Consider the following 269,262-nt stretch of genomic DNA (forward strand, 5'->3'; position numbering starts at 1 on the left):
TGGAATGTTTTGCCTTCATACGTCCATTTGACTAACTTCTCCATGTTCTAGTCTCTTCTTAAATATCTCTCAATGAGATCTATCTGACCATCTTATTTAAAATAGGAGTCTACCACTTAGCATTTTTTTTTTTGAGACAGTCTCATTCTGTCACCTTAGATTAAGTGCTGTGGTGTCATAGCTTACAGCAACCTCAAACTCTTGGGCTCAAGCTATCCTCATGCTCCTAGTTTTTCTATTTTTAGTAGATGTAGGGATCTCGCTCTTGCTCAGGCTGGTGTTTTCTTTTTTTTTTTTTTTTTAAGACAGAGTCTCACTATGTTGCTCTCAGTACAGTGCCGTGGTATCACAGCTCACAGAAACCTCAAACTCTTGGGCTTAGGTGATTCTCTTGCCTCAGCCTTTCAAGTAGCTGGGACTACAGGTGCCCGCCACAATGCTCAGCTATTTTTTAGAGATGGGGGGTCTCACTCTTGCTCAGGTTGGTCTTGAACTGCTGAGCTCAAGCAATCCACCCACCTTAGCCTCCCAAGTGCTGGGATTACAGGCATGAGCCACTGAGTCTGGCCACTCAGGCTGGTTTTTAACCTCCTGAGTTCAAGCGATCCACCCTCCTTGGCCTCCTAGAATGCTAGGATTACAGGCATGAGCTATTGCACTCAGACAACCTAGCAATCTTAATAGCCCTTATTGGGCTCTGTTATTCTAGAACACTTGTCAACACTGACATAACTCTCTGATTTATTATGTCTATTATTTCCCATGTCTTCCCCTAGAAGCTAAGCTCTGAAAGGAGAGATCTTTGTTTTGTTCACAGATGTTCTCCTAGAAAAGTCCTGGCTCATAGACACTCAACTAAGTTTTTTTTAAACACATGTATTAATTCAGTCCAGGTGCGGTAGCTCACACCTGTAATCTTAGCACTCTGGGAGGCTGAGGCTGGCAGATCACCTGAGATCACAAGTTTGAGACCAGCCTGAGCTAGAGTGAGACCCTGTCTCTGAAAAATAGATGGGCATTGTGGTGGACGCAAGTAGTCCCAGCTACTCGGGAGGTTGAGGCAAAAGAATCGCTTGAGCCCAGGAGTTTGAGATTGCTGTGAGCTATGACGCCATGGTACTCTACTGAGGGCAACAAAGTGAGATTCTGTCTCATAGAAACAAAATCAAAACACATATGTATTAATTTACATTATTATTTTTTGTGGTGAGAATACTTGAAATCTACTTTCTTATAAACTTTAAGTATATAATACATGGTTATTAACTGCAGCCACTATGATGATCACTTGAATGTATTCCTTCTGTCTCTCAACAGAGATTTGTTGAATTGTTGAATCTCCTTCTTACAGTATGGAGATTTCTCAGAGAACTAAAAATATAACTACCATACAATCCATCAATCCCACTAATGGGTATCTAACCAAAGGAAAATAAATCAATATATTAGAAATATGCCTGAGCTTGTATGTTTAGTACAGCACTATTCAAATAACAAAGATATAAGATCAACCCAAGTGTCCATCAGTGGAGGATTGGATAAAAAGAATGTGACACATACACACATGCTGGAATGCTCAATGAGATCTATTCAGCCCCCGAAAGGAATCAAATAATTTATTTTGCAGGCACGTGAATGGAACTGGAGAAAATTATCTTAAGTGAAACAACTAGGACACAGAAAGAGAAATACTGGGTGGCACCTGTGACTCAGTGAGTAGGGCGCTGGCCCCATATACCGAGGGTGGTGGGTTCAAACCCAGCCCTGGCCAAACTGCAACAACAACAACAAAATAGCCGGGCGTTGTGGCGGGCGCCTGTAGTCCCAGCTACTCGGGAGGCTGAGGCAAGAGAATCATGTAAGCCCACGAGCTGGAGGTTGCTGTGAGCTGTGTGACGCCATGGCACTCTACTGAGGGCGGTAAAGTGAGACTCTGTCTCCACAAAAGAAAAAAAAAAAAAAGAGTGAGACCCTGTCTCTACTACAAATAAAAAAAAAAAAGAGAAATACTGCATACTCTCATTTATAAGTGGGTACTAAATAGTGTGTTCACGTGAAAGAGGGATGTGTGTGGGAGGGGGTGGGTGATGGCAGGCTGCTTGGTGGTACAATGTGTGTTGCTCCAGTGATGGATGCGCGAAGGTCCTGAGTGCACCACACTGCAATGTATCAATGTAACAAAATTGAACTTGTACCCCCATGAATATATAGAAATTAAGAATAAAATAATCTGCTTCTTAAGGGGATGGGAAGGGCCTCAGTAGGTAGGACACTCGTAGAGGAACCGTCTCTTTTAGGAAATCACTTCCCCGTCCACCGCCCAGCATCCATCACAGCGGAATTCAGCACCAGCCGTCCCTGGACAGCTCCGGAAGCCAAACGCTACCGGAACCTCTCCTCTATGATCCGAGTTTGCAGCCGGAGCCTCTTGATGGCTGCGCCCGCCCCTCAGCTAAAAGAAGAAACCACTTTCCTCTGCCGGTAGGAGAGGAGGGGTCGTAGGATGAGTGGCAGCCCTAACAGCCAATGATACGTGATAATCAGCTGGCGGATCTCGGAAAGGCCAATGGGCAGGGACATAGGCGGGGTGAAGGCAGCGGCACGCCAAGCAGAGAGCTGCCTGAGGCGGCAGCTGTGGGGTCCAAACCGCGCGGCCGTTGGGCGGCAGGTGGCCCTGGACCGTGGGCAGGGGGCCCGGCAGAGGTACGTTATGAGTTGGAGACATGGGCCCGGGGCGGCGGGGCCGGGTGGGGCCCGGCGGCCGGTGGCCTGGCGGACCCGCCGGTCCGTTAGCCGAGGCCCGCCTCTGCCATCGGACGGCGCGAGGCACACAGGAGGCGCTCAATAAGTGCTGGATGAATGAATGAGTCCGTTCCTTCCGCGGCGCATCTCGATCAGCCCCCAGTTTGAGAGCGTTCAAGCCACCCTCACCCCCCACCTCTACAGACTGGGACATCCAGCTATCAGATGGGTGCCTACTATGTGTTTCTGTTGCTCTGCCCTGTGTCCTGCGGGTCTTGAGCTATCTTGTCCCCAAAGATCTTACAGCCTAGAAGAAGAGACTACTTTTAAAGACTTTAATGTAGTTTTCCCTGCAGTACACAATAGAAGAAAATAACGCCAGGGGAGGGGAGGGGAGGTCAGGGTCTTTCTGACCTTTGGCCTGAGACTTGAATGACATGAGGGAGCAGCTATAGGAAGAACTGGGAAGGGGGAGTGGACCACAAGGATAGGGAAGGGGCTTAGATTCTTCCCAATAATGGTGACATTTTGGGGTCCAGGGTGAAATCTACTCCACTTTGGCTCTTGAGTCATATAAAGAGGCCATTCTCAGTGTCCACATTTCAATTTGCCTATTTGTTCAACCAGTGGTTGCTGAGCATCTGTTCTTGTGTGGTGGGTACAAGACATACGGTTTATAGTAGAGGTCTTGGCTTGGCGCTCGTAGCTCAGTGGTTAGGGCGCTGGCCACATACACCAGGGCTGGCAAGTTCGAATCTGACCTGGGCCTGCTAAACAACAATGACAACAACAACAACAACAACAACAACAAAAGAGGGAGGTGTTGTGGCAGGTGCCTGTAGTCCCGGCTACTTGGAAGGCTGAGGCAGGAGAATCGCTTAAGCCCAAGAGTTTGAGGTTGCTGTGAGCTGTGATGCCATGGCAGTCTACCAAGGGTGATATAGGGAGACTCCGTCTCAAAAAAAAAAAGGTAGAGGTCAGCCAGATGAAGACATCACTAGATTGCAGGGGTGGGGTTGGAGTGTTGCAGGAAGAGAGAGAACAACCCGTACAAAGGCCCTGAAGCTCAAACAAGCTTGCTACACTCAAGGTCCAGATCTTTACCCTACTCTTTAGTAGGGTAAAGAGTTGGCATTTTACGTCAAGGTGGTGGGAAGCTGCTGGAGAAGCACCATTCAGTAGAACATTCAGTAGCAATGGAGATGTTCTCTGTCTGTGCTGTATAATATAGTAACCTGAGGTTCCTATGGTGACCAAACAGTTAAAATGTGGCCTGTGAGACTGAGGGGCTGAATTTTAGATTTTATTTAATTTTAATTAATTTAAACAGACACATACAGCTAGACGGCACAGCACTGGAGGATTTTCTGTAGGAGGCAGTGACGTGCTCCAAGCCGGGAGAATGGAATGAAGTTATTGGTGTGACAGACTCAGTCACCTCAGCTGGTTAGATAATCGGGCAGCTAACACGGTGTTCACAGTTGCTGGACTGAAGCATGAGCCTCCAGCTGCATGGTCTGGCCCAGTAGCACGTGGTGGGGCTGCAGTGTGTGCCTGCTCATGGTTTGGGCCCTGCAGTGACCGGAACGGCCTAGGTTTTCACCATGATGAAGTTGTTAGTGGCCAAGATCCTTTGTATGGTGGGCGTGTTCTTCCTTATGCTGCTGGGCTCTCTGCTCCCTGTGAAGATCATCGAGACGGATTTTGAGAAGGCCCATCGCTCGAAAAAGATCCTCTCTCTCTGCAACACCTTTGGAGGCGGGGTCTTCCTGGCCACTTGCTTCAACGCTCTGCTGCCTGCCGTGAGGGAAAAGGTACGAGTTCCTTGGGTAGAGGCAGCAGCCCTGTGGCACATTATGGCTGAGGGGCTCTGATGTGTTTTCAACACTAATTCCAAGTTCAGTGGGGGCCTTGATGGTGAAAGGGTGATACAAAGTAGAAATGAATTTGCCATGTGATTGTGAATTGGATGCCTTCTCTCTCTGTGCCTTACCTGATAAACAAAGGTTTGTGCTTGATCTGGGATTCCCAAGGGGGGCTTGTTGGTTGTCACCTGATACATTTTCAGACCAGACCACCCACCCCAGGTAGTACACACTCTGTCTGGAAGCTGGAAAGTGTGACCTTTCTTCTTTAGTTTCCATATTAGTCAGCTATTGCTGTGTAATGAGTTGTAACAAATTTAACATGTTAAGATAAGAAACATTTATTACCTCATCATGTCTGTGAGTTAAGAGTCTGGGCACTGATCCAGGGCCTCACAAGCAGCAATCAAGGCATCTCCTTAGGCCAGTGGTTCTCAACCTTCCTAATGCTGTGGCCCTTTAATACAGTTCATGACCCACAGGTTGAGAACCGCTGGCCTAGGCTGTAGTCTCATCTTAATGTTTGACCGGGGATGAGTTGGCTTCCAACCTCATGTGGTTTTAAGGCTGATTCAATTTTTCGCTGGTTCTCAGACCATGGGCCTCTCTTTTTCTCACTGGCTGTTGGCCAGGGGCAGCCCTTGGAGTCTTGCTGTGTGAGCCTCCCTCATGTGGTCAGTTGCTTCATCTGAAAGCAGAGGAGACAATAGAGCTATCTATAAGACAGATGTTACAAATTCATGTACCGTAGTGATAGAAATGTTGTCCCTTCACCTCTGTCCTGGTATTCTGCTAGTTGGAAGGAAGTTCCAGGTCCCTCCCCCACTCAAGGGGTGAGGACCCTGCAGGGATCACTGGGGCCCATCTTGCAGTCTGTCCATCCCAACTCCTAAAATGACTTGGTCCTCAGTCTCTTCAAAAATCAGGAGTTCTTATAAGGCCACAGCCAGATGGGCCATTGTCATATTTGCTGGGGACCCCAGGTGATTTGCTTCTTGTCTCTGGGCCAACACCAGATATAGTGGTTGGGTTTGAGTTGGCCTGCATGCTTGGTCGAGATGTGAGGACCTCCTTTGCTTCCTCTACCCCAGAAAGTACAGAAGTCCTGAGTTTACCAGCCCTCTCCTCTGTTTTTCCTCATGCCACATTTCCAGAAAGGAAGAGAAGTGCTGTTGTCTGGGATTTATTCCTTGGAGCCTGTTAGTATGGCGGGTACAATTTCAGGATGGTCCAATGCTTCCATCCCTTTGTGTGCGTGCCCTGGATTGTTCCTTTCCCTAAATGTGGATAGGACTTGGACCACAATGGGGTGTCACTGCCACAATTGTATCATCCAACAGAAAGGATTTTGCAGCTGTGATGATGTCAAATGATTTGAGATCAAGTAAGTCTAAAGGGAGAGTGTCTGTGAGGGCCTGGCCTAATCAGGTGAGCCTGTCACCCTCCTGGCCCTGTAGAAGCAAAAAGCTGTGGTGACACGGGACAAGAATCCCAGGTGGCTTCTAGGTGCTGCAAGCCATCTCCTGTCAACAGTCAGCAGGGATGCGGGGACCTCAGAGGAGGATTCTGCCAGTCCCCTGTAAGCTTTGAAGAGGACACCGGGCCTCAGATGAGTTTCAGCCCAGTGAGACCCTGAGCAGAAGACCTAGCCAATCTGTGCCTAGATTTCTGACATTCAGAACTGATAAGATGCATTCAGTTGTTTTGTGCCTCTACGTCTGTGTTCATTTGTTATGCACCATTGAAAACTAACAGTTGGCACCAAGAAGGATAAAAATCTCAGTTGTGCTGGGCACAATGTCTCAGGCCTGTAGTTCCAGCTACTTGGGAAGCCAAGGCAGAAAGATGGCTTGAACCCAGGAGCTCCAGACCAGGCTGGGCAACATAGTGAGACTCTGTCTCTACAAAAAATTAAAATACTTAGTTGTCTCTAATGTGGTTGTGTCACATCCAGCTCCCCTTTTCTCACATACCCATTATTTCATCTCTAGTCCTCCAACCACAGGCAGGACCATTGCAATGAGCCTTCTCAGGATTCCCCAAACTGTCTCCCTGCACCTGCCCTCAGGCTCACCAGCCTAGGGATGTGTCCCTCCTCCAGACCCCACAGCCTCACAGACAGTCTTCAGCATCCAGCTCACAGCTCTTTGTGTGTCAGTCTCATCTTTCCTGGTGAATGTTTGTCTCTTTGGGCAAAGCTGGAGTTCCTTGTGAGCTGGGTGTCCCCAGGTGAGGCACGTGGGAGACCTCTAAGTAGCTGTTCAGTGAACAAATAAAATGACTTCTGTATAGAAACACAGCCTTCTACTGCAGTCGGGGTCTCGTCTAGGGGTGATCTTGTCTCCAGGGGACCCCTGGCCATGTCTGGAGATATTTTGGTTTTCAAAATTGGGGAGCTCCGGCTATAGAGTTGGTGGGGACAAGGACACAGCTCAGCACTTTGCAGGGCCCAGGATGTCTCCAGCCCAGAGAATGTTCTGGCCTTGAATGTCAGCCCCTTGCCCCCAGCCCAGTCATGAAAACCAAAAATGTTTGTAAGCATTGTCAAGTGTCCCTGGAGGCACAGAATCACCCCAGTTGAGAACCACTACATGTGTGTCTGTGTATGTTCTCTCTCTGCGTGTGTATTTGTATGCATGTGTGTATTTACAGGTTGTAAGGAAGTATGTGTGTGTGTGCTCACATGCTTATAGATTATAAGGAAATCTGTGATGGGAAGAAGCAGGTGGTATAAGTGTTGGAGTGTGTTGTGATTTTCCTCTAGTTTGGTCCTGGGGTCTTTCTCCTGGGAGTGGCTCTATGCTCTTACCCTGATGAGAGGGTGAGAACCTCAGGGCCATGCCCTGCCCTGATGGTGTCCCAAGGGAGGTGGCCATGGCTCTTTACGGTGTCCCTTTAGGATATTTCTTTATCCTGGTTAAAGGCCTAGTACTTAAGTGAGCTTGTTTATCATGCAGATACCCTTGTGGCTCTTGTCTGACCCGAGTCCAGTTTCTTCTTACCAAGGTGATCCCTCTCAGGAGAGTCCAGACCAGGACAGTTAGGTTTGGGTGTGTCAGTCAGTCAAGACAAGAGACAGCACAATAAAACCCACGGAGCAGCAGGGGCAGTGTTAGCGTTTACAACCCCAGAGGGAGGGCAGCAGGTCTGCAGGCCGTGCCAGCTCAGCTAGGGGGTAGAGGGAGTGAGGGAGAGCAGGTGAGTGCACTCAAGAGACTGGGCATTACCCAAACAGGTTTCCCAGACAGGAGTTCTCATTGGCGGATTTGGGGAAGGCAGGTGCCAGCTCTGAGTGGTCTAGCTGTGACAGAGAGGTGGGTCATTCGGGCAAATCTGCCCAGTCTGTGCAGGGTATGGGTTCAGGCACAAAGTCATGTAGGGTGTATCCAGCCATCCCAGAGGGAGGTGGTCCGTGGTGAAGACATCTGGATCTACCCCCTTGAGGATCTGGGAGGAGGCAGAGAACGAATCTGTGTCAGAGTAAACAAGCCCAGTTTCTGGTGTGAGAGGATGCAGAGGCCAGGTGAAATGCTAAGAATCCACTGCAGGGTACCTGGGTTAGGGACAGTACTTGGAAATTTATATATAAGCTGAACCCAAAGGGTGTAAAGCTGAGGGAGAAATGTCCCAGGCCCAAGGCTGGAAAGAGCTTGGAGTCTGCAAACGACTTACAGACCCAGGAAGAATGAACCCAGGCCCTGAGAGAGCTCCCCTCACCTCGCTGGGTGGCATCCATTCACCATAGCAGCTACACCCCATGCCTGCTGTTCAGCTTTCAGTGAATTAAAATCGATAAAACCCAATATTATGATCCTTGGGTGCATCAGCCATATTTCAGGTTCTTATTGGCCACATGTGGCTGGCAGCTTCTGTGTCAGACAATATAGACACAAAACAGTTCCATCTCCTGAGAAGTTCTGTGCCAGTGAGCCTCGTATACATTCATTCCCAGCATGTCACCCAGGGCCAGCAAGCCCCACACAAGCATCAGGTGTCAGCAGAGCTGGTTCCTTCAGGATCTTTGGGGGGCCATGAAGGAGAATCCATCCTGTGCCTCTCCTGGCTTCTGGGGGTGGCCGACATCCTTGGCATCCCTTGGTCTGTAGACGCATCACCCCGGCCTCTGCCTGCATCCTCACAGGGCCTTCTCTGTGGTATCTGTGATGTTTCCTTTTCTGCCTCTTGTGAGGGTACCTGTTACTGGGAATCCAGGGTGACCTCATCTTAAGGTCTTGACCTTATCTAGTATAGTAAAATGTCACATATGAGTGGTTTAAACAGTCAAAATATATTTTCAGTTCTGGAGGCCAGGAGTCCAAGATTAAGGAGCTGACAAAGCCGGTTCCTTTTGAAACCTCTCTCTTTTTTGCCTCTTCACATAATTGTCCATGGTATCTCTTTCCTTTTTTTTTTTTTTAAGACAGCCTTAAGCTGTCGCCTTGGGTAGGGTGTGGCGGTGTCACAGCTCACAGCAACCTCCAACTCGGACTTGAGCAATCCTCTTGCCTCAGTTTTTCTTTTCTTTTCTTTTTTGTTTTTTGAGACAGAGTCTCACTATGTCGCCCTGGGTAGAGTGCAATGGCATCACAGCTCACAGCAACCTCAAACTTGGACTCAACTGATTCTCTTGCATCAGCCTCCCAAGTAGCTGGGACTACAGGCACCCACCACAACACCTGGCTATTATTTTGTTGTTGCAGTTGTCATTGTTGGTTAGCTGGCCTGGGCTGGGTTAGAACCCACTAACTTCGGTGTATGTGGCTGGTGCTGTAACCACTGTGCTATAGGCGCTGAGCCAGTTTTTCTATTTTTAGTAGAGATGAGGTCTCACCTTTGCTCAGGCTGGTCTCTAACTCATGAGTTCAAGCAATACACCTGCCTCGGCCTCCCAGAGTGCTAGGATTATAGCTGTGAGCCACTGTGCCCCACTCTTCCTTTTGTTATTAGAAAACCTGTCCTAGGTGGACCGCGCCTGTGATGCCAGCACTTTGAGAAGCCAAGGCAGGATGATTGCTTGAAGTCAGGAGTTAGAGACCAGACTGGACAACAAACCAGACCCTGTCTATATAAAAAAATTAAAAATTAACCACAGTGGTGGTGTACATCTGTGGTCCCAGCTACTTGAGAGACTAAGATAGGAGGGTCACTTGAGCCCAGCACTTTAAGGCTGCAGTGAGCTATTATGATGGCACAGCACTCCAACCTAAGTGACAGACAGACACCCTGTTTCTCAAAAAAAATAAACAAGTCTTATTAGATTAAGGCCTTGCCCCAGTTACCTCATCTTCACTTAACTGCCTCTTTAAAGACTTTATCTCTACCCGGTCTCTAAAAAAAATAGTTGGGCATTGTGGCGGCGCCTGTAGTCTAGCTACCTGGGAAGCTGAAGCAAGAGGATTGCTGAGTCCCAAGAATTTGAGGTTGCTGTGAGCTATGACGCCACAGCACTCTACCGGGGCAGGGCAAGAAAGTGAGACTCTGTCTCAAAAAAAAAAAAAGTTTATCTTCAAATGTTGTATCTTGAGCTACTGCATGTTGAGAGACCTCAACATATGAGTTTGGAGAGGACACAATATGGTCTATAACACTTTAATTACATCTGCAGTTATTCCAAGTAGGTCTCACCCTAACTTTCTTTGGGGAGCCCCAGTTCACCATAGTACCTTAAAAGTGTTTGGTTGTTGTAACTCGAGACCTCATAATTCCTTATGATGAATGGTCTTTTTTTTAATCCATCTCAGGTGAGCACGCTCTCCCCCCCCTTTTTTAACCTCTATGTGACTCAGGTATTTCTATGCTTTTCTGATCAAATGGTGAATGTGTCTCTCTGTCCTGCACATGTCCTCTGCTCCAGCTCCAGAAAGTTCTGAGCCTTGGGCACATTAGCACCGACTACCCACTGGCGGAAACACTCATGATGCTGGGCTTCTTCCTGACGGTCCTCCTGGAGCAGCTGGTGCTGACCTTCCGTAAAGAGAGGCCATCCTTCATCGACCTGGAGACCTTCAATGCTGGCTCAGACGTGGGCAGTGACTCAGAGTACGAGAGCCCCTTCATGGGGGCTGCACGTGGCCATGCGCTCTATGTGGAACCCCATGGCCATGGCCACAGCCTGAGCGTGCAGGGCCTGGCGCGCCCCAGCCCTGTGCGCCTGCTCAGCCTGGCTTTTGCCCTGTCAGCCCATTCGGTCTTTGAAGGCTTGGCCCTGGGCTTGCAGGAGGAGGGCGGGAAGGTTGTGAGTCTGTTCTTAGGTGTGGCTGTCCACGAGACGCTGGTGGCAGTGGCCCTGGGCATCAGCATGGCCAGGAGTGCCATGCCGCTGAGGGATGCAGCCAAGCTGGCGATGGCTGTGAGCATCACAATCCCCCTGGGTGTGAGTGTGGGCCTAGGCATAGAGAGCAGCCAGGGCATGCCCAGCAGTGTGGCCTCTGTGCTGCTACAAGGCCTGGCAGGCGGCACCTTCCTCTTTGTCACCTTTTTTGAGATCCTGGCCAAGGAGCTAGAGGAGAAGAGTGACCGCCTACTCAAGGTCCTCTTTCTGGTGCTGGGTTATGCCGCCCTGGCTGGCATGGTCTTCCTCAAGTGGTGAGTGTCTGTGCTAGTCCTCGCCATTGCCACTCCACCGGGAGCCCTGGCCAGACCCAGGCCACATCCGTAAGACAGAGCGAGTGCTGCGCCCCTGCTGCTGCTGCCCGCGCACAGGGACCTTGGACCAGGCTGCATCCCAGCCCCACACTCCAAGCCTCAGGGCACTGCTCCTTTTTGAAATACTTAAAAGTATTTACCAAAGCTGCATGCCTGTGAACCTTGGGCAAGGGATCTTGTAACTGGGGGAGGTGGGCCTGGGCTAGGCTGGGTAGCTGTGTACCCCTAGCCTGCAGATCAGGACAGGGGCATTTGTGAAGCTGCACCCAGAGCAGGAGCAGCACTGTCCACACTGTGGGAACTGGTTAAGAGGCTCCTAGGCCCACATCTACCACCTGACCCTGTTACTAAGACCAGACCCCACCACAAACCTCCCCCCAAGTCCTGAGAGCATCCTGAGGTTTATTAGAGGTTTGCATTGCTGCAGTGGGGCACTGCAGGTGGTTTCTGAAGAGATCTCCCCAACATGGGATGCCCATCCACAGCCATATAGCCTGTGCTCTGTCCCTCCTGCTATGCTAGGGCGTGCCGCAGAACATAGACTTTTCCTAAACCCTCAGGTGTGCCATCACCTCTCTTTCTGGTGCAGCCCCCTTGGAATAGGGAGGAGGCTAGAACCACCACGTCTGGTGAGCATCTTGGTTTTCTGAGGTACATGAGCATAGCCAGGGCTTCTTGCAATCGGTGCTTTGCTCCAGACATGCCCAGAGTCTCCTGAGGAAAACAGGTCCCTCTGGCCATGGGGCTGGGGCCCTGTGGTGCTATGTGCCACCAAGCACAACACACGGTGAAACCAGTCACTGCCCTAGAGGATAGAAGAGCAGGAGACAAACAGCTGGGCGTGGGCAAGGGAAGCCCTGGGCTCCAGTTCCGTGGCAACCTCCCCTCAGCCTGGCCTGTTGTCCCAGTAACCTTGGCCAGTGTGTCTTGGGAAATGAGAGTTGGGTGAGACACCTTCCTTTGGATTTTGCTCTGCCTGGCTCAAAGTCACCTGTGGTGCAACAGGAGGGAGCCCAGCCTGGCAGCCTGGGCTGAGTGCTCTGGTAGGCTACACCCACCTCAAGTCCCAGCCGCCCAGCTCTGTTAGGGGCTCTTTGTGACCAGCTGTTCCCATATCCTCCCTCATATGCTCAGCACTGGGCATTAGGGCCCAGGTACACTCCTTTCTATAATCCTGGGTTCCCTTCCTATGCTCAGATGACCATCCCACGGGGGAACCAGACAAGCCCCCCAGCATGGAGAGGTCCCCATTTTCCCCAGGGCCTGGGCTCAGCAGGGCCTCCCCTCCATCACTCCAGCCAGATGGAGAGTTCCAGGCCCAGCTAATGACTTACTGAGAGGTTGGCACCCTTGGCTAGCTGGCCTTTTGCAGCCAGCTCAACCTTACCAGGCTCAGGAAAAAATAACCTTCAAGATAGCCCTGACCTCTAAGAGTTGTTAGAAGTTTCAGGAAATAAACCAGAATTCACTCCCCACCCCCCAGCTCTTGGGGCCCTGAACATGTGCCCCAGCCTCTCCCCCCTAAACTTCCACTTCAAGGATCCCTACTGTTGCTATTGGGAGTATCAGGTTCATTTCTAGGAGCTTCTGAATATTTTACTGGGAACCCATCTCTGACCCTCATGTAGCCTGACCCTGTCCTATGTCTGGCCCAGTAGGTGTAAAAGCATCACTGTCTAAAATGCAGTGTTTTCCCATCTCTGCCACTTCACCCTGAAACCATGCCTGAGAACCAGAAGGTTCTCCTGTTTGGCCTTTGCCCTGGGTGGGTGGCCTGTTGTGAAGCCCAGAACCCTGCCAGAGGAGGGTATGGAATCTGCACACAAATCCCAGGTAGCCCCATGTGGGGGCAGAGTGCAGTCTGCTTGGGGTCCCTGCTTTGTGCCCCTTAATCTACCTCTGCCAGAAGTAAGAAGTGAGGTCTTGTCCTTCCATCTGCTGTCAGCTTTCCAGTGTGGCCCTAGGGGCATCAGCAAGCCTGCTAACCTTGGCCTGAGGATCCCAAGCTGCCTCTTCCCCTTCTCCCCAGAGAAGCTTTCAAGACCATGTCATTCCCCCAAGGGCACCTCCAAGCCACCACGGAGCCCCATGGTGCGGAAGGACCCCAAATACCCACTCCACTAGTCTGCAGGCCCATGGGGCCACAGCTAGAAATTGTGGGACCTGTGCAGATTCACCTGGGTACCTCAGCCCAGCAATCTCAGTCTCTCCAGTACTCCACATGCTGCTTGCCATGCCTTGTGTTTGCAGGGCTGTGGCTGGCCTGGTTGCCCTTCTCTCATTAGGGTTCCACCAGCCCCAGGAAAGCCACTTCCAGGCCCTGCTGAGGATACTGGGACCCTAAGCGGTCTAGGAGGAGGCTAAGCTGGTGTAGCAGGGCCACAGCCTGCAGGATTGTGCTCCCTTGTCCTCCAACAAGAGCTATAGGGGAAACGGCAGATTCTGTCAGCTACAGTTGGGCCACCTGGTGTCTTTCAGACTGGTTTTGGTCTGCTTTCCCCACTTTTTTTTTTTTTTTTTTTTTTTTGGTTTTTTGGCCGGGGCTAGGTTTGAACCTGCCACCTCTGGCATATGGGACCAGCGCCCTACTCCTTGAGCCACAGGCGCCGCCCTGCTTTCCCCACTTTTAATGAGGAAATCAGCACTGCTCCACATTAGGGTGAAAAGAAGCAGGGTGGTCAGCTTGCTCACCTGACAGGCGGAGAAGCAAGGCCACATCTCAGGCCACCTGCCCAACAGGGGCCAAGTCTGGCCCAGAGCAGGGTCTTCTGAGGCTGCCCAGTGGCTCTTATCACTGTCACTTGGTCAAAAGAGCTTCCACTTGAGGAAGGCTATGGATTTGTTACTGCCTGCAGGCACGGACTGGCACCTGCTTTAGCTAGATATCACAAGTCCTGCCAGATGGGATAGCATCAGCCTGGGAGGCATTATCCATTTTTGTGGCTCTGTGGGATTGTCCAGTGGCCTGTGGAGCACAGAGGCAGCCTCCTCAGAGGTCTCTTTTACTGCCCGTGGTTATCAACTGGAGGTGGATTCTGCCCACTAGAGGACACCGGGCCATGCCTGCGGACATCTGTGGTTGTCATGATGGCGTGCTCCTGCTGTGGGGTGGGTGGAGGCAGGGGCACTACTTAGCACTTGCAGTGCCCAGAAGAGCCCATCCCAGAGAACGCTCCAGCCCCAAAGTCCAAGGGCCTAGGGGCAGAGACCCAGCCCTAACTCATGAGAAGACCTAGTGCAAGTGATGGTGGATTGCCTACAAAGGCCAAGTCATGACATCAGAGATGGCGGACAGAGGAGAGGGTGCAGGTAGCTGCCAACATTTAACCTACAGGCAGGGACCAGAAACAGCCACTGGGGTTGGACAGGATTGTGCCCAAATAGCACAAACAGGTTTCTCTTTTAAAAAAAAAAAAAAAAAAGGAAAAAACAAAATTCTAAGCACAAAACTCCAAGCTGCATTTATCTGAATGCCTTGCCCCTAGCATTTGCCTGACACTCTTGGCCAGGGGTGGGCAGGTCACAGGCAAGAAGGACTACAGTCAGGCCCAGGCCCTGGACACAGGCCCAGCAGCCTTGTCCAGAGCCCAAGCAGGTACCGTCATGGGGTAGGATGGGTCAGGGGCAGGCTGGAGAGTCAACTCAGGACTTGGGCTCAGGTCCCTGCCCAGGGAGCGGGCAGCCTCCCTCAGGAGCCCTCCATGGAGGGTCTTATCACAGAAACAGCTGGACAGAGTCAACCAGATCACCCCCACCCCCTGATCTGTAGACAAAGCAGAAATGGCAAGGCAGCACCCAGGCCTCGCGACTGAATCAACTATAATAACAGTGTGTCGGGCTTCCTTTGTCTCTTGTTTGTGTTTTTTGTGCAGAAGTTATTAGTGTGGGGCGGGATGAGGAGCGCCCGTTCCCTCCCATGTGTTTTGGGGGCCTAGAAAAAACAGCAGTGGCAGATGGGACTGTGTTTCCCGGCCCACAGCATCATCGGACCATCCTGGCCACCAGCTCTAGACCCTCTGCCCTGCCAGGAAGAGAGGATGCTGCGTCCCCCATCCCAGCTGCCAGTCTGGACTGCCAGCATGAGACTTGAGCTACATCAGGTTCAAGGCAAGGAGGTGACCAGTCTGCCACCAATAAAGACTCCTTTCACCTTGATGCTGCAGCTGTCCTGACCTCTCCTCCCTGCACATGGGGAGGGGCCAAGGCTCAGAGGGCAGAGGATGGTCTTTCCCCTGTGCCCACCAGTAAGGGTTGGTGCATGGCACTGGGGGCTTGTCTGTGAAGACCCTGGAAACCTCCCAGCTCTCAGGTGTTAAGGCCAGATTGGGCAGAGATGGGAAGAAAGAGGCTCCACCTCTGTCCTTGCCACATCCTACGCCTCTATAGACCCCAAACCTGCAGCTTTCAGGCCAGGTATGCACCTGGTCTCAGTGTTCTTGACTGAGGGCAGAAGTGACCATCTTGGAGGTTGGCATCAGGTTAGGCAGAATATTCAGGGTTCCTGTGTCCTGAGGAATGGGAGGCTCTGCTGAGGTGTTGCATGCACAGCAGTGTGACCAGCTTCACACTATCCGGCTTCTTTATGAAGGGAGGTGTCCAGATCAGCTGGGGCGTCTCTCGAGGGACTGGCTGGACTTCCATCTGAGCTAGTCTGGCTCAGCTAGACTCAGGCCAAATGAGGTGGCCTTGAGCACAGGGCTCCCAGCACTGTGGACATTTAAGACCATGCTGTGTGTCATAGGTGTATCTCTGACTCAGGAGGTGGGCCCAGCATTCTGCATTTCTGCCAAGTTCCCAGCTGAGGCTGATGCTGTGGGCATGGTACCCTGTGGATGTGTGGGCTGGATCCTGGGCACTGCAGGGAGCTGAGCAGCATCCCTGGCCCCCATCCACTCTGCCACGAGCACCCACGGGACAACCAGAGACATCCCCATACACCACCAATGGATGACCTTCCAGAGGTGGCTTATGTCTTAGTGAAGGAGACAGATGACATCACTATATCATGAATGTGTCAAGTAACTATAAATGTGTGGAAAAGAAAATCAAGATATAGGGAGAGAGAGCAAAGGGAGACTGTCTTAGTACCAAGGTCAGAGGTCTCTGACATGACATCTGAGAGGGACAGAGGAAGCAAGTTGCAAGGAGATAAGGGGAGCTTTCCTGGCAGGAGTTGTCTGTGCAAAGACCCTGGGGCCTCTCTGCAGATCTCAGCCAGTTTTCTGATGACCCAAGTGGTCCAGGCTTTTTGTACTGGGGTTTATCCTGGCAATGAAGACTTCAGTACCTCATTCCTTGGAGAAGTTCAAAAGCATCACCCTGATGTTAAGGGAGAAACCCAGGCATCCCACATCTTCTGTGGTGGGCTGGGGGCCAAGGGAGCAGCAGTGGGCAGCTCTGCAGATGCCAATGGGTAGAAATCAGGCTTGGGAAGCTGGCCCATTTGCAGGCAAACTGGGTTTTGACAAACAATTTCCTTAAAGTATTGATGCAAAAATAAAAAAACACCAACTTTGTGGGCCAAGCTGCCTTGGCCTCTGCCTCCCAAGGCTGCCGGATATAGCCTCTGCTTTGCCCACATAATCACATTAGTCCAAGGAACACAGAAAAGAGCAAAGAACAGGAGCCAGCTGCCTTCCCTGACAGCCAGCTGGGGACACATGAGGACAGTGTGGCCCTGGCCAGGGCACCAGGGCGAGGAGAAATCCCACAGGGCTGCAAGGCCAGGTAAGGAGCCAGGACGCTACCAATAAACAGCTTCCAGACAGCCAGGGATGGGGAAAAGGGGTCACCAAAGGGCAGTCACACATCCCCAGCAGGCTGGGTTGTGGCTTCAGAGCCTGATAGATCTGAGTTCCAGTTCCAACCCGGGGTCTTCCCTGCTGAGCCACTTCAGGTGAGTTGCTTCCTTTCTCTGAGCTTCAGTTTCAGGACAATGGTGTCATGCATGCTGCATACAGCTCAGCATGCAAAACTGTGTTGCACCTGTTGTGTGGGCTGCCTGGCAGGGTTCACTGTGAGGATTTAGTGGACCCTGTCAGTATTGGGAGCTGGAGGGGCTGATGGGTCCTCCCTGCCAACAAGATGGCCGCCTCTGAGTCCTTCCTCACCCACCTCTGTGCCGCTGGGGGACTTACCAAAGAGGGAGCAGGGATGAGAGGTAGCAGGGAACCCAGGGAGACCCAAGTCTCAGCTCTGGCTTGCTCATCCTCCTCGTGTGAGTCCCCTTATCTTTACTATTTGGATTGTGAAGTTTGCCAGGAAGGGAGACAGAGGAATTGCCCCCTAAGGCCAGGGCTCAGCCCTGTGCTCACTAGGCCCACTGTGAGGTGAGGGGTGCTCCAGTGGGGGATGGAGCCCTCATACTCCAGGGAGAGCCAGGAGGGTTCTCAAGCCTGTCTTCCTCTGGCTCCTGAGGCCTACACCCCAGCCTATTTATAGCAGCTGCGGAGTGGAACCGATGCCGTGCCCACTCTCCTATGCGTGAGTCAGCCTGCCCTAACCTGGGCTGGTGCCCAGAGGAGCCAGGGAACTGGTCACTCCAGAGACGAAGGCAAGCAAGCAGAGTGGGAAGGCACAGGGCTGCTGGCTCGGAGCACTTCTGTGCCTGGTGGCACCACATAGGTGGGCTTCCTGCCCATTTATTACTAGCAACTCCACAACTGGGGCAACCATGATCCTTATTGACAGATGGGAAAATTGAAGCTGGGGGCATTTCCCTAGGGTGCAGTGATGTAGACCAGAGCTGGGCTTTCTCTGCCCACTGGTCTGCCTCCATCTCTGGCCCAGAGCACCACAAGATGAAGATTGGGGGCCAGGTCACTCTCTGAGGTGTTCCCACAGGGCCAAGGTCAGGGCAGAAGGGAACTGTGCCCAGGGTACAGCTCCAGACAGCTGGGATTGTCTGGGGATGGCACTCAGGCCACGTCACAGAGGAGAAGAAAGCCATGGGTGGCGTTCAAGCAAGGGAGGCTCATTTTTGAGGCCAAGCACTGAATGCCAGGATGGAAAGAGGGCTGGAGAGAGTGAGCCTGGTGTGGAATAGGAGGAAGTGGAACACTTTGAGTCCCCCAATGGATGAACCCAAGTGCCCCAGCCTCAGTGGCAACAGGAGAGAAACCGAGTTATCCTGGTGGCAGTGCAAAGTGTCTGAGGGAGTGTGGAAATGCTGGGTCATTGAAAACTAAGGAGCTGAGATCCTGAGGGGCACTTGGGCTCCATCTAGCTATCTGTTCATAGACCTCGTGACAGGGAGCTCACCACCTGGCAGACATGCCTCTTTCACTCTCCAACTGCTCTGACTCAAGAAATGTCTCTCCTTATGGAGTCTGACTGCCAGCCTCCTCTAACAGCCTTGCAGAACCAGCTCTAGTTGCTGGACCCCATTGGGATCCACTCTGATGAGGTCAGGATGAATCTCGACTCCCCAGCTACAGGAGGGAGGAGGGGTAGGGTCTCCTGTTGGCTCAAACAGACAGACCGACACATTCAAAGGAACAAACGATTCCCAAAGACATTTATTTTCAGACACCTCCCCTGCTTGGGGAAAACAAACGTTCTCCTAACAGAAAAGTGCAGGCCCATTTCCCACAGAAGGCTCTCAGCCCTTTAGTTCACCCCTCCTTCCTAGGTCCCCCAGACCCTCCAGGGGCCCAATAGCCATTCTTCCCCACCCCCGCACCAACCCAGCCCAGGCGCCGGTCTGCACGTGCCACCAGGTGTACACACTGACCCGAATCCCCGGGGCCACCTCTGCCTTCTCATATATCCTCTTACCTATTGATCTGTTATCGATTTGCTCATTCCGCCAAGGTACCCACTCTGGTCCCCGCCCTGCGGGGTGTCTCACTCTGTCCCCCACTCCCGGCCGGCTCCTGGCTCCCCCGGACGCAGACCCCTAGCGCGCGTGTAGAGGGCGCAGGAGACCACGTGAGCTGGGGTCCGGGGTCCGTGACAGGCTGGGCAGGCTACCTTGGCGCGAGGCCCGGAAGGGGCGGGGGCGGGGCGAGCGGCGGGCGGGGCGGCGCGGGCGCGACTGCGGCGGCTCCGGCGGGCGGGGGGCGGCGCCGGCGGACACGCAGCGGCAGCAGCAGCGGGCGCAGGTAGGCGGCCCGGGGCGGGGCAGGGGTCCCCGGCAGCCCCCACGGCCAGGCCCCTCCGGCCGCCCACCCGCGCGCCCCTCCCCGGCCCCACCCTTCCCGCCTCTGCGCTTGGGCCTTGGGTTGAGTCTCCTCGGCTCCTCGCGGCGGACAGCTCCCTCCGTACCCTGCCCTCCCCTTCGGGCTCTTCCCTGGATTTCCCCCTCCTCTCCACTTAGGTCCCCCTTAAGCCTCGGGGAGACCTGAGCCGCCTCCGTGCCATCTCTCCCCGAGGTCCCTAGAGCAGGCCTCTCTCTCAAACTCTTGTTGGTAGGTGGCCTGGATCAGACCCCCGCCACCGCCCGTGTTCAGGCCCTCTCCTCCAGACCCTCCTATGGGACTCTGCTTCCCGAACCTCCATGTGCCTGGCTTGGCGCTCCAAGGGACCCAGGGCTGGTGCAGACCCACCTGTCCTGGGCGTGTCGGGCTGGGCTGCCTTGCTCAGGAGAAAGACCCTTGGCCAGTGTGGCCAACCAGGGCTGGCTTCAAGTTCTGCTCTGCTCACCCCTCCCCGCTCTATGACCTTGAGCCAGCTCCTCCTCTCTGCCCCCCCCAACCCTGCAGGAGGTGGGGGTGGGATTCCAACAGAACCAGCTGGGGACCTGATATGGGGATATTAAGTAGGGGTTCCTAGGCAGGGATGCCAGACCCAGCGGGGCCCGCCCACCAGGGAGGACCCTCCTGCTTGCTGCCAGGGGCTGGGACCATCAGTACCCATAGCAGGGCCAAGGCTGGGTCTGGGGCAGTAGATCCCACCACCACGACTAAGTCCCCACGCCAGTCTCAGCAGGGTCCTGCCACACACACAGGACACCACCCAGGAAAGGGCAGTGTCAGCACCCTGGCCTCATGGTGCTATTACTATGCATGTAATCCACATACCCTTCAGTCAGTTAAGTGAGTTAACACTGCTGAAGCTCCCAGAAGTTTGCCTGGTACCTAACAACTGGGGTATGTGTTGACTGACAATGTTATCATTCTTTTTCCTGGAAAATTTGGTACCTTTGATAATTCAAAATGTGTCTTTGCAGCTAACTAGCACAGCTTAGTGCCTTAGTGCTTCGTTCCCTTAGCCCTTGGAATGGTGACAGCAATTATGACCATCCGTCTCTACAGGAGCTCACAGTTTGGCACGTCCCTAGGGATTTTCTCTACCTTGTCACAATCTAGCAGGGGCCACTATGACTGTTCACATTTCACAGATGAGAAAATGGAGGCTCAGGGACATGGGTTGACTCTGGCAACCCCTGCACCCTTTGCAGACACCCCCACCCCCCAAGGGAGGGGCCTTGTCCAGAGTGCACAGGGAGGTGGACTCCAAGGCAGGTGAACCCAGGTACCCCCTCTCTCCCACTGTAAACTCCCTGGCCGAAGGACCTTTGAAGATGGCTGGAAAGAAAGAAGGGGAGGGGGCTTTGTCAGTTCTGTATAAACAAGGACATGGATTCTAGAGTCCCTCCTGTCCCCTTCACCCCACCCAAGGTTCTTTCCCCTTTGCCATCATCTCAGGAATTCCTGTGCTGTGTAACCTACTCAGGCCTCTGGACCTTTCTGAGCACAGGACATGGGTGAGATAAGAGAGGATGTCCCGCCCAGGAAGTTCTGTTCCCAAGGACACATCAGAGCTGAGCAAGCATGCCAGTCCTCATGGTCTGGGTGCAGAGTTTAGGGAACAGGGATTTTTTTCCATTCAGTTTCTGTTTTTGTTTTCTCATCTCCAACTTGGGCTGCAAGTTCTGTCCTTCCCAGGGCCACTTTTGGAAATGAGCATCATGTTTTCAAATTGTGGTTCTCTGACCCCCAGCATCAGAGTCACATTTAGTGGGGGGCGGGCAGCTTTAAAATACACATTCCCAGGACCATGCGCTTCCCCCCAACTGATTCATCACATCTGGGATTGAGGCCACAAAATCTGCATTTTAAATGCTCCACTGCATGGCTTCCATAAGGCTTAGGCAGCACTGGTCTGGGGAAGGGCAAGGAGCCTGAGCTTGTTGGAGGTTGATACTGTTTCACCCACCAAACCAAGGCTCAGGGTGGCAAGATGGCTTTCCAGGGTCCCAGAGGCAGGCAGATGTGTGGCTAGGAAGAGAGAAAAGAGCCTGGAGCAGCTTGAAAAGGAGCACATGCACCCAGGGTAGGAGTCAGGGAGTCAGGTGCACGTCAGCATCTCCCATACCTCTTCCAGCTCAGAGTCCCCTAACCAGATTTTGTTAGGGGGAAGCAGAAGGGGCTGGCCATGAGCCCACACACAAGGCAGAACCGCAAAGTCAACCTTCCTAGGACTTAGGAGAAGCACCACCTCCCCCCAAAAGATGCCCCTCTCATTCTATCTCATGAGGTCCCTGAGTTGTCCCCCTCCCTGAGCTGGGTGACCTTTTGTGTCTGACACTCCTCTCTGCACAGGGTCAGTCTGGGGTTCTAGCAGCCGGCACCAGCCCTCCCGGCCCATCCCCCACCTGCCCTGGGGAAGATGCCCGAGCAAAGCAACGACTACCGTGTGGTGGTGTTCGGGGCGGGCGGCGTGGGCAAGAGCTCCTTGGTGCTACGCTTCGTGAAGGGCACGTTCCGTGACACCTACATCCCCACCATTGAGGACACCTACCGGCAGGTGATCAGCTGCGACAAGAGTGTGTGCACGCTGCAGATCACAGACACAACGGGCAGTCACCAGTTCCCAGCCATGCAGCGGCTGTCCATCTCCAAGGGCCATGCCTTCATCCTGGTGTTCTCTGTCACCAGTAAGCAGTCGCTCGAGGAACTGGGGCCCATCTATCAGCTCATTCTGCAGATCAAGGGCAGCGTGGAGGACATCCCTGTGATGCTGGTGGGCAACAAGTGTGATGAGACGCAGCGGGAGGTGGACACACGTGAGGCCCAGGCCGTGGCCCAGCAGTGGAAGTGCGCCTTCATGGAGACCTCAGCCAAGATGAACTACAACGTCAAGGAGCTCTTCCAGGAGCTGCTCACACTGGAGACACGCCGCAACATGAGCCTCAACATCGATGGCAAACGCTCCAGCAAGCAGAAGAGGACAGACCGCATCAAGGGCAAATGCACCCTCATGTGAGACCAGAATGCCACCTGCCGTCCCCAGTCCCTGATGCCTCTCCACACCCTTCTCTGTCTCATCCTCCTCTTCCTCCCTCCTCCAGCATCCTGGCTGGCCAGCCTGTGGCAGAGCTAGGACTCTTTCCCCCTACTCCCTGCCCTCCCATTCCATCTGTACCCTAAAACCATCTCTACCCTAAAACCAAGAGCTGGAGACAGCTACCTGTCCCCCTTCATGTGCATGGGAAAATGGGGAGCCAGCAAGAGGGGCTGCTTGTCCCCACCAGGTCAGGAGGAGGTGGCATTTCTTCCATCTCTGCCCAAGGACCCCCATCTCCTCTTTCCCTCGGACCTGCACCCCAGACCTGCACCCCATCTTTCATATTTGATCACTGTGACCTTCTGGGGGGGGGTTGAGATACACATCGACCTCAGATTTTCTTTCTTTCCATTGGTGTTTAACATACACCCTACCCTGTCCATCATGACCTCTGACCTGTGCCTCCTCCTTGGATCCCCAAACAACCCTCTTGCCCCTGTCCCTACACTGGGGTGGGGATGGGGCCCATGGGATTGGCCTCAGGCCACCAGGCAATAACCACAGGCCCTGCAGCAGCACCCCTGCCAGCAAGGTGAGATAGAGGTGGAGACCAAGGGAGGCCCAGAAACTGCCGACAGCGACAGCACAACTTCAGCGACTGTCCGGCAAGGGCGCACCTGGCGCAGTGAGCACAGGGGTTTCCTGGACACCCCCCACCTGAGGACCCGCCCCTTCTATTGAGACAGAGACGTTGGCAACGCCTGGGTTGGGGGTCTAGAGTGGTGGGAGGGGATGCTTGGAGCTTTGGTGAGAGACACAAACTATACCCCCTCTGGGGCAGGCTCTGGGACCAGTACCAGCAGCTCTGGGACCAGTACCAGGCAGAATTCTGTTCAGCTCCTCCCACCAGCTGTACCCAAGAAGGTGGTGCCCTGAAGATGGGGGACACCTACAGCTTTGAGATTCTGGGTAACTCCACACTCACGCAACCCCGTGTGGGGTGCTGTGTCAACAGACATGGAGGTGACTGTGGAACTGTGCATGTGTGTGGCTTGGGGTGCATGGATGAGTGGCGTGTCTGCCTTTGTGTGCATGTACCATTGGGATGGTATACTTTTCTTCAACAGTCTGTGCTTGTAGTAATGGTATAGGGTGTACATAGAGGTGGGTAGCTGCAGGTCCACGCATGTGGTTGTCAATAGGACTAGATTTCTGTGACATGTCCATGTAAATCTTTGTACCCGTATGAGTGTGACTGTGTTTTCAGGAGTGGGTGAGTGTTTTATCTGAGAACATTTATCTGTGAACCTGACACTATCTGACACTATCTTTGACTCTTAGCAAGGTAACTCTTGGCCCTAAATCTGAATCTGCCAGCCATTGCCATCATAACAAATTGCCACAAATGTAGCAACTTCAAACAGCACACATTTATTATCTAACAATTTCTGTGGTCAGGTTAACTGGGTTCTCTTCTTGGGATCTTAGGAGGCTGCAATCAAAGCATTGGCCAGATGGGGGTCTTATCAGAAGGCCCAAAGGGGGAAGGAAATTCTTCCAGGGCTCATGGGGTTGTTGCAACATTCAGGTCCTTGTGGTATGGAGTCTTTCGTCCTTACCATGGCTGTTGGCTGGAAGCTGCCGCGTGGACCTCTCCATAGGATGACTTGGAATAGAGCATCAAGGGAGAGAGAGTAAACCAGTATCCCAGATGGATGTTGTATTCTTACTGGGTATGGGGGAGTGGCATGTGCATGCCTGTGTTGCTTGTGAGAGAGGTTGAACTCATGTGGCTCTGTGGTCATATGACTAGGTGGAACTTTGTAGGTAAGAGGGATTTTTTGTGTGTCTGACGTCATATCAGCATGTTTATCTTCCTCTTTATTCGTGTGACTGTTCACTCAACAGATGTTTACTAGGCATATTCTGAGGGACACACAGAGAGAGAGTGTGTGTATGTGTGTGTTGCTACCCAGCATGTGGACAGGGCCCCCCGAAAGAGCCGGCACCTTGTGTCTGATCATACCTGAGTCCCCTGAACCTGCCCTGGGAGTGGCTTCTGGGCTTTGAAAGTGCTGAGAGGGTGAGGCTGGGCAGGGGGTCTGCGGCCCTTTCTCAGGGACACACCCTGATAGCACAATCTCCCTGGGGCCCCGCCAACCTCCATACCTCTCCCACCCCAGGCCCTGCCCCGACCTTGGGGAGAGAGAAGGATTCTCTCTGGATGCTGCCCACCCTGCCTGGGCATCCCCGGTGCTGGGGACCATGCCAGGCCCCGCTTGCTGTGACCCTGGCCCTCTCCCCCTATCCCCCGCATGTGGGTGCCCCACCCCCCATTGTGGGGGGGTCTGTGTCGCATTCCCTCTAGACATAGTCTTCCTGCAATAAAGTGGATCCTGCAATCTCTTCCAGCACAGTGCCCCTTCTTTGGGGGTGGGGAGGTCTGCTCGCCGCCTATAAAAGATGAGGGTCAGGAGGAGTGGGGAGGGAGGGGCTGGATGAAGAGTCTGAGCAGGGGAGGTTGAGGCAGGAGTGATCCAGGCTGCAGGGCTTCAAACTGTTTCCCTCTTCACTACAGGCTGGCCCTGTGGATGTCCCCCCCACCCAAGCCTCAGTTTCCTCTTTCTGCACACATTCTATCTACTACCTAGACATCAATCCACCTACCCAGGCCAGGCAGGAGCAGGGGTCTCAGCAGAAAAGATAAGGCCTTGTTCAGGGACAGTCTGGGAGGAAGAACTGAGGCACCATTCATCAGTTCATTTGTTCCTTCACTCGTTTATTTATCCAGTATGTAGCAGGCACCACTGTGTGCCTAGCCCTGTTCTGGGTATTAGGGACACAGTGGTGACTGGTACAAACCCCAGAAGCGCTGCCTGCTGGGGGAGATGTTGCCCCCAAGAAGAACTGGACCAGATTGCTTCAAATGTGCACTGCTATGTGGAACAAGATAAGCCTGTGTCAAAGAAGGGGTGTGGGAGTGGGCCTGGATATCTAGGGAGGCCACTCTGGCTCAGGAGATGACACTTGAGCTGACCTGGTAAGGCCCTGGGAGGATCTAGAATGAGCATAAAAAAGATAGCATGACATGTGCAAAGCCCTCGGGGCAGGCATGGAGGGAAGAAGGGGTGGTGGCCAGCATCAGACAGCGCCCAGTGGGCTGTGGGAAGAGTGAACTTACAAGGACACTGGGTGGCATTATGGGAACATTTGAGCCCTTCTCTTTGTGGTCCCCACAAGAGACCTGGAGGGCTCTGTAGCACACTGGCTACAGCTGGTTGAGGGGGCTAGGCAAACACTTTCATTTTACACAGAGAGGAACCTATGGGGCCTCAGTTTCTCCATCCATATAATGGAAATGTGTGGTTGGAGTTCAGCTTGCAAGGATTCCAAGAGGCAAGGTAGGGCAGTGGTTATGGCCTGTTCTTCATGGCAGGTGGAAAGACCCAGAAACCCCATTTCCCACATGTGGGGGTCAGAGATGCCAGGTGTGGCACCTGGCTAAGACCACCCCCTTTGTTTAGCCAGGTGAGGATGGCATTTGAGACACCTTTTTTTTTTTTTTTGGCCAGGGCTGGGTTTGAACCCACCACCTCTGGCATATGGGACCAGCGCCCTACTCCTTGAGCCACAGGCACCACCCCATTTGAGACACCTTTTAATGAGATCGCTTCTTGTCCCCTGTGAGGATAAATATCTGGTAAATTCTCAAGGGAAGCTAGTAGTTAGTGGGCCAGGAGTCTTGCTATGTTGTCTAGGCTGGTCTCAAACTCATGGGCCCAAGTGATCCTCCCGCCTCAGTTTCCTAAATTGCTGGGATTAGAGACATGACCAATAATAATTCAATTATTATTTAATTTTTTGTAGAAATGGGGTCTTGCTATATTCCAGGCTGGTCTCAAACTCCTAGCTCAAACCATCCTCTCACCCTGGCCTCTCAAAGTGCTGAGATTACAAGCATATGCTACTGTGCCCAGCTCATGTACGCATCTTTAAATGTTCTTAATGGTTATTTTTTCCTGGAAGTAGATTTCAGAAATGTGATTCTTGGTTTAGTAGAATTTGCTTCTTCTAAAGCTAGAAAAGTAAAATTATAATAATTCCTGTTTGATATAAATGAAACATTTAAACTTGGGCAGGGTGTGGTGGCTCATGCCTGTAATCCTAGCACTCTGGGAGGCTGAGGCAGGTGGATTGCTTGAGCTCACGAATTCAAGACCATCCTAAGCAAGAGTGAGGCCTTGTCTCTAAAAATAGCTGGGTGTTGGGGTTAGGCCCCATATGCCTAGGGTGGCGGGTTCAAACCCAGCCCCCGCCAAACTGCAACAAAAAAATAGCCGGGCGTTGTGGCGGGTGCCTGCAGTCCCAGCTGCTTGGGAGGCTGAGGCAGGAGAATCACGTAAGCCCAAGAGTTACAGGTTGCTGTGAGCCGTGTGACATTATGGCACTCTATCCGAGGGCGGTACAGTGAGACTCTGTCTCTACAAAAAGAAAAAAAAAAAGAAAAATGGCTGGGTGTTGTGGTGGGCACCTGTAGTCCCAGTTACTTGGAAGGCTGAGAGAAGAGGATTGGTTAAGCCTAAGAGTTTGAGGCTGCTGTGAACTATGATATCATAGCACTCTACCTAGGGTGACAAAATGAGACTGTCAAAAAAAAAAATTGAAACATAATGGATTTGTAAAAATAACATTGTGAATTTTATTATAATACAACTCATTTACAATTTTTTTTTTTTTTTTTTGAGACAGAGTCTCATTCTGTCACTCTGGGTAGAGTGCCGTGACATCAGCTTAGCTCACAGCAACCTCCAACTCTTGGGCTCAAGCCATCTCTTGCCTGCTTTCCAATTCTTTAATTCTTTCAACTGCTTTAATGTTCTGGAAAAAAATTAACTATTAAAAATACATAACTGGGCTCGGCACCCGTGGCTCAAGCGGCTTAGGTGCCAGCCACATACACCTGACTGGCGGGTTCAAATCCAGCCCAGGCCCGCCAAACAACAATGACAGCTGCAACCAAAAAATAGCCAGGTGTTGTGGCAGGCGCCTGTAGTCCCAGCTACTTGGGAGGTGGAGTCAGGAGAATCGCTTGAGCCCAGGAGTTGGAGGTTGCTGTGAGATGTGATGCCACAGCACTCTACCAGGGTGACAGCTTGAGGCTCTGTTTCAAAAAAAAACATAACTCAGGAAGAACATTGGCAGTTTCTTAAAACACTAAACATGCAACTACCATACAACCCAGCAAATTGTGCTCCTGGTCATGTATCCCAGAGAAATGAGGATTTATGTTACACAAAAGCCTGTACAAGAATATTTGTGGAAGGATTATACATAAAAACCAAAAGCTGGAAACAACCCAGGTGGCTTTCAGTGGGTGGATGGTTAAACAAATTGTGGTTGTCCCACATTGTGGAATATTACTTGGCAATCCAAAGGAATAAAATATTGATAGAAGTGACAACTTCGATGAATCTTGAGATAATTTTTTTTTTGAGACAAAGTCTCATTTTGTCACCTTCGGTAGATTGCCATAGCGTCATAGCTCGCAGCAACCTCAAACTCTTGGGCTCAAGTGCTCTTGCCTCAGCCTCCTGAGTATCTAGGACTAGAGGCACCTGCCACATCACCCAGCTAGTTTTTCCCTCTTTTTTAGTAGTGATGGGGTCTCCAACTTGTGAGCTCAAGCTATCCACTTGCCTTGACCTCTCAGAGTGCTAGGATTACACGCGTGAGCCTCTGTGCCTGGCCTGAATTTTGATATACCAAGTGAAAAAAAAAGCCATTTCCAAAAGGTTACATACCATCTGCTTTCAAATATATATATATATATATATATATATATATATATATATATTTTGATAGTGTATTGCTCTGTCACCCAGACTGGAAGGTAGTGGCCCGATCAGAATTTACTGCAGCCTCAAACTTTTGGGCTCAAGTGATCCTCCTACCTAAACCTCCCAAGTAGCTGGGACCACAGGGACCCGCCACTATGGGAGCTATTGTTTTCTTATTTTTTTTTGTAGTGGCAGGGTCTGACTCTTGCTCAGGCTGGCCTCGAACTCTTGTCCTCAAGTGATCTTCCTGCCTCGGCCTCCCAGAGTGCTAGAATTACAGGTGTGAGCCACCCATGCTGGTCGATATAACAGTCTTAAAATGACAATAATTACAGAAATGGAAAAGAGATTATAAAAGGCCCCAGGAGGGATGCTCATGCTGATACATGAACTTATTTCCATGTGAAACCTTATTTCCATCGTGCTGATGGAAAAGTCCTGTATTTGTACCTGATCAATGCCAATATCCTGGTTGTGACATTGTATTACAGTTTTGTAAGACGTTACCACTGGGGGAAAATGAGCAGAGGGTACTTGAGCTCTCTCTTCTATATGTTATTTCTACAACTTCATGTGAATCCACAGTGAGCCCAATATTAAAAGGTTTAATTTTTTTTTTTTTTTTTTTGTAGAGACAGAGTCTCACTGTACTGCCCTCGGTAGAGTGCTGTGGCGTCACACGGCTCACAGCAACCTCTAACTCTTGGGCTTACGCGATTCTCTTGCCTCAGCCTCCCAAGCAGCTGGGACCACAGGCACCCGCCACAACGCCCGGCTATTTTTTTGTTGCAGTTTTGCTGGGGCTGGGTTTGAACCCGCCACCCTCGGCATATGGGGCTGGCGCCCTACTCACTGAGCCACAGGCGCGGCTCAAAAAAGTTTAATTTTTTTAAAAAGAGAAACAATACATGAGAATATGTATATAGGTATTTGCCCACCTTTCCTTCTGCCTTAGGCTCCAACATGGTTTCACAGGGCACTTAAAACAAGTATTGGTATAAATATATGTATGTATTTATGGGGTACATGTGATATTTTGTTACATGAATACAATGATCAATTTAGAATATCTGGGGTGTCCATCACCCCGAGTAGTTATTATTTCTTTGTATTGGGAACATTTCAAGTCCTCTGTTCTAACTATTTGGAAATACACAATATGGTTTTTTGTTTGTTTGCTTTTTATGCTTTTTGTTTTTGTTTTTCAAAATAGGCTCTCACTTTGTCACCCAGGTTGGAATGCAATAGTGTGATCATAGCTCACTGTAGCCTTGAATTCCCAGCTTCCAGTAATCCTCCTGCCTCTGCCTCTGTAGGCAGGAGGACTATAGTAGCTGGGACTATAGGCACAGGCCACCACACCCGGCCAATTGTTTTTTAGGTCTTACCGCTACTCAGACTGGTCTGAAACTCCTGGCCACAATTGATCCTCCCACCTCAGCCTCTTAAAGCCCTGGGATTACAGGCATGAGTCACTGTATCCAGCCTATGATATTTTGCTAATTTTGGTCACCCTACTCTGCTACCAAACATTAGAATTTATTCCTTAGTCTAACTGTATGTTTGTACTCATTAGCCAACCTCTCTTCATTCTCCCTCCCACCCACACACCCTTCTCAGCCTCTGGTGTACATCATTCTACTTTCACCTCTATGAGATCAACTTTTTTTTTTTTTGTAGAGACAGAATCTCACTTTACTGCCCTCGGTAGAGTGCCGTGGCGTCACACAGCTCACAGCAACCTCCAGCTCTTGGGCTTATGTGATTCTCTTGCCTCAGCCTCCTGAGCAGCTGGGACTACAGGCGCCCACCACAACGCCCGGCTATTTTTTTTTTTTATTGTTGGGGATTCATTGAGGGTACAATAAGCCAGTTACACTGATTGCAATTGTTAGGTAAAGTCCCTCTTGCAATCATGTCTTGCCCCCCCGGCTATTTTTTTGTTGTTGCAGTTTTGCCAGGGCTGGGTTTGAACCCACCACCCTCGGTACATGGGGCTGGCGCCCTACTCACTGAGCCACAGGTGCCGCCCTTTTTTTTTTTTTGGGACCGAGTCTCACTCTGTTGCACTCAGTGCTGTGGTGTCATAACTCACAGCAATCTCAAACTGGTTTTGCGCAATCCTCTTGCCTCAGCCTCCCGAGTAGCTGGGACTATAGGTTCCTGCCATAACGCCCGGCTAGTTTTTTTTCTATTTTTAGTAGAGATGGGGTCTCGCTCTTGCTCAGGCTGGTCTCCAACTCCTGAGCTCAGGCAATCCATCTACCTTGGCTTCCCTGAGTGCTAGGATTACAGACATGAGCTACCACGCCCAGCCTTGGTGACAGTTTTGCTCCCATCATTTTCCTCTTTCCTCTAAACCCAACTCACCAGGTTTATCCTTCATCCTTTCAGTTGCCAAGAACGAATTAAGCTCCTACTGTGTACTAACTACTATGCCAACCTCTTGAAGGGATGCAGGGTTGGGAAGAGCCTCTTCTGAGATTTGCATGACTGTGCAGGCAGGTGCTCAGGTAGCAAACAGGTGCTGCCTGAGCCATGTTGGCTTGAGAGAGAGTTTGCAAACTTGTAAGCAGGGGCTGGACCCCAGTTCAGTGAGTGAGACACAAAACTTATGGGGTGAGGGGACCCAAAACCTTGGTCATCAAGCTGCATGCCATTTTAATGCAATATTTAATGCAAAGGAAGCCATGATGAACAAAATATACATATTTTACATAAAGACAGGATCTACCAGATTAGGCTATGGGTGGCTGAGTGAGGTGAATTGTATAAGTGAAAAATTAATCAGATCTCAGCTTTCTTTAAAATGCTGGTGTTGGGCCAGGTGCAGTGGCTCACATCTGTAATGCTAGCACTCTTCAAGGCCAAAGTGGGTAGATTGCCTGAACTCAGGAGTTTGATACCAGTCTGAACAAGAGTGAAACCTTATTTCTACAAAAAATAGAAAAACTAGCTGAGGGTTGTGGTGGGTGCCTGTAGCCCCAGCTACTTGGGAGGCTGAGGCAAGAGGATAGCACAAACCCAAGAACTTGAGGTTGCTGTGAGCTACATTGACAACATGGCATTCTACCCATGGTGATAGAGTAAGACCCAGACTCAAAATAAATAAATAAATAAAAAATAAAAAAGAATTAAAAAATTAAAAAAATAAAATGCTGGTGTTTTGCTCATCATGGATTATTTGTGCATTTATTCTGAATTTTTAAAATATTGCATGAACCTAATATTTATCTTGACAGTGAGTTGTGGAGTTCTTTTGTTTTGGCCGCTATTTAAAATTTGGATTTGAATGTTGAATTTGGGTTGCAGGTTCAGCCATTCCCCAGTTTATGCATATTTCAAAACATCATGTTGTATACCATAAACAATTTTTAATTCTCAATTAAAAAATTAAAATTAAAAATATACACTTTTGGAGCTGAGACAAATGCCTCACTTGTCTCATCCACATCCCAGCCCTGATTTTTCCTTGGGGGAAGAGATTGTGCTGGAATGAGGAGGGTTCAGTTAACTTTCACCCAGTTGCTGCAGGAAATCTCCAGACTTTCTAATTTTCTAAAAGTGCCTGGAAATTTGGATTTTTCACCCCAAACTCTCCTGATTTTAAAACATTGGCAACAGATTTAAAAACTTTCAAGGTTTTTTTTGACACATCGGGGAACCACTGGTTTGCACTCCCTATATAGACAGTCATTCTTTGGGAGTATGGGCCAGGGAGAGCTGGATTGGGAGGTGGGAGGGCAGACAGGGAGGGGGAGCTGCTTGCTCTCAGGCACCTGGTTTCTTCTATGCACCGCAGGGGAGGACACTGTAGCCTGGAATGAACAGGGAGGTTCCTGCAGGGATGACAGGAGCTCTGGAGGAGCCCAGCTGGGGAGGACGACAGCCCTGATCACAGAGCCCAGGTGGTGGTGGGGGACACAGAATGTTAGCATTGGCTAATGTCCCTGAGTTCACAAAATATGGTGGCTCCATCTCCCTACTAAGGAACGTTTCCCTTTTAGGACCCCTTACTGCTTTTGGAGACCAACCAAATGTTTCCCAACATCACCAGGGAAGCTTGTCAAAAATGCAGATTCCAGGGTTCAGTTCCTAAAAGATTCTGCTTCACTCACCTGGGTGGGGGCCCAGGAATCTGCATTTTGAGATCCAGGACTCTAAATTAGGAAATGGTGAAGCCCTGGAAATTATGAAATGAGTTTAGGCGAATGACCATGGGTTTCATCTCTCTGAGACACAGTTTCTACTTCTGTAAAATGGAGCTAATAATAATCCCGCCTTCTAGCTTTATGCAGCCAGGGTTCCACGAGAGGGAGCCTGTGAGACGTTCAAGGAAGCGGCGCCGCTGTTATTATTGACTTTCTTCCCCCGAACTTGAGCTCCCGGAGCTAGGATTCGGGATTCGAACCCGCTCTCCTCCCTCGGGATTCGAACTTCCCCTCGTGACTCGTTGACGTAACGAAGTCACCCCAGGAAAGCCGCTCCTCATTCTGCCTCAGAGACCCCCTTGGCGTGCTGATTTGCATATTAGCATATCCCCGCCCCCTTCGCGCGTTCCCCGGCTCACGGGTGGCTCGCGGCTGTGTCACTCAGCGCTCCTCCCCCGGCCCCTCCCACGTCCGGAGCCCCGCCCTGCTCTTCTGGGCGCAGCCTACCCCGCTGCCTGCCTTGCGCCCCGCCCCCAGCCCCGGCCTCCCGCCGCCGGGGCTCGCGATTGGTAGAGCTGGGACGCCGGGACCCGCCCCTCGCGCGCCGGCCCCGCCCCTCGGAGGGGAGATCGAGGGCTAGCCCGCTGGGGCTGCAGGTTCGGCTGCGCGGCGGGGCTGAGGTGGCCGCGGGGCCAGATTGCAGGTAAGGGCGCTGGCGATCAGGGTCCGAGAGCGGGGCTGGGAGCTGAGGGCTACGTCGGAGGCCCGGGGAGGGGGCTGGGACAGTTTCGATTTGGTTACGGACCGAGTTGGGGGTCGGGGGTAAGCTGAAGAGGAGGCTGGGGATCCGGGCTGTAGTTGGGGGTCAGGGCTGGAGCTGGGGTCGGGACTGAAGTTGGAATCCAGGTTAGCTGGGAAAGGGGCTGAACTTGGGATGGAGATTAGCTGGGGAGGAGGCTGCAGTTACAGTCGAGGTTAGCTGAGGAGGGGCCGGAGGGTGGAATTCGAAGTCTGAGTTAGTTGGGGAGGGGGCTGGTGTTGATTGGAGGGTGGAGGCTATTTGAGGAGGGACTTGGGAGTGGAATTGAGGGTTGAAGGTGTGGTGGAGTCTGGGATGGAGTTTGAAGTGAGGTTAGCTGGGGAGGGGGCTGCAGATAGAATTAGGGTCAGGGTTTAGCTGGGAGGGGGCTGAGGAGCGTTGTTTGTCGAGAATGGTGATCGAGGGACACAGCGGTTAGAGTTACCTGGGGAAGGATCAGATGGACAAAGTCAGGGGCTGGCCAGGGAGGGGCTGGGTAATCGGAGGGTGGGCTTGTTCCAGAAGGAGTCCAGGGGTATGAGGAGAAATGGAGAGCTTGAGAGTGCATTGGGTGACTGGGGGCTCTGGTGGGAGGCAGGACATTAGGACTGGTGGTGAGAAAGATGTGGAGTAAGAGGTGAAAGAGACCAGGTGGGCAGGTGTTTTGCTAGAGGTTGACTATTCAGGAGGAAATGGGGGTGTCTCAGGTAGGATTCAGTTATAAGAAATTTGGAGAGGAATCGCCCCCATAGGTTTTTTGGGGCGACAAATCTTTTGGCTTAGGAAACGGCCTGGGGCAGACATCCTTGGGGCATAGGGAGCTTCAGGAAACTGAAGTTCAAAATACTTTTTGAGGTCTATTTCTAGGATATAGGGTGCAAAGGAGAATGTCTTAGGAAGCAGAAAAGCTCATGTTGGTGACTGAATTCTTCAGGAACTGAAGTGGGAGTTTTTGGGACGATGCTATTGAGGCACGTGGGCGGCACTTCATTTCTCCTGGGTAGCGGGGGTTGCTAGGGGCTTGGAGGTGGGCGGTGGAAGACAGGCTTGATGAGCAGAACCTACAGATCCCAGCTAAGAGTATTTAGGCGGTTGCTAGGTGTCAGAGGTGTCGGAGAGGTAAATGTCAAGTTCACAAACTTGTGCCCCCAGAGGGTACATTCTGATCTGCTGAGATGATGGTGCGTTCAGCGGCTTGGGAGGTGGGCCTGTGTTCATATCGGTCCTCTGGCTGCTGACCTAGCAGTGTTAGTGTAGTTTGCTACTCCTGGAAAAGTGGGAATAATAAAAACAGCCTCATGTGCCTCTTAGGGTCATTGCAAGTATCAACTGAGGATTCCGCGCCCTAAACACAACTTCCTGGCACATCGTGAAGTTCCTGAAGCGTTGAGGAAGATGTTCTAAATAAAATTTTTTCTTGGGGTGGTGGGGTGCAGGTGAGGAAGTAAAATGAGTGGGTTGCCACAGAATGAAGGAAAGAGAGCAATTGGTACTTAACTCTAGGCCTTGAGGTGCACAGGCGCAGCCCAAATCTCTGTATTATTAAAAGTGAGGAAAACAGGGCAGTGCCTGTGGCTCAAAGGAGTAGGGTGCTGGCCCCATATGCCAGAGGTGGCGGGTTCAAGCCCAGCCCTGGCCAAAAACCGCAAAAAAAAAAAGAGGAAAACAACTCAGTCTGGACCTGGCACTGGGAGATTCTGAAGGCTTTTCAGGGACAACTGCATCTAAGAGACGGCTGCTTGAGTCATTCTGAGTTAGGTGTACCCTGTAACAAACCATTCCAATGTGTGCTCTGTAAGGAATCATCGGGCCCTAGTTATATGCTCTTTAAATTTATGAGCTTTATAACTTGACTTTATATGACACCTTTGGGCACTGTGGACATTGAAACCAGGCCATTTTCTGGGATGAGAGCTGTCCTGGGAGTGACAGGGTGCTAAGCATTATCCCTGTCTCCACCTACTCAGTACCAGGAGGACCTATCAGTCGTGAGAGCCACAAATGTCCCCAGATATTGCCCAGTGTCCTAGAGGGGCAGAATCACTCCAGTTGAAAACCATTGTTATAGACAAAACTAATTTATTTCTCATTTAAAGACCCCATCTTACCTTCGAGTCTCAGGTAGTGTGGCCATTCAGGATTGGAGACTGATGGTTTGAGAGGGCAGGAAAAATGATCACACTGCTTTGAGAGAATTTTAGAAATGCTGACTTATTTCCAGGTGGGTCTTTTATGTGACTTCTGAACACTTAATATTGATTCTGAATATGCGATTAATTTACCAGTTCCAGGCAGTGAAAGATGCTGGAGTTTGTCATTTGCTTCCTTGGTTTCTAAAGAAGCTTGAATGAATTTTTCAGGTGATCTTTGGTCATTATTTAGAATATATCCTTTGACCGATGCAATTATTTTCTGCTCTTATTTCATGCTTAATAAAGCCTGGGGCCCTGCCGTGTGAAGGGAAAGCGAAATAAACATGAATCACTTTCACACTCAGACAACGCTTTGCTGAACGGAGACCCTTTACTTGTGCAGCATGTCACAGCGTGCAAACCTTTCTTCCCATGCCAGCTGTTAGTGCAGCTTTTTTCATTTGCCCTGTGGACAGTGATGGTCTTTAAAATCATATTTATTAAGTCATTCATAGTTTTGAAGGTCTTTGGTGATTTCTCACAAAAAGGTTGTACCTGGCCTCTGTGGATTTGAAACTTTTCTGTGCTTTCCAGAGAGGCCAGTGATGACAGTTGTGATTGATCAGGGTGACACAGCCTTCTTGTCCCCCTTACCTTGTTCCTTGTAGGCTGCTGTGTCTTCCCTGACAGGAACAGCTCTGTGGGTGATTGTCCATGCCAGATTTCTGTCCCAGGGAAGGTTTGTCTCAGAACGGTGACACAATTGTGTCCTTTTGCAGTGGACTTCTGCAATTCCACAGCGTCCTTGGTGATGTCAAGGTGTCTCCCTCCGAGCATCGATGTTCATTTGGACATGTGTTGACCTCCCTTGTCACTGCCTCTTGCTGCTGTACCCTTTGGGTTAAAGAAAAGCATTCATGGTCCATGTCACCCAGGAGACCCGACCTGGCAGACTTAATGTGAGGGCTGAGGAGATGGGGCGACTTGTCCTTGGTGGCACACTGGACCCAGCAGGTCACTCCTGTCTTTCTTGCCTGCTTTGCAGCAGGGGTGAGCCATCTCTTCTCCTTGCTCCTGTGTTGTTCTCATCTCCCACCTGGTCTTGCCACTGGGGGGCTGGTGGGCTGCTCTGAAATTCTTCCAGAAACAGTTATGGAGGTTCTTCTTGAGAACCTTGCAGAGAGGAAGGTCTTTATGCTTTTTATTCTTTAAATGGAGGTTATGATTTAAATATCATAAAATTCAACTATTTGGTTTTTTAAATAAGTTTATAGAGTTGTACAACTATCCCCATAAACCCCTCTTAGAACTTTCCATCATCCCAATAAGGTCCTTTGTCCCCATCAGCAGTCACTCCCCATCCCCTCTCCAGCCCCTGGCATCCATGAATCGACGTCCCATCCCTGTGAATCTGCCCCTTCTGGGCATTTCACATAAATGGAGTCTTACACTATGTCCTTCTGTGTCTGCTTCTCTCACCGAGCACGGTGTCCTCAAGGTCCATCCACATTGTAGCCGGTGTCAGAGCCCCCCTCCTTGTCGTGGCTGAGTGATATTCAATTGCACGGTTGGACCACGTGTTTGACTACTCATCTGTGGATGAATATTTGGGTGTTTCCACCTTTGGTGTTGAAGCCCACTGCTGCTACGTAAATGTTTCTTTTTCTGGGTATAGGTGGCCCAGTAGACTGAAGCTTGGGGTGGTTTTCCCTCTCTTTTGTCTACTTTCTTTCCCCTGCCTTGAGCTGAGAGCTTCACTATCTGTGCTGAGAGCCTCCCAGCCAGCGGATATCGGCTTCTGTCTCTCTTACCCCAGCAGGTGAGCCCTGCATGGCCCCAATAAGCTCCCTAAGTCGCCAATCAGATGGTCACTTCCCCACCACCTTCACCAGCTCATCATCCATGCTGGAATCACAGGTCCTCTTGTGGCGTCTATGTTCCTGCCTGAGTTGGCCGCACCTGACCTTTCTGAGGCCCCTAGTCATTCCATCCTTCCCTCTCCCCCACCCCAGGTTTCCTGCACGCCGCTGTTGCTGTCTCCATTGTCTGAACCACTCCTTCCTTCCTCTATCCAACAAAGGCCCGTTGTGTGCCTATTTTAAGCTTCAGAATTTGTGCCAGGCCCTGGGAGCGCCACGTGAATGAGCTGCCTGTGTGCTGGCATGGGGATGGCAGCGGGGTTGGGGTGCCTGAGCCCTGCTGCCTGCCTTGGCTTTGGGAGGCAGGATTCCTTGGGGCAGCACAGAGAGGGGGCTTAGCCTGTGTGTTCTGTGAGCCTCACCGTTGTGGGTACAGTAAGGAGTCTCTTGAGGGTCCTGGTGTGTGTGGGGGTAAGTTCTTGGCCAGGAAGGTCCAGAGAAGAGGCTAGAAGGAAGCTTTGAACTGTCCAGAGGACAGCTGGAAGGACAGCATCCCATTTTGGTGTATGCACAGAAGTGGCTGGGTCTTTCCTTCCATCTAGAGAAGGTTTGTTCAATCTGGACACTGGTGACCTTCTGAGCCCCTATGGAGTGGGGCCATTTGGAGCCCACAACTAAGGCTCATCTTTTCTGACCTTGTCTTTGCTGAATTGCATAGGGTTCCTGGGACCGCCATCATCAATGACCACAAATTGGGTGGTTAAAGCAAAAGAAATGTATTTTCTTACGGTCCTGGAGGCCAGAGGTCTGAGATCAAGGTGTGGCAAGGTTGTGCTCCCTCCAGAGGCTCCAGGGGAGTGTCCTTCCTACCTCTCCCAGCTCCTAGAGACTCCAGGGCCCCTTGGCTTGTGGCCACATCACTGTAATCTCTGCCTCTGGCATCACGTGGGCATCTCCCTGTGTGTGTCTCTCTTCTTATATGGATACCTGTCACAGGATCAGGGTCCACCCCACTCTAAAGTGACCTCATCTTAACTCATTGCATCTTCAAAGATCCTATCCCAAATAAGGTCCCATTCTTGGGTATAGGGGGTTAAGTCATGGACAGATCTTCCTGGGGGGTATAGCTCAGCCCCCCAATAGGTAGAAAGCAGCTGGTTCCCCACATGTGGTGAGATTCAGGATTTCCCCGGTCTGCATGGTTCTGGCTGCTGAGTCCCTTTTGTGTTTCTTCCTCCTCCCTTCTGCCTTTCTCAACAACAGAAAAACTAAAATTATGAACCACTTCACACAAAATGGAGATTCTGAGTTCATCGGCCTCTCAGAGGTGGCTGGGGAAGGGAGACCACAGGTTATCACTCAGTCCCCTGAACATTGCCTCCCACGAGGTGGGAATTTTAAAGCCCTCGATAAATATTAGGGTCTTATTATTAAAATGATAGGCTTTGAATAAACCGGGGTCTCTTGAAGGTGTACACTAAGACCAGGTCACTCTTTGGGATAAGGCCATCCTGGGCATTGCAGGATGCTGGGTAGCATCCCTGGACTCCACCCATTTCATGCCAGTGGCACCCCCATCCCCCAGTGTGACAACCACGTCCTCAAACATCACTAATTGTTCCCGCAGGCAGAGTCTCCCCTAGTTGACAGCCGTTGGGCTAAACTATATCTAATAATATTTTCTGATTATGTGATTGCATTAAATAAAAAAGATAAATCTGGGCTTTTAATAGACTTTGGTTTTTAGAGCTATTTTAGATTCATGGCAAAATGGAGCAATAAGTACAGAGAGTTGCTATATGCACCTGCCCCCATCCCCACCCACAGTCTCCCCCACTATCAGCACCCACAGCAGAGGGGCATGTTTGTTACTGTCTCCATCCGTGAACCTGCACATCGTTATCACCCAGAGTTCACAGCTGACACTGGGGTTCACTCTGGCTGTTAAACATGCTTTGGGTTTGGACAAATGTGCAATGACATGTGTCCCATTGTAGTATCCTACAGAATTGCCGGGCTCAGTGGCTCACGCCTGTAATCCCAGCTACTCAGGAGGCTGAACTGGAAGCATTGCTTGAGGCCAGGAGTTTGAGACCAGCCTGAGCAAGAGTGAGACCCCTGTCTCTACCAAAAATAGAAAAATTAGCCACACATGGGGGCACATGCCTGTAGTCCCAGCTACTTGGGAGGCCGAGGCAGGAGGATTGGTTCAGTCGAGGAGTTTGAAGCTGCTATGATCATGCCACTGCACTCCAGCCTGGGTGACAGAATGAGAAAAACAAAACAAGAATAATTTCACTGACCTAAAAATCCTTACTATTCGTGCTCTTGCTATTTGTACCCCCTTCCCCTAGTATTTTGATTTTATGGGCAAGGAGGTAAGATTGGCATAGTAACCTTGAATACCTGGTGGAAAGGACATACCTTTGTATCCTGTGGAGTTTTATATGAATTATTCTAACACATTCACCATTCTGATAAATAGTAGTAGTATATTGTCTAGTAGAAATACAACAGATAATTTTAAACAATGCACTTGCCACATTAAATAAACAAAAATGTGTAAAACCGATATTAATGATACATTCTTCTAAACCCCATAGATCCAAAAAAACAATTTTTTTTTTTGAGACAGGGTCTTGAGCTCCTGGACTCAGGTGATCCTTGTACCTCAGCCTCCCGAGTAGCTGGGCTACAGGTGCCTGCCACCATGTCTGGCTAATTTTTCTATTTTTAGTAGAGATAAGGGTCTCACTCTTGCTCAGGTTGGTCTTGAACTCCTGACCTCAAGCGATCTTCCCACGTTGGCCTCCCAGAATGCCAAAATATCATTTTAGGCACCCGTTATAAAGAAAGCATGAACGAGCTATTTTATATTCTTTTCCTTCTAAGTCTTGGAAGTCTGGTGTGTGTTTTGCACCTTGAACCCCTCTCAGTTTGGAGGAGCCACATGTCAGGTACTCAGTGGCACCTGAGGCCAGTTCAGGTCCAGGAAGTAAACGGGGAAAGTCTCAGTAGAAAATAACACCTCTGAAGGCGTCTGAGTGTATCTTCACATTTGACCACCTTGGAGGTCATTTTTAGAACTACTGAAGTATTTGCTTTGGTGAGGGATGATACCAGATACTGAGAAAATCCCTGTCGAGACTTCCCAAAGGATGAGGGAAAGTCAGTCGACTCATTGCTTGCTGAAGTGAAGGTTGAAAGATTTACAGTGCATTAAATAAAAAGAACGTTGGTGCTATTTTGGAATGCAGAGTGTAGGTCAACACAAGAGAACACACAGCTTGGTTCTAGCAGAAGTGAACAGACGATTTGAAAAACTTGTGTGGATTTAGAATCAGGGAAACTGAGAAAGTCAGTTCAAGAAGGGCCCTGGAGATTGTCCAGTCCTGGGGTCAGTAAACCTGGGCTCTGGGCCACCTCCGACTCATAGCCAGTTTTTTTGGGTTTTTTTTTTGAGACAGAGTCTCGCTATGTTGCCCTTGGTAGAGTGCTGTAGCATCATATCTCACAGCAACCTCAAACTCTTGGGTTTAAGCGATTCCCTTGCCTCAGTCTCCCAAGTAGCTGGGACTACAGGTGCCTGCCACAATGCCTGGCTATTTTTTTTGTTATTGTTGTCATTGTTGTTTAGCAGGCCTGGGCTGGGTTCGAACCCACAAGCCTCGGTGTATGTGGCCAGCACCCTAACCACTGAGCTACAGGCACTGAGCCATAGCCAGTTTTTGTATATGCCCCATGGGCTAAGAATAGTTGTCATATTTTTAAATGGTAATGGGAAAAAAAGTCAAAAGAAGCAGAGTGTGGCATGACACAGGAAAATTATATGGAATTCAGAACTCAGTGTTGAAAAATAAAGTTTCATTGACACACAGATTCTTGTGTTCTGCTACAGTGGCAGAGTTGAGTAGTCACCATAGAGACGGAGCTGCAAAGCAGAAAACAGTAATGATCCGTCCTCATACAGGAAAAGTTCGTTGGCCCCTCAGCTTGCATGCTTCACAGATGACAAAAATGCGGCCTGGACCTTTCACGAGTTAGTGGTCATGCTATGACTTGATCTTGGGATTTTAGCTTTTATCACTTCATTTAAGCCTCCCTGTCAGCCTAGCCCTACTAGTCAACTTCAGAGAACTTGCCCTGAATATAGTCTTGCTAGGAGCTTTTGTTCTATAGTTTCATTTATGAGTACGGGTTAATGATTTTGGAACAAACATACAGAATGGTTTTTTTGCTGTAGCATTTATTACAATGCACACAGTATGGTAGGCATTCTGTTTTCTTTCTTTCTTTTTTTTTTTTTTTGCATTTTTAACTTATTTCTTCTTATTTATTTTTATATTTATTTATTTAATTTTTTGAGACAGAGCCTGAAGCTGTCACCCTGGGTAGAGTGCTGTGGCATCACAGCTCATAGCAACCTCCAACTCCTGAGCTTAAGCGATTCTCTTGCCTCAGCCTCAGCTGGACTACAGGCGCCTGACACAACACCTGACTATTTTTTGGTTGTAGTTGTCATTGTTGTTTGGCAGGACTAGGCTGGATTTGAACCAGCCAGGTCAGATGTATGTGGCTGGCGCCTTAGCCACTTGAGCCACAGGCACCAAGCCTTCTTATTTATTTTTAATTGACAAACGTTTTCTTTGGTGTCACCAAATGTAACAGTACATCTTAGAAATAATGGACTTTTAGGTTTGCTAAAATGTGACATTTGATAGCTCAAAAATATATCACATTTTAAAGTTTACATGATCATTATTGTATGCTACTTTAAAAGATGTACAAGCAGGCTAAGTGAGTGGCTCATGCCTATAATCCCAGCACTTTGGGAGGCTGAGGTGGGAGGATTACTTGAGATCAGAAGTTCCAGACCAGCCTGGGCAACATAGTGAGAGCCTGTCTCTGCAAAAAATAGAAAAATTAGCTAAGTGTGGTGGTGTGAGCTTGTTGTCCCAGCTACTCAGGAGGCTGAGGCAGGAGAATGCTTGAGCCTAGGAGTTGGAGTCTGTAATGAGCTATGATTGCACCGCTGCACTCCAGCCTGGACAACAGAGGAAGACCTTGTCTCTTTAAAAAAAAAAAAGATGGGCGGCACCTGTGGCTCAGCGAGTAGGGCACCGGCCCCATATGCCGAGGGTGGCGGGTTCAAACCCAGCCCTGGCCAAACTGCAACAAAAAAAAATAGCCAGGCGTTGTGGCGGGTGCCTATAGTCCCAGCTGCTCGGAGGCTGAGGCAAGAGAATCGCGTAAGCCCAGGAGTTAGAGGTTGCTGTGAGCCGTGTGACGCCACGGCAGTCTACCCAAGGGCGGTACAGTGAGACTCTGTGTCTACAAAAAAAAAAAAAAAAAAAAGATGTATGAACATAAAACTACGTGTAAAATATCTTGAACTGATAGCTTTCATAGTGTAAACCAGAAAAAAAGTATATAAAGTAAATGAAATCAAAGCAGTAACACCTGATGCAATTGGTTACTCCACCTCACAGTTGAACTAACAACTGGAACATAATGGAATGGGTGTCTTTAGAGGGATGTTTTGATGCTGGCAATTTGCCAGGCAAAATGTCCCAGAGTGAAATTTGAAAATTGTGATGGGTTTAAGTAAAAACAAATGTTTCCTTCTGTTGGCTTGGGAGCTGGGGACAGTTTTCATTTTCAACACCAGCTGAATTCGGACACGCCATTCTCTTTAGGCTGAGAACTGACACGCTATTCTTTTTTTTTTTTTTGACCAAGGCCGGGTTTGAACCCTCCACTTCCGGTATATGGGGCCAGCGCCTTACTCCTTGAGCCACAGGTGCCACCCTGACACACTATTCTTAACGACATAGGCTCATTTTAAAATATTCGAGGCAGGAGTGAGAAAGTGGTGGTTTAATTATTATATTTTCTGGAGTTTTCTTTTTGCAGATTGCTACTTATGAAATGTACAATTGTTTTTAGCTTGAATTTTCAATGATCAAGGGCAAGAGGGGATGGGAAGAAATGGGGCTGAATAGAACTTTGTGGATTGCTTGGCTGTTTTTTGTTAAGTTTCTCTCTCTCTGTCTCCTTCTCATCTTTTTCTTTCTCTGTCTCTGTTTCTCTGGGTTCTAGAATGCTCTCAGTCTGGGTAAAGAAAACCAAGGCATGCCTGGTTGAGCTTTGTAAAACTCAGACGTGTGTGTATATAGGCTTGGGGCACACAAAGGCAGGGAACCAGGATTTTGGGAGTTTGGCTTATGGTCTGGACTTTGTATTTCCCCACAGCCTCTGTGTTCCTAGCTGTGAAATTGGTCCCAGGAGAAGGTAAGACACATATCCATAACCTTCACTTTGTGGATCAGAGCAGTCTCTGCCTGGAATAGAACATGGTGCCCTCTGTATGTTTTCTCTGATGAAGACATTGCACTGAATTCAGAAGACTGATTTGAAAAAAAAAATTTTTTTTTTTTACTTTGGAATGATTTTAGATTTCTAGCAAAGTGGCAGAAATAGTACAGAGAGTTCCCCTCCAGCCTCTCTGGAAGTTCATATCTTATAGCCTGGTGCCTTTGTCACACTAAGAAATGGACATGGGTGGGCGGCACCTGTGGCTCAGTGAGTAGGGCACTGGCCCCGTATACCGAGGGTGGCGGGTTCAAACCCAGCCCCTGCTGAACTGCAACCAAAAAATAGCCCGGCGTTGTGGCGGGCGCCTGTAGTCCCACCTGCTCGGGAGGCTGAGGCAGGAGAATCACGGAAGCCCAAGAGCTAGAGGTTGCTGTGAGTCCTGTGACGTCATGGCATTCTACCCGAGGGCGGTAAAGTGAGACTGTCTCTACAAAAAAAAAAAATAAATAAAAAATAAAAAAAAGAAAAAGAAAAAGAAATGGACATGGGTACATCTTTATTAACTAAGCTCCATGTTTTGTTCAGATTCCATTCATGTTTCCCTAATGTTCTTTTTCTGTCCCAGGCACTGTCCTGGATCCCATGACATTCAATCTCGACAGTGTCTCAGATGTCCCTTATCTCTCATGACCCTGACAGGCATGAGGAGGGCTGGCTGGTATTTTGCAGTCTGATGTTTATCTCATCATTGGACCAAGGTTATGAGTTTCGAGGGAGACACACAGAGACGAGGTGCCCTTTTGGACCTACCCTGCTGGGATGTGTGATACTCTCATGACTCACCACTGGTGATGTCAACTTTGATCTCCTGGCTCAGGTAGTCTTTGCCCACCTGCTGGGTTCTCTGAGGCTTTAACCTGCTTCGCAAACTCCAGTCCCCACTCCCAAGGAAGTTTCTATTCCTTGTCCTGAGAACTTTGCCTTCAATTTTGAATCATGATTTAAACTTTCAACCCAGCCAGCACAGGCTATGATCCTTGAGATGATTAGGGGCATTGGAATCTCATCATTGTACCCACTCTGGCTGCAAACACTGCACAACGTCAGGGAGAAACATTTCCCTTCTGATTTGAGACATATGTGTCTCTCTGGTCCCAAATGTGTTGGGAGGGGGGCTTGGCCTGGATCCTGGTGCTTGAAACTGAGACAGACATAAGCCAGCTTGGTGAGTTGAGCACAGATTTGCCACATTTTTTAAAAACGAAGGGGGAGATTTCTTTATTATTTGTATATATGTGTATATGTATGTATATATGTGTGTATATATATGTATACTTTATTTATTTATTTTTTTAGAAACAAGGTGTCACTCTTGCCCAGGTTGGAGTTCAGTGGTGCAATCATAGCTCACTGCAGCCTCCAACTCCTGGGCTCAAGTGATTCTCCTGCGTTAGCAGGGGCAACAATTACATGCACTGCACTTGGCTAATTTTTCTATTTTTTTGTAGCGATAAGGTCTCATTATGATCTTGGAACTCCTGGCCTCAAGCGATCCTCCTGCCCTCAAGTGATCCTCCTGCCTCAGCCTCCCAAGTGTTAGGAGCACGGGTGTAAGCCATGGAGTGGGCCCAGGAGTGTGGTTGAGATTTAGATCTAGATTTAGATCTTCAAGTGTGGTTGAGACATAGACCATCCAAGAGTGGGGAACCACCTGACCACATGTGAGTTTCTGCCCTCTGGACTCCGGTGACTGAGGTGATACCCCCTGGATCCTAGTTCTCTTAAGGATGGAGTGTCTGGCAAAAGCGAAGGATTATTGGAAAACAGGATATTTCTCTGTGTTGCTGGTGCTTGCAGTGCCCTTTAAAAGTGAAACTGGGCCGGGATGGGAGGTCCCTGAGAGAAAGAGGACAGGCTCTCCTCTCCTAGGGACAGTGAATGGGGCCTTTGTCTCATCCAGGCTTTTTTCTTCATGGCCTCTTTTCAATGAGCAAAGGTTAGGGTGTTGTTGGGTACTGGGCATGCAGGGCTATGTCGCCCTCCAGGCCTCTCTCGGGAGGGGGAGATGGGGGAACATTACTGGGGACCCTCTGGGCACTTCGCACAGGATGGATGGGCCTCTGTAACTTCCCAGCTCATCCCTCGCTTTTCTCCCAGATCCACTTCATCTCTTGCCAGGTCTGGTTTGTTTTTGTTTTGCTTTGTTTCATTTTTAATTGTGGTTACAAACAACATAAAATTTACCATCTTAACCATTTTTAATTGCACAGTTCAGTGACATTAAGTACATGGATGTGGTCGTGCAACCATACCCGCCCTTCATCTCCAGAACTTTCTCATCCTCCCAAACTGAAACTCTGTCCCCATGAAACCTTAACTCCCACCCCTTCCCCAGCCCCTGGCACCACCATTCTACTTTCTGTTTCTGGGACTCTGAGGACTGTAGGGACCTCTTGTGAGTGAAATCACATAGGATTTGTCCTTCTGTGTCTGCTTCTTTCACTGAGTACCATGTCCTCAAGTTTCACCCATGTTCTTATTTTAAGGCTGAATAATTTTCTGTGTATGGATGGACCCCATTGTGTTCATCCATCCCTCGAGGGACCCTTGGGTTGCTTCTGCTTTTTGGCTATTGTGAATCATGCTGCTGTGAATATCTGGGGACAGACAGGTTTTCCCTGTGGACGTAGATTTTCCTTTCTCTCTGGTAGGTGTCCAGGAGTGGCATTTCAGGGCCCATAATCTGTTTTTAAACCCATAGACTGTTGGCCTGCGCTTCTGTGCCTTGTGGGACTTTTGTCCATTTGTAGCTTCTTTTGCTGCTTAGCACCTTAGGGCTTTGAAAGGATTTGAGTTCCTCTGACTGATTCTGTCAATCCCCACCCCACTCAGCTTGAGCTCCCCTCCCTGTCTCTGTATCTCTCAGCAACAAGACTGTCCCCACCTGAGCTGGTCAGCGTGGGGCAGCTTCTCACAGCACTGTTCATTTCCTCCCCATTCTCCTGGGGTCTCTCTCCTGATTTCTTTTCTCCTTTCCTTCCCTGCCTCCCTCCCTCCCTCCCTCCCTTCCTTCCCTTTTTTTGAGACAGAGTCTCACTCTGTCGCCTTCAGTATAGTGCTGTGGACCCATAACTCACAGCAACCTCAAACTCTTGGGCTCAAGCGATTCTTTTGCCCCAAGTAGCTGGGACTATAGGTGCCTGTCACAATGCCTGGCTATTTTTAGCAATGAGATCTTGCTCTTGCTCAGGCTGGTCTCAAACTCCTGTGCTCAGGCGATCCACCCGTCTTGACCCCACAGAGTGCTAGGATTACAGGCATGAGCTACCAGGCCCAGCACCTCTCCCGTTTTCCTTGTCACCTGGAATGCCCCTCTGCTCAGGCTGGGACAGCACTTCACTCCTATCCTCTGCGTCCACCTCTCCTCCCTGTTTCCATCTAATCTTGTGCTCCAGTGCCACCTCGAAGCCACTGAGCTCCCACCCACCTTTCCCGTCCCTGCAGGACTTTGCACGTTCTTCTTTAGTCTGAGCTTCAGGTTTTTGTTTGTTTGTTTCTTCTCTTTACCTATCAAAGAGGCTCCCACCCCGAGAGCAGTTGAGAAGACCACACAAAACATATGTATAGTGTGTGGCAGACGTTCAGCACATGGTCTTGGTTTAGTTAAAAGCCTGGAGGAAGATGTGGCGGACAGACTGATGGCCGAAAAGATATTCTCATTCTAATCCCTGGAACCGGTAGGCATGTCATTTTATGTGGCAAAAAGGACTTTGCAGATGGGATAAGCTCCTTGAGATGGGAGATCATCCTGGATTACTTGGTGGAGGGGAGGTAGGAGGCTCAGAGGCAGAGAGAGACTGGAAGATGCTGTGTTGCTGGCTCTGAAGGGGGAGGAAGGGGCCCCGAGCTGAGGAATGTGGGCAGCCTCCTGATGCTGGAAAAGGCTCTCTTGGAGCCACTAGGAGTGACTTGCCCTGAGATACCTTGACATTAGTCATCTGAGACTACAAGAGGGTGAATTTGTGTTTTTTTTTTGTTGTTGTTGTTTTGTTTTTTGAGACAGAGTCTCCTTATGTCGCCTTTGGTAGAGTGCTGTGGTGTCACAGCTGACAGCAACCTCAAACTCTTGGGCTTACCTGATTCTCTTGCCTTAGCCTCCCAAGTAGTTGGGACTACAGGCTCCCAGCTATTGTTTTGTTGCAGTTGTCATTGTTGTTTGGCAGGCCCCAGCCAGGTTCGAACCTGTCAGTCTCCGTGTATGTGGCCGGTGCCCTAATCACTGAGCTACCGCTGCCATGTGATTGTTTTGTTGTTTTAAGCCACTAAGTTTGTGGTGATTTGTAACAGCAGCTACAGGAAATGAGTGCAGTTGGTTTAGAAAGCTGTATGGATCATTTCAGATAAGGTTCCACTATGAAGTTCTACTTGTCGTCCATTACACATGGTGACTTGTGGCCTGCCAGGGACCATGTGGTTTTCAACCATGCACACTTTCCACTATGGCTACGGCCAAGCCCATGATGGGCGTTCTCACCTTGGTCCCTCTTAAGGATGTCCCTTCCATGAGTCATGTGAGCTGTCAAGGGGATTCTTACTCATTGAGCCCAGGACTGAATCTTCCTGAATACACCAGACTTTGTGTCCCTGGGCTGACACCCTCAGACTAACACAATGTCTTACTTACCCTAAGATGGGCACATTCTTCCATCTCCCTGCACCCAGGGCCGCATGTATCCTGGGAGCAGCCCCTGCAGTGCACCTGACGGGGTCCATTGCAGCTTGGAAACTCAACCCAGTGGGAAAGGGGCAGAGGCGGAATGAGACAGAGCTGCTGATCGCTTTGCCTGCATTGTGCACGGGCTCTTTTGTCTCAGGGAGGGAGCCAGCCACTTTCCTTGCCAGTTATTCTGGATGAAACTCTAGCTTCCTTATAGCCAGGGACTGGAGTATGTGAGGCCTCCTAATGTTCAAAACCATTGGTTTCACTTGAAACGATGCTCCACCTCATTAATCATCAGGGAAATGCAAATCAAAACCCTAGTGAGATACCACTTCACACCCACTGGGATGGCTAGAATTTAAAAGAAGCAAAAAACCAGATAATCACAAGTGCTAGTAAGGACATGGAGAAATGGAGCCCTCCCACACCGCTGGTGGGAACGTAATGTGGTGCAGCTGGTGTGGAAGTCTGGTGGTGCCTCAGAAGGTTTAAATACAATTTCCATATGACCCAGCAATTCCACTCCTAGGTATGCACCTGAGGAAAATTAAAACGTACATCCACACAAGCATTTGTATGTGAAAGTTTCACGGCACAATTCACCATAGCCAAAAGGTGGAATAACCAAGTGCCCATCCATAGGCAAGTGGATACATATAACATGGTCCATCCCCACACGGGAATATCACTCAGCCACGAAAAGGAAGGAGGCTCTGACACAGGTTACTACATGGATGGACCTTGAGGACAGCATGCTCAGTGAGAGAAGCAGACACAGAAGGACATACAGTGTGAGATTCCATTTATATGAAATGTCCAGAACAGACGGATCCACAGACACGGGACGTGGATTTTCAGTTACCAGGGGCTGGAGAGGGGAGGGGAAATGAATACTGATGGGGACAGGGTTTTATTTTGGGATGATGAGAATGTCCTGGAATTAGATAGTGGGGAAGGTTACACAACATCATGAATGTACTTAATGCTAACACAACTTAAAATGGTCAAAATTGTTAATTTTATGTTATATGTATTTTACTAAGAGAATCCAACTATTAGTCTAAGTGGTCACTTTTCTGGGGATGAGGCCTTTCATTGACAGTGTTTAATGGACCATTTGAGGATGACCTTATTCTTGTCCCTGAGAACTCGTCCCTTCCCTCTGCTGTAGGCCAAGCCCAGCAGAGGCATGAACACACAGGGGTTGGAATCCTTCTGCCTCTGGGGCTACTGAGCAGTTTGCATCTTTGTTTTTTTTTTTTTTGTAGAGACAGAGTCTCACTGTACCACCCTCGGGTAGAGTGCTGTGGCGTCACACGGCTCACAGCAACCTCTAACTTTTGGGCTTACGCGATTCTCCTGCCTCAGCCTCCTGAGCAGCTGGGACTACAGGCACCCGCCACAACACCCGGCTATTTTTTTGTTGCAGTTTGGCCGGGGCTGGGTTTGAACCCGCCACTCTCAGCATATGGGGCTGGCGCCCTACTCACTGAGCCATAGGCACCGCCCCTGCATCTTTGGTTTAAGGTCTTGCCAGCCCTGGGCAACTTAGGGTTCAGAAATAAGGAAGGTACTACCTGGTGCCTGGTGATAATGCAGTGAGTAATTTGAAGGAAGATGCAGGAGAGTTGAGGGCAGTGGGTTGAAAGTTCTGTTTTGCTTTGAGGATGTGGGACTTGGTGGAACAAGACATGTAAGAAGTAAAGATGGTGAATTCTAGAGCATTCTAGAATCCTCCAGAACCTTCCCAGAGGTTCTCAACCTGTGGGTCGCAACCCCTTTGAGGGTTGAACGACCCTTTCACAGGGGTCGCCTAAATACATCCTGCATATCAGATTATTTACATTATGATTCACAACACTAGCGAAATTACAGTTATGAAGTAGCAACAAAAATAATTTTATGGTTGGGGGTCACCACAACATGAGGAACTGTATTAAAGGGTTGTGGAATTAGGAAGGTTGAGAACCACTGTTCTAGACCAATGCAGAATCTTCTGGAATCTTCTGGAATGTAGGGGCACTGTGGTGTAGTGAGGCTTTTAATTTGGGATGCCTGCTTAGCCATCAGGTAGGTGACTTACTGTGTGACTTTGGGCAAATCATGGAACCTCTTTGTTTCTTTTTCCTTTTCTTTGTGGCTCCAAACAAGAGAGGAATCACTCGCTAGGGTGATAAAGCTGTGATATTCAGGGGTTGTGGTGGCTATGGTTGTCATTGTAATTGCTGTAGTCACTATTAATATTTCTCAGAATACCATATATTAATATTACTATTGTAGTATACATTATCACATTACCGTTTGTCCCTAGTGGCATCACAGACCCAACCAGGGAAATGATTAGGTCTGCTCTTGGGAATGGGGCAGAAGCCATGCTGGTCTGGGCTGGGCTGTCTTAGGAATTGGACTTGTTTGGAAGCAGGAAGGACTGTCTTAGGACACTGTTGGTTTCTGGCTGTTGAAGACAGTGTGGCAGAGGATGTGTGGGCCCAGGCGTGGGATGGGGAAAGGAGCTAGTTACTGTGGGGTGTAGACCTAACCTGGAAGGCCACTCCTAGCACTGAGTGCTGAAGCCCAGGAGACAAGGAGTTGTGAAGCCAGAGCTTGGCTGGATTGGGACTGGGGATGAAGGTAAGGAGGGGGCTGCCCATGCTGGAAACTAAGCTCATGTGTGGTTCATTGCCCCATCCCAGGTCGCAGCCCCAGTGGGAGACTGAAGAGGATTTTATTTTCCCCATAGCAGGTGACTGAGTCCAGAGAACTGAATGTTATCTGGGTAAGGAGGACCCAGAAAGACCAGGTCACCCCCAGATGTTTGTATTCTATGGCTTTCCTTTCCTACTTTACTCCCAGCAGCAGGTAATGTGTGCCCTGAGATACAAGTGACCAAAGTTGCACCCACCTTGGTGTCCCTCGGCCACCCTACCCACATGCCTTGCTGTGGCAGTGTTGGCATCAGCTGCCACCCCCTCCCCTTCCTCTCAGGGCCTCAATGAAAAGGGCTGGATCCTGGGTGAGCCCCTGACCATACAGAGGCCACTGATGGTCAGATACAGGTCAAATACAGGAATGTAGGGATTGTGTTGCAATGGCTTTGTCCTTTGAGTTAAAGGGATGTTCACACTCACACGCGTTTGTGGGATGCTGGCAGTTTACACTCAGTCCTACAGGCGATGATGTCTGGTTACTATGCTTTGTCTATTGTGGACATTGGGGCTGGGTCATTCTTGGAGCTGGTGCAGGGCACCGGGCAGTGTGTTTGCCTCCACCCACTCTGTGCCGGTTGTCATCCCCCACTTGTGACAACCACAGATATCCTCGGACATCATCACCAAGTGTCGTCTGGAAGGCAGGACCACCCCTGACTGAAAACTACCACTGTATGTAAAAGAATCAAAGCAAAATAAAATTGATTTGGCATTTTCTGCTTCTCTTTTCTATCCTGGTGATAAATAAAAATCAGACTCCCTCCAATCCCGATCTCAATGCTGCTTGGAAGGTCCTCTCTCCAGGGCATGTTCCCAAATCATATTCCCTAGAAGAATTCTTAGTAGCACAGGTAGAAGTATAATTAAGTGTCCGCCTTTCCTCTGCGGTGGTGACACAGATTTGAGTCTGTAATAAATATGAGGCATCCCTTTAGAGATTGTGGTCCAATCAGAGTCAGGAGAACTTGCTCTGAGATTTCTTGGAATCAACCCTGGTTTAGGAAGGAAAGTGAAGATCGGAGCAAATGGTTCATTTCTCTTTCGGGCTTCCAGCATCCCCCTAAGTTTGGCAGGAACACACTCCCTATGGAAGCTCCAGGGGAGAATCCTTCCTGCCTCTTCCAACTCTGGTAGTGGCTGGCCATCCTTGGCATGCCTTGGCCGTGACATTACTCCAGTCTCTGCCACTGTCCTCACACGGCCTCCTTCCATGTCTGTGTCTGTGTCCAAATCTCCCTCATCTTATAAGGACATCATTTATTGGACTCAGGGCCACCCTAATCCTGTGTGAGACCTCATCTCAACTAATTACATCTGCAAAAACCCTACTTCCAAATATGGCCCTGTTCTGAGGTATCTGACTCAATTTTTTTTTTTTTAAATAATTAACTCAAGGTCTCTCCCTCTGGGCACTGTGGACATTGGGGTTGGATCATTCTCTGGGAGGGGGCTGTCCTGGGCACTGCAGGTTGCTGAGTAGCGTCCCTGTCCCCAGCCTCTCCATGCCAGGAGTACCGCTCCTTATGACAACTACATATGTCCCCAGACATTGCCTAGTGCCCCCTGGGGGCAGAATCCCCTCCCCTCCTCCACCCTGTTAAGAACCCCTATGTAAGGAATTTGTCTTTCGTGTGTTTTTCTTTGTATCCTGTAAGATCATGGGGAAATGTTTTCCCTAGCAGTTCTTTGTGTGATGAGTCCCTCACATGAGCCGATTTAGGTCATCTCTGTCCTTCAGAATTGTCTTCCACAGAAGGGCCATGACATGGGATATTTTCTAGTCTTTAACCAGCCTGCTTAGTAAATAACGCCCCCTGCTTCTCTACCTCTGGGCCACCTCTCCTGCGCTGTGCTTTCCTGGCTTTTCTGGTTGCGTGTTTTCCATGGATAGCACTGGACTTGGTCACAGAGCTGTCCCTTGCCACTGTTCTCTGTATCCCTCACACTGGCTGCTGTGCTCTGATGGTTTGCTCCAGGGTTTGATTCGTCCTCTTCTGCTGCACAGAGACCCTTTAGCTTTTTGAGGGGACAACGCGAGTTTCCACCGTGCATCTGTCTCAGAGAATGTGATTTGTTTGGGTTCATTTATGAACACGTCCAACTGTTAGGAGTGGTTGGCACAGTTGCAGGGTGTCTGGAGGATAAAAAGCAGTCTGTAACCCCATAGCGTTTTCCATGTGTTTAAACATTACCAGTCCCAAGTGTGTGAGAATCTGGACTTTTTATCTATTCTAGTCTCAGTCAGAGGGGGAGGCGTTAGAACAGTTCTGTTTTAAGAAAAGTAGTATGGTATATATAATGGTATGGCATTGTTTTCCAACGGAGTTGATTTTTAGTCATGTACAACAGCACAATTTTCAAGCCTAGTTATGTATAAAACCTGCCGGATATAGTACATGCTACTGAATGTGAAAATCTGAGTTACGAACATCAAATAAGCATACTTCTATTTTTTCTCAACACCCCCAGATTTTGCATGGAAGCAGGTGTCCGCTACATGTTAGAAGTCACTTTGGGAGACCTTGTGTCCCCCACAATGCTGCTGTTGTGATTCTCTTTAAGAATGAGCTGCTGCTGCTGCTTTTGTATATTTCAGACATAAAAGCTTAACTTACAATGTTATTTTAAGGATGAGAGAGAAAATATAGAAGAAGTATAATAAATGCGATGTTGTATCCTGGATGGGATCTTAGAACAGGAAAGGGCCATTGATAGAAAGTCTAGTGACAGATTAAGCTGTGCAGTTTGGCCGATAGTGACATAGCAGTGCTGATGTCTCAGTTGAGGCAGATACACCCTGATGATATTTATGAAGCATTCACAGGAAGCTGGATGAGGGATACAGAAGCTCTTGGTACTATCTGTGCAATTCTTCTGCAAATCTAAAATTATCCCAAAGAAAAACATTGATTAAAAAAACTGAGCAGATTCTATTTTTCACCTTTAAAATAGACAAAGATTAATATAAGTTAATACCAGTGTTGATGAGGGTGTGGGCAGAAGGGTTATGTAAAATGGCAGAGTCTTTTTCTTTTTTTTTTTTTGAGACAGAGCCTCAAGCTGTCGCCCTGGGTAGAGTGATATGGCATCACAGCTCACAGCAACCTCCAACTCCTGGGCTTAAGCGATTCTCTTGCCTCAGTAGTCCCAAGTAGTTGGGACTACAGGCGCCCGCCACAACGTCCGGCTATATTTTTTGGTGTTAGTTGTCATTGTTGTTTGGCAGGCCTGGGCTGGATTCAAACCTGCCAGCTCTGGTGTATGTGGCTGGAGCCTTAGCCACTTGAGCTATAGGCACTGAGCTGGCAGAGTCTTTTTCAATAATAATTTAGTAGTATGTTTTTAAGAACCTTAAAAATATTTAATGTTGGGTGGCACCTGTGGCTCAAAGGAGTAAGACGCAGGCCCCATGTGCCGGAGGTGGTGGGTTTAAACCCAGCCCCAGCCAAAAACTCCAAAAAAAAAATAAATTAAAAAAAAATATATATATATTTAATGCTATCTTATTCCCAAATGTCACCTTTGAAAATGCATACTGAGGTAGTAAATAGAGATGGGCATAAAGATGTTCATTGCAGCATAATTCATAAAGCAAAATTGGGAACAAGCTAAATGCCCAATAGTAAGGAGTTCTGGTATAGTAATTCAATGTGCATACATGGGAAGCCATGAAAAGCTATGTTTACAACGAATTCTTAGTGATGTAAGAACATATTCATGATAGCATGGGAAGTTACAAAGGCAGAGGAACCAGGCACAGTGGCACATGTCTATAGTCCCAGCTATTCAGGAGGCTGAGGCGGGAGGATCACTTGAGCTCAGGAGTTTGAGTTCAGCCTGTATCCATAAAAAATAAAAAAAAAATTAGCCAAGAATTTGAATTTGCAGTAAGTGAGCTATAAGGAAGTTGCTGCACTCTAGCCTGGACAACACAGTGAGACTGTCAAAAAAAAAAAAAAAAAAAAGGCAGAGGAAAATAAAGTGCCTAGTACCTTCTTATAATTAAGGGAATAATTCCAAGCCTTGCTTATTGAGACCAAAATCTCAAAGCTAAAGCCTTCAGTTTGCTTTTCTAGAAATCTGTGGCTGACATCACAAGTTGTAGGTGGTGGTGCTCTGTGCAATGCTTTGCTTTGCTTTCTTTTTTTTTCTCTCTCTCTCTTTCTTTCTTTTTATCTTTCTTTTCTTCTCTTTCTGACAGAGTCTCACTTTGTCACCCTTGATAGAGTGCTGTGGCATCATAGCTCATAGCAACCACAAACAAGTGATCTTCTTGACTCAGCCTCCTGAGTGGCTGGGTCTACAGGTGTCCCCCACAGCACCTGGCTGTTTTTGGAGATGGGGTCTTGATTTTGCTCAGGCTGGTCTCAAACTTGTGAGGTTAAGCTATCCTGCATCTCAGTCTCCCAGAGTGTTGGGATTACAAGCATGAGCCATTGTGCTTACCTGCTGCAATACCTGCTTTCTGAGTTGCATAAGCTCTTTCTGTGAGTGGCAGCAGATGGGGTTGCCTTTCATTGACTGTATATGGCTGCATCATTGCCTGCTGGGAAATGGATTCCTGGGGCCTAATTTCCCTTTGACTTAATCTCCACAGGGCATACTTTAAAGGCACTTGAATTGGAATCTGCCCCTGTGTTTCTCATAGGAAAACCTATAGCTGCCACGTTGTGTGATTTCATAGCTTGAATGTCATCTCCTGCCTCCAACTGTGGCTGGCTTTCTGTTGTATGTATTGGTCGACATTGATGATTGCCTTTTTTTTTCCCACCTCATCATGAGGCTTTCTCATGTTTCCAATTCCTCTGCTTCCCTTCTCTGGGGAAGTAATCTTTAACATATCACTTCCTGAATGGTCATTTCTTTTTCTTTTTTTCTCTTTGAGACAGGGTTTCACTCTGTTGCTCTGGGTAGAGTGCTGTGGTGTCATAGCTCACAACAACCTCAAACTGTTAGGCTCAAGTGATCCTCTTGACTCAGCCTCCTGAGTAGCTGAGACTATAGGCATGAGCCACTGCATCTGGCCTATCACAATTATTGAAGCAATATCAATACATTATTATTAACTAAAGTCCATGCTTTATTTAGATTTTTCTTAGTTTTTCCACTAAGGTTCTTTTTCTGCTCTAGGGCCTCATCCAGGATGCCAGGGGACATTTATTGGGTGTGTCTCCTTAGGCTCCTCTGGGCTGGGCCATTTCCTAGCCTTGTTTTTGATGACCAGGCAGGTTCTTAGGGGGCCTGGGCAGTTTTGTAAAATGTCTCCTCTCATGTTTCCTATTGAATAGTCTGGGTTTGGGGTTCTGGGGAGGGACACAGCAGGGGCATAAGCTCTCCACATGCTGCTGAGCTTTGTTACTTGGCCAATCATGTGTTTTTAAACTTTGCATTATTGCCAATGTTTGCTCAGGGAATTTTACTCTATGAAATCTCCCAGCTTATCTTAGAATAAATGGAAGAGCCCACATTGGGCTTCATCCCCCTCCCCCAGGGCCACGAAAGTACCCCTTCCAGTGAGCCGGGTGTCCTGTTTCAAGGCTTCACAGTTCAAGGCTGACCTCAAACTCATGACCCCTGAACAGCCAGCCTGGCCAGCACTGCTCTGCGTGCTTTGTTCAAGGGAGGCAAATGCAGGCACTAAAGTTATCTTGAAGCCTCCCTCACTAAAACTTCACTGGTGTTCAGAGGATGGGACTTGCACTTGCTGCCAAGGACACAGCTTAGCCCAGGCTGGGGCCCAGAGCCACTAGTGTCTGGGGGAGCATAGTGGTGGTGGTGGTGGTGGAGGGTCCTTCCTCTCTCCAGACTGCCGGGGTGGCCGTCAGAGGGAAGTAGCTCATGAGTTTCTGTGAAGGAGGGAAGATGGCTATCTCAAATCATACAGAGCCGAGACCCCAGATGGGGATGGGTCAGTGGTGGTCACAATTGAGAGAGGACATATTCCTGGCATGGGCTGGGTAAGGGACAGGGATGCTACTCAGCACCCTGCTGTGTCCAGGACGGCCCCCCTCTAAAGAATAATCCAGGCCCAAAGTCCAAGTGCTGAGGGAGAAGACCCATATTAATTACTTAGGAAAAATGTCAGATCTGCTCCTTCCTCACACTGAACAGCAGAATAAACTCCCAATGGGGCAGATGGTTCAGATTAGGGAACCCCCAGCTCCTGGGACTCCCCTACTTTCTCCCTCCCCACTCAGGGTGTGGATTTAAGCATGTGCAGCCTCCCAGGACCTCAGCAGAGCAAGTGATTATGAGAGGCAGAGTCTCTTGAATCCAGCACAGTCCATTGAATCCCCTAACACAGTGGTCCTTATCCAGCAGGGATCTGCCTCCTGGGGACACTGGGCAATGCTAGGACCCCTACCACCACCACTATGCTCTCCCCAGACACTGGTGGCTCTGGGCCCCAGCCTGGGATTAGGTGAATATGTGTATTATAGGACAGTGGTTCTCACTGGGAGAACCCTTGGGCGAGGGTTCCTGTCACAGAGTAGGTAGAGCCAGGGACACTGCTTAGCACACTGCAGTGCCTAGGATAGTCACACCCAAGAGAAAGATCTGGGCCTAATGTCCGTGGTGCCCATGGGAGAGACCCTGGACCAAGGTGACCTTCAAATTAAAGGGCATTCTGTGAAGGTTGGCACCCAGACACAGAACTGTGCCTGAGGCTGTCCAACTCTGGGGAAATGACCCTGGTGGAAGCAGTGGCTGTCCTCATTCAGCAAGGGTGACCACGCAGAGGCAGCAAGGTTGACCTTGTATGTCGGGCTGATGTGTGTTCCTGCAGGCACAGGAGTTAGGAGGAAAGCTTCAACCCTACTGCATGTGACAGCAAGGTTAAGGTGATAGCACGGCCATGAGTGAGGCCTCAGAGGCAGGCAAGCTTCCAGTCGCTGCTCCCCAGATAGGGGGGCGGTGCAGTCCTGCTCTCTTGGTATCTTTGGGAGCCAGGCTGGGGGGCAGGCAAGTGGGGAGGGTGCAGATCACCAGCCTGGCCTTGGCCAGAGCCAGGAAGAATTTGTTTCACTCCCCGGGGAGGCTGCCTCTGCTTCATTTGTTCCTTCTACAAAATATTAACCAAGCACTCAAATGGAGAGTTTGAAGAAAAAGCAGTTAAGGGCCTTCAAGTGGTGTTGTAGGATCTCTGTGAGGAGTCAACAGATCTTTTCTGTAAAGAGCCAGAGAGTCAATATTTTCAGCTCTGAGGGGCAGGCAGTGTCTATTGCAGCTGCTCAATCTGCTGTCATTGTGCAAAAGAGGCTTAGAGGGCAGGTAAATGGGCGTGGCTGTGTTTTAATAAAATTTTATTGATAAGAACAAGTGGTGAGCTGGATTTGGCCCAGAGCTGTGGTCCTCTGACCACTTCCGTGTTTAGTCAGTGTTGCCCAACTTGGAGGCCCCTGTTATTAAGGTGGTATTTGATACACACAACCACCCTCTTCTCTGGGGCTTCCTCCTCCTAGGTTAGTGACTTTTGGTGGGTCTTTTTTTTTTAGACTGAGTCTTACTCTGTTGTTCAGGTTAGAGGGCATCAGCCTAGCTCACAACAACCTCAAATGCCTAGGTTCAAGTGATGCTCCTGCCTCAGTCTCCCAAGTACCTGGGACTACAGGTGCCCACCACAATGCCTAGCTAATTTTTCAATTTTTAGCGGAGACAGGGTCTTAGTTTTGCTTAGGCTGGTCGTGTATTCCCAAGCTCAAGCAATCCTCTTACCTTGGCCTCCTGGAGTTCTAAGATTACAGGCATGAGCCATTGCGCTGTTGACTTTGGGCTGGTTTTATCTCCTTTCTGGGGTTGTTGGGCAGATTAGGTGAATATGTGTATTATAGGACAGTGGTTCTCACTGGGAGTTGATTCTGCCCCTGGGGGGGACATCTGGCAATGTTTAGAGACATTTTTTTTTTTTTTTTGTCCATTGAGGCATTTTTTTTTTCTTTTTCTGAGACAGTCTCAAGCTGTTGTCCTGGGTAGAGTGCTGTGGCATCACAGCTCACAGCAACCTCCAACTCCTGGGCTTAAGCAATTCTCTTGCCTCAGCCTCCCAAGTAGCTGGAACTACAGGTGTCTGGCACAATGCCCAACTAAGTTGTAGTTGTCATTGTTGTTTGGAAGGCCTGGGCTGGATTCGAACCCACCAGCTCCAGTGTATGTGGCTGGCGCCTTAGCCACTTGAGCTACAGGTGCCGAATCTCCATTGAGGCATTTTATTTTATTTTTAAGTATGTATTACATCCCTAGAAAAAGAATCCCAGGATTCTCTCTCCTGTGTATTTTCTTCTTGCTTCTCCATGGTTCATGATGCCAACTGAAGCTGTTAGTACAATGAAACCAAACTGGCAGATTGGGAGCAGATTATTCTGCCATTTTTCTAGATCTTTGAGTTGCATATCAAACCTGGGGCTGATCGCTCCACATTTGTTTAACCTGCCTGTGAGGTTCACAACAATTTTCCCAGCTCTGTGATCATCGATGATTTCAAATTCACCAATGCAATCATGCTTCATCATCACAATTAGAAACTGGATAATGACCTTGGAGCAGGGTCTTATAAGAACCTGGTGTTTGCCTCTTTTTGGCATTGTTGATGCTCTTAATAGCATCAGCCAGGACATTCATGGGCACCATTATGGTGGCACAGAAAGGTGGTGGAAAGAGGACGGGTAGGGAGAGTGCACAGAGTTATGGGTGGACACATTTTTGGTTGTCATACTGGGGGTTGCTCCTCGCATGGGGTTGGTAGAAGCAGGCACACTGCAGTAACCTGTAGTACCCAAGACAGTTCTAGAATTATCTGGCTCCAAATGTCATCATTAAGGTAGAAAAAGAAACCCAGGTGTAGGTGACAGTGTCTAACACGTGCAAAGACCATGTAATATTATTAGTTGTCCTTCTCTCTTCAGATCATGACTTTACTCTTATTTTCTAGAACTTTCCATCCATAAAACTGCCACACTTCTCCTGCCTAGGCACTTGCTGCCCACCTGGTAGGCATTTATTGTATGCTACCTGGGTGCTACAGGCCTTAGTAGTGCATTGCTAAGGTCAGCATTGGATGTTCCAGAAGCTTCCTGCAGCCCCTTGCACCCTACTGTGTTGGGGTCCTCTTAGCTTGAGGAACTGGAGATAAGATGAACCACTTAGCCACCTGCTCCCCTCCCCCATTTTTTTCCTAAGAGCAAACTTCCCCTGACAATTTGCATATCCCGTTTTTAGCATCTTTCTTTTCTGGGTTTTACATAATCATCTCATTATTAGATGCTGTCACGGGGACTTAATGTTCCCTCAATCACATTTTAGAGCATTTTCTAGCATGAGTAACTAATTGCCTGTCGTCTCTCTCTCTCCTCTCCTCCTCTTTCTTTTTTTTAAATAAACTTTTCATTTTAGAATAGTTTTAACTTTACATAAAAAAATGGGAACACAGTAACAGAGAGTTCCTATAAACCCCACACCCAATTTCTCCTGTTACTAATGTCATGTGTTAGGATGGGGCGTTTGTCACTGTTAACAAACCGGTATGGCTACATCATCACTAATTGAAATCCATATTTATTCCCCTAGTGTTTCTGTCCCAGGACCCCGTGGCTCCCACGTGACATATAGTCCTCCTGCCTGGGCGGGCTGCTGTGCGCTCTGACAATTTCTGACTTTTGTTGTTTTTCTGGTGGCCTGGAAAGCCTTAAGAAGGACTGGCCAGGTGTTGTAGAATGTCCATCCATTGGGATTTGTGAGATGTTTTTCTTATGGTTAGACTGGGGAGATAGGTTTCGGGGGAGGAAGACCACGGAGGTGAAGGCCCTGCTTGTCTCATCCTATTGCGGGTCCAGGATGCAGTATGTCAGCCTGAGTCATCAGCCCTGGTCACCTGGCTGACGTAGCTGGGACTGTAGGCACACACCACCACATCTGGCTACTTTCACTACTTTTTTTTTTTTTGTAAAGATGGTGTCTCCCTCTTGCTCAGGCTGGTCTTGAACTCCTGACCTCTAGCAATCTTCCTGCCTCACCCTTCCAGAGTACTGGATCACAAGTGTGAGCCACTAGGAACAATGTGTTGGGCACTACTTCATGCATCTTATAGCTAGTCGTTTACTTAGTCCCTAAAACAACCTAACAGCAGGTACTACTGGTAGCCTCATTTTACAGACTGAGCAACAGAGGCAGGGGTATGTTAGAAGTGGCCGAAGGTCACCCTGCTGTAAATCCTGAAGCCAGGTCACAGCAGTCCTCATCTGGTTCACTGCCTTGGCAATGCTAGAGTGTACCCTCCTCCCCTCACTCGCTCCCTTCCCTGGGACTCAGGGCGGCTATTCTAATTTTGAGCAGAAAAAGAAATTCATTTGTACACACTTTCTTTTTTTCTGTCTTGAATTGGTCCTCTTCCCAAATCATCACTGCCTATCTCCCCACATATTATATCAATAATTCCAAGTGGTAGATGAGGACTCTAGCACCATGGGGCTGTGCTGTCTCCAAGAGGACACTGTATCATCTGGGGACATTTGTGATTGTCACGACTAGGGGGGGCTTCTGGTGTGGTTTGGGTGGAGGCAAGGACACTGCTCAGCACCTTGTAGTGCCCAGAACCCCAACAGAGAATGATCTGGCCTGAATGTCCAGTGCCCAGCGTAGGGAGAAACGCTGCATTCATTATTTGGGGAAAGGTTGGGTTAACTTCCAGCTCACAGTAGGCACAGAATAGATTCCTAATGGAGCAGACCATGTAAGACAGGGCCTTCCTCCCCGTGTGACTTAGAGGACTAGTTCAGGAGGGTTTTAAAAGCACCAGGGACACAGAACTGACAGGGAAGAATTCTTCCCTGCTCCTCAACCTTTAGCCCTCGGGGTCAGACAGGCCTGCCCCTTTGTTCTGTCTGATCTGGGGTGTGATGGGTCCTGTTCTGGGTCAGGCCAGGCTGGACGTGATCAGTCACATGGCTCTAGGGCAGCCATGTCACCACTCAGGGCACCACCACCCCTACCCAGCACCGCACCTGGACGTGAGCTTGTCACTCCGGCCTCTGCACTCCCTTCCTTTGCAATCAGCTCTCTGCTGGTGACATATTTAGATGGTTGCTGTGGTGATGAGTGAAGGCTGAGGTTGACAACTTCAGCGATGGCACAAAGGATAGGGCTGTGTTTCTATATCCAGCCTCCAACGAGACAAGACATTTCTGCCACGTGATGGTGGATGTCAGCATGGGAAGGACGGGGGGTCTGACAAACCTGTTTCCGGGGTAGGGGAACTGCAGCCTGGGCTTGGGGGGATATACCAAATGCCAGGTCCATGGCTGTCCCTGTCCTTGGGGGATATGTTTTGAACAGTGGGTCTCTACTTGGGGTGATCCCCAGGGGATACTGGACCATATCTGGGAACATTTGCAGTTGTCACAACTTGGGGGATACATGGAGTGGGTAGAGGCAGGGACGCTGCTCAGCAGCCTGTGTGCTCAGGATGGCCCCACCGCACCCCAGAGAATGATCTGGCCCACTGTCCACAGTGCTGAGAGGGAGAGACCCTGCTTTAGTGGGAAACAGATATAGCCAGTGGGTTTATTCAGTTTTAAAAACTAATGTTGGCATTTATATCTTGATAATTTCCATAACAGCCAAATGCTTCATTTTCTCAGCCTGGTTGTTCTTCTCATCTTCCCTCATTGAATGTGTGGCATCCAAATGGGCTCTGGTATTTCACCACTCAGGTTGACAGATGTCAGAAAAAGGAGTGAACAAAGACCCCATGCTGCTCAATGCTTGGTGTTAGAAAAATGTTAACAGTTGGCTGCACATCTGTTTTCATCCACTGTGTGCTGCTATAATGGAATACCATAGATTGGATAATGTATGAACAATAGAACTTATTTCTCACAGTTCTGGAGGCTGAGAAGTTCAGTATCAAGCTGCTGACATCTGGTGAAGGCCTTCATGCTGTATCATCCCATGGCAGAGGCAGAAAGGGCAAGAGAGAGATGAGCAACCCTCTCCTAAGGGAATGGCATTAATCGTTTATGAGGGCAGAGTCTTCCTGACCTAGTCACTTCTTAAAGAGCTTACCTGTAGACATGGGGATTAAATTTCCAAGGCAAATTTCCAATTTGCAGGGACACCTTCAAAACATAGCAACACGAAGACATCAGGTAGTTTCATCCTGCCTTACCTTGGCAGGTGCTAAGCCCAACACTTAGCACGAACAGTAAAGCATTTATTACCCTGCAGTCTCTATGGGTCAGGAATTCGGAGGCAGCTGGGCTGGTGGTTCTGACTGAAAGTCTCTCATGAGGTTGGTGAGCACATATCAGCTATGGCTGTATCACCTGTAGGCTGAAGCCCGGGCAATGGATCTGCTTCCAAGATGGTGCCCTCACGTGGCTATTGGTGGGAGACCTCAGCTCACAACTGGCTCTTGACAGAAGGGCTCATTTCTGTGCCACATGGACTTTTCCACAGTGCCACCCGAGTTTCCCTACAACACGGCAGCTGGCTTTCCCCAGAGCACACGATCCAAGAAAGAGCAAGCCAAAGCCACCATGTCTCTTATGACTCAGTCTCAGGAGTGACACACTCTGTCATGTCTGTGAGTCACACAGACCAGCCCTGATACAAAGAGAGAGGGAACAACGCAAAGGCATGAATATCAGGAGCTGGAATTGCTAGGGTCCTCTCAGACGTGGCGACCATAGCAGGTGAACATATTTCTGAAATCAGTCAAGATGGGCACGTTCGTATGTTTGTTTGCCCAATGTCCCTAAAAAGGGATATTTACAAAATATTCTCTATGTGGTGGCCACCTCTTTGTAAAATGTTGTAATGAATATTTTGTAAATAGAAGTACATTTAGCTACCATTTTCCATTTTCCCTATGTATGGGGACTTCATGGGTGACCTTTGGGTATCCCGGATAAAGTGGTAGATACAGTGATTTCACCAAGAATTACTGGTCATGAGAGTTTTTAGCCCATCCCATTCCCAGGGTGCACTGGGTAGAATTGCAATTTTAGAACCAACGCTGGAATGCCTTTTGTCCACTTATTTTGGCTACTTTGTATCTTCTTTTTTTTTTGAGACAGAGTCTCAAGCTGTTGCCCTGGGTAGAGTGCTATGGCATCATAGCTCACAGCAACCTCCAACTCTTGGGCTCAAGCAATCCTCTTGCCTCAGTTTTTCTATTTTTAGTAGACACAAGGTCTCACTTTTGCTCAGGTTGGTCTCAAACTCATGAACTCAAGCTATCCACCTGCCTTGGCCTCCCCGGGTGCTAGGATTACAGGCGTGAACCACTGCGCCCCGGCCTTACTTTAGATCTTATGCCTTTGACAATGGAGACAGGATGGGCAGATGAAAAGTGTATGTTCAGTTTCTCCTTTCCATATGGTTTTGGAATATGACAAAGTGGAAGGAATTGTGTCTCTTCTGCAGGGAAGCATGACGGTAAGTGGGTGAGGATCGGGGGAATGGCACAGGGTCTTGCAGGTCTAACAGGAGAATGGAGACAAGGTTGTCTCTGGCTCAGCGCCATCTTGGAGAAATAAGCTAATCGCCTGCCAAAATATGCTTTCATTTGCCAAATGGGATTTGCACATGCATCCTAGGCTAATCTGTCTCCAGGGGATGGCTCATTTTGTGGGTAATCCGGGGTGTGTGTGTGATGGTGTCATTTGAGACTGATTATACTAGGACTCTTCTGTGATCCGCTCATGAGGCCCCTGTGGTCCCTGGGTGTGGATGATGGCTCCAGCGTGGGTTAATCCAGGCTTGAGCAGTCAGGTGATTTTGATCCTCTTGGTTTTACCTTGAGGATACTCACTGGGGCTCTGGGGAAACATACAAAAACCCATTTGGGCAGAACACTGACCAGGCTTCTCTCTTAGGCTTATTCAAAACAGCTTGTTGAATGAATCAGCTTTTAAATGTCAGCGCCAGGATCACGTAGTCTAGCGTGAGTCCTTCTGTTTCATCCCTCCCTCCCTCTTAAATCAGAATCCTTCCCTCTCTCTTAAATCAGAATCTTTGGTTCTTGACCTATCTCTCACAATTTGTCTCTTTAAGGCCCCCTTTTCATAGTCTACTTTTAGAGTACTTTTAGGTTTACAGAAAAATTGAGCAGAAAGCACAGAGAGCTCTCATATATCCTCTCTCCCTACTTAGGCATCTTCCCCTATTATTAACATCTCTAACATCTTGGTCAGTGTGCTACGTTTGTTACAATCGATAAGCCAGTATCCATGCACTGATGTTAACTAACCTCAGCAGTTGGCCTGGGGAAGTTGCTCACGTCTGTAATCCTAGCACTCTGGGAGGCCAAGGCAGAAGGATCCTTTGAGCTCAGGAGTTCAAGACCAGCTTGAGCAAGAGCGAGACCCTGGTCTCTACTAAAAATAGGAAAACTATCCAGGTATAGTGGTGTGCACCTGTATTCCCAGCTACTTTGGAGGCTGAGGTGGGAGGATCGTTTGAACCCAGGAGTTTGAGGTTGCTGTGAGATATGATGATGCCATGGCACTCTACCTGGGGTGACAGAGTGAGATTCTGTCTCTAAATAAATACATAAAGTCAGCAGTTTACATTAGTCTTCATTCTTGGTGTGGTTCATTCTCTAGGGACCCCCTGAGGGTGGGGTAATACAGGATTTGTCTTTCTGTGTCTGACGTTTCTCTCTGAGCACGATGTCCTCAGGGTCCATCCACAGTGTGGTCTGTGTCAGAGCCTCGTTCCTTTTCAGGCTGAGAGATACTCCAGTGTGTGGATGGACCACACTGTGTTTGTCCATTCATCTGTCCGTGGACACTTGGGTTGCTTCTGCCTTGTTGCTGTTGTGAATGGTGCTGCTGTGAACATGCGTGTACATTTTCGGTTTTGTTTGGATATACCACATTTTTTTTATACTTAACCTGTTTTTATAAAACTCGGGGGTTAGGATACCTTTTACATTTTTATTTATTTATTTATTTTTTGGAGACAGTCTCATGTCACCCTCGGTAGAGTACTGTAGCGTCACAGCTCACAGCAACCTCAAACTCTTGGGCTGAAGCGATCCTCTTGCCTTAGCCTCCCAAGTAGCTGGGACTACAGGCACCCACACAACATTCAGCTATTTTTGTTGTTGTTGTTGTAATTGTCATTATTGTTTGGCAGGCCTGGGCCAGGTTTGAACCCACCAGCCCCAGTGTATGTGGCTGGCACCCTAGCTGCTGAGCTATAGATGCTGAGCCACCTTTTACATTTTTAAATGGTTATAAAATGTAAATAATGAAGAGGAATATACAACTTAGATTCCTATAGCCCATAAAACCTAAAAGGTTTGCCCACCCCTTATGTAAGATATTAACCTGAGGGGAAGCTGGATGAGGGGTGTCTGGGAACTCTGTACTAGCTTTGCAACTTTTCACTAAATCCAAAATTATTTCAAAACAAAAGTTTTGTTAGTTTGTTTTAGACAGAGTCTCACTTTGTCACACTCAGTTGAGTGCCATGGCATCATAGCTCACTGCAACCTCAGATTGTTAGGCTCAAGTGATCTTCTTGCTTCAGCCTCCTGAGTAGCTGGGACTATAGGTGCCTGCCACAAAGCCTGGCTATTTTTTTAGAGATGGGTCTCAGTCTTGCTTGGGCTGGTCTCAAATTCGTGAGCTCAAGAAATCCACCAGCCTCGGCCTCCCAGAGTGTTAGGATTATAGGCTTGAGCCACTACGCCTGGCAAAACAAAAAGATTTTAAAAAGGAAAATCATGGCTCGGTGCCTGTAGCTCAAGCGGCTACGGTGCCAGCAACATACGCTGGAGCTGGTGGGTTTGAATCCTGCCTGGGCCCCCCAAACAACGACAACTACAACCAAAAAATAGCCGGGCGCTGTGGTGGGCACCTGTAGTCCCAGCTACTTGGGAGGCTGAGGCAAGAGAATTGCTTAAGCCCAAGAGTTTGAGGTTGCTGTGAGCTGTGATGCTATGGCACTCTACCCAGGGGCAACAGCTTGAGACTCCCCCTCCCCCCCAAAAAGGAAAATCAAAGGCAAAATTGTGAAAGTTCTTCCAGGCCAGGCGTGGTGGCTCATGCGTGTGATCTCAGCACTCTGGGATGCTCAGGCAGAAGGATCACTTGAGCTCAGGAGTTTTATTTTATTTTATTTTTTTTGGTTTTTGGCCAGGGCTGGGTTTGAACCGGTCACCTCTGGCATATGGGACCGGCACCCTACTCCTTGAGCCACAGTTACTGCCCAGAGCTCAGGAGTTTTATACCAGCTTGGGCAACATAGTGAGACCCTGTTTCTACAAAAGTTAGCAAAAATACTGGCAGGGCTTAGTGGAGCATGCCTATAGTCCCGGCTGCTCTGGAGGCTGAGGCAGGAGGATCTTTTGAGCTCAGGATTTGGAGGCTGCAGTGAGCTATGATAATGCCACTATAGTCCAGCCTGGGTGACAGAGCAAGATCCTATCTCTAAACTTTTTTTTAATAAATAATAAATAACACAATACATATTTATCATCTCCCAGTTTCTATGGGTAGGAGTCTGGGTATGGTTAACTAGGCCCTCTGCTTCCACCTCTTGAAGGCTGCGATCAGATGTTGACCAGCACTGGCAGTCTCATTCGAAGACTAGAATAGGGAACAAATCATTTCCAAGCTTTTGTGCTTGTTGGCAGGATTTGATTCTTTCGGCCCCTCAGTTCTTCTCCAGATGTTGGCATGCAAGCTGAGAAGGCAATAGAGCTTCATACCAAAAGGGAAGTCACAATCTCATGAGATGTGATGCCACCTCACCTTCACCATAGTCTCTTGATTAGAAGCGCATCACTGGCCCTGCCCACCTCTGAGGGGAGGAGATTAGAAAGGTGTGACACCCTTGGAGGTAGTGCGGAGTCATTGGGGGCCATCTCAGAACCTGCCATTTACATTTTGGCAAACAAAAAAAAGTTAGATTACTTATATAATTTAAAAAATTTGTGAATTGAGCAATAATTATTGTATATATAATGGGGTCAGTGTTTTGATATATGCACACATTGTGGAATATTTAAGTTAATATGTATTATTGCTTCCCATACTACTTTTTTGTGGTGAGGACAGTTAAAATCTACTCTTGGGCATTATCTTTTTGCTAGTGAGACTGCAAACTAACATACAACCTTTGTGGAAAGAAGTATGGAGAATTCTCAAAAAACTAAAAGCTGACCTTCCATTTAATCCTGCAATCTCATTACCCGGAAGAATAAAAATCATTTTGCCACAAAGACATTCGCACCAGAACATTTATTGCAGCTCAATTCACAATTGCCAAGACATGGAAGCAACCTAAGTGCCTGTCAACCCAGGAATGGATTAACAAACTGTGGGATATGTGTACCATGGAGTACTATTCAGCCAAAGAAAGCAGAGACTTCACATCTGTTGTCTACCTAGATGGAGTTGAAACACAAGAAGAATAAAATATCTCAAGAATGGGGAAAAAAATATCCAATGTACTCAGTACTAATATGAAACCATTATAGAAACAGCTGCACAAAACCAATATATAAACAACTACGTGCCCACATGAAAGAAAAATACAAGCTTTGCTAGCTAGAGGGGAGAGGAAGGAGAGGGAAGGGAGGAAGAGGGAGGGTGACTGGTGGGATTTCATCTAATATGCATAATGTGAGGGTTTTGAGCATGCCCCCTGAGTGTAGGGCTCAACTACAACTTGACCTTTACCTTAGAAATGAAAATAATGTAACCTAGACATTTGTAGCCTCATATTAATCTGAAATTTAATAAATAAAATAAAATCTACTCTTTCAGCAATTTTGTTATACATTACTAGTAGCTCTAGTCACCATGCTTTCTAACAGATGACTAAAACTTCCTTCTCTTGTGAACTGAAATTTAGTACCCTGTGACCAACACCCCCCCCCCCCATTCCCACCTTCTCCACCCTAGCCCCTGGCAGCCACCATTCTATTCTCTGCTTCAACAAGTTCAACCTTTTTAGATTCCACATGTATGAGTGAGATCCTGCAGTATCTGTCTTCCTGTGCCTGGCTTATTTCATGTAGTGTAATGTCCTCAGGTTCATCTGTGTTGTCACAAATGACAGGATTTCCTTCTTTTTGAAGGCTGAAAAGTATTCCATCGAGTATATATGTATATATAAACATTTTCCTTATTCATTCATCCAGTGATGGACATTTAGGTTGATTTCACATCTTGGCTGTTGCGATGAACATGGGAACGCAGGTGTCTCTTCTACATACCGATTTCCTGCCTTGGGATATTTACCCAGTGTGAGATTGCTGTATCCCCTGGTAGTTCTATGTGTAAGTTTTTGAGAAACCTCCATACTGTTCTCCAGAGTGGTTGTACTAATTTACATTCCCACCAACAATGTGTGAGAACTCTCTTTTCTCCACATCCTCACTAACACTTGTTATCTTTCCTCTTTTTAATAACAGCCATCCTAACCGGGATGAGATAATATCTCTTGTGGTTTTAATTTGCATTTCCCTGATGGTTAGTGATCTGGAGAGTTTTTATTTTTTTTACTTCCTGTATTTGTATGTCTTCTTTTCAGAAATGTCTGTTCATGTCATTTATCCATTTGTTCAATTGGGTTATTAGCTTTCCTGCTGTGGAAATGTTCATATTTCTGCCATTTTTGTTCTTGGTTACAGGAGTGGCCCTCAGAGACCCTGCTGTGTGCTGTGGGATTTGTATTTGTGGTCAGTTTTTAGCCTTTTTCTCAACCCTGACAAAGCAGGCTGTCCTAGCTCCGTTTTACATCTGAGGACATGGGGTCTCAGGTTAGTCACCCACGTAGGCAATGGGCTTGGTGGCTGGGACTCAGAGATAAGTCTGCCTGATCCTTGGTTTTCTGAATGGACAGTGACTATTACAATGTAATAAGTATGGAAGGGCGGTTTCTTTCCTCAGAAGAAACCAGGATTTATTAACCTTTTGTCTTTAACTACCTTTCCTGTCCCTGTACCTAATCTGCCTCCCCAACCATAAGAATTTTTTTTTTTTTTAAAGAGACAAAGTTGGCTCGGCACCTGTAGCACGGTGTACAGTGCCAGCCACATACACCAAGGCTAGTGGGATTGAACTCGGCCTGGGCCTGCTAAACAACAATGACAACTGCAACAGAAAAAATAGCCAGGTGTTGTGGCGGACGCCTGTAGTCCCAGCTACTTGGGAGGCTGAGGCAAAAGAATCACTTAAGCCCAAGAGTTTGAGGTTGCTGTGAGCTGTGATGCAACCGGCACTCCACTGAGGGTGACATAGTAAGACTCTGTCTCAAAAATAAATAAATAAATAAATAAATAAATTAAATTAAATAAAGAGACAAAGTCTTGCTCTGTCCCCTGGCTGGGGTGCAGTGGTGTCATCACAGCTCACTACAGCCTTGAACTCCTGGGCTCCGACGATGTTCCTGCCTTAGCCTCCCAAGCTGCGATGACAGGTGCCACCATGCCAGCCCATAGAAAATTTTAATACCCCATTACGTGTGTGTATGTTTATGTGCTGGGGGACCTGTAGATGGCCATAAACCATGAAATATTTTTCTTGCCTTGCTCCAAAAACGAAAGATGACCCTGCTGAAAATGCATGATTTGAATGAATTTATATTTAATGTTAGTGACAGAGCACAGCGTTTTCCTTCTCTCTGCTGCTCAGGAGAGAGTACTTTCTACTCGGGGTTCCCAGGTGTGTCTTAAACACTGTGCAGGGGTGTGTGACTCCGGGGCTGACAGGTTAAAGCCATGGGAATCCACTCTGTGGGGTCTGCAGTGATGTCCAGTGTGTCCTCCCTGTCCCCTTCCCCTTCCTCTGGCTCATGGGATTGGTGCCAGGGCACTGTGTGGACAGGCATTTACTCTCCAAGAGGGGACAGAGCACTCAGAGGTAGCCACAGCTCATGAAGTCTTGGGGCCAGTCACAGAACCTCAAAGAGAAGCATCAGAAACTGTTGTGCAAGACCTTCTACCTCCTATCCCCTGGGCTCAATCCTGCCCCCACTCCAGGGGTCACTGGGCAATGACTGGGGGAGACTCCTGGCATGGAATAGGTGGGGGCCAGGGACACTGGTCAGCACCCTGTAGTGCCCAGGAGGGCCCCCCCAGGGAACAACCCGGCCCCACTGTCCACATTGCAGAGGGGGAGCAACCCTGCTGCACAGGATTGTGTACAGGGGCTGTTCTGGAAAGCTGGGGAGATGGGGGCAGAGCATGGCATGAAGGCTGGAAGATAGGAAGGTGTGTGTCAGAAAGGAAGTGACAGGTTTAAAAGCTGTGCAGCTCCTTGTTCTCTCCCTCTCTCCTGTCCCACCCTACCCCACCCCTACCTGGTGTCTTACATAAAGATGTTTCTCCCGTGGAGGGCTCTCCCTGGAACTCACCCTCCTCATGCAGGAGCCGTAAGAGATGTGGCCCTTCACCACAGCTGCATGGGTCTGAATCAAAGGATTACAAATGCGAGCATCTGCCTTGCCGAGCACCCTCTTCCCAGAGGCCAAATTTGCAGGGGCAGGTGAGAGCTGTCCCTGTGTCCTTGCTGAGCTGCCAAGGTTGGTCTTGGGTAAGGCCAAGGGGTTCACCTGTGGCCAAGTGGGCGGAGTAAGGAGGGCCTTGAGGGTGCACATGGATGGGGACTGGAGAGGTCAGAGGTCACCAATCCAAGAGTACCTGTGAAGTTGGGGGGTGTTCTAGGCATGGGGGTAGAGGCGGGGATGCTATGCAGCATGATGTGATGCCCAGGTGGCTCCACCTCACAGAATGGCAGGGCCCCAATGTCCACAATGCCCAGGGGCAAAGACTGTGTTATTTGGAAAAAAGTAGAATCCAATCTCTGCTCACACTGGACACCAGAATAAACTCCCGATGGGGCAGATGGTACAGACCAGGTGACCCCCAGCTCTTGGGACTCCCCTTCTCTCTCCCTCTCCTCTCAGGGTGTGGATTTAAGTGTGTGCAGCCTCCTAGGATTTAAGTGTGTGCAGCCTCCTAGGTGATCCTGGGACAGATCAATCCCTCACCTCCTGCCCTGTCCCTGAATTTCCCTGCTCTGGCTTTGTCATTGCAAAATGGGAAAGTGGAGGGTTTGGGAGTGGAGGGTTCGGCTGCCTGTGTCCCCCTGTACTACTTGGAGACATCAGGCTGTAAAATATTCCAAGCAAAATAGAAACCACCAACAGAGTATCTCTGGAGTGTCCAGCCCTTGAACTGCTGTTGGTGAGATCTGGTTTTTGTTTTCCTTTTTCAACATGACAAACAATACAGCTGAGGTCCACAGCTGGAGCCTTGTGAGGTCAGCAAGAACTGCAGGGCTTCAGAGGCTACAGCATCTTTTGAGTGCCCTGCCATGGCCAAAATGCTGCTACATGTTCTCCTTTACCTGATCTATAGGGATGCAGCAAGGCTCCCGGATGTCCTTCCATTTGACAGGCCAGATCCCAAGTGGGAGCTCACCTGGCATCCCTTAGCTCTGTGGCTATTCTCTCCCCAGGCTGCTGGGCGCTGCTCGCTGTTCCCTTAGCACTCACTGGTTTGATTAAAATCCACGTAATTGTTGAGCACTTCGTGCAGGCCTGGCTCTGTGGGAGGTGTCTGAGCCACAGTGGCAAAACAAAACCACCACAATCCCTGCTGGAGGCATCTGGGCTTTTAAACCATCCATTGCAAGTGGACATGGGGTCTCTTTAGGGGAAGGATGAAAATGTCCTGTGATTAGATAGAGCGGATGGTTGCGCAACCTTGGGAATATCCCCAAAGTCACTGAATTGCATACTTTAAAAGGTGGGTTCATGTACTTATTTTTTTTGTGTGTATATTGAAGGGGTACAACAGGATGCTTTGATACATATACACAGAGCAAAATGATTACTACAGTCAAGCAATTTAACGTTTCCAGCAGTCTCACATAGTTAGCTTTTCTCTGTGGGTGGTAAAAATCTCTAAAAGATAGTTCTTAGCAAATTTCTAGGATACAATATACTATTTTTAACTGTACACCATGGTTCAATCTCAGTTGACACTTCCTACCCTTTCAACCCCGTTTCCCACCCACCCCCAACCTCTGTAACCAATTTTCTACCCTTGTTTTGTGTATTGGGGATTTTGTGTTTTGTTTTGTTTTTAGAGTCCACATGTAAGTGAGCTCATGCAGTATTGTCCTCTCTGTGTCTGGCCTAGTTCACTTAGCATCATGTCCTCCAGGTTCCAAAGGGGTGAATTTTATGGTATGTGACTATCCAAGAAAAGGAAGGAGGAGAGGAAAGAAGGAAGGAGAGAAAAGTAGGAATGACAGAAAGAGAAGGAGGGAGGGAGGAAAGAAAGAAAAAAGGAAAGAACGAAGGAAGGAAGGGACACTGTGAACAAGCTGGGAAGAGAGATGGAGAGAAGTACCTCCCAGGACACACTGGGTGCTGGGAGCGCTGGAAGGAGCCCTTTCTATTTGGTGTTCCCTGACTGCCACCATTGTACGTGGCATCTGTTTCCTGAATGCACCTGATTGATTTCTCCCTGGAAGCATTTGGCACCTGCTACCTGGCATGTTCACTGCCTGTGTGTGAGACTTTCCTGCCCTGCTGGGTAGTGGGGCTAGGTTTAATGCTGTATTTTTGGTGCCTTGAACTTCATACTAATTTGTGAGCTGGTTTCATTTTGCTCTTGGCTGTTCAGGTTCTGTGGTAGGCCCTGAGGAGAGGTCCCTTCTCCTCTGCTTCACTGCCCCCCCCGCCCCCCCCCCCACAGGAGGGTTGGAATTTATCCAGACTTGGCACATGAAAGCCCAGAATTCTTGTCCGGCTGAGCGAATGATTGAAGGTCACTGGGGACAGCCTGGCGCCAGCTGGTACGACTCATGCTGGAGGACAGAATGGCTGGGACAAGGTTCACCCACACTGCGCTCACCTTGTGCTGAGACCATGGGCATCTTCAGTGGTCATCTCACTGTCAAGTCCACGGGCTTGGGGCTAGCCATCACCTGGGCTTAAAGGGCTTGGGATGAGGAAGTTTCCAGTTTGTAGATGCGAAAGCAAAGAATGAGAAACCATCATAAAAATGAGCTGTACAACATGAGTGTCCATAGCTCCTGATTCCTAATCACCAAAAACTGGAAATAATACAGTGTTCATCAACAGATGAATGGCCAAAACCCAATGTGGTCCATCTACACACTAGAATATCACTCGGCCATGAAAAGGAAGGAGGCTCTGTGGATGGACCTTGAGGACATTGTGCTCATGAGAGAAACCAGACACAGGACACACAGTGTGAGATTCCATTTATATGAAATGTCCAGAACAGGCAGGTCTATAGAGATGGAAAGTGGATTCATGGCTGCTGGGGTGGAGGAGGGGTTGGGGAGTGACTGCTATGGGGACAGGGCTTCTTTCTGGGGTGATGACAATGTTCTGGTACTAGACAGAGGTGATGGTTGCTCAATTTTACAAATATAACTAAAAACACCAAACTATACACTTTAAGTGTGGAAATCAAGTGGTACAAGTGTTAGATCTCAGTAAGACTGTCTAAATAAAAGCATGAATGATTCCTGGTTGGGGGGGTCTATACACTGAGCATTTCGACCCTCTGTTTCCTGGTTTTGATCATGTTCTCTAGTCATATTGGGTGCCACCATCAGGGCAGGTGGATGAAAGAAAGGCACATAGGACCCCCCTCCATCCTATTTCTGAAATTCTCTGTGAGGCTTTAGTCAATTCAGTAATTCAAAGTTTAAGCATTATGGTGCAGACAGACCCTGCACGGTTAGAGGCCGAGAGTGCTGGCCTCTGGCAGCCCCGTGGGCATATGGCTAGGGCTTTTTCACCTTTCATCTCTGCCAAACCTACGCTGCGCTGGTCCTGAGTGGCTGCCGGGGTCCCGCAGCTCCTGGAGCCCAAAGGGGTTCAGGGCATTCCTGCAGCAGGGGCGCCACCTGCAGGGCACATCGGGGATTTCAGTGCCCCATCGGCAATAAACGAGCCTGAGCTCAGAGAAATGGAAACAGCATAATTTTTTTCAAATTAGTTGCTTTATTAAACAAAATTTTTATGTTGGAATAATTATAGATTTTTTGGAGAGTTGCAAAGAATCCAGAAAAGTCCTGTCTACCTCTAGCCAGCTCCCTCTTATATCAGCCTTATGTAATTTCCATGCATCTGTGAAACCCACCATGAAACCCACGTGGGTACCTTTCTATTAGCTGAATTCCATTCTTTAACTCAATTTCGCTATTTCCTCCCCAACCCCCCATGCCCTTTTTTTGTCCTGGGACCTTTTCTAGGATTTCTTTTCCTTTCTGGGCTGTGACAATGTTTTGTTTTTTCCTTGTTTTTCATGACCTTGACAGTCTTGAGGGGGACTGGCCAGGTGTCCTGTGTTCCCCTGATGGGATGTGTTTGCTGTGTTCTCATGATTAAATCAGGATTCTGGGCTCTGGGACCAGGAGCCAAGTGGTTTTTTTCCTTGTGTCATATTGGGGTAGTCAGCACTTATTGAGTACCAACTGTATGTGAAAGTCTTATAAAAGTGACCCCATTTAATCTTTAGAAAAGGCCAGTGGAGCCATATCTAGCAATGGCTGGGGAGTGAGTCTAGGGGCTTCTCCCCACCCCAGCTGTCTTTTTATTTATTTATTTATTTAGACAGACTCTCACTTTATCGCCCTCGGTAGACTGCCATGGCATCACAGCTCACAGCAACCTTCAACTCCTGGGCTTAGGTGATTCTCTTGCCTCAGCCTCCCGAGTAGCTGGGACTACAGGCACCTGCCACAACGCCTGGCTATTTTTGTTGTTGTTGCAATTTGGCCAGGGGCTGGGTTTGAATCCGCCACCCTTGGTACATGGGGCTGGCGTCCTACCCACTGAGCCATAGGCGCTGCCCTCCCAGCTGTCTTTTAAGATTGCTGCCATCATGGGTCAGTTTTCCATGGGCAGACCTAGGTTTCTTGAGCTCTGGCACCAAATCCAGCTACCTTTACCACCCAACACTGATCTACTCCCCACTTTGTTAGGCTGCAAGCCTTGGGGCTCTCCAACTTCTGTCCTCTGAGAGGCCCTGTGTCCTCCCTGACTACGTGACCTCACACTATAAATAGGGCTAAAACAGGGGGCCTAATCAGGGGTGATCCCACTCCTGGGGGCCTCTGTGCAATGTCTGGGGACATCTGTGATTGTCATGACTGCAGGTGCTCCTGGCCTGGAGTTGGTGGAGGCAGGGATGCTTCTCAGTACTCTGCAGTACCCAGGGTGGCCCCACCCCAGAAACAATCCAGGCCCAATGTCCACAGTACCCAGGGGAGAGACCCTGAATTAGCTCAAAGACCCCAGCCCTGTCTATGCAGCCCTGCACTTCTAGCCTCAGTGGCCATCTGGGCACGTAGCCCCCTGGCTGGGTGATGGTGCTGGCATCATTCACCCTTCCTCCTTTCTTCTTGGAGTACTATCCATCCCATGAGGCGAAGCGAGGCTCTTGCAGTCAGGTCACTCTCAAATCTCTCCCCTGGCTGTGTTGTCTCTCTGAATCTTCTCTAGTGATACCATGGTTTGACTTTCTGGGCCTGTGACATTGAGAACCCCTTGTGGGCAGGCTAGGGTCCACTGTGGTCTCAGCATCATGCCTTGGTGAGCATGCATCCTTATGTTAGTTGGTTTATTGATAAATGTAAAGACCATTGCTGGGCCATGTGAGTTTGTGGGGGGCATTGAAAATCCTCCACTAAAGATGAAGTGGTTGCTGTCTCTTAAAGCTGCTAAAGGGACTTTTGGTACAGGAGGGTGAAAAGAAATGACCACGTATCTCCACAAAAAACATCTGCATGCAAGCATTGGTAGCAGCATGATTTGTAATCACCAAAAAGTGGGAACAAGTCACATGCCTATCAAAAGATGAGTGATGGATCAGCAAAGTGTGGTCCCTCCACGTGATGGAGTGTTACTTGGCCATGAAAAGGAATGAGGCTCCGACAGCGGCTGCAGCAGGGATGCATCTGGAAAACATCATTGATTATCTGTGGCAGCTTCTCTGTGGGCTAATCTAGTTCAAGGGCAGGCCATGTCTCCATGTGGCTTGCAGGGTGACTTCCCTGTTTGGGTGATGCCCATCTGGGCCTTACAAAGAAAGGCAGGAGTGACCTGGCTTGGCCAGAGATTCTTGGTTCAGTTCTCTAATGCAGGTCAGAATGAGGGGGCCGGGCACACCAAGTCAGCCTCAGCGTGGTTCATGGCAGCGAAAGGACATGGCTGAGTCAGTAAAGGTGAAATGCGTGTGCAGTGAGTTGGAGAGGCCAGGCCCAGCTTCCAGAACTCTCTCCCTGTGGAGTCACGCAGGACACTCTCCACCCCCAGCAGTGAGCTGTGAGAACATGCATAAAGCGTTGTCTCTGAGGAAGCTCCCAGAGATCCAGTGCCAGGGTCTCCATGGGGACTGGTCGTGTGCTCCCTATCCACCTGGCCTGTGCCAGGATTCCAGACCCCAGAGGACAGCAGGGGTTGGACGTAGACCACAGGGGTTGCAAGAGCAGGTTAGGCCCAGCAGCCCCTGCTGTCAAGCTCCCAGCTACCCCCAGGGCAGACTTGCCAGTACCTTCTAGGGACATATTCCCAGGTTTGTGGTACCAGCTCTGTTCTGCTCAGAGATGGACTGTCTTAGGTCAGCCAGGACCTGAGGGGTTTCCCAAGACTCAGGACTTTTATCCTTGGGCAGACTTGGATTAGTGGGTACCCAGGACAGAGCAATAACTCCATCTCCTCCTCCTCCTCCTTCTAGGGGGACTATGCAGCTCAAGAGACGCAGATGAACATCTTTTATAAACTGTACAAAGTCATGTAGGGCAGCGCCTGTGGCTCAAGGAATAGGGCGCCGGTCCCATATGCCGGAGGTGGCGGGTTCAAACCCAGCCCCGGCCAAAAACCACAAAAAAAAAAACAAAAAAAAAACAAAGTCATGTAAACATTGATCCTTATGTTCTGTTCAGTTTTAAACACATGGAAAATGTATTAAAACAATACTGCAAATCTCCATTAAATCTCTTGGTGAGTTACCCAGCCTCTTCTTCCTGCTGTCTCCAGTTTGGCTGAGAAATGAAAAGGCAGGGCTCCCCCAAATTATCTCCACTCTGGTGTAGTCACAGGCAGGGGACCCTCCTTTGATGTCAACCCTGATTGATACCCACACAGCGCCTCCAGCTGAGCTGTTCAGTCTAAAATGTTGTTTCTCTTCCAGGGAGTGAAGCTTGGATTCCAAGCCTTTCGGTGCTGGGGACAGCCAGGTCTTGCACACAGGTCAGTGCCACAAAGTTTTCCTTTGTTCTGTTTTCAAAGTTGAAGCTGGTGTTCCGTTGGCTGTTTGCAACATTCGGCTGTCGTTAGGCAGGGCATTGACTGCGTTTGTATGTGGCCCTGAGGGCTCCTCAGGAGGACTCAGAACAGGGTTACATGGGTGAGTAAAGCACACGGCTGTGCCACCTGCTGTTACAGGGTGTTTTCAGAAAGATGCTTTGGCCCTTACCCCCATTCCCACTCACCTGGAGGTGACTCGCGATGGTCCGCACCCAGAACAGAGCTGAGTTTCTGGACTTGATAATGCCTGAAACCTGATATCTAGACTAAGGATACTCCAGGAACCACTGGGGTCCTAGTCCTTTTGTGTTGTTATAAAGGAATACCTGGGGCTGGGCAATGTGTACAGAACAGAGGATTATTTGATTTGCGGTTCTGTAGGTTGTACTAGAAGTGTGGCGCCTACATCTGCAGCTGGGGAGGGACCTCAGGCGCCTTCTGCTCTAGAGACAGGTATGGCACGTGGTGGGAGGAAGGAAGGCAGAGCCAGAGGGGAGAAGGTGCTGGGCTTGTGTCTTTGTTTTTAAATCAGTCAGCTCCCTCAGGAATTAATAAAGCAAAACCCCAGTCATTACCCCCAGGGACTGCGCTAAGCCACTGATGAGGAATCTGCCTGCATCTGTATCATCCAGAAAGATTCTTTTGGACAAGTTAGGAGCAAAGCTAAGACTCAGATCCTGGTCCCTTAATTCTCCTCTGTTTTTTGCTCTTGATGTTACTCCCAGAGGATTTTGAGAAGCTTTTAAAATGTAGGAGGAATGAAATCATTTAAAAATAAGTTCATGTGCCTCTGCTTTGTTGGTGTAAAAAAGAAGTAAAAGGCTTCTGGTGTTTGGCACCTAAATTAAACAGCATGTCAAGCAAAAAGGCAAAAAGACCACCAAGAAGTTTGCCATGTTTGACCAGTCACAGATTCAGGAGTTCAAAGAGGCCTTCAACATGATTGATCAGAACAGAGATGGTTTCATTGACAAGGAAGATTTGCATGATATGCTTGCCTCCCTAGGGAAGAATCCCGCTGAATGCATACCTTGAAGTCATGATGAATGAGGCTCCAGGCCCCATCAATTTCATCATGTTCCTCACCATGTTTGGTGAGAAGTTAAATGGCACAGATCCAGAAGATGTCATCAGAAATGTTTTTGCCTGCTTTGGTGAAGAAGCAACAGGAACCATTCAGGAAGATTACCTGAGAGAGCTGCTGACAACCATGGGAGATGGGTTTACAGATGAGGAAGTGAATGAGCTGTATAGAGAAGCACCTATTGACAAAAAGGGGAATTTTAATTACATTGAGTTCACGTGCATCCTTAAACATGGAGCAAAAGACAAAGAAGGAAGTCTAGCTGAAACCTTCCATTTGCATTGTTCTGCTCTTTCACTTCTCAGACATTTCCCCCACCCTCATAGAATCTTCTGCATGCAACTTAGTTTCACAGCTTTGCCTTTTTTTTTTTTTTTTGAAGTATTTATTCCAAATCTTTCTGCCACTTAGCACTTGTATAATCAGACTGGAAATGGGGACAAGGTTGTAAATTGTATTGAAAAGAGATTGAGATTGAGAATAAAAATCAACGAATGTGAAAGCCCCTTCCTGCCCCCCCCAAAAAAGAAGAAGTAAAAAATAAAACACACACACACAAATACATCAGAAAAGAAGGCAGAATTCCCAGTCAAAGCAGATCTGTAGGTACAGAAAGGTGGTCCATGGTGGCCAGAGGCTGGGGCTGACCCTAGTCACCAGGGATGGGACCATCCAGAACTGTATGGCTGGCCAACTGTGGGGGTGGCCACACAAATTGATGAACTTAATAAGAAATCTTTGAGTTGAACACTTCACTTGGATTTTATGACATGTAAACTGTACCTTAGAAAAGTTAAAACATGTACCTCAGGTCTTGGCTGAACTTGGACAGTCCGTCTCTAGCAGAACAGAGCTGGCAGCACGGACCTGGGTCTATGACCCCAAGAAGGCACTGGCAAAGCTGCCTTTGGTGGCCTCTATTTAGCTAAACCCAATAAAAATCATTTTGGTTTCATCCTTAGGAGACATTTTTTAAGCCTCAAGTAGACACCTTAGTGTTTACCTCCATGAAAAGAGTGAGAAGCCACAATTGTTACGGGCGATAACTCCAAAGCAGACTTCCTTAAAAGAAAAGAATATGCACACAGGTACAAATGAGTTAATCAACCAAGTGTCCGTACGAGGCATGAGTGGATAAAGACAACGTGGTCTGTCCACACACTGGAATATCACTCAGCTGTGACAAGGAACGAGGCTCTGACATAGGTCACAAAGTGGACAGATCTTGAGGACATCGTGCTCAGTGAGAGACGCAGACACAGAAGGACACACAGTGTGAGATTCCATTTATGTGAAGTGTCCAGACCCACAAAGATAGGACTTGGATTCATGGGTGCCAGGGCTGGGAAGGGGGTGAGAGTGCTGATGGGGACAGGGCCTCTTTTGGGGGTGATGGAATATTCTGGAATTAGAGGTGACAATTACATGACTCTTGTGAGTATACTAAATGCCACTGAATTGTGCATTTTAAATGAATTGTGTGGTATATGAATTATATTTCAATAAAGCTGATGCATGTATACACACAGAGGTGTTATATATAACATACATATATATATTTATATATATAAAGCATAGATACAGAAGGCTTTTATATATATGAAAGAATCCAAACATAAAGTGTAAAAGACTTCATACTGTGTGATTCCACTTACAGGAAGTTTCTAGAAAAAACTACAGATCAGTTGCCTGGGGGCTGGGACTGATAGAAGCAACTTTGGGGGCCAATGACCATGTTCTGTAATGAGATCATGTTGATAGTTGCAGCCATAAAATTTAGCTGAAACTCTTGGAATTGTGTATACTTAAAGATGAGGATCTTTGGTGCGTAACTCATTTCCCAGCAAAGCTGTAAAACAAACAAAAGAGCTCAGTCCGAAAGATAGAGCAGAAGACAGCAACATGAGGGGAAAGGGGCGCAGAGCCCGGGAGGCCGGGTGTGGTGGCTCACGTCTGTAATCCCAGCACTTTGGCAAGCTTAGGTGGGAGAATCATTTGAGCCTAGGAGCTTGAAACCAGCGTGGACAACATATTAAGTCCCCGTCTCTACAAAAAGTAGAAAAATTAGCTGGACATAGTGGCATACGCCTATAGTCCCAGCTATTCAGGAGGCAGAGGCAGGAGGATGCTTAAGCACAGAAGTTGGAGGCTGCAGTAGGCTATGAGGATGCCACTTCATTCCCAACCTGGGAGACAGAGCTGGCCTTTGTCTCTTACAAAAAAAAAAAGTCTCAGGACCTGGGGTTGTCCACACCACAGGTTTGGTGTTGGGTTTCTTAAACATTCAGTTCAACAGGGAAACTCCATTGGTCACAGAAGTAACAGCATCTTCGAGGTAAAGTTACAGCAGCACCTGGCAAGAAGCATTGGGTTTGCTTGTCTCCTGTGGGTCTTCTTGGAAAAACTTTGTTTTATGGGATTCATTGTCCTCTGAGACCTATGCCAATAACAAGTGTTGCCCACTGGGGGTGAGGGAGAACAGCTCTTGGGCAGGCAGGTCGGTTGGCGGGAGGAACTGCCTCCATACCCCCAGGGCTCAGGTTAGAGCTCCCAGATCCTCATACAGAGCACTTATGGGCACAGGGATCTCCTGTATTAGCTGTGACAAATATTACCACCAACTAAGAATAGCTTACTATGCACAACATTACCATCTGACAGTTCTGAAGTCAGAAGTCCAAAATGGTCTCATTGGGCTAATGTCAGGCTGTGTCAGGGCTCGTCCCTTCTGGACGGTCCAGTGAAAACCTGTCTCCCACCTTTTCCAGCATCTAGAGGCTGACCAGAACCCTTGGCTCAGGGCCCCTTCCTCCCTCTTCAGAGCCAACAGAGTAGTATCTTCCAGTCTCTGCCTCTGACTCTCCTGCCTCCTCGTGTGAGGACCCCGTGGAGACACTGGCCTCCTCCCCCAGTAATCCAGGATGACCTCTCGTCTCAAGGTCCTTAACTTAATCCCACCTGCAGAGTCTCTTTTGCCATATCCATAGATTCCAAGTATTAGGAGTTTGGTGTTTCTGGGAGGCTGTTATTCCCTCTGCTGAAATGGGGGTGCACGCTGAGCTGGCTTTTTCTCTTGCCTGGTCAACATGTCCCCAGGGTCCATAAAGTGTGACTCCAGTCAGTCTTCATGAGGCTGGGTCTTCCAGACTGGGATCCTCTGTACATACTGGGTCTCTTTATGGACTACCCCTAGGAGGCACCTGCCAATTGCTGAGGTACCTTAATGTCCTAGTATTAATTCCCATAATTTATAATTCCCATAATTTCATAGCATCAAGCTGGTATTTTATGCACAGTTACTGGACCTGAAGCCATTTCATTTCTTGACTAAGATGGAAACCCTTGGTGTGGTTGGTTGGGTTTGGTTTTATGCGCTGATAGGTCAGTGGTCTGGGGAAAGTGAGTGATCTGAATGAAACACAGACAAATGAGCAAACAGTGAACCCAGAGGTGGGCTTGGCTATGGCCAACCTACCAGGCCAAGAATGGTCCACCTGCATTGTTATTTAGCATTCTAGTTTATAATTCTGTCTCACACACAAGCTGTCATAAAACTGGGTTGCACAGCCGGCCTTGTTGGCCTCCAGACTTCAAGGTATATCTTTGAAGTTGAGCTGCTCTTTCCTTCTCTGGCTTGTCTCTCAGGAGTCCTAAAACTACAGCTTCAGGCCAAACCATGCTCACTGCCTGTTTTGTACAACCCATGAACTAAGGATGGTTTTTACATTTTTAAATGATTGGCAGAAAAAAGCAAAAGAAGAATACAATTTCTTGATGAAAATAATATGAGCTTGATAATTCCACATGTATAAATAAAGCTTTATTGGTGCACAGCTATGCCCATCATTTACCTACTGTTGATGGCCACTGTTATGATACAACAGCAGCGTTGAATAATTGTGGTGAGTCTGTGGCCTACAAAGCCCCAGATTTTGAAACAGTTTGATAAACCTGGCCTTTGGTCATCTCCTCTTACTGTTCTCAAATCATTGTGCCAGGAGGATCCTGGGATCCTCCCCCCCCGGCTGACTTTCCTAAAATGGAGATTCCTTCTGTGGCAGCCGTGAATGGTGGTCTTCCCTCCCTTCCTCTGTCTGTTCTTCTATCTGGTCCATATCTGTCTTTGAAGCCTTCTGTGTGCTCACTGGAGTATAAAGATAAGAACACCTGGTTCCTGTTCTCAGGGGACCCACATCTAATGAGGCAGGGGGACAGTTTTGAGGCAGCAGCCCGGTTTTCCTGGTGACCATCTTCACAGGGAGCCAATGGGCCCAGAGGGTGTCATTCCAGTACTGCTCATGCCCAGGCCTTTCTCCTGAGTCTTCAGGCACGAGCAGGATCCCACCAAATGAGTTGGGCTAAGGAAGGAAACCCCAAATCTAGGGAGACACACTGGGACAGAGTCTCAAGAGAGAAGCTATTCCTTGGTGTGTGTCACACTTTATGGGGGCAAGACATGATTGCAAGAGGGACTTTACCTAACAATTGCAATCAGTGTAACCTGGCTTATTGTACCCTCAATGAATCCCCAACAATAAAAAAAAAAAAAAAAGAGAGAGAGAGAAGCTATCCCTAAAACCAGAGAGCAATTAGCACCAAAACTGGAGGCCCTGTCTCTTCTGGCTCAGGTATGCTCCACCCAGGTGCAAGGCAGACGTCAGTGTTTAACTTTGCTGGGCAGGGTGCGCATGGTGTGCGTGTGTGTATGTGCTTGCCTGCCCTGTGCGTGAGAAACAACCGAGCCCTGCTCATCCAGTCTTCCAAGGGCAGGCTTCTTGTAAAAGACAACCAAAAACTAAAATGATGTAAAGTACAAAGAAGAAAACCAAGTCCCCTAAAACTCCTCCGGCCCAACAATGACTGTTGTTCATATTTTGGTGATCATTTCCTGGAAACTTTTTGTGAATTATGTTCGCACATATGATTTTAGGTTAATAAGGATTTTGTTCTTTAATGTGCTCATTTTGATGAATGGGTGTCTTTCCTTGTCAGTTAGCTTAGATTTTGATCATCGTTCTTCCTTGCTTAACTTTATTTATTTATTTATTTATTTAGAGACAGAATCTCCCTCTGTCACCCTGGGTAGAGTGCCGGGCCATCACAGCAACTTCAAACTTTTGGGCTTGAGTGCCTCAAACTCTTGCTTCAGTCTCCCAAGTAGCTGGAACTATAGGCGCTTGCCACTATGCCTGGCTAGTTTTCCTATTTTTAGTAGAGATGGGGTCTTGCTCTGGCTCAGGTTGGTCCCAAACTCCTGAACTCAGGTGATCTACCTTCCTCAGCTTCCTAAAGTGTTGGGATTACAGGCGTGAGCCATTGGGCCCGGTGTTTTATTTATTTTTAAATAATTTTATAATTTATTTAATTGATTCTCCCTTGATGGGCTTTTGGGGGCATTTCTTCTTTCTTCTCTCCTCTCTTTCTCTTCCCTCATACTCTCTTCCTCCCCCCATTTGTTCTTTTCTTTCTTTCCTCTCTCTCTCTCTTTTTTTGAGACAGAGTCTCACTCTGTTGACTCAGCCTAGAGCGCCATGGCATCATAGCTCACAGCAATCTCAAACTCCTGGGCTCAAGTGATCCTCTTGCTTCTTGCCTCAGCCTCCCTAGTGGCTGGGACTATAGGCGCTTGCCACAACGCCCAGCTAATTTTTATATTTTTAGTAGAGAGGGGTCTACTCTTGCTCAGGATGGTCTCATACTCCTGATCGCAAGGGATCCTCCTGAGTGGGCCTCCCAGAGTGCTAGGATTACAGGTGTGAGCCACCACCACACCCGGCCTTTCCTCAATCTTTTTCTTTATCTTTCACTCTTTTTTTCTCCTGTTCTTTCAACCTTTCTTTCTCTATTTCTTTCTTCTCTCTCTCTCCCCCTCCCTTCCTTCATTTCTTTCTTTCTTTTCCCTACCTTTGTATACCCTTGGTTATGGTTTAATGTAAATTCTTCTAAGTGGATTTGCCATGTTCTGTGTGTGCTTGTGTGTGTGAGATTTACTTTTTGACATTCAGCCTCAATGGACTTCCAGAAATGCCCCATTTCTCCACCCTCCCAACTCCACTTTTAAATCTTTGCCTATCTGACAAATAAGAACAGTTCATCTTTGTTTTGTTTGGGTCTTCTTGGTTGCTAGTGAACGCATGCTGTTCTCACGTGTCTTAGGTGAATTGCCCGGATGTGTTCTGTGCTGAACTTTCTACTGAGGTTTCTCCCTCTCCTTGGTTTGTTTGAAGTCTTTATATACATTTGTTTGAACTCTGCAAATATTTTTCTGAGCATGTCTCTTGACTTTGCTTACAGTGCCCTTTGTTTTTTGTGGCATTTTTCCAAATTTTAAGATTATAAAAAAATTTGTATTTTGTACTGCATGTTGTACATTTAAATCTTGAACCATTGGAAATTTAACTATGTTGGTGGGTCTTATGGAGGTGGGTGATTCTGTCCTCCCATCCCCACCCAGATGACCCTGGGCGATGTGTGAGGACATTTGTGGTTGTCACCACTGGGCAGGGGAGAGCTCTGTGACCTCCAAATCAAAGAGTATGTTTTTCTGATAGCTCTTTGTTCTCCCTGAGAGTTTCTGAACATTTCTGCTGAGAGCATTACTGAAGCCTTTTATCTTGAGAGCGGCCCTTGTGTGGTGAGCAAACTCAAATCCTAGCTTGCCAGTCCGAGCTCGTTTCTTTCCCCCTGGCTGGTTACCGGCTTTCAGCCTGTCCTGGACATGTTGAAATTCACATTATTATCAGTTCTTTCCCTGGACAAGTTGTTCCTCTGAAAGAACTGCCAAGATATACTGTCAAAACCTTGAAATGTTCTGCTCATGGAAGGTCACGGGCTGCCACCGCTGCCTTCACCACAAAAACTACACAGTGTACATGTAATTAGGGGGTGCTATGCTGAACCCCCTCGGGGGCCTTTGCCCTGGCACCCAGGTCCTGAAACCCTCTCTCCTCACAGCCTGCTGCCACTGAGTCTGCCGCCAAAGATATGTAGTCCTTCCCAAGGCTGCAGGGGAGCTCAGACTCAACCTTGACCCTTTATAGCAGGGGTTGCCTAGAGGTGGTCCTGCCCTCCAAAGGACACTGGGAGATGTCTGGTGACATTTGTGGTTGTCACGATTGGGGGTGCTCCTGGCATGGAGTGGGTAGAGGCCAGGAACACTGCTCAGCACCATGCAATCCCCAGAATTGCCTCACCCTACGCAACAATCCATCCCCAATGTCCACAGTGCCTGAGGGAGAGACCCTGAGTTAATTATTTAGGGAAAAAAAATGAGTCCATTTAGGACACCAAAATAAACTCCTGATGGGGCAGACAGAACAGACCAGGTGACCCCAAGCTCCAGGAACTCCCCTCCTTTCTCCCTCCCCACTCAGGGTGTGGATTTAAATGTGTGCAGCCTCCTAGGACTTCAGCAGGGCAGGTGGTTATAGGAGGCACAATCTTGTGGGGTCTGTGGAATCCCTTATCTTAGAGATGGGGGGTTCATCTGGGGGCACCTTTGTCCCCAGGAGATGTTTTTGGCTGTCTGTATTGATGGATGCTAATGGGCGGACACCAGGGATGCTGGTCAGTGTCCTACAAAGCACAGGATGGCCCCACAACCCAGAATGATGCGGCCCCAGTGCCAGTGGGAGAAACCCTGGTGCACAGGAACCTGGCGTGGTGGAGTGAGTCAGGATCATTTTTTTAATTCTCTGCTGGGCAGAATTACTGTGGGTCCCACTCAGATCCCCATAAACAAACCCACTCTTTGGAGCCCTGTAAATTAAGGCCGGTTGCAGATATCTTCTAACTTAGCCCTTCTGCAGGGTCGGGTATTGCCACCACCTGATTTTACCCATTTGGAGCTCGAGACCCCAAGAAGCTCAGATTCATGAGGACAGAGCAGGGGACCAGTCGGTAGGGGAGCCCCCCACAGCTGCAGCGCACATGTGTGCCTGTTGCTAAGCAACCGTGTGACCAGTCAGCCTCCAGTGGAGCGAGGGATGTGGTGCAGACATGGTCATCGGAGGAGTCATACAACCTCCCTCGGCTGCCTTTGACTCAAAACACACACGGATGATGAGAAGTCAGGGGATGGGGGACACCGAGGAACCAAATGGGGGCCAGAGAGGTGGCCTCCTGTGCCTATGTCCCCCAGGCCTCATTCTTGGTTCTGTCAACTCTCCCCATCACCACCCCCCACCCCTAGTCTGATTCACCTTGATGGTGGACACTGAAGGGTCTTGGATTCTGATTTTTCTTCCCTTGGCTTCATCCTTTTAGTCAGCAAACATCCACCTGCATGGCCACTGACAGGCCAGGTGATCACCCTTGGCTTTATCTGCAGAAGCTCCCAGCCCACGAAGGGTGTCCTATAGCAGATGGTTACCATGCAGCCTGCACGGGGTCTTCTGAGGGGTCTGCTCAGAAGTTGAGGGCCCAGCAGAGGTCTCAGGATGTGGCCTAATGTGTTGAAAGCTGACCCCTAATGATAGCCTTGCAAAAATGTCCCGTTAGAACTCCCAGCTTTACTTAATTATTTTTACTGGACATGGCTATAAATTATGTTTTTTTTTTTTTTTTTTTTTTTTGTAGAGACAGAGTCTCACTGTACCGCCCTCAGGTAGAGTGCCATGGCGTCACACGGCTCACAGCAACCTCTAACTCTTGGGCTTATGCGATTCTCTTGCCTCAGCCTCCCGAGCAGCTGGGACTACAGGCGCCCGCCACAACGCCCAGCTATTTTTTTGTTAGTTTGGCTGGGGCTGAGTTTGAACCCGCCACCCTCGGCATATGGGGCCGGCGCCCTACTCACTGAGCCACAGGCGCCACCCTATAAATTATGTTTTAAATAAACTCTTTATAAGTTTAGGTTTACAGAAAATCCATAAAGATAGTACAGAGAAGTTGGGTGTGGGACTCACACCTGTAATCCCAGCACTTTGGGAGGCCAAAGTGAGAGGATAGCTAGGAGTTCAAGACTAGCCTAAGCAACAGAGCGAGACCCTGTCTCTAAAAAAAATTTAATAGAAAATTAGCCAGGTGTGCTGGTGGCACGTGCCTGAATTCCTCGCTACTTGAGGCAGGAGGATCATTTGAGCCCAGGTGTTTGAGGCTGCTGTGAGCCATGATGATGACACTGCACTCTAACTTGGGTAACAGAGTGAGTCCCTCTCTCTAAAAAGAAAAAAGAAGAAATTATAGAGAATTTCCATCTCCCCAACTTCCGGCATCCTCTTATCTTACCCTCTCACCCAACACTCTGCTGTTAACTCATGTCCATAATTTGTTCAGATTTCATCCATCTCTTTGGTCCAGAACCCCACTCAGGATCTGATGTGACATTTAGTTGTCACACCTCCTTGGGCCCCTCTGGGCTGTGATTGTTTCTTAGAGGTCTCTCATGACCTCGATGATCTTGGGGACTGGCTGGGCATCTTGCAGGTTGTCCACCAACCTGGATTTGACCATTTTCTCAAGATTAAGCTGAGTTGTGAGGTTCGGGTTTGTCTCCCTCTGGTCACATCCTATCAGGGGCACCTGAGACCCCAGGACATTGCCTGTGGTGTTGACCTTGGACACGTGGTGAAGGTGGGTCCCCGGGTTCCCCACAGTCAACCTGCTTCCCTGCTCTGTTCTTTGGAAGTGAATCCCTGAGTCCCAAACCTGGGGAAAGGAGAGAGGAATTAAGCTCCACCTCCAGGAGGTAAAAATATCTGTTTATCTTAAATGGATTCTTCTGAATTACTCTTACAAATATACTTTAAGGGCGGCGCCTGTGGCTCAGTGAGTAGGGCGCCGGCCCCATATACCGAGGGTGGCGGGTTCAAACCCAGCCCCGGCCAAACTGCAACAGAAAAATAGCCGGGCGTTGTGGCGGGCGCCTGTAGTCCCAGCTGCTCGGGAGGCTGAGGCAAGAGAATCGCGTAAGCCCAAGAGTTAGAGGTTGCTGTGAGCCGTGTGATGCCACGGCACTCTACCGGAGGGCGGTACAGTGAGAGTGTCTCTACAAAAAAAAAAAAAAAAACAAATATACTTTAATAACTTTTTAAAAATCCCAATATGGTCTCTTGTTTTTTGTGTTTCTTTTAGTTTTGTTTCCAGCAGCAGGTTTTGTTTTTAGCCTCCGAAGTCTTACCTTTGTAGGCAACAGTTTATCTGTTCTTTTGGGGACCCCTCCCCTAGTGAATGGGATAAGGGGAAGATGTCCCCACAGGACAGGCTGCCGTGAGATTAACCCACACGTCATCCAAGCTTGATAAACCACAGTTTCTGTTGTTAATAGTGACGCCAAGACACCCTGAGATCGCTTTTATTTTGGGTGTTCTGTGTGTGAATGTGTGTGTATGTTTGTGTGCCTGAGTATGATTGTGAATGTGCATGTGTGTATGTGTGCGCCTGCATGTGTATGTTTGTGTGGGGAATGTATGCATGTGTTGTGGGTGCACTTGTATATGTGTATATATGTGTATGTGTGCATATGTTTGTGTAGGGCAGTATGTGCGTGTTTGTGTGGGTGCTTGTGTATATGTGGGTTTGTGTGTTCATGTGTATGTGCATCTGAGTGTTAGTGAGTGTGCACCTGCGTGTGCATGTGTATGTTTGTGATGATGTCTGGGTCTGCATGTTTCAACGTTCAACTCTCTAATCATCCAAAATTGATTTCAGCCCACTGCATAAGCCGGATCTAAATTTAATTTCTTTTCTAAGGACTTACCCGATTTGCCTGACTGTATTGATTAAAGATTCTCTTTAATCTTTTCTCAGTGAGCAGCAGTTCTCTTTATTTGAGAGTTTGGATAAAAATCCTAAAAATGCTATAGTCTGCCTTGGCTTGTTCAACTTTCTTTCATTCCTTTTCTGTCTTTTACTTCTAGGGTCAGTCAGCTTCATTTTAGAAGTTGGTGAGAAAAGGAAAGACCTTCTAGTGCCAAGGTCACAAAGTGCAGCCCACAGCTTGAGTCTGGCCCTCCACTTTCTGTTTTAATAAAGTTTTATTAGCACATAGTGACAGCCATTCATTCCTTTATCATCTCTGACTGTTTTCATATTATAAGGGTAGTGGCCATGACAGAGACCATCTGGAGAACAAAAAAATATTTACTATCTGGCTTTTTGCAGAAAAGGTTTGCTGACCTTCTGTCTAGAAGCCTTGAATTGTCTGATTTCATTTCATATCTACCCATGAGAAAGAAATGATCTTCTGAGGTCCAGCAAAGTTGAGTGGCTTCATGAGGGGATGTAACTAGCTGCTTTGAGCTTGGGCTTCCAAACTCTTCCACCTACTGGCTCTGTGATCTTGGGCCATCTCTGTACCCTTCTGAACCTCAGTAATATGGGGGAGGAATAGACATTCTCTGCTTCATGAGAGTTAATTCTTGAATCATAAATGCACCGTTCTTCCATTTGTTCTTCATGCCTACTGTCCACCCGCCAATACACACAGGGTTTTTTTGTTGTTTTGTTTTGGTTTTTTGTTTGTTTTTGAGACAGGGTCTCACTATGTAGAGTGCTGTGGCATCACAGCTTATAGCAACTTCAAACTCTTGGGCTTAAGTGATTCTCTTGCCACAGCCTCCCAAGTACCTAGGACTACAGGCGCCCACCACAACACCCGGCTATTATTTTTATTTTTTATTTTTTTTGAGACAGAGCCTCAAGCTGTCACCTTGGGTAGAGTGCTCTGGCATCACAGCTCACAGCAACATCCAACTCCTGGGCTCAAGCGAGTCTCCTGCCTCTGCCTTCCAAGTAGCTGGGACTACAGGTGCCCGCCACAACACCTGGCTATTTTTTGGTTGCAGCCATCATTGTTGTTTGGCAGGCCCGGGCTGGATTAGAACCCGCCAGCTCAGGTGTATGTAGCTGGCACCTTAGCCACTTAAGCCACAGGCACCAAGACACCCGGCTATTTTTTTGTTTTATTTTATTTTTAATTTCAACTTGCTTGTTCATTCTTCTTCATTTGAAGTACTTTTTTTTTGTTCATTTTCTTCTTTTTTTAAATGTTCTTCCTCTGCCGATGCTCTGTCCCGTTGCCTTGTCCCATTGCCTCCCCAGTAGCTGGGATTACAGACGCCCACCACAACATCCAGCTGTTTTTGATGTTAGTAGAGATGGGGTCTTACTCTGGCTCACTGCTGCTCATACTGGTTTCGAACTTCTGAGCTCAGGTAATCCACCCACCTTGGCCTCCTACAGCGCTGGGACTATAGGCATGAGCCACCAGGCCTGGCCCGGCTATTTTTTTTTATAATTTATTTTTTATTTTTTTTTTGAGACAGAGCCTCAAGCTGTCACCCTGGGTAGAGTACCGTGACATCACAGCTCACAGCAACCTCAAACTCCTGGGCTCAAGCGATTCTCCTGCCTCTGCCTCCCAAGTAGCTGGGACCACAGGCACCCACCACAATGCCCAGCTATTTTTTTTTTTTGGTTGCAGCAGCCGTCATTGTTGTTTGGCGGCCCGGGCTGGATTCAAACCCTCCAGCTCAGGGGTATGTAGCTGGTGCCTTAGCCGCTTGAACCACAGGCACCAAGCCCTGCTATTTTTTTGATGCAGTTGTCATTGTTGTTTAGCTGGCCCAGGCTGGGCTTGAACCTGCTAACCTCGGTGCATGTGGCCGGCTCCCTAACCACCGAGCTAAGGGCTCTGATCCGCACAGGGTTTTTGAGACAATCAAATATTTGGTGATCATTAGATCATTTTGAAGAAAATTGAAGTGGAAAGGCTGCTGGGAATCATGGTTTGGCTGATTGTGGAGGGACAGAGTGTCTATGAAAGCAGACTGCCATCACACAAGGAGTATATTAGCTAGCTATCACTGTGGAACAAATCATCACTAATGTAGCAGCTCAAAGTGCCACCCATTTATTAGCTCATAGTTCTGTAGGTCCGAAGTCTGAATGTGGTATGGCCGGGTCCCCCACTCAGGATCTCACAGGCTGAAACTGAGTTGTGGATTAGAGCTATATTCTTATCTGAAGGCACGGAGGGGAGAACCTGCTTCCAAGCTCTCTCAGAATTCATTTCCTTGTGGTTGTGGAGTGAGGTTCCTATTGTCTTGCTTGCTTCCAGCAATTGGTGGCCCCTCTCATGCTATGAGCCCTTCATATTTTCACAGTCTCTCACTTCAGGAAGGGCCCCATCCCTTTGCAGGGCTCACCTGATTGGGTCAGGCCCGCCCAAGATAATCTTCCTTTGGATGGACTCAAAGTCAACCAATTTGGGACCTTCTTTACCTCCTCGAAATCCCGTTTCCTGCACAGAACCTAATCAGGGGAATGGTATCTCATCATGTCCACAGGCCCTGCCCACATGTGGGGAGATCCTACAAGGCATGTGTTCCTCAGGGAGTGGGGATCTTGGTGGCCTGGAAGAGGGAGGCATAGTCATCCATAACATGGCCAGCATTTAGCCTCAAGTGGGTTGAGAATATGCAACTTTCACCTCCATTTCTGGTATCCAGCCCTTCCTCTCATGGGAGTATTGCCAGGACTTTGAGGACAGGGTTAGTGCTGGGGAGGAAGAAGGAGGTATTAGGAGAGGTCATGGCATATTTTTCCCAGTGAGACACCCTAACGTGCTCATGTCTTCATCTAATTAAAAAAAAAAAAATACTTCGGGCAGCACCCGTGGCTCAGTGAGTAGGGCGTTGGCCCTGTATACTGAGGGTGGTGGGTTCGAACCTGGCCCCAGCCAAACTGCAACAAAAAAATAGCTGGGTGTTGTGGCAGATGCCTGTAGTCCCAGCTACTCGGGAGGCTGAGGCAAGAGAATCACTTAAGCCCAAGAGTTGGAAGTTGTCGTGAGCTGTGACGCCACAGCACTCTACCGAGGGTGATAAAGTGAGACTCTGTCTCTAAAAATAAATAAATAATAATAAATAAAAAAACTTTATCTTGTAATAATTACAGATGCAGCAGAAATTGCAAAAACTTTAGAGTGATCCTGTGTACCCTTCATCCAGTTCCCCCCAGGGATGACACCTTATATAACTATAGTACAAAGCCAGGAAACTGACCTGGGCACAGTGTGTGTGCAGAGGTCTGTGTTACTGACCATATGTGCAGAGTCAATGTCACTAACTCATGAGTGTGCCAAGGCCATTAAGTGTCCATGAATGTGGAGTGAGTCCTTTTGACTCCTACATTTCAGAGGTACAACCTGACAAAACCGTCTAAATTCTGACAGTGGTTGTGGCCATCTGGTTGTAATCACTGTGTGCCCCCACGTTGTCATTCAGGCCCACACTCTTCTGTCTTCTCCCCAAATCTTCAGGGTATTGTCCACACTTCCAGCAGGTTTGGTCCTGGGGAGGAGGTGGCATTACATTTGTGGGGGCTCCTAGCACCAGAAGAAGACTCGGTTTAAATCCAGATGCACCTACTATCCACGTAGGAGGCTCCCTGGTAATTTATCTGGGAGAGGGATTTTTCTTTTTCTTTTCTTTTCTTTTTTTTTTTTTTTTTTTTGAGACAGAGTCTCAAGCTCTCACCCTAGGTAGAGTTCTGTGGCGTCACAACTCACAACAACCTCAAACTCTTGGGCTTAAGCGATTCTCTTGCCTCAGCCTCCCAAGTAGTTGGGACTACAGGCACCCGCCACAATGCCTGGCTATTTTTTGGCTGTAGTTGTCATTGTGGTTTGGAAGGCTGGGGCTGGATTCAAACTCGCCAGCTTCAGTGTATGTGGCTGGTGCCCTAGCCCTAGTGGCTTGTGCCTTAGCCACTTGAGTTACAGGTGCTGAGCCTGAGAGAGGGAGTTTTCAATGAGGGTGTGATGAAGATCTCTAATCAGTTGACTTGAGCTAATCAGAAGAGAAATTGCCTGGGAGGGCCTGACCTAATCAAGTGGGCACATAAAAGTGACCAGAAGCCCATGCAAAGGCGTCAAACTCAGAGACAGAAAGTAGCACAGTGGTTGCCAGTGGCTGGGGGAGAGGGATGGAGCAGCCCTGGCTCAATGGTACAATATTTCCAGTTTTGCGAAATGAACGCTATGGATATCCAGTGTGCAGCAATGTGAATATACTCAACATCATTGAACTATAGACATTAACATGGTGAAGAGAGCAATTATTTTATTATTATTATTATTTTTTGAGACAGTCTCACTCTGTTGCCCAGCCAGGTCAGAGTGCAGTGGTGTCAGCCTAGCTTACAGCAACCTCAAATTCCTGGGCTCAGATGATCTTGATCATCTCAGCCTCCGGAGTAGCTACAGGTGTGAGCCATAATGCCCAGCTAATTTTTCTATTTTTTTGGGAGATGGGGTCTCATTCTTGCCTAGGCTGGTCTCAAACTTCTAAATTCAAGTGATCCTTCTGCCTGGGCCTCCCAAGGTGCTAGGATTACAGGCATGAGCCACTGTGCCCTAAGATGGCAAATTTTGTAAATATTTTTTACCATGATGAGAGAGAGAGGACTGCAACTCTATTCCTGGGGGCCTTGAAGAAAGCCATAGCGGGGTGTTGTGGCAGGCGCCTGTAGTCCCAGCTAGTCAGGAGGCTGAAGCAAGGGAATCGCCTAAGTCCAGGAATTGGAGGTTGCTGTGAGTTGTGTGACACCACGGCACTCTACCTTGGGCAATAAAGTGAAACTCTGTCTCTACAAAAAACAAAACAAAATAAAAAAAAAAAAAAGAAAGCAAGCCAACAACCTTGTTGATCTTATGAACTGCCTACAGAGGGCGCCATGTAGCAAACCCTGAGGTTGATCTCTATGAGCACAGAGCAAGCACCATCCAATAGCCACAAGGAAACCAAGACCTCATTCCTGCAGCTGCCACTAACCCAAAGGAGCTTGGCAGAGGGCCCAAAATTCCAGTGAGGACTTAGCCCAGCCAATATTGACTTGATTTCAGGCTTAAAAGACTCTGAGAACCCCACCGAGCTGTGCCACAAACTGTGAAATGACAAAGGGGTGTTGTTTTAAACTGTGAAATCTGTGATGATTTGTTATACAGTAATAGCTGACTTGTACACCTTCTATGTTGAAATGGAGATAGATCATTATAATGGCGGAGAGAAGCTAAGTAATGTGCCCAGTACCACAGGGCAACTATTTCATGATATTCAAATTAGCTATGTCTGTCACCTGGGCCAGACCATGAACTCCTTAAGATCAGGGATCTGGTCCAAGTCCCCATCAGATGTTTTGCAAGTTAGTGAAAGAAACAAAGGATGGAGGCTCTGGGGTACATCCTCATCTGACCTCCTGCACACAGGTGAGTCTGTGATGAGGATCAGTGACACCATGGGACAGTGAATGAAGCCTCTAGAACATAACTGTCATACCCCCAAAAGGAGTAATGATCATATGCAGCTCCCTGGGCTGAGTCAGTTGCCGGAGCTGAGGTCTGAGCTCATTAGCCTCCCGGAATGTGACATGCTGTTCCCTGGCTCCCTGACTAATATTCTGGCTGATTCAGAGCTTTGCTCGTAATGACAGGCAAGTCTTGAGCGAGTCACCCTTTGACCCACGTGAGACTGGGAACCCAGGAGCAGCCAGCAGTGACAGCCAGGGCTGGCCACCATGCCTGGGCAGGTGTTTACAACACACAGGCTGCCAGCTGTGACTGTCCTTGAAAGGAGCTGGAGCTGGAGGAAGCAGGTGTAGAGAGAACAAGGCACACAGAGGGGGCAGGAAGAGAGGTGGCAGCAGGGACTTGGAGCTGGGCCTTCAGCCTTGGGGGCCCCAGGCAAACCATTAACCAGGAACATCCTTTTAGCACCATGCTGTGGGGTGGACTTGCCACTGTTGATGTGTGGGGCCATCCTGGGCCCTGTAGGATGAGGAGCAGTGTCCACAGCCTCTGCCCACGCAGGACGGGAGCATCCCCTCTCTCCATTGTAACAACTACAGATGTCTGCAGACACTGCAAAGTGTCACCTAGCTGGGACAGAATCACCCCAGTGGAGACCCTAATTAAGTGAACTGATGAAGACACCACTACCTGAGAGTAAAAACAGGTGCCCACACCAGGGGCTTTTTATGGGGCTTCGGGGGTGTGGGGGCTTCCTGGAGGAAGTGTTATCCAAGTTGAGTATGGACAGTCAACTGACTCAAGAAGGGAGGTGGAGACACAGGACTTGGTTCCAGGACCTCAGGCACAGTGAAGGAGAGGGAGCAAGGGGACCACAGAGCACACGTTATATTTTATCCCGAGGGTAGTAGGGAGCTATAGAGGGTTCTGATCCTACCCATGACAATTATCAATTGGTTTGGGTCCAGCCTCCTTGTTTGACAGATTAGGAGTCAGGTAGACAATCCACTCTCACCATCCGCTTCTCTTTGGTAAAATGGGGTGATAACCACCCCCTATCACCCAGGGATGTTGTAAGGAATAAATGATATAATCAGCTATGAAGTTCCTGTCCTGTGCCCAGGCCTAGGGAGGGCATCATGGAAATATGAAGTGCTCACCCTCTGTCTACATCCCTGGCGGTGTCCTTTCCAGAGAGTGGGGCTGGACTCTCTCACTCACTATATTCCCCTCTCTGGGCTCTGTCCTCCTCCTCAAAGGTACTGTCCTGCTCTCCTTCCCGGGTAACCATGGAAACACCAAGAAGTGAGTGGGTGTCCCACATCCCTTCCACAGGTTGATAGTGAAACCTTGATCTCCTGCTCCCCGACCTGCTGCTCTCGTTCCCTTGCCCAAAGAGAGGAAAGGTATCTGGGATCCCCTAGGGATGAATAGTACCCCTTGGCACAGATCTCAAGTCCCTCAGGAAGGATGACAGCTGGGTGGTGGCTTCTGTGCCCTGAGCTGACCTTGGTTTTCCTGCTCTTGGGCAGGAGTGGCCTGGCCCGTGGAACAGAGAATTCCAGAATTCCAGGCTCAGTAAACACCCGGTGAGCTCTGAGCTCTCCGAAGGTGCCTGGGAATTCTTAGCACAGGCTCTCCCCCCTCTGCCTTTCCCAGAAGGCTCTGCAGGGCCCAGCCCGTGCAGAGGGAGGGGACCTGGGGACATGCTGCTGGGAATGGCAGGCCAAGCCAGAAGGAGGCAGGGAACTGGAGAGTCAGTGGAGTTCCCTTTGCTTTGTTTAAATTGTGGTATAACATGTAACATAAAATGTATCATTTCAGCCATTGTTCAGTTGCACAGCTCAGCAGCATCAAGCACACTCAGATTGCTGTGCAGCCATCACCACCCCGTATCTCCAGAACATTCTATCTTCCCAGACTGAAACTCTGTCCCCATGAAACACTAACTCCCCATTCCCCTCCCCAGCCCCTGGCACCCACCACTCTATTTTCTGTCTCTGACTCTGTTAACTCTAAGCATCTCCTGTGAGTGGAATCACACAGGATTTGCCCTTCTGTGTGTGCTTCTCTCACTGAGCATCGTGTCTTCAAGATGCATCCGTGTGGTAGCCTGTGTCAGAATTCCCTTCCTCTTTTAGGCTGAGCAATACTGCCGGGTGTGGACGGGCCACGCTGTGTTTACCTGCTCATCCATCCATGAACATAGGCTGTTTCCGCCTTTTGGCTGTTGTGGGTGATGCTGCTGAGAACACAGGTGTGCAAATCTGTCCAAGTCCCTGCTTTCAATTTCTTTGGAGTACACAACACATTTTTGTTCTGGCTTTAGCAGCTCAGCTCAGCCCATGGTCACCTTCTTCCCTCCCATGGTACCAGGGAGCCCATCCCCCACACCTGGGACCACACACCCCTAGGAAAAGAAACAAAGGTTTTGCATCAAGCAAAATGGTATAAAAATCCAAAGTGTGCACCTGGGACACAGTGAAAGTGAAACCTCCCTCTCTGCTGGGTTGCTGGCTTTCTGCTCCCTTTCACAGAAGCAAGTGGAATTATCAGTTTCTGATAATTTTTAGATATGTCCTGTATCCCTTAGTCTTCGTTTCAGACTGTTTATTTCTGCAGGGTGACATCCTGCACAGTTCCTAAGCCTAAAACTGCTGGAAGGAGTGGGCTCAAAGGGCAGGGCCTTGTCAGGGAAGTGCATTGGCTCGGGCTGTGCTCAGGCCAGTCCATGTGCCTGGCAGCCTGCCCAGGACAGCTGGTGTTTAATAATAATCTCCCCACCAAAAAGAAGAAGAAGAAACACTCCAGGAAAGGTGCTATGTGTCGGTTACTTAAGGGCAGTCTGAATGCTTGTGGGAACAGGGGTGGGGAGGAAGTGACCTTTAAATAGTTGTAGGAGGTTTTGTGCGTTGAACTTGCTCCTCAGTAGCAAGCAGGGAGGGAGAAGGTAGGGGACATTCAGATGAATGTCCTGAAGGCTTAAAACCAGAGACATTTGTCTTTGCACTGTTGAGGAGGCCAAAAATCCTGAATCGAGGTGTCTGTAGGACTAAGCTCCCTTCAGAGGCTCCCAGGGAGGGTCCTTCCTGCCTCCTATAGTTTCTGGGGCCTCCAGGTGTCCCTTGGCTTGTGGCTGCATTACTCTGGTCTCTGCCTCCATTTCCATGAAGCCATTCCCTGTGTCTTCTCCTCTTTTGTCTCTTGCAAGGACATTTGTCTTTGGATTCAGGGCCCGCACCACTCAGCACTACCTCACCTTAACTGATTGCATCTGCAAAGGGCAAAGGCCCCCTTTGCAAATAAGGTCTCTGTCTGCAGCTGCTTGGGTTGTAACATAATACCATGGGCAGGAGGCTCCAACAAGAAGACACTTACTTCTTCATAGTTGAAGAGGCTGGAGTCCAAGATCAAGGTGTGGGCAGGGTGGGTTTCCCCTGATGCCTCACTCCTTGGCTTGCCAGGTGGCCACCTTCTCACTGTGTCCTTGTGTGGCCTTTTCTCTGTGCTAGTGCAACTCTGATGCTTCCTCTTCAAAGGACACAAATCATTATAAAGACACCTTTGTGACTCATTTAACCTTCATAACCCCTTTAAAGACCCCATCTGCAAAGGCGGTCCCCTGTGGGGAGCAGGGTTAGGGTTTCAGCATACAGATTTTAAGGGAACATGATTCAGTGTATAACACTCACCTTCTGAAGTTTCAGGTGGGTGAGAATTTTGAGGGGTTGTTATTCCACCCTCTGTGGGGGAGGTGAGCTATACTCAGTCCTTAGTAAGCAACTGGGGTTGTGGGGTTCTGGGGTTTCACCCCAGAAAGAGGTGGGAAGTGATGGCTGATGGGACCCCTTCTGCTCAATGCTGTATGAGTCATGACGTCTCCATGTCATTTCCAGCCTTCAGAGAGCGCTGTGGGAAGGGATACTTCACCCCTTTTAAAAACTAAAGTAAAAGCCCAGGCTGGGGCAATTATTCAGGGTCACAGAACTCAGCCTCAAATGGGGCCAGTGTCTCCATTCCCCCATGAAGTCCATTCTTTGGAGGACATCAGTAGCTCAGCCGGGGTGCCAATTGTTGTGGGCCCTCCCCCCAGTATCCCAAGGTATCTGGCAGTGTGGCCCTAAGAAGCCTGCAGACAGTTGGGAAGCTTCATTGAAATCTTTTCTTTTTCCTCTAACTGCCTGAAAATGTTGGTTTCTTGCCCGAGATCTTTCTATTAATAATTTGTTTTGATAGGAAAGGTTCTGCCATCTCGCCTTTAAAAAATATATATCCTGTTGGTCTGGTGGCTCAAGCAGCCCCTTGGGTAGCAGATTTCCTGGTGCACAGGAACAGCTCTGGGGTATTGGTGAGGGGACAGGGTGAAGGCCGTTCCTCTGGCTGTGGGGGACTATGGGGTCAGCAGTAAGCATCCTGTAGCCCAAATGCAGTAGTGCCAGCTTTTCTTTTATTTTACAAGTGTGTTTCTTTCCTCCTCCTCCTCTTTTTTTTGAGACAGAGCCTCAAGCTAACGCCCTGGGTAGAGTGCTGTGGCGTCACAGCTCACAACAACCTCCAACTCCTGGGCTTGAGCGATTCTCCTGCCTCAGCCTCCCAAGTAGATGGGACTACAGGCACCCGCCACAACGCCCGGCTATTTTTGGGTTGTAGTTGTGATTGTTGTTTGGCAGGCCCGGGCTGGATTCGAACCTGCCAGCTCTGGTATATGTGGCTGGCACCTTAGCCGCTTGAGCTACAGGTGCCAAGTCCTTCTCTTTTTCTTCACAAATAATAGCTTTATGGAGATATACTTCAGATAATACAAAACTCACCCTTTAAAAGTATAGAATTGCGTGATTTTTAGCACATTCAAAGAGTTGTGCAATTATCACTTCTAATTCCAGAATATTCCATCATCCCTAAAGAAACCCCATCCCGATCAGCCATCACCCCACATCCTCCCTCCCCAGCCCCTAGTGATCAGAAATCCACTTCCTGTCTCTGTGGATCTGCCTGTTCTGGACATTTCACATAAATGGAGTCTCACACCGTGTGTCCTTCTGTGTCTGCTTCTCTCACTGAACACAATGTCCTCAAGGTTTGTTCATGTTGTAGCCTGTGTCAGAGCCTTGTTCCTTTTCACTGCTGAGTAACATTCCATGGTGGTGTTTGCTTTAAAAGGTGGCACATGATGGGTGTTTCAATGGCAATCTGATACCCCGCACCGTGAATATGGTTTGACCGAATTATAAACAAGCATTTCCTGCAAAATTGCTATAGTCTAGGGTCCAGGTATGGTGGCTCACACCTGTAATCCTAGCACTCTGGAAGACTGAAGTGGGTGGATTGCCTGAGCTCAGGAGTTTTAGACTAATCTAAACCAGAGTGAGATCCCGTCTCTAAAAATAGCTGGGCATTATGGCAGGCACCTGTAGTCCCACTACTTAGGATGCCTAGGCAAGGGGATTCTGAGGCAAGAGGATCGTTTGAACCCAAGAGTTTGAAGTTGCTCTGAGGTATGACACCACAGCACTTTATTTGGGGCACAGAGTGAGACTCTGTCTCAAAAAAAAAAAAATTTTTTTTTTTTTTTTTTTTTTTTTTTTGCTATAGTGTAGACCTGGGGTAGCAAACTTCTTTTGTCAAGAGCCAGACTGTATATATTTTAAGCTTTGCCAACCAGGCAGTCTTTGGCATTGTAGAGGAAAAGCCACCACAGGTAACAGGTAAACAAATGGGCTTGACCATGTGCAAATATAACTTTATTTACAAAAACACACATTGTGCCAGTGATGGCCGGAGGGCCATAGTTTGCCAACCCCTGCAAAAGTACTCAAATGTTCTGGTCCTGAAGATTTCCAAGAGCTTTGGTTTATGTGGGTTACTTTTCTTGACATTTGCTAAATTTGAAATTAAAACTGAGAAAAGTGAAGTATGTATTAATTCATTTAAAACTAACACTAATAGGCTGGGTGAGGTGGCTCATGCCTGTAATCCTAGCACTCTGGGAGGCCAAGGCAGGTGGATTGCCTGAACTCACAGGTTGGAGATCAGCCTGAGCCAGAGTGAGACCCCGTCTTTAAAAATAGCCTGGCGTTGTGGTGGGAGCCTATAGTCCCAGCTATTCAGGAGGCTGAGGCAAGAGAATCGCTCGAGCCCAAGAGTTGGAGGTTGCTGTGAGTTATGACACCACGGCACTCTATTGAGGGTGACAAAGTAAGACTGTCTCAAAAAAATAAAATAAAATAAAAAATAAAAAATAATAGTAATGAACTCTTAGGGTAACAAAAAAGACATTTTTTTTCCCATAGAAAGTAACCATTTTCCAAAACACACCAAAGTTAGTGGAAATGCTGAGGAAAGACCATGAAACTAGGCTCGGCGCCTGTGGCTCAAGCAGCTAAGGCGCCAGCCACATACACCTGAGCTGGCGGGTTTGAGTCCAGCCCGGGCCCCCGAACAACAATGACAGCTGCAACCAAAAAGTAGCTGGGCGTTGTGGTGGGCGCCTGTAGTCCCAGCTACTTGGGAGGCAAAGGCAGAAGAATCGCTTGAGCCCAGGTGTTGGAGGTTGCTGTGAGCTGTGATGTCACGGCACTCTACCCAGGGCGACAGCTTGAGGCTCTGTCTCAAAAACAAACAAACAACAACAACAAAAAAAAAACATGCATGAAACTATCACAGCCCAGAGAAGCCTTAGATGATATGACAACTGACATGTGGGATCCTGGATGGGGCCCCAGGGCAGGAAAGGGCATGAGAGGAAACCTGGATAAAGTGCAGAGTGCTCATGCAGCCAAGGTCAGGACGTTACCTTGAGAGGAAGCCATGGGCAGATTCTTTACACTGTCTTTAAAACTTTCCTGTAAGTCTAAAATTAATCCAGATAAAATGTTTATTTAAAAAAAAATAGAACAGAAAACAGAAATGTGGCCGAGATCTCTGTTAGAGGAGGGTGAGACTTTTATACTCAGGGCCTGGATTGGCAGGGATTTGGGTAAGATGGAGAAGCGAGTGGCTGGGAGGGTGGAGGAAGGTCAGTCCATTGGGTGGTCAGCAAATATTGACCCAACACACCCACTGTGTGCCAGGTGCTGGAGACCCAGCCTGGCTCAGAATAAAGTCCTGTCCTCAGGGAGCATCCCTTTCAGTGTGCACCAAGAAAACAAACAGTCTTAGAAAAGGAGAAAATGGCAAGGGGCGGGGCCAAGAGGAGACCACGAGGTCTCTAGGAAGGTGCTGGAGGCTGGAGAGAGGGCCTGCTGGAGGGGTGTTGGGAGCAGAGGGAGGGAGCAGGGGATCCTGTAGGGTTGAAGGTGGTTAAGAGGATGTGGGCAGTCATGAAGCATCATGGCCAGGTGTCCTGTAGGATGTCCTCTGTCTGGTTGTAGCTTCTTGATCAGACTGAGCAGTTCCCTGGGACTCGCAGCTGGAGGAGAGGTCAGAACTGCAGGGACAAGGCTGGCCACAATCCCCAGAGGCTCGTGAGCTCAGCCTCCCTGAAAAACCAGGTTCTACTTTCAGGCCAGAGGTTCTCACCTTGGGCAGGTCTGCCCCCAGGGAACACTGGGCAATGTCCAGGGACATCTGTGGTCACAACTGGGGGTCCCCCTGGCATGGGCTGGGTGGAATCAGAGATGCTGCTCAACAAGCTGAAGTGCCCCAGACAGCCCTGCCACCATCTGACCTACTAGGAATTTATTCTTGTGTCTAGTGTGAATTGGGATTGAACTTGATTCTCTTCTGAATCATTAAATCAGGGTCTCTCCTCCTTGGTACTGTGGACATTGGAACTGGATCATTCTCTGGGGTATGGCTGTCCTGGGCACTGTCTCCAGCCTCAGACAATCTCTGGTGATAATCTTGCCCAGCTGTTGTAGCACATGGCATGGCTATTTGCTGATAAAACTGTACTTACACAGACAGGCAGCTCACAGATACTGGCCGGCCAATCCCTGGTTCAGAAGGTCTCCTATGGGAACACATCTTGACCTTATTAATACCATCTTGAGTGCTTTTTGGCTCTGCCCATGACATATTTTCCAACTTTAGATTTCGTGGGAGGTGATTCCGGGATGCAAAGTCTTGGCAAGGAGGGTATAGAATCCTCTAAGTCATTTAGGGGCAGTTCTCACCTCCAAGAGACACTTGGTAAAGTCTGGGGACATTTTGATTTGCTGTGGCCCAGGGAAGGGGTAGTGCCCCTGGCATAGAATGGGTGGAGGCCAGGGACACTGTAATCCCAGTGCTTTGGGAGGCTGAGGTGGGAGGATCACTTGAGCTTAGAAGTTCGAGACTAGCCTGGGCAACATGGCAAGACTCCATCTCTACAAAAAATAGAAAAATTATCTGGACACGGTGGCATGTGCCTGTAGTCCTAGCTACTTAGGAAGCTGAGGCAGGAGGATCAGTTGAGCCCAGGAGTTGGAGGCTGCAGTGAGTATGATGATGCCACTGCATTCCAGCCTGGGCAACAGAGCAGCGAGACATCATCTCTTTAAAAAAAAAAAACAAAAAACAGGGGCGGTGCCTGTGGCTCAGTGAGTAGGGCGCCAGCCCCATATACTGAGGGTGGCAGGTTCAAACCCAGCCCCAGCTAGACTGCAACAACAACAAAAAAAAATAGCCAGGCATTGTGGCGGGCGCCTGTAGTCCCAGCTACTTGGGAGGCTGGGGCAAGAGAATCACGTAAGCACAAGAGCTGGAGGTTGCTGTGAGCTGTGACACCAGGGCACTCTACCAAGGACGATAAAGTGAGACTCTGCCTCTACAAAAAAAACAAAGAAGAGGGAAGGTCTCACTGGAAGGTGAAGTAATCATAGCAAAGACCCTGCAGAGAGGAGGGCAAGTTATGAGAGTGTTGGAGGAAGGTGTTGGTCTAGCAGACCTCATGCAAATGTCCTCTGCCAAGAAAGTTTCTCAAAGTGGGCAGGGACATCTGAGAAGCTGACAAACCACTGTAATCATCCAGTTTTGCTCCTGGTGATGGGGATGGGGGGAAGCCTTATGAGCATGGGTGTCACATGGTCTGATGGAGCTTCTAAAAGGCTCCTGCTGCAAGCCTGTTGCTGGGGACAGATTTGACTCTGTTGGTGTCATTTCTTTCCTGCACAAGGCATAGCTCAGAACTGACTCAGCTGCGCTCTGAGCTGGGGGCACTGCACTGGGAGTGGTCAGGACCCTCTGCCCAGGACTCTTGGAGGTGCCAAGGGCATTCACTGGAGCTGGCGAGGGATCCTCCTCCGCTGTCCTGGAAAGCGGGCAGAAGTCCTTGACCTTCTTCCTGGCTGGTGGCAGTTTCCCAGAAGTCCAAGTCCAACGGCCAAGAGAACATTCTGCTGACGTTGCTCTGAGAGGCCAAAGCTGCAGCCACTCAGCCACTTGGCTAAGGTGAAATGACTTTGGTGAAGGGGTGACCCCAAGCCCTGGGTTACACCCAAACCCTTCACCTTGTTTATACAGGGCATTTGGAAGCACTGAGAGAGGAGGAGTCAGCCCGAGTCCCCCTGACCCCCAACATCCCAAGCATTGTCCTGGGACATCTGAGGAAATTGGCTCTGAGACTGGAATCAGGGAATCTTATGGCTGGCAGAGAACAAGGTCTTTCTAGGATGGTCCTTGAGGACCATCCTGTGCACTGCAGGATGCTGAGCAGCCTCTTTGGTGCCCACCCACTCTGTGCCAGGAGCACTCCCCAGTTATGACAACCACAGATTTCCCCAGACATGGCCCAGTGTCCCCCTGGGGTGCAGAATCCCCCTGGTTGAGACCTCCTGCCATAGTCCAGTAGTAGAGATGATTTAGGAGCTGGTGGGTCAGACCCTCTGTACAGGGCTCTGGTTGGTGTGGGACATGTCTGGAGAGCCCTGTGTGGCATTAGGAAAGGTTTGGTGCTCTGGGCAAGTGTGTGTGCAGCTCTCAGCACAGAGTGTCACATTTCAGTTTGCCCCATCCCTGGAAAACTCAGTTCTTAGCCCTCCTCTAGCCAAGGAATCCTGTTTGGTGGCACTGGCATTGCTGCTGTCCTTCCTGAGCCATGCCTATTCACTTTGAATGCAGGGCTCACAAACCCTGACATAGTTTCTACTTCTGCACCCAAAGGACTTCAGCTGTGGCCAGAGATAAGAACTGAGAGGCATCTCTCCTGCCCATCGGATAGGGCTACCTGTTTTCCTGCCACTTCCTTTGAAGGGACCATTCAGGCATTTGCCCTTGAAGTGACCCACACCCTATTCCAAAATATGCTGCTTGCCCTGACCTCTGCACATGTGGTTGTAGGCATGTGTGTGGCTCTAGAACCTATGAGTAATACAATCTTATTTCCATGGTATGTTTCTCCTAATCATTGAAGGAGAAAGATTCTAAAAGCTAGATGCCCGCTGGAGCCAGGGAGTCTTGTGCACCTGGGCCACCTGCCCCTCTGCCTCCGTTTCCTCAGAGAGTCTGCACTAGAGCAAGAGTCCTGCACACACACCCCTCCCACCAAGGGGACACTGAGCAATGCCTGGGGACATTTGTGTTACAACTAGAGAGAAGAGATGCTCTAGTGGATAGAGACCAGGGAGATAGTGCTGAGTGCTATGGTTGACTCCACCCCAGAGAATGACCCAGTACCAGTGTCCACAGTGCTCAGAGAAAGAGACCTTGAACCAAAGTCAGTCCAATTGTAAAAAAAAAAAAAAAAAGAAAGAAAGAAAAGAAAGATATTTTAATTGCATTAGTAAGTCAAATTTTTTTTTTTTTTTTTGGAGACAGAGTCTTACTCTGTTGCCCAGGATAGAGTGCTGTGTTATCAGCCTAGCTCACAGCAACCTCAAACTTCTGGGTTCAAGCAATCCTCCTGCCTCAGTCTCCCAAGTAGCTGGGACTACAGGCACCCGCCACCACTCCCAGCTAATTTTTTTCTATTTTTAGTAGAGACGGGGTTTTCATTCTTGGTCAGGCTGATCTGAAACTGTGGAGGTCAAGGGATCCTCCCACCTCGGCCTCCCTGAGTGTCCGGATTACCGGCGTGAGCCACCGCGCCAGCCAATTACGTCGATGATTAAATAGAGGCAGGTTTGGTACTGTCTTCCCCACAGGACTGCAAGCCCGGAGCGGTTCGTGGCGACTGCGACACCGCCGCGCCTAAACCTCTCCCTCCTTGGTGACAGCGAGGCCTTCCCGGCCGTGACCACCAGGAGGCAGCACAGCCCGGCCCTCGCGAGGCCGCCCCCGGCTCGCCGCGTCCCGGAGACACCGCAGTCTAGACGTGCGCTGGGCGGAATTCTTGTCCCCTGAAGTCAGTCTGCGAGGAGACATCCGCGATCCAGGCTTCCAGTCGTTGCTTCCCACTCCGTGTCTCCGGGGCTGTCTAGCCAGGGCTTTGGAACCCTGTCTGAGTCGCTTAGTAAGGGTCAAGGTTGGGGGAGCCTGCCACTGCCCGGAAGCCACCCGGCAGGCCTCTCAGACACTGCCGGGGCCAGGATGGTCATTTCTGAGAATTTTCCAAGCTTCTCCCCAGCCTGGCACGTGGGTCTGGCTTTAAGTTTCTTCCCTCTCCCACCTGCTAGAAACCGAGAGTCTCAGGTTGAGTGCTGGCCAGGCAGGTATCTGCACCCAACTGAAACCAGACCCAGCCTGGGAGAAATGGATCCCAGGGGCCATCTAAGTCCCTGGGGCCAATTCAGTCCAAGCTCCTTCTGACACATCAAGCCAAGCCACATCAGCTCTTGGCAGCAGTTAAAAATGGTCTTTGTCATGTTAGTTGAGGCCGCCTGAGTCACCCTTTGCTTTCCTGAGTTATCATCTGCACCAAGCGATATTAACCTCCAAGGGTTTTGGGGTGGGTACCTGGGCTTTTGGACTCTGAGGGGAGGCACCTGGCATGTTCTTGGTGCTGAACTGAACTTGGCCATTGTAATACACCTGCTGACCTGCTTTTCCCAGACCATTCCATTTCCTCATAAGAAGACAAGGAGACACGGTAGTATAGTAAGTCACTAGCTCACTGCAGGCCACTCAACTAGCTAGAGGTGCCTCCTAGGTCCCACTGGATTACAGGGGCCATTGTGGAGCCATTGTGGGCTCTGCAAGCCATTTCCTCTACACCCAGGGGGTTCATCTGCCAAGCTACAGAAAGGACCCTTCACACTGGGGGCTTCAACATAAGAAATTTATTCTCTCTTGGTTCTGGGGCTGGAAGTCCAAGGTCAGGGTGTTGACAGGCAGGGCTGGTTCGTTCTGTCCCAGGCCTCTCCCCATACTTCTAAAGTTTCCTTGCCTTTCTTGATGTCCCGTGGCTTGTAGAAGCAGTCATCACTCCGATCTCTGCCTCCAGTGATCTCCTTGTGTGCCGTGTTCAAATTTCCCTCTTTTTATATGAACACCCGTCAGATTGGATCAGGGCCCACCCTATTCACCTTAAGTGATTACATGCACCTGTAAGGATCCTATTTAGGTCACATTCTGAGGTCCTAGGGGTTAGGACTTTACCCTACCCTGAATTTTGTCAGAGGACACAATTCAACTTATAATACCAGGTTGGGAACAGGTGGCACCTCCCAGCTTGCATTTTTGGGAGCTGCAATCCCACACAGCCTGAGCAGGGAGGAGCAGGACAGCTGGGACACAGCCCTGGCTGCACTAGCTGTGTGTGGTATGGAGCCGGGCATGGCAGAGGGAAGTGCCTGTCAGTGCCATCTGCAAAATAAATGTTCTAAGAAAGTACTGAAGTGTTTCCTTGAAGCCTCTTAGGGTGACAGTGTGTTGAAAAGTTCACCTGCAGAGAGTCCAGAAACTTTGCCTTCCTCCTCAGCTCAGCACTGTTGTCAGAAGTCTCTAGAGGGACACTTAACCCCTTATCTGCAGGGTATATCTGGCTGTCACCTGCTAGCTGCACTTGCCCTTATTTGGGAAGTTCACCCTTAGGGGCCCTTGGGAGCCGAGGCCCAACCTTTACTTCTTCCCTCTGTGGCACAACAGTAAACACAGCCTCTGGGGTCTGAGAACGCCAGGGAAGCTTCAGAGACAGAGGTGTAGGGTCCAGTGTTTATTAGAACTGGTTCACGCCTGTAACCCCAGCACTCTGTGAGGGGAGGCGGGTGGAGTTAAGAGACAAGCCTGAGCAAGAGTGAAACCCCCGTCTCTACTAAAAATAGAAAAAAAACAAAACTAGCTGGGCATTGTGGTGGGTACCTGTAATCCAAGCTACTCAGGAAGCTGAGGCAGGAGGATCGTCTAAGCCCAGGAGTTGGAGGTTGCCGTGAGCTATAATGCCCTAGCACTCTATCCAGGGCACAGAATGAGACTCTGTCTTTGGGAAAAAAAAAAAGAATTAGGTGACTCTCTTATACATAAATCTAGGGTTCAGTTTAAAAACCTTGAGGGAAAAAAAAGAACCTGCTGCTTCATGCCCGGCAGTTTCACAAATGCTGCCTTATTTATCCCCCCACCAACCCCAAGGATGGGGGCTTGATCGCTCCCCCAAATTTGTCAACAAAAACTATGAGGTTCAGAAAATTATGCCAGCTGGGGTTCGTTCCCATCCCCACCTCCAGATTAATAGAAAATGAAAGTGGAACACTAATTTGTGCCTCAGTTTTCTTTAGATTGTTCTGGGTTGTGCCAGGCCCTCTGAGGTCCTGGAAGCCTCTATGACGGCCCAGCTGCACCAGCCAATGTTAACAGGTGGTACTTCTCCATGCACCAGTGCTCAGGGCTCAGTGGGCAAGCATCTTTCCGATCCACCCAGCAGCTCTGCACAGCTGGGGTTCTAGAAATGGCTAAAATCAGACACAAAGACAGCTCAAGGGCCCCCAGCAAGGAGGTGGCTAAATTGCAATTCTCACTCAGATCTGTCGGGATCCCAAATCCCATGAAGTTACCAGCGTGTGGTAAGTAAGGCACTTGCCCTGGGTACAAAATTTAAGGGCATGCTGAAAAACTTCAGTGATCAAGATAAATAATTGTTTTATTATTTTATTTTATTTTTTTATTTTTTTGAGACAAAGTCTCTCCTGGGTTAGAGTGCTGTAGTGTCAACCTAGCTTAGTTGAGGTACCTCACAGCAACCTCAAACTCCTGGGCTCATGTAATCCTCTTGCTTCAGCCTTCCAAGTAGCTGGGACTACAGGTGCCCCTCTAATTTTTCTACTTTCATTAGAGACAGGGTCTCACTCTTGCTCAGGCTGGTCTTGAACTACTGAACTCAGGTGATCAACCTGTCTTGGCCTCCCAGAGTGATTACAGGTGTAAGCTACCACACCCTACCAAGAGAAATAATATTTTAATGTGAAATAAAAATTAACTTCTTAATTTTATTTGAACTGAACTTATATTCTGGTTTATTCTGATTTAATGTAAAGTATTAGATGCCAATGTAATGTTATTTATTATTCCTATCTTAAAAATTCAAAAGCAGGGTGGCACCTGTGGCTCAAAGGGGTAGGGCGCCAACCCCATATGCCAGAGGCGGCAGGTTCAAACCCAGCCCCAGCCAAAAACTGCAAAAAAAATTTTTTAAAAGCAATGGAGACATCCACAATGAAACCAATTTCAAAATTTTAAAATCAAGACAAGGTCAATAACTCTGATTTTCCCTTTAGTCTCAGATTCCAATGTGTCTCCCGTAGCACTGATGTTATCTTGATTGAAAATTGTGATGTTTTCTTCCTTGTGGGTTTTGCACATTCCTTTTGTGTTTTTATAATAGTGTGTTAAAATATTATTTATTTTGATTATTGACTTTTTTTGACATCCCCTTAAATGTTGTGCCTGGGTGAGTCCCTGGCTCTCCTAACCCTGGTCCTGCAAGACCGATCACCTCCCACTCCATAATGCTCAGGTGAGAGCTCCTGTCAGGTAGACATGCAGTTACGGGTTCTGAATAGTGAGGCTTTATTAAAGTCACCCCTACCAGTGCAAAGTGCAGAGGCCTGGTTTAGGCCATTTCAGGGGTGACCCAGCAATTCTACTCTTAGGTGTATACCCAAAGGATTGAAACGGGTCCTAAAACCAATACACACACACACAGGAATGTTCACAGTAGCATTATTTGCAGTGGCCAAAAGGTGGAGGCACCTGCAGTGTCCATCAACAGGTGGATGGCTACATACAACATGTTCCATCCACACGTGGGACTATCACTCAGCCATGAAAAGGAAGAGGCCTCTGACACAGGCTACAATGTGGGTGGACCTTGAGGACATCATGCTCAGTGAGGGAAGCCAGACACAGGTCACACAGTGTGAGATTCCATTTATATGAAATGTCCAGAACAGGCAGATCCCCAGAGACAGGACGTGGATTCATGGATGCCAGGGGCTGGGGAAGGGATGGGGAGTGACTGGTTTCCTTTTAGGGAGATAGAATGTTCTGGCATTAGATAGAGTGGATGGTTGCACAATATTGTGAATGTGGAAAATGACACTGAATTGTACACTTTAAAGTGGTTGATTTTATATTATCTTACCTCAGTTTTTTGAGATATGAGTTTTAGGGGTGTAGCTTTGGAGAAGGCATGTAGAGCTTGGCTACGGCTGCAGGCGTGCAGGGGTCTGATGAAGGCCTGGGTGCTGGAAGATAGAGTGCCCACAAATCGGGTCACCTGGCCCTGGGAGGTGCCAAGGGTCTGCCACCACAGGGCATGCTTGTCCTCTGTTTCTGCCACACTCCAGAAGGACTTTGAAACTCTTCCCCCAAGATCTTGCTGGAGAGGGGTGGCAGTTGCCCCAAAGGCACCAAGCACTCTGCCTGGGGGCATCAGGCAGAAGCAAAGAGAGCGTTGCTGGGTTCCTGGTCTTGTGACTGCAGGTGATCTCAGGCAGCACAGGTGTGCCTGCATCTGAGAACACGTGAGCCAGCTCCCGGTGTCTGGATTACTGTCCTGCGTCATTTGAGGGAGGGTGGCGTGCTGTACCCACTGCCAATGTCTGTCCCCGTTAGATGATCTCTGCAGTCCCAGTTCTGGTCACTGCTCCAATCCGCAGGCCTTGCCCTGCCCTGCACAGCGTCTAGGTTTTTATTTTTTACAGGGGCGATCAGGTGTGGGTGGAACCTTTGCTGAATCAGATATTACTGTTGCTTTTCGGTTTTTCTGTCCCTCAGACCTCACCCCTCCTTTCCACCACCTACGCGCCACCTGCAAATTGCTCTGACTTCTAGGTGTTGAAACTAATGTGGCCTCTGCTCCGTGTCACAGGGTGGCAGCCATGGGCTCTGTGTAAACCTCCCCCCAACTCCACCACCTTCCTGCTCAATTTGTTTAACCTCTTTTCTCAAATACCATCTGATCTTCTGATCTCCCTCAAAGAGCAGCATCTTAGGTCACTGCTGAACTTTCTGAATGGTGTGTGGTTCACGAGTGTGTCTCTGGCTGCCTGCCAGGAAGGAACCGGCTTTGCTGCCATGGCCTTGTCAACTGAAAGTATTGCCATCCCAAGGACTGAGCTGCCTAGAAAGCCCCACTGAGAACTCAGGGAGCATTCTTAGTGCCAGGCTGAGCCTTGCCTGGAAAGGACTCAAATACTGACCCCAAGGGGGTTTTATTTCCCATCCTAGTATGTTTCTCTCTCTCTTTTTTTTTTTTTTAATTTGGCCGGGGCTGGGTTTGAACCCGCCACCTCCGGCATATGGGACCGGCGCCCTACCCGCTGAGCCACAGGCGCCGCCCTGTTTCTCTCTTTTTAAAAAACCATTTTTTTTTTCTTTCTCCCTCTCTCCCTCTTTCTTTCTTTCTTTCTCTCTCTCTCTCTCCCTTTCCCTCTCTCTCTCTCTTACTTTCTCTCTTTTCTTTTCTTTCTTTCTTTCTTTTTTTTTTTGGAGTCAGAGTCTCACTCTGTTGCCCTGCTGTGGTGTCATAGCTCATAGCAACCTCAAAGTCCTGGGCTCAAGGGATCCTCTTGCCTCAGCCTCCAGAGTAGCTGGGACTATAGGCATGCACCACCACACCCAGCTAGTGTTTCTATTTTTAGTAAAGACTGGGTCTCGCTCTTGCTCAGACTGGTCTCAAACTGCTAAACTCCAGCAATCCACGCACCTTGGCCTCCCTGAGTGCTAGGATTACAGGCGTGAGCCACCGTGCCCGGCAATACCATTTTCATCTTGCTAAAGTCTACGACTCAGTGGCATTAAGTACATCCATGCTGTTGTGCAACCATCAGCAATATCTAGTTCCAGAACTTTTTCATCACCCTGAACGGGAATCTTCCTAGTTTAGTTTTAGAATATTCTCCAAAGAGACCAAACCACTGTAGCTTGTGGTCAGTTTTCCTTGCCCGGCCTGCCTTCCCTCTTCCCGACCTTAAAAACAGCTTGCTCACACAGAGGCATTTCCTGTGAGCATGTACATTTCCCTGAAAAGAGACCTTGGAGTCGGCTGAATAATGGCCCCCAAAGATATCAGCTTCTGGATGTCTGGAACTTGTGTATTTTCCCTTGATGGATGACAAAGAGGTTGCAGAAGTGATTAAATTAAGGCTCTTGAAATGGCAGATTATCCTGGGTTCTCTGGGTGGGCCCTAAACATTATTACAATTATCCTTGTAAGAGAGACAGAGGGAGACTGACATACACAGAGAAAAAGGCATGTGAATGTGGAGGCAGAGACTGGAGCAACGTGGCCACAAACTAGGGAATGTGGCCACAAACTCGGGAATGCCACCAACCCCAGAAGCTGGAAGAAGCAGGAAGGATCCTCCCCTGGGGCCTTCAGCAGGAGTATGGCTCTCCTCACCTTTATTTTGGATCTGACCCCCAGAACTGTAGAAAATACATTAGCATTGGTTTGTTTGTTTGTGACAGGGTCTCCTTCTGTTGCCCGGGCTGGAGTGCAGTGGTATCATGATTATTGCAGCCCCCAACTCCTGGGCTCAAGCAGTCCTCTTGCTTCAGCCTCCTGAGTAACTGGGACAACAGGTGCTGAACCACCACATCCAGCTCATTTTTTATTTTTTATTTTTTTTTTGAGACAGAGTCTCACTATGTCACCTTTGGTAGAGTGCTGTCACATCACAGCTCACAGCAACCTTTAAACTCTTGGGCTTAAGTGATTGTCTTGCCTCAGCCTCCCAAGTAGCTGGGACTACAGGCACCCACCACAATGCCTGGCTATTTTTTGGTTGCAGTTGTTTAGCTGGCCTGGGCTGGGTTCAAACCCACCACCCTCGGTGTATGTGGCTGGCGTCATAACCGCTCTGCTACGGGCACCAAACCCAGATAATTTTTTATTATTTGTAGGGACAGAGTCTCACTATTGCCCAAGTTGGTCCCCAATGCCTGGCCTCAAGTAATCCTCCTGCCTCAGCCTCCCAAAGTGCTAGGATTATAGGCGTGCACCACCATTGCTGGCTCTTGCTGGCTCAAGAGCAAGATGAGGTCTTGCTTTTGCTCAGGCTGGTCTTGCATTTGCATTGTTTTAAGCCACCAAATTAGTGTGATCTGTTACAGCAGTCGCAGAAACTGAATCTAATTCATCCCAGGATTTGGCTGCCGTCTCGGGCCTTTGATGGCCTAATACATCTAAGAGAGAGGGACGTCACACCTGGATTTTATTCTCATTATTGTCCTATATCTCTGTGTGGGAAAGGCATTCAAACAAACCACACTTAATCCCTGAACTTGGGGTGATGCTGGGGCACCACAAGGAAGACAGGGGTCAAGATTTTCATGACATTATTTGTAGGTCTAGGGCAGAAAACTTTTCAGCATGTCACAACAGAGACACTTCTCATTCACTCACGAACCCAGTTTCCCCATCTGTAAAGTGTATTTCAGTAAGATAAACTCTGAAATTCTCACTGCTAACATCCTATGATAACTACACGGACTCAGCTTATTCCGCCACATGCAACGGCTGTTGCTGACAGCCTGTGCACTTGCATTCTCTGGATAGCTGGATTTGCTAAATTGAGCCACCACCCGCAAGAGTGAGCCCTGCATATTTTTGGTCAGTCTCCAGTCCAGCTCTGAACGCACAGACCCAAGCTTGCATTTCTGAGTCCTCGGACGTTGGATTCCTTGGGACTTTCTGCCTGGAATTTCCAGCCCTAAGAACTTCCACTGACCTACCTGATGCCAGTTCCACCTGACCCCAGAGCTTTTCCTTTATTGTGGGCATCAACTCCCTTTCTCCAGCCTAGTGAAAAGGAATGAACATGGTTTAGAGCCCATGGACTTGCTTCTGGCAGGTGCTACATGACACCAGGTGAAATATTTAACCTCCCTCTTTAAAAATAAGAAAAAGAAGGCGGCGCCTGTGGCTCACTGAGTAGGGTGCTGGCCCCATATACCCAGGGTGGCGGGTTCAAACCCGGCCCCAGGCAAACTGCAACAAAAAAATAGCCAGGCGCTGTGGCGGGCACCTGTAGTCCCAGCTACTCAGGAGGCTGAGACAAGAGAATTGCCTAAGCCCAAGAGCTGGAGGTTGCTGTGAGCTGTGATGCCATAGCACTCTACCGAGGGCAACAAAGTGAGACTCTGTCTCTAAAAAAAAAAAACAAGAAGAAGAAGAAGAAGAAAAAGATGGGCAATGCATCCTCCCTTGCAGAGCAACAGGGAGCCCTAAATGCCTCTAAGAAGGAAGTACTTGTTAGGACACCCAACCAGGGCCCATCCCCCACCCTTCCAGGCCCTTGGACCTACCACCTCTCTCGGCCCTCCTGTGCTCGGCACCTTCTGCAGGGTGCAGCCTTTCGGATCCAGCCTTTATCTCATCCCTCCTCCTGTACCCAGTATTTCTAGTGCTTCTTTCTCTAGTCCTTTAACCTGCTCCAGCTGTTAAACATCAACCTAGCTATAAAAGGCAAATCCCATCTAAGAAAAAAGCAGGAGGGGGGCTGGCAAAGAATGGGGTGGCCCGCTGCCCAGCCCGAGGTTGGCTGCTGCTTCTGGTTTGCAATCCAGCGTATGGGATTAATTTAGATTCCCAGAATACCTCCAGAGGCAGCACATGCTGTTACCATCGCGTAGTGGCTCTTGTGTTCTAATGCTCCAGGGCCCCAGCCCAAGGTGTCCCGCCTGCTGGCCTGTGCATGACAGCAGATCTGCATTCATGTGCCCTGCCACAACTCAGGAGGGGCTGGTGGCACCTGGGGCGCCTGCACAGACTGTTCTTTTCTGCTGGCAGCGTCTCCCGTGGCCCTGAAGGAAGAAGGCGCTTTGTTTGAAAGTGTGCAGGGGGTGGGTTGAGCTAAGTCAGGGCCTGCAGAGGATGGCGTCTGCTGTCCCATCTAAACTGCTTCCCTCCCTGGGTGCCTCCAAAGGGCTGCTGGCAGATCTGGAAGGAGTGTTAAGGGCCATCTGGGATTCCACTGCCTTTCATTTTTTCCTTGACAAAATCTTGCATCTGGGAGGGGGCATTCAGCTCTAAGTGCAGGTGCCTCACTTTTCCTGCTGCCAAGCAGTGGGAACATGGAGTGAAAAAAATGCCACATCCTGGTCCCCAGAGAGCTGGTTGTAGAGCAGGAGAGACGGACACGCATATTGCTTGTATGCACACGTATCTGCAACATGCAAGAGCCATACCTTGGTGGGACTGAATCCACGTGACTGTGGAAACACAGTGCCTGGTACCCGGAGGGCCATCAGAGAGCAGTTGAGTTAAATTGAGGAGTGGTTCATTTGGGGTTTACCTACTCATGCCCCTTGGTTTTCAGGGACAAGAGGAATCCCAGAGGTATCATAGGCCATCCCGACAGAACTGGAGTGAATAGAAAGAACACGGTTTTGGAGTCAGGCGACCCTTCCGTCGCTCTCTTTGTGACCGCATGTTGGCTGTACTTTCCAGCTTTATGTACTTGGGCAGGTCTATTAGCTCGTTTTCTCTTCTGAAAAATAGAGAGAATACCTATCTAGCAGGGTTCTCAAAGTGTGATCTAAGGACATCCAGGTGTCCCCAAGACCCTCTCAGAATGTCCATCAGGTCAAAACTGTTACCATAATAATGCTAAGATGCTATTTGCCTTTTTCACTCTCAGTCTCTCCCACATCGATGGTGGCATTTTCAGAGGTCTCACAATGTCTGACATCACAGCAGACTGAACGCAGAAGCTGATAGGAGAGTCTAGCTGTCTCTTTGAAGCCAGACATGAAATTAATTTGCCAACTATTCTCCGTGTTCTTTTTTGTTAAGTTAGTTTTCAGCTGGGCATGGTGGCTCATACCTGTAATCCCAGCACTTTGGGAGGCTGAGTCAGGAGCATCCTTTGAGGTCAGGAGTTTGAGACCAGCCTGGGCAACACAGCAAGATTCTCATCTCTTAGAAAAGAAATTAGCAGGATGTTGTGGCACATGCCTGTAGTCCTACCTATCAGGAGGCTGAAGCAGGAGGGTTGTTTGAGCCCAGGAGCTGAAAGCTGCAGTGAGCTGTAATGATGCCACTGCACTCTACCCAGAGTGACAGAACAAGATCCTGTCTCTTAAGAAAAAAAATTTATGAGTGTAAATGAGTTCTGAGAACTAAAAGTTTGAGAATCACTTGATCAGGAGATCTTTACCTCATCTGATCCTTCAATTACTTTTTGAGGCAAGTGCTACAATTCCTACAGGTAAAGAGCCAGAAGATAGTTTAAGTTCACTGTCTCAAGATCCTACAGTGAGTGGACCCTAAAACTTGGACTTGGAGTCCAGGCTTTCTGCATCTCCAGACTGTGCTCATAGCTGCAATAAGATTGTTCCTCTAATTACTATCTTTTGAAAGATTAAAATTGAGATAAGGCAGAAATTCCCAAGGATCACCGAGACTGATGTTTTTCAGTGAGTTCAACACAGCCAGCTCTTTCCCTCCAGTACTAGGCCTGTCTGCAGTGCTTTCACCTCCAGAAGCACATGCTTGCAAATATTTAGACGCCTTGTTTTATTTTGTTTTGTTTTGAGACAGAGTTTCTATTGCACAGGGTAGAGTGCCCTGACATTAGCCTAGCTCACAGCAACCTCACATCCTGGGCTAAGTGATCCTCCTGCCTCAGCCTCCCAAGTAGCTGGGGCTATAGGTGCTCGCCCCAACCCCTAGTTAATTTTTCTGTTTTTAGTAGGGATGGGGATCTCACTCTTGCTCAGGCTGTTCTGAAACTCCTGAGCTCAAGGGACCCACCCACCTCAGCCTACCAGAGCATTAGGATCACAGGTGTGAGCCACTGCACCTCCTATTTCCAATCCAAGGCACTGTGGTTTAAAATAATAATAGAAACAGTAATCACACACTGTGAGGCTTTTTTTAAGTTTTTTGTTCTGAGAGTCTGGGAGAAAGGGAAGGAACTGCAGGCTCACCTGCTCCTTCTCACTCTGGGTACACTCCCTGTGAGTGGAATTGAGGATTAACGGGTAGAATTCTCTGCTCTGTTTACAAACTTTTCTCACGTTTTATTTTTCATTCAGCTCAGGATCAGTGCTGAATGCTCACAAGAGACTCCCCTTAACTCCTGCAGAACACAACAGGCCTCTCCTGATGATAATAATCTGAATTTTTGCAAATAGGATCTTGTTTTAAATACATTAGGAACATTCACAAAGTGGTCAGCCCACCCTGAAGGCCGAGTAAAGGCTGGATGAGACCGGAGAGGCTTGGATTCTGCAGAGCAAATGCTACATTTTCAGTGTTATCAGTGTCTTGAAGGCAGCATTCCAGTTCACTTGTTGCTCATTTTTCTAAAATTCTCCTGAAGGTTTTCCAAGGTAATCAGTCACTGGGAAGCTGCAAATGGAAATTATTCCAGCAGCCCACAGATTAAGAGAAAGGATGTAGTTTATTCCTTATATGACTTAGCAGAACTCCTCCTCTCACTGTGTTGTTTTTCTCTATATCATTTGTTCATTTGTCCTTTCGTCCATCTACAGCTGGCCGGGGGGCCTGTCTAGTAGCAAGCATGGTGCTGGGCACTGGCTGTACAGCCTTGCAAAATGCAGGAGTCTAAAGGGGTTGGCTTTCCTGTCCTGGGTCACGTAGCTGCAAAGTGGGAACCCTCAGATCAATTTCAGCAGGTGTACCACAGATACCCCTTGAGTTATATCAGCAAAACACAGTTGCTTGCTCATTATTATGAGTTCTTCTTAGACCAGGATCTCACTAGGGTAATTTGCCTCCTGGGGACACTGGACAATGTCTGGGGACATTTGTGGCTGTCTCACGCTGGGGTGGGGGGTGGAGGCAGGGAGGTTACTCAGCACCCTGCAGTGCCCAGGGCAGTCCTATCCCAGAGAATGATAGGGCTGGAATGTCTCTAGGGCTCTGGACAGTTTCTGTCCTATGGCATCTTCGAACTGCAGGGAAAGCCAAGTGGTTGGGATCTTTCTCACCCCCAGAGGGCCTTGCCTCTGGGATCTTAAGGCAGAGAGTTTATTTCTACTCCTGGTCCTCCCAGGAGCTGCCTTCATGTGCTAGTGGGTGGCTTTCCTGTTGCTTCAGGCTGAACTTTCATGTCGTAAACCAGGCTTGGGTTTCAATTATAACTTGACACCTCGGTAAAATAAATGCCCAGACTTCCCCAGGGGAGAAGACACACCTGCACAGCGGGAATGCCCCCAAGGTCCCGCCACAGTCCAAGTTCTAAAAGTCCCAGGTGCGGCGAGGGGTTGTGTTCTCCCTCAAAAGCTCTTGAAATGCTCTCCGAAGCTAGCTGGGCTTATTTTGATTTAATTTTTTTTTTTTTTTGGTAGAGACAGAGTCTCTACAGAGGTAGAGTGCTGTGGCTTCACACGGCTCACAGCAACCTCCAACTCTTGGGCTTACGCGATTCTCTTGCCTCAGCCTCCCCAGCAGCTGGGACTACAGGCGCCTGCCACAACACCCGGCTATTTTTTTGTTGCAGTTTGGCCGGGGCTGGGTTTGAACCCGCCACCCTCGGCATTTGGGGCTGGCTCCCTACTCACTGAGCCACAGGCCATTGTAATATTTTTTTTTTGATGGAATGGAAACCTCAGATCTTCCAGAGATATGGGAGGAGACAGAAATTTACCAAGCCTGAGAGGGAAAGTGCAGTGTTTTCGGAGGTCAGCCCAGGACAGCAGACAGGCAGGGACCTCCCCACATGGTGTTTGTGCAGCAGAACGATGCCAGCTACACCGGGAGTCCGGTGCACCCGGCTGCTGGGCCCTGGTGTCCCCCTCACAAGCATTTGCTTTTTCCAGCCAAGCATAGGGCACCTGCTTCCCAGAGTACCCAGCTGTCGCCTGGCGGTGCCTCTTCCTCATCACCTCAGTCAGTGGAACTATGTGCTAGCACCTTCCCTTTTCCACTTTTGGAAATGCTTTCAGAAACTAGACTTTTTTCCCCCAGCTTGAAGTGAAATGGAAATTTGATCATTTTCCATTTCTTTTACTTAAAAAAAAGTCATCACAGAAGTAATACTGGCTCATTAGAAACCCGTGTTTCTTCAAACTTTTATTTCATGAGCACCTTCTTTTTTTTTTTTTTTTTTGTAGAGACAGAGTTTCACTTTATTGCCCTCAGTAGAGTGCCGTGGCGTCACACAGCTCACAGCAACCTCCAACTCCTGGGCTTAGGCGATTCTCTTGCCTCAGCCTCCCGAGTAGCTGGGACTACAGGCGCCCGCCACAACGCCCAGCTTTTTTTTGTTGTTGTTGCAGTTTGGCTGGGGCTGGGTTAGAACCTGCCACCCTCGGTATATGGGGCCGGCGCCCTGCTCACTGAGCCACGGGCGCCGCCCATGAGCACCTTCTTTTAAGACATTCTATTCTGGGCGGCGCCCGTGGCTCAGTGAGTAGGGCGCTGGCCCCTTATACCAAGGGTGGCAGGTTCAAACCTGGTCCAACCGAACTGCAACAAAAAGTAGGCGGGTGCCTGTAGCCCCAGCTAGTTGGGAGGCTGAGGCAAGAGAATCCAAGCCCAAGAGCTGGAGGTTGCTCTGAACTGTGACGCAACAGCACTCTACCAAGGGGGGCAGAATAAATCTCTGTCTCTTGTTTTTTTTTTTTCAGTTTTGGCCGGGGCTGGGCTTGAACCCGCCACCCCCGGTATGTGAGACCAGCGCCCTACTCCTTGAGCCACAGGCACCACCTGAAACTCTGTCTCTTAAAAAAAAAAAAAAAAAAAGACATTCTTTTCCTAAATGCACAGTAAAATTAATAATGGCAGCAATGGATTAGACATCTGATTATTTAGACAAAAGGTACCTAGGTACCATTATTATATAATGGTTATCTACCATAGCAGGGCAGATAAAATTTATTTTATTTATTTACTTATTTTAGAGACAAGGTCTCACTGTGTCCCGCACGCTAGAGTACAGTGGTGCAGTCATAGGTCACTGCAGCCTCAAACTCCTGGGCACAAGCAATCTACCTGCCTCAGCCTCCCCAGTAGCTAAGACTTCAGATGTTGCCTGGCTAATTTTTAAAATTTTTGTAGAGATGGAGGTCTCTGTTGTCCAGGTCTCTAATTCCTGGGCTCAAGCAATCCTCCCACCTCAGATTCCCAAAGTGTACCATAGCATTTTTAATAGAAAATAAATCAGTTTCCTTTGAAAGCCACTATCACAGTGTACTCCCTTGAATTTTGTCTCACGATTGCAATGAGCACTGGGAAAATGCATCTGAACTTGCAATAAGATATGATGATATGAATTGCAGTTAAAAACTACAGCAAAGACTGAGCATGGAGGCTTTTACCTATAATCCTAGCACTCTGGGAGGCTGAGGTAGGAGGATCTCTTGAGCTCAGGAGTTTGAGATCAACCTATAAAAGAGCGAGACCCCATCTCTACTATAAATAGAAAAGTTAGCTGGGCGTGGTTGTGGGCACTTGTAGTCCCACTTACTTGGGAGGCTGAGGCAGGAGGATCGCTTGAACCCAGGAGTTTGAGGTTGCTGTGAGCTAGGCTGATGCCACAGCACTCTAGCCTGAGGCAACAGAGCAAGACTCTTTCTCAAAATCAAAACAAAAAAATCCCCCAAATCTCCCCCCACAAAAAATTACGGCAAAAAGGAGTGTAGGCTCGGTGCTCATAGCTCAGTGGTTAGAGCACCAGCAGCACATACACTGGGGCTGGTGGGTTCAAACCCAGCCCAGGCCTGCCAAACAATGACAACTACAACAAAAAATAGCCAGCACTGTGGTGGGCTCCTGTAGTCACAGCTACTTGGGAGGCTGAGACAAAAGAATCACTTAAACCTAAGAGTTTGAGGTTTCTGTGAGCTGTAATGCCACAGCACTCTACCGAGGGTGACATAGTAAGACTCTGCCTCAAAAAAAAAAAAAAAAGAAAAGAAAAAGAAAAACACAAAAAGGAGTGTAAACTTTGTTAAAATCCTTTCACTCCCTATATTTTTTTCATGATTTTATTCTTTAAATGTGAAATTACTACCTAATTTTTTGATGCAAACTCATTAAATTCAAAGAGGAAAACAATTTTAAGAGACACATCCAATATCTCGATGCCATTTTGTTCATAAAGATACTTTAAAAAAAACCCTCGATTGTTCACCTTTGGAGGTTGCCAGGGCACTAACTCATTATGGGGAAACTTGAAGTTCCAGTTATTAGGTGTCTGGAGTAACATTCTTTTTATGGAAGACCCCTGAAATTTTAACACCACAGATAAACGATTTATCTGTTTATATTCTGTTTGTATAGCTGTGCTTTATGAATAAAAAGAAAGTGATTGTTTTTCACTCCTTGCGAATTGACTTTTGCCCTGTTGAGAATGTACTTTTTTTTTTGAGACAGAGCCTCAAGCTGTCGCCCTGGGTAGAGTGCTGTAGCATCACAGCTCACAGCAATCTCCAACTCCTGGGCTTAAGCGATTCTCCTGCCTCCACCTCCCAAGTAGCTGGGACTTCAGGCGCCCACCACAACACCTGGCTATTTTTTGGTTGCAGCCATCATTGTTATTTGGCGGTCCCAGGCTAGATTCAAACCCGCCAGCTCAGGTGTATGTGGCTGGGGCCTTAGCCATTTGAGCCATAGGCACTCAGCCTGAGAATGTACTTATAATCATGTAGGAGTGAGAAAGTAGAAATCTCCATTCTGAAATCCCAAAATTAATCGTTGCTGGGTGTATGGGGTGGGTGGGAATTGATTTCTCACCAAGCTGGTGAAGAGAGGAACAGTTTGGGTCTAAATTTGCCAAATGATTTTGATTATGGGTTCTTGGGCAATTTTCTCTGTTTTCTTACACTACTGCTTCCTCCTTTTATATAGTGGGATAATAACCACATGTTGCACACAGTCGTTGTGAGCATTGAATCTCAGTGTTGATTAGAGACAAGGCTGAATAGAGGCCCTGAGATGAGTAAGTAGATGCTGCTTCAGCCAGGTGTGGTGGCTCATGCCTATAATCCCAGCACTTTGGGAGGCCAAGGTGGGAGGATCATTTGAAGCCAGGACTTTGAGACCAGCCTGTACAACACAGGAAGACCCCATCTCTACAAAATATAGAACAATTACTCAGACGTGGAGGCCAAGGTAAGAGGATCACTTGAGCCCTAGGGTTGGAGACTAGCCTGGGCAATAGAGTGAGACCCCATCTCTGAAAAAAACATTATTTTTATGTTTCCATTTTTATGCAATAGCAAATTTGGGCAGATTTTCTATTGATTTGACAAGAATCCTAGTGTTAGGAGTTGAATTGTGTCCCCTCAAAAAAACATGCTGAAACCCTGATCCTCCAGTACTCAGAATGTGACCTTATTTGGAGGCAGGATGTCTACAGAAGGGGGAAGTCACCAGTGTGGACTACATGACTGAAGTCCTTATAAAGGAAGTCAGGATCCTGGGAGATCAGCACCTGAAGAGGAAGGCAGACCAGAGTGACGCATCTAGGGGTCAAGAAGATTAAAGACCACCAGCAAACCCAGAGAGGCTGGAGGGAGACATGGAGCAGATTCTGTCCCAGTGAAAGCTCATATAGTGAGAATAAGATAGAGTCTGTCAGGCTAGGGCAGACGAGACCCAGCTGGTCTGGTCAGTTTAGGTCCTGCCTGACCTTCATCCCCGTCTCCCATTCATACTGTTTTGTAAACTTAGCTCCTACCCTAAGAATAGTGTAGGTGGATTGATTTAGGAGATTAACTTTTGAATTGGAATGCTGTAAAAGGTCACTGAGTTAGGCTGATTATTATTTGGAATAGAGGTTGGTGTGGTCTTTGCTTTGAACTTTCATGTATAAAACTGTAATTTTGGAAATGAAACAACAGGACAGTCTTGGGGAGGCTACTCTTAGTGTTCTCCAGAATCCCAGCCTTCTGACAAATAAAGTTTGGTGGACCTATCCCCGTCTCTGCATATTGGCTGACAGTGACAGGCAGCCGGACCCTCTTCATCCTGTAACACCAGTCCCCAGGAGCCAACCTGCGAACACCCTGACTTTGGATTTGCAGCCTCCAGAACTAGGAGTCAGTTTCTGTTGTTTAAGCCACCCAGAGTGTTGTAGTTTATGGAGGCCACAGAGAACTAATACAACTAGAATCCAACTTCAATTTTATTATATTTACCCCAACCCTAACACCAAATATCTAAGATCCAGACCAGGTGTGGCGGCTCGTGCCTTAATCCTAGCACTCTGGGTGGCTGAGGAAGGTGGATTGCTTGAGCTCAAGAGTTCAAGACCAGCCTGAGCAAGAGTGGGACCCCTTCTCTATTGAAAAAAAAAAAAATAGGGAAACTAGCCGGGCATTGTGGCAGGGGTCGATAGTCCCACCTACTCAGGAGGCTGAGGCAAGAGTATGGATTGCTTGAGCCCAAGAGTTTGAGGTTGCTGTGAGCTATGATGTCACAGTACTCTACCCAAGGTGACTGTGAGACTGTCTCAAAAAAAAAAAAATAAATAAAAAGAAAGAAAGAAAGAAAAGAAAATCTAAGGCCCAACCCTCATTATGGAGCAAGCAAAGCTGTTCCACTCCCCATCTTGGTGGTTCTGCTGGTTGTACTCAAGTGACCATGATCTAAGCCTGCTCAGGCATAGCTAGGAGCCCCTACATAGCCAGCTTTGCTGGTGGGGTGGCTCCCACGTGTGCAGTTGTGGTCCAGAGGATGTCTGTGCTGGATATAGAAATTATAACAACACTAGACACAGGCCACCTGCAATATCTCTTTTTTTTCTTGCATCCCTCTTTTGAGCACCAGTAGGTAAAAAATCTTTTTCTTCTTCCCGGGATGATATTTACAGTCTCTATGACTGTGCTCATCAGCTCCACTTCTGATATCTCTCCCTTCTTCACTAGGATGGGGATATGACAGAGTGAGCACACGGGGACCGAACGGCCTTCTTGAAAACAAAGGGATGCCAGTGTGAAGCACATGTAAAATGATCCTTACAAAATCTTGTTTACATGCATCACTTTTTAGAGGAAGAAAATCTAGCTGTGGGGCGGCGCCTGTGGCTCAGTCGGTAGGGCGCTGGCCCCATATACCGAGGGTGGTGGGTTCAAACCTGGCCCCGGCCAAACTGCAACCAAAAACTGCAGCCGGGCGTTGTGGCGGGCGCCTGTAGTCCCAGCTACTCGGGAGGCTGAGGCAAGAGAACCGCTTAAGCCCAGGAGTTGGAGGTTGCTGTGAGCTGGGTGAGGCCACGGCACTCTACCGAGGGCCATAAAGTGAGACTCTGAAAAAGAAAGAAAATCTAGCTATGTACAATTTTTTTTTCTGCATAATGCTTCCCCAAATCAGGAAACTCCGTTATGAGCAGTGTTCAAAACACAGGTGGGCGTTAAGTATCATCTGGCTCTTGTGAGAGACTGGCAGCTGTGAGGGCCTCTGGCAGCTGTGAGGGCAAGTGGAAGGTGGTTGAGATGGGTCAGCAGGAGCCCCTCTCCACGGACAGGGAGGAAGGCGACAAGAGTGATGATCCAGGGACCGGCGCAGCGTCGAAGGCCCATTGTACCCATGACACATAGCGACAAACCGCCATCCAGAGAGCAGCTCAGCCCCCAAATTTTTTAAAATTAAAAAATAGATTTGACAGTTATCATCACTCTTGTTGTCTAACCTCTGACACCAGGGAAACTCTCTTTCTAGGCTTTTCCTGTGTACACATGCACACTCACATAGATGAGTGTAGAGCTAAACTGAATGCATTGTAAATCGGGGATCCCCAGCTTCTTTTTACATTTTGTTAGTTTAATTTTTTAAATTTTTAATAGGTGTGTAACAGTCTCAAGCCTAGCTATGGGAGTCCCGGGTACCCTGGGTGAAGAGGATGTCAATTCATGGTGGTTTTGTTTCTGGTAGCCAGATGTGTGGGGTCACATTTTGTATTGATTACATTGACTTTTTGGCTCTGGGTTCTGTGCCACTTTGGTGAGACTAGGTCTGTGGTTACCTCCCCCTCCTTCCCACCCAGGTCCAGCCCAGACCCACAGCAGTATCCTTGTGCTCTCTTGCCAGCCGGGGGACTTTCCTCCTGGTTTCTCCCCTGATCATCAAGCCCTATGAGGGTTCTGGTCTTTTTTTTTTTTAATGTATGTAACATTGTTTTTATTATAGCAAAATATACATGATGTGAAATCTACCACTCTGACCATTCATAAGTGCACAGCTCAGCGGCATCAAGCACACTCACACTGCTGTGCAGCCATCATCACTCTCGTCTCCAGAACATTCTCATCTTCCCAAACTGAAACTCTGCCCCCATGAAACGCTAACTCCTACCCTGCCCCAGCCCCTAGGACCCAACATTCTACTTTCTGCCTCTGTGACTCTGAGAACTCTAGGGACCTCCTGTGATTGAAATCAGATGGGATTTGTCCTTCTGTGTCTGCTTCTCTCTTTGAGCACCATGTCCCCAAGGTCCATCCATGTTGCATCCTGTGTCAGAATTTCCTTCCTTTTTTAACCTTAAATAATTTTCCATTGCATATACAGACTACATTGTATTTATCCATCATTCATTGATGGACATGGGTTGCAGCCACCTTTTGGCTCGTATGAATCATGCTGCTATGAACGTGGGTGTACAGTATCTCTCCAAGACCCTGCTTTCAGTTCCTTTGGGTATATACCCGGAAGTGGCACTGCTGGTAATTCTATGTTTAACTCTTTGAGGAACCTCCAAACTGCCGGCCATGGCAGCTGCACCATTTTATATTCCCGCCAACACTGACAAGGGTTCCGACTTCTCTACACCCTCACCAACACTTTCGGGGGTTTTGAGTTTTGTTTTTGATTTGTTTTTTGTTTGTGTGTGTGTGTGTGATTTTTTTTTTTTTTATAACAGCCATCCTAATGGGTGTGAGGTGGTATCTCATTGTGGTTTTGATTTGCATTTCCCTGATGATCAGTGATGTTGAACAAATTTTCATATGCTCATTGACCATTTGTGTATGTTGTTTGAAGAAATTCCTATGAAAAAAAAAGAGAAATGTCTATTCACATCCTTTGCCCATTTTTAAATTGTGTGTCTTGTTGTTTAGTTGTAGGAATTCTTTATATATTCTGGATATTAACCCCTTTTCAGATATATAATTTGCTGATGTTTTATCCCAATCCATGGGTTGCTTGGTTGATAGTGTCTTTCTTTTTTTTCTTTTTTTTTTTTTTTTTTTTTTTTTGTAGAGACAGAGTCTCACTTTATGGCCCTCGGTAGAGTGCCATGGCATCACACAGCTCACAGCAACCTCCAACTCCTGGGCTTCAGCGATTCTCCTGTCTCAGCCTCCCAAGCAGCTGGGACTACAGGCGCCCGCCACAACGCCCAGCTATTTTTTTGTTGCAGTTTGGCCGGGGCCGGGTTCGAACCCGCCACCCTCGGTATATGGGGCCGGCGCCTTACCGACTGAGCCACAGGAGCCGCCCCTCTTTTTTTTTCTTTTGAGACAGAGTCTAGTCTACGAAAATTAGGTCAACTTAAGGAAATGGCTCTGTAGGGAGGTGGTCAACTAAGGGGGTTCTACTGTATTATTTTGTAGAGATGGGAGGGTTTTGCTGTTTTGCCCTGGCTAGTCACAAACGCTTGGCCTCAAATGATCCTCCTACTTTGGCCTCCCAAAGTGCTAGGATTATAGGCATGAGCCACCTCACCTGGCTGATAGTGTGTTTTGATGCATAAAAATTTTTTAATTTTGGTGTCGTCTAATTTATTTCTTTTTTTCTTTTGCTGCCTCTGCGTTTAGTGACATATTCATGAAATACATGCCCTTGATACAATGTGATGAGAAGGGCACTTCACCTCTATGGTCTTTTTCTTCAAAATCCATATCCCCAGTCTAATTATGAGAAAAACATCAGAAAAATCCCAATTCGGCTTGGCGCCTGTGGCTCAAGTGGCTAAGGCGCCAGCCACATACACCTGAGCTGGCGGGTTCAAATCCAGCCCGGGCCCACCAAACAACAATGACGGCTGCAACCAAAAAATAGCCAGGCATTGTGGTGGGTGCCTGTAGTCCCAGCTACTTGGGAGGCTGAGGCAAGAGAATCGCTTGAGCCCAGGAGCTGGAGGTTGCTGTGAGCTGTGATGTCACAGCACTTTACCCAGGGTGACAGCTTGAGGCTCTGTCTCAAAATAAAAAGTAAATAAATAAATAATAACAATAATTCTCCCTTTTTCAGCCTTTTGACACAGACCCACCCAGAGTCACGGTTAACCAAATAACCAGGTTCCCAGGAACCCGGTGGGCCAGTCAGGTTGGGACATAAAATTCACCATCACAATCAGGTATAGTGACTCACACCTGTAATCCTAAGCATTCTGGGAGGCCACGTCAGGAAGATTGCTTGAGGCCAGGAGTTCAAGACAAGCCTGGGTAAAGAGCAAGACCCTGTCTCTACTAAAAGCAATTTTAAAAATTAACTGGGTGTGGCTATTGCCTGCAGTCCCAGCTACTCAGGAGACTGAAGCAGGAGGATTGCTTGAGTCTAGGAATTCAAGGCCACAGTGAGCTATGATTATGCCACTGCACTCCAGTGTGAATGATAAAGCACGACTGCCTCAAAAAAAAAGGAAAGAAAGAAAGAAAGAAAAAGGAGGGAAGAAGCAACAACCCTAGAAGAATAGGTAGGATGTTGGTCCCTGCCAAAGAAGGTGATGATGTTTGGAGAGCCCTTGTGCCTTCCTCTCTACTTCAGGGTGTGTTTGAAATTTTCCACTCTGGATTTTGAGGAGAGAGAGATTAAAAAACAACTGCATCAGGACTTTCAGTGACTGATTCCAGCCACCCCCCTCCTTTCAACCTGGGTGGCCACAGGGTCACTTCTTACCACTGTGGGGCTCAGTCCTTTTTTAATGTTTACCCCATGCTGAGTTTTTTTTTACTTTTTTGTGACCTCAGCTATGGGTTAGAAAGTGTGTTAGTTTTCTTTAATCTGGTCTTACTTGGGTTTTGCAGGAGGAGAAGTTTAAAGCGATGTAGTCTGCCCATATTGCTAGAAATAAAAATCCTATGACAAAGGAAAACTTTCTTTTTTAAAAAAACCGTTGTGCTAATACTTTTCAGCTTTCTTTAAAAAAATTTTTAACAGTTATTTTTGGTTGTCATTTTTTTTGTCAGTGTAATCAGTCTCCTTCATTATTTTTAACAAGGGCATTCCAATGTATGGATATACAAGAATGATTTTCCTATGTTCAAATAATGTTATAGCAAAGACATCATTGTACACATAACTTTGTGAACTTGTCTAAATATCTCAGGAGGCAAATTCTTAAAAGCAGAAATGCAGCTTCAGATGATATTTGCATTTAAAATTCTTTGAGTTATTGATGATAGATAACCTTCCACAAAGTTTGTACCAACTTGAACTCCTATCAGCAGTGAATGAGTGTCTCATTTTCCCCACTGCCCTGCCATTATGGTTAGTAACTAAGTTTAAAAGTTTTGCCAGCTAGTTATGTGAAAAATTGTATCTCTTTGATGTTTTGTTTTGTTTTTTGAGACAGATTCTCAAGCTGTCACCTTGGGTAGAATGCTGTGGTGTCATAGCTCACAGCAACCTCCAACTCTTGGGCTCAAGTGATCTTCTTGCCTCAGTTTTTCTATTTTTAGTAGAGACGGGGGTCTTGATTTTTGCTCAGGTGGGTCTCGAACCATGAACGCAAGCAATCCGCCCACCTTGGCCTCCCAGAATGCTAGGATTACAGTCGTGAACCACCACACCTGCCCTCTTAGATGTTTTAAACTTTGTTTATTTGGTTATCAGGGAGATTGGTCACCTTTCCTTTTCTTTCCTTTTCTTGCTGTTAGTATTTTTTTTAATAAGTAGTTGTATACCCTCTATTTTTCTACTAATTTTTTAATTTTGATTTATAGGTGCTCTTTATATATGATGAGCACTAATACTTTGTCTATTATATATGCTGTGACTATTTTTTCCAGCTTGCTATTTTCTTTTTATTGGCTTTATGGCTTTCACACACCTGAAGCTCCTAATGTATAGAAGAGAGCTCACTTTAGTCTTGAGTCTTGGCATAGACTTTCCCCCTACATTGGTTCTTTCATTGAATAGCCTCTGCAGGGACTTAGGAGAGAGACACACTCAAGGTTGCCTCCTTGGTCCTCCATAATTTTTCCCTTTAGAAAAATTAATAACTTTTTTTTACCAAAAGGCATAAAGGAGACAGAAATCATCCTGCATGTGTTGTTGATATCTTATAGGAGAGAAAACAGGACAGAGAGGAGGCAGGATAGTATGTTGGCGAATAGTATTGGCAAAAGTAGGAGTTCTCTTTACAAATCTCATAAGAAATGGGAAGGAGGGGTGATTATTTTTAACTTCTGCATCATTGGTTCACACAAGCCTTTGAATGTGGAATGCTTGTTTGTAAGTCGAACATACTGCATGAGAAGGTTCTCTGAGAGACAGTGAGTTGCTAGGTTACTGAGAGCATCAGGAGCCAGGGAACAACATACTTAGAATCGTGCTCAACTTCGAAAGATAAAATAGGTATTAACATTTTTAAAAGGACAAGGAAAATAATTGAACTTGAGTATTGAATTTAAAATACTGGTCTTTAATTCTAGTTGCAGTTCTACCATTTCCTCTGGGAGTGTGCCTATGGGTAAACGGGTGGGGGAGATGGATGGATACACATCTAGCTATCAGCTTTAAGATGTTCACACAATCCTGCCATTTCTGAGCCTCAGTTTCATCTACAAAATATAAATTATGTACCTGACAGAAAAATTAAAGACCAGGATCCTTTTTATTTTGGGGGAGGGGACAGACTCCCACTCTATTGCCCTGGCTGGAGTGCAATAGTGTCAGCCTAGCTCACAGCAACCTCAAATTCTTGGGCTCCAGTGATCGTCTTGCTTTACCCTCCTGAGTACCTCAGACTACAGGTGCCAAACACAATGCCTGGCTAGTTTATCTATTTTTATTTTTGTTAATTTTTTTTCTTTTTGAGACAGAGTCTCACTTTGTCGCTCTTGGTAAGAGTACTATGGCGTCATAGCTCACAGCAATCTCCAACTCCTGGGCTTAAGTAATTCTCTTGCCTCAGCCTCCCAAGTAGCTGGGATTACAGGTGTCTGCCACAACACCCGGCTATTTTTAGAGACAGGGTCTTGCTCTTGTTCAGGCTGGTCTTGAACTCCTGAGCTCAAGTGATTTCACCTGCCTCAGCCTCCCAGAGTGCTAGGATTACAACAAGTGTGAGCCACGGCATCCAGCCTATGATCTTATTGTTTAATGATGCTTTGAAAAATCAATTCATTTGAAAATTCTATTTGGATAAAGGGCCCAACCTCTTTTTTTTTTTTTTTTTTAGAGACAGAGTCTCACTTTGTCACCCTGGGTAGAGTGCTATGTTGTCACAGCTCACAGCAACCTCCAGCTCTTGGGTTAGGCGATTCTCTTGCCTCAGCCTCCCAAGTAGCTAGAACTATAGGCACCCACCACAACACCTGGTTACTTTTTTGTTGCAGTTTGGCTGGGGCCGGGTTCGAACCTGTTACCCTCCGTATATGAGGCTGGTGCCCTACTCACTGAGCCACAGGCACCACCCAGGGCCCAACCTCTTAATAATGTTGTTACCTATCATTTATTTTCTAACAGTTTTATTGAGGCACAATTTATATACTATATAATTCACTCATTTTAAGTGTATAATTCAGTGGGTTTTAGTATATTTAACAAATTTACAACCATCACCACTATCTAATTCCAGAACATTCCTATCATTTCAGAAGCCCTGTCCCCTTTAGCAGTCAATCCCCATCCCTTTCCCAGCCCCTGGTGACCATGTCCCATCTCTGTGGATCTGCCTGTTCTGGACATTTCACATAAATGGAATCTCACACTGTGTGTCCCTTCTGTGTCTGCTTCTCTCACTGAGCTCCACGTTTCTGGAGCTCACCCACACTGTAGCCTGTATGCAGTGAAGTTTAAAATGCTCACAAACTTAACAGGCCCAGGGATGCTAAATCAATCCATGATCCGAACACAGGGTGAAGGGACCAGATCAAACAGCAGAGGTGGGAACGGTGCAGGAAGGTCAAGGTACCTGCAGAGGAATTTGAGGACCTGCAGGTGAAGGGACCCCAGAGTTGGGCAGCTCCAGGTGACCACAAGGGATGGCTGATGTCACACCTGAGCAACCAGGAAGGGAGATGGAACCACGAAGCCATGGAAGAGAGTCAGGAGGGAGAAGAAGGTGGTTTCCCCCGAAAGATGACCAGCTGGTGGAGTTTATAGTGGGACCAACCATCTGGGTTAGCCAGGTCTGAGGACTCGAAGAGTTCAAACCCGGCAATCCTGGGCAAACCAGGATGGGTTAGTCTCCCTGAGTCTGGAGTTCCCACGTCTTGGCCAAGGTTAGATGCGTCAGCAGGCGGTTTGGAATGAAGGTCAGAGGAGGATGGGGAAGAAATACAGCCCCTGACAAGAGAACGTTCCTCAGAGCTGGCGTCCAGCTGCCGCTGCCCTCGGCTCCTACCCTATTCCCAGCCAGAGGAACGGGCCCTTTTGACCGCCCTGCCCGGGTCTGTGCAATTCACCAGCTGTTGACTTAAAAAAAACAAACCTCATGACGTGCTTTCAGAGGCCTGTTTACTACCTGTCCCTTTGGTCGTGGTTTATCTCAGTGTGACTTTTTAATCTGATGCCCTTCTGGTTGTCCCCAGGGGGCTGATTAGGATGTAAAGGCCAGTTGCTATTCAACAGGACTCCTGTCTCTCCCTTAGGAACACAAACAACATTGTCCCACACACCCGGCCACCCCCACCACCCCAGCTTAGGAAAATAGTTTGTGCTCTAGAGACCCACGAGGTTTCTAAGCAGCCTGTTCAGAGCGGCACCAATGCTGTACAGCATGTACCCACCAACCTCTTTCCCCAGAGCCTGCCCTTTGCAAATAGATGGATGGTTTTCCTTCTTCCTTTTCAGTATGGAGTTTCTTGTTATATTATATCTCCTTTCCTTGCCTAGTTGCCTTGGCTAGGACTTACAGCGTGACATTGAGTAGAAGCAGCCAGAGTGGGCATCCCTGTCTTGTTCCTGGTCTTAAAGGAAGTGCTCAGACGTGCGCCGTTGATTATGATGGCAGTGGTGGGGTTTTTGTGCCTGCCCTTAATCACGTGCTGGAAGTTCCCTTCTAGTCCCAGTTGGTTGAGTGTTTTTATCTTAAAGGGTGTTAAATTTTTTCTGCATCTACTGAGATGCTCCTGTAGGTTTTGTCCTTATTCTATCACTAATGTGTATTACATTGATTGACTTTCAGATGTTAAACCAACCTTACATTCCTGGGACAAATCCCACTTAGCCATAGGTTTAATCTTTTTTCTGTATTGCTAGATTCAACTTCCTGGTTTTTTTTTTTTTTTTTTAAAGACACTGGACATTTTATCAGTAAACTGGGGAAGGGATGAGGGATGAGGAAGAAGCAGGTTTGGCTAAAAGGGGTAACATGAGTGGGTATCGGACTTGGTTTTTGCAGTGGGGACATGAATCCACAAGTGTGTTAAGCTTGTCCAGAACAACACACTTGTGTATGCATATAACCTGAGGACATCTGAAAATAAATTCTGTAGACTGTGTAAATGTCAATTTTCCCTGGTTGTTATGGACTAAATATTTGTGCCTCCCCCCCATTTCACATGTTGAAGCCCTGTCCCATAATGGGACTATACTAGGAGGTGGGGACTTTGGGAAGTGATCAGGTTTAGATGAGGTCGTGAGGATGGGGACCTCATGATAGGATTGGTGTCCTTATAAGAAGAGGAAGAGACGAGCTTTCTCTTTCTCTCCACCTTGTGAGACACAGTGAGACACAGGTGGCTGCCATCCACAAGCCAGGTGGAGAGGCCCCACCAGACGCCAACCCTGTTGGCACCTTGATCCCAGACTTTCAAACTCTAGAACTGTGAAAAATAAATTTTGTTGCTTAAGCCACGCAGTCTGTGGCATTTTGTTATGGCATCCTGAGCATCCTGAGCTAAGACATTGGTTATGATATTAAGTAAAATCATGCACTGGGGGAGGCTAGTGAGGGCCCCGCAGGACACCTGTGCATTGTTTTTTGCAACTTCCTGTAAATCTGTTTATTATACTTGACATTTCAAAATACGAAGTGTTTTTAGTGTAGAAATTAAAGACAAAAACTGCAACTGGTGAACTGATTGGCAGAGAGTGGTCAAAGCCACTTGAATTCTTGGCCCAAGCCCAGAGGGCAGAGCTGACCCCAGGGCTTCCCTGTGCATGGTGGGCAAACAGAACTCTTTGCAACGGACCTTGGACTTGGCTCCAGATTGTGCTGGAAGCTTTTGCCCATTATCAGCACACCTGAGATTCTAGATGCCTGTAGTCACTTACAAGCAGGTGGCTTAGTTCATTATGTCCAGAGACCCTGAAGCAGCCCCCTCCTTTCCCAGCTGGGTCCCCAGCTCCCAGGTGTGTAGACTGTGTTCTCCATATGGGTCCCCAAAGTAAAAATAAGTCTCTGTGTTAATTACACGCCCTCCCCACATCCTCCGCTTCTATCCCTCTGAAACATTCCTCTCTATCTTCAAGGTACTTCACCCTCCCTAGACTAAACCAGGCACCCTGGTGTGCTGGTTTGTGGCTGTCCAAATTTTCCCCTCAGTTTCTGATTCTTCTCTGACAAGGTTCCCTGCTTCTCCCAGCAACTGCCAGGTCCGTCCGCCAGGGAGGGATGGGTCTGATCTGCATTTCCCTGAGCCCTGGCTGGGTCTGTGCAACCCTGTTTGGCCTCAGGAATGAGCACGTTGATAAGAATCAGCAGAGACTCTTGTTTTTCTCAATGTTGGTGAATGAGGAACAGGACCTACTCCTTCTGTAAGGGCAAGATCTTGGGCACCTGTCCAGCCATGTGAGAGAGTTTTAGATGTCTGTGGTTCAGAAGCTACAGACATGTCATTAGGGGCCCATGGGGTGAAATGTAATTGCCCGGGGACCATCACCTCCTTGTTTCTGGAATGGGTGGTCCACTTCACCTGTGTGCTCGTTGTTTTTCATGAGTCACTGTCTCCAGGCAATCTCTGTGGACAGAACTGGGGAATATAAGTATGCATGTACATATTTGCTTACAATCATGTGTGCATTGCGACTATTTTTATCCAGTGCTGTCTATGAATCTATCTGTTATCTACCTACCTATACTATCTATCCATGTCCCTATCTGGTATCTCTGTCTAGCACATGTCTACCCACCTATCTTGTATGTCTGTGTGTCTGTTTATCTAGCTATCTTGTATGTATATCTATCTGGCTGCATTGTACATATATCTACCTATCTGGTATGTCTGTCTACCTATCTTGTCTGTCTAGCTGTCTATCTATCTACCTACCTATTGGGTAGAGCACTTCGACCTGTAAACTCATCTGCTCAGGGAAAGCAACCTCTCAGCCTCGCCAGCCGTCTCCCCCCCGCCTCTGCCTCAATGTCCCATCACTTGCTAAAGTGCCTCTGTGAGCCCCTCTCCCTGAGCCCTGCTCAGCATCTCTGGGTGTGGCTCCCCAGCCCCTTTCCCTACCAGGTTAGGGGGACCTCTCCATGTCAGGAAGCAGAGACGAGGCCACCTAGATTGTTCCATTCCTAAATGCAAAACCTGGAAAGAAAAACTGCAGTTGCAAAGACAGCAAAGTGAGCTGCTGACGGCAGTGTCCACTGAGTAGGCACAGCCCACATGCTCAGAGGGAGGCCGGGAGGATCTCACCGAGCTCCTGCAACAGAGGCCTTCAGCAAGGAGCCCCTTGATGTCTGGGCGGAGGAGTCAGCACCAATGAATTTTCAGGAAAGGAAAACACAGCGGCCACCCCCTCCCCTCCCCATCAACAGCCAGCCCAAGCCAACGGGCAGGTTACCCTTCCTCTCTGGCACTCTTTCTGACTCATGTCCCCCTATCTCATGTCCCTCTGAGCCTAGTGCTGAGCATCAGCTCTCATTCCCTCCCCAACTCTGCCTGGGGTCACCAGCCTCCCCAGCCTTGGTTTCCGATGTGTCTAATCCTCACTGTGATCCTGTCACAGGGCTTCCAGGAGGATGGACAGCCACCCAGCAGCGCTTCTCAGTGATGGCTGGAGTGTGGTTGTCACACTGCGGGTAGCTCCCTGCGTGGAGTGAGTAAAGGCGAGGACACTGCTCAGCACCTGCAAAGCCCTGGACAGCCCCACCCCAGGGAACAATGTGACCACAATGTCTACAGGGCCCAGGGGCAGAGACTGTGTTAATTGTTTGGAAAAATAGAGTACAATCCTGCTCACACTGGACACCAGAATTAGCTCCCAAAAGGCAGACAGTTCAGACCAGGTGGCCTGACCAGGTTCCTGGGACTCCCCTCCTCTCTCCCTTTCCACCCAGGGTGTAGATTTAAGTGTGTGCAGCCTCCGAGGACCTCAGCAGAGCAGGTGATTGTGAGATGCAGTTTCCTGGGGATTCATGGATTCCCTGAAGCCAGGGGGTTTCACCTGGGGTGATCCTGTCCCCAGGAGACACTAGCTGATGTCTGGGGACATCTGTGGTTATCACGACTGGTTGCTCCTGGCATAGGGTGAGTGGAGGCAGAGACGCTGCTTGAGCACTCTGTAGTGCCCAAGATGGCACCCCCTTACCCGCTGAGATCTGAATGTACATAGTGCTGGGTACCCTGGCTAAGGTGAAACCCTGATGAAGAAGCATCTGTGTGTCATAATGACCAGTCACAGGGTAACCCATGTGGTTGTGAGCTCTGTTTTCTGAGCCAGTCAGATGTCTGCTGGGAGCTTCTGGAGCCTGAGCCGGTCTGCTCTTTCTCATCTCAGCCAGGGGATTGGCACGATGCTGGCTCATAACTTTCTGTGAAATTCATGAACCCCACGGTGATTCACAGCCTGGGCCATCAGGGGAAGCTACCCGCGTATCCCTTCCCCAAGCTGGTGGTGCCTCCTGTTGTCATAACCAGGCTGTCCTCACTGTTCCCAGGGCCTGGCGTCACATCTGACAGCTCCCTTGGGCCCCAGGAACTTTCCCAGACCTCTGCAGCAACGTCTCCACAGCTGGGATTCCCATCAGCAGACATGGCCTCCCGAGGAGCCGCCTGTCCTCCTGCCTGGGCCCCGTGGGAGACTGGGAGCTCTCCCCAGGCAGGAGAAGCCTCATGAGGCACACATGCACAGGTGAGGTCCTAGACGGGGGAGAGACCCCAGATCTTGATCTGAGAATGGTCTGGTCCAAGCAGAGACTTATTGAACGCTCAGGGAGGACCTGATGACACATGTGCAGCCAGCACGTTCCCAAGATCTTACTGCCACTGTTGCAAGTTGCTGTGGTGCAGCCTCTAATCCAGCAGTCCCCAACTGAGGTGACCCTCACCCAGAGGACTCTGGGTGATGTCTAGAGATATTTGTGGTTGTCACACTGGGGGGTGCTCCTGGCATGGGGTGGGTGGAGGCAGGGATGTTCCTTAGCACCCCACAGTGCCCAGGATGCTCCCCCCCGAGAATATCCCTCTCCCAATGTCTACTGTGCCCAGTGGGCAAAAGCCAGGATTAGGTTAAGGACTTCGTGGTCAGGCTTATATTTTGGAAAGATAGCAGTCACCTGGTGAGGACACAGAGGGACTATACTAACCTATGACAAGTTAGTACCTGGCAGCCAATGACAAAAACCAAGCCGGTCCCCCCTTCCAGAAGCTGAATTGGTAGAATTTAGCTTGTCTGCTGTGGATAGAGAGGGAAGGATGAGGTAGTAGGCAGGAAGGAGCCTCACACTGGAATGTCTCTCTGAGAACAGAAACTCAGGAAAGTCTTAATAAACATATGTTTGAAAAAATATGTATTTGTGTGGAACGTATGTATACACCTAGGTGGAAATATGTGTGTGTGTGCATTCATAAAGATTGTTGTGGCTCCACGCCTGTGGATCAAGCAGCTAAGGCGCCAGCCACATACACCTGAGCTGGCGGGTTCGAATCCAGCCCGGGCCTGCCAAACAATGACGGTTACAACCAAAAAATAGCCCGGCATTGTGGCGGGTGCCTGTAGTCCTGGCTGCTTGGGAGGCGGAGGCAGGAGAATCGCTTGAGCCCAGGAGTTGGAGGTTGCTGTGAGCTGTGATGCCATAGCACTCTACCCAGGGCTCTGTCTCAAAAAAAAAAAAGATTGTTGTGTATAACTATTTTATCTGTCATCTATCTTATCTGTCTATATCATCTGTCCACTCAGCCACATATCCTCTCATCCATTCATCTGTCCTTCTGCCTAGCCGTCAGTCCATCCATCCATCCATTTATCTCTCATTCATCCATAACCCATCTACCCAACTACTCATGCGTCCATATATCTTCCCATCCATCGTTTGTCTATCTATCCATCTGTCCATCTATCGATCTCTGTCATTTGTCTGTCTATCTGTCTACCTAACTACCTATCCAGACATCCTAAAAAGTCATCACCTCTCCTCAGGCTCCTCCGGGCTAAGAAAGTTTCTCAGGCTTTCTTGTTTCCAATGCCCTGGACAATTTGGAGGAGGGCTGGTCAGGCGTTTTGTACAATGCTCCTCGATTTGGTTCATCTGATGTTTTTCTCATGGTCAGTCTGGGGTGATGGGTTTTGGGGAGGAAGACCTCAGAAGTGAGGGGTCTTCTCAGCACATCGTGTCAAGGGCCCATGATAGCCAGGTGACTCATCACTGCTGATGCTGGTCTTTTTTTTTTTTATTTTTTTAGGACAGAGTCTCACTTTGTCACCCTTGATAGAGTGCTGTAGTGTCATAGCTCACAGCAACCTCAAACTCCTGGGCTTAAGCAATTCTCTTGCCTCAGCTTCCCAAGTAGCTGGGACTACAGGCACCTGCCACAACGCCCAGCTATTTTTAGAGACGAGATCTCTCTCTGGCTCAGGCTGATCTCCAACCTGTGAGCTCAGCTCAGGCAATCCACCCGCCTCAGCCTCGCAAGTGCTGGGATTACAGGTGCGAGCCACCACGCCCGGCCCTCCATGCTGGTCTTGATCACCTGGTGCAAATAGCACATACCAGGTTTCTCCACTGTAATTATGATTTTGAGATGACGTTTATTCTGAGTTCCCATTGAGGAGTGTGTGTGTGTGTGTGTGTGTGTAGATTCCATCTCCTCTTTCATTTGAGGAAATAAATCAAAGCTCAGAGAAGCCCAAGGGCGCTTGGCTGTGAATGTTGGGGCTGGGATTTGCGCTCTGACTGGCCCATCTCCAGAGCCTGAGCATGTCCTTCCCTTGCAGCCTCAGCTGAGCTTGAGGGGGCCCTGAGTTCACCAGCAGCCTGTCTGCCCCGCTGGCTCCCAGCCCACCAGGCTAGACATACCATCCCAGGCTCCCATTTGTGGCCTTCATTTTGGATTTATAGGCCTGCTGAGCAGGATGGCAAACTCATCAGGGAGCGTGAAAGTCGCTCTAGAAGGTGGGAAATGCCAGCAGCCCCAGCACCTGCACCAACTCGATGACCCTCCCGATGACCCTCCCCGCAGCTTGAGCTGGAGGGAGGGAGGGCCAGAAAGGTGCTCTCTGCCCCTAAGTTCCACAGTCTGTGAAGGGGGAGAGTGGTCTGTCTCCAAAAATCCAAACAGTATTACTTTCTGTTTACAAAAGTAATACAGACTCATCAAAAAATATTCAGAAAACACGCTCAGGTTTAAAGAAGAAAGGATACTGAAAAAAATCCCTGAGTTGTTACTTTAAGAGGGTAAATTTTATGGTATAGGAATAATATCTCCATAAAAAAAAGAAAGTTATAAGAATAACACAAAGAACTTCATCTACTCTTTTTACTCAAATACACCAACTGTTTACGCTTGCCCTATTTTCTTTTTTTTTTTTTTTGTAGAGACAGAGTCTCACTTTATGGCCCTCGGTAGAGTGCCGTGGCCTCACACAGCTCACAGCAACCTCCAACTCCTGGGCTTAAGCGATTCTCTTGCCTCAGCCTCCCGAGCAGCTGGGACTACAGGCGCCCGCCACAACGCCCGGCTATTTTTTGGTTGCAGTTTGGCCAGGGCCAGGTTTGAACCCGCCACCCTCGGTATATGGGGCCGGCGCCCTACCGACTGAGCCACAGGCTCCGCCCCGCTTGCCCTATTTTCTTTTTCTTTTTGTTTGGCCAGGGCCTGGTTTGAATCTGCCCCTCTGGTATATGGGGCCTGTACACTACTCACTGAGCCACAGGCGCCAGCCACTGAGCCACAGGCTCCGCCCCTGTTTTCTTTACTATTTCCTTCCTTCCTTCTCTTTCTTTCTTCTCTTTCTTTTTTCTCCTTCTTTCCCCCTTCTCTTCCTTCCCTTCCCTTTCTTTCCTTTTCTTTTCTTCTTTTTAGAGACCAGGTCTCACTCTATCACCCAGGCTGGAGTACAGTGGCATCGTCTGGCTCACTACAGCCTCAAACTCCTGGGCTCAAGCCATCCTCCCACCTCAGCTTCCCGGGTCCTACACATATTAAATTTTCGTTCACTTTGTATTGATTTGTTGGCGATCTTTATGTATTAAAGGCCTTGACACATTGTCCCTTAGACCTTTGGCAAAGTATTTGTCATTTTGCTTTTTCAGTTTAGTGGTGGTGTCAAGAGATGGTGGGCAGGTGCCAGCATCCTGGCTTAAGCCAAGGGTTTCAGCAGGGCACCAGACACATGCTGGGCTCTCCACAAACTATTCACACCTTCCCCTCCCCCTCTCCCCTCCCAAACAGTCTCCATCCTTCTGACTGGCCCATCTCACCTTGTGAAACCTCAATATTTCATTCCACAAATTTGTGCCAACCTTGGATAGAGCCTGCATCTTAGACCATATCATGGTGTGCAAATTGATCCAGCATCTGTTGAGTGATGCAGAGTGAATGGGGCACAAAACTGCATCAGTGGGTGTTTGGGGGTGGAGCCAGGAGCTTGGCTGCAGGTGCAGCTCTGCAGCCTTGGTGAATACCAGGGACCAGTAAGGGCCCCCTCCAGGCCTCCCACAGCCACAGGCTGGTTCTCACCCCCCTGTGGTTTGAGAATTTTGTGGTTTAGCCAACTCCTCCTGGGCAGTTTGCAAGTGAGAGAATTGATAGCCTGGTGCTCCAGGCCACCCCCAGAGACACCCCCAATCAGACCACTGGGCACTTTTTGTCTTAAGATACACTCTGCTGGGGGAGGGGCTGCAGTGGGCTTTTCCACAGGCCTCATGTCAGATGTTCCTGTGGCCTGATATGGGGGGAAGGTGAGAGGAGAAAGATAAGCCTTCAAAAACCAGACAGAGGCCCACCATAGTGGCTCACATCTGCAGTCCTAGCACTTTGGGAAGCCGAGGTGGGAGGATTACTTAAGCCCAGGAGTTCGAGACCGGCCTAGGCAATGTAACAGTCTCTACAAAGAATAGAAAAACTAGCTAGGTGCAGTGACTCACACCTGTATTCCCAACTACTGAGGAGGCTGAAGCAGGAGGATCACTTGAGCCCAGGAGTTGGAGGCTTCAATGAGCTATGATGATGTCACTATACTCCAGCCCAGACAATAAGAGTAAGATGCTGTATTCAAAAAAAAAGAGCCATGGAGAGAGCAGCAGGGACTCATCCTGTCTCTGTCCCTTTACTCAGACGGGCACATGAAGGGAGACATTAGACAGGAAGAGCAGGCAGGGCAGGGACTGATGTCAGGGGCTTGGGACTGGTGTGCATGGCAGGGCCCGCTTAGCTGTGGCATTTGGTTCCTAATCTCTGGGCAGACATCCATTCCATTACTCTCCGAGAAGTTCTTCAAACCTTTATTGGGTGTGCACTCTGGGCCAGGAACTTGCAGTGCAAAGAATTTTAAAAGTCCCAATAGATTCTAACAGGGCATCTGAGGAGGACACACGCCAAGGGACACCTGGAGCCCCCAGAGCTGCAAGAGCCAGAAAGGACCCTCCCCTGGAGCCTCCAATGGGAACACAGCCCTGCCATACTTTGATCTTAGACTCTGGCCTCCAGAACATGGGAGGATAAATGTCTCCCGTTTAAGTGTTCCTCCCCCATCCCTTTGTTTGTGGTACTTCCTTATGACAGCCTGGACATTTATCCACAAGGTTACTGAGAAATTGGGATGTCATGACTGTCATTTGCATGTCTGGTGACAAGAAAAGCACCTGTCTGTTGGGGCTGATCCTTCATTTCCCCTGTTTCTGCTGAAGCCCCAGTGGCTTGTCCTGGTGTGGTCCCAGAGGAAGCGACCAGCAGGCGGAGCTGCTGACCAGCAGTGGCCACCCCCATCTAACCGTAAACACTCCCCTTGTAACCGTAAACACTCTCAGACTTCAGAGCAAAACACTCCTAACGCTTCCCAACTGACATGCTGAGTACTTAGGTCTTTAGATCTGCCTGTGCCAAGCCGGCCAGTCCCCACCAGGTACCTGTGACTAGTGCTATTTGTCCAGCTTCCCCTGCCCGCCCAGCTCCTTGAACCAGCCCAATGGCCAGGGTGTAGGTCTGGGTATGATCCAGGTGCCCTCCCGCCTGCCTCAGCCACCCTGAACTGCAGGATATGTTGACCTGGACAGGGGCCAGAAGGGCTGGGAGTGGCCTCATCTCTGGTTTACGTGAAACAGTGAAATTTCAAAACAACCTGAGCCACATGGCCTGTATCAGGGGTGACCCCTGCCCCGGCCTTGGCATCTGGCTGTGTCCAGATGGGGTCATGAGACCTGCAGATGTTGGGTCCAAGTCCAGGAGTCCTGGGCCCTCCACAGTAGGCACCAGCCAGCTGCCAGGGGCACAGAGGAGCAATTTGCATTCTTGGGATGTTTTTTCATTTAACCATCTCTCCCTCTCCCAGCCATTTCCTGGCCTAGCGCAGACAAGCAGCAGACAAGCAGTGCTGGCATGGGGCCAGGCTGGTTGTTTTCCATGGGGGGCGGGCAGTCTGGGATCTGTATCCCTAGAGCAGTCCCCAAGAGCCAGGAGACAAGGATTCGAAGTCACCCATGCCCAGATATGTGACCTTAAATTCCTTCAGTATGGAGTTTCTCCACGTGAGCATTGACCACATCTGATGCCAGATGATTCTTGGCTATGAGGGTGCTCCTGGCATGGGGTGGAGTGGAGACAGTGATGGTGTCAGTACCCTGAAGAGCTCAGGACAGCCCCAGTGTCCGAAGTGCCCAGGGGCAGAGACTCTGATGAAGAGAGACAGCAAACAGGTGGTTTTTCGCCCAGCTTCTCTGGCTTGTGTAACAATGAAACGTGTGGCAAGCATCCATGGAGCCTGCATTGCTCGTGAATTCCCTCAGCCCTGTAAAACAAGAAGTTTGTCACACATGGCTGGACCACAGTTTTCTGTTGATACACTTATATTCTGCCTTGATCTGCAAAGAATTGTAGCAAGTGTTCAAGAAGAGAGTCAATCAAATAGAAAAATACAAATAGCTTTATAGAATCAAGTACAATACAGGGGTGAGTCAGCACTGGCTGCCCTCTGTACTCTGTGTCTGGCACGAAGTTTTCCAAGGGTCCCTGGTTCTGAAAGGCTCAATCGCAGCTCTTGGTCCCACTCCAACTGCATCTCTGCAAATCTCTGCTCCTCAAAGCCTCATCTCTGAGAATTGCCACTCTCTGTGACACCACGATGCTATATGGAAAACATCATCACATTTTATATAGGGACACTCAATATTTTATTTTATTTAGATTTATTCCTCAATACAAATATATAGGATACATGCATAATATAAATGCTATACTATGTATAAATATGTAGCACATATGCATAAATGTTAATATGTTTATAAATATGTAAGATATTACATTGATATTTATGTTTTAATATGTAGAACATTGCATACCCTCTAAGGTCATATCAAATATAAAGTATTATATTTGCTAGAGGAGAGGATCCTTTATAAAGTTTTCTTTTGGGCTCCAGATTTGAAATGTTGAAACTCTTACAGTGATACGTGAAATCTGTATCTGCTTCTAATTAATTCGGTTACCAATGCATGTTTAAAACCACATATTATAATGACCTTGTCAATGCTCACATTCCATAAACCTGTGTAATTGGTAGTCTTTAAAGAAAAAGAGGCTGGGCCTGGTGGCTCATGCCTATAGTCTCAGCACTTTGGGAGGCCAAAGTGGATGGATTGCTTGAGACCAGGAGTTCAAGGCTGCAGTGAGCTACAATCATACCACTGCACTCCAGCCTGGGTGACAGAGCAAGACCCTGTCTCAAAAAAAAACAAAGAAGAAGAAAAGAAGAAGGAAAGGAAGAGTAAAACGAAATCCTCTCTCTGGATTCACTGGGCACCTGGTAGGGTGGGGACATATATCTGAGTGTCAGCTATTCTAGGTTCTCCCCAGAGAGCCAGGAGCCTGTGGAAGTCAGTCTGTAAAACTCAGCTAGTGTCACTTGTGGGGAATGTTGCAGAGCATTCTCCAGGGAAAGAGAACCACAGGATAAGAGCCAGAGAGAGAGAGAGAAATTTAGTGGACAGAATTGGCTTATGAAATGCAGAGGCAAGCCCAAACTCTACTGGAGAGGCCAGCCCCATCCTGTGCAGATTTCCAGCACGCCGCCTGCAGGCCTGCCAGGGTTCTCCTGAAACCAGCCAGGCCTGTTTGTTTTTGTTGCTGTCCTCAGAGCTGCAGGCCTGCACGTCACCCAGGGCGGCCACTAAGCAGTGGGGTGGGAAACTCAGTCTTGGAGCCTACCAACCCCGACAGCCTCTGCTCCGGGAGCACTTAACATGTACAGCTTGAGTCTGTGTGTGTCTGCGTGTGCATGAGTCATGAGCAGGTGTCCCTTCTCCTGCCTCTGCATTTCCCGGCAGCTTTCCAGATCAGTCTCAAAGGACGGCAAAAGAAAACAGAAGAGAATCCAACCAGCCTTTCTTCCCTGGGTCTCTGACAGCTCAGAGACAACCGATGCCCCTCATAAGCAAAGCAGCAGCAGCAGGCTAACAAATACAGTCATTCGCTGGGACTTCCTGCAGCTCAGGAGGGACCATGGGCCCATTTAGTGGATGAAAGTACTAAGGCTCAGATAAAAACTGGGGTTTAAGACAAGTGTCAGTAAAAATGTGGAGAAATCAGAAGGTCAGGCACTGCTGGCAGGTTTGTATAACAGCATAGCTGCCCCGCAGCAGCGACTCCTCAGATGCAAAAAGGAAGACAGAGAATTACTGTATGACCCAGCAATCCTCTCCTGGGTACCTGCCCTAAAGAATTGAAATCAGGGACTCAAAGAGATACCTACATCCCCATGTCACTAGGTGCAATTCACAATAGCTAAAAAGGTGGAGCAACCCAACTGTGCACAGACTGGTGGATGGATCAACACACACAGGAATATCACTCAGCCGTGAAAAGGAACGAGGCTCTGACACAGGCTACAGCGTGGGTGGACCTTGAGGACATCGTGCTCAGTGAGAGAAGCAAACACAGAAGGACACACAGTGTGAGATTCCATTTATGTGAAATGTCCAGAACAGGCAGATCCACAGAGACAGGAAGTGGATTCATGGTTGCCAAGGGCTAGAAAGGAGTATGGGGAGCTAGTGTTTCATGGGGACAGAGTTTCAGTTTGGGAAGATGAGAAAGTTCTGGAGCGGGAGGGTGGTGATGGCTGCATAGCAATGTGAGTGTGTTGATGCTGCTGAGCTGGGCACTGAAAAATGGTGACGGTGATACATTTTATGTTATGCATATATTACCACAATTTAGAAGAGTTTTTTACAAATTAAATTTGGAAAAAGAAAGGAATGCCTGAGCCACAGCCCTGGTCTTCAGGACGGGGTTGTGACCAGGAAGGATAAGGGTATTGGGTGGGTGTTGGGTGGGGTGCTCTGGGGCCACCCACCTCCCCAGGTGTGGATGCTGTACCTAGCAGGAGTGGATGGGGAGAAGAGAAGGGCCAGACAGGTGGTGACTTGTCGGGGTCCTGCCCATTTTGTGAGTCTCTTTGGGAAGGACCCACCTCTGCCCCCAGAAGCAGCCCCCATCCTCCTTCTGACCCTGAGGCCCTGGCTCAGAGAGGAGGCATCCCAGGGGTCCCTGGGATCTCTCACCCTTCTTGAAACAATGGGAATGGAGCACACAGCAAATTGACTCATCCCTTCTCCCCAGGATCCCCCTCCACTGGGATGCAGCTTTATTTGGAAATAGGGTCTGAAGGTGGAATTAAGGTAAGGATGGAGATGAGATCATATAGGATTCAGGTAGGCCCTAAACCTAATGAGAGTGTCCTTGTAAGACACACAGAGAAGGTGGCCACAGGAAGATGCAGCCAAAGGCCAGGGGATGCCTGGAGGTCCCAGAAACTGAAGGTGGCACAAAGGCCCCTCCCCTGGATAGGCAGAGAGGTTAGAGGCCCAGAGGAGCCTACGCACTATTGCAGGAGAATGAGGTTGGAGGACTGACACAACCCAACTTCAAGATTTACCGTGAAGCTACAGTGATCGAGATGGTGCGGTACTGATGAAGGAACAAATAGATCAACAGGACAGTGCAGACAGCTCAGAAACAGACCCATGTAAATGAAATCGACTGATCTTTGACACAAGTGCAAAAGAAATACAATAAAGCAGAGAGAATGTTTTCAACAAACGATGCGGGAGCAACTGGACATCCACGTGCAAAAAAATCAATTTGGGGAAACGCACCCTGCAGAGACCTTGGTCTCAGACGCTGGCCTCCAGGGCTGAGGGACAGCCTAGTCTGTTGTCTTCAGCCCCCGATTTGTGGTACTTTGTTTCAGCAGCCCCAGGAAGCATGTGCAGAGCTCTTCCCACATGCTGGACCTTGCAGGCACCTAAATGCCTTAACCTGACTTCGAGCACACCTGTGTGTGATGGGCAGAGAAACTGAGGCCCATGCTGGACTCTCCACTGGGCAGGGTGGACTGAGTTGTTCAAGGGTCCAGTGCTCCTCCAGCCCTTAGCATGATCAGTAGTAGGATGAGGGCAGCTGAGCAGGGGAGGAGGATTCTGGGAGTGACCACAGCTGTCCAGGGGCCCTGGGCAAAGAGAGGGCACCCCAGAGGAACTGCCCAGAGGAGGAAAAAGAGCCGCTGTTGCCTTGGTGTACTGGTTAGGTCATGTGGCTTCCTCCTGAGCCACCTGGTGGGACTTTGGGGTTTGGGGATTTTTTTTCTGCCTTTTGTGAATTGTGGGCATTTACATTTTGCCCTCTTTCCACTGTCGGGGGAAGTTGTATGTTCCTGGAAAACCTTCTGATACGTTCCACTTGGGGCTGAGACTTGGCTGTCTCTCTCTACTGCTCCACTCCTGGCTGGTTCCATGGGCACTTGGGGTTTTAGCTCCTCTTTTGCTGTCAGTGAGTTCTCAGACACTTGGGTGCAGACTTGCCCATTTTATAGAGGGAGGTGCCGAGGCCCTCAGCAACAACTTCGCAAGTGCAAAGGGGCCACCGAGTTGTGGCTCAGAGGGAAGCTTGCTTTCTGGCCCAAGGAAGGAAGTTGTGTGTGTCCCTGGGCAATTCTGTGCCTGCAGTTTCTGGGATTTTTTAGGTGTTTTTGTCATTGTTGTTCTAACATGGTAGTTCTGTCCTCTGGGGACACCAGGCCATGTTTGGGGACATCTGTGATTGTCACACTGGATGGTGCTTCTGGCCTGGAGTGGGTAGAGGCAGGGACACTGTTCAGCACCGTGCAGTTCCCAGGATACCCCATCCCAGAGGATGATCAGGCTAGAATATCCACAGTGCCAGGGGAAAACCCTGTTCTAGTATGTCAACAAGTTATATGTCATTTTATGTACCTCTCATTAAGAATTAGGATAATTGGCGGTGCCTGTGGCTCAAAGGAGTAGGGTGCCGGCCCCATATGCCAGAGGTGGCAGGTTCAAACCCAGTCCTGGCCAAAAACTGAAAAAAAAAAAGAGAGAGAGAATTAGGATAATTATGATCTGTTTTGTCACCATCATTACTCCAGGGGTTAGACTTCCTTCTGTGTTTAACCAGACTCCACCGGTCACTGAGTTGTGGCTTGTGTGTATACATGTGCTGGCATATTTGTATATGGTTGGCCCCTGAACAACGCAGCACTGGGGGCACCAACTCCCCATGAACTTGAAAATTTGTGTGTAGCTTTGACTCCCCTAAATATAACTCGTACCAGCCTCCTGTTGACCAGAAGCCTTGCTGATAACATACACAGTTGATGAAGGTGTCTGGGATGTGTTATGTGTGATATTTACTGTGCTCTTTCCGTAAAGTAAGCTAGGGAATGATGTCATTAAGGAAATCTTGAGGAAGAGAAAACAGATTTACTGTTCATGAAAGGGGATGTCTTTTACCTCTGCATCTCTGAGTGCTGTCCTGCCTGTGAACAGTGGGGAACCTCCCCCTCAGGACAGATCTTTCTGTCCCCCACTGGAATCTGGTGATGTCAAGGAGGAGTCTCCTGCTTCGCCTTTTTACATCACCTGCACCTTATGATCACCAGCAGCTGGTCCTACGAACAGCAGGCTGTTCCCAAAAGGGGCCAGAGAGCCATTATTTTTGACTTTCTGGACCAGTTGGTCTCTTTCCCAACTACTCAGCTTGGCCACTGTAGCACAGAAGCAGCTGGAGACAACATGTAAAAAGATGTCATAGAAGACACGGAAGAAGACATGGATCTGCAGATGGAGACAGTGGATTGTGTTTTAGGAAAAATGGCTACAGAAAGGAGCACAGCCAACCCAGAATTTGAAGTAAAGGATCCCACACCTAAAGTGTGTTTCTGCAAATAAATTTTTATTGGCATGAAGCCACACCCACTCATTTACAAACTGCCCGTGGCAGCTTTGTGTGAGTGTCCTAGGACTACCATAAGGAGGTACCACAGACCAGGTGGCTTTACAGGAAGTTCATTACCTCCCAGTTCTGGGGACAAGAAGTCCAAGATCAAGGTTGGGCAGGGCTGGGTCCTCCTGAGGTTGTGAGGGAGTTTTAGGCCTCTCCCTTGGTGGTGGCCATGGGCATCCTTGGCGTCCTTGGCACGGAGAAGCATCACCCCGATCTCTGCCACCATCTTCACATGCTGTTGTCACTGCGTGCATGTCTGTGGCCACATTTCTCCTTGTAATAAGGACACTGGTTATTGGACTAGGGGCCTACCCTACTCTGGCATGATGTCATCTTAACTACTTCCATCTGCAAAGACCCTATTTCCAAAGAAGTTCATATTTTAGGGGGGGATAGGACTTGAACATATGAATTTAGAGGGGGACATAATTCACCCCATGACAGGCTCCACAGATTCCTGAGTGCTCAGAGTTCAGAGAGAAGTTTGCAGGGTTAGTAACTGAGTAAGGCACCAGGAGGCACTGGGGCCTCTGCTGGGTTTGGGGGCTGTTAGTGGGACTGTGCATGGCCCTGTAGGGTCACCAAAAAACACCTGCTTTCAGCCCAGAGACACTCTGTGGTGGCTGCTGCATCTGTTGCTTGCACCCTGCAGCCTGCTTTATAGGGGCCCCTGATCTCTCAGAAGCTGCCAGTCTGGGTGTCACAGAACAGCACACCTCTGTGCACCAGAGTCAGGCTGTGCTTCCAGCTGTCGCAACCTCTTGGAAGGAAGGATTTGTGTGATGTTGTCCCTGCTACTGCTACCGTCTGACAGAGCAGTGTGGGTCCCCCAGTAGGGCACCCCAGCCGAGAGCTGAGTGGCCCAGAGCATCCTACAAACACCCCCAATCCACCCAGGCTTGGGGCCCTCTTCCCCTCCCCCACACTCCAGTCACCCTCCCCTGTTCTCCTCCTGTGGTTGACCCCTTATATTTCCCTGCAGCCCCCTCACGACAGCCCTCCACTACACCTATTACCACCCAGATCAGGGTCATGGAAACTCCCCCTTCCCCACCTGGTCTCCAGGGCGGATGCATCCACAAAGGCCACCTAAGTACTGCAAATTCTTTTAAAATCAGAAGAAATCCCTGAATACCACCCGCCTGCATCTTATTCATCTTTTCACCAATTTGGTCATTAAAATAATATTTTTTTACAGAGGAGGAACCACAGATGTCATAATGGGGCACTGCTGGGTGTCCCATCCCTTCTGAACAGATCACTGTCACCGAGGAAACTCCCTCCGGCCCCAGTAAGGGACACGTGGCAGGCAAGAACATTTTTGATATTGGCCTGGCCACTGGGCCCCATCCCCTCCACTCAGCTCACACCAGTGAGCTTAGGTCCTGACTTAGGGTCCCTGCCCATACCTCTATGCAATGCAGCTCCATGGGCACCTCCAACCCCACGTTTGCACCCACACTTCCCCTATGGGCTGGATCGTCGTGTCCTTCTATTCCTTTTCTTCTCCTAAATTGAGATAGAATTCACACAGTGCAAAACTCACCTATTTAAATGATACAATTCATGCTAATGTTTTTAGCACATTCACAGGGCGTGCAACCACCACCACAACCAGATCAGAGCATTCCATCAGCCCAGAAGGAAGCCCTGTTCCCATCAGCAGTCACTCCTCATTCCTTCCCCAGGCCCCTGACAACTCCAATCCACTGCCCATCTCTGTGGATCTGCCTGTTCTGGACATTTCACATAAATGGAGCCTCACACTGGGTGTCCTTCTGTGTCTGCTTCTCTCACTGAGCACAATGTCCTCAAGGTCCATCCACGCTGCAGCCTGCGTCAGAGCCTCGTTCCTTTTCATGGCTGAGTGATATTCCTATGTGGATGGACCTCATTTTGCTTATCTGTTCATCCACTGATGTATGTTTGGGTTGCCTGCACTTTTTGCCTGTTATAAATCATGGGACTGTGAACTTCCCCCTGTAAGTTTTTGTGCAGATGCACATTTCCAGTTCTCTTGGGCAGATACTCAGAGCCGGAATTGCTGGGTCACATAGAAATTATGTTGTTTTTTGAACTTTTTTTTGAGACAGAGTCTCACTTTGTTCCTCAGTAGAGTGCTGTGGCATCATAGCTCACAGCAACCTCAAACTCTTGGGCTCAAGCAATTCTCTTGCCTCAGCCTTCTGAGTAGCTGGGACTACAGGCACCTGCCACAATGCCTATTTTTAGAGATGGAGTCTTGCTCTTGCTCAGGCTGGTCTCCAACCAGTGAGCTCAGGCAATCCACCCACCTCAGTCTCAGTGCTAGAATTAGGAAACTACGTTTAACCGTGGGAGGACCTACCAGTCCTCAGCTCCAGAGGCCATTCATCTCGCCACCTCAGAGTTCTGCAGACCACAGCCAATGAATCAAATCTGGCCCTTTGCCTGTTTTTGCAAATAAAGTTTTATTGGCACATGGACCTGTCCAGTCATTTATATATCATCCATGGCTGGCTTTTCCTTCAGTGAGTAGAGATGAATAGTGTTTAACAGAGCCCTTCTGTCCCACAGTGTCTAAGCATTCACTCTGGCCTTTTACAGAAAATGTATGTTCATTAATTACCATTTATTACATATAGCTATGTGTAACATTGTAGGAATCCCTCCCTTCCTCATACACTCTGCATAGAAAGCTCCTTAAGAGCAGAATTTGGTCTCTTTTTTTTTTTAATACCTGATTCCTACTATCATTGAATTGAACACATTTCTCAGCCTGCTCCATAGTGGAGGACATGGAGCATATTAAGCTTCTGGGGTAGCCAGGGCTCCACCTGAGCTGCTGGATGCAGTCACCTGCAATCTCAACTGTCCCATGCCCCTGCCACACTCCAGACCATGTCAATCACCTTTTTCATGGAGGGACAGGCCTCCCAGGTGATTCCAAGGTTTAGGAACCCAGGGCTAACTCCTTCCTAACCCTAAATTTCTCTAGTTCTCATGGATGAACGGAGCTAACCAACCCTTCCTTCCAAGCAAACAACTCTTGATTTTCAAGCCTTACCAGGTGCAGGAATCCCACAGGGGTTCTAGGTGTGTTTTCTGTATTTTTCCCACATACTCTGAGCCTGTGAGTCCAACAGGGAGAGGGGAATCCCTTCTACCTTGGGGTCTCAATTGGTCACAACTAGAGAGAGACACAAAAATATAACTGATTCTTTTTTTTTTTTTTTTGAGACAGACTCTCACTCTGTCACCCTGGGTTGAGTGCTGTGGCATCATCACAGCTCACAGCAACCTCAATCTCTTGAGCTCAGACGATCCTCTTTCCTCAGCCTCCCCAGTAGCTGGGACTACAGGTGCCCGCCACGACACCTGGCTAATATTTCTATTTTTAGTAGAGAGGAGGCCTCACTCTTGCTCAGGCTGGTCTTGAACTCCTGAACTCAGTCTATTGTCCCACCTCAGCCTCCCAGAGTGCTAGGATTACATGGGTGAGTCACTGCAGCAGATTCTTTTTTTTTGAGACAGAGCCTCAAGCTGTCGCCCCTGGGTAGAGTGCTGGGGCATCACAGCCCACAGCAACTTCCAACTCCTGGGTGCAAGTGATTCTCTTTCCTCCACCTCCCAAGTAGCTGGGACTACAGGCACCTGCCATAACGCCTGGCTATTTTTTGGTTGCAGTTGCTGTTGTTTAGCAGGCCCCAGCTGGGTTCGAACCTGTCACTCTCAGTGTATGTGGCCCGCACCCTGCCAACTGAGCTACAGGCACTGCCTCTGTTGTTCTTTTTTAGCATATCCTATTGAGCACTTAGCTCTTCTAGTTTTTCGGGTTTTTGTTTTTTTGTTTTTTGAGACAGAGCCTCAAGCTGTGCCCTGGGTAGAGTGCCATGGCATCACAACTCACAACCTCCTCGAACACCTGGGCTCAAGCGATTCTCCTGCCTCCAACTCCCAAGTAGCTGGGACTACAGGCGCCCGCCACAACACCTGGCTATTTTTTGGTTGCAGCTGTCATTGTTGTTTGGCGGGGCTGGGCTGGATTCGAACCCGCCAGCTATGGTGTATGTGGCTGGCACCTTAGTCGCTTGAGCCACAGGCGCCGAGTTTTTTTTTTTTTTTTAATGACCGATGTATTCCTGTCCTAGGGTGCCATACAAATGACACACATACTGGGGACCTAAAATAGAAATGTATCCTCTGGCAGTTCTGCAAGTCATAAGCCCTAAATCAAGGTGTCTCAGAGCTACAGTCCCTCTGCATCTCCAGAGGAGGCTGCCTTTTCCAGCTCTTGAGGGCTCCAGGCATCATTGGCTGGTGGTGGCATCACTCCAGTCTCTGCCTCTGTCTTTGCACAGCCTTCTCCCCTCCTTTGTGTGTCTGCATGTTTCTTCTTCTTATAAAGGCCCCAGGTACTTGATTGGTTGAGAGCCCACCCTAAATCCAGGATGATTTCATCTCTAGATCCTCATCATCTTCCAGCCACAAAGACCCAGTCTCCAAAGGAGGTCATGTACTAAGCTTCCAAATGAGCATGAATCTTGGGAATACTATTCAGTCCAGTCCAATCAATAAACATAATTTTTGTTTAGTTGAAAACTACCCACATTTAAAATGAACATGAAACAGCTCTTCCATGTAAAGATCCTCCTCCTCGTTCTGCTAACTCTGCTTTTATTTTTCTTACCATTTCCCTCACTCCTCCCTACCCCCAAATACCACCCTGGTTCTTCCTTTACTTGTTTTTTGCAATGTCATGGTGTCTTTTGCATGGGCAAATCCTTTCTGGAACAAGGAAGGGTGGGTAGGTAAGAATGTTTAAATAACTTGACAATTAATAGTTATGCTAAAAATCCATACTTAAAACAAATCCACTGAAGGGCTTGGAAGACATTACCTCAATAATATTGGAGCAGTAGTTCTTGAAGGGGTGAGGTTGGAGAGTGATTCTGTCCTTCAGGGGACATTTGTGGCTGTCATGCCAGGGGTGCTGCTCCTGGCATGGGGTGAGTAGACGCAGGGACTCTGCTTAGCACCTGCAGGGCCCAGAACAGACCCTCCCCAGAGAAAAATCCAGCCCCAAATGTCCACTATATCCAGGGAGAAAAACCCTGCTGTAGATATTGAAAGTGAGTGTAAGCTTTCAAGCTAAACAAAAATAATGTCTCTTGGTTATTTAAAAGAAAAAGGAAAAATAATCAGCTGTAGGTGTGTGTCCTCATGGGGAAACCAGCAGCTCTCTGAGGGTTTGTGGAGACCCGGTTCCAGCTCCCATGTGAACCCTTGATTTTATTGCAAACAGCCTAGTGGGTGGAGGGTGTGAATGCCTGCCCGGAGCCGGTTTCTTTCTGAGAAGTAGAATGCAGAGAAGCCTCTCAGAGAACTAGCTCAAGAAGGGGATTACCCATGGTCTCCCAGAAGAGCTGGTAAAAATCAGAACAGGACTTCCTGTTTCTTGGGCTGTCCTGGGCAGCTTTCTCCACTGGAGAGTGTTGCTCCCCAGCTCGCAGGCTGGAGAGCAGAGATAGAGGGACAGTGTCCCTCCTGGGCAGGGAAGGGAGGTGCTGCCTCTGGCACCCACTGTGATACAGGCAGACCAGGGTCTCTCCTCTGCAACACTGGAGGCATTAGGGCTGGATTCTTTTATTAGAGACAGAGTCTCACTCTGTCGCCCAGGCTGGAGTACAGTGGTGTCATTACAGGTCATTGCAGCCCCCAAATCCTTGGTTCAAGCGATCCTCCTGCCTTAGTACAGGGCTAGGCTGAGGTCCTACCAAGTTGGCAGGGGGATGTCACCCTCACTCAGTGTTTGTTGTGGGTCAGAAGTTTAATTTCCCTTCCTTCTCTGCAACAGTCTTGGAAAGGTAGTAGGATTCTGCTTGCTAACCCGGTCTCCGACTCTTCTGTGGACACGTGCACCCATGGGTGAGGAAAGGGGAGTCCCAGAGTTCCCTGGTGTCTGCTGTCTGTGCTTTCTCTATGGTCCAGGGCATAGGTTCACACTTGCCTGTGTGTAAGCAGGAGGCCAGGCAACCTCTGGTGTCTGTAGGTCTCAGGGGTTCTCTCAGGGGGAGATTCTGGTCCCCAGGGGATACTCAGTAATGTCTGGGCAGATTTATGGTTGTCACTAATGGGCAGGTGACGGTGTTCCTGGCATGGAGTAGGTGGAGGCAGGGACGCTGCTCAGCACCTGCAGTGCCCAGGACAGCCCCATCCCAGAAAATGACCCAGGGACAATGTCCACAGTGTCTGGGGGAGAGATCAGGCTTAAGAGAAAGCCACCTCCAGCCACTATCTACCTGTGGCTGAGCCTCCTGAGACCCTGGAACTCCATAAGAGCCAGGTGGGCCACAGGGAAGGCATCTTCTCATCAGACCTCAGACCTCCCTTGGCCTTGGTTGCAGCCGTGACAGCCATGGCTGCTGGGAGAGGCTTGTGCAAGGCCCTCAGCCTCAGCCCAGGCCACGTACCCTTGCGGGTACCCTTTGTGTAGGTGGGAAAAAACCCCAGTGGTTTGTGGAAACAGAAAATGTTTGTAAAGGAAAAGGGGCCAGGCTGTGTCTGGGAAACGATAGGTGACCTTCGGGGCCAGAGGGAAACAGCCTCAGCCACGTGAACCTGGCGGGACCTGGGACCACTCAGGAAGTTGGACCTGGGTTGGGCCTGGGTCAGGGGCCTCAGCTGATCTCCCAGGGAAAGCCCACAGCAGACTGAGCCCCACTGTGCAGGATGGGGCCTCCCTGAGGACGAAGAGAGCCCCAGCACTGAGCTGTGCAGAATGTGGTGTGGCCATGGCAGCCCCACCTGAAGCACAGGACAAGGCATGTGGCTGAGCTGGGCATAGGTCCCAGCTCAACGCTGAGAGTCTCTTTGTCCACACACTAGGAAGCCGGTGGTGTCCTTGTAGACAGGGTGAGCTGGAAGGGGCAAGGTCACTTACACCCCAGGCACGAAAGGTCAGACACAGACGTGGCCCCAGCTCCATCAAGGTCCCGCTTGGAGCAGAGGATCCCATTCCATGGAAAACAGCAGCTCCAAAGTACCCCAGTTCACCCCACCCCTGGAGTATGATCACGGGGCCTTTCCTCTTTTCCTGTTGACCTTTGGCCCTGGGCAGCCAGCCTCAGATCCCTGGCCTTCCTGCCCAGATACCTGTCACTCCCTCCACCCGAGGTTAATTGGTTGGCCCCCCAAGTTTGCAGTTTCCACCTCCCTCTGTGCCCCGGCACGTGGCTTACATAAAAGTGGAAACCAGAGATGGAAAATCACTCAAGTATTCCACGTGAAGCCTTGATTCCTGCACATTTTGTTTTTCTTGCACTGGTGTGCCTGATGTATTGCATTTTTGACCACGAGATGAGGCTCCCGTATTCCAAAATGGAATAATACAAGTTCTAGCAAACAACAATTGTCTTTTCTGAATGGATCAGTTGTAAAGAATAAAATTGATTCTCTCCCCACTGCGGGGGCATTTTCTCCACAGGACGTGGCTGTTTCGAATTCTCATGCCACATTTTTGGTGACAGCAACATCATTCTCTGAGAAACACTGGAGTAGTGAGTTCCTTGTAAGTAAAAAATATTTAACTATGCTTTTCTCTTTCTCCTTTTTTAAACAGGGCATAAAGCCGTGCTTCCTGAGAAAACTAAAAAAGGTATGTAGCATTTTATCTTACTTCAAGAGCTTGGAATCTCTTGTTTTTTAGAAAAAGGAACAAACAAGCCACATTGTTTTATGTACTCCTGACACATGGGGAGTTGGAGTCATCCCATAAAGAGCTCTGGGCTCAGAGCCAGGAAACCTGAGTTCAAATCCCACCTCTAACCGCTCCAGCACATTTGGGTGGGACCCTGTCATCTGTCTGCAGCGGAGATGACGTTCCTCACTTTGTAGGAATGTTGCAAAGGCTAAACAAGGCTGCAGATACAAAAATGTAAAAAGGTACAGCATAGTGCCTGGTATTTAAGAAATGTTGAGCTGAGTCTGAAACCATGGCTGGTCCAGTCATTTATGTATTTCTAGGAATTTGTCAATTTCGTGTGGATTGTCTGGTGGGTGGGACTACAATTATTCATAATAGCACAGTATTCTCTTATATTCCTTTTCATTTTTATAGGGTTGGTAGTAATGGAGTAATGACCCCTCTTTTATTTCTGACTTTAGTCATTTTCTTTCATCTTATCTTCCTTTTTTCTTTTTGGTCAGCCTAGCTAGAGGTTTGTCAATTTCATAGATCTTTTCAAAGAACCAACTACTAACTTTTGGTTTCCTCGATTCTACTGTTTTTCTAGTCTCTGTTTTTTTTTTTTTTTTGCGGTTTTTGGCCGGGTGCTGGGTTTGAACCTACCACCTCCAGCATATGGGGCCGGCGCCCTAGCCCCTTGAGCCACAGGCGCCGCCCTAGTCTCTGTTTTGTTTAACTCTAATCTTTGTAATTTTCTAACTTCTATTGCCTTTGGGTTCTTTTCTCTCTTCCTTTTCTGGTTCTTTAAGGTGCCAAGTTAGGTTGTGAATCTCAGATCTTCCTCCTTTCCTAACCCAGGTGTTTACAGGTAGGGGCTTCCTGTTGCTTTCCCCTGTACCCTGAAGGTTTGGGTGAGGTTGCGTTTCAGTGTGTTGTTTAATTGCCACGTAGTTCATGATCAATTTGAGAAAGAAAGAGGAATCAGGAAGCAGTTTTAGTTGGGAACAGGCTTCATTATCTTGGAACCTTTTGGGAGGCTGCACCCCCCAGTCTCCCTCAGGGCTGACAGGTGAGTTAGAGATGTGGCTGGTTTGGGGGTGTGGGGGCCTCGCCCTGTGTCCCAGTCTCATCTGCTCATCTGTAAGCCTCTCTAAACAGCAGCTGGGACCAGGACTCTGGTGGCAGAGCCTGTTTGGAGGGGAACGGGTGTTAGGACTTATACACCTTTTTGAAGAGACAAAATTTAGCCCATGGCACTCCTAAATCCTGACAGATGGGCACTGGTGACTCCCTCCCCAAACCCTGACCCAGTTCTGTCTCTGATGGGATTGTGTGTTTGGGGGATGGCTCTCCCTCCCCTTAGAATCTTTCTGATAGGGGAGGGATGTTCCTTTAATGGCCCCTGTGTCTTGTAGGTTTTCTTTCCTTTTTTTTTTAGACAAAGTCTCACTCTGTCCAATGCCCATTCCTGCCTCAGCCTCCCAAAGTACTGGGATTAAAAGCATGAGCCACCTGGCCTGGCCCCTGTGTTTTGGAGTCCCTGAGATTCCCATCTCCAGAGATATCTGTGGAGCCCCCATCTCCTTCCAGGGGTGGGGACAGCTGCTGGCCCCAAACCCTGCTAATATGCTTCAGGGGGACAAGGCAGGCTTTTTTTCACACCTCTCACCTTCACCATGAAAAGAGCTAATGTCCCACTTTGGTTCAGGGCCACAGAGTCAGTCATACAGGCCAGGTCACAGTTGCCAGCATCCTCAGTCCAGACTTGCATGCCTCCAGGCACAGGGGACTTGCTCCTGGAGTCTGGACAGTCTCTTGGCAGCCACTGCCAGCATCCTTCTTCTGAGCTCACTGCTCTTCAGTTTTCACTTCTTAGCCCTGCTGAGGCTGAAAAACTCAGTTGTCATAAGTCATATCTGAATGCAGCACTTTTTAAAACTGAAAATGAATGCCAAAGAAAAATCCACAGCAAAATGAGGGAATTGCTTCACCCTTATCCCAGCCCTACCAGAGTCCATCCTTAATGAAAAACTCAATATTCAGTTCAACATGGGTATTTTGGATTCATTTTTATGTTTTTTAAACATTGCATGAAACTGTGGTTTATTAGAATGACTGAACTTTTTGACATCCCCTTAAAATTTGCTCCAGGCTGGGAATGGTGGCTCATGCCTATACCTCCAGCACTCTGGGAGGCCAAAGCAAGAGGATCACTTGAGGTCAGGAGTTTGAGCCCAGCCTGGGCAACAAGACCCTATCTCTAAAAAAAAATAAGAAAAAGTAGTCAGGCGTGGTGGTGATACACACCTGTAGCCCTAGCTACTCAGGAAGCTGAGGCGGGCAGATCACTTGAGCCCAGGAATTGGAGGCTGCAGTGAGCTGTGATGATGCCACTGTACTCCAGCCTAGTCCACAGAGTGAGACTCTGTCTCTACAAAATATATATATATATATATGTATATATATATATATTTTTTTTGAGACAGAGTTTCACTTTACCGCCCTTGGTAGAGTGCCATGATGTCACAGGACTCACAGCAACCTCCAACTCTTGGGCTTCCGCGATTCTCCTACCTCAGCCTCCTGAGCAGCTGGGACTACAGGTGCCCACCACAATGCCCGGCTATTTCTTTGTTGCAGTTTGGCCGGGGCTGGGTTGAACCCGCCACCCTCGGTATACGGGGCCGGCGCCCTACTCACTGAGCCACAGGCGCCACCCCCAAATTTTTTTTTAATAAATTTTGCTCCCATGGTGTCTCACCACCTCACCCAATCCCTGGCCCCATGCACAATGAAGACAAAGACAGTAAAGATTCAAAACGTGGCCACTTGGTGAATGGTTACCATGTGCCTGCTGATGGTAACCATTTACATCCTCCACAAATGAAGCATGAGTCCTCCTCTGTCCCTGCCAGTTTTCTTTGGAGCAAGACCAGAGCTCCATTGCCTTAGGCCATACGACCAGCATGTGGTTCCCCAGAGCCCATTCCAGCCTACTCCCCTGGTGGACACACGTGTTGGCCGATCTGGCAGCAGGTGTAGTGGAGCCCCCTTGGCCAAGCTCAGGTGTCACCAGTGCCAGCGTGCAGGCTTGAGCCACCAGGCGCGTGGCTGCATGCCACAGGGATTAGGTCCCTAGGCTATAGCACCTGCTAGGAGGGATGAGAAAAAACCCCAGTGATGACATCAGGCAGCTCCTGCTGGGTTGTGGCTATGCAAACCCCACCACCACCACTGCTCAGCCCCCGTGCAGCCTGCCAACCCCTGATGCTGTCTGCCTCCCTGTCCTGGGTTGTGCCCACTCAGTGACTCAGCAACGACAGGCCAGGACTGTAGGAGCGGGCTTTACAGTCCTTGTTTATAGGCAGGGAAACCAAGGCTGAACAGCAGAAAGATGCTGTGAGGCCCAAGGACTAGTCAGAGGTGACTCTGGCCACAGAGTACCCAGTAGTCTCTCAGGCTGCACCACCTACCTGCCTGTCTGGACAAGGCCCTGTTGAGCCCCCTAGGACCACAACCACCTCCCCCAGGGGAGAATCACAGCAGCTATACTTGAAATGGGTAAATTGTATGGTGTCTGAATTTATGTCTCAATAGGCTGTTTACAAAAACAACACACACAGATACTTAGAAACAAAGGGCACCTGGTGTCCACAGGGATTCCATGAGGGTGGTAGAATCACCGCCAGTCTTGTTTTTCTTTCCTTTTTTTCAACATTTCTTGGATATGCTGAGACATTTTTAAGTATTTAAAAGAAAGAGGCTGGGCACTGTAACTCACATCTGTAACCCTAGCACACTCTGGGAGGCTGAGGAGGGTGAATCGCTTGAGCTCAGAAATTCAAGAGCAAAAACCCATCTCTACTAAAAATAGACAAATTAGCTGGTCATGGTGGTGCCTGTAGTCCCAGCTACTTGGGAGGCTGAAGCAGGAAAATTACATGGGCCCAGAAGTTTGAAGCCCCAGTGAACAGTGATCATACCACTGTACTCCAACCTGGGTGACAGAGTGAGACCCTGTCTCTAGAAAAAAATTAAAAATAAAAAGGCAGAAGAGTGGCTCTGTGCTGGTAGCTCAGTGAGTAAGGGCGCTGGCCATATACACCGAGGCTGGCGGGTTCAAGCCGGAGCCGGGCCTGCTAAACAACAATTAACAACTACAATAAAAAAAAATAGCTGGACGTTGTGGTGAGTGCCTGTAGTCCCAGCTACTCGGGAGGCGGAGGCAAGAGAATCGCTTAAGCCCAAGTGTTTGAGGTTGCTGTGAGCTGTGACACCACGGCACTCTACCGAGGGCGATATAATGAGACTCTGTCTCAAGAAAAAAAAAAGACAGCAGAGTGTGAATGGATCAGCTCACTTCTTAAAGCAAGACAACAAGTTTATCTAAGCAGTCATTTTAAAGATTTTAGTATCAGGAAAAAGGGATTATTATTTATTGTATATTTTTATATTTTATATTTATATTTCTTATAGTCTGATTAATCTAGAAATAGAGGGCCCAGTTAACACAACACTGAAGATACAGTGGGGGAACTTCCTGGCTGGCCACCTGCCCCACTGCCTGCTCTGGACCTGAGTTCTCTCTAGGCTAAGAGCCAGCACTGTATTAGTTAGCTACACTGCATAACAAACCACCCCAAACTCTGTGGCTTCAACAACACACATTTATTATCTCACTAACTGGGTCCTCTACACAGGGTCTCACCGGGTAGCAGATGAGCCTCGTTTTCATCTGGAAGATTGGGGAAGAAGCTACTCCCAGGGTCTCATAAGGTACCGGCAGAATTTGTTTCCTTTTGATTATAGAATTGTACCTGGCTCCTTACTGGCAGTCAGTTTGAGGCTGTACTTTGCTTCTAGGGATTGCCCACTGCTGTGGTCACCCCAAAATTCATATACTGAAATTCTCTTCCCCACCCAAGGCGATGGCATTAGGAGGTAGGGCCTTTTGGTGGTGATTAGGTCAGGAAGTCAGAGCCTTCATGAATGGGATGAATGCCCTTGCAAAGGAGGCCCCAGAGAGTTCCCTCACCCCTTCCATTATGTGAAGACACAGTGAGAAGGTGCCATCTCTGAACCAGAAAGTGAGTCCTCACCAGACACTGGTCTCTGCCACATCTTGATCTTGAACCTTCAGAACTGTGAGAGAGAAATCTTCATTGTTCAGAAATCTTCGTGGTGTTGTTTTGGAAACCCTGGTGGGCCAAGACACCACAGCTCCTTGCCACGTGGGGTTCCTCAACACAGCCGCTACTTTCAGCAAGCCAGCAAGGAACATCGCCCGGGTGCGGGGCAGAGATCTAAGGAGGTTTGCCCTGTGGAAGCACCGTGAAGATTCAACAAGATGGGGCCTTCCAGGAGGCTGCCGTAACCTCTTCCTGTGCATTCTGCCCACTTCCTACGTGCCGGTTTTGACCCAAACCGTCTTCCCACCATTCTACGGAGATTCTGAAAGCTGGGGGCACCCCAGCCCTGAGGTGGCCACGTTTCCCCTTTGCTGCAAAAGACCTCAGCACTTTCTGGGGCAGCCCAGGATTTGGCTGAGTTTCTGCATTAACTAGAAAAGGCGTAATGGAATTTGGACAGACAAGGAAAGGGGATGTGAGTGTGAGCGAAACCACACACTTGATCTCCTTGTTAGAAATTCCGTGTGGGTCATCAAAACCTCATCTGGGGCAGAGGCCATCAGGAAGCTGGGACGAGCTCATGGTCACAAGGAGTTTTGTGCCAACCAAGGACAGGCATTGAGGTCCCTTCTGCCTGGTCAGCTTGGACTTAGTGGAGGTCCAGGAGTGATGAATGCAGTGGTGAAAGGTTCTGCAGAGGAGACCAAAATTCTGGGCTTCGCGTCATATTTAGCCAATACAGAACCTGCCTCGTAGGAGCCTCTGGATGAGAATACAGCCCTGTGCAAGCCTCTGCCCTGCCGTCTGCCATTCGCAGAAACTTGTTTCTTGGACTGACGCTCTCACTTCTCTGTACCTTCACTATATCCAACGGCCATATTCCCGGCTGGACACAGCCAGCCTGGCACCTGAGTCAGGGCCCCATCCAGAAGTCTTAATGCTTTGCTGCCAAACCCTTGTGTCCATGCCTGGCAGGTGCCCGGCATCTCCTGGGGTCTGAACTGTCTTGGCATGGAGAATTCACCATGTGTGATGGGAGCAGGTGCCCTGGGGTTCCTTTGGTGGCCGATGCCTGCCCAGGCTTGTCACTTGAACCTGTGGGGACTGAAACAACAAGTACATGTCACAAGAAAGCCTGCCTCTGGCCTGGAACACCCTGAGATCAGGGTCTCTTGGTCTCAGCATTACTGACAGTGGGGCCAGAGTGTTCTCTGGGGTGGGGAGCAGCATCACTGGCCCCCATCCACTCCATGCCAGGAGTACCCCCCCATCTGTGACTACCACACATGTCCCCAGACATGGCTTAGTGTCCCCTGGGGTAGTCACGGTTCCCTCTACTTGAGAACCCTGCTTTAGACTTTGGCTGTCCTGTACCAGCAAGTTCAATTCATTACATTCATTACATCTGGCTGGGTTTTGGTTTTGGTTTTTCTTTCTTTTTTTTTTTTTGGTAGAGACAGAGTCTCACTTTATGGCCCTCGATAGAGTGCCGTGGCCTCACACAGCTCACAGCAACCTCCAACTCCTGGGCTTAGGCGATTCTCTTGCCTCAGCCTCCCGAGTAGCTGGGACTACAGACGCCCGCCACAACGCCCAGCTATTTTTGGTTGCAGTTTGGCCGGGGCTGGGTTTGAACCCACCACCCTCGGTATATGGGGCCGGCGCCTCACCGACTGAGCCACAGGCGCCGCCCAGTTTTTCTTTCTTTTTTAACACGAAAAACATCCCTAATTACCCCTAGCCTTTAGGGAGAACTTCTTTGGGTCTGTTGTTTTCCAGGACTTTCTAACAGCATGAGGGAGGAGCAGGGTGTCCCCAGGCACTCAAGTATGATGTTTAGCGACCTCTAGTCATTCTGATGATGCCATGTGGAGCCTTCCATGCATCCAGAGCACTTCTGCAGAGCTGAGAGGGGTGGCTGCACCATGCCAGGCACAAGCCCGCAAGCAATGTTCACCCTGGCCCTGCTATCTGGTCCTGGGAAGCCCCTGTCCTGGGAAAGAAATTGGCTCCGGGGATAAAGCAAGTTCCTGAAAGTGTCATCCTTGGTAAACTCTCCATACTATGCATTGTGGCCTCCAGAACCTTCCATTCAGGTGGCTCCATTAGTACCCAGCTTTTAGGATGTGCCTGGCAGAATAATGGCCCCAAAGATGTCCCTGCCCTCATCCTTGGAGCCTATGAATGTGTCACCTCATGTGGCAGAAGGGACTCTGCAGATGGGATTGAGTTGAGTACCTTAAGATGGGAGGTCATCCTGGATTGCCTGGGGGACCCAGTGTCCCCAGAGGATCCTCAGAGGAGGGGCAGGAGGCTCAGAGGCAGAAAGAGACTGAAAGACGATGTTCTGCTGACTCTGAAGGGGGAGGAAGGGGCCCCAGGTTATGGGATGCAGGCAGGAGATGGGTTCTCCCCCTGGATCCTCCAGGAGGGACCAGCCCTGCCACATTTGACTGTAGCCCAGTGATGCCCACTGTGGACTTTGACCAGAACTGTGAGTTGAGAGATTTCTGTAGTTGTTTTTTTTTTTTATTGTAGAGACAGAGTCTCACTTTATCACCGTTGGTAGAGCACCGTGGCGTCTCAGCTCACAGCAAACTCCAACTCCTGGGCTTAGGCGATTCTCCTGCCTCAGCCTCCCGAGCAGCTGGGACTACAAGCGCCCGCCACAACGCCTGGCTATTTTTTTGTTGCAGTTTGGCCGGGGCCAGGTTTGAACCCACCACCCTTGGTATATGAGGCCAGCGCCCCACCCACTGAGTCACAGGTGCCACCCTAGAGATGTCTGTAGTTTTAAGCCACCAAGTTTGAAGTGACTTGTATGGAAGCCACAATGTTACATTACACAAGGAATGTCCAAGGAGCCAAAGGCACACCGAGAAGGAGTTTAGCACAACCTGGTCATGCATGGATGGTGGTGATCAGGGGCTTCTCAGAAAGGATGACACTTAGTAGGGCTTTGCAGGATGTGTAGGAGTTTGTCCAGGGCCCAGATGGGAAAAGCCCCATCTGAGCCGAGGTGGGAAGGCCCTGTACAGCCCTCTGCCCTTCCACTCCCAAGCCACACCCTCCCACCGCTGGCTCTGCTCCTTGCCCTGGCCCAGGGCCAGGGTGACAGCATTTCCGTAGTGCTGGGAAGCCCCGAACAGGAGTGGCAAGAGCCATAGGGTCCAGTGTCCTGACCGGCCTGGTTCCCTGGGCTTGCAAACTCTCACATGACTGTGGTCACTCCCCACCCAGCCCTGCCAACCCCACCCCCGTTGGGTGGACAGAGAGCAGGCTTTCTCCCACTCCCGTCACCGCAGCGACAAAAGCCACATGAGCCGCATCATCACCCTCTGTCATTACAGGCCCCTCTGTTCGAACAAGCTGGCTCATTATTGGGCTCTGTGCTCCCAGTGGAGGGACCTGCCTCCCTAGTCTGTTTTTCACTTTCTCATGAGCACCTCATTCATTCCCTTTCTTCAGCCCCTTCTAAATATAGCTTCCCCAGGGGGACTGATTTAGCCTGGGGACAAAGGGCTCTTGCTGACGAGGACAATCATAAGACTCTATTTTTCCAGCTGGGGTGCTGCTTGCCCTTCAGCAAAGCCAAAGCCTCACTGCAGCCCCGGGTCCCACTGTCCTGCCACTAGGTCATGGAGCTTCAAGGCTCCTTACTCACATGGCAACTCTCCCATGCCCTGCCAGGATGACCATGGCCCTGGAGAGGCTACAGGCATGGGGAGTGCACGCTGGGGGTCTCTATGTATGAATGGTGGGGGTAAAGGGAACTTACCCTATCCCTGATTGCTGGTTGGGTCCAAGGGCTTTTGTGGAGTGGGTACCAGGTCATTGGGTACCGTGGAGCCTACTGGGGGTCAGAGAGTATTTTTGCATGGGGGGCCCATCCAGGCTACCAGGGGACACATCCAGGCAAGTGCCCTTCCTATGCCTCCTTGCTGTGATGACCAGCATCTGTTCTAAGAGCTGTGTGCACATTTCTGTAGAATCCAAACAATCATCCCTTCCCCTGGGCACTACACACATCAGAGCTAGATTATTCTCTGGGCACTGCAGGTGCTGAGCAGCATCCCTGGTCCCAACCCACCTCATGCCAAGAGCACCCCCAGTCAGGACATCCACCGATGTCCCTGGACATTGCCCAGTGTCCCCTGGGCGGGGACTCAATCACCCTCATTGGGAACCAGTGTCCTTGCAGCTTCTGTTGAAGGGTCTGAGGTGCCCATGGCTCCCGGGAAGTGAGTGTGTCTGAGGCCCTGTGCACACACTGGGTGTACAAGACATGCAGGTCAACGAAGGTGCCTGGGGACACAGCTCTCTGCAGACCGGCTCCCCTGCCACTGTCTGAGGGCAGCTTGTTCCTAGCAAGTGCCTCCGAGCCACCTTCTCTCCCAAACTACCATTCTGTTTTGCTTTGGTTTGGATTTTTTCCTCTTAAAACATAACACCCTGTCTCTCCTTGTCTCTGAACACTGTGTACTCAGAAGCAGACGCCCCTCCACTGGGGAAAGAGCTTGGCGCTTGCACGCGTAATTGTTTGTCCTCCTGCAAGATCTGGCTGGAGATTTTTGTTGTTTGTGGGGTTTTGTTTTCTTCCCTTTTCCGTGGCAGGCAGAGTCGGGTGTGAGATTGCTGGGCCCTGGGAGGAAAGAGCCCAGGATTTCTGTGAGCTATAAAGCTACTGATTCTGGACATGCTAAAGCCAGATGAAGGCTGTTTCTTTTCTCTCCAAAGACAAGGTAGCTTCTGCCTCCACCCCCTCCAAGGCCATTTTCCGGGGGGCGGGCTCACCCTGGCACACGAGGCACCGTCTGCTTGGATGAACAGGCTGAAAAAGTGCAGCCACCTCATTGTGGAACTGCCTGGAAGCCACTCTGAGCTCACACTGAGCTGGAACTCTCCAAGGGCACTTCCTTCTGTGCTGCTGGGGGAACAAACGCAGCTGCGCTCAAGAGCTGGATGTAGCAGGGAGCTGTTTGGGTTGCTCATGGAAAAGTCACCAGAACTGCTATGGCTTTATGCTCTAACCTTCATCTCCGGGCTATTCAGAAGAAAACTGCAGGGACCGTGTATGCAGCATACCCACACCAGAGTCTAGCACCAAAGAGCAAATGGGGTGGCAGGTGGAGCTATCCCAGGGTGCACGGCTAATGCCTGCTCCCCAAGGAAGCCTGGAGTGTCAGCTCTTTGTGTTGTGTAACAAATACTGCAAACTTCGCGACTTCAAACAACACTGTGTCACTCACACAGTTCTGAAGGTCATGGTATGACTTGGTCTTTTGCCGGTGGTCTCCCAAGCTAACTGAAACCCCAGCCCGGTCATTGCCTTATCTGAAGCTTCAGGTTGTCTTACAACCTCATGCAGGTTCCAGAATTCACTTCCTTACAGTTGTAGATGGGAACCCTTCTTCCGTTGCTGGCTGCCAGATCTTAGAAGCTCCCTCCATTCCTTGGCACAAGCTCCTCCATCTTCAAAGCCAGTGACAAAGAATCTCCTTTTCAAGCTCACTCCTTTCAAATCATTTCATCAGGAAAGGCTCCAGCTCCAGCCCAAAAGGGCTTGCCTGATTCACTCAACCCCATCCAAGACACCTGCTGTGTTAAAGGCAACTGTGCTGCCACAGCACGTGACAGGGTCTACTCCCGGAGCCAGGTCCACCGTATTGATAGTTCTACCCATGCTCCAGGGGAGGGTATCGCACAAGGTCTTTCTGTGTCATTGTAGACATCTGCCCAGCACACTTGATGTTCCATTGGTACAATGGGCATAACACCCTGTGGAACCACCATTGCTGGGTTCCTGGTGAAAGTTCAGTGTGACAAGCACGTGTGAAAAATGCTTTGCAGGGCGGCGCCTGTGGCTCAAGGAGTAGGGCGCTGGTCCCATATGCCAGAGGTGGCGGGTTCAAACCTAGCCCTGGCCAAAAACCAAAAAAAAAAAAAAAAAAAAAAAAAGAAAAATGCTTTGCAAACTGTCAAGCAGCACCCTCAGGAGAGGTGAGGAGTCCTCCTGTGCCTGGCCCAGGGTGGGACATGAAAATAACAACAAACCTCAATAAAAATATCTGATTTCCTATTTCACTGTGATTTCCCCTTTTATTCCTTAACAGTCGAATTCAGAAAGAGCATTTATAGTCTAGTCCAGGGGTTCTCACCTGGGATAATCCTGCCCCCAGGGGACACTGGGCAACATCTGGGGACATCTATGTGTGTCACACTGGGGGGCTGCTCCCTGGCATGGAATGAGTGGAACATCCAGGGAGAGTGGAACAGCTATGCCCACTTCAGAGAAAGATCCAGCCCCAGTATCTACAATGCAGGGGGAAATACCTTGTATTAATTGTTTGGGGGGAAAATGTTGAGTGTGCTCCCAGCTCACACTGGACACCAGAATAAACTCCTTATGGAACACATGGTACAGACTAGGTACAGATGGTACAGTCCCCAGCTCCTGGGACTCCCTCCTTATTCCCTCCTCACTCAGGGTGTGAATTCAAACGTGTAAAGCCTCCTAGGATCTCAGCAGGGTGGGTGATCATGGGACATAGTCGTTTGGAGGTCCATGGAATCCTCTAACCCAGTGTGGGATTTTGCCTCCAGGGGATGCTGGGTGATGTCTGGGAACATCTGTGGTTGTCACGACTTGAACACTGGGGTACTCCTGGTATGGAGTAGGTGGAGGCCAGGGATGTTGCTCCACACCCTGAAATGCCCAGGATGGCCCCACCCCAGAGAGTGATCTAGCCCCAGTGTCCACAGTCCCCTGCAGGGAGCCTGTGTAGTCCAGGGGTCCTACTGTGGTGATAGCTGACCACAAGTAGTGTTACTGGTCCACCTTATCCCAGCCCTGGCAACCAGTACTGTTCTGGGAAGTTGTGATCCTCTGTGGGACACAGAGAGGTCAGGCAGCAAGTCAGAGAGAGACCCTGGCTCCTAAATCTGTCTTTTCTCCTCTCACAGAGTAATCAGCCCCTGCTGTCATGACCTTAGGGTTAGTGCTGGCCCAGACTCCGGAAGCTTCACTATGTCTTGTCTTGGAGAAAGGTTGCCTCTGCCAGGGATCAGCTGCTCTTAGCTCTGCTCCCAGCCCCAGCCACGCTGCCTGGAGCTGGAAGGTGCTCAGTAAACATTTGGTGAACAGAACTGAAAACCCAAAACACGGAGCTGCCTCCCTGGGCCTGCAAGAGGCCCAGAGCATGCCCACTGACTCTCCCCAGCTCAGCCCTCAACCCGTATCAGCCTCTTTTAGCAGGGGCTGGGGGTGCCCGTGCAGTGACCCACAGTAGTGCCTGACCCTCTCTGGCCACCAGACCCAAGAGCCGCTCTGCAGAGGCCCAGCCTCTGCCTCTGCCTTGCCAGGCACATTCTTCACATTCCTGTCCTTTTACGCAGCCACTGGGCCAACTCTCAGAAGCCTCCACCAGCCACAGGTTCTTTCCCTTCTGGTAAGAAGAAGGACCTGGCAGGGGTCCATGTCGGTTTATCTGAGCATGCTGGGAGCGGCACTTTCCCAACTATGACAACTATGTTTGGAATCCGGAGTGATCGCCAGCCATTCTGGGTCTCACTGTCATTGCTTCCTGTGTAGCTGGAAAACACCTCTGAGGGTGGCAGAGGCATCACCGTCCCAAAAGAGGAGCTGTATTTTCTCTTCCTGGTCTCAGTGGGAGGGAGAACACCAGCCCTTCTCTACACCCAGCAGATCTGAGCTTCTCAGGTTGCTGGGATCTCAGAGCCCCAGGGTCCCTGCAAAGTCTGGCACAGCCCCACCTGCCTCTGGGCTTTGCACCCCAGGACACTTAGATTCAGCCGGCTCACCCACCAGTAGGGTCTCTCGGTTTGCCATGCATCCACCCTTTGGGTGATCTGGAAACAGTTGTCTGGGCGAAACCCAGAATCAGAGTGGCATCTTAGAGCTTCCCAACTCTGAGCTTGTCCTGCCGCCTTATTCCTGTCAGATAAACCAAGACAGAAGCAGGACTCTGTCGCTGTAAGTGCCGATCCCAAGTACTAGAATAAAGGAGACGGAAATGTGCACTTAAAGAGCCCCTGCAGAGGTGGCTGTGGGGTGCAGCAATGATGGTGCCTTTCCATGAACCCAGGAGTTTCTCAAGTGCCAACGGGCAGCACCACTGGGCACTGGCAGAAAAGTCTGCTCAAGGCCTTGGGGGAAAGTTCCCACAGGCAGCGCCTGTAGCTCAGTGAGTAGAGCACCGGCCCCATATACTGAGGGTGGTGGGTTCAAACCTGGCCCTGGCCAAACTGCAACAAAAAAATAGCCGGGCGTTGTGCAGGCAACTGTAGTCCCAGCTACTAGGGAGGCTGAGGCAAGAGAATTGCCTAAGCCTGGGAGTTGGAGGTTGCTGTGAGCTGACGCCACGGGACTCTACCGAGGGCGACAAAGTGAGACTCTATCTCTAAAAAAAGGATTGGGCGGTGCCTGTGGCTCAAAGGAGTAGGGCCCCAGCCCCATATGCTGGAGGTGGTGGGTTCAAACCCAGCCCTGGCCAAAAACTGTAAAAAAGAAAGAAAGAAAACAAAAAGAAAAGTTCCCAGGATTCAGAAGAGCATTGTTTCCAAACCTCTAAACAGGAGCAGAGTGGAGACTTTTTGTTATTAAATCTCACTCAGGGTTCCCTCTGACCTTGGTGGCAGCACAATCTGCCCCAGGCTCCGCGTCTTGGTCTTCCAACTTTCCCAGCACTCTGCAACATCTGCTGAAGCCCAGGTCATGACCAGGGCCAACCCAAAGAAAGAAGTGGTGTGAGGTTCCTGGGACTGCGCATATTTAAAATGCTAGAACTGTGGGGACTGGGCAGGTGCCTCACACCTGTAATCCCAGCTACTCAGGAGGCTAAGGCAGGAGGATGGCTTGAGCTCGGAAGTTTGAGGTTGCAGTGAGCTATGATGATGTCACTGCACTCCAGCCTGGGTGACAGAGACCTTGTCTCTAAGAAAAATATAGGAGGTGTGCAGTGGCTCACACCTGTAATCCTAGCACTCTGGGAAGCCAAGGCAGGAGAACTGCTTGAGTTCAGGAGTTAAAGACCAGCCTGAGCAAGAGTGAGACCCCATCTCATCTAAAAATAGAAAATTTGGCCAAGTACTGTGCTGGGTGCCTATAGTCCCAGCTACTCAGGAGACTGAGGCACAAGGATCGCTTAAGACCAGGAGTTTGAGGTTGCGGTGAACTGTGATGATACCACTACACTCCAGCCTGGGCAACAGAGTGTGAGCCTCTGTCTCAAAAATAAATAAATAAAATCCCTACCTGCCTCTAGACTTTAGTTTCCTTTTCTGCAGAATGAAGTAGGAATGGGCTGAAAACCTTTAGCTTCTGTGCAGCAAGGGAAACTAGCAATCCTCCAGCTCTGTGATTTTCAGATTTTGTTCTTAAGCTGCAGATCCCTCTTTTAAAATGGAATCTAAGCTTTTGTGGGTGATGGCTACATTCATTATCTTGATTATGTGTGATGGTTTCACAGGTGTATACCTAGGCCCAAGCTCATGGCACTGCATACTACATTTAGCATATTGCTTGTGCATTATATTTATAATATTTTGAAGCTAATATACATTATATATAATATTTATTTTATTTTATATGTGATAAAATACATATATACAGGCACAAAATGGAATCTGGCCAAGAAGTACAGACTGCATCCCAAACCCAAGGCAGCTACTCATATGAAGCCAGGGTTATTCAGCCGCCACAGGGAACCCTGGCGGTGCCATGAAGCAGGAGAGGAAACTGCTCTCTCATTCTGAATTTTAGAGTTGAGAAATCTGAAGCTCAGGGAGAACAGGGGACGTGCCCAGAACCAGGTCTCCGGCCCACACAAGCAAGCACCCCCTGCACGGCCCCATCTCCAGGCCCCTGAGCTCCCTCATGTGCACGACACACACGCACACCAGCGCCCCAGAGTTCTCGTCTGCGAGCCAGAAACACAAATCTTATATTTCTTGCTCCAAAACAAACAAAACGTTTATTGTTTTAATCTTTCACTTTAGTTCTGTTTTGGGAAAAAAAAAAAAAGAAACAAAACATGTGGGTTTGGTTTCAACAACAGCAACCTGAGGTCTTTTTCTTTTTTCCTTTTCTTCTAAAACAACTTTTGCTTCAAAATATTGCTCCATTCATACAATGGAATATTATTCAGCCATAAAAGAGAATGAAGTCCCGATTCATGCTACAACGTGGAGGGACCATCAGGACGTCATGCTCATGAGAGAAGCCAGACACAGAAGGACATGTAGCACGTGACTCCATTTATATGAAATGTCCAAAACAAGCAGGTCCACAGAGACAGGAAGTGGATTCCTGGTTGCCAGGGGGTGGAGGAGGAGATGAGGAATGACGACAGATGGGGACAAGGCTTCCTTTTGGGGTGATGGAATGTTCTAGAAATGATAATGATGGTGACATAATAATTGTGACTGTGCTAAATGCCACTGAACTGTTTGTTTCAGAATCACTTAAGTGGCCAAATTTTATTATAACTAGATTTCTTTTAAGTGTGTGCTTCCCAAACCAGGTACTTGGCTCAGGCAGAAGTTAAAGGGTGCAGGGCCAATACCACTCATTTTTACTGCCTTTGCCACCTCCCCACCACGCATCTGGGATCACATGGGGGAGGCCCTCCTACTGGGCTTGTAGGAGGAGCTGCTCATGGCTGAGGAAGCTTCTCATGCCTCTCACCTGCTGAGACTGCTGTATGCCTACAACTTTGGTCACGGCAGGAAAACGGAGTCTTTGCCTCCTGGGTGCCCACAGTTTGCCAAGGAGACACATACTTGATCAGGTGACAATGAAACAACACAAAAAACACCATCTTAGTCCGTTTCAACTGCCATAATAAAGTTCCATAGACTGAGTGGCTTATAAACAGTAAAAATTTCTCACAGTTCGAGAGGCTGGAAATCCAAGGTTAAGGTACAGTGAGCTGTGATGACATCATGATGTTGGTTAAGGACCTGCCTCCTGGTTCATAGATGACACTTTTCCACTGTGTCTTCACCCAGTGGAAAGAGTAAGGAAGCTCTCTAGGGCCTCCTTCAGCTGGGCTATACCCTCAATACCCCCATCACCTCCCAGAGCCCCCTCCCAGGACCCTTGCACTGAGGGTTAAGATTTTAACGTAAGAATTTGGGGAGACATAAACATTTAGTCTATAGCAAACACCACAGGTGAGTTTCTGAGTGTACTCTAGAGTGTTCTGGGAATTCTGAGTGAAGGTCACCATTAAAACAGGTTCAAGGAGTTTGACACCAGCCTGAGCAAGAGCGAGACCCGGTCTCTAAAAAAAAAAAAATAGCCGGGCGTTGTAGTGGGCACCTATAGTCCCAACCTACTCAGGAGGCTGAGGCAAGAGGATTGCTTGAGCCCAAGAGTTTGAAGTTGCTGTGAGCTTTGATGACACAACACTCTACTGAGGGTGACAAAATGAGACTCTGTCTCAAAAAAAAAAAAGATATTTAAAGAAATAACATTCGAACCCAGCATTATAACAGATAAAGGTGCCAAAATGCAAAGTGGCCCTCCAGGATAAGGACAACATCGCCAAAGGCAGATACTCCCCTTCATGCCTCCAGCAAATGTCTTTTGAGCACCTACTATGCACCAGGCTCTGAGGAGAAGAACTCAGGCTTTGGCCCCCCGGGGCTTACAGTCCATTTGGAGAACAACTTAAATATCAAATTAGTGCCTATAATCCCAGCACTTCGGGAAGCCAAGGTGAGAGAGAATCACTTGAGGCCAGGAGTTCGAGACCAGCCTGAGCAAGAGCAAGACCCTGTCTCTACTAAAAATAGAAAAATTAGCCAGGTGTGGTGGGTTCCTGTACTCCCATCTACTCAGGAGGCTGGACCAGAAGGATCGCTTGAGCTCAAAAGTTTGAGACCAGCCTGAGCAAGAGCAAGACCCAGTTTCTACTAAAAATAGAAAAAAGTAGCCAGCTGTTGTGACAAGAGGTTAAAGAGAGGGGATCGCTTGAGCCCTGGTGTCTGAGGTTGCTGTGAGGTATTATGACACCACTGCACTCTAGCCCAGGCAACAAAGTGAGATACTGTCTCTAAAAAAAAAAATCAAATTATAAATATTATGAGAGACAGAGAGCCATGAAAGAATGGTGTGGTAGGATGAATGACTGCCCCCAAAGTTGGAATGGTTAATATTATGGGTCAACTTAACTGAGCCACAGGGTGCGCAGATATCTAGTCAAACATTAGTCTGGGTGTGTCTGTGAGTGTGTTTCTGGATGAAATGAACCTTTGACTGAGTAAAGCAGATTGCCTGCCCTTCCCCAGTGCGAGTGGACCTCATTTAATCAGTTGAAAGCCTAAATAGAACAAAAAGGTTAAGTAAGAGAGAATTCCTTCTGCCTGGCAGCCTTCAAGCTGGTACCTAGGTCTTTTTCATTCTTCAGACTCAAACTGAAACATCCACTCTTGAGTCTTGAGCGTCCTGACTTTCTGACTGGAACTATACCATCATGTGTCTCCAGCTTACCAATTGCACATCTTATGACTTCTCAGCTTCCATAATCATGTGAGACAAATTTTTGTCATCAATCTCTTTTGGACAAACCATCTCCCTTCTCTGACCCTTAGCTATTCCAGGAACAGCTGTCCCCCTGTTGGTCCCCTCAGGGAATCTGGAAAATGCTGAGCTCGTGAGGCCACAGGGTGAGGAAGTAGGTGACCCTGGAGGCAGGCATCAGAGAATGCAGTGTTTGGCATGATTGAGGTTGGGGTAAGAATTCTTGGCAGGGGAAACTGAACAATAACTTTAATTTTAATTCCTTCTGAGTAGGAGAGGGACAGATTCAACTGCATTTTCCAAAGATCCCTCTGTTGTGAGGAGGCTAGGGGGAAGTGAGAATGGAGCAAAGGCCATTCGTAAGGGGACATAGGAGCCTGCCTGACACTTCTGAGGGCTGCTAAGATGATCATCCAGAAAGGGGCTGGCTGGACTGATGAAAAATCTCTGGGGACAGCTGATCTTCAGTGCTATCACTCTGACTCTGGCGGGTTTTAGTAGAGGAAGATGTAGAATTGCGTATATATTTTCAGATGCTGACTTCATTTTTCCTGTGTTTAAAACTGCAAAATTCAAATAAGATATCACTAGCAAACTCCTGAAGCAATATTGAGGACTACAATCACTAAAATCCAATAAACAAAATAATATGATAAAAATGCTATTATGAAAATGTGAAGGCAGGGCAGCGCCTGTGGCTCAGTGAGTAGGGCGCCGGCCCCATATACCGAAGGTGGTGGGTTCAAGCCCAGCCCCGGCCAAACTGCAACAAAAAATAGCCGGGCGTTGTGGTGGGGCCTGTAGTCCCAGCTACTCGGGAGGCTGAGGCAAGAGAATCTCCTAAACCCAGGAGTTGGAGGTTGCTGTGAGCTGTGATGCCATGGCACTCTACCAAGAGTGACAAAGTAAGACTCTGTGTCTAAAAAAGAAAAAAAGTGTGAAGGCAGAAGCATAAAACATCTTCTTTTGTAGGGTGGTCTGAGATAATGGCTGTGGTGATTTGTATATTTTCCGAGGCTTTTTTTTTTTTTTTTTGAGACACTCACTCTGGCACCCTAGATAGAGAGCCATGGCGTTATAGCTCACAGCAACCTCAAACTCTTGGGTTCGAGCAATCCTCTTGCCTCAGCTTTCCTATTTTTAGTTGAGATGGGATCTGTTGTTCAGGCTGGCCTCGAACTCCTGAGCTCAAGCAATCCACTGTCTTGGCCTCCCAAAGTGCTAGGATTACAGACGTGAGCCACCATGCCCTGCCTTTCCAAGGCTTTTTCAGTGTTAATCTTTTCATAGGAACTGTAGAATTATCATGTCAAATCTTTCCCTCCTCAATGTTTTTGTTATTTTTCACTCCTTTGTGCATTTCCTACCCTTCTGCTGGAATCATTTTTCTTTAATACCCTTTAGTTTTATCTTTAAAAAGGCAGATCTGTTGGTGAGAAAGTCTGTTTTTGTTTGTCTGCAGAGGTCTTTATTTCACCTTAATTCTTTTTTTGGGGGGGGGTGCGGGCAGAGCCTCAAGCTGTCGCCTTGGGTAGAGTACCGTGGATCACAGCTCACAGCAATCTCCCACCCCTGGGCTTAAGCGATTCTCTTGCCTCAGCCTCCCAAGTAGCTGGGACTACAGGTGCCCGCCACAACACCAGGCTATTTTTTGATTGTAGTTGTCATTGTTGTTTAGCAGGCCCGGGCTGGATTCGAACCTGTCAGCTCTGGTGTATGTGGTTGGTGCCTTAGCCCCTTGAGCTACAGGCGCCGAGCCCAACTTCACCTTAATTCTTGAAGAGTATTTCCACTGAGTATAGAATTTTCACTGGGTCCACTTAATGTTTGCTCCTTTTCCCTCCCTAGTTTGTTTGTTTTTTTTTATTTGTAGTTAACCAATTTTATCAAGGTATAATTCACATGCAATAAAGATTTTTAAATGTGCAGTTTTATGGATTTGGGCAAATGTGTACACCACGGCCACCTACAACTCAACCAAGATGGAGGACATTTCCATTACCCTAGAAAGTGCTTCCATGCCTCTTTCCAGCCAGCATCCTCCCCAGAGGCAGCAACTTCCGTTCTGCTGTATCACCATAGAGTAGTCTTGCCTATCATGAACTTCATATAAATGGAATCATATACTATGCACTCTAATGTCTGACTTCTGCTGCTTGACTGAGTTTTTTGGAGGTTCCTGCACGTTGCTTCTCCTGTCACTAGTTTGCTCTTTTTCTTTGCGCAGTAGCATTCCATTCTATGAAACACCTGGGTTTGTTTACCTATTCTCTTGTTGACAGGCATTTGGATTGTTTCCAGCTTTCGGTATTATGAATAAAGGCTTGTGAACATCTTGTACAAGTCCTTTTGTGCAGATATGTTTTCATTTATCTTGAGTAAATCCCTAGGAGTGGAATTGCTGGGTCATAGGTTAGGTATGTGTTTTGCCTTAGAAGAAACCAATTTTCCACAGCGGCTGTACTATTTCACATCCCATTGGTAACGTAGGACGCTTCTAGTTTCTCTGCCTTCTCCCGAGTATTAAATGTTGTCAGTCTTTTCCATTTTTTGCCGTCCTAGTGGTAATGAAGCAGCCTCTCATTGTGGTTTTAATTGATAGTCCCCTGATGACTAATCATTAAGCCCTATTTCACGTGCTTATTGGCCATTTCTCTTGTCAGTTTTTGGGGCATTTATTTTTTCTGAGATTCCAGGACTTCTTGAGTCTATAGCTTGAAGTCTTTTCATCAGTTTTGAGAGACTGTGGGTCTTTATCTCTCCGAAGGCTGCTTCTCCCCATTCTCATTCTAACTATCTGTACGTTGGACCTCGCTGCATCTCTGTCTTTTATTCAGTTTATTTCCCTTTGGGTCTTCTTTCTCCGTTCTGGATACCGTCTTCTGTCCCATGCTTCAGTTCACTAAGTTTTACTTCTCCCACTGAGTTCTTACTTTCAGATATTGTCATTTCCTGCATATCCACTGGTTCTTTTTTTTTTTAAGTAATCTTTCCAATTTGCTGCCAAAATTCCAATCTCCTCGTTTCATCTCTTTGAACATAATTAATACAATTATCTTCAAGTCTCTGCCATGCTAGTCTGTGAAACCCCTGTAGGTCTGTTCGTATTGCTGATTATTTCTTCTGGCTTTTGTTAATGGGGTCCTGTCTCGTTGTATGTTTGGTTATTTTTACTTGTGTACCAGTAAAAGGGGGTGCAGCCTTGCAGATGAGTATGTAGAAATACTTTAAGGCCTGAGATGATGTTGTTTTCCTCTAGAGAGGATTTATGTTTACTTCTTCCAGGCATTGAGGGCTACAAGGAGTCTAGGATCACCTTAATTTAGTATCTGCAATTGGGATTATTAAAACTTTAGCTGCGGTTTTAATGGTGAGACTGTGTACTTCCTGTTTACCATTATTACCCCTAGAGCGTAACACTAAGTTGCTCCAACTCACATCAAGGGGGAATTCACCAAACTCTCTCCCCTCAGCAGATGCTAGACCTCAATTTCTGTACCCTTGGCCTTGTGAAGTTAATAGAAATACTATTCAGCCTCTCAGCAAACTCCCCAGCCTAGAAAAAGTGCCCTCCAAACTTGCCAGGCTTCCATCATCTCTCCCCACATTCTGGTTGGAAATTCTTCACTATCTTAACAACCCTCTGGGGCCTTCAAGCAACATTTCTAGTTGCCCCCAGCAGGAGAATGAGTTTGTCCTTATTAACTGACCTGCACTGTTCTGCAAGACAAAATGTACCAAAAGAGATTTTTAACCAGAGCCCAAGTATTTTAGAAGGAAGTTATGGATACGGATCATCTTGATCTTAGAAGCACAGAATGACAAATGAGGACTGATCCTCAGCTTGAAGAAAACCCCTCTTATTTTCTGGCTGGGGAAGTCAAATAGCAAGTCAGATGCAAAGTCGGGATGTGAGTCCCTGGTTTTCCATTTCCAGACGTGCACTGTGTATTCTATGTGCAGGAACTGGTGGCAACCTTTATCCCTTGAATAAGGTCCTTGGAAATGACCTCACCTCTCTCTGAAACCTGAAAGTCTTGTCAACTCAGCAAGAGGCTTATGCAACCCATGGTTGCCAGAGGCCCTTTTGCCTCTACTCATGTCCATAAATGACATGGAAGTGACCTAAGCATAACCGGTCATGGTAGACTCTCAGATCTAATAGCAGAGCTTTAAAATCTCTAGCCTCACCTTTACTTTATGGTTCCAAAGGGAAAGGGATTTGCTCAAGCTCATGCTTTAAGTCAGATAATCTAGTTTCTTTCTGACTCTTGCTAATTCCATCTACTCCTGATATTTAATATGATTGACTTCCACCTCTGCCCAGGTCTCCACGGGCCATTCCCCCTGCCCAACCCCAGCCTCAGGGCAGGTCAGGGGAGTGGCCATCGGATGCAAGCAAGCTCCTTGGATAGCAGCGAGATTTCTCAATGGCTTTCAGCAAACCTGCCCTACCACATTCGCTGGGTGCAGGCTGTTCTGCTGACCTTTTCTCTCCAGCAGCTGTGTTTATATTTCGCATTTGCCATGGGTCCCTGAAAGAGAGCCCTCTTCATGGCTGCCAGTCTCTGGGGCCCAGGAGGTTTACTGCCAGGCCCCAGTGCAGAGTTGGGATTGTCTGCACACAACAGTTCACTGAAGCTCAGAAAGGGGGTACAGCCTTCCCAAGGCCACACAGCTTGATAGCAGTAGACTGAACTCAGATTTCTCACTTCCCATAGCAGCCCACTTTCCTGGAGTTCCCTCCTTTCTTGGAGCTGTGGTCTCAACCGTCTTCAAATAGTTCAGTTCTAAGGGAAGAGTTCATGGATGCTAATAAAATTAACCGCCCTTTTGAAGTAGGCTTCTATTTTCATCCAGAACCATTTCTGGGGGCAGGGTGAGCCAGCTGAGTTCAAACTGCATTTTATCTAAAGGGACACTTTAAGCCTCAGGGTTTCTCTCAATAAGGGAGTTCCAGAAAGGCCTTAGGTTTTGCCCCTAAGGGAACACGTGTCCAAATCTGTGGACATCTGTGGTTGTCAGGACAGATGGAGCTCCTGGCATGGGGTGGGTGGAGTCCAGGGACACTGCTCAGCACTCTGCAGTACCCAGGACAGCCCCACCCTGGAGAAAAACCAGCTCTGAATGTTCTCAGTGCCTGGGGGAAAGAACCTGTTCTGTTGGGTATTAATGTCCCACTATTGATCGAGTACCTGTAGGATTTTATGAATTTAATAGTTCAGCCAGATTTGCAGCAGGGCTCTATACTTAGTCTCTCTCCACTGACACTGTAGCCACTTTTTGTTGTGCTTTCTCATCTAAATCTGCCTATCTATCTGCTTGACAAATGCTTAGAGCACAGCTTCTGTCCACCCAGTGGGACAGGCCCTCGGGCTGGGCTGCAGGATGTGGTTGCAAGGATGCAGAAGAGTGAGGTGCTCTCAGACAAGGGTGGGTCCACCTCCCTGAAGGGATGGATGATATCAAAAATCGCTTCTGCACCCTGAAATGAGGACATCTGAGTGACACACAGCACTGGACATTGCCAAGATCCCAGTTTTGATGTCTTGTAGTCACGGGCAGCAGTGCCCTGGGGGATTCCAGGAGAGGGTATACAGGACTCCCTGGACTATTTTTGCAACTACCTGAGAGTCTACAATTATTTCAAAATAAGAAGTTAAATTATGGCTCGGCACCTATGGCTCAAGGGGCTAGGGTGCCAGCCATATACACCTGAGCTGGCAGGTTCGAATCCAGCCCCAGCCCTCCAAACAACAATGATGGCTGCAACCAAAAAATAGCCAGGCATTGTGGCAGGTGCCTGGGGTCCCAGCTCCTTGGGAGGGGAAGGCAGGAGACTCACTTGAGCCCAGGAGTTGGAGGTTGCTGTGAGCTGTGATGCCACAGCACTCTACCCAGGGCGACAGCTTGAGGCTCTGTCTCAAAAAAAAAAAAAAAAGTTAAATTATGATCAATAAACCTGTAACAAATGATATGAATACACAGTGACTACATATATACACAGTAAAATAGGTAATAATCTTACAATTATGAAAATGAAATTAATAAATAACAATATTAAAATTCCATGAATACAAGTCAAACTATTTAATATAATGAAATATATGTATAGGAATACGAATACAGTAGAACCTCCATAGCTGACCATCTCCTGTCACTGACCACCTCCTTAAGTTGACCTAATCTTCAAAGACCAGACATGCAGCACAGGTATGTCCCAGGACAGGCCTAGTTCCTTATGTTGACCATCTCCGTATGCTGAAGTTTGTTGCGGTCAACTGACAGAGTTTCTATTATATTACAAATATTAATACTGTGTCAACATTAATATTAATGATATTTAATAATTAACAGTAATAAACATATTAATAATAAATGCTATGGCTATACAGTGACTGAATACTCAAGCATATGATACATATGACTAATAAATAAAATACAAATATATGAATATACAAATATGAGTAAATATATAACATAACTATAAGCAAAGGTACATGATAAATAACATGAAAATAATGAGAATAAATAGTAAATAAATATGTAATTAATAAAAGTGTCATAAGTATGGATATATTTTAAACATAAATGTATAATTAATAGTATAAATATATAATGAATAAGTAAATTGTACATTAATATATCATAAATAATATCAATATAATTAATTTAAATCTAAACATTAATAAATTAATAATAATATATGAATAAGTATGTATAAAGCTAATATTAGTTAGTCAACATTATTGGCTCCAGGTACAGTGGCTCATTCCTATAATCCCAGCACTATGAGAGGCTGAGGGAGGAGGATCACTTGAGCTCAGGAGTGGGAGGCTGCAGTGAGCTGTGATGATGCCACTGCACTCCAGCCTGGGCTACAGGATGAGACCGACCCTGTCTCTAAATATATACAACTATATAATAAGCAATGATAAAATATATAATAAGTGATACAAATGCATAATAATAAACATACAAAAAATAAATAGCAATCTCACTTTCCCCTCCAAAATGTCTTAGTTTACGTAGAGCCTCAGCAATCCCAGGACCCTTCCTTTCCTGGCCTCATGCTCTGAACCATGTGAGACTCCTTCTCTAGGTGTTAAATCTGCCCAGAGCAGCCCATCCTGAAACGTCCAGGTCTCCCACAGACCCTGGGTCCAGCCCTCACTGCCCCCGGGGCTACCTCTCAGATATCTTTCATATCTGCCCCCAGACAGTGGCTGGTCCATCCTCCCTAGGCATAGCTTCTGGCCACTGCCATCCCCCACCCCTGGTGTCCCAACCAAAGCATGCACGGTCTGATACAGCAGGGAGCAGTATCCTGATGTGTGGGAGAAGAGTTGCCTCCCATGACCTGAGCCTCCTTCATGCTTGGCCTCAACTCTGTGTGGCTCTGGGCAGGTTACCTTGTCCCTCAGGCCCTCACTGTCCTCCCCCAGACCATGAAGGGGACAAGCATGCTAGGCGGTCCCCATGGTCCCTTTCGGCCGTGATGCTGGACAATGTCCTGGTGAATAGCTCATCTGCTGACTCAGTTCTGTGCGCATGCCCTCAGCCCTCCGTCTCCTTGCTCAAAAGCAAGGATTCCTTTCAGCTATTCCTGGGGGCTAAAAAGCACTCTATGAGAGACCCTGGCATAATGACACCCTGTGTGTGCAGCCCCAAGGCTGGCAGTTGTGAGTGCCAGCTGGTTCCCATGAACCTCTGTTAACCTTGTCCTGCCTTTGCAGAACCCTTCAAGTGGCCTCTTTCATAAACAGCATCTGCACATTGTGATGCTATTAGTCGTTTTGACTGAAGGTTTCAGCACAAAGTGGGCATTGGGGACCTGAAAATGGATCCAGGTCTCACCCAGCTGGTGTCAAGGACCCTCAAAGGAACACCTACAGGTCACAATCAGGGAACCATGCTGTGACTACCTTCACAGTTAGGGTGACCAAGGCATCCTTGTCCACCAGGGATCATTTCTATCTTAACACTAACCATCCTGTGTCCAAGAAAACTGTTGGTCACACTATCCGTGTCCTTGGGTGAAATTGCTTTATCTTCTTCCTGAATCTCTCTATGCTATACCTACTTTTTTTTTAACTTTTATTATTTTAAAACCATTTCATCTCTCCTACAGTGCTGCTGGGAATACAAACTAGTGCAGTGACAGTGGAAACTGTTTGGAAAAATGCTTAACATACAGAAGTAAACCAGGAGCCAGAAATCCCATGCAGAACAATTTATCCGAGAAAAACAGAAACAGGTTTACCCAAAACCCTGCACATGAATATGTATTGCAGGTTTATGCACAATCCCCTCAAAACTGGAAGCAACCCGTGTCCCCTAGTTGGTGAATGGACCTACAGTGGTGTGCTACTGTGGTGGAATACTGCACAGCCATGAAAAGGGAGAGCTGATGTCTGCATCAGCCTGGACAAATCAAAAAGCATCCTACCCTGGGGAAGAAGCCAGACCATGTACCATATTATTCCATTTATAGAACTTTCCAGAAAAGAAAAAACTATATGAACAGAGGACAGATGGGTGGTTGCAGGGGCTGGCTACAAAGGCATAATGCAGGGGAGTTTCTTAGGATAAGAGAACCATTCTGTGTCATGGTAGTAAAGTTAGTTACACACATGCGAGTTTGTAAAATCTCACCAAGTGAGCACCCAAAGGGATGAGTTTTACTACAAAATTATGCTTTAATGAAAACATTTCATTAGAGGAAATTACAAAAACATACCGTAACAAAGCTGTCATCTCGAGGTTCCCTGTCTGCCTTCATCCACCTGTATTTTAATGCCACAGTGAATAACCACACATTCGCTCTTTGTCATGTTCCTGTTTTCACAAATAGCGCTCTCTGTGGGTGCCGCGCTCTCTGTGGGTGCCACGCTTTCACTTGCCACTTACAATGCTTGCGTAATGTTCCACCAGAAAAATATCCCATTACATTGGCCATTCCCTATTGCAGAACATGTGGTTTCATTCTAACTTTTCACAATTATAAATCACACCCTTGTAAACATCTGTCTATATATAACTTTATTTCATTTTTCCCCCTTGGGATGAATGCCCCAGAAAGCCTGTTGCTCTTCATGTCCAATTTATGAAGCTGAGATCAGTTTGCAAGACCAGAGAGTCAAGAATGGGCATATTAGTCCAGGCGTGGTGGCTCATGCCTGTAATCCTAGCACTCCGGGAGGCCGAGGAGAGTACAATGCTTGAACACAGGAGTTTGACCCCACCCTGAACAAGAGCGAGATCCTGTCTCTAAAAATAGCCAGGTGTTGTGGCAGGCAGTAGTCCCAGCTCCTCCCTGTAGTCCCAGCTACTCGGGAGGCTGAGGCAAGAGGATCACTTGAGCCCAAGAGTTTGAGGTTGCTGTGAGCTATGACGTTACAGCACTCTACTGAGGGGGACAAAGTGAGACTCTGTCTAATAATAATAAACAAAAAAAAAGAACGGGCATATCCTAGCTGCGCCTACAGGATTCTTCTCTGACTTTACTGGTGTCTTGAGTAGATAAAGTGTCCGCCGTTACTCTTCCAACCTGCTGTCTTCCATTATTACTGAGGCCATTTTAACTGGTTATTTACCAGCTAAATTACTTCATGAACTGATTACATGCTTCTTTCCACTTGCTTTCCTGACAGGACCTGGCTAAGGAATTAATACATTAAAGAGGTCATCTTTCCGCTTACTTATTGCAATGATATTTCCTAGGACAGTGGTCTTGGATTTTAGTTTTATTAATATTTGTCATGAAGAAGTTCTAAATCTTTATATCTGATCAGAGCTACTCATCTCAATTCATTCTGTTGATTTAGTTGTTAGGACGAAACGTCTCTATGATAGAATATTCTGTATAATTGGTTCTAATCAGTGCATATTTTCTTTCATTCTATGGCTCTCTATGGAATCTCTCTAGGGAGTGTGGAATATAGTTTGATCTAAAACAGTGATTCACCCAGGGGACACTTGGCCACATCTGGAGACATCTGTGGTCGTCACACTGGGGGGTGTTCTGGCATGGAGTGGGTGGAGGCAGGGTTGCTGCTCAGTGCCCTGCGGTGCCCAGGACAGCCCCACCCCAGAGAACACTCTGGCCCCAGTGTCCGCAGGGCTGAGGTTCAGAACCCTGCTCTGGCTGGGTGTTTCTCTGCTTCTCCATCAACATGTCCTACTCTGATGAAAGCCACCGCCCCCCTGGTCTTCCTTAACTCCTATGTGCACTGGGGCCTCACATCTAAGCTCAGATCTATTTGGAGGGATGGTTATCATAGCTTTACAACATATACTGGGTGGGGGTGGGGGGATACCCTCGGTGTCCTTGTCTTTAAGATGTGTGCATGTGGGCATTTTCTGGAGGACACTTAAATTGGGTGTGGTTTATTAGCCTTTGCAAGGAGCTCAGCCAGGAGGAGCTCAGTCGGGAGCGTGGCAGCATCTATTAAAGTTTTATTTTTAGAGAGCTTCACCCAACATGTTCCCCCACCCCCCCAGCCCAGAGCAGCCTGTGCAGGGAGGTATGTTGGGGAGGAGCCCCCAGGGCTGTGTGCAACTCTGACACCCCACCCCTGCCCACAGCTCTCCTGGCCCTGCCCTTCTGCTGGGGCTTTCTGAGGCCCTCCTAGGCCCAGGCAGGCTCAGCCAGGTCAGGGTGCCCGGCACCATCATTTGCCTTTGCAGGGAGGCAGCTGGTGAGGAATGTTCCCCTGGCTGACTCAGCACCAAGGCGTGTTTTGCTTGTGCTGGCTTAATCCTCAGTAGGGGGCATGGCTGCTCCCTGAGTCACTGGCTGGCTGGTGACAGCAGCCAAGACAGGGACTTCAGAAGACGGCTGCAAGGGCTTCAGGTAATACAAACCATGTCTCAGTCTCAGCATCTCAGCGTTGAGCACACAGAGACACATGCACACGCAGACTCACACGTAGACACATGTGCCCAAATGCATGTACACAATACATGTGCGTTCACCTGTGCACACATGTGCATGTATGCACAGGAGTACACGAATACATGTGTATACACCAACATGCATGCCACGTGTGCGCATGTGCACTGAACATACGTGTGCGCGTGTGTGCACATGGCCTATACACATATGTATATATACACATGTTCACACATACACACACATAACTTCACACACAATGCCACCGTCTCTGGCCTTTCTAGCAGGCCTGGGTTATAACCCAGCCCAGATGGAGCCTCTCCCAGAACATTTTGCCCAAAACAGGGTCAGCCGCATTTAGGGACTTGATGGTCACAGGGAAGTAGTGGGGGTGGCTATAAGGGGCAGTGGGGCTCCAGGGTCCTGGCAGGCACTTCTGACCATGGATGTTAAATAGGACCCCCTTGGCCTTCCAAGGAAAACAGGCCGTGGGCCAGCCCGTTTGTTCTCTGTGCACATCTATATTTAGCGCTGAGTAATTTAGGTATTTTTAAGCTGAACCAAGGGCAGTTTTCCCTGAGTTGGATGTTTTGTGGCTGCTTTGAAGCTCTCAGTTGAATCAGAGCCCTCTGAAATCCCACACGTGGGCTCTGGGCTCCGAGAGCAGACAGGCTCAGGCCTTTTCTGTCCCAAGAAGGGGGACGGATGTCTGCTAGAAACACAGGGCACTGGCAGTGTCCAAGGGATTTTTTTTTCTAATCGATACCTTTACCAAGATCACAGTAGAGTCATATCCATCATAACAAAGAACACAGAGAAAGTCTGTGCCTCATTTACCCAGTCCTAGGGCAACTAGAGGCACAACCAGACGGTGATACAATCCACCGGGCTCCTTCAGACTTTTGCAGTTTCACTTGTACTCTGGACTGTGTGTGTCAAGTTCCTTTCAAGTTCATCACAAGTACCCACAGACCTATCTCCCTTCTGACCCCTTGCCAGCTACTAATCTGTGCAACCATGCTTTTATTTATTTTGATTTATTTATTTATTTATTAAGACAGTCTCACACTGTTGCCCGAGCTCAAGTACTATGATGTCAGCCCAGTTCACAGCAACCTCAAACTCCTGGATTCAAGTGATACTCCTGCCTCAGCCTCCCGTAGCTGGGACTATAGGCACCTGCCACAATACCCAACTAATTTTTCTATTTTAGTAGAAACAGGGTTTCGCTATATCTCAAACTGGTCTCAAACTCCTGAGCTCAAGTGATCCTCCTGCCTCAGCCTACTTAGTGCTGGGATTATAGGCGTGAACCAAACATGTTATATTAATGGAAATGTGCAGCTTGTCATGATAGGGACTGGCTTTTTTCCCTTGGCCCCATTCCCTGGAGATTAATCCCCATTGTTATATATATCATATATTGTGAAGTAGGAATGTTCTGAAGATCTGAAATCTCGCCTTTACTTTGCTGCAGCTGCCTAGTTCTACAAAACAGAGCCCACGAATTATGAAAGACATCAAATGCTACTTAATTACCTGGTTAAGTGTCTGCCTGTCTCAGAACGGATTCCTTAACATGATGCTACTGACATCTGGGGCCAGGGCAGTGCTGGGCCTTGCAGAGTACTGAGCAGTGTCCCTGGCTGCCCCCGCCCATGCCAGGGACACCCCTCTTCCAGTTGTGACAACCATGGAAGAGGGTTCACCCCTCAACTAGCAGCATCACCCCTAGTTGAGAACCACCGAATTAGAGCTCACCAAACAAATCAAAATTGGATGGAAAAAGTAGAATTTTTGCTGCCTAAAGGAACTGAAAAAAATTTTGCATAACTGAATTACATAAACAAATAAACATCACTCACACATGGCTGGCAGGAATATAAAAACGGTGCAGCCACTGTGAAAAATGGTGCAGTTGCTGTGAAAAACAGTTGGGCAGTTTCTTAAAAATTAAACATGCGTCTACCATACAACACAGCAGTTTCACTCCTCAGTGTCTATTCCAGAGAAATAAAGACTTATGTTCACACGAAAAGCTGGAATGTTTATAGCAGCTTTACTCATGACAGAAAAAACTAAGATCAGCTGGGCACCGTGGCTCACACTTGTAATCCTAGTACTCTGGGAGGCTGAGGTGGGTGGATTGCCTGAGCTCACAAGTTTGAGACCAGCCTGAGCAAAAGCAAGATGCTGTCTCTAAACAGTCCCAGCTACTCAGAAGGTTGAGGCAAGAGAATCGCTTGAGCCCAGGAGTCTGAGGTTGCTGTGAGCTATGACGCCATGGCACTCTACCAAGGGCAACAAAGTGAGACTCTGTCTCAAAAAAAAACTTAGATCAGTGGGGCCTTGGTGTGTGTCACACTTTATGGGGGCAAGACATGATTGCAAGAGGGACTTTACCTAACAATTGCAATCAGTGTAACCTGGCTTATTGTACCCTCAATGAATCCCCAACAATAAAAAAAAAAAAAAAAACTTAGATCAGCCTAGATGTCCTTCAGCAGCAAACTGTTCCATACCACACCATGGAATGCTGCTCAGCCATGAAAATTAACAAGATACTGATTCATGTAACAGCCTGGGGTGGGGAAAGCCAGTCCCAGAAGGTTATATTCCATACAGTCCCATTTGTATAACATTTCTTTCTTCCTTTTTCTTGCAATTTTTGGCCGGAGCCAGGTTTGAACCCACCACCTCCGGTATATGGGGCAGGCACCCTACTCCTTTGAGCCACAGGCACAGCCCTGTATAACATTTTCTTTATTTTGTTTTATTTTATTGTATATATACAGTTTGGCCATAAAGTTTGTGTGCAATAATTGTTAAAATTGCACATGAATTTTATGGCCACCCACCCTTTATATATTTTTACAGACAGGGTCTTGCTCTGTCACTCAGGCTGAATGCAGTGGCCTCCTTACAGCCTCAAACTCCCAGGATCTCTCAAGAGATCCTCCTGCCTCAGCCTCCTGAGTAGGTGGGACTACAGATGTACATGACTGTACCCAGCTAATTTTTCTATTTTCTGTAAAGACAGGGTCTTACTACGTTACCCAGGCTGGTCTTGAACTCTTGGGCTCAAGCAATTCCCCCCACTTCAACCTCCCAAAATGTTGGAATTATAAGCATGAGCCACCACACCTGGCAACATTCTTAAAATGACAAAAGTTTGGAAAAGAACGTATCAGTATTTGTGGGAGATGAAGGATGGTGTTGGGCTTGGGTGTGATTTTCACAGGAGGGATGCTGGAGGTGTAATGTTCTATATTTGTACCAATATCCAGTTATGATTATTGTACAAGAGTTTTACAAGATGTAAAAAAGTTTCCCATTGGGGAAACTATGATCTCAGAACTAAGTATAATTTTAAAATAGAATGAATAAAAATATTTTGGAAAGAATAAAAGTCATCCCAAACAAGAACAAAGCAGGAGTCATTGGTACAATGAAGAACTGACCTGGATAGGGGAGCCCAGGAGGGAAGTGCTCGGACCCTCCAAAATTTTTATGTGTACAGAGGATGCCAAAAAAATGTATACACAGCTTAAGAAAGAAAAAAAAAAGTATGAAAATTGTAATACTCAAGTCATGTTTGACTGCTACAATTACAAGAGATATACAATACAATGTACATTATTGATTTTTTTTTTTTTTTGAGACAGAGTCTCACTTTGTTGCCCTCGGTAGGGTTCCGTGGCATCACAGCTCACAGCAACCTCAAACTCTTGGGCTTAAGTGATTCTCTTGCCTCAGCTTCCCAAGTAGCTGAGACTACAGGCGCCTACCACAACGCCCGACTATTCTTTGGTTGTAGTTGTCATTGTTGTTTATCTGGCCCAGGCTGGGTTCGAACCCGCCAGCCTGGTTGTATGTGACCGATGCTGTAACCACTATGCTACAGGCACCAACCCTAAATGTTATAATTTTAATACAGTTTTTTTCTTTCTTAAAAATCTGTAAACATTTTTTGGTACCCTCTGTATATATGGAATACCCAATTCCTGAGAGTGCTGGGAAAGTAAATAGATGAGTATGTGCAATTCAGTGCAGCAAAAACAGCAAATGTTCTCCCCATCATGCCACGGCCTGAGAGAACTGTGAATTAGCTAAAAGCTTACAGAGTGAGAGGGAGATGGTTTATCTTGAATTGTCCGCTCATGCTAAATGACTGACTTAAATAAAGCACATTATCCACACTCAGGGAACTGTCTTGGATGACCAATGTCCCCTCAAAATTCATGTCCACCCATGTGACCCGATTTGGAAATAAGGTTTGCAGATGTGATTAAGCAAGATTAACTTGTGCTGGAGTGGGATGTGCCTTGATCCAATGACTGTGTCCTTATAAGAAGAGAGAAATTTGGACACAGAGAAAGAAGAGAGATGGCCATGTCGTGGCAGAGGCAGAGACTGGAGTGATGCGGCCACAAAAGCCCAGGACACCTGCCACCCCAGGATCTGGGAGAGGCAGGAAGAACCCTTCCCTGGAGCCCTGTAGAAACCCTCACTCAGGGCTTTTGCCTCCACAGCCGAGAGAGGGCAGATTTCTGTTGTCTCAATCTGCCCTGTTTGTAGTCATTTGTTCCAGCAGCCCCAGGGAGAACATCTACCCCAGCCCTTTGGAAAGCTCTAGAAAAGCCCTCAGAATTAAGTAGGGTTCCCCTCAGTGTCTGGGGACCATTGTCTCTTAGTCTGCTGGAGTTTCTGTCATAAACAACCCCCTTTCCACGTGGCTGCCCTCTCCCCAAGATGCTACTCCCAGGCAGAAAAGCACTGCAAAGGCTGCCACCTCTGCCCCACCCCAGGAAGCCCTGGTCCAAGCGTAGGTCCCCTGTTGGAACTTCTGGGGGTCACCAGACCTCAGCGCCACTTCCCCACCCAGCCAATTTGTGTCTGGATGGGAACTTGGAGCCCTCACAGACACAGGAGCTGGCATGTGTTTCGATCTCTGCACAGCTACAGCCCAAGATCATCAGTCCTCCGTAAGGTTTGCAGAATAGAAGGCAAGAAATGTGAATGAAATAGGCCTGGGCTCTCCAGAGAAGGGTGACCCACCCAGGATCCTGAGACCTATCTCTGTCTGGGGTCCAGGGTTCTTGCTCCTCAACCCCCACTGGGAAACTGGACCATGTCTGAGACATCTGTGGTTATCACAACTGGGTTGAAAGATACTTGTGGCATGGGGTTCACGGAGGCCAGGGAGGCTACTCAGCACCCTGCAGTGCCCAGTGTCCACAGTGCCTGGGGACAGAGCTTGGGGCAGGGCAGGGATCAGAGAAGCTCCGTGCTTGTCTCCTGCCATGTCCCTCATTCTAGCCCAACCAGAAGCTGGTATCATTATTTCTGGAAGTCTTCTGGGAGCCCTTTATAGACATAGCCAGGGGCCCCAGACCCCAACTGGCCACAGAAAGGTATGTGGGAAGTCATGTTTAGTGGGGTTCCCTCCCCTTGGCCAGGGAAGCTGGAGATGCAGCGAGGCCCCAGGGTGGTGGGGCCGGGCCACACAGTGAGCCTGTGGGAGGGGGTGTCCTGCCCCACTGTCCTTCCTGGGCCTGCCATCTTGGGTCATTGCAAGCTGGCTCAAGTCCCTGTGCTTTCCCCCACAGCTTTCTGGACGCCGAGGTCCCGAGCTGATGGCAGACAATGTCAGCCACTAACAACATCGCCCAGGCCCGGAAGCTGGTGGAACAGCTCCGCATTGAAGCCGGGATTGAGCGCATCAAAGTGAGTCAGCCGGCAGCAGGAGGAACTGGGGGGATCCCAAGGGTGTGCCTGGCAGGTCACAGGCGCTCAGTAAATGACAGGCAGGGAGCTTCAGCGGGAGGGCAGAGGTTATACCTCTCACTGTGTGACTGTGGACCTTCACCTAACCTCTCTGGACCTGCACTTCCTCCACAGAAAGACTGCAGCTGATCTAACATCTACCTCATGATTGTTACTACAATTTGATGTGTTGTAGTACTTTGTCAATGCAGTGAGACCCCAGGCAGGGCTGAGCCTGGCCCCCAGCCCCAGGGTCACCGTGAGGCAAGCATTTAGTCTTCTTGCTGTCCCCTCCACCGAAGGGCTGTTAGGCCCTTTGGGTACAATACATGCAAATAGACACGAGAGTCTGGTGTGGTGACTCAGGCTTATAAACCCAGCACTTTGGGAGGCCAAGGTGGGAGGATCACTTGAGCTCAGGAGTCTGAGACCAGGCTAGGCAACATAGTGAGACTCTAAAAAAAAAAAAAGAAAAAACAGAAAAATTAGCTGGGCATGGTGGCACATGCCTGTAGTCTCAGCTACTCAGGAGGCTGAGGTAAGAAGACCACTTGAGGCTCTGTGCCTGCAGCTCAAGCAGCTAAGGCACCAGCCACATACACCTGAGCTGGCGGGTTCAAATCCAGCCCGGGCCCACCAAACAACAATGACAGCTGCAACCAAAAAATAACTGGGCACTGTGGCAGGTGCCTGTAATCCCAGCTACTCGGGAGGCAGAGGCAGGAGACTCGCTTGAGCCCAGGAGTTGGAGATTGCTGTGAGCTGTGATGTCACACACTCTACCCAGGGCGATGGCTTGAGGCTCCGTCTCAAAAAAAAAAAAAAAGAAGACCACTTGAGCACAAGATTTCAAGGCTGCAGTGAGCTGTGATCACAGCACTTATAGCACCAGCATGGGCAACAGAGTGAGACCATGTCTCAAAAAAAAAAAAAAAAAAAGGACAAGGAAATGAGAGACACAGGGAAGACAGGAAGCAGACAGATTTGTCACTGTCTCTTCTTTTCTGCATTGTTTGCATTTTTCATAATAATTGTGTTTGATTTCTGAACTAAGGAAAGAAAACAGACAGCAGTTTCCTGCTCACAGACACTTAACCTGTCAAAGACCAGGAGCAGACAAAGCCAAATGAGAAGGGCGCTAGGCAATCTGCAATTCCAAAAGACTTTAAAAAAATATTATGCAAAACGAAATTAGCCATCTTAAAGTGAGCAAGTCAGTGGCATTTGCTACATTCACAGTGTTGTGCAGCTGTCTTCTCTATCTAGTTCTAGAAGATTTCTATCACCCCAAAGGAAATTTAGTCCATCAGCAGGCATCTTCCCCAGCCCACCAGCCCTTAGAGACCACGAAGCCCGAATCCACTTCCCGTCTCTGTGGATCTGCCTGTTCTGGACATTTTTAAAAAATGGAATCTCACAGTGTGTGTCCTTCTGTGTCTGCTTCTCTCACTGAGCACGCTGTCCTCAAGGTTCCTTCATGTTGTAGCCTGTGTCAGAGCCTCCTTCCTTGTCATGGTGAGTGATAGTCTAGTGTGTGGACTGACCATGTAGCATTCACATGGTGAATTTTAGGTCCACACGGGGACCCCAGGATGACATCCAAGACTCACAACAACTCTGGACAGATGGGGTCACCATGGAGCACTTGGCAGTTTAAAAGGCACCTTCTCACCAAACCTGTGTCCACTTTGCAAAGGATGACCAGGCTCCAAGAGGCTGTTTTCCTGTCCCAGAATGCAGCTTGCAGGTGGCTGGATGAATAGCCTTGCTCTGGCCATCAGAGAAAGAGAACCACTGAGGTAGAGGGAAAGATTTACTTGAAGGCAAATTCAAATTCTGTACAGTTAGCACAGGGGATGAAAAAAAAAATTTATATCTGCAAGACAGCTACTAGGCCTAAGCCCCAGGGAAGAGGCCTGGAACTGGAACTCAGGTTCCAAAGCCATCTGGAGGCCGAATTCCCTTTCTTTCGAAAGACCTGTCTTTCCTCTTAAGGTTTTCAACTGATTACATGAGACCCATCCATATCTGGAGGGTCACCTGCTTTACTAAGAGATGACAGTCTCTATAAAATACCATTGAAACATCTAGAATAATGTTTGCCCAAACCACAGTGCACTATGGTCTGGTCAAGTGGGCCCATAAGCTGAACTGTCACATCCATTCAGACCTCTGTCCTCAAGCACTTCTCACCTGTGGTTGGTCACTGGTCATGGGAATTCACTAAGATGGGGTGACTGGCTCCCAGCTTGCTCCAACCTGGAACAGAAAGACTTGCTCCTGCTGGCTGGGCAGTAAGGAAGATCCAGGAGGGTTTCAATTAGCCCGTGGGCCTCCAGCCTAGCCCCAAGCCCTCCTGGACCCTGTGACACTGCAACTGGCTGGGATCCAGCCAGAAAGGATGAGGGGTGCCCTCCCACGAGGTGTCTGAATGTTTCAGGACTCTGACTGCTAGGGACAGACCTAAGCATTCAAAGCATTCCTCTGGGCTGAAAAAAGAGAAGGGCCCGGTTGAAGTGGGTTTCCTCTTATGAGCCAGTGCCAACCCAGCCCTGGCAGAGGGTGGTGACTCATCCCACCCTGTTTGATGTTGAGGGTTGAGGAGGGCCCCCCCTTTGAAAGTTGGGCCAGGGGGAGTCAGGACTAGACCCCACACCCCACGCCAGTCCTGCCTGAGGTTTTGCATCCCCTCAAAGTGGCAACCAGAAGAACCACAATGCCCCAGCAGCAGTAGCCTCAGGACACAGCACAGCAGGGCACAGGCATTCTGGGAAAGAGCCTTTCTGTACTTGCCAAGGCCGTGCAGAGGAGCCCACGTGCCAGAGCCACCGCACCAGCTATTTCCAGGGTCTGGAGGCTATTTCTGTTCCCCAGCAGGGTTGGTTCCCAAATAGAAATTTAGAAAGTAAGCTCAACCCAAGTCATCAAAGGCAGTGGCTGAGCTCACAAGAGTGGCAATTTTCACAATCCCTCCAAGGCAGGAGTGTCCCCTGAGCTGCCCTGCTTGGCAGGACCCTGAAGCCAACCCCACAACCTATTGGCAACCCAAGGGGATACAGCCCCAGTTGTCTCTGTGGCCCAAAGGGGGATGGAGCATCTTGGGGCAAAGATACCTTCCAGGTGAGACAACCCTACTGGGAATGGTCACCACATCCCACAGAGAGTCGTCACTACTAGGGTGAGATCCAGAGCAGAGGGACATGTCCTCAATTGCTCTGGCCTGGGACACCCAACACCCTGACCTCCTGCCCTGCTGGGGTGAGCTGTGGGGCAGCACCTTTAGCCCCCCCAGAGGTATGACCCGGAGGATGGGCAGCGTGGCCCAGGGGCAGTTGGTGGCCTCAGTCAGTGGCAGAGAGTCTTACCCATGAATGGAAGCATCAATACCTCACCAGAACCAGAGTCCCCAGTGGGTTCAGGCTGTGACAGGAAGTTGACTTGCAGAAGGTCTTACCTTGTCCTCACAGGGTCAGCCATCTAGGCTGAATTGTCACTGCTAAACTCCCCTCAGTCCTGTCAGATGTCCAAGCAGGGTTTGACTAACTCCTAAAAAGGGCTTATCTGTCCTTGATTTTTTTTTGTTGAAAACCTGGCAACTCTTTTTTTTTTTTTTTTTGAGACAGAGTCTCACATTGTCACCCTTAGTAAAGTGTAGAGTGCCGTGGTGTCATATCTCACAGTAACCTCAAATTTGGGGGCTGAAGCTATTCTCTTGCCTCAGCCTCCCAAGTAACCAGGACTACAGGCGCCTGCCACAACGCCTGGCTATTTTTAGAGACGGGAGTCTCACTCTTACTCAGGCTGGTCTCAAACCCTTGAGCTCAGGCAGGTAGCCTCCCAAAGTGCTAGGATTACAGGCATAACCACCTCACGTGGCCAAAACCTGGCAACTCTTGAAGGAAGCTCAGCCTTCTCTCTTTTTTTTATTTTTTTTCTTTCAGTTTTTGGCCGAGGCCGGGTTTGAACCCGCCACCTCTGGTATATGGGGCCGGCACCCTACTCCTTGAGCCACAGGCACCACCCTAGCCTTCTCTCTTTTTTTTATTTTTGTATTTTTGACCAGGGCGCCGCCCACCTTCTCTTCATTCTAATCCCTTTGCAATTGTGGGACGACACATATAAAATTTATTATTAGCGATATTTAGTGCATTCGCAATGTTGTGCGACCATCACCTTTATCACTTCCAGGACCATCACCCCCCAAAGCAACAGCCCTGTCCCCATCAGCAATCTCCCCACTCCCTCCTCCAGCTCCTGCCTACCATGTTCTGATCTGCCTGTTCTGGACATTTCATATAAATGGAATCTCACACTGTGTGTCCTTCTGTGCCTGCTTCTCTCACTGAACATGATGTCCTCAAGGTCCACTCACGTTGTGGCCTGTGTCAGAGCCTCCTTCCTCGTCATGGCTGAGTGATATTGCCGTGTGTAGATGGACCTCGTGTTGTTAATCCTTCATCCGTGGGTGGATACTGGGTTGTTTTCACCTTTGGGCTGTCGTGAATGATGCTGTGGGAACAAGGGTGCATCCGCCCCTGCTTATCTTTCTTCTCCCCTCCTTGTGCCATTCACAGGTCTCCAAAGCTTCATCTGAACTCATGAGTTACTGCGAACAGCACGCCCGGAACGACCCATTGCTGGTCGGGGTCCCTGCCTCAGAGAACCCTTTTAAGGACAAGAAGCCTTGTATTATCCTATAGCTCTGTCCCCTGTGCGTTCAGCTCCTTCTCTTCTTCCCTGTCTCCCTTTTTCTCTCAGGCAGGGTATCACTCAGTGTCTAGCTCAAGTGAAACATCTCGAGTCCCCAAAACTTTCAATTCCAAAAGAAACACCAAAAGAAACCCCCCAAAACAAAAAAGTTTCCACTGCCCAAAAGGGGTAAAATGTATTCTTTAGATTTAGATGGATTTTCAGACCTGACGACACAGCTGTCTCACAGGCCTAGCCCAGATGGGACGGTGGCTTCACAGCCAGTTCCAATTAAGAATAACCAAGATGCCCAAGCAATGTAATAACAATTTTTTTAAACTCTCAATTGCCATTCAAATTGTGGTATTGGAGCTGAGAAGGAAAGGAGGGTGAAGCTGCTTTAAGTTCAGGGGATCTGTCCCCTGGGGGTAGTAATTCCTTCACAATTGGCTATGTGTAAAAAGACTTCACCATTTTGCTGGGATGTTTTTTGTTTTTTAAGTAGAAGTAAAACTGGGGTTGGGAGGGGTGGGACGACAATGACCTTTTTTTGTAAAAAATCTCTCCACTTAAAAAATTGTTATTCCATACTGCTGACATCAGATTTAAAAATGGCTGAACCTGTAGCTAAACTGCACACCTAGTGCACAAATGGATTGTAGGAGCCAGGCGGGGGGGTTGTCTACGGTATGCACTCTGGGTTGCCAAGCATCACTCCCCTAAATGGCATTTGTCACTTATCCTTTCCTGGGGACCCCATCCAGTCCAAAAAGTGGGTTTTCAGGCAGTCATTGGCCCAGTCAGTTATGTTTTATTTTAAGCACAAGGCATCCATGTATCAAGGAGGGGCTTTGATCATACCTGGCCCTTCCGGGTTGTTTTCCACTTTCTCGAATCCTCATGGCCATTTTTCAAACTGGAATGCAATCCAGGAGCCTCTGCCTAGTGGGCCATACAGCCTTGTACATGGACGTGTAAAAAGTTGCCAAATTATCTTGAAGTGACCGCAAAGGACTCTGGGAGGTGAGATCCTTTGTCCCAGTGAGGGAAATATCCGATCAGGTCCCTCATACCTAATTGTTTTGGTTTGCCACCCTGTCACAACCCAGAAGGGCTGGTTTGAGGATGGGAAGTATGTTTTGTGGAGAATCAGTCACTCTTTCCAATGGCCTTGGAAATTTAAGATGTCATGAAGGGGGCTTTTAAAGATGACTTTTTCCCCTTTTACGACACAGACAGTGACAGGAGCAGGCAGAAAAAGGGAGGTGCTGCAGGCACACCCTCCACCACCTGTCTGCATCACCTGGCCACAAATGAGATAGATCCTGGGCAGTGGGGACGCCCCACAGCCCTGGACTCAGATGGCCCAGATGGAGATCAAAGCCTGAAGGCTTGTGCCAGGACATCCACCTGGATCCTCCCTGCAGGCCCATGGAGCAGGGGCCGGAGCCGTGGCCAGCTTCTCCATGCTCCCTACACAGCCACCTCCGAGGGCAGGGACTGAGGTTCCCACCTTGCCCAGGCTGGCAGGTGTCAGGTAGCTGCAGGGGAAGAGCAGGTGCAGGTGCTGGGGGGTGGCCCTCCGTCCTCTACCCCGGGCTGGCTCCCGGGAGGAACAGATGGTAGGGCAAGCTTCTCCCAGGCATCCAGCTCTCTGCAGCTGATCCAGATGGGCCAGAGCTCTGGTTGCCTCCACCAAACCTGTTGCTGGACCAGGAGTTCCTGAAGACTACAGCCTCCTGCAGAGCCTAGGCGAGCAGGGCCCAGGGCAGGCCTTTCTACCAGCCCTAGGAGGATTGGTGGGAAGAAACAAAAGCCTGTCCCAGGACCCAGTGAGCACCCCTGCAGGGAGGCCAAGGGCCCCACCCCACCCACCCTTTCCAAGCCACCGCCTTGGCACCTGGGAACCAAGGCTCCCCGTTTCTCCTTGAAAGAAGCCTTAATCCCTTGAGGTGGTGTCACATTCTCTCATGGTCATCCTTCCCCCTTCGTCCTCGCTGTCCAGGTCCTCTGGGCATCAGGCCCCACAGAGAATAATTGAGTTTTCATTCAGTGTCAGCAGCACTCCAGGGACCTAAGCCTCCCTCCTCATCCTTTTCCTCTGCCTCCTGCCTTGCCTGGGCTGCGGGAGGAGGAGGATACAACTGTGCCAAACCCAGCCCCACTCACGGGTCCCCACTAGTGAGGTCCCAGAGAAACTAGCAGGGATCCCAGGACCGAGGGGGATGATGGGGCCAAGCCCGAGCTTCCCAGCCCCAGACGCCTACTCTGGGCTCACCTGTCCCACATAGAGGACCCTGGGGTCTGAGCCTTTTTAGTTTTAGGTAAACTGAGGCCTGGGAGAGGGACAGGGTGGCATTTCCCAAGAGTCAGGTCTGGGCTACCCATTCTTGGGTGTCTCTGCCCTGCCCCCACAGCCCCACCATCTAAACACCTGCTCTGCCCATGGCTTTGGACCCCAGGGAGGTGGCAACTAGCAAAAGCCCATCGATTTCTTTCTAGCTTTTAGAGTAAATCTCTAAGCCCACACCGAGGGAAATGTCTGTGCAGACCCAACACCCAATTGCACATATACAGATGACCACGTGTGCATGTCTGACGGGAATATCTGCTAAGTACACAGTGTCCAGGCATTTTCAGGATTGCTGGGAGCTGGTATGGATGGCAGTGTCTCTCTCAACCTCGTCAGGGAAAAGAGATTTGAGGACACTCACCCAGGCACCTACCTGCGCCAGTAACAAACAACAAAATAAAAACATAGCAGGCAGGGAGTAGGATTCAGGCCCAGGGTCTCCCATGGGTGGGATACCAGGTAGGGAGTTCAGGGCCAACTTGGCCCAACCCCACCTGGTGTCCCACCTGGGCACCTTCCCCTTTCCTCCTTGACTCCAGGAAGGCAATAGAATGGGCATCTCTCCCCCACCCTCCCCAGACCAAGCATGAAGTGGCGCAGTTGTGACCTCTAGGCCTCCAAGGGACACACACACACAGGGAGGTGTGGCGTGGGGCTGGGGCGGAAGGTATTTGTCTTTCTTACTCTCTGCCGGTCCCTTTGATGGGCCTCCACTCATCCATCTTGTCAAGCCCTGGGGCAGCAGGAAAAGGCCATCAGAGCCCTGCCGGTGCAGGAGTGACCCGGGAGGGGATGTCCGGACTGAGGTGAAGCCACTGAACCATCGCTCTTCCTCAAAGGGCACTCATAAAAAAGTCAGCCAACTTAAGAAGCCATATGCCAGGCTCACCACTTGTCCCATGTCCTCGGACACAGTTGCCAAGCATGGTGAAGGCCTGTCCCCTGTTCTTTGCAGGTTCCACTCCATCTGCATTTCGATGTCCCATTGTTTTTATTTATGATTTTTTTAAGATTCCAGGTGTGCCACACCCACTTTCTCGCAGTGTTTTAATATTGTGTGGAATTGTTGATACAAAGTGAATTCATACACAATAAAAAGACTCACTTTTCCTTTTCTCCTGGCTCAAGCCCTTCCTTCTGTCTCTGAGGTGCCTACAGAGGGGACAGGCTGCACATCAACTCCACTCTCTCTGTCCGCCCTGAGCAGAGGCTCCAGGAGGGAACCCCCAGGGTGACTCCACAGCATGCCGATGGCACAGATAAGGAGCACTGAGCTACAATGGACTTTCAGATTTGTAGTTAGAAAATCTAGGAGGAGGAGCTGTTTAAGGTCTGCACACACCTGAGTTGTGTGACCCACAGTTTGGGTTCTTTCTGTTTCGTTTTGTGGAAGGGAAGGCGCTGCCCTCTTCTAAGAGCTTAGATGTAGGAAGATCTTTATCCTGGGCCTTTGGCCTCATTCTGGCCTCTCCGATCACCTTGGAACTACCCTGGACCATCAAAGCCTGACCCCTGGGGAAGAAGTCCAGTGAGTCAAAGTTCAGTCTCACACCACACTTGGAAGATTTAAATGTTCAAAATTAAAGTATTTAAATTTGTAAGTCTGAGTTCAGAGCAGGGAACTTTGTCAGTATAAAACATGTATAGAGAGACTGGGCACAGTGGCTCACACCTGTAATCCTAGCACTCTGGAAGGCTAAGGCAGGTGGATTGCTTGAGCTCAGGAGTTCGAGACCAGCCTGAGCAAGAGTGAGACCCTATCTCTAAAAATAGCCGAGCATTGTGGTACATGCCTATAGTCCCAGCTACTTGGGAGGCTAAGGCAAGAGGATCACTTGAGCCCAAAAGTTTGAGGTTGCTCTGAGCTATGATGCCACAGCACTCTACTGAGGATGACAAAATGAAACTCTGTCTTTGGGGGGGCAGGGGGGACATGTATAGATGCAATCACATAAAGATGATCCTCTGTAGATTAAAAAGTGTAAGATTAGGCGGCGCCTGTGGCTCAAGGAGTGGGGCGCTGGCCCCATATGCTAGAGGTGTGGGTTCAAACCCGGCCCCAGCCAAAAACTGCAAAAAAAAAAAGTGTAAGATTAGAAAGCGGTTCACAACCTAAATGTAAAGTTATCATAGGGCTCAGCAGTTCCACTGATATGTGCACGAAAAAATGGAAAGTAGGATCGCAGAGAGGTAAGTAATGCACTCAGAGCAGGATTCACACAGCCAAATGGTGGAAGCAACTCAAGTGTCCACGGACGGATGGATGAATCAATACGGTCAATCCATTCATTGGAATATCATTCAGTCATGAAAAGGAACAAGGCACTGACACAGGCTACAATGTGGATGAACCTTGAGGACATGATACTAAATGAAATATGCCAGACAAAAAAGGACAAATCCTGCGTGATCCCACTCAGGAGAGGTCCCTAAGGTCATCAGATTCAGAGACAAAAAGTAGAATGGTGGGTGTCAGGCTGGGGGCCGGTGGGGAGTTAGTGTTCCGTGGGAATAGTTTCAGTTCAGGATGATGAGAAAGTTCTAAAGATGGAGGGTGGTGATGGTTGCACAGCATTCTGAGTGTACTTCATGCCACTAAATTATATGCTTAAAAATGGTTAAGATGGAAAATTTATTAAATATTATATGAAATTCACCACATTTTTAAAAAAAGAGCTCCTGAGAATTAGAAAGGAAAACTCTGAGATTCCAATAGACAAATGGACCCAGGATATATGCAGGGAACAGATGAGAAAGTGTTTACTAATAATTTATCTTAAGTGATGAAATTTCTTCTTTTGCCTCAAATTCCATCGAGATTAAGATAAGCCTTAGAGTTCTGTGCTGTCAGGAACACAGGAAGATACAAGCTGTCACGTACTGCCAGGGGACCTCTAAGCTGGTACAACCTTCTTATAAAGTACTTGAGCAATTTATCCCAAGGGTACATTCACTTTTAAGAACCTACACTAATAATCTGAAATTCAGACAATATCCAACCATAACAGCTTAGTCTCTTGTTATGATACCATCACTCACTTGGATATTTGCAGCCTTCAAAATATTTATGATTTTTAAAATTAATATGTAATGCACATACCATAAAAATCACTCTTTAGAAGGGAGTTATGCAACCATCACCTCTGTCTAGTTCCAGAACATTCCACCACCCCATCCCCATCAACATCACCCCATCCCCTCCCCCAGCTCCTGGCAACCACGAATCCACTTCCTGTCTCTGTGGATCTGCCTGTTCTGGACATTTCATATAAATGGAATCTCACACTGTGTGTCCTTCTGTGTCTGCTTCTCTCTTGAGCACAATGTCCTCAAGGTTCATCCACGTTGTAGCCTGTGTCAGAGCATTGTCATGGCTGAGTAATATTCCAGTGTGTGGATGGACCACATTATGTTTATCCATTATGATTGTTTTTTAAGGACATAAGAAAATGCTTATATAACAATCACTGAAAAACCCAGCTGCAAAATTGTATACATATTACTATCAATTCTGGTTTTTAAAGTAAGCAAAAAGACATAGGAAATAAGTCAGAAGGCTTATAACGTTTCTCCTTATCTCCCAAACAAAATGTAATCCTTATAGACGTTACAGAAAATAATAGAGTACTCAAAAATTATCCTTAAATTTCACCTCTTTAAAAGGAAGAAAAAACTGTAAATTCCCCTCCATGTTTTTTCTTTTAATTTTTGGGCGGGGCTGGGTTTGAACCCGCCACCTCCGGCATATGGGGCCGGGGCCCTACTCCTTTGAGCCACAGGCGCCACCCCCCTCCATGCTTTTTCATCAGACCCACTCTCAGTACCTGTATCCACTGTTCACAAGGGAGGCAAATCTCCCAAACTTCTAAGCATAGGCAAACGTTTGTATTGGAGAAGGCAGTAACAGGAAATAGCATTAATGGTCCATTTAATTGAGATTGTATCATCTGATCCTCCCGGAAACCCTGTGAGGTAAGTTCGATGGTTATACTCATCAATTGTGCAGATGAACAACCAAGGGTTCAGAGAAGTTAAATGACTCCCTTCATTTAGACAGCCCACCAGTGGTATGGCCAGAATTTTAAGCCAGCCCATGGGACTCGTGCACGTGCCCACAACTGTCATCACTAACAGAAACTGGTACTGCCTCATGCATAGAAATGCAATGTGCTTTTCAAAACTGAGTTCACTCCATACAGACTACTCTGAAACTAGTGTAGCTGGGTTTGTTTTTTTTTTCCTACTTAACTTCATATCATGGCCATCTTTCTCAATCAGCACATTTTAACAACTCCAGAGTAGTCTATTTACTTATTCCCCTATTAGAGGACATTGAGGTTATTTCTAAGTTTTGCTACTTTTTTTTTTTAATTTTTATTTTTATTTATTTATTTATTTATTTTTATTGTTGGGGATTCATTGAGGGTACAATAAGCCAGGTTACACTGATTGCAATTGTTAGGTAAAGTCCCTCTTGCTAAGTTTTGCTACTTTTACAAGCTGTCTTCCCATGAAGCTCCTTATGAGTACTTTTATTTCAATACACACACTGGTATATGTCTGTGGATGGGTGCCTGCATAAGTATGCATGTATACTTGTCCCTATAATTATTAGATATTTGTATTTCCTCATATGAAAATGTCAATTCATACTTTTTCTTTTCTTTTTTTTTTTTTTATAGAGACAGAGTCTCACTTTATGGCCCTCGGTGGAGTGCCATGGCATCACACAGCTCATAGCAACCTCCAACTCCTGGGCTTAAGTGATTCTCTTGCCTCAGCCTCCCGAGTAGCTGGGACTACAGGCACCCGCCACAACACCCAGCTATTTTTTGGTTGCAGTTCAGCCGGGGCTGGGTTTGAACCCGCCACCCTCAGTATATGGGGCCGGCACCTTACCGAGTGAGCCACAGGCAGGGCCCGATACTTTTTATTTTCTAATTGGATCACTTGCCTATTTCTCTGGGATTAAAGGCGTATTTTAATTAATTCTGGTCTGTTATGTATGTTGCCAATACTTTCTCCTAGACTGTCATTTAGCTTTTCTCTTTGCTTAAGTTACCTCTAACATACAAAGCTTGTCAATAGTTTTCTTTCTTCCTTTTCCAGAGTTTGTGACATGCTCACAAGCCCTTTTCCAAACTAAGATTTAAAAGGGTATCTTCTCCTCTACATTGTTCTAGGATATTTAAATCCCAAGAAGACACTTATCTTTGGGTGGTGGAAATTTTCCTCTTCATTCATATCTGTATTTTATAAGTTTTTCAAAATCAGCAAAAAATTCTACTTTAATAAACAGAAATAAAGCTTTAAAAGTACAATTACAGAATTTTTTAGGTGCTCATCTCTGTGGCCTACAGAATAAAGGATTTTTTTTCACGAGGCCTGCTTCTGGCCTTCTCTAGATCCATAGAACAGTCTCTGGATCTTCCAGTTTCACTAGATGAGATGGAAGAAGCAGAATCCAGGATGGTCAAAAGTGACCCTGGAGAGAGAGGAGAGACTACTCAGAGCCTTGGACATCTGTCAGCAATCTCTGAAGGACAGAGATCCCAGAACAGAGCCAGGCACAGTGGTACACAGCTATACACCCAGCTAGTTGGGAGGTCCAGGAGGTAGGATCCCTTGAGCCCAGAAATTTGAATCTAGCCTGGACAACCCTGTTTCTGTGAAAAAAGAAAAGAAAATCCCAGAGGGTGGTGCCTGTGGCTCAGTGAGTGGGGTGCCAGCCTCATATACTGAGCATGGTGGGTTCAAACCCGGCCTCTGCCAAACTGCAACAAAAAAATAGCCGGATGTTATGGCGGGCGCCTGTAGTCCCAGCTGCTCCGGAGGCTGAGGCAAGAGAATCGCGTAAGCCCAAGAGCTGGAGGTTGCTGTGAGACGTGTGACGTAATGGCACTCTACCTAGGGCGGTAAAGTGAGACTCTGTTTCTGCAAAAAAAAAAAGAAAGAAAGAGAAAATCCCAGAGTGTATCACCCCATATGTCATGGTAGAAGCATTTTAGAACAATAGTGTAGACATTTGAACACATAAAATTTATAATGCATCTTAGTGTGTGAGTCTCCTATGGCTGTTTAAACTTGGGCTTAAGCAATTCTCTTGCCTCAGCCTCCAAAGCAGCTGGGACTACAGGCACCCACTACAGCACCCGGCTATTTTTTTGTTGCAGTTCGGCCAGGGCCGGGTTTGAACCCGCCACCCTTGGTATATGGGGCCGGCGCCTTACCGACTTTAATGGCTTAAAACAACACAAATTTGTATGATCATAAACAAATTTATTATCATAAATTTCTGGAGAATGTAAGTCCAAAATCAGTCTCACTGAACTAAAGTCAACAGCCAGATGGTATTCTTCCTCTGGGAAGAATCCATTTCCCACCTTTTCCAGCGTCTAGAGGCCACCCGTATCCACCTACAGAGCCGGCAGCGCAGCATGTCTGAATCTCTCTCTGCCTCTGACCCTCCTGCTGCCTTGTAGGAGGGCCCTGTAATAACATTGGGATACCCGGATAATCCGGAATGATCTGCCATCTTTAGGTCCTTCATTTAATTCTGCAAAGTCTCTTTTGCCCTGTGAGGTCATATATCCATGTATTCTGGAGATTAGGCAGTGGACATCTTTGAGGCGGCAGTTATTCAGCCAACCACAACTTGGGTTCCCCAGATGGCAGAGCACGAAACAAGAGGTTTATGTGCTGCTGTTTTCTGGGGGACTCCAGTCTGATTCTAGACACAGGGTAAGGGAGAGAAAACAGGCTGGTAAGAGAGTGTGTCATTGAATCAGCCATGGCTTAGTATAGTTGATAGCTTAATATAGGGGACCATGTCTCTGCAAACTCGCATAGGCAGCATCTCCATGCCCAGTAGTTTGGAGTAGTGGGTGATTCACAGGCTCCTCACTACTCACAGGTATGCCCCTGTACTGTTTGTGGTTGCCCATGTGCACAGGGGAAGCCCAGGTGCAGGCAGTTGTACCTGTGTGACATCAATCAACACCCAGCGGAGCTAGACTGTGAGCAGGTAAGGTCCAGAGGCTCTACAAGGGGCTTAAGAAGGATCTCATACCAGGACTTGGCGCATAATTTGCAGGGCTCAATAGAAAATGAAAGTAAAGGGCCTTTTCTCAAAAATTATTAAGAGGCCGGGCATGATGACTCACACCTGTGATTCCAGTACACTGAGAGGCCAAGGTAGGAGGATTACTTGAAGCCAGGAGTTTGAGACCAATCTAGGCAACACAGAGAGACCCCTGTCTCTACAAAAAATTTTCAAAGTTAGCCGGATATGGTGGCAGGCATCTGTAGTCTCACCTACTCAGGAGGCTGAGGCAGGAGGATCACTTGAGCCCAGGAGTTAGAGGCTACAGTGAGCTATGATTGCACTCCAGCCTGGGTTATAGAGTAAGACCCTGCCTCAAAAAAAAATTATTAAGAATTTCACTATGTTGAACAGTTTGATGAGAATATTTCAGATTGTATATGAAACCAGCACATTGTACCCCTTGATTGCGCTAATGTACACAGCTATGATTTAACAATAAAATAAATAAATAAATAAATAAATAAATAAATAAAAAGAATTTCAATTATTGGGCTGGGTGTGGTGGCTCACACCTGTAATCCTAGCACTTGGGAGGGCAAGAAAGATAGATTGCCTGAGCTTACAGGTTTGAGACCAGTTTGAGCCAGACTGGGACCCCATCTCTAAAAACAGCTGGATGTTGGGCGGCACCTGTGACTCAGTCGGTAAGGCGCCGGCCCCATATACCGAGGGTGGTGGGTTCAAACCCGGCCCTGGCTGAACTGCAACAAAAAAATAGCCAGGTGCTGTAGTGGGTGCCTGTAGTCCCAGCTGCTTTGGAGGCTGAGGCAAGAGAATTACTTAAGCCCAGGAGTTGGAGATTGCTGTGAGCTGTGTGATGCCATGGCACTCTACTGAGGGCCATAAAGTGAAACTCTGTCTCTACAAAAAAAAAAAAAAAAACAGCTGGATGTTATGGTGGGCGCCTATAGTCCCAGCTACTCGGAAGGCTGAGGCAAGGGGATCTCTTGAGCCCAAGAGTTTGAGGTTGGTGTGAGCTATGACACCAATGGCACTCTACTGAAGGCAACAAAGTGAGATTCTGTCTCAAAAAAAAAAAAAAAAAAAAGGTATAACAGCAGGGTATTAAACCAAGCATGGGGCCCTTCTAAGGATGGGGCCCTGGTGACTCACAGGTCACACACCCATGAAGTGGGCCCTGTCTCATATATACACAAAAATACTTTTCAGACATTCTAAAAAGTGTTTGCTTAGACTTCTTATGACCAAAAAAAGTCACAACAGATTAAACATTTGGAACTACCTTTATATGAGATCCCTAGAGTAGTCACATTCATAGAGACAAAAATTAGAATGGTGAGTCCCAGGAGGAGGAGTTAGTGTTTCGTGGGGACAGGGTTTCAGTTTTAGATGAGAAAGCTCTGGTGGTGGAGGGTGGTGAAGCCTGCACAGCAATGTGAATGTGCTTGATGCCACTGAGCTGTACATTTAAAATGTCCAGCTGCTGGGGAGGCTGAGGCAGGAGAATCGCGTAAGCCCAGGAGTTGGAGGTTGCTGTGAGCTGTGTGAGGCCACGGCACTCTACCGAGGGCCATAAAATGAGACTGTCTCTATGGAAAAAAAAAAAAAAAAAAAAAATGTTCAATTTTATGTTGTGTATGCTTTACCATAAAACCAAAACTAAAACAAAAAGCCTTATCCAACATTCACCTGAGTGCCTAACATTAAAAGATTGGTGTTGGTGAGGATGTGGAACAACTAGAACTCTCAGAGTTGCTAATGAGTTTCCCACCACTTTAGGAAAGTTTAACACTACCTTGTAATACTAAAGACACACCTACTCAGTAAGAAGCAGGTTCTTGGGGAAAGGGATGGGAGGGAGGGGGGGAGGGAGGGGGAGGGAGGGGGATTAATGGGATTACACCTGCGGTGCATCTTACAAGGGTATATGTTAATCCTAGTAAATGTGGAATGTAAAGGTCTTAGCAAAATAACCAAGAAAATGCTACGAAAGCTATGATAACTAGTGTGATGAAAATGTGTCAAACGATCTATGCACCAAGTGTATGGTGCCCCATGATCATGCTAATGTACACAGCTATGATTTAATAAAATAAATAAATAAATAAAAAAGAAGCAGGTTCTTCTCTTAAGTGTTTACTCAAGAGAAAGAAAAACACATATCCACAAAAACTCTTGGAAAGAATGTTCAGAGGAGCTTTTCTCATAAGAGTAAATAACTGGAAACATCTCAGGTATTAAGCAACAGCTGAATGGATAAACAAACTGTGATCCATTCATACCATGGAATACCACTCAGCAATAAAAAGGAACAAACTACTAGTAAGTGCTGTAACATGGATGACTCACAAAAACTTTATGCTGGGTGAAATAAGGCTTACACAAAAGATAGGTAGTGTGATTCCATTTATATGAAATCCTAGAACAGGGAAATCTTTTACACAGGCTGTGTGGTCAGACTCCAAAGATGTCCATGTCCTAATCTCAGAACCTGTCAATATGTTACTTTACATAGGCTAAAATGGACTTGGCAGATGTGATTCAACTAAGAAACTTGCTGTAGAAAGATTATCCTGGCTGATCAAGGTGGGCCAAATGTCATCACAAGGGTTCTTAGAGAGGCGAGAGAATCGGAGTCAGTGGAAGAGATGAAACAGAAAAAAGAGGTTGGATGATGTGAAGACACACCACAAGCCAAGGAATGCAAGTGGCCTCTAGAAATTGGAACAGACCTGGGAATAAGTGAGAAAGAAGCCAGTCCAAAAAGGCTACACACTGTATGATTCCAACAATATGATATTCTAGAAAAGATAAAACTTCAGAGACACTAAAAAGATCGATGGTTACCATACGCTGGGAGAAGAGCAGGTAAGGATGAATAGGCAAAGCACAGGGGATGTTTAGGGCAGGGAAATTATTCTGTATGGCCCTCCCTGTCATGGTGGATATGTAACATTATACATTTGGCAAAACACATAGAAATGTATACCACCAAGAGTGACCCTAATGTGAACTATGGACTGGGCTGGGCAAAATGCAAAGCAAAGAAAGAGTCGGTGCCATAGGGTACAGAATAAAGGAAGGTATGAGGCCTCCTTAATTGGGCCAAAGTGGCACATCCAAATTAAGCATATATTGCCTCCAAAATCCAAAGAGGCCCCTTAGACTTAGACGTTGTGCCTCCTTTTTGATGGTGGGAATGGCCAGAGCCAACAATTTACCCTTCACTTGACATCAATATGAGAAGGATAATGAGTACCATCACCCAGCCTTAACATTGCACATTTTATTTATAATAATTAGAAAGGATTTTTTTCATACTAAAGAAAGGCAAAAGGAAGGGTTGTGCCATAAGTGCTTATCTAAGCAAAGACTTTAAACCTGTCTATCTGAACTTGCCTCTGACCTACTGCCAGTTTCAAATTCCTCCCATTGGGATCTCCCCTCTTCCAGAATCCCTTGCCTGCTCTCCAATTCCCACCCCTCCTGGCTAATCCATATGATTCTGAGAAAGTCCTTGATACCAACGGCAGGGCTCTGAAGCCCAGGCAGCCAATGAGGCAGCTCAGAATTTAGTCTCAAAGAAATGAGAAAAAAATCCCCCATTAGGGGCCTGTGAGGGCACAGCAGAGTCTCTAGGACTGGGGGTGGGGGGGGCTTCCCCTGGGTGGCCACCAGGTTCAGCACTTTCAGCAGTGCACTTGCAGAAGCCAGAGCAGAGTCTACAGTGGAAAGAGTGATGTAAGGCCTCACTGGCGAGCCGGCCCTAAGAATGTGGCACTCTTTCTAGCCAAGATTTATGACTCTGGGAAGAACTCCAAGCCAAGGTTGAGAAAGAAACTTCTCCTCTGTTCAGAATGCAGCCTGTCATCTTACACCAAGGCAGACCAGGGTGAAGTGGAGAACTAGGCTGACAGGTGTCCAGGGTCTGGATCTGCTGCTCAATTACATGATTCCAGGCAACCACATCCCTTCTTGTAGTTTTGACTTCCACAGGAGACCTCAGTGATGTCTTCTATCTCCATTGGTCTATCTATAATCAGCAAAATGGGGAATTACAGACAGGGCAGCACTGAGATTCTGGAGTAAGAAGTAGTGATACTCCCCCTTTCTAAAGCCTTAAATTCTAGGTAAGAGATTGGCTTTAAGGAGGAGAGAAATGATTACCTGCTCCTGAGAACATTCAGCAAATACCGGGCTTGTACTGCCAGGTGGTTTAGTTGTCCCCAGCCCACTCTCTAAGAATCAGGGGAGGCTCAGTGCCTGGGGCTCAAGTGGCTAAGGTGCCAGCCACATACACCTGAGCTGGTGGGTTCGAATCCAGCCTGGGCCCGCCAAACAACAATGACAGCTGCAACCAAAAAAATAGCCAGGCTTTGTGGTAGGTGCCTGTAGTCCCAGCTACTTGGGAGGCTGAGGCAGGAGAATTGCTGAGCCCAGGAGTTGGAGGTTGCTGTGAGCTATGATGCCACGACACTCTACCCAGGGCCACAGCTTGAGGCTCTATCTCAAAAAATAAAAAGAATCAGGGGAATCTAGAAATATTTTCAGTTTGGCAAACACTCATGTGCCCATGACCCCATCCCACCCCAAAGCTATATGGAGCCACCTCTGGAAAAGTAGAATTCTCAGACCAGGGGCTCAAACTTTTGTGAGACAATCTGGGCACAACTATCAGTCAGAGCTACAGTCACCCATATAGCAGAAGGCATGTAACAGGCTGCCTTGGGAGTAAAAGAAAGCCAAAGCTCCACCCTCAGGTGGTGAAACCGCTCTCCAAGCAACACTCCCCCACTGGGAGGAAGTGGTGGAAGCTGCCCTCTTCCTGACACTTCTGCTGTCTTGTCTATCTGGCAGGCTTATCCTGGCCACCTCTGGAGCAGCCATTTGAAGAAGAGCAAGGGGGGGAAGGTGCCCTTCACAGTCTGGTCTCTTTCCTGGCCAGCACACTTCCAAATGTTCCCCCTGTGGGCTCTCAGAAGCTCTGTTTTCAAAAGACACCTCAGGCTGGGAGAGCTGCATTGGGCTGGGCCCAGGATTGTAGAACCCATTAACCTCCCCTGATGGTTGCCAAGCTGGAACAAGGGGTGATGGAACAAGGGATGAATCCTCAGGAGTGGGTCTATACAGCCCCGAAAGCATTCAAGCAAGAAGCAGCAAGAGCTACACGGAAAAAGAATAGGTGAGGCAGGCTCTGCTACCAACTTAGCTGTGGGGCTTCCACATGGCTCAGTAAAATGAGGATTAATAGCACCACGGTTGTAAAGATATTCAATAGGCGTAAAGTACTTAATAAGCATTCAACAAATAAAACTGGCTGGTAGTCTTAAGATTCTGCAATGTACCCAATATCCAACTGGCATATATAGGACAAATGGCAATTGCCTCCTTCTGAATTCCAAGAGCATTTCCTGCTGAATGCCCAACCCACATTTACTATCTCTTCACGATCTCCCCAGGCAGGCTATCCACTCCTGCCTAGAAGAGAAGCAATAGTCTCATAAAAAAATCAATTTCACATGATGAAAAGCTTGGTATGTTTTTTGCGGGGGTTTGTTTTGTTTCGTTTTAAAGAAAACCATGACTAGTTTAATGGCTGCTGTCATCCAGGTCAATGCAAAGGGAGTGCGAGTCCTAGGAGGCTCCCTGAAAGCCAGACCCTTGACCCTCTGGGCCAGGCAAGTGTACTGGAACCTTCTTCCATCACAAAACCCATCCTAGGCCCAAAGAACAGAGGCACAAGCGGTCCTGAGGCGGTCCTGGGGCCTGGCCGCGAAGAATATCCGCGAGGCTTCGGAGCTGATCACTGACTTCCCCAATTTGCCAGCCCAACGCTTCTTTCGGGTTTCCAGTCGCTTTCTCCGAAGATGAACAGCCATGTCCTGGCGCTGTCACGGGCCAGGAGAGTGTCCTGCTTCCTTTCCCCGAAGTCAGGAGGCCTGGGTAGATGGATCCGGCTCCTTTCTCTGAAGGGGCCTGGCTGGGCCGCGACCCTCCGCCTCTTGCGGAGGGTGCCCTTCACATCTGGTCTCTTTCCTGGCCAGCACACTTCCAAACGTTCCCCCTGTGGGCTCACAGAGGCTCTGTTTTCAAAAGACACCTCAGACTGGGAGAGCTGCTTTGGACTCGGGCCAATAGAACAGGTAGGAAAGTGGCCTCTGATTGGTTGAGTACCGTAGACTTGAGCAGCAGAAGGCACGTGTGCAGGTGCGAGGGGCGTGGCTTTCAGCATAGACCCCGCCCATTCTAGGCTGTAACAGAGAATAAGGAACAGGTAGGAAAGCGCTGGGTGGGCCCTTGGGTGTGGAGCACACCTGTGACCACCCAGGGGGAGCCTCCCCGCCTGTCCTGGAGACTGCTGTGCCCTCAAAGGCCCCTAACAGGGGATTTTTTTTCCACATTTGTTTAAGACTAAATTCTGAGCCTGCCTCATTGGCTGCCTGGGCCCCAGAACCCTGCCGTTGGTGTCAAGGACTTTCTCAGAATCATGTAGATTAGGGGCTGCTCTGGGGCCCGCCTGAGGTGCCACAAACTCCGCCGAGGTTTCAGGTTTCTGCGGACACCTCTCAGACTCGTCCCCACAGCCGCACTGGGGCCTTCAGAGCGGAAACCGGCGGCCCGCCGGGCTCTAACTGAGGTTCACCACACGCCGGGGTCTCCAGGCATCCGTGGGACCCGGCGTGGACTCATCAAGGCCTCCTCTCCCCTCGAAGTACCTTGGCGGTCCAGGCAGCTCGCCGCTTGAGCCCATCCAGCGCGAGACTCAGCCCCGCAAGGTTACTCAGACCAGCAGGAGCCAGGCGGGCACGCGGAGCCTTGGAACCAGAGGCTAAGGTCGGCCTCTGATTGACTGGGTACCGCTTGGGCATAAGGCACAAGTGCAAGTGCGAGGGGCGTGGCACCGCCCATTCCAGGCTGTAACCGAGAAAATGGAACAGGTAGGAAAGCGCTGGATGGGTCCCTGGGTGTAGAGCTCACCTGTGTCCCTACAGACCACTGTCTACTTCACCACCAGAGCCATCTTGACACATAAGTCTGTTTTATATTTGCTTAAAGCCTTTTCGTGATGAAAGATAACTTATGGTTAATCACACCTGGGAGTACTATACAGCTTTTTGTCTTTTTTGTCATAAGGATGACTTACATATTTAATGAGACGTATTTATACTAAATTTTTAAAATATTAAATGAGATGGCCAGGTGCAGTGGCTCACGCCTGTAATCCTAGCACTCCGGGGCTGAGGCAGGTGGATTGCTTGAGCTTATAAGTTCGAGACCAACCTGACCAAAAGCAAGACCTCTGTCTCTACTAAAGAAAATAGAAAAACTGAGGCAAGAGAATTGCTTGAGCCCGATTTGGAGGTTGCTGTGAGCTATAATGCCATGGCACTCAACCCAGGGTGACAGTTTGAGACTCTGTCTCAAAAAAAAATAATAACTATATATATATATAAAATGAGATGATAAAATGTCCCAAGTCTTATATGGACATATTTATGCTTAACCCATTAACTGCCATGGAAGTTGCATTTAACTCACACTAGTTTTAAGCCTGGGGCCTCACGAAGCATTCAAGTATATAACTCAATGTCTGTACCTTGGGATCTGGGTAACACCGTGGCCCCAATAAAAAAAGTTTTTCTAGTGTGGCAGTCGATGTATTAAAAATTATTTGTGTATCTAAAATTAAAATTTAACTGAGTGTCTTGTATTTTATCTGGCAACCCTATTTATAATTATTTGTGTATCATTGAGACGATGTGATCAAGACTGGTTATGGCCCCAGGACTGTAAACCCCAGGAGGACAGTTGCCCCTCAGGTTTTGTTCCTCACTGTCTGTCTGGCACTCAGTGCATCCTCACCAAAGAAGGAACCTGGGGGCTCAGCGCCCATAGCACAGTGGTTAAGGCTCCAGCCACATACACCAAGAGTTCAATCCCAGCCTGGGCCACCTAACTAACTGCAACAAAAAAATAGCCGATTGTTGTGGCAGGTACCTGTAGTCCCAGCAACTTTGGAGGCTAAGGCAAGAGAATCTCTTAAGCCCAAGAGTTTGAGGTTGCTGTGAGCTGTCACGCCACGGCACTCTACCAAGGGTGACATAGTAAGACTCTGTCTCAAAAAAAAAAAAAGGCACCTGGGGTGAGATGAACAACAACTCACCAAAGATATCCATATCCTAATCCTTGGAACCTGGAAATAATTTTCAGATTTTGTTGATAGGATTAAGTTAATGATCTTGAAAGGGGGAGATTACCCTTAGTTATTGGGGTGACCCAGTGTCATCACAGCATCCTTATATGAGGAGGCAGGAGGGTCAGAGGCAGAGAGAGACTGGAAAATGCTGTGCTGCTGACTCTGAAGGGGGAGGAAGGGGCCCCAAGTTCTGAGCAGAAGGATGCGGAGTCAGCCTCTCAGGGGTCCTCAGACTTTTTAAACAGGGGGCCAGTTCATTGTCCCTCAGACCGTTGGAGGGCCAGACTATAGTTAAAAAAAAAAAAACTATGAACGAATTCTATGCACACTGCACATATCTTATTTTGAAGTAAAAAAACAAAACGGGAACAAATACAATCACACCACCTCATGTGGCCCGTGGGCCATAGTTTGAGGACCCCTGAGAGATGCTAGAAAAGGTAGAGAGACAATTCTCCCCTGGAGGCCACACAAGGGACCAGCCCTGCCACACATTGACTTTAGCCCATGAGGTCCATGTCAGACTCCTGACCTCCAGAGCTGTAAGAGAATAAATTGGGAATTTGTTACAGCAGTCCTAGGAAATTCATACAGTTTCCAGCAGATGTTTGCTGACTGAGTGAAAGAGTAGATGAAAGAATGCAGAAGGCAGCTGTGGAATACAGTGTGGGTCACAGCCAGAAGTTAGGAGCCTGTGCTGGCCTCCTGTGTGTCACCTGTCATGAGACCCTGGGCCTGTGAAATGTACTTCAGGGCCTTGGTTTCCTGATCAGTAACATGGGGTCATTCTAACCAGCCTTGAGGAGTGGAAAGAGTAGGGGAGTAACTGAGGGTCCTTTCCAAGTATGGAGCCTAGGACCCCAGAATGTTCCTCTCAGCCAGCCAAACATATCCCAGGATCCTTTCTAGAACCACGGGGCCATCTCCTGACAGGATCTTGTTCTAAGATCTTTAAGGTATTCATTCACATATTCACTGTACTCCATCATGACTATTACTCCATGTCGTGAAAAGAGGCACAGAGAGGTCAACTAACTACCCCAAGGTTAACCAGCTGTTAAAGGGTAAGTATGGAAGGAAATGAAACCATCAGAGAACAAGCCTAAGAGTGTTGCACTCTTGGGTCCTCTCAATGCCTCAGTTTACCCTCACCTCGAAGCTCTTCCTCTTGGGGACCTGGGAACCCCCCAGCCAAGGAGTGTAGGAATCTAAAATCTGTCTCAGTGTGGCAGAAGCATGACAACTCTGAAAGCAGGTGAAAGGTCAGAGTCTAGGGAGCTCCACCCTGCCTTGGAGACAGAATTCAGATGTGGGGTGTCACAGCATGGATTCCTTGAGACCGGAATATCTAGCTCACCTAGAACCTGGAAACGCTGTCCAGAGCCCTTCCCCCCACCCCAAAAGAAAAACCAGGAAACACGGGGTTTTCCCACTCTGGGTCTCCCCAAGGGCTGTAACACGTCCCCATCTGCCCTTGCTGTGGGCTAGGCAATCCTTGGGTCAGCCAGGAGGAGGAAGAGGACAGGGAGGAGAGGCAGGGCGGCCAGCCTGGGTGGAGGAATCCCCAAACAGGCTAAAAATAGCCAGAGAAATTATTCCAACACCTTCCAAAAATAGAAAGCTGCCTAGCAGCCCAACAAAAGACCAGGACCGGCGAGCTGCGAGAGAGAGGGGTGGGGTTTAGGAAAGGTGGCCCGGGTAACACCCCCCCTCCCCGGCCCCCACAGCCCTCTCTCTTCGAGAGTCCTCCAAAGTAGGCTGCACACAGGGGCATGCTGGAAATTGCCGCTCCTCTCCCTCCACTCCCTCCTCCCCAAGGTTCTAGCCCAGAGACTGTTGACCTGGGAGGGCCCAAGATGCCTGAGCTAAAAATAGCCCTCGCCTCCTCCCAGGCTGTATTTAGAATCTATTCGTCCAGGCGTCAGCACAAAGGCAGCCGGCGGGCACACCCCACCGGGCTGCCTGGTCGCCCTGGCTGGGTCACAGGCACCGCCTCTGGCCACTGCAGGGGCCAGAACCGGGAAGACACCAACTGTATGGACAGATCTGGCGTCAGCGACTAACTTGCCGGGTGTAGCTGGGACACCCACAAGCCCTCTCCGAGCCTGCTTGCACAGAAGACAGACACAAGCTGGGGGGGTGGGGGGGGGGAGCGGTCCAGGATTTCAGAGGACGCTGGGGAAAAGGCAACCCCCAGCCCACCCCCTCGCCGCGCCCGCTGTTTGGGCTGGGAGATGAGAGCTGAGCAGCCATATGCCAGGTAGTGCGCAGGCCTCAGTTTCCCGTCTGTGAAATGGATACATTAAGAGCATCTGTCGGCTCAGCTCAATACAGCACACGCTCTAAGCGCTCTGCAAGTGTTGGCAATAAGTAACAGTCCGTGTCACTTGTATTTCTCCAAGGCTCCCCCCCCACCGCACCCTCGCCCAGGCCAGTTCCAGAAACGCAGTGGCTGATGTCATCCCGCAGGCCGGCGGCGCCGTCACGGGTGTTCCTGCGCCAGGGAATCCCGGCCCCCGCGCAAGGGCCCCAGTGGAAACCCGTGACGCCAGCGTCCGCCGCCGCCGCGGCAGCAGGTCTTCCGGCCCGCGCCGGGGAGGCTGGGGACTAGGAGTCGGGAGGGGCGTCCTCCAGCTCCACCCTCCCGGTAAGCTGGGCCTCTAGGGGCAGAGTGCGCCTGCATTTCCCTGCCCTACCACCCCTGTCCCTCCTGGCCCCCCGCCGCCCAAGTGTGCTCACTCCACCGGCACAGTATGCTCAGGGCACCGTGTGTGTGCACGGATCCACGAGCAGACCCTGTGGGTGTGGTTGTGCACGACTTCACAGGCACGATCCCGCGTGGGATGCGCGGTGGGCAGGAATGCATGGTGCTGGCTCTCCTATACAGTGGGTGGGAAACCCTGGCGGATGCCCAAATCCTGGGCTGGAAGAAGGCCGAAGTACAGCCCTGACCTGAAAGTCTCCTCTTCACAACCTGGGCACACACACATTCCCGGTGCCCGTGGCCAGTGGGCGTGGGGCCGCAGAGATGACTGTGAGACTGTTCACTGTCTCCCCAGCAGTCTGGGAGCTAATTACTGTCAGGAGGAGACGGGTCGGCTGGAAAGATGAGCAAATCGCAGTGTGTCTGCAGCACCTCTGGGTCTGCAGGCCCCATCAGCGTCTGTTCCTGGGGGTGTAGGGCGTGATGCAGCCCTGGGTGGAGCGCGGGACAGCTGGCGCTGAGTAGGCGGTGGGGGAGCCTTGGGTGTTCGCGTGGGTCCTGGAGAGTGTGCAGTGAGTGATGGCACAGTGTCCACCTTGTGTGTGCGCTCCTGAATGGCAGTGTCTGATCTCCTAATCTAAGAATAGGCCTACCCCATGAGGTTATGGGGACCCAACAACCCCATTTCTCTCTGTATTATGCAAGAGAAGTGAATGTTTACAATCACACAAAGACCTGGAGGGGAATGCTCACAGCAGATTTATTCCTCATCACCCCAACTGGCCACAACCCAAATATCCATTCCCAGTGGACAGGTGAACTGAAGTCTGTCGGTAAGATGGAATACTCCTCAGCAATAAAGAACACACTAACATTGAAAACGTGCTCAGACACAAAAGGCCACATAGTGTATGATTTTATTTGAAATGTCCCAAACTGGCAAATCCATAAAGACAAAATGTTTGCCAGGGGGTAATGGAGGGGTGGGGAGTGACTGCTGATGGGTACACACTTCCTTTTGGGGAGAATGTTCTGAAATTAGACACCGGTGATGGTTTCACAACCTTGTGAATGTACTAAAAACTACGGACTTGCACACCTTAAAAATGAATTTTATGATGTGCAAATTATAGCTCAATTTTTTTTTTTTTTTTTTTGTGGAGACAGAGTCTCACTTTATGGCCCTCAGTAGAGTGCCATGGCATCACACAGCTCACAGTAACCTCCAACTCCTGGGCTTAAGCGATTCTCTTGCCTCAGCTTCCCGAGTAGCTGGGACTACAGGCGCCCGCCACAATGCCCAGCTATTTTTTTGGTTGCAGTTCAGCCGGGGCCGGGTTTGAACCCGCCACCCTCGGTATATGGGGCCGTCGCCTTACTGACTGAGCCACAGGCGCCGCCCAGCTCAATTTTTTTTTTTTTTAGCTCAATTTTTTTTTAAAGGAGCAAACTGCTGATACACACAACATGAGTTAAGTTTCAAATGCATCCTGCTGAGTGGAAGGAACAAGCTCAGAAGGCTACTACTGTGTGATTCTATTTGTATGACTTTCTGAAAAAGGCAAAACTATAGAGGCAGGGAATAGATCTGGGGCTGCCTCCCTGGGCCTGAGAGTGGAGAGAAGGGATTTGAGGGATGATAGAAATGCCTTCTATGTTCAATGTATGGGGGTTACATAACTGTATACTTTTGTCAAGATATCAAATTGTACATCTAAAAAGTATGAATTTGTGAATTAGACCTTAATAAACTTAGCTTTAAAAAGAAATGTAAAGGCTGGGCGTGGTGGCTCACGCCTGTAAACCTAGCACTCTGGGAGGTCAAGGACGGTGGATTGGTCTCTAAAAATAGCCCAGCGTTGTGGCAGGTGACTGTAGTCCCAGCTACTCCAAAGGCTGAGGCAAGATAATCACTTGAGCCCAAGAGTTTGGGGTCGCTGTGAACTATGACCCCATGGCACTCTACCAAGGGTGACAAAGACTCTGTCTCCAAAATAAATAATAATTAAATAAATATGTAAGGTGATTTTTTTAATGCCCAATACATAGCAAAACACTATTACTAATAATAATACACAAGCTGGCATAGTGGCTCATGCCTGAACTCTCTGCCCTTCGGAGGTTGAGATGGCATAGTAAGATCTCATCTCTAGAAAAAAAATAGGAAAAATAATTAGCCAGGTGTGGTGGTATGTGCCTGTAGACCCAGTTACTGAGGCTGAGGCACGAGGATTGCTGGACCAGGAATTCCAGGCCCTCAAATGCAGGATAACTGTTACCATTATTGCCATTGTAGTTGTTATATGTGTGCAACATGAGTATCCAGGCCCTCTAAAACTAGATCCCCAATTTTGGGGTTTGGGTACCTGGGACACCTGGAATCCTGGAGTTTCCCTCTCCTACACACATGTACACATCCGTGCAAAAAACTCACATACCTACATACCCACAAACACACACAAACCCAAGCACATGTGCGTGAATATGTACTTACATATGCATAAAAACGTGTACAAATTCACACAAAACATGTGTATACATACAAGGCACCCTCAAACACACATATGCACACAAACACATCCCCACATGAGTACCCACATACACACAATTATGCACACAATACATGCATACTCATACAAAAACATATGCATGTGCACCTACACATATACAAACACACATAGACACACATCTACACATACACACAGTTAGACAAATGCTGGCAGAATTTGTGGTATTAAGAGCTCTGGAACTTTTTTACCAATAGCCCCTAAGAGTCCCATCTGGAGGCTGCAGAGGGAGGATTTGAAACAGGGCAGATGAGTTTCTGCATGTCCCAGATTGGGTCTCTGTCACTAGCTGCTGAGTGACAGGACATAGACAGGCCCCTTCTCCCCCTAAGGCCTCCCTCTGCCTCCTCCTCTTAGCAGAATCTGACCCTTGTGTCCATGGGAACCTACTGTGCTACAAGGGGAGAAGGATGAGGGTGCCTGCCAGGGCATCTGTTTCTCAGAATCTCCCTCCCAGCTCAACAGGAAGACACTGCCCTCTCTAGGCCTCAGTTTCCCCTGCTGCTAAATGGGTGGATGGTTTCTGAGAGTATCTGGGAGGCTCTTCTCCAAGTTTCCCACACTGCACAGTTCTGACCTGTCAACCCTGGCTGCATGCTTTCTGCAGGCTTAGCCCTAGAAGGGCTTAAATGGTGGGAATGTTTGGCTGCGGGAGGCGTGGGGGTGGTGGTGTAGGGCTCACCACGCTCCGGGGAACCCCTCCAAAACCAGGCATGGGTGGATACACAGAAGGCTTGGGAGGTGAGGCCAGAAGGGGGTGGCTGAAGTGGGAAAGGGGGGAAAATTTTGTGCACGAAAGTGGGTGCCTATCCACAAGGGCCTGTGTGTACACCTGGCTCTTGATTTTTGCAGGTAAGCAAATAAAAGTGGACTCAGGTGTTTCCTGATGGACCCATCAGTGTGTGTCCATCAGTGCATGCAGGTGTGAGTTTACTCCCACCCCGTGTAAGTGTCTAGAATGTTAGTTCCAAGGATCTTTTTCTCTGAAGATGTGCAAATGCTTGGTGCATAGTAGACACTCAGTACATATTTGCAAAAATGATGTGTTTATTTATATTCATTCAAGTGCCCACTCAACAAGCGCTAAATGTCAGCCACTGGAGAAGCATAGTCAGCAAAGAAGACAAATATCTCTGTCCTGTGGAGCTTGCAGGTGAACATGGACCCCCAAGGTCATTCATTACCTGTATTGTGTGGTTCATGTGCAATACACAAGTGTGAGCTTGCATGTATGCATGAGCATACATACTTGTATGTAGGGTTTAGAATTTGCACCACTATGGCCCAGGCTAGTGTACACACACACACACACACACACGCACACACACATGTGTATGCACACAGGTCCCCCAGTGCTCTTGTTCGGGCATGTGCAGGCTGAGCCTGGCCTGTCCTTGCATTGCCGATGGCCCTGCCCTTCTCCGAGAGTGCCCAGGGCCAGGTGGCGCTGGGCGGGCCCGGAAACCTCTCCCAGCTGCTGTGCCCAGTTTCAGGGAAGCCAAAGGCTGGCACCCTGCCCATGGAGACTGCCTGCCCTTGCACCTGCCCCCTGGGCTTCCAGGAAGGTCCTGGAGGCCCAGCGCCCAGCCCTGCTTGCCTGAATCCACCACCTGGACCCACACAGCAGAGGGGGTATGCAACCCTCTTTTTCTCCCCCACCTTAATGCCACTCACAGTCAGAACCTGAAAAGACTCAAGCAGGGCAAAGTCCCTACCCCAGTGGGGTAAACTGAGACACACACAAAAGGCCCTTGGAGAGGGGCTGCACACAGGTGGGTGCTCTGCACACTGCTCCCACCTCAACTCAGCACATGCACACTTCCATACATTGGGTGATCAGCACCTTGTGGATCTCTGCAGACAGTGGGTGTTTGTGTGCTTTGGGGCTCAATCAAATGAACGTTTGAACTTACAAACTTTGCATTTCCCTGATGACTACACACAGAAAGCAGATGTGCACGCTCTGGAGTCTTTACCTACGGGGGAGTCCTTGCATAGACGAGGGTATCTGAAAGTTGGGGAGGTCTCCTCTAATGGATATTGGGGAGTGTGTGCCAGCATGCAGTAGGTGTTTGGGTCTCTTTATAGGTAACTGTATGTGGGTGGATGCCTGCAAACAGTAGGTGTTGCATGTATTATCTGGGTGTGTGCACACAGTAGGCATTGCACGCAGGTGGGGCTCTGCACACAGTAGGCCTGCATGCAAAAAAAGGGTCGTACACAGCTGGCATCTGCACTCAGGAGAGGAGCTGTGCGCAGTAGGACTGGTTGCACCCTATGGGAGCCTGCTGGGACAAGCGTGGCTTCTGCAACCCCGTGCTGCTGAGCACGCACGGGGCACCAGCGCCGCCACTGCCCCGGCATCCACAAGCGCCCGGCCAGGCAGGTCGGGCGGCTCCACCAGGGCGAGGGGCGGGCGGCTGGGCAGGGAGGCTATTCCGGGCCCTGGCGTGGTGCCCGAGCCCTGAGCGCCAGGCGGCCGGGGAAGGCGCCGCTCACAAAAGGAGGGTCTGTGCAGACGCCCCGCCCTCGGCCCAGCCGCCCGCCGCCAGGGGCCGGGGGAGGGAGACGCCGCCGGAGCCGCTGCAAGCCGGACCCCGCCCCTCCCCCTCCGCCCGGGCGGCCGCAGACACCGCGCCTGGCGGGCACCAGAGGGAGGCTGGCACCTCTGGGCACTAAAGGGGGTCGGTGGCTGGCGCTGGGGGCTCCCGAGCGCACAGGCTGCGCGCTCAGGGCGCAGCGGAGAGAGCGCTGGTGAGGGTCAGGGCCCCCATTGTGGGGAACCAGGGGGCGGTCCATGCATTTCGCCCACTAGAGGATTTCGCTGTCTCTTGTGCACCCGCCTCTGTCTCCAATTATCCAATTTAGGGAACTGGGAAGCCGGGACTCCTGGCCTGTTGGGAAGGGAGAGCGGGAGGGGCGTCTGAGGTTCGGTCAGCGCCCCTCTCCACCCCCAGAGTGTCTGGCGAGAGGGTGGGGCAGAGGGAAGGCGTAATAAGGGTTCTTAAAGCACCGCATTTTCCTAAGCGCTTTAGTCAATGATCTGGTTTCACCTCTCCACGTGGGAGGGCGACTCGACTTTCCCTTTTATGGAAAGGGAAACTGAGTCACACTTTTGCTGAGCTGCCCTAGGAAGAAATCGGCAGAGATTCAAAGGCAAAGCTAAGGTGGCTACCTCTCCTTCCAGTACGTCTTGAACTCTGCCTTTCCCCTACCTATACCCTGGGGGCCAAGCTAGGTACATTTATGGCGTGCCTGCTGTGTACTCGGCAATAAGAACACCTTGCCCCGCGCACATATGATCGCGCAGGCTCCAGCTTCCACACGTAACTGTGCTTCCACCTCGGGTAGGGGTGTGCCCACGTGTGCACCAGGGTCTCCCCTCACCCTACCCCACCCCAGCCCAGCCTCTGGGCCTGGGAACCTCTGGCGAACGGGTGGAGGGGGTGGGGTGGGAACAAGGATGGAACAATGCAGGGAAAGAATAGGGAGGAGTCGCGAAAGGAAACCCCCCTGCCCCTGCTGCACATGTGGCCTCGGTGTGTCCGTGAGCATGTGTCTGCCGTCTCCTGGGCATAGTGGCCTTGGGAGTAGGTCCTTGGCCTTCAGGCTTTGTGTCTTTTGGGGCATTCTGGGCCTCTGGAGGTGATCCCGGGTCTCTGCGGGTCCCTGAGAATCTGTTAAACTACTGGTCACATGGCCTGCATGTCTGGGTGTGGTGTGTGTACTTCACACCACTGGGTGGGGGCTGGGAAGAGTGGCATTTGTGTTACTGAGGCTCCCTCTTGGAAAAACTCTGAGACTATTCGCTTCCTCCAAACCGACCCATGCAGTTTGGAGGCATGGCTCACCTTCTCAGAACCCTAGTTGGGAACTGCTGAGTAAAGAAAAATCTAGCAGAGAGACCACAGAGAGGTCAGGAGGAGAGACACCCCAGAAGGGCACACACACTAGATGGAGGGGATCCCCCAGGATGCGGCCAGGGGGTGAGAAACTACAGAGAGTTCTGGGGATCTGAGGGCCAGGACAGACTCTTGGTGGTAGTTTGCAGAAAGATGGGACCCTGGGAGAAAGGAATGAAAAACTTTTGCAGGAGCCAGGCCAAAGTCCCCAGGAAACCTCTGGATTCTTCTTCCTGCTTCCTAGAAAAAGGGGGGACCCAGTCTAGTGCAGACACTGGGGTGCCCTGGCATGTCATCCAACCTAACAAATTAAAAGTGTGCCCTGGGACAGCCAATTCAGCCTGAAGTGTCAGAGCCACTATTCAAAGGATACCAGGGGTCTGAGGATAGGCCTGGGAGAGGGTGGGCCACATAGAAGGCTGCCTGGAATAGTTCCCTGATGGGCGGTGCCTGTGGCTCAGTGAGTAGGGCGCCAGCCCCATATACCCAGGGTGGCAGGTTCAAACCTGGCCTTGTCCAAAGTGCAACAAAAGAAAAGAAAAGAAAAACAAGAGAACGAAATAAAGGCACATGTGTCTGTTGAACTCTTGTGAGTTCTCACTCTAATGTCTGTGTGCATGACTGGGAATACATGGTTGGGTTTATTTGTGTGAGTGTGTTAGAGGTTGAATTATGTCCCACAAAAGATGTTGAAGTCCCAGCTCAGCGCGTGTAGCTCATTGGCTAGGGCGCCAGCCATATACGTGAGAGCTGGAGGGTTCAAATCCAGCCCGGCCCTCCCTAACAACAATGACAACCACAATCAAAAAATAGCCAGACGTTGTGGCGGGCACCTGTGGTCCCAGCTACTTGGGAGGCTAAGGCAAGAGAATCACTTAAACCCAAGAATTTGAGGTTGCTGTGAGCTGTGACACCATGGCACTCTACTCAGGGCTACAGCTTGAAACTGTCTCAAAAAAATAAAAAAGAGGGTGGCAACTGCGGCTCAGTGAGTAGGGCGCCAGCCCCATATACCGAGGGTGGCAGGTTTGAATCTGGCCGCGGCCGAACTGAAACAAAAAAAATAGCCGAATGTTGTGGCAGGTGCCTGTAGTCCCTGCTACTCAGGAGGCTGAGGCATGAGAATCACCTAAGCCCAAGAGCTGGAGGTTGCTCTGAGCTGTGACACAACACTCTACTGAGGGTGACAAAGTGAGACTCTGTGTCTAAAAAAAAAAGAAAGAAAAGAAAAGATGTTGAAGTCCTGATCCTCAGTGCCTGGAAATGTTATCTAATTTGGGAATATGTGTAATCTCAATTTAAGATGAGGTGGTTAGAGTGGGCTCTAATCTAATAGAGCTGGTATCCTTGTAAAAGGGGGAAGTTTGGACACAGATGTGCCCAGAATGAAGACACTGTGGAGACACAGGGAGAAGACAGCCATCTACAAGCCAAGGGAATACCTTAGGCCACCAAAAACTGGGAAGAGTCCTGAAATATCCTCCCTCCCAGTTTCAGAAGGAACCAGCCCTGGCAATACCTTGATCTTGGACTTCTGGCCTCTAAAAACTATGAAAAAATAAATTTGTGTTGTTTAAGCCCTGCAGCCTATAGTGTGTTGTTATGGAAGACCCAGGACATGCATACAGTGTGTGAGTGTGGGATGAGGCTAAGAATAATGGCATGTGCATGTGTGGATGTGTGAGCATCTGTGTCTGCTCTCCACAAGTGTGTTTGTGTGGGTACACGTGGCCATCCATGCTGACAGCTTGGAATAAATAGACAGTCCTCAGGTCACCAGGCACATCTGATGCTTCCTACTCAGAGGTTATGCCCTGGAGCCACCTTGGAGTGGGAGGTGAGCTATATGCAGAATCAATAGGTCTACCCCTCCAAACCAAAATTAGGTGGGCGGGGTCTAGGTACAATCAAGGGACCTCAACTGGTCAAGAGTTCTGGGTGCCTTGGGCTCACTCCAGGAATTCTGGGAATTCCAAGGGGCAGCCATACATGTACAACTATTGCTGTGTCCCGCATAGCCTCACAAGTTCTTATGCCTGAATACAACACTGTGGGCAAATTCAGAGACAAATTCCAGCTCACAGGTAAGTAACTATGCAGATGTTTGTGCATAGGTAGAAAGGATTGTATTATGTGACTTTTATACTGACTTACATAAAAACAGCTAACTTTTCTGGAAACTTCCCCAATGTTCTCAATGCTTTAAATAGTTTAATTAACTTAATACTCACCATAACCTGGAGAAAGAGGCACTACTAATAGATTCCCATTGTACAGATAAAGAAACAGTCCAAAGAGGTGAAGCAATTTGCCCAAGGTCACACAGCCGGCCACCTCCACAGGGCCAGGTTCCAGCTTCCCTGACCTGAGTGGTGTCACTGTACTTAGCCAGGATTGAGCGCTTGGCAGGCCAATGTGTGTTCTTAGGAACAAAATGATCTGTCCTGGAGCCTAGACACAGATGGTCATCAACGGGCCAATCTCTAATCGTACAGGACTCGAGTCTTTATCCCACAAGTATTTATGTAGTATCAGCTGTATCCCAGGCTCTAACTGGGGGTCCTCAAACTTTTTTTTTTTTTTTTTTGTAGAGACAGAGTTTCAGTTTATGGCCCTCAGTAGAGTGCCATGGCATCACATAGCTCACAGCAACCTCCAACTCCTGGGCTTAAGCGATTCTCTTGCCTCAGCCTCCCGAGTAGCTGGGACTACAGGCGCCCACCACAGCGCCCAGCTAAGGTCCTCAAACTTTTTAAATGGGGCCAGTTCACTGTCCCTCACACCATTGGAGGGCCGGACTATAGTTTAAAAAAAATATATATGAACAAATTCCTATGCACACTGCACATACCTTATTTTGAAGTAAAAAAACAAAACGGGAACAAATACAATCACACCGCCTCATGTGGCCAGCAAGCTGTAGTTTGATGACCCCTGCTAACCACATGAGAAAATCAGACACACTCCCATCTCTCCGGGAGTCTGCTGCCTAACACAGAAGGTGGAAAAGAAGAATATATGACAAGGTTAAATATGGGGACAGGTGCCAAGAAAGGGAGTGGGCAGAGCTAGTAGAGAGGCTATGCTGGATCCTATCTGGAAGGCTTCCCACAGAAGGTGACATCTGAGATGAGAACAAAAAAGTGAGTAGGTAGGCATTAACTTGGGGAAAGATAGAGAAGAATTGGTCTAGCATATGCACTGGCTGAAGGTCAGAGAGCCAGGTGTCTGAACAATGTTTGGTTCCAGGGTATGTGTGTGTGTGACACCCCCTTAACTTAATGTGAATTGCGTGCACAACTCTGAATACCTGCATGTGTGTTCTTGTCCACTTCTGAGGGTGCTGGTATACTGCTGAGGTTCCCAGGAACATTCAGGGGGACCACAGACGTAGGGAAGACTGTAACACAGATGAACCTCCAAAACAGTGCACAGTGAGAGAAGCCAGGCACAAAAGGCGCTTATTTTATGATTCCATTGATATGAAATAGAACATGCAAATCACAAGGAAAAGAACATGGATTAGTGGTTGCCAGGGGCTGGGGGAAGGAGGATGAGCAGTGACCACTGATGGGAACAGGGCTTCTTTTGGGGTGATGAAAAGGTACTGGATTTGGGTTAAAGTCATGGTTGCACAACTTTGTAAATATACTAAAACCACTGAGTTCACTTAGGGGAGAATTTTATGGTATGTGGACTATATCTCAATAGTATTTTATTGGGCGGCGCCTGTGGCTCAGTGAGTAGGGCGCCGGCCCCATATGCCGAGGGTGGCAGGTTCAAACCCAGCCCCGGCCAAACTGCAACCAAAAAATAGCCGGGCGTTGTGGCAGGTGCCTGTAGTCCCAGCTGCTCAGGAGGCTGAGGCAAGAGAATCGCATAAGCCCAAGAGTTAGAGGTTGCTGTGAGCCGTGTGACGCCACAGCACTCTACCCGAGGGCAGTACAGTGAGACTCTGTCTCTACAAAAAAAAAAAAATAGTATATTATTATATTAATATATAAGTGTATAAATGTGGTAAAACAGTTCTAACTTTGGATTACACTGGCCTTGGTTTGGTTTCTGGCTTTGTAATTGTCCAGGTGTTTGACCTTGGGCAAATCACTACCTCTCTGACCCCTATGTTCTCTTTCTGTAAAAAGAAGATAATAAATTCACACCTAATTGGAGCAATGGCATATTCTGGGTGAAGGGCACACTTACAACTTTGACTTAAAATGTACGAATGAAAATTATGTAACCAAAATATGTGTACCCCTGTAATACTCTGAAATTAAAAAAAAAATAGCAGATAGTAATAGTACCTACCTTGTAAGGTTTTTTGCTAGAAGTAAAAGAATAACAGGGGTGAAAAACCAGCTCAGTGCAAAGCCAGCTGTTATTATATCATATCTCCCCAACATTTCTGTCATATTTTTGCTGTGCCATTCCCTGCCTCCAGCATGGTCCCCAAAATGCCTTATGACATATAACAAGGCCATCTTCACTTCCCTGGAGAGGGAGGATTCAGGGAAACAGCTGGAAGCCTACAAACTATTGAGGCATGGGGACAGAGAGTACATCTGTCTTTACACATCTGTCCTTACACATCTGTCCTCGTGGAAGTGACTACATATTCCTGCACATGACTTACATGTAAGCATATGTCTCTGGCTGTGCTTATAACTGTGTAGAGGGGGTGTGTGCATGCATGTTTGTCTTAGGTCCAATGGAGGCAAGAGTGTGAGCACCCCAAAGTGAGCACACACCCAAAACACATGTGCCCAGCTGTCTGCATCCTGTGGCTGACGTTGCCAACTATCTCTTGCTCACTGTAATCCAAGGAACACACAAGAATCTTGGCACCCAGCCAATTCTAGGGATGGGAGCCCAGAACAGGACCTGTCTCAGCTGACTGAGCCCTGGTAACCTGTAACCACTTCTCCCTGCCTCACTGTGGACTTGAGGTTGGGGGAAGAGCCAGGTGTGGTGTAACCTACTCTCTCCTCTCAGCCAGGGTTTTCCTCAGGGGCTGGCCAGGCTGTGGCTCCTCCACTCTAAGCCTCAGTCTCTTCTTCTGAAAAATGGGACAATAGTACTTTCCTTACAGGGCCAAGGTCAAATTTAAGGGTGTTTATAGTTTATCCCCAGGGAGGACTAAATATACATAACTGTTGTTACTTATTCAATGAGACAGCAGCATTTGAGCTGATTCCTGTTAATCAGGAATACCTTGAAACATTTTTATTGTTATGTTATATGATAGCAACAACGATGACTGCGATAGTAATAATAATGAGAGAACTACTCTGAGAATACGTTAGCCACAGTCCTGCACATTCACAAGGGTGACAGAGAGCTAGAGCTTCAGAGGTTGAGTCAAAAGGAAAAATCAGCAACGCTGATTTACAGTTTTGAAATTTTGTTCACCACAGATTTTTTGTGCACTCATTTGCATTTCAAAAATACTGCTTAAAAATATTCTTTGTCTTGCTGACAGAGTTTTTAATTTTGCATAGACGGTATGCCTAGCTGTGTGGTGCTAATGCCAGCTCTGCTGATTCATAGGGCAGCTGGGAGAGGATTAAAGATGATCCTGGAAATGCCTGGAACGTAATAATAGTGCTGATACTAACGGCTAATCTTTTTTTTTTTTTTTTTTTTTAGAGACAGGATCTTGCTATGTGGCTGAGGCTGGTCTGGAACTCCTGGCTCAAAGGATCCTCCCACCTCGGCCTCCCAGAGTACTGGGATTTACAGGTGTGCGTCACTGCCAATGGTTAATCTTTTTTATACATTCTGTGTTGGAAGTATAATAGAATGAATTAAGTAATCGAAGGAACTTAGTCAAAGGAATCTATATTTCAGTTAATCTGCTCAACAATTTGTGAGCCAGGTGGGATAATAATATAGGATTATTATCCTCCACAGAGAGGTTAAGGTCTTGGCTGCAGGTCCTACCACTGAGGCCCCAGGCCCTTTTTCTCCCCGGGGCTAAGGAGCCTGGGGTCTTGCCTGCACTGTTTAGGGGACCCAGAGGTCACCCAGCCCTCTGGATGGCTAGAGGCAGAGTAAGAACCGATCCCCACCCCCACCTGGTTCTTCCTCCCACCTCCTGCCCCTCCCCCATCCAGGTGCCGTAATCCCTCGGGGTTCCACGGTTACCTCCCCCTCTGGAGGCTCCGGCCTGTTCATCTCCGTTCCCCTTTCCCCTTTCCCCCAGCCCCTGCAGGGATCCCTCCTGCCCCTGACCCCTGGGATTCCCCTCCCCGCTCTAGTATCAGTCTGAGGATTTCCTTTCTCCCCAGCTTGTGCTCCAGTCTCCCCACTTCGGTTCTCCCCTCCTCTTCCCAGCCCGGGTAAAGATCCCCGCCCCTTCCCCAGTCCCTCTGGGTCTTCCCCCTCCCGCCTCTTTCCCCAGCCATCCTCCCCCGCCGGGGCTCCCCCTAGCCTGGTGACTCCTGGGGGGCCGCAGGGGTTTTCTTTTCGCGCCCACGTGGGGCTCTGTGGAAAGGTCATGGCCTGCGGGCAAGGCCCCCCTTGCGTTTCGGCTCCTCCCCAGCTTCCAGGCCCCGGGGCGGCAGGAGGGAGAGGAGACAAGACTACCCACCCAGGCGCCCGGAGGGCGTGCCCACCCCGCAGACCACCGGCGGGTAGACTGAGGCCAGGCAGAAGGGCTGGGCCGGGCACCCAGCCCCGGGCAGGGGTAGTCACCGCGCGGGCGACTTCGGGAGAACTATGAAGGGACAGGGCTTCCAGTTTCGGTTTAGAGGCAAAGCGCAGCAACGTGCCTGGCCCAGCTGGGCCGGGAGGCCAATTTCCTGGGGTATTTTTCTGCTTGTTGATTTTAGTTTAGGGAAAAAAAACTTTTTTTCTTTAGCCCAGTGAAGAGGCTCCTCCTAGGACGTTGAGAGTCTGGGGGTGAAGGGTGGGGGCCTCCCTCTCTGGGGGATCCCCACAGGAGCTCTGCTTGCAAGGCCAGAGCCCACCTCGCTGTGTGGTCCCAGGTACCCCCTTGACCTCTCTGGACCTTGGGCTGCGGCTGTGGCTCGGTAGTGAGGGGTTGCAGCCTGCACACTCCCGGGGGAGTGTCTCTATGTGCCCAGAGCTGCTTGGGGTTGGCTCCAGTAAAGCCAGTAACAGCGGTGGCACTGGGGCCAGGTGGGGGCCAGGTTTCGCAATAAACCGGTCTCTTAATTGCTACAGGGCAGGAGATGAAGGGAAAAAAAAAAAGAGGCAAAGATTTGTTGGAGTTGGGTCGTGGCGCCTGCTGCAGAGAGAAGAGGCACTGTTCTTGCAAAGGAGCCTGAAACTACTAACAGGGACTTAAGTAACACTTCCTGGTGAGCCGCGGGGCCGTCAGTGTTGCTGGAGCACAGGATATGTTAGGGGGCAGGGGTTCTCAGAAGCAGGAAATAAACAAGAATCCAGAAGCTTTACAAGTTTATTATAAGGCCATCATAGTAGAAATAAAAATAGATGTATCTCTAAGCTTCCCATCTCTCTTTCAGTGGTTTGAGTAGCAAGTGCAAGTAACAAAATAGATTGTCTGTATCATTTGCAAACTGGGAGTTCATGGGCACAGAGAAACAATAGCCCCAGCTCCCAAGTCCAAAGTGTAGTCCTGTAGAGGGTGCAAGCCCTCAGTCAGCCAAGTCTCTCATCTGCAGACGTCAGCTCCAGTCTCAAGGGTGGGAGACAAAGTCTCACCCTACCCTGGAGGTGTGAAGTCCGGACCCTCTGTGATGGGGGAGGTGGCAGCTCCCCTATTCCTGCTTCTGCTCCTTCACAAGGCCTGAGCTCCAGGGTCCCATCTCCTGCTGGGCCTGGGTGCCCTTTTCTCCTCGCCTGGTGGCCACAGCAACCTCTGGCTCTGCTCCTGGCGGCCCTGGGGATGGTCACACACTCCCCTCTCCTCCTCCTTAGTCTCCAAAGACTCTGCCCCCATGTTCTCATGGGTTGTGTTGGTTTGGGGTTGTTCTTGGGGGGAGGGGGTCAAATATTTATTTTATTTTATTTTTGGCAGCAACTCAACAGGTTCTGATGCTGGGAAGGGCCTCAGCGTTCCTGGAGGGAGATGTAGGGGACCCACTGGTTGTTCCCGCGGCTTTCCTCGCAGTAACTGGCCACTTCCACCAAGCCGTGGCTCTTCCAGGCATCTGTGTGAGGGTTCTGTGGGAGGCAGAGAGAAGGGGTTTAGTGGAAGCCTCCCTCTCCCCAGGATCCTGTTTGGGGAAAACAGGCATGCTGGAAATAACTCCCTGGGTGAGAAGGCCCTGCCCACGGGACATGCCGAGCATGGCTGAGGGCTGAGCTGGTGCTCAGCAGGCCAGCCCAACTTTGTTGACAAACAAGGACCCAGGTGCCCAAGGTGGGGCAGGGCAGAGGCTCACCGTGACCAGGAGGCAGTGCAGGTCTCGGGCCTCAGTGGTGCCCTGGGTCTCAGCAGGTTCCCCCAACAGCTGTGCCAAGCGTTGCATGCCTGACACCCGCACAATGTTGATGTCGTTGTCACAGCAGAAGGACTGGATGAGCGTGAAGTGGATTTGAAGGGCGATGTCGTCCTCCTCCTCCTCATCAATGGCCAGGAGGCATAGGACCACACTGTCTGGGTCCCTGAGGGGGCCAAAAGGAAGGGGAAGGTCAGCTGCGGACCAAGGAGCCACCATACATGCAAAAAAGGAGTGTGCAAGAGCAAAGAGAAACTGTACAGGTGCAGGGCACTGCCTCTGCAGGCTGGTGGAGGTGGGGAGAAGTGGGGGTGGTGGTGGCACGGTTCAAAGTATTGGTGGTAAAATCATACAGGGAGGGTCACTTGCAAAGGATGCAAGAGTACCCTTGGAACACTGCCTCCCACTCCGCTCCCCCAAAAGCCGAAAAGCCCAGATTCCGCACTGGGGTCACTTAGGGAAGTCCCATGCCCATGCCCATGCAAGACAAGGATGTAGGGAGAACGTACAGAATGGAGGGGATCCCCACCCGCGCCCAGCCCTGGGACAGGGTCTGACTCACACATTCATCAGCTTGGCTGACTCGTACACCCCCACTGTGAGTCGGTCCTGGCGCTGCGCGGCCACCAGCAACTCCTCCACCGCGGCAGTTACCGTCTGCATCCTGAAATCAGGAGAGAGCAGACTCAGCGTCTGCCGGGCCACCCGGTGCTACGTTCCGTTCCAGCCCGGCCCATCCCAGCCTGGCCGACCTCAGGTGGCTGGGGCCCGGGCTACTTACTTCTGTGCCGCGTTGTCGCACGCCACGAGCTCTTCCAGCGTCATGTTGCAGTTATAATCCACAGTGGACGCAGCTCCACGACAGTCCCCAAGGAGAAATCGCAAAATCCGAGCCAGACAGCCCAAAACCTTCCCACAGAGCCGGAGCGCTCGTCCAAGACCTTCGGGAGGCAGTGAAATTCCCCCTCAAAAAAAAAAAAAAAGGCGAAAAAGAAAACTGCAAAGTCCTTAGGAAAAGTAATCCCAGCAGTCACAAACACCACTCTGAGCCCTCTGCTTCGGTGATCTGAGTCTGGTGCCGCCGGCAGCGCCTTTTATAGACTTGATGGTCAGACGCGGCCTCAGTGAAGCTGTTCGCCTTTCCTATTGGTGAAAAAACAAAGACAAGCTCAGCCAGAGCTGCGGTTGGCCAGCGGCAGTGAGGGGGCGGGGTGCCGTGAGCCCACGTGGGGGAGAGAGCCAGGAGGAGGGCGCTGGGGTTGGCCGCGAGTGCCAGAGAAGAAAAAAAAGCAGAAGTTTTTCTCCTGATTTCCCGGCAGCAGCGCCGCGGTTCAGGGCGCGCGCGGGATTTCCAGGGCGCGAGGCGGCCTGGACTTTCGAGGGGGGGGTGGTGGTCATGGAATCCCCTCCCGGTCCCCGGAGAGTCCCAGACTCGTGCCTTTCCCAAGCTTTGCTGGGGGGCTGCATGGGAAGGAGTCTGGTTTGTAGGTCTGATCCCCCACCAGGGGGCTGTGGGTGGGTCTCTTTTGGCTGCAGCAACCCCAGACCCCTGGGTTGACTTCTCCCGGCCTCTGTGTTCCCACATGAGTAATGGGAATGCAGTTCCAGCCTCAGTGGGTTGAAGAGAGCATTTTAAATAAAAGGCATACAGTAAGCGCTCAGTAGGCATCAGCTCTCCGCGTCGAGGTCCCCAGTGGTGGGAACTGCAAAGCCCTGGGCATCCTGGGGGAGAACCTGGGCGGCCCCTCTACGTCCCCCAGGAGTTTCACAGTGGAATGAGCGTGGGAGGCACAGGTGGCGCGCAGCCTGCTCCGGCTCTGCGCTGGGCGGCCCCACCCCTGCTGGCTGTCGCGCTTTCCCTGGTTTCGCAGTATCTGTGCACCTGACTGTGAGGAGAAATCGAGGCCCAGAATCTGTACGCCGCCTCCACCCTGCTTCCACTGGAGGTGGTCACTTTTATTTCCTTACTCGGGGGTGAGCGCTAACCTGTGTCGGGTACGTAATGTGCTCCAGGAGGCCCCATCCCCATATCATGGGGTATATTTACCCAAGGACTTTGGAAGCAGGGGCGATGCTTATGTGCATTATGCAAAAGGAGAAACTGGGCTTGGTGAGGCTATCACTGCGTAAAGCCACTGGCTAGTTCGTGTTGCAGCCACGCGTGTGCGCCAGGGATGGCCGCCAGGATCTGCGCCGCCCCGGGAACGTAGTACAGCAGCGAGGCGGGCAGGAGGAGACTTGTCTCCCACGGTCGATTGGGGGCTCCCGGGTGACTCACATCTGTGTCCCCTCCTCCGCCCGCTTGGAGCCTGGCCTCAGCCCCGCGGCTGATCCTCCGACTCCCTGGCCCCCCAGCCCTCCTGCTCCCCGGCCCCCGGGTTCGGCTGACGCATCACGCCGCCTCCGCGCCGCCCACCGGAGAGCGCGAAATGTCCCTTCACCGACGCGCGGGCTGCAAGGTGCAGCGGCGCCGCCTGGTGGCCGGGAGAGGCCCCTGCACCCGAGGCTCCGGAAGGGACTGACTGGTCCGGAGCCGAGCACGGGTCTTGGGGGGAGGTACAATATTTTATATACTTTTTTACATACAGTATTTACATATGCAATATACATTTTATATTTTATAGATGCAATTTTTTTAAATTAAATGACAACTTTGGCCGGGCGCGGTGGCTCACGCCTGTAATGCTAACACTCTGGGAGGCCGAGGCAGGTGGATTGCTTGAGCTAAGGAGTTCAAGACCAGCCTGAGCAAAACTGTGACCCTGCCTCTAAAAATAGCCCAGTGTTGTGTAAGGCTCCTGTAGTCCCAGCAATTCGGGAGGCTGAGGCAAGAGAATCACTTGAGCCCAAGAGTTTGATGTTGCTGTGAGGTATGAAGCCATGGCATTCTACCGAGGGCGACAAAATGAAACTCTGTCTCAAAAAAAAAAAATCGACAACTTATTGTCTGGGTTCCGGTTTATTGTTATGATGAAACATGCTAACAGTAGTTATTACTTCAACCCTCCTAAATATATAGCTAAGTAGCATCAAGCACACTCACATTGTTGTGCAACCATCACCACCCATCCATCTCCAAAACATTATCATCTTCCCAAACTGAAACTCTGTCCCCATGAAACACTAACTTCCCACCCACCCCTTAGCCCCTGGCACCCACCATTCTATTTTCTGTCTCTGCAAATCTGACACCTCTAGGGACCTCCTGTGAGTGGAATTCATACAAGATTTATCTATTGAGTCTGGTTTATTTCACCCATCATCATGTCCTTAAAGTTAGTAATCTATGTGGTAGTGTCAGAATTTCCTTCTTTTTTCTTTTTTATTTTTTCTGCAGACAGGGTCTTGCTCTATTACCCAGGTGGAGTGCTGTGGTATCATCATAGCTCCCTGCAGCCTCCAACTCCTGGGCTCAAGTGATCTTCCTGCCTCAGCCTCCAGAGTCAGACTACAGGTGCCCACCACTATGCCAGGCTAATTTTTCTAGTTTTAGTAGAGACAGGATCTTGTTCTTGCTCTGGCTGATCTCAAATTCCTAGCTTCAACTGATCTTTCTGCTTCAGCGTCCCCAAGTGCTAAGATTACAGATTGAGCCACCATGCCACCACATCCCATATATATATTTCTTTCTTTTTCTTTCTTTCTTTCTTTTTTTTTTTTTTTTTTTTGAGACAGAGCCTCAAGCTGTCACCCTGGGTAGAGTACCATGAAATCACAGCTCACAGCAACCTCCAACTCGTGGGCTCAAGCGATTCTCCTGCCTCCGCCTCCCAAGTAGCTGGGACTACAGGTGCCTTCCATAATGCCCAGCTATTTTTTGCTTGCAGCCCTTGTTGTTTGGTGGGCCCGGGCTGGATTCAAACCCACCAGCTCAGGTGTATGTGGCTGGCGCCTTAGCTGCTTGAGCCACAGGCACTGAGCATTCTTTCTTTTTCTTTTTTTTTTAGAGGCAGCATCTTGCTCAGTTGCCCAGGCTGGAGTGCAGTGGTGTCATCATAGCTCACTGCAGCCTCACACTCCTGAACTCAAAGGATCTTCTCACCTCAGTCTCCCATGTAGCTGGACTACAGGTGAGGATTACCAGCCCAATTAAGTACACACTTCTTTTTTTTTTAATTTAATTTTTTTATTGTTGAAGTTTGGCTGGGGTTGAGTTTGAACTCACCACCCTCAGTATATGGGGCCAGCACCCTACTCACTGAGCCATAGGCACCACCCTAAGTACACACTTCTTGAGAACTTACTGAGTACTAAACATTTCCTCCCTAATTGCCCATGAAACAGCACTTCTGTAATCATTCCCATTTTTCAGAGGAAGAAGTCAAGGCTCAGGAAGATAACGTTATTAGCTCCAGACCACAGAGCTCTGAGTTTCCTCAGGATATTCCAGGATATTCCTGATATTCCAAGCCTCCTGGGGTCAGGACTGGGGGAAAGGATCTAGAGAGAGAAGGCCAAAGGATGGAAGGCAACATGGCTGAAGGCAGTCAGTCTGGATAGATATGAAGCAAAGTCGGGGGGGGGGGTGTTTTTGTTTTTATGAGACAGTCTCAAGCTGTTGCCCTGGCATCATACCTCACAGCAACCTCCAACTCTTGGGCTCAAGAGGGTAGAGTGCCCTGGCATCATACCTCACAGCAACCTCCAACTCTTGGGCTCAAGTGATCCTCTTGCCTCAGGTTTTCTATTTTTATTAGAGACTGGGTCTTGCTTTTGCTTAGGCTGGTTTTAAACTCTTGAGCTCAAGCAATCCACCTGCCTCAGCCTCCCAGAGTGCTAGGGTTATAAGCATGAGCCACCACACCTGGAGTTTTTCTTTTTGTTGTTTGTTTTTTGAGACAGAGTCTCACTTTGTCACCCTCAGTATAGTGCCATAGCATCACAGCTCACAGCAACCTTAAACTCTTGGGCTCAAGTGATTCTCTTGTCTCAGCCTCCCAAGCAGCTGAGACTGCAGGTACTTACCACAATGTCCAGTTATTTTTAGAGACAGGGGTCTAGCTCTAGCTCAGACTGGTCTCGAACTCGTGAGCTCAAGCAATCCACCCTCTTTGGCCTCCCTGAGTGCTAGGATTACAGGCATGAGCCACCCTACCCAGCCTTCAAAATCAGGGTTGAAGGATGAGTGGTGTTTTCCTGATGAGGATGGGAAATGCTATCCCAGGCAGGGAAGTCGCCTGGACAAAAGCCCTGCCTGCCAGGGAAGAGGTTGCTATGGCTGTTACAGAGGATGCATGTGAGGAAGGACTTGGAGGAATATTCTTCGAGCCTCTGATTGCTCTCTTTAGTGAGCAGAGTGAGTCATCATCACCTCGGGTAAAAAAAACTTAAAAAATTCAATTGTCATAAGTGATATTTTCTTCTCTCATTTTTTATTGAGATGTAATTCATGTGCCATAAAACTCCCCCTTTTAAATGTCCAATTTGGTGGGTTTTAGTAAGATCATGAGTTGGTGCAACCATCACCCCCAATCCAGAACAAAATAAATCATATTTAGTGCAGTAATTTTAATCAAATGAATGCCAGTGACTGGGCTCAGTGGCTCATGCCTGTTATCCTAGCACTTGGGAGGCCAAGGTGGGAAGATTATATCAAGCCAGGAGTTTAAGACTAGCCTGAGCAACATAGTAAAACCCCATCTCTACAAAAAATAAGAAAAAAAATTAGCTGGGTGTGGCGGTGTGTGCCTGTAGTCCTAGCTACTTGGGAGGCTCAAGCAGAAGGATTGCATGAGCCCAAGAGTGTATGAGGCTGCACTGATCTAGGATTCATCTTGGATGCCACAGCAAGACCCTGTCTTTAAAAAAATAAAATTTAAAAAATAATAATAATAAAATTAAACTAAATTAAAAAGCCCCCCTCCAAAAAACAAATCCACAATGAACAAGATGTTAAAATTCTTCATCAAGACAGGATCACCAGCTTGGTACCTGTGGTTCAAGCGGCTAAGGTGCCAGCCACATACACCTGAGCTGGCGGGTTCAAATCCAGCCTGGGCCCGCCAAACAACAATGATGGCTGCAATCAAAAAATAGCCAGGCATTGTGGCGGGCACCTGTAGTCCCAGCTACTTGGGAGGTGGAGGCAGGAGAATCACTTGAGCCCAGGAGTTGGAGGTTGCTGTGGCACTCTACGCAGGGTGACAGCTTGAGGCTCTCCTCTCAAAAACAAAAAAAAGACAGGATCGCTAACAGTGCCATCTTGGAGCCTGAGCTGAGAAGAATAATCAGTATGTATGATCGTGTTTTGATTTAACATTTTGGAAATTTATTCAGCATGAATTTTTTTTGCATCCATTTAGAACTTTTTCAAAATGGGATGAAAACATTGTCACTGTGACTGAGTTTTGTGATGCCCCCTTAGCATTTTGCCCCAGAAGTGAGTGGCCTCTTTCCCCTGATTCTTAAGATATCCCTCCTCCCCACCTGCCCCAGCAAACATGGGAGGCAGGGAGGTTGTTCCTATTGGACAAAGGAGAAAACCATGTTTCCAGCACATTGAGGAGTTCATCTCCCTGGAGGGGGTGGATCCAGGGATCCTTCCCAGCATGGGAGCTGGAACTCTGCAGCATCAGGAGTCTCAGGAGTTGGGAGGGATGTTTGAGAGAGGTGAATGCAGAGATGGAGCCCTCTTGACATTATAGGAGGTGCTATTTACTGAATATTTGTGTCACATCGAATCCATATGTTGAAAACCTAATCACCAAAGGGATGCTATTAGGAGGTGGGGCCTTTGGGAGGTGATTATATTTACAGGATATCATGAAGGTGGGGTCCTCATGATGGGATTAGTGACTTTATAAGAAGAAGAGAGACCAGAGCTCTCTCTCTATCACATGAGGACATAGCTAGGGGACTGAATTGGGCCAGCCCCTTGTTCTTGGACTTCCAGCCTCCAGGATTTTGGGAAATAAATTCCTGTTGTTTAAGCAGCCCAGTCTGTGGGATTCAGTTCTAGCATGCAAGCAGACTAAGACAGCGGCAGTGTGAGGGGCCAGCATGGGGAAATGGGAGTATGGGGGGAACAGAACATGGGGAGGGATTGTGGGTGGCTAGGGAGGCTTCTGACTACCTGGGTTTAAAACCCAGCTCCCTTTCTGGCCAGCTGTGTGAACATCATTTTCCCTTCTCTGTTCCTCAGTTTCTCCCTCTGCAAAGTGGAAATAATAACGTTTATTATCTGGGATTGTCCTGAGCATGAAATGAGTTAATTCTGGTCCACACTTAGAAGAGGGCTCTGTATGTAGTAACTGCCCTGTAACTGGCACTGTTATCTGACTTTCACATGTACTGATTTGGTATTGGTGGGGGTGGGACAGTATACTGCTGCTTCAGAGGGGGTGGTCAGGGCAGGCTGCTCTGAGGAGGTAACTTGTGAGCTGAGACCTGAATGACATGAAAAAGCCAGGCTCAAAGCCTGGTGCAGTGGCTCACATCTGTAATCCTAGGCTGAGGTGGAAAGGATTGCTTGAGCTCAGGAGTTCAAGACCAGTCTGAGCAAGAGTGAGACCTTGTCTCTACTAAAAATACAGAAAAATTAGCCAGGTGTAGTGGTGCATGCCTGTAGTCCCAGCTACTCAGGAGGCTGAGGCAAGCGGGTTGCTCAAGCCCAAGAGTTTGAAGTTGCTGTGAGCTATGATGACACCATAGCACTCTACCCAGGGCAACAGAGTGAGACTCAATTCTCAAAAAAAAAAAAAGGATAGAGAAAAAAGCCAGGATCAAGAGCCTCTGAGAACCTTTCCTCCCAGACAAGTTCAAAGGAAGCAGTGGCTGGAGTGGGTGAGGGGCAAAGGGGAGGAGAGGAGAGGGGTGCGCCATGGGGGCTGTGGGGAGGGGTCTGGATTCGACTCTGGGTGCAGCCAGGAAGCTGTTGGCAGGGGCTAAGCTCTGACATCATGCCTTTTTGCAAAGATGAACAAGACATGATTCCTGTCCCCAAGGAGAGGTTTCCGGATGGAGGTGAGTCATCATCTGAACTTCGAGACATTTGTAAGACAGGCAGGGTCTGGGAGGAGGTGGGAACCAAACACCAGGTGGCAGTGATAACAAGCAAAGACCGGAAGGCTGAGGCACGTTTGGGAAACACAGGGGACGATGCAGTGTAGGGATGTGTGGCAGGAGGATGTATGTGGCAGTGTGTGGCAGGAGGATGGGGTATCTGGGATGGAGTCTGGCTAAGAAACGCAGTGGGTGAGGCTCTGCTCCAAAGTCAACTTCACTGGTTCAAATCCTACCTGCAACCCTCATGAGCTGTATGTCTTTGAGTTGCTATCTTTTTTTTTTTTTGCAGTTTTTGGCCAGGGCTGGGTTTGAACCCGCCACCTCAGGCATATGGGGCCGGCGCCTACTCCGTTGAGCCACAGGTGCCGCCCCTGAGTTGCTATCTTAACCTCTCTGAAAAGCCCTCATTTAGGGGAAAATCAGATTGCAGAAAGGATTACCAAAAACAGTGAGCTAGAATGGGCTTGGCACGTAGATAGTGCTTCACACACCTTCTTTTCTGTGGTTTCCTTGAAAATCACTTGAAGCCACCCCCATTCTTCCCTGGACCCATACACTCCCAACATCCCTCTCAGCTGGCTCCTCCCCTCCCCCCCCCCCCAGCACCCAGACACTTCCAAAACCTAAGTTGGATCATGTTCCTTTGCTCACTCTCCAAAAACAAAATGCCACCTGGAAACACTTCCTGTTGTTCTCTGAATGTGCTGGGCACATTACTCCCTCCAGCCATCTGCTTCTGATGGTTCCCTCCCTGGAACACCTCTCCCAGTCCCACATTCTCACATCTCTGTCTCCACCTTGACATGGTGCTTCCCTTGCCACCTCCCCAACTCCCATGTGTCACGTCCCCTTCTTGGCTTTCCTTTTTTCTTAGTATTGAACATAATCTAACATACTATATAGTTAACTTATTCATCCAGCAGGGCAAGAACTTTCTCTTTCTGGTTTGCTCACTGCTGTATTCCTAGTGCATAATACGTTCTCAACAACTATGGGCCAGCTGGAGGAGGCAACCCACCCTGTAAATCTCAGCAATTGGGGAGGCTGAGGTGGGAGGATCCCTTGAGTTCAGGAGTTCAAGTCCAGCCTGGGCAACACAGCAAGACTTGTCTATACAAACAAACAAACAAACACTTACCCAGGCATAGTGAGGCACACCTGTAGTCCCAGCTACTCAGGAGGCTGAGGCAAGAAGATCACTTGAGCCCAGGAGTTGGAGACTGCAATGAGCTATGATGATGCCATTGCACTCCAACCTGGGGGACAGAGTGTGACCCTGTCTCAAAAATAAACAACACCCCCCACAACCAAAAAAACCCAAACCCAAGAATGACTAAATAAATAGTATAAATATGGGCTGGTTCAATGAAACACAGGTCCCTGACAACACTTTGGGAGTCTGAGCATTACATTAAAAGATACATTTAAAAAATAAAGTAAAAGGAAGAAGCATGACCCTCATATGAACTTACAACAAATGTGTCAAAGATTGTATTCAATGTATTAATTAATGAGGGGCCCATTTAGAATGTTACCTTCAGTTCAAAGAATTCAAAGAACCACGCTTTTTTTGTTTGTTTTTTTGGACAGAGTTTCACTTTATTGCCCTCGGTAGAGTGCCACAGCTCACAGCAACCTCTAACTCCTGGGCTTAAGCGATTCTCTTGCTTTGGCCTCCCAAGTAGCTGGGACTACAGGCGCCCACCACAACTCCTGGCTATTTTTTTTTTTTGTGGTTTTTGGCCGGGGCTGGGTTTGAACCCGCCATCTCCGGCATATGGGATCAACGCCCTACTCCTTGAGCCACAGGCGCCGCCCGTGGCTATTTTTTGTTGTTGTTGCAGTTTGCCCAGGCTGGGTTCGAACCCGCCACCCTCGGTATATGGGGCTGGCGCCCTACCCACTGAACCACAGGTGCTGGCCAGAACCACATGTTTTATACATACCACTAGGGATGAATGGTGCTTAGTAGATGGTGGGAATGAATTTTCTTGGTAGATGAAAAATTACACCGGGCCATCTTCAGTTCTCCAGGAGATCATTAGGATTTCTGTGGATGTTTGGAGTTTCACCAGCTGAGTGGTTAGTAGGCACAGTCCCTGAAAGATGGCCATTACTTTAGGCATAAGCTGCAAGTTCAAGGATGCCCAAACCACCCTCAGTTCAGACCATCTGGGCTACAAATCTAGGGGCTCCATGTCTACCCTCAGAGGGTTAACTTGCTAGGAGGACTCAGCACCCAGTAAAGGACTCCATATAATTTTTTTTCTTTTCTTTCTTTTTTTTTTGCAGTTTTTGACCGGAGCAGGTTTGAACCCACCACCTATGGTATATGGGGCCAGCACCCAATTTTTTGTTTTTATTACAGCAAAAGGATACAAGTTACAATCAGCGGAGAAGAGAGAGTAGCAGAGTCCAGGAGGGACTCAGAGGTAGACACTGTGGTCATCCTTTCCTCTTGGAGTCCGGGGATGTATGACAATGTACATAGGGCATTCCCAAGCAGGGAAGCTCGCCTGAACCTTTGGTGTCTGGCTTTTTATTGGGCTCCATCGCCCACCACCAGCATGACTGGCCTTTGGCTCCATCCCTTCTGCAGGTTAGTACTGATACAGCAGGGTCCAGTACTGGTCATACAGCCTATTGTTAGATTAGACTGTCCAGAGGCCAGTGCCTCCAGGCAAACAAAGATACGCTCATCAGGAAGGACATTCCAGGGGTCTAAAGGTCACCTCCCAGTCACTGAAGACAAAGGCCAGACCTCTCTTTGGGCGAGGCTAAATTTCTTACCACACAATGGACAGGAATCATTTACATGTTCCCAGTGTTTTATACCTTACACACTTGTAAAATAGCTCAAAGACAATGAAACAGACTAGGACCCTTAGAATCAGCACAGACAATGCTAGTGGGGTGGGCAGCTTCTAGCCTGGCTCCAGTGATTTCCCATGATGGTTAATTTTGTGTTAACATGGCTGGGCCACAGTGCTGTTTTCCAGGCTGGAATGCAGTAATGTGATCATAGCTTACTGCAACCTCCAACTCCTGGGCTCAAGGGATCCTCCTGCCTCAGCCTCACAAGTAGCTGGGACTATAGACGCACATCACCAAACCCAGCTAATTTTTAAAGATTTTTGTAGAGACAGGGTCTCACTATGTTGATTAGGCTGGTCTCAAACTCCTGGGCACAAGTGATCCTCTAACCTTGACCTCTCAAAAGGATTACAGGTGTAATCTGCACCTAGCCTTGCATCTTCACCCTGATGGAGAGGCCCACCTGGCAAGGAACTGAAGGCAGCCTCAGCCAATAGCCAAGAGGAACTGAGGCCTCAATATAACGGTCCAAAATGATGTGGATCCTGCCAACATTCATATGAATGAGCTCAAAAACAGATTCTTCACTGTCCGAGGCTTTGGGTGAGACTACAGCCCTGGCTGAGAGCTTCACTGCAGTCTTGTGGGAAGCTTTCATACTGGGCACCCAACTAAATTGTCCCAGATTCCAGACCCATAAAAACTATGAAACAATAAATGCTATTATTATTTATAATCATATATTTATTATATGTAACATGTATTTATTATAATTATTTTAAAGTGTTGTATTCAACTGTTGCACATGGGGTAATTCATCATACAGCAATAGCTAACTGATACTAGCTGATAATAGCTAGTTTTCCATTGAAAGACATCTAGTAAATTATTGTTCCCTTTCAACATTATTTCACAATTTTTCTCTACAGTTGATCCAGGGACAGGGTATGAGTCTCCTGGGGCTGCCATAACAAGTGCCACAAACCGGGGGGCTTAAAACAACAGAAGTATATTGTCTCTCAGTTCTAGAGGCCAGAAGTCCAAAATGAAGATGTTAGCAGGGGTGGTTCCTTCTGGAGGTTCTGAGGGAGAATCCATTCCATACATCTCCCTGACAGTTGTTGGCAAATCCTTAACCTGTAGAGGCATCACTCCATCCCTGTCCTTTTCTTTACCCGCCCTTCTCCCTATGGGTCTGTCTCTGTGTCTGAATTTCCCTCCTGATTTGAGAACATCAGTCATAGAGTGAGAGGCCAGTGGAAGCATACTGTATGTATTCTCCTGCAATTTTTTCGTTTGCATGAGATTATGTTTGGGAGTGTTGGTGAGCTATGTTCATTTTCACCGTTGTATAATATTCCACTGTGTAAATCTATATCCGAGTATTAGTCTGTTCTTTTTTTATCTATTTATTTATTTATTTTAGACAGAGCCTCAAGCTGTTGCCCTCGGTAGAGTGCTGTGGCATCACAGCTCACAACAACCTCCAACTCCTGGGTTCAAGCAATTCTCCTGCCTCTGCCTCCCAAGTAGCTGGGACTACAGGTGCCCGCCGCAACACCTGGCTATTTTTTTTTTTTTTTTTGGGTTGCAGCCATCATTGTTGTTTGGCGGGCCCAGGCTGGATTCGAACCCGCCAGCTCAGGTGTATGTGGCTGGTTCCTTAGCTGCTTGAGCCACAGGCGCCGAGCTATATTGGTCTGTACTTGATGGATATTTGGGTTGTTTTCAGTTCTTGTTTCCCTATTATCACAAACAGTAAAGTTATCAAAACTCAACTCGAATTCTCTGTATTACATAATGAGGAACTGAGCTGGCCCCTGGATAACAGTAGGCAAAGACCTAAGGCTCTCAGTCCAACAGCCTGCAAGGAACTGAATCCTTCTAACAGTGTATGAGCAAATTTGGAAGTGGACTCTGCCCAAGGTCAGGCTTCCAATCCCTGAGTCAGATGACCCCTGCTAAGCCACATATAGATTCCTGACCCACAGAAACTGTGAGAAAAGTGAATTGTTGTAAGCTGTTATATTTCAGGGGTATTTGTTACACAGCAATAGCTAACTAATACACTGATGTTCCATGATGTGCATTTCCTTCTTTCATATCTATTTCTACCCACTAGGAGTTCTCATTAATTGCTATATCCACTGTGTCCAGGAAACAGACTTTGCACTGGCTGTTCCTTCTCCCTGAAATGCTTTTCCCTGCCTTCTCCAAGAGGTCCACCCTATTTAGTAAAAATGCAGCCCCCTACTCCACACACTCCCTGGCTCCCTTACCCCACTTTATTTTTACACTGTTGTCACCATCTTCTAGGCACACCATATATTCACTTATTTATTATGGGTATTTGTTTGCTCTCTGTGTCTCCACTGCCTGTCACAAAGCAGATGCCCAGTCAATATCTGTTGTTGTCACTACTCCATTCACTCACCCCCAGGGCTCTGCCTGTCTCCCACATTTCTGCTGGAATTAAAGGATTGCAGCCCCAGTTTCCGCAATTCTGGTCCTAGATTCCAGGTTTAGTCTCCTGGCTCCGGAATCCAGGTTCCCGTCCGGCAGCCCACCGGGCTGTCCCCAAACAGGCCCTGGAATCAGCCCTCCACGATCTAGACTCTGGGATCCAGAATCCAGCCTTGAAATCTGGGCCAGGAGCCAGCAGCAGCCGTTAGGCTGAGATTTTGTTTAAATCTGGCGCCAAAATCCAGCGCCAGAAGCGAGTGGAGGCACAGGGGTGGAAGAAGAGACTGTTCAGCTTTGGGGGTTCCCGCGCCTGCACAGCCCCGGGATCCGGGATGTCTCACTCGGGCCTTGCACTCCCTAACCCCAAAGTAGACAGCAAGTAGCCATTAACTTTCTAGCGCCCGGAATTCGGAGGGTCTCGCGTTCGCATTCCGCCTCTGCCACGCTCCTGCTCGGGATGCCGGGATCCCTCTACAGGCCCTTAACGTTTCCGTGCCTCACTTTCCCTTCCCGTCCCAAGTCGTGCCTGGGGAGCCCGCGGAGTGGACGGACCAGCTTTGCGGGGTGTCCCGAACCTCGGGCTCCCCAGCGAGGGTGATGGGGGCGGGAGGTAAGGATTTGGGGGTGACCAAGGCCGCGGCTGTTCCGCGCCAAGATTTGAAAATTGCGACGCCTGCCAAACTGCGCCCGCTGGGTGGGGGTGGGTGAAGGGAGAGTCCAGGGCCCCACCCACGGGAAGCGCAAGGCTTTTTGGGACTTGGAGTCCAGCCTCTGGGGGGAGGGGTCTCGCAGGGACATCTTCGAGACCGGAAGGGTGGCGATGGGTTCGAGACCCCAGCTTTCAGAGGGAAAGACTGAGGCCCAGGCCCGCGCAATCAAGAAGGAAATGGAAATCCTGGCTGGGGGAACGCAAAGACCTGCGGGTGGGAGAGCGTGGGAGTGGGACATGGGTAGGGCCTGCAGAGCCTCCGACTTATTTCATATTTTGCTTTAAATCCTTACACGTTTTACAATGGCCTTTATGTTTTAATATTCCTGCCCGTATGAAGGACTGAAACAGTATCAGGTTCTTAAATGCGACGTTACAATCTGGGTTCCAAGGCTGAGGTCCATTTGGTAAGAGAGGAATGTTAGCCAGTGAGTATTAGGTGTCTAAGGCAGATGGCAGCATGTGGAGACTTCCCCCTGGGGTTCTCAGTATGCTGGAAAGGGATTTAAGTTCTCAGCCAGTGACTTGTAGGGGCTGAGCTGAGTTCCTTAAGGTAGGATATGTGGGAAGGAGGAATTCTCCAGGTAGGAGAAACACCTGGCCTGTTCCAGGGCAAGAGGAAATGGTTCTCCAATCGGGCAATTTTGCCCACCAGCTGACACGTGGCAATGTCTGGAGACATATTTTGCCGTCATAACTGGGTGGGGTGCTCCTTACCGCTACCCCCGGCAACACAGAGAGTGATCTGGCCTTAAATATCACTAGCATGGAGTTGGGGAAGCCCTACTGTATAGACTTGTCTTGTAAAATAAAATTTAAGAAAGACCAGTTGTTTTATTTATTTATATTTTTGAGACAGTCTCACTATGTCGCCCTCTGTAGAGTGCATGGTGTCACAGCTCATAGCAACCTCAAACTCTTGGGCTTAAGACATCCTCTTGCCTCAGCCTCCCATGTAGCTTGGACTACAGGCACCCACCATAACGCCCAGCTATGTTTTGGTTGTAATTGTCATTGTTGTTTGGCAAGCACAGGCCAGGTTGGAATCCACCAGCTTCGGTGTATGTAACCGGTGCCCCAGCGTCTGAGCTACAGGCACTGAGCCTATTTATTTATATTTTTTGAGACAGAGTCTCACCTTGTCGCCTCTTGTAGAGTGAGGTGGCATCATAGCACACAGCAACCTTGGATACTTGGGCTCAAGCGATAATCTTGCCTTAGCCTCCTGAGTAGCTGGAAGGACAGGCTATTTTTAGAAGGAGGGGTCTGGAACCTATGAGGTCAGGCAGTCTACCTGCCTGGGCCTCCCAGAGTGCTAGGATTATAGGCGTGCACCACCAAGCCCAGCAGGCCAGTTGTTTTAAAATAAACTTCTGCACTACTCCCCCAAAGACCAGTCCAAACCAGAAAGGAGTCACATAATTAAATTGAACTATAAAGGATGTAAGTTTAAAAAAAAAAAAAAAAGGATACCTGGGTGTAGTGGCATATGACTGTAATCCCAGCACTTTGGGAGTTTAAGGAAGGAAGAGTGCTTGAGGCCAGCAGTTTGAGACCAGCCTGGACAAGATAGCAAGACCCCGTCTCTAAAAAAATAAAAAGAAAGAAAGAAAAATTACCTGGGCATGGTGGTGACACCTGTAGGGTCAGCTATGTGGGAGGCCAAGGCAGGAGGATCACTTAAGCCCAGGATTTTTGAGGTTGCAGTGATAATGCCACTGCACTCCATCCTGGGTTACAGAGCAAGACCCTGTGTCTAAACAAGCAAACACCCCAGGAGCTCCATAGCAATCAAAGGGGTGTAGTCGACCTGATCAGGCGTGATAAGAAGTTCCCTGTGCTTTAACCCTATGAAGAAAATAACTAAACCAAACTATCCACCAATTTTTTTTTTTTTTTTGTAGAGACAGAATCTCATTTTATCACCCTCGGTGGAGTGCGATGGCGTCACAGCTCACAGCAACCTCAAGCTCTTGGGCTTATTCTCTTGCCTCAACCTCCGGAGTAGCTGGGACCACAGGTGCCCACCATAACGCCCGGCTATTTTTTTGTTGCAGTTCGGCCTGGGTCGGGTTTGAACCCGCCACCCTCGGGATATGGGGCCAGCACCCTACTCACTGAGCCACAGGCGCCGCTCTGCCTATAAAGCCCACCCCCTCTGCTCAGCTCTTGGAATGCCTGTTTCACAGACCGGATGCTGCCCCATTCCATAATCGCTGATAAAAGCCAATGAGATCATTAAACTCAATTTGTTGAAATCGTGTTCCTTGACAGCTTCGTGGGACACTTTATGTAAGTGGCACCACATAACTTTGTGGCCTTTCGTGTCCAGTTGTTTTAACTGAGAATGTCGTGAGGTTACGTAAGTGGGGAAACCAAGGCGCTAACCAGCCACGCAATGCTGCCTCCTAGTGGCTGATCCAGGAGTTTGCAGCCGAGCCGCTGTTCCTCAGTCAGACTCTTAAGAGAAGTCGAGCAGAGACTACAATTTCCGGCACACCCAGCGCGCCCCTGGCGGACGAACTACAAGTCCCAGGCTGATCCGCGATGGCGGGCGGCCGGCCGCGGGCGGCGGGCGGCGGGCGCGGCGCGGCGCCATCTTGCAGCCGGCGGCGCGGATTGAATGAGCCCGCCGAGCCCCGGCCGCCGTCGGGAGCCGCGCAGGCCGCGAGCCGCCCCTGCTACCATGGCCACGCCGCTGTCCGGCCGCGCGGGCGGGCCAGCCACACCACTGTCGCCCACGCGCCTGTCGCGGCTGCAGGAGAAGGAGGAGCTGCGTGAGCTCAACGATCGCCTGGCGCAATACATCGACCGCGTCCGCGCTCTCGAGCTTGAGAACGACCGGCTGCTGCTCAAGATCTCCGAGAAGGAGGAGGTGACCACTCGAGAGGTAGAGGAGCGGCTTGGGGTCCTCGGGGCCAGGCGGGCGGAGACTGCTGGGAGGTTCACTGGGGGATTCGGAGGGCCCCGAGTGAGAGGTGCGGGCCCGGCAGGCCCCGCCCACCGCGGGGTCCGCGTTCTTGGAGGACCCCGGAGCGGAGGGGGACGAGTTTCGTTCTCTGGAGGAGCCCTGAATGAGTGGTGCAAGCTGGGCAGGCTCCGTCTCTCAGGGGGGCTCCGGAGGACCTTCGAGTGAGGGGTGCAGCCCGGACAGGCCCCGCCCACCGCTGAGTTCACGGTCTGGGGGATCTCTGAGCAAGCGGTGCAGACGGGGACCGGCCCCATCATTTTGGGAGTTTTAGGGGGCCTTTGTAAGTAAAGTGGTGCACACCGGACAGGACTCGTCCACTGAAGGGTCTGCGATCTCGGGGACCCCTGATGAGGGGGTCCAGAAGGGAATGAGCTCCATCCTCTCAGGCCCCCCAAGAAGTTTCAGGAGCTCCCAAGTGAGGATTGCAGACAGTCCATGTCCTGTCGGCCAAACAATGTGATCTCAGAGGACTTCTGAGCTAGAGGTGCAAAAGGAGACAAGCCCATCTTCAGAGGCCCCAGACAGGTTTCAGGGGCCCCTGAGTGAGTGTGCAGACTAGGCAGGCTTCACCCATCAAAGGCTGCAGAGGAGAGTCCTCAGAGAATTTTAGGGCCTCTTACATGAGGGGTGCAGATTGGAGTGCCCTAACTAGAGAATAGTCTCTAGTATCAGGCTGGAGTCTCCAGTGTGCCTTGTTCCTCATAGGATTCCGAGGACATTTGGGGATCCCCTGGCTGAGGAGATATGAACCAGGGTAGACCCTACCCCTGAGGGATGGGGGGATTCTCCAGGGATGAGCCTGGGTATTTGAGTATCCTGGGAGGAGTAGAAAGGGGAGTCTGGTCCCCAAGGGAAGTGGGGGGCTCAGGCCCTCTGAGGGAGTCTTGGGGCATTGGAGGGTCTTATGGAGGCATCCTGTTCTCCATGGAACTTTTAGGGGAGAGGGGTTCCCTTGATGAATCCCTAAGAGATCAATTGGGGGGGGTGTTAGGCCAAAAGCTCCATCTTTACCGTGGCTAGGGTGGGTGGGGCACAAGGGAAGGGTTCTTATGCCTTAGGGGTCCCATGGGAAACTTGAGAAGCCCTTAGTTTGGCCCTAGGGACACCAGTTGCTCCCCTAGTGAATATGAAGGAAGTGGGTGACAAGAGGTCTGGGATCTACTGGGAATTTGGGGGGGTCCCAGATGGGCCTAGGACTAAAGTGCAGACTGAGGGAAAAGGGTCTAGGAAAATCCACCTCCAGAGAGGATAAAAGGGCAGGATGTCACTCCCCTGGGAGGGGTTTGTCCTGGGGTGGGAGCCCCTGCCACTAGCCTAACCCCCAAGTGGTTCTTTTTCCTTCCTACAAGCCATGCTCAGGCCAAGGGCAGTTTTTCAGAATAAGAGGGGAGGGAGGAGCACCCCCTGCACTTGGCTCTTGACATGGGTTGAGGCCACTGGGTCCAGTTGTCCCAGTGGGGAAGCCAGGCTCTGGAGCTGGGATTTACCACTCTGAGCCTCCACTTCCTCATCTGGAGAATGGGCCAAATAATAGACTTCTGGAGAGGAGCCACTTACTTACCCTCTGTGTGACCCTGGGCTAATCACTTAACCTCTCTGGGTCTCAGTGTCCTCATCTTTGAAATGAGTACAATTGTAATACCTGAATCTTGGAGTAATTTGCCAGGCTTCTAGAATAAACTGTTTTATAAGATGAAAGTGACTGATAAAAATAAAAGCGGTAAGGTAAAGGACTGTTCTTTAGCACCATTAGATAATGCCCCACCGCTTGTGCTTTCTGGGAAGTGGAAGATCCCATAGCTGGTGTTGGTATCCTAGTCACTGTGGATCCCTGTCTTTTAATTTGTATAACTTTGGGCAGCCCACTCAGAGCCTGAGGCTCTCTTGGAGCCCTGATTTTGCCATCTGTCTAGTGGGGCAAGATGGTCCCGGCTTCCAGTGGCTGTCTCCCTCCCTGAGAAGCCTCAGGACTCATCCCTGTTCCCACCTCAGTCTCTGAGCTAGTTTCTTGTTGTCTTTGGGCTTCTGTTGTCCCACCTGTGAGTGGAACAAACAACTGCAGGAACTTTGGGGGGCACTGGCTGCACCCCGCTGGCCAGGTGTCCTGCCTAACCCTGGGCTAGCCACCTGTCTGGGCAATGGTGGTGTCCTCCTTTGTTGCTGTGCTGGCTCAATCTGGTTGAATGTGGGACTAACTCTGGGCCAAAGTGGGAACAAGGGGAGCTGAGTGCTTGAAGTGTCACTCTTGCCTTGTTGCCCAGCTATGTCTGCTGGATGTGTTGCAGGGGGACAGCTGGGAGTTCTACCCAGTGCCACTTGTCCAGGAGCCAGCTGCTGGGGTATGAGGGGTGAATGCCCATTCACTGGTTGGTGGAGGGTGCTAAAAACCCACTGAGGGATGAGAGGGGCATCACATGGGCTTTACAGAGAGAGGGACCTGGAGTTGCTAGGGGCTGCAGTAGGGGGGCCTTCTAGGTAGAGTTGGGCCTGGTGGGGTTCAGGGAGCAGCCTTGGGCTCAGGCTGGCAGGAAGGGAACAGGGAAGGGGGCTTTCACTAGGAGGGACCTCAGGCTGTCTGTGGTACCTAGGAGTGTATACTTTACCTGCCCAGCAGTGATCTCACTTGCCTGTATCCTGCCCCTAGGGGATATCTGACCCAGACTGGAGACATTTGTGGTTGTCAAAACTGGAGGGAGATGCCGCTTGCCTGGAGTGGGTAGGGGCCAGGGATGTTCCCTGCTCAGCATCCTGAGAAAAGACTTGCCCAGCCCACATGTCAGTGTCAAGTTTGAGAAACTGCATTGGAGGTAGGGAGTTGCTGTAGAAATTCTTTGAGGATGCCTTTAACATTCTATATGTGACAACAAATGTGCAATTCAAGCGGTCCTGGTGTATGTGGTGAACCACGGAAGCCCCCCGCCCCTACCCCCCTCTTGCATGTTGGTGCACGTCTTGCTCTTTTTTTCTCGTCCATTGAGTTGTCTTCCTTTCACACTTGGTCATGCACAAAACCATATCCCCATGTGGATTCTGGACCTTTCCCATGTGACGTTGGTTGACATCTTTTTTGATGGCATGGACAAATGGCCACAGGGAGATATCACTGGAGGATTTGGGGGATGAGGAGGGGTGGGGAGCTGGCCACGTGGATGTTAGTTGGAGAAAGATTCCTGGGTACTGGGGTACTGGCAGAGCAGTGGGAATGGGGGGGCAGGTACTCTGGGAGCCCTCCCCATGAGGTGTTAAGTTCCTATGGGAGGAAACTTGGCTTTAGTTTGTCTTCCCTTCCCCCACCTCAGGTGTTCGGTGGCTGCTCAGGGCAACCTAGGGTGGACCCAGGGAGTTCAGAGCCAGGGCTGGGCTCTGGGGAGTATGATGGAAGCAGGTGGCCCCAGGCTGGTGTCTGATTTTCCCTGCAGAGCTGTAGTTCTTAACCAGAGCAGTTTTGGCCTCTAGCGACGTCTTCCAGCTAAGTCATGCCATGCTGTATGTCTGTGGGATTCCAGAAAAAAACCATCTTGGGTTATCTGACCCCAACCCTCCAGGCCAACACGTGCTGACACATTTGTTAGGATTCCTCAAGCCTGGGGCGTGCACAATGTCCCTGTCCTTGCAGCCTTCACAAGTGCAGGGAATGAGGTCCTGCCAGGCACACTGCACCTGTCCCGTGGGCTGAAAGGGTCTTTGTAAGATGTGCTCTTCTCCTTACCACAGTGCTGTAGACTGGGTAATAGCAACCACAGATGTTTTCTGAAAACACTAGCAAGTCAGTACAGTATTTTTGACTTTGCTGGCCAGTCTCTGACTATTCAATTCTGCTGGTGAAGCGTGAATGGCTGCCGTAGGCAATATGCAAATAAATGGGCACAACTGTGTGCTTATAAAATTTTATTAGGACTCGCCAAGATGTGAAATTCATAGAATTGGCCTGTGTTACAAAAGTATATATGTATATATATATTTTTTTCCTTTTTCTCCAGCCATTTAAAAATTCAAAAACCTAAAAAAAATACAAAAACAACAGAAACCGATCTATGTTTGTTTATTAAAAGAATTTTAAAAATAAAAATAAATTTGGTTGGCACCTGTGGCTCAGAGGAGTAGGGCGCCAGCCCCATATACTGGAGGTGGTGGGTTCAAACCCAGCCCTGGCCAAAAAAAAAAAAAAAAAAAGAAAAGAAAAATAAATTAAAAAAATGTAAAAACCATTGTGGGCTTATAGGGTGGACAAAACCAGGCGGTGGCAGGAGCTGGCCCTGGGCCAGAGTTTGCAGACCTGAGTATATATAAACTGCCTTGTACCCTTAACTAATGCCTATATAATTTATTCAGATTTCCTCAATTTCCCCTGATGGCCTTTCCTGCTCTGGGGCCCTGCCCAAGATCCCACATGGCAGTCAGTTGTCACATCTCAGGCTCCTCTGGGCTGTGACAGTTTCTCAGATGGTCTGGTTTTAGATGCCCTGGATGGTCATGAGGAGGACTGACTGGTCAGGTATTTTGTAGAATGTCTCTCAATTGGGTTTGTCTGATGTTTTTTTTATAGTCAGACGGGGGTGATGGGATGAATAATTTTTTTTTTTTCCTTTGAGACAGTCTGACTTTGTCACCCTCCGTAGAGCCGTGGCATCATAGCTCACAGCAAGCTCAAACTCTTGGGCTCAAGCCATTCTCTTGCCTCAGCCTCCCAAGTAGCTGGGACTACAAGCACCTGCCACAATGCCTGGCTATTTTTAGAGACGGGGGTCTCGCTCTTGCTTAGGCTGGTCTTTAAAAGTCAAAACTAGGACTGGGGGTGGTAGCTCACTTTCTACCCAGGGCAAGAAAGTGAGACTCTGTCTCCCTCCCCAAAAATAAATAAATAAATTCCTCTGGTGCAAACAGCATAGTATGTTCACCCAGGCCTAGGTGGTGTGGCAGGCTACACACCTGGGTTGCATGGTGCTCCTAGGCTGCTGTCTGCAGCATGTGACTGCTGTAGATTACTGTAACATAGGACTATTTTTGTATCTAAACATATAGGTACACAGAAAAGGTGCAGTAAAAATATGGTATTAGAAGTTTATGGGACCACCAGCCAGGTTTAGACTGGCTGTTAAGTCCCACCTCATCTGGGATGTTCTGGTTTGAACACTGAGAACCATATCCAGGCACCCCCCCATGGTCCTGAGCATATGGTCACTCTACTAATTAGTGTGTCCTTGGCAGCTCCCTCTGCTCAGGGACCTTGTCTGTAACAGGGGAGGTGGCCCCCTCAGGGTCCAGGCTGACCCAGTGCCTGCCACACACAGATGCTTGCTGTCCTATAGGCTTATGGGGATGGCACAGCCTTCAGAGTGGCCTTGTCTGTTAGCACCAGGTAGAGTGGTAGCAGTTAATCCACATCTCATACAGTTCGCCCATTCCACCGTATAGTTAAGTGTTTTTAGTATTCAGAGCTGTGCAACCACCTCCTCTATCTGATTCTGGAGCTTTCTCACAACACTAAAAAGACGCCTTCTCTCATTGGCTGTCATTCTCAATCCCCTCAGCTCCTGACAACCACTAATCCGCTTTCTGTTTCTGGACCTCCCTGTTCTGGACATTTCATATAAATGGAATCTCACACGGTGTGTCCTTCTGTGTCTGCTTCTCTCACTGAGCACGATGTCCTCAAGGTCCATCCATGTTGTAGCCTGTGTCAGAGCCTCGTTCCTTTTCATGGCTGAGTGATAATCCTGTTGCATGGATGAACCACGTGGGGTTTATATATCCATCCATTGATGGACAGTCAGCGATTCTACCTTTTGGCTATTGTGAATGATGATGCCATGAATATTAGTGTACAAATTTCAAACATATGTGGATGTATGTTTTCATTTCATAGGGTATATACCTAGGAATGGAATTGATGGCTCTATGGTGAGTCCACATTTAACCTTTGGAGGTCCCACCAGACTGTTTTTCACTGTGGCTTCACGTGCTACATTCCCACCACCCAAACACAAGGGTTCCCATTACTTCACATCCTCACCAGCACTTTTGGTTGTTTTGATCAGTACCCTAGTGGGTGTTAAGTGGTTCATGCTGTGCTTTGCTTCCAGGTTTTTAAACACATTAAGTGTATGATCTTGTTGGGGGAGAGAGGAGGGCTAGGCAGCCACAGAAATTTGAGCCATGCTCCCAGCTGGTGTGTGACTTGGGCAGCAGTAGCACATGGGAAGCTGGGCAGGTGGCTGCTGTGGAATGGAGGCTCTTGCCTTTCAGGAGTGTGCTTGTAGCCAAGTGCCCCCAGAGGATCCTCTTTAGGGATGGGTTTAGGAGGGGCTAGCTTTAATCACCAGCTGGCCTTTGAACTTGGTGTCATGAGCAGTCATGAGCAGGGGCTCCAGGAGGGGCTTTCCTCATCTGGTGGCACTGTAGGGCATTCTGGTCCCTTTTGCCTGCTCTGGCAGTCCCTGGTTTTTCCTGCTTTCTGCCCTCTACTCACTTGCTGGCTGGGCCAAGTCTCTGGGGACAGGTGGGGGTGGCTGGCTGGGCAGCTGGGGACTGGATCCTAGGAACTTCTGCCCAGGAGCCTCCAGGTGATGCATCAGCCTGCTGGTCCCACAGAGGGTTCAGACCCTGAGAATGTTTCATGTGCTTGGGGGCTGGGCACAGAAGGCTGTATGTTGGCCTCTCCCAAGGGAATGGGAAAGTGGCAAGAAGGGAGGCTGAGCTGGGTCTCAAGTTTGCTGTCCTGTAGCAGGAGTGTGAATACAGGCAGAGCATCTAAAGACAATCACCATCACCTAGGAGCTTGGTGACAGCATCCATCTTCATGTCTAAGGCATGTCACCATCCAAACAGTAGCTTTTGAAGAGAAGAAATGTTATATGTGGGTCACTACTAAAGTTTTGAGACAGATTGTGTCATGGTCCATGCTTTTCCTTTCAAAAAACGCAGTCGACAGCATCTATCCTTTCTGATTCCCCGTGCATTTTTTTTTTTTTTGTAGAGACCGAGTCTCACTGTACCGCCCTCGGTAGAGTGCCGTGGCATCACACAGCTCACAGCAACCTCTAACTCTTGGGCTTAAGCGATTCTCTTGCCTCAGCCTCCTGAGCAGCTGGGACTACAGGCGCCCGCCACAACGCCCGGCTATTTTTGGTTGCACTTTGGCCGGGGCTGGGTTTGAACCTGTCACCCTCGGCATATGGGGCCGGCGCCCTACTCACTGAGCCACAGGTGCCGCCCCCCCTGTGCAGTTTTCAACTTTTTCAGCTCATCAGTATGGCTGGGAGGGCTTCATTTGTTTCTGTCTACATGGATTTTATATTTCTTAACTTCTGTGTATCTCAAAACTTTCAAAGTGACCCATGTATTAGCCCAATGGTTGTGATGTCTGTGGTTGTGGAGACGGGAAGAGGTGTGCTCATGGCATGGAGAGGGTGGAGGTAGGGACATGCTTGGCACTCCACAGTGCCCAGGATGGCCCCACCCCAGAGAACAATCTGGTCCAAGTGTCCATGGTATGGAGAGAAGAGAGACCCTTAATTAAATGTTCACACCAGGCTTGGCATGGTGGCTCATGCCTATAATCCTAGCAGTCTGGGAGGGAAAGGCAAGTGGATAGCCTGAGCTCAGGAGTTGAACACCAGCCTGAGTAAAAACAAAACCCTGTTTCTACTAAAAAAATAAAAAATAGAAAAACTAGCTGCACCTGTAGTCTCAGCTACTAGGGAAGCTGAAGCAAAGGGCTGTCTTGAACCCAAGAGTTTGAGGTTGCTGTGAGCTATGATGTCACAGCACTCTACCAGGGTGACTAAGTGAGACACTCTCAAAAAAAAAAAGAAATGATCACACTAATTTTTTAATTTCAGAAAGTGGGAACATGAAAAATGTACATAATGAGCAGGCATTTTGTAGCCATAGCAATAGCAAAGGGTCTGCATGTCCAGGTGTGGCTTCTGGTTGAGGGGACAGGTTCCATCCAGGAGGCAGGTGCTCTGGGTCACAGGTTGGATTCAGGGTCTTTGAGCTCCATCACCAGGGAGCTGCTGTGTGCTGGGCTGGGGCTTGGGGAAAGGAGGCAGTTCATTCCGGAGGGGGTCCCTGGGGAAGAGGGGGATCCTCAGATAACCAAGAGGCTTCCTTCAGGGGGGCTGGCCCCTCTCTGACAGGAGCCCCCTCTGTTGAGTTTGTGTCTGGGGCGGCTGGGAGTTCCTGGCTGTCACCTTTTTCTGTGCACTGAGCCTGGGGATTCCAAGTAGAGATGGTTATCCTCAGCCTTCACCTTGGCTTGTGTCTCCCGAGGTGAGTGGTATCAAGGCGCTGTATGAGTCGGAGCTGGCTGATGCCCGAAGAGTCCTAGACGAGACCGCCCGAGAGCGTGCCAGGCTGCAGATCGAATTGGGGAAACTGAGAGCTGAGCTGGAGGAGGTCAACAAGAGGTGAGCGGTCCCAACTGGCTCCGTGTAGCCCTGATCCTGGGGCTTGTACGGGTGAGACCCTGAGAAACTCCCCTAGGCCCTCTGGGGGTTGGTGTCTTGACTTGGGGCAGCCTGGGCCTCCCTGTCCCCCAACTAGTGGCTGCTATGTCACTTTCTTCTGCTTCTGTGACAGTTGTAGATATTTACTGTCCAGAAGGTGGGAAACATGAGGTATTTAAGCTGAAAAGTAAAATCCTCCATGGGCCTTCCCTGGAGAGAACCTGGCTCCTCTCCTTATGCGTATAGGTGTACACACACACTCTGATTCAAACCACAGAAGCTTTTGACCTACGTACCTTCATGAGTATTTCCCTGCTGTCAGATGTTCTTTGTGTCTTGGTTTTGTTCCACATGATGGGAGGTGGAACATCTGTGGGTGTGCTCAGTATAGTCACAAGTCATTTAGGCTGCTTTTGTTGTTCCCTGCAATTTTCCTTTGGGTGATAGCTGTGTCCATTGTCAGGAGAATTCCTCCCTCAGCATCCCTCAGTCCTTCTGTGAGACTCGCCCGATTCAGGGTTCAGGGTGTTGTGGACAGAATGACAAGGACAAAGGCATGTGTATCCACTGGTGCTACAGGGGCCCATGAAACATCAGGCTTGAGGTTCAACCTAGAGTTAAGCTTCCCTTGCCCTGCCTACAGGCACCGCCTTCCACAGGCTCTGGTTGCTGGCGCTCACACATGTGTAGGTACTTCTCCATCTGTGGTATTCATCTCCGAGCAGGGAAGGGACAGGGTGTTCTTGCTTTCTCCTATTCTCCCCAGAGCCGTGCACCCCTGCACTCCTGGCCTGGTCCGACATGGAGGGGCCTGCAGGTGCCATCTGAAGGGCACAGGCATTCCTCGTGCTTCTGCCAGCTAGTATGAGGTGTGACAGGCATCTTGTGGCCTGAGGAAGCACTACCAGGTGTCTTGAGAATCTGTTGTCCCCATGTTGGAATGTGGCCAGAATAATGACCAGGGATCTCCAGGAACAGATGATGGGAAGTCCTCCATCTGGGCACCCTCTGTCTGCCCAGGCCAGTGCCATCTCTGTGGAGTGCTAGCTTCCTTCCTCCAAGAGAGGCCAGCTCTGAGTGGGCCAGTCACCCCCACCCACCTGCTTGGGGACTGGGCTCCATTTGCTCTCTGGTGGTGGCCATGAGCCAGGGACCCAGCAGCCAGACTGCTTGGTGCAGTCCATGCAGCACCACATCCTACCTGAGTAGCTGAGGCCCAGCAGCCAGGCCTGAGTGGGCCGTGGCTCCAGGCCGTCTGTCTCTAGCACCTTCTCCATGCTTAGCAAGTAGACTTTTCAGCAGAACTGCATGGCCTCTGGCATAATTATAAGACTCCAAAGGGATTTGTAGGAGCTATAAAATACCAAAGCTTTCCTTTTGCAGGCCTGGACAGAGGCAGAGCCGCATTGTGTGGAGGACATTCCAGGCACCTCTGAATTTTCTCTTTAAGACATGGAATTAATTCACATTATGTGAATTTCGCCTCAGTGTTAAAAATTTTTTAAACTACTACCCTGTGCTGATCTAGACATTTGGGCTTCTTGATCCACAGTCTCCTGGACAGCTGCCTGTGTGGCAGGCATCCCACAGTGGCATGATCTTTCTTCTCCTGTTTGTGTAGCCCCACGCAGTCACCTTCCTGACAGGTTGCATCTAGTGTTTTTCTTTTTCTAGCATTTATCACCAAAACTTAAGAATGACAAACGTAGGTAGCTCCTGGAGGACCTATAAGCCAAATTCCATTAGGTCCCCAGGAAGGTTCACCTGTGGTTGAGGAATCTAGTCAAGCACCTTGAAGTTCTTGTGAGCCAGTGAAGTTTTGTGAAAGTTCTGTGAACCTTATGATGTAGACATTTGTTCAGGAACTCACCAGGTTCCCTGACGTCTCTGCTCCTATCACCCCAAGGCCTTTGCACTGCCATCTACTCTGCCTGGAATGCCCCTCTTTCAGCAGCGATTGCCATGACTCCTTCCCAAGCTCCTGCTCAGGTCTTTATCCCCAGGGTCACTTCCCAGCACATATGTGGGCCTCGTCTCTCTTCCCTGCTCCAGCATCCTCATAATGAGGCTCCTTTCTGACAGGCAGCTATGTGACTGGCAGCTGTTTGATGATGGCCACCTCCCAAGAGGACGTGTGGTGTGAGGTAGTATGTTGTTCTAGACGCGTCCCTGGTATAAGAGCAGCACTTTCCACACAGCTGGTGCTCAGGCAGGATTTGTCGGACAAGTGATTTCCAGTTTCCCCAAAACTGCTCTCAAAATGCACTCTGGGAGTGCAGGGCATGCAGCCCTCTGTGAGGTTAAGCTCAGGACTGGTTGTCTGCACCTCCAGACCCTCAGTAGAGGTGCATCAGTGTCTGGAAATAGAACTTAGTATCCCTAATTGGGGACACAGCTTAGTAGCTGAAGTCACTGATTTTTATGCCACTCCAACTCACAGAAGCTCCCAGCCTGGGCTTCTCTGTCCCCAGTGTTTCCAGTGTTCTGAGGGCTGCCGCCATATGGGGCTCTTAGCGCCAGAGTACACACTGCCCTGCCCTGGTGGGAAACATGGGGAGGAGACATGGTGTTTGCAGTTCACCTTTCATAGTGCGTTATTACCTGGCGGGAGCCTAAAGCCTAGTTTGTCCAACCACGATCCCTTACTCAGGAAACTAGTTCGCACTGGCGGATGCCCTTTGTGCTGCATATCTGACATGCATCCAGATGATGCCTGGGGCACTGGGAAGCCCAGCCTGGTTCTTCCAACAGAAGGTGCAAATTCAACACACCACCATGTCAGCAAACACATTCAGGGATTTATTACAGATCCTTTGCAGAGAGGGTGCTGTGGTTGGGAGGGCAGTCCTCTGTCCTCAGGTCACCAGAGGCAGGAATGTACACTCGCAGGGTGAGCGCATGGCTGCTAGCAGTGTACAAGTTTGTGGGAATGGCACAAGTTTGTGTGCAGCATTTTAAGTTCATGGGCAAATGCCTGAGGGGCCCGTTTAAAGGAAGTGGGAGCAGAAGTGAGCAGCCCAGTCTGCTGGGCTGGAGGGAAGCCTCAGTTATTATCTCTGACTCAGGCTTGAGCCACTGGGTATAGTGTCTGCTGCTAATGCCAACAACATCTTTTGCTGTATTGTTCCCTCAGTCTGGGGTGATTCTGTCCCCAGGGGACAGGGTGGAGTCTGTGTAGGAAATGTGGTTGTCGCCACTTGGGGAGTGCTCCTGGCATGGAGTGGATGGAGGCAGGGACACTGCTCAGTACCCTGTAGGGCCCAGGATGGCCCCATGTGTCAGCACTTCTGAGGTTGAAAAAGGTTGGGTTGGGCTGGGCAGTAGCTCACTCCTGTAATCCTAGCACTCTGGGAGGCTGAGGCTGGTGAATTGCCTGAGCTCACAGGTTCAAGACCAGCCTGAGCAAGAGTAAGACCCCCGTCTCTAAAAATAGCCGGGTATTGTGGTGGGGGCCTGTAGTGCCAGCTATTTGGGAGGCTGATGCAAGAGAATCGCTTGAGCCCAAGAGTTTAAGGTTGCCGCAAGCTGTGATGCAAGGGCACTCTACCAAGGGCAAGAAGTGAGACTCTCTCAAAAAAGAAAAGAAAAAGGTTGGGTATTCCACTGTTGCTTGGGGAGGGGCACAGTTAGTTCCTTTGGGAGGTAAACATTCAACTCCAAGATTTCAAATTATATTTACAAACATTCAAGGGCCCAAAGTCCACACTATTAACATTTGTTTGTTAATCTGGGTATTTGCTATCCTAAATATTTAATACTAGAAATGATTTGGTTTAACAGAAGACCAGGTAAGCCTGCTTAAAATAGCTAAAGGTTCCAAAGAAGATGAACTTTACAAAAGCCAGGATTTTCATTTGTTAACTTTAATGGTGTGTATGCTAATTTTTTTTTTTTTTTAACCTAAGTTCTCCCCTAAATGATCTCTCCTGTATCTAAAATTGGTAACAAAGGGTGTGAAACCTGGACTTGAGGTAGGTTGCAGGCACTAGTGTAGCTTATGGGGTTCCCAATGGTCCAGAGCAGATTTGAGGAGCATGTGGACCTTTGATCCTGAAGACTAGGACCCCATTGTCAGGGCCTTTCTAACAGTGAGTGCCTTGGGCTCAGAGGTCCCAGTGACCTTGCCCATGGGTTTCCTGGCACCTTTGCCAGCTTGCCTGGCGCTGCCTAAGGTGCTCCATGGGGCAGGAGGATTCCCCCTCAGCCAACCTTTTCTTTTGACTTTCAGTGCCAAGAAGAGGGAGGGTGAACTCACTGTGGCCCAGGGCCGGGTCAAAGATCTGGAGTCCTTGTTCCACCGGAGTGAGGCGGAGCTGGCTGCTGCCCTCAGCGACAAGCGTGGCCTGGAAAGTGATGTGGCTGAGCTGCGGGCCCAGCTGGCCAAGGTATGTCCCAGACAGCTCCTGGGGCCACGGTGGCCATGGGGCTCCCCGGTAGGGCATGTGTCACCAAGCAGATTGTCACCTCCGCTTGCTGTCCTGTGTCTCTCAGGCAGAGGATGGCCACTCAGTGGCTAAAAAGCAGCTGGAGAAGGAGACGCTGATGCGTGTGGACTTGGAGAACCGCTGCCAGAGCCTACAGGAAGAGCTCGACTTCCGGAAGAATGTGTTTGAGGAGGTGAGTCTGTGGGCCCAGCCTTCAGCCTGACTAGGTGTGTTAGTGTCCTGGGGCTGCCGGAGCAAAGTGCGAGGGATGGGGCAGCTTAAAACCACAGAAGTCTATTCCCTTAATTCTGGAGGCTGAAAGTCTGAAGTCAGGATGTTGTAGGGCTATGCTCCTTCTAGAGACAGCAGGTGAAGTTCTTTCCTGCCCCCCACCCCCACCCCCGCTTCTTGGGGCTCCAGGTGTCTTTTTGCTCACCCTGTGTCATTCCATCTTCACAGAGTATCTTCCTCCTCTCTGTCCATCTTCTGTGTGTCTCTTACAAGGACAGGTGACATTGGATTTTAGGCCCACTGGATAATCCAGAATGATCTAATTTATATCTGCACAGACCCTATTTGCAACTAAGGTCACATTCATAGGTTCTGTGATCAGGACATAGACACATCATTTTAGGGGCCATCATTCAACCCATCACACAGCCTCCTTGTCAAAGGTAGGTGTGAGGCCCATCTGCTTCCTGGGTCTACTCTCACCCGCCTCATCTTTGGGCCTCTGGCTCCTTGGGTGGTGGTGTGGGAGTCCAGCCCCATGTGACCCTTAGGTCCCAATCTGTCATAGAGCCCATTGTGATATCACAGCCCAGAGCAGAATGCTTGGGGCCAGGCAGGCTCATGTGCTCACTGCCCAGAAAGAGCTGCTGGCTGAAGGATGCCCGTGCAGCTCAGGAACAGGGCCTGGCTCCAGCCAGGTGCAATGAGTGTGTGGGCCGCCACAGGAGCTGGGAGGGAAGCTGCAGCGGGTGTTGTGAAGGAACCCATGAGGGAATCCCTGAGGCAACCTGAGCCTAAGAGAGAACCTGTGAATAGACCTGTGAGTGAACCTGCAAAGGGACACGAGCTCAAAAGGGGACCTGTGAGGGAACTATTGAAGACACCCCTGAAGGAACCTGTGAAGAGACTCACGAGGACAGCAATGAAAACACCTTTGAAGGAACTTGTGATGGGACCCAGAAGGAGACCCATGAAGGGATCCTTGAGGAAACCTATAAGGAGACCTGGAAAGAAACCCCTGAGGGGACCCCAGAAGAAACCTGTGAAAAAGGGATCCTTAACGACCTCCCTGAGGAAAGGGCCCTTGAGGGGTGCTGGGCCTCAGAGGCAGAGGCCTGTGTGGGGATCAGTGAGCAGCACCTCCTCAAGGGCAGCCCAGAAGGTGGGTGTGCTGTTCTTGGAGCTCAGCAAGTTGTGCCACCAGCTTCATTCTTTGATTTTTGTTTTTTGTTTTTTTTTTTTGTAGAGACAGAGTTTCACTTTATTGCCCTCGGTAGAGTGCCGTGGCGTCACACAGCTCACAGCAACCTCCAGCTCCTGGGCTTAGGTGATTTTCCTGCCTCAGCCTCCCTAGTAGCTGGGATTACAGGCGCCCGCCACAACGCCTGGCTATTTTTTTGTTGCAGTTTGGCCGGGGCCGGGTTTGAACCCGCCACCCTCCGTATATGGGGTTGGTGCCCTGCTCACTGAGCCACAGGTGCCGCCCTAGCTTCATTCTTTGTAAAGGCGACCGCTTCCCTTAGAAGCATTTCTGCTGTTTTTATGAACAAGTCACATAATAATAAGTGACAGGTTTCTGTGCTAGAGGGAATTTCATGCAGTAAGAAGTAGATGTTCCCTTCCTGTGAAGCATGAGCTTTGGCTCAGGCCGCCCCCTGCCCTGGCACTTGCCCTTGCCATGTGTATGGGACAACTGCTTGTATGACAACTGCCTGGGTGTGCCATCATGGTCACTGTGTCCCGAGGGCCGGGTCTGCCATCCCCTGGATGGGGACCATGACTAATTTGTTCTCTTAAATAACAGCTTTTATTGGATATAATTCCCATACCTTAATGTTCACCTTTTAAAAGTGTAGAATTCAGTGTTTGTTGGTTCTCTATGGGGTTGTGCAGTCATCTTTCTTCTTCTTCTTCTTTTTTTTTTTTTGGACATGGGAGTCTCTCTGTTGCCCAAGCTAGAGTGCCGTGGTGTCAGCCTACCTTACAGGGACCTAAAACTCCTGGGTTTAAGCAGTCCTCCTGCCTCAGCCTCCTGAGTAGCTAGGACTGCAGGCACCTGCCACAACAACCAGCTAGTTTTTCTTTTTTTTTTTTTTTTGTAGAGGCAGAGTCTCACTGTACCGCCCTTGGTAGAGTGCCGTGGCGTCACATGGCTCACAGCAACCTCTAACTCTTGGGCTTACGCGATTCTCTTGCTTCAGCCTCCCGGGCAGCTGGGACTACAGGCGCGCGCCACAACGCCCAGCTATTTTTTTGTTGCAGTTTGGCCGGGGCTGGGCTCGAACCCGCCAACCCTCGGCATATGGGGCCGGCGCCCTACTCACTGAGCCACAGGCGCCGCCCAACCAGCTAGTTTTTCTATTTTTAGTAGAAGGGGGGTCTCGTTCTTGCTCAGGCTGGTCTCGAACTACTGAGCTCAAGCATTTCTCCTACCTTGGTCTCCCAGAGTGTTAGGATTACAGGTGTGAGCCACTATGCCCGGCCACAACCATCACTTCTTTTTTTTTTTTTTGGCCGGGGCTGGGCTTGAACCCGCCACCTCCGGCATATGGGACCGGCGCCCTACTCCTTGAGCCACAGGCGTCGCCCACACAACCATCACTTCTAATTCCAGAACATTCCATCCCCCCAGCAAACTCTGTCCCCGACAGTAGTCACTCTCCACCGTAAGTCCCTAGAACCATAAATCCACATACCAGAGCAGACATGCCTGTTCTGGGCATTACTTATAAATGGAGTCACACACTATAAGTCCTTCTGTGTCTGGCTTCTCTCACTGAGCACGGTGTCCTCAAGGTCCATCCATGTTGTAGCCTATGTCAAAGTCTTGTTTCTTTTCATAGCTGAGTGATATTCCAGTGTGTAGATGGACCACATTTGGTTTGTTCATTAGTCCATGGATGGGCAATTGGACTGCTTCCAGTCTATGCTGCCATGAATGTGTGTGTCAGTAATTAACTTGTGAACAGGAACCAGGTGGCTGTCTGGAGGTTCTCAGTTTGGACATTTTGAAGCCCTCCCTTGGAGGAGACCAGGGCAGGAGCAGGACCAGAGGCTTGGGAGCATTCTCTGCCACTTGCTCTGGCGCCTTGGTCACCAAAGCTCTGTCCCCAGGAGGTGCGGGAGACGCGGCGGCGGCACGAGCGCCGCCTGGTGGAGGTGGACAGCAGCCGGCAGCAGGAGTATGACTTTAAGATGGCCCAGGCGCTAGAGGAGCTGCGCAGCCAGCATGATGAGCAAGTACGGTTGTACAAGCAAGAGCTGGAGCAGACCTACCAGGCCAAGGTACCAGCAGGGTGGGTGGGGGTGGTGGGCACCGTGGGACCCCTGGCCAGCATTTGTCTTTCATCTACCCATTTCCCCTCAGCTTGACAACGCTAAGCTGAGCTCTGACCAGAATGACAAAGCAGCCAGTGCTGCCCGCGAGGAACTGAAAGAAGCCCGCATGCGAGTTGAGTCCCTCAGCTACCAGCTCTCGAACCTCCAGAAACAGGTGACACACCAGAGACCCCAACCCCACCTGGCCTGGCCTCTGGAGCCCTGCCCTCGAGTGTGTGAGCTTAGGGATTTCCTGCCTCTTGGCAGTTGATTTCAGTCATGTGGCATTGGCGGTGTCTCCTACCCTTCCTCCTATGCCTGTTCCAGCCCATCAGCAGCCACATGACTGTGGTGCTGGCTCCCTGTCCTGCAGACTTGGTCTCCATCAAGGGGGCCCTTCCCCAGCCCCCACATTGAGGGGCTGTCTCTCCACTGTCCACACCCTTAGCAGCCCCCACAAGAGGCCCAGGAATGGCTGGGCTTCCATGACCCCAGTAGGCTGCCCTGACCTGGCCACCTATCCCCTCTCTAGGCAAGTGCCGCCGAGGACCGCGTCCGGGAGCTGGAGGAGGCCATGACTGGGGAGCGGGACAAGTTCCGGAAGATGCTGGATGCCAAGGAGCAGGAGATGACAGAAATGCGGGATGTGATGCAGCAGCAGCTGGCCGAGTACCAGGAGCTGCTGGATGTGAAGCTGGCCCTGGACATGGAGATCAGTGCCTACCGAAAGCTCCTGGAGGGCGAGGAGGAGAGGTGGGGCAGGTCAGGCGAGGAGGTCAGGGCAGGGGCAGGGCAGGGGCCAGGTGACAGCTCCTCTTCTCCCCCCAAGGCTGAAGCTATCCCCCAGCCCATCCTCTCGGATCACCATCTCAAGGGCCACCTCGAGTAGCAGTGGCAGCAGTGTGTCAGCAGCTGGGCGCTCAGGCCGCAGCAAGCGGAAGCGGCTAGAAGTAGAGGAGTCCCCGGGCAGCAGCTCAAGTGGCCTGGGCACGGGCAGCAGTGGGAGCAGCAGCAGCAGCAGCTTCCACCTGGCCCAACAGGCCTCAGCCTCGGGCAGCATTACCATTGAGGAAGTTGACCTGGAGGGCAAATTTGTGCAGCTGAAGAATAACTCCGACAAGGTGATGGTGTCACCATATCTGGGGCAGAGGGAGGGGAATATCCCTGCCATTGTTGCCATCCTGGTGGGGCCGTGTGGCAAACGTGTGCTTTCTTTTCCAGGATCAGTCTCTGGGAAACTGGAGAATCAAGAGGCAGATCTTGGAGGGAGATGAAATCGCCTACAAGTTTACACCCAAGTATGTCCTGCGGGCCGGCCAGACAGTCACGGTAGGTGGCAGAACTGGGGCAGGGGCAGGAAGGAGAAGATGGCTACTGGTGGGATTAGTTGGGGTTATGAAAGGGCCAAGACTCAGGACTTGGCTGCAGCTGTGCCACCTTGGGGCTCAGACCACCCATAGCTGCACCCCTCTACTGGGACTTCCTGGGGACTAACCTACATGCTGGGGGTCTAGCCCCATAGGACTGGCATCTATGTAGCGTAACAGTCACAATCTACTGGGCTTCCTTCCCTATTAATCGGGAGCACTTGGTCAGTATGAACCTCAGTCTCTTCTGTACCCTGGGAACTATGACCCCCCTGGACAAGCTTAAGTCAGGCTAGGCTTGAACACCCAGGGCCCTGAAGGGGACTATGTGGTAGGGGGCCATTTACTAACCTATGTCCCCTGACCGAAGGTGGTATTGATGAGGGGGGCTATTCTTGGATCCTCAGGTGTGGGCAGCTGGTGCGGGGGTGGCCCACAGCCCCCCTTCAACCCTTGTGTGGAAGAGCCAGAACAGCTGGGGCGCCGGTGAGAGCTTCCATACCGTCTTGGTCAACGCTGATGGAGAGGTGGGTACATATTCAGCACCACCAGCCAGATGTGGAGTCCTGGGCTTGGGCTTGGGCTTGATCTCAGGATGGTATCTGTGCCGGATATGGGGTGGGGGTCCCTGGCACTGAGGTGTTGAATGTTGGCAGTTCTCATCTCACACAGGAAGTGGCCGTGAGGGCTGTGAAGCAGTCCTCGGTGGTACGGGAGAATGAGAATGGGGAGGAGGAAGAGGAGGAAGAAGCTGAGTTTGGCGAGGAGGATCTCTTTCACCAACAGGTAGGGGCCCCTGTACCTACTTACAGCCAGGAGGCAGCGTCAGGGACAGCGTGAGCTGGTGATCACACATACATGCACCAATGCTCACTGGATCCCTGGTAGGACACTCACTGGGCTGCAAGGCGCTGGGCTATAATGAGCCCCACAGTTCATACCCACACATGTAGGCATAGATGGAGAGCTGGACCTGCCCCCCGGGATAGGCAAGACATCCTTGGATGTTACAAGGGTGTTGAAAATCCAATTGCATTGCACAGTGACACTGGGGTACAGCTCCCAAAACACTCTGGTTTTACACTTCCTCTGTCTAAGACACCAGTTACTTAAGCAATGGCTTCTGAGGAAGAGGTGGACATTCCAGAGACCACAACTGTATTAAATGCACACATTGCAGCATTCCTTTCATTTTTGGAATGTTAAAAACTTGACACAGGTAGCGCACATAGAAAGACATAGAAAGTTCATAGACATAGGAGACATAGAAAGTTCTGAAAATAGGGACTGCTGTTGCAGAAGCTGCTGAGCCTGTCATCTTGTGAGCTGAGTTTCCTGGGGTGCTCAGCTCTTAGGCCTGACCCAGCCCCTCCCTGACAGGGGAGATGAGGTGGGAACAGCTGCTCCCTGCTTACCTGACCACCTCCATTCTTTCTCCTTTCCTTGCAGGGAGACCCAAGGACCACCTCAAGAGGCTGTTGCGTGATGTGATCTCAGCACTTGTCATCACATACCTTCCTCTACCCAGAGCCACTGAAAACTATTTTTATATCATTGGCTTTCTTTAGTTCTTGATAACATTTCTAGAGAATTTTTAAGCAAACTGTCAGGATGTGGGCATGGGTCTCTGCTGATCTTTCCTGTGGTGGGTGTCCTTGGACTGTCCCCTCATAACCATCTCCACCTTTATCCTGGAGACCTTTTTTTAGTGTGTTTTTCCCTCTATTTCACCATGTGGTTGAATCTGAGGCCCAGGGCTAGTAACCTGGGGTTTGAAAGGGGAGGCAGGAGGGCCAGCAGAGCCACTTTGCTGCCTCTGCCTCAAGTGCAGGCCAGGGCAGGGGAGAGGATAGGAGATGGCCCCTTGGGCCTTATAGGGGACAGAGATACAGAGGAATTCAATGGTTATGGGTTTTATTTTTTTAAAGCTTTTTAAAAACCAAATTCAGAGCCCAGGGTCTGACCTGGTGGGGCTGGGGGCCCAGCCTACATCTTGGTTGCTGCAGTTCAGACAGTGGAAACCCATCACGCATCCAAGAATCAGGTGCTGATGCAGTACAGGAATGGCCTGGTCCTGAGGGTAGATGAATTTAGGGAGTTTGTAGCAATTACTGTTCTGACGACATGGGGCTCAGGTTGAGTTTCTCTGACCCTTGATTTTACTTTCTGGGCCTTGGTTCTGGAGCTTTACACAGTTCAGTTCCTTATCCTGTAGGACCAACAAGGCAGGAGAACAGACACCTAGGGAATGAGGATAGTCCTGTTCTAAGACTTGTCAGGATAGTAAATGGGAAGGGGACATTGGATAATCTTGGAGCAAAATCCTTGAGTTTGAGAACCATTGTCTGCAGGTAATGCCACCAATTCCTGACCCTTCCAGAGGAGAGTGATTTTTGGCTGGGCCTCCTCCCCTGACTGTGTGCGTGGCGCTGAGCGTGGTGTGGTCTCCTATATATACATGTGCATATATCATATATCGATATTGTAGCTTCTATTTGCTGAAATTTTGTTTCTTAGACATGCCAATTCCAACTGACTCCTATGCTGATGGCTCCAACTCCTCAGACCAGCTTCTGGCTATCCCCTTTCGGCAATAGCTTACAGTTTACACCCTTCCCACATAGATACACAGAAGTTATTTTTTTAATGGATATTTATTTTTTTACATTGGTCAGTATGCAGATTGCCAGGACCCTGCTTCAGGGGCTCATGTCAGGGCCTTGAGGGCAGGCTAACCATCCTCCCAGGGCATGGCACTGGGGCAGGGACCCCCAAATGGCAAACTTCCTTCAGAGAGTGCAGCTGAGTCTTAAAGATGCAACACTGAGCCACAGGTGCGCTGCCCAGCCTGAGCCGGGCCTTGTAGTCACTGCAGGGCAGGTAGTACTGCTCTCCTAGACCAGAGTCAGGCTTGTGATGAGGAAGGAATAGGAGTCATGAAACCTAGGCCTGGAAGGTCCCAGTGGCCAAAAAAGCAAAAACACTGCCACTGCCACTGCCACCTGCGTCACAGAGGCTCTGCCAGCCACCCTTACTTTCAGAAGTCTTTCCGTGGTGACTTTGTGTTCCCTGGGCTGTGAGTTGCCTTCCCTGTGTGGAGGGAAATGTGTTTTACCAAAGGAATTCCTCACGGTAGGTCCAGAGAGGTGTAACAACTGTGTTCCGAGTCAGGCAGAGCTGCCAGGCCACTGACAAGTAGGAATGTTAGCTCCAGGTGCTATCTCCCCTTTCCCCACCTTCACGGCAGGAACTTCCTGGATGTGACCAGGTGGCCCACATCCAAGCAAGTATGCTGGGGGCAGAGGGTGTCATAATCTTGACACGTGGTGGTGGGGGGTGCGGTTGCTTCAATCACATCTTTCTACATATTTTGGGACCGTGGGGGAGCAAAACCATATGCTGGAGTTGGGTCTGTGATTTGCTGAACAGGCTTGCAGGCCAGGCTCCAGGGATGAAAGGAGAAGGCCCAGATGTCCAGAGACACTGCTGAGCCTCTTCCTGTGGTATATGTCCCAGGTCCACAGACTAGCACTCCCCTTTTCCTGGGTTCACAGAGGTCACTCCTGGCAATCTTCTCAACAATAAGCTGGTCTGGGTCCTTACCCCACATTTGCCTTGATTAGAGCTGGGAGTGACCCAGGCACTGATGGTGCCCTTAGTTGGTGGTGCTTAAGGAGGGGAGGCAATTGGATGGCGAATTGGTGATTGGAGGTTGATGATGGTCATTGGTAATCAAGCAGAAGCCTATTTTATAAAGCTGACTAGTCTGGGAAACAGACTTTGCACTTGTCCTCAAATAAGCTTATTAGCTGTTTGCCACTTAGCTGTGAAATGATCCCTGTGTGAGTCTGGTAACTCCCATCATGGTGCCTTCCCTGAGAAGGCACCAGATGCTGGCCCTGA

At 49.0% G+C, this 269,262-nt stretch overlaps 5 protein-coding genes and 1 pseudogene across 9 annotated transcripts; 5 read left to right on the plus strand and 1 right to left on the minus strand.

Moving 5' to 3' along the window:
- The first annotated feature begins 2,593 nt into the window (after positions 1 to 2,593).
- On the plus strand, positions 2,594 to 15,095 carry SLC39A3 (solute carrier family 39 member 3). The gene is made up of 4 exons (XM_053580733.1): positions 2,594 to 2,703; positions 4,073 to 4,556; positions 10,462 to 13,734; positions 13,856 to 15,095. The coding sequence occupies exons 2-3, from the start codon at positions 4,347 to 4,349 to the stop codon at positions 11,194 to 11,196; spliced, it is 945 nt and encodes a 314-aa protein (XP_053436708.1). The 5' UTR covers positions 2,594 to 2,703; positions 4,073 to 4,346; the 3' UTR covers positions 11,197 to 13,734; positions 13,856 to 15,095.
- Positions 15,096 to 16,937: 1,842 nt separating this feature from the next.
- On the plus strand, positions 16,938 to 24,885 carry DIRAS1 (DIRAS family GTPase 1). 3 transcript variants are annotated; one of them, XM_053580759.1, is made up of 2 exons: positions 16,938 to 16,979; positions 21,797 to 24,885. In XM_053580759.1, exon 2 carries the CDS (start codon positions 21,864 to 21,866, stop codon positions 22,458 to 22,460), a length of 597 nt encoding a protein of 198 aa, XP_053436734.1. In that variant the 5' UTR covers positions 16,938 to 16,979; positions 21,797 to 21,863; the 3' UTR covers positions 22,461 to 24,885. The 3 variants fall into 3 exon arrangements, with proteins under 3 accessions (XP_053436734.1, XP_053436720.1, XP_053436728.1); XM_053580745.1 differs by lacking the exon at positions 16,938 to 16,979 and adding an exon at positions 17,006 to 17,148; XM_053580753.1 differs by lacking the exon at positions 16,938 to 16,979 and adding an exon at positions 19,306 to 19,354.
- An 8,196-nt stretch (positions 24,886 to 33,081) lies between these two features.
- On the plus strand, positions 33,082 to 198,945 carry GNG7 (G protein subunit gamma 7). 2 transcript variants are annotated; one of them, XM_053580780.1, is made up of 6 exons: positions 33,082 to 33,172; positions 78,199 to 78,257; positions 156,303 to 156,338; positions 161,069 to 161,144; positions 190,545 to 190,662; positions 195,276 to 198,945. In XM_053580780.1, exons 5-6 carry the CDS (start codon positions 190,582 to 190,584, stop codon positions 195,399 to 195,401), a joined length of 207 nt encoding a protein of 68 aa, XP_053436755.1. In that variant the 5' UTR covers positions 33,082 to 33,172; positions 78,199 to 78,257; positions 156,303 to 156,338; positions 161,069 to 161,144; positions 190,545 to 190,581; the 3' UTR covers positions 195,402 to 198,945. The 2 variants fall into 2 exon arrangements, with proteins under 2 accessions (XP_053436755.1, XP_053436745.1); XM_053580770.1 differs by lacking the exon at positions 161,069 to 161,144 and having other exon boundaries at positions 195,276 to 198,944.
- Positions 79,158 to 79,904, plus strand: LOC128598287 (myosin regulatory light chain 12B-like; annotated as a pseudogene). Its single transcript, XR_008383615.1, has one exon. The product of XR_008383615.1 is annotated as a myosin regulatory light chain 12B-like (transcript).
- Positions 198,946 to 229,586: 30,641 nt separating the features above from the next.
- On the minus strand, positions 229,587 to 231,678 carry GADD45B (growth arrest and DNA damage inducible beta). The gene is made up of 4 exons (XM_053580793.1): positions 231,390 to 231,678; positions 231,171 to 231,272; positions 230,552 to 230,774; positions 229,587 to 230,330 (listed from the first exon to the last, which is right to left on the minus strand). The coding sequence occupies exons 1-4, from the start codon at positions 231,431 to 231,433 to the stop codon at positions 230,217 to 230,219; spliced, it is 483 nt and encodes a 160-aa protein (XP_053436768.1). The 5' UTR covers positions 231,434 to 231,678; the 3' UTR covers positions 229,587 to 230,216.
- Positions 231,679 to 247,160: 15,482 nt separating this feature from the next.
- On the plus strand, positions 247,161 to 266,926 carry LMNB2 (lamin B2). Its single transcript, XM_053580807.1, has 12 exons — positions 247,161 to 247,488; positions 255,844 to 255,980; positions 260,248 to 260,404; positions 260,511 to 260,636; positions 263,789 to 263,959; positions 264,042 to 264,167; positions 264,525 to 264,745; positions 264,822 to 265,113; positions 265,214 to 265,321; positions 265,767 to 265,886; positions 266,032 to 266,145; positions 266,809 to 266,926. The coding sequence occupies exons 1-12, from the start codon at positions 247,222 to 247,224 to the stop codon at positions 266,848 to 266,850; spliced, it is 1,881 nt and encodes a 626-aa protein (XP_053436782.1). The 5' UTR covers positions 247,161 to 247,221; the 3' UTR covers positions 266,851 to 266,926.
- Positions 266,927 to 269,262: the final 2,336 nt, after the last annotated feature.

Source organism: Nycticebus coucang, chromosome 2 (genome assembly GCF_027406575.1).
Source record: "Nycticebus coucang isolate mNycCou1 chromosome 2, mNycCou1.pri, whole genome shotgun sequence".
In the NCBI taxonomy this organism is placed as follows: domain Eukaryota; kingdom Metazoa; phylum Chordata; class Mammalia; order Primates; family Lorisidae; genus Nycticebus; species Nycticebus coucang.

What these genes read in the sequence shown, in the direction of transcription:
- SLC39A3 (XM_053580733.1), top strand. Translation starts at nt 4,347, where the DNA reads ATGATGAAGTTGTTAGTGGCCAAGATCCTTTGTATGGTGGGCGTGTTC. An exon ending in TGCCTGCCGTGAGGGAAAAG is followed by an intron (nt 4,557 to 10,461) that starts GTACGAGTTCCT and finishes CCTCTGCTCCAG; the next exon opens with CTCCAGAAAGTTCTGAGCCT.
- DIRAS1 (XM_053580759.1), top strand. Translation starts at nt 21,864, where the DNA reads ATGCCCGAGCAAAGCAACGACTACCGTGTGGTGGTGTTCGGGGCGGGC.
- GNG7 (XM_053580780.1), top strand. Translation starts at nt 190,582, where the DNA reads ATGTCAGCCACTAACAACATCGCCCAGGCCCGGAAGCTGGTGGAACAG. An exon ending in CCGGGATTGAGCGCATCAAA is followed by an intron (nt 190,663 to 195,275) that starts GTGAGTCAGCCG and finishes TGCCATTCACAG; the next exon opens with GTCTCCAAAGCTTCATCTGA.
- GADD45B (XM_053580793.1), bottom strand. Translation starts at nt 231,433, where the DNA reads ATGACGCTGGAAGAGCTCGTGGCGTGCGACAACGCGGCACAGAA. An exon ending in TCAGCCAAGCTGATGAATGT is followed by an intron (nt 230,775 to 231,170) that starts GTGAGTCAGACC and finishes TGGCCCCCTCAG; the next exon opens with GGACCCAGACAGTGTGGTCC. An exon ending in TGCACTGCCTCCTGGTCACG is followed by an intron (nt 230,331 to 230,551) that starts GTGAGCCTCTGC and finishes TGCCTCCCACAG; the next exon opens with AACCCTCACACAGATGCCTG.
- LMNB2 (XM_053580807.1), top strand. Translation starts at nt 247,222, where the DNA reads ATGAGCCCGCCGAGCCCCGGCCGCCGTCGGGAGCCGCGCAGGCCGCGA. An exon ending in AGGAGGTGACCACTCGAGAG is followed by an intron (nt 247,489 to 255,843) that starts GTAGAGGAGCGG and finishes GTGTCTCCCGAG; the next exon opens with GTGAGTGGTATCAAGGCGCT. An exon ending in TGAAGAATAACTCCGACAAG is followed by an intron (nt 265,114 to 265,213) that starts GTGATGGTGTCA and finishes TTTCTTTTCCAG; the next exon opens with GATCAGTCTCTGGGAAACTG.